The sequence below is a fragment of the Staurois parvus genome, unplaced genomic scaffold, assembly GCF_062004578.1.
Source record: "Staurois parvus isolate SC_StPar_1 unplaced genomic scaffold, SC_StPar_1.0 ptg000282l, whole genome shotgun sequence".
Lineage (NCBI taxonomy): Eukaryota > Metazoa > Chordata > Amphibia > Anura > Ranidae > Staurois > Staurois parvus.
This window is the reverse complement of record NW_028318078.1, coordinates 10,462,386-10,750,743: the sequence shown is the minus strand read 5'-3', so window position 1 is coordinate 10,750,743 and position 288,358 is coordinate 10,462,386. Positions and strand designations below refer to the sequence as shown.

The following is a 288,358-nucleotide window of genomic DNA, read 5'->3' as shown; positions in this document are numbered from 1 at the left end:
TACTGACTGACAGTATTATTTCTCTTCCCCAGCAGACTCCAAGGGCATTTAAATTAAAGGTACAGTGTTCTGCACTAATATAAAGGCTCTCTGAAGCCTAGAAACACCCTTTTTATAAGTTAAATTCGCAGCGAATATATTCGACTCGAATCGAATTTATTCCGCGAATTCGCCGAATCAGCCGAATCAAATTTTTGAATAATTCGCTCATCTCTACTTGTCATACTCACTGTGGAACTATTGCATTGTGCAAAAACACTGTTTGATGCTGACTTCTTTCATCCTCCCCTTCTTGCAGTGTCCCCTTCTTATCTCCTGGTAAGGCATATCATGTGGAGTCACTCTGCACATGCTAAGTTTGGTGTGTATTGTTAGAGGGTTTTTTATATTCTTGAGAGAGTGCATGTGATCAGCACACGGTTCCAATCAGCACTGTCCAGACAGAAGTCGGGGTTCTGCATCTTCCTAGAGCAGAATGAAAACTCCTCCTATAAGCTTTAACTTGTGCTCTGCTGGACACTGATAGAAGTTACAAGACTGCTCTAACTGCTGATGAGAAAAGCTATTTAGCAGTTTATATTTACTAAAACAATTGCATTTCCATGTTCTGTGTACTGTGGGAGACCAGATATAGTGAATGCAAGGTCCTGGGTTTAGTAACACTTTAAAGCTAGGCTCTGCTCTTTCTATTGCTTTCCTTGTTGCGCTGTGCTCCCAAGCACCATGTCAATGGCTTGGTCATGGGCATCCCCCAGTTCTCTATAGGGAATGTCATCATGATATCTCAAACACTGGCAGAGAGTGTTACTAGCAGTTGTGTACATATAAGATCAAGGAACGTGCTGGTCGCATGACTTGGATGTAAATGAGATATTTATGGTTTTACAGGTTTTTTTTGCTTCACTACAGCATGCTAAACAAGCTAGGTGAATTTGTTAATAAACTACTTCTGATTGCTGAAATTTGGCTTTGCAGTAAACCTGTGCCTATGCAAGGAGAAACAACAGGTGCCCTTTAAAACCTAGTTTCCCATCATCATATACTCACATTTCCTTTGCTGCAATGCTGAACTGTTCAGTTGCCAGGAGTGAAGAAATACCTGATACTTCAAAGCATGGAAAAGCTTGGTGATTTTCCTAGTGCTGTGACATGAGGAGGATTGACAATCAGCTCAATGTAAAAACCAACTAGAGCTAACACCATCCTTCCTCGCTTCACACAAGTTGGTGGGGTATCAAAAGGAAGATAAGTGTTGCTGAAGAGAGGGATATTAAATTGAATTTACAATATTGTACTACAGGTTTACTTTAAGTCTTTTACCTATCAGATCATGGATGACTGCCCTGCTGTTAACAACCCTTGACTGGTATCTGATTTATATTTCTTACCAACTGAAATCCCAAGTTTCTAACTAAAGAGGTGAGTTGGGCCAACTTTTTAAATAGGACTATTTGTAATGATTTTTACTTAACATTCGGGCAGATACCAAAAAATTCTTCATCGCTATATGACTTTAGAGAATTCATCAAACTGCTAATGCCATCACTGTTCAAAGGCCCTTACCAGGTAATGAAACCAAGTCATAGGAAGATGCTACTTTTCAATTGGTTCATGAGATCTGGCTGTAAGTGTGGGGAACAGTCTGACTTAAAGAACACTGAATTTAATAGGGGCTAATGTCGTGCTGAAGAAAGTTGAGCACCAATCCAAGCAGTGGTAAACTTGGAGCTGCTTGGCATTGCTTTTAAAAGTGGAACTGAAGTCTTCTGTATGACAGAGTATGAGCAGCCAAGCTACTATCTTAAAAGGGACTATAGGGTTGATTTACTAAAACTAGAGCATGTAAAGCTGAAGCTAGAAGCTGATTGGCTACCATGCAGAGCTGCACTAGAATTTGCACTCTCCAGTTTTAGTAAATCAACCACAATGTCTCTTCTGCAATAATATGCACCTACTTGCCTGCTCGCAGTGATCTTCAACATGTAAATGGAGCTGCTCATGTGCAGATCTGCTTACAGAGCCAGGCAGATACCTGTGTGCATGCGCAGGCGTGACAACATCCCACCTTGGCCAATGAATATGGCCGAAGACCCACCCACAGAAGGTGATGCCGGTGATGTCCAGGGACAGGGACTGTTAGAGAAAAGATAAATAGGGATCCCTTTAGTTCTGCTTTAACAAGTAAATAGGTTTTTCAGTTATGCCTCAAAGTGGTACAGTAACAGTTTATCCTACATTGTTTACAACGTACAATGTCTTTTTTTGAAACTAGTCTGGAATCACACATTTTTGTCACAGTGCATCTTCATATGGTTTAATATACTAGTGGACCTGATTGTAAAACTTTAGGCTCTAGAAATCTAGAAATGTTTATTGTGCCTGAGCAGTACAGGTAAAGATTTACATTTTGTCCTAAATTACTCCTAAAAATTGCACAGCCTAGGCATTCATTTGCCTTGAGCTTCAGAGTTTTATATCTGCAGTGTGAGATCATCTAGGGCACGGGTGTCAAACTGGCAGCCCTCCAGCTATTGCCAAACTACAAGTCCCATGAGGCAATGCAAGATTGACAGTTACAAGCATGACTCCCAAAGGAAGAGGCATGATGGGACTAGTAGTTTCGCAACAGCTGGGGGGCTGCTAGTTTGATATCTCTGATCTAGGGCACTGCGCCTCTGACTGCTATTCTTAGGAGAGATGAAGTTGCATGTGGTGATGTGCTGCACACTGTGTTTACTCACCATTAACAAAGCAGTCTTTGTTCCTCCTATACTGTAACTTAGTTTTTTACCTATTGATCCTGCTGTTATTTTTCTACTTCCTTTAACAAACCAAGTTGTGCTGCAAAAGTGGCACTTACAAGGTTGAGACAACCCATTTAACACTGACAGGGGTGCTTGAAATGGTCAACTTTTATTATTTTGTTAAAACCTTTATCCCAAAGAGAAAAATCTGTTCCTATAGCTGGTTAAAAATAATAGCTGGAGTTTGGCTTTCATTTGGTAATCCATCTAATGTCCATCTAACTTTACTAATCCATCTAACACTCCACACAGTGCTGCTGCCCAAGGGTGTCAATGTCTCTCCTCCACAGAGAGAGAAGTCACTCTAAGGCTAAGTTCACTTCTATGTAGATTGCGTTTGATGCATTTTCCAGGTACATTTTTAATTTCTTTTCACACTCGTTTGTTATGCGTGTTCATTACATTTTTTATGCACTGGTGTCCTTAACAACCAGTAAACAACATGGTTGTTAAGGAATGGACGGTTGTCGAGTCCTTAACAACCCATGAGTCATCAGACCGAAAAAAAAAAAAAACCAGACCGGTTTCTTTATATTCAGCTGTCATCAAGGTTTCCCGCTGACAGCTCAATATAAAGAAACCTATTTCCGGCAATTAATAAAATAAAAAAATCTGGAAAAAAACAGCAATGGTTCCCCCCCAATCCATACTAGTCTCCCCCCAAATCCATACCTTGTTGTTTACTGAAATAAATTTACAAAAATCCCCCTGCGCTCCACAGAACCTAGTGACAAAAAGTTAGCTGCTACCACCTATTCTTTATACCTCAAGATATGTGCAAACAAATTATATTAATGGTGAAGCGCTCAACTTGTATAAAAGTGAAAATTATCTCCTACCTAAATAATAAATTATTCCAAATATACAAACTGAATAATCAATCCAAACGAAATATCTAGTGCAACATCCCCACATATAAATTATACGCCCCCTAGTGGTATAGTGATAATCAACTAATGCCTCTTAAACTGTGCCAAGTGATACATATATCCAATTAAATAAAAAATATATATATGAAAAATCAATTCAAAATAATTTGTGATGCCACACTGTGCAAAATAATAAAAGTGTTCAATGACTTCACTCCATGCTGCAATTGTGCTCTTCGTGATAATCTTGATGTGACTCCCCTCAATAATAGCCAAAGTGCCCCCTCACCTTCCACATTCGACCCTTGCGGGTCACAAAGCTTTATATATATTATATATCTCTGCCTGGTTTTTTCTCCTCCACTGCCTCCACCGACTTAATCAAGATCCTCCTCCAGGCAATGAGTTCCACTCAAATAACTCCCCTCACAATACGGACTCAGACACAGGGCGCATATGCAAGAAAAAGCAGACCTCCATAGTGCAACACTGTTTTAATGCACTCAGAGATATATAGCAAAAATTGCACTCACATATCCTCCAACAGAGAGAAGCAGTTCCCCATGTGCTATGGGTATATTCAGGTGTACAGGTGTACAAAGATGGCGTCCGAACCCGGAACCGTAAGTACGTCACCCCTATGACCGGAAATACGTCGACGCGTTGCGCCACAATCACGTGGCTTCTTCAGGATCAGGATCCTGAAGAAGACACGTGATCGTGGCGCAACGCGTCGACGTATTTCCGGATCAGGATCCTGAAGAAGCCACGTGATCGTGGCGCAACGCGTCGACGTATTTCCGGTCATAGGGGTGACGTACTTCCGGTTCCGGGTTCGGACGCCATCTTTGTACACCTGTACACCTGAATATACCCATAGCACATGGGGAACTGCTTCTCTCTGTTGGAGGATATGTGAGTGCAATTTTTGCTATATATCTCTGAGTGCATTAAAACAGTGTTGCACTATGGAGGTCTGCTTTTTCTTGCATATGCGCCCTGTGTCTGAGTCCGTATTGTGAGGGGAGTTATTTGAGTGGAACTCATTGCCTGGAGGAGGATCTTGATTAAGTCGGTGGAGGCAGTGGAGGAGAAAAAACCTGGCAGAGATATATAATATATATAAAGCTTTGTGACCCGCAAGGGTCGAATGTGGAAGGTGAGGGGGCACTTTGACTATTATTGAGGGGAGTCACATCAAGATTATCACGAAGAGCACAATTGCAGCATGGAGTGAAGTCATTGAACACTTTTATTATTTTGCACAGTGTGGCATCACAAATTATTTTGAATTGATTTTTCATATATATATTTTTTATTTAATTGGATATATGTATCACTTGGCACAGTTTAAGAGGCATTAGTTGATTATCACTATACCACTAGGGGGCGTATAATTTATATGTGGGGATGTTGCACTAGATATTTCGTTTGGATTGATTATTCAGTTTGTATATTTGGAATAATTTATTATTTAGGTAGGAGATAATTTTCACTTTTATACAAGTTGAGCGCTTCACCATTAATATAACTTGTTGTTTACTGGTTGCTAAGGATGCCGGCAGCTGCCCGCTCCTTAGCAACCAGCTTAAAGTCACAAAAAACAACACGCAAATTGCAAAATGCATAAAACACACATTAAAAATGCGATACGTGTGTTTTTGGTGTGGTCCCATTGAAGTCTATTACACTCTAACCACAATCTGCTGTGGCGAAAAAAGTCTCTGACCCTTTAAAAAATCTGCACAACTCATAATGCACATATGTGAACTAGATCCATAGAACATCATGTTAAATTAACTGTAGTGTGTTTCTGCAAACTGGAAAATGCACTGAAATCCTCATAAGTGTGAACCTAGGGTAAGACAGGAATTTGTTACTGGCCGGATCACCAGGTGACCATCAAGGAAATAAAAATTAAAAACAGAAAACGAATGCCGCCAACATCTAAGCATTGGTATGCTTGATGCAATATATTACTTTTTTGGGTAGGAGAATTAGATACACATACGTCATGGACCTGCAATGACTTCCCTGCCCCTGCTTCACTTATTCTGTGGATCTGTTCTTTTTGCACCTCTTGTGTGGTTTCTTGAATAATTCCTCACCAGTTTAAAGATGAATAGTCATATGAGAGCAGCACTAAAGCAAAAGAAGAGCTAGAACTATAGCGCTCAATCAAATTTCTTATTTAATCTGAACAATGATGTCTGGTTCGTGGAAATAGGCAACAATTCTACTTTTACCCCATTTTACTTCATTCCTGTTAAGTAAAATTTCTTTTTTTTCCTTTAATATAATTTACTTTTGCAGGAATAAATAAATGTCTATGTAAGGGTACATACAGTATACAGTACGTGAACAAAGTTTAAATACGTATGCACACGTAATTGAGAATATAGATTTAAATATGATTTGTTATGTGATTATATGAACAATAAACCCTGTGCTTCTTTTGAAAAAAAAGCATTCTGTATGTTAAACTGCCCATTAGACAGATGAATTTACCATTGTAATATGGTGCAACACACACGCATACAGCACACATGTACTGCCTAATACAGATGCCAATACATTTGTGTATGAAAAACATGAGCAGAGGCAGGGAGTATGCTGGGAGAAGCATTGATCTGTGGGCCTTTAATTAAATGCTTTTTAGCCAGACATCAAAATGAGATGGCAGAGGAGAGAGAAGTCAGAGAGAGAAGAAATGGACAGCAAGCAGTTACAATTCTTCAGTGGAAGAGAAGAGGAAAAATCAAGATGGGCATTGCAGTGAAATGGGAGAAACAGCAGAAGAGAAAATGATGGGCGTAGACACAGGGGCGTATTTACCGTGAGCCAAACAAGTCATTTGACTAGGGCAACATTGTTAATTAGCGTTTTAATTAGATTTTAATTAGTTTTTATTCAGCTTTAGATTTGCTTTGTTTTGGAGGTGTTGCAGGTATGAGATATTCCAGGTTGCATTGGGAAACCAAAAAGCGTACCGGAAAGATGTCAGCAGCAGTCACTTCCGGTTCATGTGTATATGTATTCTGTAAGTGTCTGGTGCAGACGTCACATCTGGTGTGCAGTGTGGAGCAGCAGGAAGGTGAGCGAGGTCCACACCGCAACAACTAACAGACAGCACACATGGTGTGCAATGTGAGAACACTATAGCAGTTTGGGAGCGGGGGCCAGAGAGAGGACTAAGAGGCAGAGGATCAGCAGAGCTGGAGGACAGAGCAAGAGAAACTAACAATGTCACATGTCATGCGCAATGTGGGAGCAACATAGCGGGAGGTGGGCAGGGACCAGAGAGAGAGGAGGATCAGCAAACCAGAGAATCAGCAGATCTGGGGGTTACTACTGAGTGGGAAATCAGAAGAGCTGGGGGTTACTGCTGAGAGGGGGTCAGCAGAACTGGGGGTTACTACTGAACAGGGAATCAGCAAAGCTGGAGGTACTACAGAGTGAGGCATCAGCACAGCTGTGGGTACTACTGAGCAGGGGATCTGCTGAATGAGGGTACTAATAAGCAGGGGATCTGCTGAATGAGGGTACTAATAAGCTATGGATCTGCTGAACCAGGGTACCAATGAGCTGGGGATCTGCTGAACAGGGAACTAATGAGCTGGGATTCTACTGGGCCACTTTAAAACAAATAGAAAATTAACATACACACAGGGCATTTTTTGAGCTTCAAAAAAGCATCAAAAAGCATGTTGAAGGGGTAGGCGCTTTAATGTGTGGAAACAAATGTAAATGGGCCCTAACTGTACTCGATTCTGTCATGCAAGCATCTCACTTCACTAAGATGTTGATTTTGAAATGATGACTAAACAAAGTTGGTGCCAACATTGTGTAAAGAAAATCAGACAAAGGCATTGCCAGGGGGAATACAGTGATCTTTGGGAGAAACAATAAACACCTGCAAGTGTTACTGTTTCACATGGGTCAACAACCATTTCCACATAAAATGTCAATTTACAACCATTAGACAGCTGGTAATCCAGAGAACAATAGCAAGCTGCAGTTATTTATTTGTTATACATTTTTGTACTCATAGTTTTACTGTTCATGGAAAGTTAAAGTATTGTATGCCTGTGTAAAATATCCCATTTCATTTAAAATAGAAATGCAACATGCTTACATATACTGAGTAAAGTGACTGCCCTCAGGTGATACACAGATATGAAACAAATCCTCCTATACAATCTGTTTATCTATAGTAACCTTTCCTCTACATCCATTAAAAGTGCAGAATTTACACAGGATCTCTCAGCTCTGAAAAACAGGGGGCAAGGAGCTGAAGTTAGAAGAGCTCTGAGAGCTGATTGGAGGTAAGGGACACACCTCCTCCACAACACTCACAGGAACAGAGCTGAAGCTGTCAATCTGCTGGGGGTTCCTCCCCTGACACCATTTTTCTCTTTGTGTCGGGAAAGTGTCAGAAGTGACTCAAGCAGAGGAAAGAGGAATGAGACAGCAGACAGAAAGTACACACTATAGAGGGATTAGCTTTGTTTATATTTCATGTCTGAGGTTTATAAACACTTTAACCACTTGCCTGCTGGGCACTTTCACCCCCTTCCTGCCCAGGCCAATTTTCAGCTTTCAGTGCAAGCGCACTAGCGCAGTCATGCAACACTGTACCCAAACATTAACAGGCATTAACAGGCATCACTGATGGGCACCAGTTGGCAGCACTGATCGGCTGCACTAATAATCAGGGCACTGTAGATGTCCCCTTATCAGCTTTCCTCTCCTCACGCATTGTCAGCATGAAGAGAGGACTGCCGATAACCAGAATTTCCTGTTTACATGTGATCAGCTGTGATTGGACACAGCTGATCACATGGTAAAAAGCCTACATCCTTACAGCAATTGGCAATCTCCGCAGAATGTGCATGCACAGCTAGAGTGGGAGGACGTCATCTGATGTCCTCACAGAACAAGAGAGCTCCTGCCCGCCCATCATTTCCCAATACGGTGGGCGGGAAGCAATTAAACTATTTAATTATTATTATATTAACGAATATACACATAAAACGTTCATATTTACCCTTAACATGTACTGACCAGTAAACTAGACTTACAGTTCCAGTGTGACTCCTTTCAATTTTAATGTGAACCTCAGATCAGGCCCAGTTCATGCAACTTCAGACCTCAGGTCAGCCCCAATGCATGCCCCTGTAGGCCCAAGATTAGCCTTAACCACTTGGCAACCGCGCTATAGCCGAATGACAGCTAAAGCACAGTTGTCCAGTTCTAGGAGGGCATCATATGATGTTCTCCCAGAACGCGCCCTCCCGTGCACCCCCCAGAGGCGAGCAACCAGCGATCTCCGTGATCGCTGTGTCCCATGGACACATCTGATCAAATGATGTGGTAAAAGGCCAATCAAAGTGGCCTTTTATCATGTGATCAGCTTTGTCCAATGTCACAGCAAATCACCGGGTAAATGCAGTTGCCAGTTATCGGCTGCACTTACCTCACGCTGCCTATAACTACTGCTGATAACTGACAATTGTCAGAAAACAGATCGGCACTGATCATCAGGGCACTGATGATCAGTGCCCTGATCAGTGCCCAGCAGTGCCACCCACCAATGCCACCCACCTGTGCCCAGCAGTGTTACCCACAAGTGCCAAACAGTGCCACCCACCTGTACCCATCAGTGCCCAGCAGTGCCATCCACCTGTGCCCATCAGTGCCTAGCAGTGCCACATACCTGTGCCCAGCAGTGCCTCTCATCAATGCCACCCATCAGTGCCCAGCAGTCTGCCAGTCTGTGCCGTCAGTCAGTGCCACCCATCAGTGCCCATCAGTGCCGCCTATCAGTGCCCATCAGTGCTGCATATCAGTGCATCATCATCAGTGCCAGCTCATCAGTGCCCATCAGTCCTGCCTATCAGTGCCCATCAGTGCTGCCTATCAATGCAGCCTCATCAATGCACATCAGTGAAGGAGTAAAACTTCCTGTCTGCAAAATTTTATAATAGAAACAAAGAAAAACTTTTTTTTTTAATCTTTTGCTCTTTTTTGTTTATAGCGCAGAAAAAAATACCACCAAAAGAAAGCTCTATTTGTGTGAAAAGAATACTAAAACTTTTATATGGGTACAGTGTTGCATGACAGCGCAAAAAAAAAAAAGAAAAAAAGTGTGACAGTGCTAAAAGCTGAAAATTGGCCTGGTCAGGAAGGGGGTATAAGTGCCCAGTAGGCAAGTGGTTAATGCCTTCACCTTTAGACCTCAGATCAGCCACAATACCTGTACTTTCAGACCTCAGATGAGCCACAATACCTGTACTTTCAGACCTCAGATCAGCCACAATACCTGCACTTTCAGACCTCAGATCAGCCACAATACCTGTACTTTCAGACCTCAGATCAGATCCTATTCCTGTACCTTCAACCTCAGACCAGCCCCAGTGCATGCACCTTCAGACCTCAGATCAGCCCCAATACAATCACCTTTAGATATCAGATCAGCCCTTATTCCTGTACCTTTATCCTCAAGTCAGCCCTAATTCCTGCACCTTTAGACCTCAAATCTCCCCAATAAATGCACCTTCAGATGTCAGATCAGCCCTTATTCCTGTACTTTCAGCCTCAGATCAGTCCCAGTGCATGCACCTTTAGAGCCCAGCTCAGCCCTAATTCCTGCGCTTCCAACTTCAGTTTAATCCCAATTCCCGCACTTTTAGACCTTAGATCACCCCACCGCATGTACCTTCAGACCTCAGATCAGTCCCAATATATGCAACTTCATATCAGCCCCAAACTCTGCACCTCCAGATCGTAGATCAGTCCCAATGCATGCTTCACCAAAACTTGGATCAGCCTCAATACTTGTGTAAGAAGGATGTGACCTGTTGTTCCAGTCCAGTGTAGAGAGGAAAGCTATAACGGACAACAAGTGAAACTGTGCCCAGTTCCCCCATGTGGACCTCCCTAGGTACAGGTCTTAAGATACCAAACACTTAGCAATGAATTAAAGAGAGTAAGTACCTTAATTTATGACAATGTGGGTTCTTGGTCTGTAGCCAGATGCATCTTTATTATATTACTAATGACTGGAAGTTATTTTATTTTAATGCTGAGTAAAAGAAGAATAAATATGAGTTTGGCTAGAGATGTGTTATTTCAGGAGGATGCCTGAACACCTGAGTGGAAGTGTGTAAAGTGGGCAAATACATAGATGGGCTGCAGGTGGCAGTACAGGGTGATTCATAATATGCTGTTGGACATAATTCTGAATGTAAGGTACGCAATGTAAACCTGGTCTGGCCAGGATTTGATGATGGCTAGTGGAAAGACTCTTTCTTAAGTTGTCTCATGGATGATCTATATCCACTTGCCCTCCTGAGGATTTACCCTCCCCTTCATGAACTGGCCAATTTTTGTGTTACGGCGCTGCTTTTGTCTTGACTGATGATTGCGTGGTCATGCAATTTACGTCCTTTTTTTCCAACAAATTGAGCTTTCTTTTGGTGGTATTTGATCACCTGTGCGGTTTTTATTTTTTGTGCTATATTTTGACTCTTTGCTATTAAACATATCCAGCAAAAAATGTAAAAAATCAAATTTCATCATAAATTTAGGCCAAAGTGTATTCTGTGCAGGGGCGGACTGACCATTTGGAAACTCGGGCACTGCCCGAGGGCCCGGGGTCAGTAGGGGGCCCCATGAGATGCCCCTGGTACCTTTTTCATAGGCTTTTTTGAGTTTGGGCAAGGACACAGGGGCCCCATGATCCCCTAATGCCCGGGGGCCCCATGAGTTGTCAGTCAGCCCCTGATTTTGTGACATGTCTTTGCTAAAAAAAAATACCAATACGTGTAAATTAATTGGTTTACATGAAAGTTATAGTGTTTATTTTATGCTTTTTTTTATTTTAAATTATAGACCAAAAACAAGGACATAGATGATGGGAGGATATGTGTACCCAACTCCAACTCCCTCCGAGCATCTGTGTTGCTTTAACCACTTGCCCTCCAGAGGATTTACCCGCCTTCCTCACTAGGCCTTTTTTGTGATACGGCGCTGTGTTACTTTAACTGACAAATGCAACACTGTACAAAAATGAAATTTATGTCCTCTTTTATCCCACAAATAGAGCTTTCTTTCAGTGGTATTAGATCATCTCTGCATTTTTTATTTTTTGTGCTATAAACAAAAAAAACTACAATTTTGAAAAAAAACTATATTTTTGACTTTTTGCTATAAAACATATCCAATAAAAAAATTTAAAAAATCAAATTTCGTCATAAATGTAGGCCAAAGTGTATTCTGTGACATGTCTGCTGAAAAAAAATCCCAATACACGTAAATTAATTGGTTTACATGAAAGTTATAGCATTTACAAATAGCGGTATAGATAATGGATTTTTTTTTTACTATTAATGGCGGCGATCAGTGACTTATAGACGGACTGTGGTGGACATTCTGACACTGGGGGGAATGGACTTGGTGTCACTGACATCCCCAGTGACACCAATACAGTGCTAATAAAGAGCACTGATACTGTACTAATGGCACTGGGCAGGAAAGGGTTAACATGAGGAAAGCGTTAACTGTGTGCTGGGAGTGTTTTACTAGGGGGCCGTGTCAGTGTGCTTCACTGTAAGCACACTGCTTTGGATGGCTGTGCTGTGCACAGCCATCCAAAGCAGTGTGCCCGAGCTGACAGTAAACAAAACAGTCCTCCTCCCCGTCGGAGATGCTCGGTAATCACTGAGCGCCGACGGGTAATCCCTACCGCCGACGGGTAATCCCTTTGGATGGCCGTGTCAGTGTGCTTCACTGTAAGCACACTGCTTTGGATGGCTGTGCTGTGCACAGCCATCCAAAGCAGTGTGCCCGAGCTGACAGTAAACAAAACAGTCCTCCTCCCCGTCGGAGATGCTCGGTAATCACCGAGCGCCGACGGGTAATCCCTACCCGGAAATGCAAAATCACGTATGTATACGTGATTTTGCGCACCCCTGCCGCCCTGTGGCAGTATATCTGCTATAGGGCGGCAGTAAAGCGAATAAGTGAGGTGAGGACAGAAAACCTGCCCAAGAGCATAGGACTGCCAACATCAAACTAACGTAAAACGAATAGGGAGAAGATTCTCCACATAGTAGATTGCCTGATTTTTTATCTGGATTGTGGTCTTTGAGGACCCCATGTAACTGTCTAGTTTTTCTCCTCCAACTTCAATGGAGCGATATTAACACTGAATAACAAGTTAGGTATAAGTAGTTAGCAGGCAGTTTCCTGCCCCAAAATAACTATTTCTGGTGCACTAGCTCACCAAAAATTATTAAAAGGCTTAAAAAAAAGACAAATTTAAAAATTATATATGCAAAACAGCATAGAGCAAAATGGATAATGCTTCTTCACATAGCAACAAATGAGAGATTATGAGATGTTCTGAAATCACTACAGATGAAATGTTTGGTTCCTATAGGTGACTGCACATTGAACACCATGATTGTTCTATGCGGCTCTTAATTAATGAAGCTTTTGCTTGTTATTTGCCTGGTGATAGTGATCTCTGGATTCCTGCGATATTCTCTTCCATGAATCATTCTCTATCCTCTCTCCCTACCTGCTCTCCCTGTCTCCACTGCTGTCTGAACACACTTCCTCCCTCAACGCCTCCTCTCTTTCTTACAGTTTTCTTCTCATCCACGGGGAAACTGGATTTTCCACCTAATCCTATTACCCCCTGTGATTCCACAGAGTATCATTAAAAGCGCTCAGCACATCAGGGGAGCACAGGGGGCAAATCTGTCAGTGGGAACATAAGAAGCCAGGGAATAGGAAGGAGAAAGGGACGCTGAACTACCTGTAGAGGTGTAAACGGTAAATAAAAAAGGCAAAGAAGAAAGAAATGGCGTGGGGATTGATTTGGAGAAATAAAAGCAGCTGGGGTGGAAGGATTTGTTTGCAAAGCGAAATATAGATAGTCAGATTTGCTCTTATTAGAATCCCCATCACAAGTCTTTTGCTCTTAGGCTCTGGCTATTGTTTGCAAGTGAGTTACTGCCCCTGGGGGGGGCTATTAATGGCATGATCTGATTCTCACACAGAGAACAGCAGCGGTACCCGTCAACTCAGCCTCTCAGCCAGAAGCAACCACACAGCTGCATGTCAGCTGCAAACTGTGCAGAGGTGGGAGGGAGAAGAGAAAATGTATGCAAGCAAGAAAGAGAGAGAGAGAAAGAAAAGCAACATGTTAGAGAGAGATAGAGACGCGGCATCTGGTTTATGAGATATTAAAGGGTCAAACCTGGGAAAATGATTTCCATCTTTAACATCCCTGTGGGTGTTATATTTAAAGGATGGCAATACTTTGAAAATGATGGTCTGCAAAGGACCTCCTGTGCCTCCCCGGGCCAAAAAATTAAAACGCAATAAAGACAAAGATCGTGGATTTCCTGCTGAAGCAACCTAGGCACTGCAGGGCATTATTGACCGTATCTGCCAGGGCGATAATGCGTGCAACTGTGTGATATGACAGTGCTGCAACAGAAATCAATCTAGACCCGCAGTAGATGGGTCTTCCATTGGTAGCTATTGCGGTGTATGTGCTTGGAGGGGTGCAGACTCATTATAGCCAAGGCAATAAACAATATCCAGCAGCGAGTAGGCCAATGCCGCAGCAACCCAGTAAAGCCACAATCTGAAGCCTATATTGCTATTTAATATTTATTATCTTGCTTAGGGAGGCATGAGGTGCCTTTGGTGGCCACTATTTTAAAAGTATACTTGGTTTTCAAATATAAATATCAAGGGTAGGCAAGCGCTGGAAGTATAAAGCAGCTAGCACTAAGGTATAGGTAACAACTCCTAATGGATAAATATATTGAAAGTGCAGCGCTAAAATAAGTGAATGATATTATAGTGAAAATAAAGTGCAAAGTCAATATGACATATAGCAAAAAAAAATTGATCAGTGGAACAGTCAAGTGCAGCATATAAAAATCAAATATAAAAAATGATCAATAAATCATTCAATAAATATGAAACAGTAAAGTGCACTATGAAAATGAGAATTTATGAAGTCCATAAAATATCAGTGGAGTAAGAGCTATAAATTGTCCGTAAGGATATAAGTACGGCAATCACGGTGAAATATTGTGAAGTGAACCAATAGGGAATCCACCACCTCTGTCAGATGTACACTCATCAGACATCTACTGGTAAACAACATGTAAGCACATCTCATCTGGGTACAGGTAATGACAATTAAGCCTCTGCAAGAGATGCTGAGCCAAAGGCAAAAAACACAGGTGGACCCTCTCCAAGATGGCCGCCATTCTGACCTTCGGCAACAGCAGCTTGACGTCAGCAAGTGCGGCTCCAACCAACGCATTTCATGCACGCTCACTCTTGGTTTTCAGTATGCTCCACTTAAACATCTGCTGGTTTCACAGCCAAGGAGATTTCTTAGGTAAGTGGGAGGAGGGAGCGCTAAGGCACATCTACCCTGTGTGAGTTTTGGGATGGACCATCAGCAGTGGAGGTTAGTAGAAGGTCCATGTGGAGGTGGTGTCCAAGTCCATCTGAGATTTCTTAGGCAATAGATATTTTTATTTCTTATTTTAAGTTATAGACCAAAAACAAGGACATAGATGACGGGAGGATATGTATACCCAACTCCAACTCCCCCAAAGCATCTGTGTTGCTTTAACCACTTCCAGACCGGACACATTTACCCCCTTCCTGACCAGGGCAATTTTCAGATTTTAGCGCTATCACACTTTGAATGACAATTGCGCGGTCATGCAACACTGTACCCAAATGAATTTTTTACCATTTTTTTTAGATAGATAAAGCTTTATTTTGGTGGTATTTATTCACCACTGGGATTTGTATTTTTTTTGCTATGTAAATGAAATGCCCAAAAATTTTTAAAAAAAGTGTTTTTTTAATAAAATTTTGCAAATAAATAATATTTCATCATAAATCTTAGCCAAAATTTATTCCGTTATCTTTTTAGTAAAAAAAAAAAAATCCAAATTAGTTTATAAGCAAAAATTATAATTTTTAAACATTTTTTTTACATTTTTATTTTATTTTTTTATATTATTATTTTTTATTTATTTATTTTTTTTTTACATACTGTCACCCTAGCAGTACAGTGTCACCATGGTGACACTGTACTACTTGTGAGGGGTGCTAAAGATTTTTTATTTTTTTTTACACTGATTGCTTTTACACCCATATAGGATGTAAAAGCAATCACTTCTCTTTCTCTCTGTGTGCATTCCTGCACTCATTGAGAAATACAGAGTGAGCTGTGATTGGTCACAGCTTGTCACATGGTACAAGGCTTTTGTGAATAGCCTTGTACCATGTGACCTCTGTGATCATTCACAGATTTCACACATAGTAAGCAATGATGTCAGAAGTGACATCTTGCTTACTACTTTGCATGTGATCACTGATTGGCCAATCAGTGATCACATGATCGGGACCTTGTACAGAGGTCCCGTCTGACGATCGGTGTTTCACTGTGTCCGGAGGACACAGCGGGCACCGGATCGTGGTGCTGCGCGCTCCCAGGGAGCGCGCACAAGCAGGGTGCGGGGAGGCCGTTTATAGACGGCCACCCGACCCTGCAGTGCCACCGTCCGGCCGTTTATATACAACGGCCGGTCGGGAAGTGGTTAACCATGTGCCCTCCAGAGGATTTACCCCCCTTCCTGACCAGGCCATTTTTTGTGATACGGCGCTACGCTATTTTAACTGACAATTACAACGCTGTATAAAAATGAAATTTATGTCCCTTTTTCCCACAAATAGAGCTTTCTTTTTGGTGGTATTTGGTCACCTGTGCATTTTTTATTTTTTGTGCTACAAACAAAAAAGACCATCAATTTTGAAAAAAAACCCCAATATTTTTGACTTTTTGCTATAAAACATATCCAGTAAAAAAAATGTAAAAATCAAATGTTGGCATGAATTTAAGACAAAATGTATTCTGCTACTTGTCTTTGCTAAAAAAAATCCCAATTAATGTAAATTAATTGGTTTATGTGAAAATTATAGCGTCTACAAATGGCGGTATATACAGTATACTGGAATTATTTTTTTTTTTTTATGCTAGTAATTGCGGCTATCAGCAACTTATAGCAGGACTATGGGACTGCGGTGGGCATTCCGACACTGGGGGGGGGGGGAAAGGACTAACTGCCACTGACATCCCAAAGACACTAATTCACTGATCAGTGCTAATAAAAAGCACTGACATTGTACTAATGACACTGGGCAGGAAGGGGTTAACATCTGGGGAGATCAAAGGGTTAATTGTGTGCTGTTTTACATTAGTGCCCTCTGTGTTTTACTAGGGAAACATGCTGCTGTGTATTTCTCTGCTGTGAAATACACAGCAGCATGTTACTGCTGGTAGGAGAGAGACCTGTGTTGTTTACACACAAGTCTCTCCCGTCAGTGATATTCGGCGATCGCAGGGTGCTGGCGGGGAATCTCCGGCTGGAACCCAGTGATTGACATCTGTAGCCGCCAACGGTGGTGCGGGTAGGGCAGCACATGCGTGTGCCCCCTACCCGGAAATGCAAAATCACGTTTATATACACGATTTTGCGCAGCCCTGCTGCCCTGTACCAGTACTTCTGCTACAGGCTGGTCTGGAAGCGGTTAACTAGCACTGAAACTGGGTGCGCACCTGAATCACTGCAGCCACTGCTCCTGCCACCCCTCAGGACTCAGAGACAGGCCATGGCAGTTCAGAGAGATCAGCTTTCTTTATCTCCTCCTTGTTCCAGTCACATGACACAGCCAAGGGAGGACCTCCCCTCACTGAGTTCATTCTAAGCTGCCTGGTCTAATGATTGGGTTTCTGGGGTACTGGAGTGGGAGATCTGTAATTGGGGGAGCAGTACTGGGGAGGGGATCTGTACTGGGGGGGGGATTTTTACTAGTGAGAGGGGGGATTTTGACTTGGCAGGGGGTACTTTTTATTATCTGGCTATTTAACTGTTTGCTATGCACTCCTGTGCTCTGTGCATTACGAATTATTGACCCATGTTAGGCTCTTGTTTGTGGCACAGTAAATAAGGTAAAATGGTTCCTTACGTCAAAGGTTCAAGTGAGATGGAGAGCTGAGACTACATCAGGGAACACCTGCAGGGAGAAGTATGGAATGCAGAGGACAGAGGTATTGCATACCTTATGAATAATCCTAATATAAGTGAGGTGAGAGATTGTGGACCATTTCTCAAAGAGAACAGACCATTGCAACCGACTGAAGGTGGGCTCACATTAAGGGCCAAGTATACCTGCTAAGAAAGGAGTTTAACTACTTGCCCGGGCTGGACTTTCCTCATTGCAGTTGGCCATCATATGGCCTCACTGCATGCACGGTCTGTCACCAGTTGTGTCCACCGGACACAGTAGATGACTGATCACTGTACTGGCACACTGCCGGTACCATATGATCATTATAAACAATGAATTGCTTTGATTTATGCCATTCATTGTGTACAATTGTGTTGCTAGCTGTGATCAGTGTCATAATTGTGGTGATTATGGCTTACAGCTCATGAAAACCCCAAATCCACAATCTCAGAACATTAGAATATTGTGAAAAGATGCAATATTCTAGGCTCACAGTGTCCCACTCTAATCAGCTAATTAAGCCATAACACCTGCAAACGGTTCCTGAGCCTTTAAATGGTCTCTCAGTCTGGTTCAGTAGGAATCACAATCATGGGAAAGACTGCTGATCTGACAGTTGTGCAGAAAACCATCACTGACACCCTCCATAAGGAGGGAAAGCCTCAAAAGGTAATTGCAAAAGAAGTTGGATGCTCCCAAAGTGCTGTATCAAAGCACATTTATTTATTTATTTCAGGTACTCAATTTACGCAGCGCTTTACATATATATTGTACATTCACATCAGTCACTAACTCTCAAGTGGCATACAATCTAAGGTCCCTAACTCACATTCATACATACACATACTAGGGCCAATTTAGACAGGATCCAATTAACCTACCAGCATGTCTTTGGACTTATGCATCTCATTTGGAAACCAAGGACCCAGAGTATGGAGGAAGAATGGAGAGGCACACACTGCAAGATGCTTGAAGTCCAGTGTGACGTTTCCACAGTCTGTGTTAATTTGGGGAGCCATGTCATCTGCTGGTGTTGGTCCACTGTGCTTCATTAAGTCCAGGGTCAATGCAGCCGTCTACCAGGAGATTTTGGAGCACTTCATGCTTCCTTATGGGGATGCTGATTTCATTTTCCAGCAGGACTTGGCACCTGCCCACACTGCCAAAAGCACCAAAACCTGCTTCAATGACCGTGGGATTACTGTGCTTGATTGGCCAGCACACTCGCCTGACCTAAACCCCATAGAGAATCTATGGGGCATTGCCAAGAGAAAGATGAGAGACATGAGACCGAACAATGCAGAAGAGCTGAAGGCCACTATTGAAGCATCCTGGTCTTCCATAACACCTCAGCAGTGCCACAGGCTGATAGCTTCCATGCCACGCCGCATTGAGGCAGTAATTGCTGCAAAAGGGGTCCAAACCAAGTACTGAGTACATATGCATGCTTATATTTTCAGAGGTCCGATATTGTTCTTTGTACAATCCTTGTTTTATTGATTGCATGTAATATTCTAATTTTCTGAGATTGTAGATTTGGGGTTTTCATGAGCTGTAAGCCATAATCATCACAATTATGACAAATCACGGCTTGAACTATCTAGCTTTGCATGTAATGAGTCTATCTCATATATTAGTTTCACCTTTTAAGCTGAAATAAATGAACTTTTGTAAGATATTCTAATTTTTCGAGTTTCACCGGTATACCAAAGTTTGTGTACTTTCTAACAGACTAAATAATAAACACTGATTTGGGTTATTTTCACCAAAGAAATGGAGCAGAATACATTCTGGCCTAACTGTATGAAGAACAATTATTTATCTGCAAATTGTATAACATAAACAACATCAGTTTTTTTTCAACATTTTTAGTCTTTTATTAATTATTTAGCAAAAAGATAAAAAAAGCTAGTGGTGATTAAATACCACCAAAAGAAAGCTCTATTTGTGTGAAAAAATTTCATTTGGGCATGACCAGGCAATTGTCATTCAAAATGCGACAGAGCTGAAAGCTGAAAATTGGCCTGAGCAGGAAGGGGGTGAAAGTGTAGCAGTTATCATTTATGGTGGGCAAATATCAGACTGGGACTCTGAAGTTACCTACAGCAATATCTGTAAATAGATGAAAGTGTGAAGGGAAAACTCTCAGGAGGCAGAGATCACCAGAACTGTGCTAAAAATCATAAAACCTGGAACTTTAATTTTTTACGCTCACACCTTCAGGATAAAAGCCGCACTGATCTGTTTCAGGAAATGATGAATACAAAGCAGCAGGATAAGGAAACTCCTCAGCAGTACTGTGGCCATCTCAACAAATGAGTTCTGCTATTGTTTCTGATAAGAACCTGATACAAGGAGTATTTCTTCACACATTATACCAGGGGTTAAGTGAAACATATAGTGATATTCAAAAGTATATCAAACCATGCATTTCAACTTATCAGTAAGGCTAGGTTCACATCTGTGCGGGTGGTGCGGCTGCGAATCCGCTCAAAAATCTGTGCACCAGCACCACCTGCACAGAGGAATGCGGACCAATGGGTGGGTGCCATTAGTTCTAATAGCACGCCGCCCGCACTGGAAAACGCAACCGTACTGGGAACCAAGGTTTCCGTGCGGGCTGCGTTTTCAGAAGACGTGCAGGGACTTCTCTGCATGTCACGGGGCATGGGAGTCCATTCAAATGAATGGGCTCTCATGCCCATGCAAAACGTGGCCCGCACGGCTGCTTGTATGTGAACCAGGGCTAACTGATGATTCCATTCTAGAGAAAATTACTAAAGCAGCCCAAGTAGAAGCAGATAGCAGGCATGTGCAGAATGGAAAAATTTGTTTTGGATTAGCTCATTATGTTACTAACTTCTTTTCGTAGATCCGTTTTGTAATTTGAAAATGTATCAACCAATCTGAAATCTGTGTAAAAAATAGTTGGTTGTTAACTACTTTCCAACCGCAGATAGCCAAATGACAGCTACACTGCGGCCGGCAAGTTCTGGGAGGGCGTCATATGACGTCCTCCCAGAACGTGCTCTCCTGCGCACCCCGGGGGCATGCACCCGGCGGTCTCTGTGATCGCTGTGTCCTACGGACACAACTGATCACGTGATGTGGTAAAAGGCCAATCACAGCAGCCTTTTACTACGTGATCAGCCGTGTCCAATAACACGCTGATCACCGGGAAATGCAATTGCCAGTTCTCGCCTGCACTTTCCTCACACTGTCAGAGCGTGAGTAAAGTATTGCCGAGAACCGACAGTTGTCAGAGCAGGGATCGGCACCGATCATCAGTCTGATGATTAGTGCCCTGATGATCAGTGCCCAGCAGCGCCACCCACCAGTTCCGCCCACCTGTGCCCAGCAGTGCCGCCCACTAGCTCCGCCCACCTGTACCCAGCAGTGCACCCACCTGTGCCCAGCAGTGCCCACCAGTGCCACCCAGCAGTGCCACCTACCTGTGCCCAGCAGTGCCACCTACCTGTGCCCAGCAGTGCCACCCACCTGTGCCCACCAGTGTTACCCACCTGTGCCCACCAGTGCCACCCACCAGTGCCCATCAATGCAGACAAGCAGTGCTGCCACCATTCAGTGCCCAGCGGTTGTGCTAGTCAGTGCCCAGGAGTTGCGCCAGTCAATGCCTAGCAGTGCCGCCAGTCAGTGCCCAGCAGTGATGCTAGTCAGTGCCACCTATCAGTGCTGTCTATCAGTACCCATCATCAGTGCTGCCTATCAGTGCAGCCTATCCATGACACCTCATTAGTGCTGCCTATCAGTGCCGCCTATCCGTACCACCCCATTAGTGCTGCCTATCAGTGCCGCCTATCAGTGCCCTTCAGTGCCGCCTATCAGTGCCCATCAGTGCCGCCTATCAGTGCCCATCAGTGCCGCCTATCAGTGCCCATCAGTGCTGCCTCATCAACGCACAACAGTGAAGTAGAAAAATTACCTGTTTGAAAAATTTTATAATAGAAACAAAGAAACTTTTTTTGAAATTTTTTTGCACACTTTTTGTTTATAGCGCAAAAGGTAAAGCGCCCAACGGTGATTAAATACCACCAAAAGAAAGCTCTATTTGTGAGAAAAAAATTATAAAAATTTTATATGGGTACAGTCTTGCATGACCGTACAATTGTCAATCAAAGTGCGACAGCACTGAAAGCTGAAAATTGGCCTGGTAAAGAAGGGGATATAAGTGCCCTGTAGGCAAGTGGTTAAGGAGAGGGCCAGGAAGCCGGATGTCATATCCTTAACAGCTGATGACTTATCAACTGTCAGTGGATTTCCCCACTGACAGCTGAATGTAAACAAAAGAATGCTGGCAATGAAAAATAAATGAAAAAAAAAGCGTGCCCCCCCATCCATACCAGGCCCTTCAGGTCTGGTATTGATTATAAGGGGAATCCCACATCAAAATCTTAAAAAAAAATCAGTGTGGGCCCCCCTCCCCCCAAAATCTATACAGACCCTTAAAGTAAAAACACAACAACAGTTTTTGACATGTCCTCTATTAAAAGCAAAAAAACCCACCAAAAATAAATGTCCCCCAAAGTAGATGTAGCGTCAATCATGATGAACGCTAACCACTGACCCGAAACATTGAGGGACATTTATTTTTTGGAGGGGAGGGGGTTCTGTTTTTTTAACCGCCTCCCGTCCGCCATATAGTACAATGACGGGCACAAGGCGGTTCTCTCGTTCTGGGAGGACGTCATATGACGTCCTCCCATTCTAACCGCGCATGCGCAGCTCCGGGAGCGTGCAGAGCGGCAATCAGCGGTGCGCTGTGTCCCTCGGACACAGCGGATCACCGATCAATGGAAAGAGACAAAGATGTTGGCTCGGTCATGTGATCAGCTGTGTCCAATCACAGCTGATCGCATATAAGTAGGGAGATGCCAGTTATCGGCATTTCTCTCTCCTAACGAGCTGTCACACTGACAGCTCTAGAGGAGAGGAGAGCCGGTAATCGGCAACCCTCAGAGGGGACATGTACACTGATCATCAGGGCTCTGATGATCAGTGTGCCCTGATGATCTGTGTAGCCCCAGCAGTGCCACCTGTCAGTGTCCATCAGTGCCAGCTGTCAGTGCTCATCCATACCACCTGCCAGTGCCCATCAGTGTCACATCAATGCCACATTTCAGTGCCTACCAGTGCACATCAATGCCACATATCAGTGCCCATCTGAGCTGCCTTTCAGTGTCACCCATCAGTGCCAGTCAGTGCCACCTATCAATTGCAGTCAGTGCCACCTATCAATGCTGCCAATCAGTGCCACCTATCAGTGCCAGTCAGTGCCGCCTATCAGTGTGTATCAGTGCCGCCTATCAGTGCCCGTCAGTGCTGCCTATCAGTGCCGCCTAACAGTGCCAGTCGGTGCCACCTAACAGTGTCAGTCAGTGCCGCCTATCAGTACCACCTATCAGTGCTGTCTTTCAGTGACCATCAGTGATGCCTGTCAATGCCCATCAGTGCCACCCACTAGTGCCTCCTCATCAGTGCTCATCAGTGCCACCTATCAGTGTCCATCAGTGCAGCCTATCAGTGCCCATCACTGCAGCCTCATTAGCGCACATCAGTGAAGGAGAAAAAAAATTTATTTACAAAATTTTATAACAAAAACTAAGAAAAAACGTTTTTTTTTCTCAAAATTTTCAGTGGTTTTTGGTTTGTTTAAGAAAAAATAAAAAAACCCAGAGGTAATTAAATACCACCAAAATAAAGTTCTATCTGTCACAAAAAATATAGATAAAAATGTCATATGGGTACAGTGTTGCATGATCGCGCAATTGTCATTCAAAGTGTGACAGCGCTGAAAGCTGGAAATTGGCCTGGGCAGGAAAGGGGTATAAGTGCCCTGTAGGCTAGTGGTTAAAAAGGACTTGTCATAAACTGTTGTATTTTTACTTACTTTTTACACTTTTTTTGGTGAATGAGTAGGGGTACTATGTACCTTATACTCATTCACATAGGGGGGGAGGGACCTGGGGGACACCTTGTTAAAGGGGGCTTCCAGATCTTGATGAGCCCCCCACCCACAAACCCCCACAGCTACAGCCCAGGGTTGTGGAGAAGATGCCCTTGTCCCCATCAACATGTGGACAAGGTGATTTGGGGGGGTAGCCCCCCTGTCCCAACGCACCACCCAAATGTTGGGGGCATGTGGCTTGGTATGGTTCAGGAGGGGGGATGCTCTCTTGCCCACCCCCCTTTTTTGACCTAGGGGGCTGCATGTAATAAGGGTCTGGTATGGATTTTGAGGGGGACCCCATGCCATTTTTATGTTTATATTTTGGTGTCGAGTCCCCTTACAATCCATTCCAGAGGGAATCATTCTAAAAATTTGGAATTTGCTAGAAATGAATAAACTAAACTAAATTAATTTCAACAAAATTTGTTAGTATTGCTATTAAAGAACTTGGATACATCCGAATCTCCGAATAACCAAAAATGTTGTAATTGATTTGATTTGAATTTCACATATCTAACAGAGAAGCAAGTCAAACTGAGTGGCATGACAAATATCACACAGGCACGGGAAACAGAAGAGGTCATGGACTATGGCAATACCATTCATACTTCACTTGCAGAATTAACTGCACAAGTTGCTACCCTTGCAAAAAAAATGTACAATCTTTACTGCAGGCAAGTTTAATGAGAAAGTCTGGAGATGATCCAGCAACATTGTCAGATAATAATAATAAAAGCAAAAAATGCAGAGATGTAAACAATGTGTGAGCCAAGGAAAAGAAAAATGTAGGCATTGCTTTAACTGGGTACAGGAAAGTCATATGGTGCATAAAAAGAGAAAAGCTGCTGCGAAACAAGAAGTGGTCACAGGTGCAGGACAACCAGTGACCAGCTATGATAAAAGGTCCAAAGTCACTGCAGAACCTAGAGAAATCCTTCACTAACCTTGCCGCTGTGGGTCAAAAAAGTAGCCAGACAAACTGGGAGCAAATGCTTACTCACTTATCATTTAGGAGGGGTACCCACAAAAGTACTCATTGGCATGGGTTCCCAAGTAAGTATTGGTTAAGCTGGGTTAATCAACACCAAAAACAAACTGCAATTCAGCCAATTGACAAACTGTTAGGAAAAGACAGCAAGCTAACAATCGCAGCAGCAAATGGTTCTGTTTTTCCTTGATGAGTGGGTGGAATCAGAACAAAAAACTGAAAATCAAAGTGGAAATAGGATAACAATCCTTATCCCATTTCTAGTTAGCCAGACTTGCTCTGCCAGGCTTTAATGCAATCGAAGAAATGATAAAAGAGCATTCTGACAGTTCAAACTCTGGTAAAAATGACATGACAATGCTATTGAGTGAAACAATGTGTTTAAAAAAATGTAAAGAAAATGCTTTAGCAGGCCTTGTGTTGTCTTCTACAACTAAGAATAATGAGTTGGAACAAAATATATACAAAACCATCAAACTCCATAAAGGGAGAACAGTGCTCTTTGAGCCATTACTACCCAGTCAGCTGCCTGAAGGCCTAGAAACTTTTCCAGCACTTGTGGATTTACAAATTAGGCATAGAAAGTGAATAAAGATTCCTGTATGATCTACCCAGTTTTAGAAGAAATCTCATAGAATGAAATGAAAACTACAAATCAGGTAGAAAAAAAGGAAAGAACAGATGGATCACTGTCAATGCAAACAAACTCCCAAGTCATACAAAGCCAAAAGTCAAAGCCACCAGTGGATTTACAGCATCTCACTGAAGAACAACAGATAATTGTTAGAACAATATTATATGAAGAAAATCTTTGCAAAAGAGGAGGGGGAAATTGGATGTATTCCTAATTTAAATCTTTACATAAACTTGATGGATAAGACATCAGTGTAAAAGTCTTATAACTCCATACAAAAACCCCTGTACCAGGGGTAAAGGACTACATACAGAAACTGTTGCAAAGGGGATGGATACTGTTCTGCCTCCAGCAGGGAAATTCATTATGCAAATTTAAACTTTACCACTAGATGAAGCGTGCAATAAATCTACTGTTTTACAGAAACTAGAGAATGTTAAGATAAGAGCTAAGAGTTAATGAAAATTCCCGTCAATTTCAGAAAAAGAAGCAGGTGTATCTTGGGAACGCAAACTTCATCTTAGAAACTGACAGAGAAGGAACAAGCTATAATTTTCTGCAGCATATGTTCAGGACTATGATCCCTCTTTTAAGGTCTATACAAACAACTCAATAACATATATTCTCATGTCCAGCAAGACTAAACAGTGTTGGACACCACTGGTAGGGGAATTAGCTGACTTCTGGTTTGACATCAAATATTGCCAAGGTAAAAAAAAATGCAGATGCTGATACCTTGTCTAGAAATCCACTATACAGTCTTCAGGATGAAGAAGAGTTTACAAATCTGACCACGCCACAGACTATTTCTGCTGTATGGAAAGGTGGAAGGAGAGTGGTAGATGAGGAAGGTTCCTGGGCACTTTCACTAGTTCTACAACCAGAAGTTACAGATGCAAATGGTCTATGGAAACCTGAAATTCAGGAAATCATTTGTGCTGCCCAGCTGCAGGACAAGGCCATATGTGCTATCATTGACCTTAAAGCGGAGTTCCACTCATGCTGTCAAAAAATAAATGTCAGCAGCTACAAAAACTGTAGCTGCTGACTTTTAAAAGACAGCCACTTACCTGTCCCTCGGTCCCGCGGTGTGTCCCTTGCAGCCCGTTTCACCGGCCATCCTGTATTCCAGGAGGCCGGCATCTTCAGTGTGGGCACCCAGCTGTGATAGCTTGCGGCTTCACAGTCGTGTACCCACTGCACATGCATGAATGGTCTTGTAGTCTTCTGGGACCTGTCACTTGTCCCAAAAGACTACAGGGAGGGAGAGAGGACACCTTCCGCTTCCAATCGCCTAGGTGATCAGACCAGAAGTGGGAGCGGGTACATGTCCCGCTCCTCCCCCCGCCCCCCAAAGGTGCCAATCCTTACTGGGGAGTGGGGGAGCAGTCCTTAAAGCGGTACTTCCCCTTTTGGGTGGTGCTCTGCTTTAAGAATAAAAAAACTGAACTCACCAAGTCAACAAAACGTGCCTAGATAGAAAAGGAAAACAACTAATGCTTGACTGCAATAAGGTGACTGTACAAGATGGCATTTTGTTATGACACAACAAAATGGTTATTCCAGAACAGTTAATTCAGATAGTGCTGAAACATCTACATAATGGGCCATTGTGGAGCAAACAAAGTAATCCAGCTTGCAAAAGAAAGATTTTACTGGCCATTCATGCAAAAGCAGATGAGATGTAGTTGTCTGAAACGGAAACACGCAACAATGCCTTTAGGGTGCATTTAGTGCTCCTTTTGAACTTGTCTCAGTTGACTTTCTTCACCTAGAGAAGAGCAGAGGTGGTTATGAATACATATTGGTTATCATTGATGACTTCACTTGCTTTGCACAGGCCTACCCTATATGCAACAAATCAGGGAAAACTGCAGCAGAGAAGATTTTCAATTACTTCATCACCAGATTTGGATATCTAGAAAAAATATCCCATGATCAGGACAGAAGTTTTGAAAACCATCTTTTCAAAAGATTGAGACAATTATCTGAAATAACAGATTCTAAAACAAAGCCATTTCATCCTCAAAGCAACCACATTGAAAGATTGATTACAACATTATTTCCAACGATTTCTACATTAGAAGAGGAAAGAAAGCGTAGTGGAAATAGTATTTACCTCAAATAGTCCATGCATATAATTGTACTAGACATGAAGAAATCGGCTATGCCCCTTTCTTTCTGTTGTATGGAAGAACACCCCATTTACCAGTAGATCTGTTATTTGATATGGATGATGAAAAGGAGGAAAGATCACCCCAGCAGTATTCTGAAAAATGAAAAAAGCTTACAGGATAACCAAAATTCCTCTCAAAGGTAAAAGGTACTAGAACCAAAGTGCAAAAGGAGTGGCACTACAGGCTGGAAACTGTGTTCTTGTAAGACATTTGTCAGAAAGGGGAGGCCAAGGAAAACTTTGAACATACTGGGATAAGGAAGTGTACGAGGTAGTTGAACAGATAGGGAAAGGGCATATCTACAAAAGTGAAACCAGAAAAAGGTAACAAACTAGTAAGGGTGATTCATTGCAACTTGCTACTCCCAGTCAGTGATTTGCTTTATAGATTTTACACCAGATAAAACAAAGAAAAATGCCACTAGGACAGTGACAAGAGTTAAAGAAAACACTAGCCCAGAGATCTCAGATTCAGATACCTCAGACATTGAATACTATGTGTATTCTCCCATACTCTTCCAGGACACTAAACAACACATAGCTCCCCAATTACGTCCTGAGGCTGAGGAATTGTATCCTAGTGACTCTCACTTTTCGCAAGTCAAGAAATGCCAGATGAAGTAGTTTTTGGAGCCACCCACAGATGTTGAGGAAGAAAGCATTCAATAATTACTTCAACAGGAGCTAAAATTACAACCGGAGGATGAGACAGCAGCACAAACAACCGGTGAACCAGTGAGAGAAGGAAACCTGTTCTCTGAACAAAGATATTTTCTAAGAATACGTAAACGAAAGGAGATATTAACATATGAGACAATTGGTAAGCCTTCTTTTCAAAAGCAAAATGTTTCCACAAATATGACTGAACAGCACTGTGACAACCCCCCCCCCCCAATATTGTCCACATATACAAAATTTGAAATTGCCTCATGTCTCTTATCAGGAGCATATGCTAATAGTCACCTAGAAGATACAGGCTACAAAAAATTCTCATTTATGCTCAATGTTAAGAGACATTTATTTAAAGAAGGGAAATATGTAGCAAGTAAATGAATAAACCTCCCATTAATGTTGTTACTAGGCTGAGGCTAGAGGGAGCTATAATGATTTGTATTGTAACTTCAGGAGACTAATACCAACAAGCTCACATTAAACCTAGAATGCAACTGAACACCACATGTTTTGCTCTCTCCTCTTTGATACAGATACTGCAGGCTGTATCTTTGTCATACATTACACTTAGATCACCCATAATCCTGTAACACAAACAAATAATCTCCCATCATAAAATTAGTCCAAAAGGTATTCTACTACATTCTACTACATTTCTTATAATGTAAGGTACAAATAACCCAAATCAGTGTGTATTATTTTGTCTGTGTAAAAGGTATAGAGTCTACAAACTATGATATATGTGTTTGAAAACTGATCAGTCTAGATGCACTGACTGCATATTTCACTTCTTGAGGGCCTAAATTGCCAAGACAGTACAAATTCTCTACAAATGACCCCTTTTTAGAAAGTAGACAGTACAAGGTTTTTAGTAAGAGGCATGGTGGGTTATTTCAAGTTGTCACAATTTTTTGGAAAATTAAGAAATTAAATAAAATGTGTTTTTTCCACAAAGTTGTTAAATTATAGTTATTTTTTTTCACACTCAGCAGAGGCATACTTACAATTACAACCTAAAATACATTCTGCTTTGCCTCCCGAGTATGGAGATACCACATGTGTGAGATTTTTCAATGCTTGGACTGAGTATGAGCTGAACATTGTGATAGATTTACTAAAACTAGTGCATTCAGAATCTGGTGCAGCTATGTAAAATCTCCAAGGTATTTGTAAGAGGCATGTTGAGTTTTTTCAAGACTTCATCTTTTTCCACAGGTTTTGGCAAAATGTGGAAAGAAAATTATCTTTTTTTTCAGAAAGTTGTCAGCTTAATAATATATTTTTCACACACATAGCATGGGTATATCTAGAATTACACTCCAAAACACATTTTGCTTCTGTGACTGATTATGAGCCGGACATTGTATTTTGACAGACAAAAAGGAAGTATTGGAGTGTACTCGGGTGTCACGTCACTCCCAATTTTTGGTGCACTAGTGCCACGTCCTAGTTAATCAGTCAAAAAAAGGGGGGAAAAGGCAAGGGGAAGGAGTGCAGATGGACTTTAGAGGCACAGAAACCATAAACACATATCAGTAAAATTACTTGTACTTTATTTTGACAATAATTCTTGAGAAAAAACTTTTTTTGTTAAAAATTCATTGTACAATGTCCCCTCAGACAATGTCCCACATCCCACCATATTGTAAGGAACAAAACTAGTGAAAAGACATACTATAACTACCAGGAAGGTCCTATGGGGGGATGAGAGACATTAAGCCACTAGAAGAATGGCCCAACATGTTTCCTGACAACAATCGCTTCTTCAGGGGCTAAGTAGTAAAATCTAAAAAAGATATATACATATATTAAATATATCAAATTACATCATATAAATATGTAAAGGCTTATACAAGTATATCAGAAGACTTACATATAACATCAATGTGCACCAAGCAGCAGTAGACCTCCTAATCCTAGAGGGCAGACCTCCTCCACTGCTCTCACAAGGCAAAGGGCCATCCAGGAGCCAGATATGGGGGCACAATAATGGCCAACAGCCAAGAGCCTCACAGGTCTGAACCAACCCATAAAGAAGGGAAGAAAAATAATATATATATATATACTGAGACTCAAACCAAAACATGCACAAGTATATGAGCTACAAGTATTTTCTTACATCAGGCCATACCAGTGATGGTAATACTAAGTATTACCTTGAAATAATGTAACAAACATCAGGATTTCTTGCGAGCAGATGGAGGCCTTGTTTCCAAGCCTAAGCAGAAGATGTAAAGAGGAAAAAGGGGTTCACCCTCTAATATCCGGAAAACAGGAGGGACTGGAAAGATAATACAATAGGACAAGTTTGGACGGTAGAGGTGCTCTCTGAAATATTATAATATCATAAGTATTGTTAGTACATGATACCTATTCAAGAGGGGAGCTCCCCAAATTACCCCATTATTTGATAATATAGATTAAGGTAACCTACCAAGTTGTAAAAAGGATAGGTCTGAGTCACAATGGTATAGCTGGAAAGTACACCTAGGCCTGCCCATCAAAATACAAAAAAGTACAAAAAAGTACTAAGGAATAAATCCGGCTTTCTACTGGAAAATAGGTCTGAAAACATAAGCAAAGATAAAAGAAGAGGAATTATTATTTTCTTGACTAATTGTTTAAGAAAAAAAATCATCCTGATACTTTGAGAATAACATGTCTTACCAATATTGAAAAAATATTTGATCAGTGAGCACAGACTGTCCGGCGGGGAAGAGACCGCAACCACAGCGAAAAGAGATGGCCTTCTCGAGGTGCATACACCCAATAACCCACAGGGCTGAACAGCCCTTGAAAGAATGTGTCATGTACCGCCCAGCGTTACCTCTAGCGACTCACAGAACGGGATTCTCCAGGGTGCGGGGTCTAAGCCTCAATCTGCTTATTCACCAGAGCCCCTGATGGTGGGGATGGACTTGGAGCAGACTGAAACCAGGTCGCGGCCCCTGAGTACACCCAACTGTGGTAGATGGAACCACCGGAGGTATGTAATGGAAGAGAGCCTGATGTGAAGAGGCTGGCAGGCCCGGGCAGTAGTGACTGGATCCATGCAGGATGGATGGACGGATGACCGTGCAAGTATAGCGTAATCAGACAGGCCAGGTCGGTAACAGTGGAGGCAGAACTGTACAGAGCAGCAGACAGAGAGTAGTCGGGTCACAAGCCAAGTTCAGCAACAGGAGGTCAAGTAATCAGGAGTAGGCAGAAGAGTAGTCAAACGAGCCAGAGGTCAGAGCAGGAAACGGTCAACAGGGATCAGGATCAAGCAGGGTCAGCAACAAGGTATATCTCTCAGGAACAGACGAGCAGGGAACAAGGAACAAAGACCATACAGCGACTTGAGTATGCACAGGGCTGGTTTAAATAGGGCGCCCTGCGCTGTCATTGGTGCCAGGTGCGTGTCCGCGACCGCGAGTGCGCATGCGCGGACGCCGCTGTTTCCGCGGATGCCTATGTCCTAGTGCCCGCCGGCTAATGTGCATCGGTGTTCTGCACATGCGCCGACCCGTGCACCGCTGCGAGCCCTGGGATTCCTGACAGAATGGCACTAAGAGGCCCAAAGTTGTGACCTAGTGAAGCTCCCCAGGTGCGGTACATCCGCATCAAGATGTGTGACATCACCGCATCCGGCCGTAAGCCACGCATGTGCCAAAAGGGGCACAGAGGGCTAGGCCCGCTCAGGCACACAAAGAGAGATGGAACCGTCCCAACCACGCAGCGGAAGTCTCGTTCCTACAGGACAAGGGACACCGCGGCCACCCGGCGGCACATCGGGCCCAAGTAGGAACGCCCCCCCCTCCAAGGGATGAGGAGGAGCAAACACAGATCCAGCCTCTAGAGGTCAGGAAGAGGAAAAGCAGCCAGCCACACATAAATAGTAGCATATAGAAAACATAATGATGGTATCATTACAATTCTTACTACACCATAACATACTAGTTTGGACAATAAAAAATAAGAACAATGACATAATATAAATCGGACATAGGCTACAGCATGGCAAGAAATTACAAAAAATTACAAAAAGAGGGGACATCAAAGATAATTGAAGTACTTTCCACATAAGAGTTGCTGCCTTAACACAATAATACAGGGGAAATTGTGGAAACGCAGAAAAAGATCAATACAGTAAAAAAAGCCAAATGTTGTAAAAAGCTTCATCTACATCTATATGGAGCCCGTATAGCTATAAATACTAGTGGGGTCATTAAATTTGACCCTTAATGATATGCAAGAATGTTGTATACATGCAGTTAGATTACATATAAGCCAGAGACAAACACAGAGACCCATATTGCCATTCCCAGTAGCTTATAAAAACGGTTTTTATGATATTATCTCATTAAGGCCTGCAGGATGGGTTGCATTAAGTCGTTCCATCCACATAGTTTCCTTGCATAGTAATTTCTGGTCCCAATTGCCACCACGTGGGTCTTTAGTAACTACCTCCAGAACAGTAAATGTAGTCTATAAAGTATCGAATTTGTGATAAAGTCCCAGATGGCGACTAATAGGGGTCACTATCTTGGCATTCGAGGAATAGTAGATATGGTCATGTATTCTCTGGTTAAACTGATGTATGGTCTTGCCCACGTAGTAAGCTCCACATGTACATAGCATAAGATAGACTACTCCTTTGGTTTCGCAATTGGCCTGGAATCTGGGGCGGAGTGAATCCCCATTGGGTAGTTGGAAACGTATTCCCATCCATACCCACGGGCAATAACTACACTTACCACAAGCAGTAACTCCCCCAGATAGAACAGTGCCCTGGGCTTCTAATGTGTAATGGCTAGACGTTACTGTATCTCTAATGGACCTTGCTTTCTGAAATACAATTTCAGGGTGGTTTTGAATGTATTTGTGTATAGTAGGATCTTCACATAAAAGATACCAATGATGTTGATGTTGTAATATATCACGTATTTGCTGATGTTGTACTGAGTATTTGTGTTATAAATCTTAACAGAGAACAATCATTTTTGGATTTAGGTGTAGCATATAACAAAGTATTCCTGTCCTAAATCAAAGCTCTATTATATGCTTTGCGTAATAGTGTTCTATTATATCCACGTATTAACAGACGTTGTAACAATTTAGCTTGGTGTTTAAAATCTTGTAATTACGTACAATTCCACTGCAAGCATATATATTGCGCAAAAGGAATTGTATTTTGTGTATCACACAAATCAACCAATTGTATCAAAACCAATGTACTGTGAAGGTTGCCTCTGTAAGAGTGGTCAGGAAATTTAGATTAGTGGAGCCTCACCTATAGCAGTTCCAGTTCCTATAAGTCAAGCAAGCCTAGCATACTGGTACATGGCTGCCCCCAGGAATGCCATGTTCTGGAACTGGTGGGGTGACAATCAGGGTCACTGTTGCTGGCTTACCCTAGTGTGGTGACACTGTGACTGGTGTGGCAGTGATCAGCAAAACTGTTGCTTGTTGCACTGGTCTGGTGTAGTGACAATCAGGAACACTGATTCCAGGTGGGGTGAGATTGTTGAGGACAGTGTTGTTCTCAGTAACACCAAGAACTCGAGTACCTCTATTGCAGACAATTTGTGGCAAATGGGGTCTTTTATGCTCAAATGCCAGTGACTCAAGCATTCAGGTAATCAAAGAGAGGGACCACTATTGGGTGTCCATCTTATTAAAGCTCTGATACAAGATTAAAATGGATGATCTACTGTCACTATCCCAGAGTAGGGTCCAGAATTCTGCATTTCCTAATAGAGGCAGGATCCCATGTTATGACTAATGTGCCTCCGATCGTCTGATGCCTGAAAGGAGGAGCAGTGGTGGTGGCTGCTTCAGCTTTTACCACAGTGGCCAGGTCTGGCTGAAGGCAGCACTCACAGGCAGCACCTGAATTACATAGGTGCTGACTACCTCCTCTCAGTAGTGAGGACCTCATGGTCTAGTGGATATTCAGGCTAGACCACTGGCCAGAGCTTACACAGTATGTGCTGGAGCTTCTGACTTGCCCTGCAGCAAGTGAGTGATCTGTGAGGGTGTTTGGAGAGACAAGAGGTTTTGTCACAAAGAGGTAAATCCACCTGTCCCCTGAATGAACCAGATCACTTTCATTAACTATTGGTAATCCTTCTTGGATTACCATTAACTTCAAAACCCTGGTTGCTGATGCTACAGTCCTCTGGCCCTTTCCAAGAATAAAGGATATCTGCCACCATTTTGAGATCCTGCCATCTCAGTGCCCTTTTCCTGTACTCTGACACCGTGAAGTTTCCTTTACAAAAGTTTAACAGCTGGACCTCAGTTGCCAAAATGTCTAAAATTTTTCCGCTGGGAAAGTCCTGCATTGCATTTGTGGCATATTCTGATGCTTCAGCAATCAAAAATATTTGTTGCTTTCGTCTCTCAGATAATACACTATACAATTTTTTTCAAGGTAAAAGTAAAACCTGCCTTGTATGTTTCTCTCACACAAGCTTTTTACATACTGTCCAGCAACTTAACAATATTTTATGGCTATTTTCTCTCACATAATCCACTTTAATATTTACTGCAAGATAAAATCTGCATAAACTTTCCTTCTTAAACCTCATGCACACAGGACATTAAAAACACTCTCCTAGAAGCTTTCTTCCTGGCAGCAACGTTTTTGCAGAAAAAATTTCTGACGCTTGTAAAAGTCTCTAATGCTTTTACAAGAGTGTAGACACATTTACAAGCGTCAAACACTTGGGCATAATTCATTTAATTGGCCAGAATAATACAATAATTAATACTCAAGCGCTAAATGCTGGTGCTCCTGGACACGCACTGGCCCTGGGGGGGGGGGGGGTTCCTGCTGGTAAACACCACCGCTACTAAAAGCTTCTAAAAGTCTATGTGTGCATGGACACCTAGGTTAACATGGGGGGCCATTTGGAAGCAGTAAAAAAGATGCCTGATGCCCCTAAAAGTGTCTGCAAAAATGTCCTGTGTGCACTAGGCCTTATATTGCAGCCTAAACAAGCTGCTTGCATATTGTCCAGCCACTGTACAATATGTATGACTATTCTCTCTCAAACAATACACTGTAATTGCTATTTCAAAAAACCTGCATCATCTTTATCTGTACACTGTACATTACAATCCAACTAAGCTGCTTACATAATGTCCAACCACTGAACAATATTTGTGGCTACTGTCTCTCAGATTATACAAGCTAATATCTATTTAAAGATAAAACCTGTCCCAACTCTCCTACTTACATTGTGATCTAGCTAAGTTGATTGCATACTGTCCAGCCACTGAACAATATTTGTAGCTAATTTCTCTCTAATATACATGTTAATTTCACTTATTGCAGATAAAACCTGCCTTGTATCCCTCTATTTGCTGACTATTTGGGTGCTTACCTACTGTCTTAACACTAACCAGTTTCTAGCTGACATATACCTGAAATATGGGAGGGGGTTTGGAGAATGTGGGGTTGTGGTTCCAAAGTATTTTTTGCATTTTATTTTGATGTTTTATTAAACGTTTAAGACCTGCCATTATTTTAATTGTAAACTTTCCTATAGCTTTTTGGTCTGTTGTGGTTGCTACATCCACTGTTCATTGCGTTTTTCAATTTGAAATTAATCAGTTTGGGGTGCTGCTGCTGTATTTAAGTTTAGCTAAACATAAAAATAGTGAAATATAAAATATTAAAAAATAAATTACATCACACATCTGAAATATGTGATGTCAAAATACTGTGCCGGTGACCCTGTCCATAGAAATTGTAACACCACATATACAAAAGCATCTTCCAAGCATATCCTTTTAGGATTGGTGTTTTTCAATGTTACCCTCAAAGTTACTGTAAAATGACCCCTCTATCCACTGTAAAACATTTATATATACTGTATATACACTATATTGCCAAAAGTATTGGGACACCCATTCAAATTATTGAATTCAGGTGTTCCAATCATCCCCATAGCCACCGTATTATAAAATCAAGCACCTAGGCATGCAGACTGCTTCTACAAACATTTGTGAAAGAATGGGTCACTCTCAGGAGCTCAGTGAATTCAAGCATGGTACCATGATAGGTTGCCACCTGTCCATTAGGTCAATCCGTGAAATGTGCTTGCTACTAAACATTCCACGGTCAACTGTTAGTGGCATTGTAACAAAGTGGAAGTAACTGGGAACAACAGCAACAGCAGGGTCAATAGCTAAAGACCTCCAAACGTCGGGTGGCATTCAGATTAGCACAACAACAGTTCATAGAGAGCTTCATGGAATGGGTTTCCATGGCTGAGCAGTTGCATCCAAGTCTTGCATCACCAAGTGCAATGCAAAGCTTTGGATGCAGTGGTGTAAAGCATGCTGCCAATGGACTGTAGAGCAGTGGAGAGTGTTCTCTGGAGTTACGAATAATGATTCTCTGCCTGGAAATCTGATGAACTTGTCTGGGTTTGGCAATTGCCAGGAGAACGGTACCTACCTGGATTCATTGTCCAAGTGTAAAGTTTACTGGAGGGGGGATTATGGTGTGGGGTTGTTTTTCAGGGGTTGGGCTTGGCCCCTTAGTTCCAATGAAGGGAACTCTTAAGGTGTCCCAACTTTGTGAGAACAGTCTGGGGATGGCCCCTTCCTGTTCCAACATGACTGTTCACCAATGCACACAGCAAGGTCCATAAAGACATGGATGAGTGAGTTTGGGGTGAAGGAACTTGACTGGCTTGCAGAGTCTGACCTTAACCCTGACCGGACACCTTTGGGATGAATTAGAGCGGAGACTGTGAGCCAGGCCTTCTCGTGCAACATCAGTGCCTGACCTCACAAATGCCCTTCTGGAAGAATGGTCAAAAATTCCCACAGACACACCTAAACCTTGTGAACAGCCTTCCCAGAAGAGTTGAAGCTGTTATAGCTGCAAAGGGTGGGCCAGCTCAACTTTGAATCCTACAGACTAATACTGAGATGCCATTGAAGTTCATGTGCGCATAAAGGCAGGTGTCCCAATACTTTTGGCAATATAGTGTATATAGATATATATTTCTATGTTAAATGGCCCCCATGGCAGTGTCCAGATACTCAATCTCATTTCTGACAATAGCTTGACTATTAGCCTAAAAATTGGCCAGAGTTTAGCATCAATTCACCTCTATAGACTTCAACAGAATTTGCTGTAAATTTTGAGTTTTTCAGATTTCATGCAGAAAAACCACAATCCCCCACAAATTGAAACAAGGGAGATTTGACCACCCCTAGTGATAGTATTTATGTTAACATATTTTAACATGTTGAGCCACTATCATGTATAATATAAAACCCTTCTGACCACATCTTTGAGCAACGATAAATGACACATTAATCCTGGGAAGGAGCATGGAAGTACAATTCCAACTTTGTGTGCTAACAAGGTTTGGAATTCATTATTGCAATAGTATCACATGATATAACATCACACATACCCTTTACAGTCTCCTGTTTGCACTTGCACAGTGACAAACATTTTTAATGGATTTTTCTGCACAGCATCTTCTCTTTTAGGATTACAGACCGTTTAATCTGAGGCCAGTAATCACTGTCGTACATTTACTGTGCTCGCAATAAGTATTGCAATTAATCAGTAAATACTACAATATATCCCTTCCTTCTATCCAAAATGCTCATATCTCTGTCAGGTTTATCTAGCTCCCTTATAGTCACGCAAAGTATGCGCAATGTGCCTCGTTTCAGTCATGGAATGGCACAAGAGAGAAGGACAGATGGCTCTAAGGTTACATAATGTCACTTGTTTGTCTCTTTCCACATTATTTGTACAAATATTCTGTCAGGGACCCTCAGCCCCAGTGTGACAAAGGTTTCTTTTTCTGCAGAGTAAATCTAGTAGATTGTGCATTATTACGCCACAGCACAGCTGTTCTCTAAAGATGTTTGATGACCTCTAATGACTTGCTTACCAAACAGACCACACAGCGTATTACAGCAGTTATGAAAGGACTCAACGGGAGAAGAGGACATTAGAAGCCTGTTGAAAGAACTTTGTCTGAGGTATAGACTATTGACTTGATGCCTGTAAAATCCTCCCGTGGGTAGCTACAGTTCAAACAGCATAAAAGACTTGACACTTCTTTTCACCAAATTATGTTACAGAGAGTCTGTCACTAGACCGGTGTTTCTCAACCTTTTTTCAGTCAAGGCATCCTTTAAAATTATGGACAGTCTCGAGGCACCCTTTAAAATTATGGACAGTCTTGAGGCACCCCATTCTAAATTTTAAAGTCACCCCATTCTAAAATGTGAAAAATTATTCTTATAGTTTTATATAACGCAGCAACATCCACACCCATAGGACACCCAACATTAGAGGTGATTTATTCTTCCAAAGCAAATATACTTTTGCACACTGGGACTGACTAGTATTCCAGTGTTTCTCTTCTCCCTCAGTTTTTCTCCATCACTGAGCTAATGTGACCCCAGCACTGATGGCGAGGGGCAGGGGACTGTCAAACTAGGATGCTGTGCAGGCAGTTGACATCCTCCTTCTCAACTGATGATGTCATTGGTTGTCAGGACACCGGCGGCTAGAAGGTCATAACGGTGCACAATGAAAACCTGTGGTTTTGTGTAACCAAAAGGCAGGCGTGTTCCACCCACTGGTTTGTATACAAGTTTTGGGCAATTTGTAGACATTTTGCCAAGGCACCCCTGAAGAAACCTCAAGTCACCCCAGGGTGCCTGGGCACCCTGGCTGAGAAAGGCTGCATTAGACCATTGATTTTAACAAATACTGCATCTCAATACAAGCATTCCTTGTATAGACATCCAAAAGCGCTAAGACTTCTGATGTGCACCAACATCTTGGAAGAGATGTTCGCAACACCAGCAGACCCAATGGTATCACTCAAATGACACTTTACTTTTTACTCCTTCCCTGTTTGTTACATACAACTTTATCTAGGGAGGTGAGGGGAGGGGCAGAGGAGCTGGTCCAGCACACACAATAGTTAGACACTCCCAGAAGAGGAGAAAAATGTGACTTACAAGGTGGGGGCTGTGCTAGGAAATTATTAAGGACCTATATCCTGCGCTCGGGAATAATATCTAGTGTTTAAAATTAAAGAGAATTCTTTTTTGTGAATATGTAAAAACATGCAATAAAAAATGCACTAAAAATCCAAAATATGTGAACATTATTGCAAATAATGGCTGCTGCTCCTACATAGGGTACTGACCCTCATACAGGGGTGTATTTAGCACAAGGCAAACAAGGCACTTGCCTAGGGCGGCATTTTTCAGGGGGGCAGCATCTCCCCCCAGAAGAAGGGATGAAAGAAGGGACATGTGCACCATGGGAACCACCTAGTGGAATCCAAGAAAGGCTATGGGCTGCTTGATAGTGAATGTAGAGTCTGACTCTGGAAGGCTCTCCCGGGTGGGGGGCAGGGATGTTGTTGGTCAGTGAAGAAAATAAACGCTAGTAGGAGAAACTAATGGGGCTTTTAAGGTACCATACCATTATGGGTATAAAGATGCATAATCATAAACAATATTGGATAAAATAGAGCATATTTTATTATGACATTATAAAAAAAAAACACACAGAGTGGTAAGCAAGACAAACGCCAATGTAGGCACATACATAAAGAGTCAACAAAAATATACGAAACCAAAAATGCTTTTCCATAAAATTGAATCCAAAACTGGATAATCAGTCAAAAGATCTGATGCGTTTTGTGGGATGTGACCCACTTCTTCAGGGAAAATGGAAAAACTGAGCAACAATGCCTACAGTGGAATCAAAATATACAACCAATTAACAATGAAAATACAGATAAAGCATAACAGTGTACACAAAATTATTCAAAAAGATAGACATAAATGAAAAAAGAGGCAGAAAATTACCAGTCGATGATAGCACTCTGTTCAATAGCAGCACCTAATGTACATGAAGATCAATAGTGATTGGATACACAAAGGGAGATTTTACTGAGCATCGGGGAGGAAGCCACCAGTCTGAGAATACCTCAGATCAAATTGAGTAGCAAACTCCTGCTGTTCTAAGGGTCCATAAAATAATCAGTAATTAGAGATGTTGTTAATTTCCCTTATAAATCTATGAAATAGCACTTTTAATAGTCCAAAAACTTGTGGAAAAGTGCAGTCTCTTATTCTGTGCTGGTTTGCAACTCTTCTTAATAAAGGTAATAATTTACATGCTGTCCTTCCCACTAGTGTTATGGGTCTGCTGGGGTTTGTAGTCCTCCTTGGTATAGATGTCTTCTTCATGGAACAGGATATCCCAATTCAGAGGTCACAGGATGTAGCTACTCATGTGTAGAAAGTAATGAAAGGGGGCCACATAGTGTGATTCCATTTATTAATAAAAAACTAATTACATTTACATTGAATAAAATGATTCCGAGCATAAAAAGATGGATCGGAAGTGATGCGCCGATATGCATTCCACTTGGCGGATATGACATCACCACAGCTTGCACCTGACACTTTTCACCCCTCCCACTAGGCGTCTTCAGAGGTTGGAGCCTGTGGTTCACGGTGTCCATATTTATGCACCCTAAAATCCCTGCCTGCTACATCCATCGCTCCACTATCTTTAAAGAGATATAATACTCTCTGCGGCCATCTTTAATGTTAAATGGGTGTACTCGGTCACAACTATTAGAGATACCTTTTCTAACAACCACAGTTATTAAATGCAAAACATTTTGTTCATACAGTTAATATCTAGCTATTATGGATATATTAAAATTTAAAAAGCGAATTATTATACCTGTTAGTAATATACCATATACATACCATCCATACTACTTGCAACCCCTAGTCGAGTTAAACCATATTGATCTAAAAAAACAAATTACATTATTCAGTGTTTATAAAGCTTGTTATTATATAAATGGGTGCTTTAAATTCATTCATTACTAATTTTAAAATGATCTTTTGTTCCTCTTACAATAAACAAATAAAAAATATATAAATACTATATCCTTTGTTACTATCCCAGTTACTGTAGCTATCAATATATTACAAATATATATATTATTAACCCACTACGATAAATTCACTATATAAGGACTAAAAATTTGAATTGTGCTGGATCTTTATTGTGATAGATCCTGAAATTGTTAGATCATGATGGAATGATCTCCAGTCCCAGAGGATGCCATTTTTGGGGAAACGCGTCCCACGGACTCTTTCTGTGAAGTCACCACGTACCAGCCGACGGACTGCTACCGCGGCTGATTTGTCTTTCCATTGCTCTCTTTTACTCAACTGAATGGTTACCAAACTGTTATGTGAGGTCCTAAATAGCTTGTGTCCCTTTGTTTGGACTTAGACTGGAAGGAATTAATAATCTTCAGAGTTAGTGATCCCCTCACTTCCTTAAGACTCCCCTGTTCGCCATTCTCTATCCTTCTTCCTCGGCAGTCCTATATCTACTATGTCAAGAGCAGCACTCCAAGCAGCACTGAAGTTTTTCTTGTCTAAATCCTTCCATATATTACCGCGGAGAGTGGTATGAAGTGGTTAAGCCGGTTCCTGGTGTGAACACACAGTCATCCATCTATCCTCCCTGGGTTTGTCAGTGAGACTGTCAGCGTGGAGTTTGGACACTATCCGCTCATTTGATCTCTATAGCTTGAGATCAATTTGGTTCGGTAAGAGGCTTGCCTGTTTTTCTGAGGAGCACCTTTGAGCACAGCAGCACTTTTTTGGAAGATTAATTAAGTACGCAGCACTTTTTCCTTCACATTGGATTGGGGACTTATATATTTATGCGTTTATTTTGGACTGCATTGCACTGTATATCATATATTATTTGATGGTATATGTATTTCAGGTTGCACAGTTTTGTATATTATATACATTATCATTAGATGACACATGAATTTTTAGTGTACACATATTCCATCATTCATTTATCTCAGTTAAAGTGGTATTCAGGAAGGTAGTAGAAGCAGTTCACCTTTACATTCATTCTTATTATTTTTTTTCTGCGTTTTTTCATTATATGTGATATTGGGCTAAATGCAAGGATTTTTTTCTTTCTCACACAGTCCTTCTTACATACTGTATTGTAGTCAGCAACTACATTCTAAAAGGTAGGTTACATGGTAGGTTACAGGTAGGTTACATGCGTGCAACTGCATGTGATGAATCTTTTAATCTCCTACCTCATACCTCTTATCTGTAGTCCTGAAAATATGTGACTTTTGTTTTATTTTTTATGCAGGTATACTTTTTACTAACCTATCCCTTAAGGGGGGTAACCGTCTATACACAAATTTTGGTTGTTTTGGAAGCACCTTAGCCAGTACCTGGTCTTTCCTTAAGCTAGGCCAATGTTTCCTAATTGCCCTATTTGTTTGTATTGCCTGTTGTATTTTATACTAAGGCTTACTCCATAATCCCCTTTATATTTTTGCTTTGTTTTTAGTAATTCCTCTCTCTTCATTATTCTTATTTCTTCCTTAAGCTTTTCTTGTTTCTGACTTTTTTTAACTATCAGGATACAAAAGCTGACTTTTCTACAAATCTTTTCAATAGTATTCCAGCTTGTTCCATGAAGTCCTGTTCCTGGTCACAGTTCCTTCTAACACACATCATTTTCCCTTTGCATATGGCTTCCAGCCATTTTGGATGATGTCTACTAGAAACCGGAATATAACCATTCCTGTCTGTTTCCTTGAAATATGTGTGTCTTTCATTTCTCTCCTTGTGCAAAATTTCTAAATCTAAATAATTTACCTTTGCACTATTATGGCTGGCCATAAATGAGATCCAATATTTGTTTACATTGATCTCGTCTATAAACTTCAACAATGTCTCTTTAGACCCATACCATATTATGATTACATCATCAATGTATCTTTTGTATATAATTAACGCCCATTTACTCATTTACATTTTAGAAATATTGGCTACCATGGGTGCATACTTAGCCCCCATTGCAACTCCCCTCTTGTGTGCAAAAAAACTGTCCATCATGCCAGAAATAATTTCCTTCCATGGCTAATTCTAACATTTTTAGCATAAATGCAATTTGCTTCTTTTTTAATGTAGTGTTTCCTTTCAGGGCTTATTCTACAGCTGCTAATGCATCATTTTGTTTGATATTAGTATATAAAGAACTGGCATAAATGCTAGCCAATATACATTTGTTCTTCATTTTTATGGATTTTATTAAATTCATGAGTTCCTTAATGTCTTTAATATATGTTGGATAGCTTTGCGCTAAAGGTTGCAAAAAGTGATCAAAATGTTCCTCTACTCTGGCAAATAGTTAATCAACCCATTAATTATGGGTCTACCTGGAAGTTTCTTTATGTCTTTGTAGATTTTAGGGACTTGATAAATGATCAGTGTTTTGGGTGCCTCTGGTACCAAGTATTTTGCCTCTCTTTTGTCTAAGATGCCTTCCTTTTGTGCTTTTTTAACCAATCTTAGTAATTTTGCTTTTAATTTATTTCTGGGGTCTCCTTTTAATTTTGCATATGTTACTTTATCCAATACTAATCTATTTAATTCCCATAAATAGTCATCCATTGTCTGCTGGTCTAATAATAATAATATTTTCTTTTTTTCCAAATTCCTCTATGCCTTGTTGTATCTTTTTGTTGCCTCGAATAGGATCCACACTAATATTTTCAATTTCCTGTTACATCATCATGAATCAGCAGAATACCTCTAAACACTGGTTATTGGTTGGCTTGGTGATGAAAGTTGACTGATTTCTCAGTCCACTCTGTTGGTACTGGGTTTCTTTTTCAGTTATTTCATCGTCTTTATTTGCAAAATGCTTCTTGATGTTTAATTTTCTGATGAACTAATGCAAGTCCATATACGTCTTGAATGTATCTAAATTCTTGGGTGGAGCGTATTTTAATCCTAAATCTAGTACTTCCATTTCTGATGGTGGTGAATGTAGCATTGTTACAATTAAATATTCCTGAATGTATACCTCTCTTTTCCATTTTTCCCCTCTGACCCCCTCTGCATCCTCTGTATTTGTTCTTTCTTCTTTTGTTTATTTTTGATTTTGTATATATTTGTTTAACATGGGTCTCAAGTATTGTAGGGGTCCTCTGGGTGGACCATAATAGCCTCCCCTGCCCCTTGGTTTCCTGTTGTCTCTCCATGAGGGGCCTCTGTACCCTCCTTCGGGAAAACCCCCTCTATATTGAGTGTAATCTCTAAATTTATTGGGTCCAAGTATTGGTGTAGTGTTACTTCTAATGTTTGATGGTACATATTCTTGGTATGATGTGCCTCCTTGTTTTAAGGGCTCCTATCTATTATACACTGGTACATTGTATTTTGGAGTGTTGTTATTCATGGGTGTATAACAGACTGCTCTGTCATCCCTTTCTCTTCCCCCTTTAATAGGGTTTCCTCCAATCCTTTCTCCCTGGATTGGAGTTTTGGGATTATATGTGTACTCCTCTTTTTTCGTGCCATTTATATGCTATTCCTTGTTTATAGTCCTTAATGTCTCTCTGGTACTTTTTGATTTTTTTCTTTTGTGTATCTTTATCAATTTCAATAATGTATTCTTGTTGCATCCTTTCTTTATATTCAATTGTTTCACCCACTGTCTCCAATTTAGCTTTTATTTCTTGCATTTTAATCTCTATAATCTTTCATTTAATTTTCCTCCTTGTAACAATTATAACATTAATTAATCCAAAAGCTTCTCACTGTTTTCAAAAAAGTTAAATCATTGTTCGTCCAATTCTTTATGTCTTTTTTGTCCAGCCCATCATTAGGACCTAGTCTTCTGGGAGTGATCCCATCTTTAATATATTTTTCTAATTAGGGCAGCACAGTGGCTAAATGGTTAGCACTTCCGCCTGGCAGCACCATGCTCGTTGGTTCGAATCCCAGCCACGGCACCACCTGCCTGGAGTTTGCATGTTCTCCCTGTGCCTGAATGGGTTTCCTCCGGGTACTCTGGTTTCCTCCCACACTCCAAAGACATGATGGTAGGTTAATTGGATCCTGTCTAAATTGGTCCTAGTATGTGTATGTATGAATGTAAGTTAGGGACCTTAGATTGTACACCCCTTGAGGGTTAGGGACTGATGTGAATGTATAATATATATGTAAAGCGCTGCGTAAATTGACAGCGTTATATAAGTACCTGAAATAAATAATGTAGTGATGTCCCACCATGTTCTAATTTGTCTATCAAGTGTGTGTTTCAAATGTTTAAAGTTACCATCTAAATCAGTATATATATTAGTATGTGCTAGGAAATTGACTTTTCCCAAAGAACTCACATTTGCTAGCACATTGCAAGTAATTAAAAAAAAAATTATGGAATAAACAAACATTTTGAAAACTTAATTTTTCTATTTTTTTTAATTGGATATATGTTTTATATCTTATGTAATTATGCAAGGATATAAAGGGACTATGCATCCTGTAAGTTCACGATTCACAACCTTCTTTCTAAAGTTCCCCCCACTGAGGTTTCTTCAGGTGTTCATGTACCATTTTTCTATATATAATCTAAAGAAAACCCTGGTGGGTAAATTAACTTTTTTGTATTTTCACATTCCAATTATTTAAGGCATATTTATATTAATATATTATTTATTGCTAAAACAAATCTTTTGTTTGGTTAAAAAAATGTAATAAAGTAAGACCTGCAAAAGTAGAGGCTCTGTCCCATTGCCCTTTCCTCCTTTCTTTGCTCTGTTCATGAGCTACAGATGCCTGAAGAATCGTAAAGTAGAACTAAACTTAACTAGTAAAAAACTGCTAGCAGGCAGCTCTTTATTGCAGACAAGACATGCTATGTCTCTTCTACAATATCAAACATTTTGCTGCCTGCTCATAGTCCTCTATTGAATGCATATGAGCTGTGCTTGCGCAACTCAATGTGCATTCCCAGCACACTTTGGCTGCGTTGAAATGACTGATTCCTGTGCACATGTGCAGAATGATATTTCCCCACTAGCCAATCAAGAGGTCAAAAACCTGACACCAGGAAATAGCCAAAAAGAAGATGACAGCGGCCAACACAAGATGGAACTACTGCATCACTAGAAGGTGGAGGTGAGTATTTTTGAGGGTTTACTTCCACTTCTAGATACTTCTAGGAGTGGCACATGCCTGCATCCCTCATTCGTTCTGTGGTTCCTACAGCTGTCCCTTTTATCATCACTGTGTCCTGTACTAATGTAGGGGCTAGGGGAAGGAACTACAGAGCACAGCAGGGGCATCTGGCACACCTAATAGTGTGTCCAATATAAAAAAGACCATTGCACTGTAAGGGAGAAAGGATCAGAGGACAGATGAATGTAGAGCCTCTTCTTGTGCAGTCCTGCTTTGTAACTTTTTTTAGCCAAGAGTAATTTTAAAGCCATACTCCATACAACAGCATGTGAATCAATAGGAACAATGATGATAACCATGTTCCTGCAATATCTTCTCATCCCATTCTAGACAAGTAGGCACAGCCTAAATCAGGATGACAACTCTGCTCGAAATTCAGGAGTGCAACAGGGTTTCCTTTCACAGAAAGCTTTTTGAGATGAACTTCACTGGCAGGATCAACGGTTATATATAAGACTTAGCAGGAGGGCTAAGGGAAAATTACAGGTGTGGATTTACTCACAATTAAGTGTTACAGCAATTTTTTAAATGGGAGAGCACACACGGCAGTTACCATCATGTGTTTTATCCATTCACTGTTTGCATTGCAGACCTTTAAAGAAAATGCCTGTATCACTCTGCCACACCCAGACTGAAATGTGTCAGGGTTTACAATATGGTAGAACTCAGAGATTCAGCTTAATGTTTACATATAGTTTTATGAAAACAAGATGAAAACGCTGCAGGAAATATTTACAGAAAAACGTATTATAAAGCAGACGTAAACAACAGTAAAATAAATAGGATTAAAAGTGTAAAATGCTTAAGTAAAGTTCATCTGTTCTTTGGTTCTGTGCAGAGTCTGATTTGATTGCAGAGAAAATCTAATCTCATAGTATCAGAGTCACTGGCTCTCATAAATGTGACTCCTGGGATCCTTGGCAGTTTCGATGTCAAACAAGAGCTGCAGCTGTAAGCTTAAAGTGGTTGTAAAGGCTAATTTTTTTTTAACCTTCATGCATTCCATGCGTGAAGGTAAAAAACCTTCTGTGTGCAGCAGTCCCCCAGCCTCCCTAATTCTTACCCGAACCCCATCTCGGTCCAGCGATGTGCACGAGAGCCTCAGCTGTCCCAGGCCTCTCCCTCCTCAATGGCTGAGACAGCAGCAGGAGCCAAAAATAGAAGTAAATTCATCACCCAGGCAGCAGTGTGAAGCATTCACTGACCTCATATACAGCTACATTAATCTAATACAGTGAATGTTGCCTTTGAATGTGCAAAAAATGCTGGTGAAATCAAGCAAGTGAATGTGCTTCACAGACACTATTTTTGTCCCATGTCTAGGATGGATAAGTAAATGTGTTATTGTTCTTTTATGGGTGTGACTTCAATAGTATTTTGATTTGTATGAACTAAAGAATACATTTTATTTAACCAATTATTATCAGTGCAGCCCCATCACTGCTGCCTCTCAGTGCCAAAAATCAGTGCTGCCTCATCTGTGCTGCCTATCAGTGCCCATCATTGCAGGTTCATCAGCAAAGGAGAAAAATTACTTATTTGCTAAGCTGTTTTTTTAAACAGCAACTAAGAAAAACATTTTTTTCTCACAATTCTCAGTCTTTTTACATTTGTTAAGCAAAAAATAAATAAATAAATAACAGTGGTGATTAAATACCACCAATAGAAAGTTCTATTTGTCTAAAAAAAGAAAAAAAAAGATAAAAATGTTATACAGTATGATTACAGTGTTGCAGGACTGCGCAACTGTCATTCAAAGTATGACAGCACTGAAATCTGACAATTGTCCAGGGCAAGAAGGGAGTGAAAGTGCCCAGTATTGAAGTGGTTAAACAAAGAAAATGCATAGAAACAGTTTAAGTAAAATATTTTGTTACATATTTCAGAATCTAGTGTATTACAGAGGTATAGAAGATATTAAAAGTCACATTATGTTCTATTTAAAACACACACAAAAAAAACCTAAGGCGAAAATCTTTCATGCCTGTTACAAAAGTTGACTTTGTATGTTATCTATTATTTAACACGACTTATAGTGGTGTCACTTGAAGATCAAGAAGCACTACAGGTGTCAGTCTCAGCTTCAATCTTTACTTCAGGACAATCCAACCCTTGGGATGTTGTATCGCACCTTTGTATGCTCCCTTTAGTCATTTTGCAATAGAAAGTTACAGGAGATGACATTAGAGGCATATTTATAAAGCAGATAATCTGACATTCAGCAAACATTCTCTGCAGGTGAATCTTCCAGGCCCATGTGTTTTAAATGATAATGACTGAGTCACCACCAGAGAATTATGAACTTCACATTCTCTGCTTTATAAATAGACCTGCATGTGTGCTGCTGAGAAATCTTAATAGCAGCTGAACCCAATGAGAGATGACCAAACCGATTTTGTCAGTAGTAACATCTGACCCACAATGCACTGACTTGCTTGAGAGAGAATGCTGGATCCAACATGTTTGACAATTTTCACCTTCTGGTAAAAAATTTTTTCAATGTGCATATATTATTGATGTCAAGCCACACTTGACTTAAAGCTGCAGTTTGATCTGTTTATATTTTGCCTTCCCTGGTTCCTCAAAAAAGCAAAAGAAGAAAAAATAGAAATGAAAGAACTTTTCCTCTATGAACGGCTACCATAATCTAAAACTCAGAATGGCTGGGTTTACACATACAGCTGTCAATGGCGATTGATTCACAGTTGTATCCCTATTTAGAGATATCTGACCAGTGGTGAGAAGGCAATTAATTGCCTGTTCTAACCCAGTAAATGCCACACCACCATCCTGTGATCTTTTGCATTGCACGCAGTTGTGGAATGGCTGCAGTGCAGCCCCAATCACTTGAATCCCTTGGCTGTACCGCACCCCAACTGCAAGTATAAATAAACCCTTACAGAGAGAAAGAAAACCTGCAACAGTCAACTCGCATATATAAAGTGGACCTCTGAGACTAATAATGTGGTCTGGCTACCAGTTAAAGTGTGGGATAAAGGCTTTATCCTACCCAAAGCACTATAAACCCTTCAGGTTCCATGATCCAGACCATAGCCTATTTTGAGAAAACAAATATTTTTTTTTTCTCAGAAAACATTCTGAAAACATAATTTTTTTTCTCTTATTTAACCATAAATTCTGAAGCTCTTTTCCATGTGCATCTGAGAAAACTAGGTGAAATATACAAAGTTGCAGATGCAGTTCACAATCCTGCCAGCCTGGTAGGATTTTTATTGCCATTCTTGTTGCAAGGTTAGTGTTCCGTTCAATGGCTCATCCACATACAGTTTGTTGTACCAAGAAAAATACATTAATTTGAAAAAAAGGTAGAATTTACTCACTTGGACACTTTGGACTTCTGAATCTTGAATTGGTCCCCGAGGTTCTTTACTGCTATTTGTGAAGCAGGGATGAACTCAAGTGTGTTTGGATACTAGTCAGAACCCGCCTAAGCTATCCCACCAAGGATCTGTCACTGCAGACCACCAAATACAAATGGGTAAGGCATTTCAGCCACGCATACACTTGCCCCTTGCATACATGCAGCAGTATCTGAACATGCCTCAGCTCATCTCCACACAAGTAGTCTAAGGCTTTTTTAACCAACAATGCTAATCTAATGAGATGTGAACAGTTACCATTAAGTTTCAGGGATCTCTGAGATGTGTCTATAACTTCAGCTGCCAATATCTATGTATCCACTGATTGTTTGGACATGAGGTTTTCACTGTAAGTAATTTCGGCTTGTGTATATCTTCATCAAATGCTTGATATGGATTGGGCTTATTTATGAAAGGTTTATTTTAATGCAAGTGTAAATGGACCAAAGGGAAGAGGACAAAAATTGGACTTTATAGGCACTGCAACAATAGTCATTAAAATTGTTTATTTGAATGTACACCATTACACAGCAATGCATAAAAACATCTGCTAGGAATGTAAGACCCCTATTGGGATGGTACATTCTATGCAGTTACAAATCTCGTAGATACATAAAAGTTTTTTTCCCTTGATCCATACAAATATACCATATCCCGGTAAGGGTAACAAGGAACATGAATCAGATGTCAATGAGATGTGAACAGTTACCATTAAGTTTCAGGGATCTTTGAGATGTGTTTATAACTTCAGCTGCCAATATCTATGTATCCACTGATTGTTTGGACAAGAGGTTTTCACTGCACATAACTTTGGCGTGTGTATATGTCAGGAATGGACTCGCCAATGGTGGTAGGACTCCCGTGCCTTGTGGGCTGCAGTACCAGGGCTGGCCAGCGGGTGCTCTCAGCAGCCAGAAGCTCACTCCTGCAATCAAGCCATCACCTGAGGCTGATTGCAGGAGGTGTATTTAAGGAATGGCCAGGCCTGCAGTCAGGGCCTTGGTGTATTGTTCCCATGAGCCCCTGTACCTGCATCTTGTCTGCTTCCTGCCTGATCCTGACTCTGCCTGATCAAGACTCTGCCTGATCCTGACTCTACTTGAACTCTGCCTGCACCGACCTCGGCTACTCCTGACCAATCTTCTGCCTACTCCTTGTACCTTGTCTGCCCGTTAGCTACCGACCTGGCCCGCCTGACTACGTTGTTCTCCATATATATATATATATATATATATATTTATATATATATATATATATATATATATATATGTATATATATATATCAGTTAAGGTTTGGGTTTGTTGCACCTTGTTGTACGTATTTGTGTTCGTTTTGGGTTTGGTTTGTTGCACTGTGTTTATGTTTGTGTTGCCCTTAATAAATTATATTGTTTTACACGCTATACCTGAAGTCTGTGTTTCCCTGTGTCGGTCCACACACCTCTGGTCATACTCGGAGCCCTGACAGTATATCTTCATCAAATGCTTGATATGGATTGGGCATATTTATGACAGGTTTATTTTAATGTAAATCCATGTAGAACTATGAATGCGGTCACTATTGAGTTGTTTTTTAAAACAGTTTGATGCATGATCCAGAGCTATCATCCTTATCCTTGCTTTGATTCAGTGACCCGGCTCGTATCCCTGGCACGCTAGGGCTGCGCCACCGGTTACTGCTGGTGGTTGCAGCTCTACTTATGAGGTGACATTGCTGAAGCATTTATGTCTTTTTAACCAATTATCCATTTCGCATTTTTATATACTGTAAGTATATCTACAGATTACAAAGTATTATATGCTGTTATGGATATGAGACATGTTCCATACAAATATGTTTAATCTTGTAGATGATGTCATCCATATGCAGAGTTCTTCTCTTTTCCCTGAGGAAGGAGTGGAATCACTCTGAAACGTGTTGGAACAATTAGATTAGTATCTCTGCAGCTTTGTTACATCTATGATGATTCCAATTTGTATTTTTTATGACCAGTCAAACACAGTCATACTGGGTATCCTTATCATGTAATGAAATTTTCTGATTATGATGCTTTATAATGACAGTGTATGATGTATTGTCTTGTATATTTTTGTGTTATCACCTTTTTTAACAAATAAAATTTGTACTTTTGTAATACTTCTAGTACCTTCTAAGCCCTTAAAGTCCCAGTGTCAGGGGGTCTCTCCTTTTTCCAACTGATTCATTGACCTAAAACAAGCATGTAAATATCAAGTTTAACCACTTGCCCTCAGGAGAATGTACCCACCTTCCTGATCAGGCCATTTTTTGTGATATGGTGCTGCGTTACTTTAACTGCTTTCATACAGGGCACTTTTACCCCCTTCCTGCCCAGGCCAATTTTCAGGTTTCAGCGCTCACACTTTGAATGACAATTGCGCGGTCATACAACACTGTACCCAAACTAAAATTTTATCATTTTCTTCACACAACTAGAGCTTTCTTTTGGTGGTATTTAATCACCACTGGGGTTTTTATTTTTTGCTAAATTAACAAAAAAAAGACCAAAAATGTTGAAAAAAAAACACGTTTTTCTTTCTTTTCTGTTATAAAAGTTTGCAAATAAATAATTGTTCTTTATAAATTTTGGGCAAAATGTATTCTACTACATTTCTTTGGTGAAAATAACCCAAATTAGGATGTATTATTTAGTCTGTAGGAAAGTTATAGAGTTCACAAACTATGGGATATATCTGAAAATTGATCAAACCTGAAGTACTGACGGCCAATCTAAATTCTTGAGGTCCAAGAATGTCAGAACAGTACAGATATGCCCCAAATGACCCCTTTTTGCAAAACAGACAGTCCGATGTATTTCATAAGAGGCATTGCGAGTTTTTTGAAGTTGTAATTTTTTTGTCATAATTTTTCGGAAATGAAGAAATTAAAAAGATGATTTTCACTATTTTTTATTTTTGCATACTGTCACCAGTGCAGTACAGCATCATCATATAACTGGCATGATCAGGTACACTGACTGGTGACAGTATGAAAAAAACATTTTTGATCATTTAAAAAAAAAAAAAAAAAAAATTTATTTTTTGTTAACTTTTTTCCTCTTTTATGATTGTTTTCATATTTCACTATGACCAAAGTAGTATAATGTTACCATAGTAACATTGTACTACTTTGGGGAAGTGATCAGTATTTTTTTTTTTTTACACAATTTTCTTATAGCAAAGAATTTCTTTGCTATAAGCAAGCATTTACCTGAATGAAATCGATTCATTCAGGGTTTTTTTTTTTGTGCTTAGCTGTGATTTGGCCACAGCTAATCACATGACACAGCTGGGCTGTGATTGGCCCTGCATGTGCATGTGATTGCTGTGACCATTCACAGCTAAACACACTTGTATACAATGAATGGCATGAAAGGAAGCCATCCATTGTATACAACTGTCATGTGACCTGCTGTGATTGGTCACAGCAGGTCACATGGTACTGGCAACGGGGGCCGATACACAGATCTGTCATCGGCAGTGTCCGAGGTAAATGGCCGGTGACAGATTGCACCGCTGCAAAGCCCTGCGGGCAGGCACAATGCGCGTGCCTGGAAGGACGCCATATGGCATCCACCCGGTCAGATGAGCTGTGCGCCTGGCCGCCATCTGGCTATATGCCGGACTGTAACTGGTTAACTTACAATTGCACGGTCATGCAGCACTGCACTCAAATTACATTTCTGTCCTTTTTTCCCACAAATAGAGCTTTCTTTCAGTTTATTTAACACTAAATCTGCTCACTCTGTCTCTCAGAAATCGTGGCCTCTCCAAAAAGGATAAAATGCTGTACTGGTAAGGACTTCATTTTTTCTATATTCTTTTAATTGTAAGGGCAATCTGACAAATAGTAATCTGAAAAGGATTAAAAAGGTGTACATATCTGTAAAATTAATCTTTTTTTACTCTGAAAAAGCCATTTTTTATGGTCATTTGCATCTAGTTACTCTCTTGCCTACAAATTGTGGCCTTGAAAATGAGGAATTCAAAGTTTGTTTGCAAAGATGTATGCTGTTTCTATTTTCAGTCCAAAACAAAGGCACTGATATAGAATGTCCTGATGTAAAATGTCTGTCTACTATAACCTTCCAAAATTGTGCAATGTTCATAGCGGCTTGTTAGCTGTGTTGCTAAAGAGTATGCTTTTTCTAGCCTCAGTATGCTAAAAAAAAAAAACACAATATTTTTTTTCCTGATGCTAAATGCCTGCTCATTTGCTCAGAAATTGCAGCCCTCTGCATAGACTTGCAAGATGTGGTGCAAACCTGAATGCTATTTCTTCTGCGTCCAAAAAAAGACATTTTTGTTTTGTTTTTTTTGCCTGCTCAATAACTTCAAACAGGCTTTCAAGCTGTGGTGCACACTTGTATGCTATTTCTATCATCAGTGTCCAAAAAAAGACCCTACTTTTTTTTCTTGATTTTACATGCCTGCGTATTTACTCAGAAATTGCAATCTGTCCAAAAGGGCTTTCTAACTGTAGTGTAAATTTGTCTTATTTTGTCCATCTTTAGTCTTCAAAAGAAGACATAGGTTTTAGCTGCAATTATTATACTATAAATGATTTAAAAGTTGTCCTTCAAAACATTTTCATTTTTCAGTCTTCAAACTTAGGAATATAGCTTGAATTTTTTTTTTTATCATATAATATGCCTGCCCTCTCCCTCAGGAATGGTGGAATGGCATAAAAGCTTCAAGAATTCTGCACCACATTTTTACAATTTGTTAGGTTTATGGTCTGATAAAAAAATATATAATTTGTTTTTCCCAGGTCAGGTCTGCCAGATCTCTCCCTGACAAATCTTAGTACTGTCCAACTGTCTTGCATTGAGGCCTAAAAAAAACACTTACATGGTGGTGTGCCAGAAGTCTGTGCAATATTTCTGGCTCTTGACTGTGATATAACAAACTGAAATACATTACTGCCTGGTGTCAGGCCAGGAGTTAGATATGTGCTGATTGTGCAGGAAGCTAAGTAAACAAATCTGAAGAATATATTTTAAAAATATATTTTTTTTAAATGCATTCTTCAGATTTTTTTTTTTAATATATAAAAAAGTAATTTTAACATATATTTTTATATATATTTGTAAATGCATTCCAAAAATGTAGATTTGTATTTTTAAGGACATACAGTATATGTGTGTGTATGTATGTATGTATATATATATATATATATATATATAAATATATTGAATATGGCCAAAATTGTAGCATTTCAAATATATGTCAATATATTTGGAAAGAATATTTTTTAAATATATTTCAAATATACTTTTCTTCCATGTGGGTTGTTCCTGCCGCTCTGCGTTACAGTGTGAATTCACCCTAAAAGGGACAGCGTGAATCCTGGTACTGACACCTTGGGCTCCAGTCACACTGTTTGCATTCACTCCAACTACTGTGTGAAATTTTTAGCTTTTGTCTCTGTGGCACTGACTTTAAGTTTTGTTTTTTTTTTCTTTTCACCATAGTAACTGCTTTAGCAGTATATATCGCACTATAGTTTTTTGCTGTGTTGCCTTTGCACTCAGTAAGACTTTTTTACTGCTGCACAACAATTCAGTTGGTTTTACAAAAACTACCTACAAAAAATGTATTTTGTGGTAGAAATCAATCATTTTGGGTTGATGCTATTGTATGTAAGCAATTATAAAAAAGTAAAGTTAATGATTAGACATGAAAAATATGTAAATACAGAATATGGTGTCACTGTTCCTGAGAACTATGTCATGTAATTCCATGTACAGCTTTAAGGCATCCCCAAGCATGTTACTTCTAGGAATTGTTATTTTTTATGTTGCCCTTTTAAGCTACTCTAAAAAGGTCCTCTACCCTCGAATGAAAATTTTTTTTCTATGGTATGGCATTCCATGCATTTTCTTTGCCTTTCCATGGATGTTTGGTTTAGAAAATGGCCATTACTGAAAACAAGCTTTAGGCTTCCTTTGGCTTCCTCAGGGATCGGATTCCAAATCTGAACCCTGATAATGTTCACCAAACGCTCGCTAACTTTGGTCCCAGGTCATCACTGATCTCCCCTAGTCCTATTTTTTTCTACTGTAAGTGGCACTGTTGGTGGCAGCATTAGGCAAATCAAAGCAAGTCGTAGCTGAATAGGACAGATGTGCAAAAGTCATTATCTGCAATATGCGGAGGCAGATAATGTTAATCCAGAAAAATGAGTTAACTCTGGCCTAGATGTATCTGCTCTTGCCTCTAACCTTTCACTCTCTGACCCAGCTCTGCCAATGGTAGTTTTGCCTATTGGCAGGGAACAAAAATGGAAATACAGAGGTTTCTCTGGTCTGGCATCTGTTCTTAAATAAAAAAAAAAATCTGGGGTTAAAAAAATTCTTGCCATAGCCAGGATGGGTTATTTTCATTTTAGTTTCTGTGTTTCTAAAAATGGCCCCTAAGCATGCAGAAACTGGCATATTGTCCAATAGCAGTAAACCCTTCCTTTTCTTTGTTGTTGGTCCAATTCCCAGTCAAAAAAAAATCATCATCTGTTGCTGTGTCTACAGTGCCCAATCTTCAGCTGGCTCTGAATGTTCTATCATTTTCTGCAGTGATTATGGAGCAGCAAGAACATTGATTTACTGACAGCTTGTTTTAAGATCTTGTATGACAAAGATTTTAAGGTAGTTGCATGTGTTCAATAAACTCTTACATGTATGGAAGAACATCCTGTCCATGGCACATACACTCACCGGCCACTTTATTAGATATACCTGTTCAATTGCTTGGTAACACAAACTGCTAATCAGCCAATCACATGGCAGCAACTCAATGCATTTAGACATCTAGACGTGGTGAAGATGATTTGCTGAAGTTCAAACAGAGCATCAGAATGGGGAACAAAGGGGATTTAAGAGACTGTGAACGTGGCATGGTTGATGGTGCCTTACTGGCTGGTCTGAGTATTTCAAAAACTGCTGATCTACTGGGATTTTCACACACAATCATCTCCAGGGTTTACAGAGAACAGTCAGAAAAAGAAAATATTCAGTGAGTGGCAGTTGTATGGATGAAAATGTCTTGTTGATGTCAGAGGAGAAATGGCAGACTGGTTCGCGATGATAGAAAGGCAACAGTAACTCATGTCAATATGGACCAAAATCTCTGAGGAACATTTCCAACACCTTGTTGAATCTATGCCATTAAGAATTAATGCAGTTCGGAAGGCAAAAAGGGGTCCAACCCGGTACTAGGAAGGTGTACCTAATAAAGTGGTCAGTGAGTGTATACTGTAAGTATTTCTACCTTTTACTAACCGAGTAATGCAAAAACATCATCAATGTGCAGTATTAGGCCAGGAGCTGTATGTACAGCATAAGTAGAAGGCTGACATGACTGGGTTTGCAGTATTAGGCTGTAGTTAGTAAAGTCTTAAATTACGTTTTTGTTTCAAAAGTAAAATCTCTTATTTTATTGGTGAGGAGAGGGGTGGGGCAGGATAGGGACTTTAGTGGGGTGATAGGAGGAAGGAGTATTCCTCAAGGGTTAGTAGGAGCTGTGACAGCGCCAGACAAGCTTTCCTGCCCTATTTCTCTTTGATTTATTTCTGAGCTTGTTTTCTTTTTCCTCACTTTATTTTCCTTTTTTATCCTCAGCTGGTGTAGTTGTGAGGTGGGTGGTGGTGGAGACTGGTTCTTCTGCGCTCGCTTTCTGAGGGACTTGTAGAGTCATAGCAGCAGGGAGAGGTCTCATGGTTTTTTTAAGGTGAGGATGGTGAAAAATTTTTGAAGTATGTTGGGTTGGGCCCATCTCAGGTATGGGTGTACCTTCCCCATTAAGTGATGTCACTAATGTGTTATTGGTTAGTGGACTGTATCACGTGGTATTCAATTGTCCCTGAGGTGGTGTAGTTGTGGCTGGGGACCTTGATGTGGAATTTGGTGGGGGATATGGCAGATTGCATGCACCTTCAAAAAACCTAAGACCTAATTTGAGGTCAGTTTTATTATGCAGAATGCCTCGGTCGATGACATCACAAGGGGGCAGGCCCGTGTGTGACCCCACCCCTTAGTTGATTTAGCATTGGGAGGTGGAGGAGCTGTCAGACAGCAGGAGCCAGCGTCAGGTGTAGAGATCTTTTTTTTTCTTCCAGGCGGCGGCGCTCATCGTGATTGATGCTGGATTTCTGGGGGGACATTTTTTTTCTTTAATAGAGGACTTGTCAAAAACTGTCTCTGTGTTTTAAATTTTTTACACTTTTTTGGTGAATGAGTAGGAGTACAATGTACCCCATACTCAGTCACATGTGGGGCCGGGATCTGAGATCTCTTTTGTTAAAGAATGCTTCCAAATATCGATAAGCCCCCAGCCCACAGACCCCCACAACCACCACCCAGGGTTTTGGCGAAGAGGCCCTTGTCCCCATCAATATGAGGACAAGTTGCTTTTGGGGGGGAGTGCCCCCCATGTTGAGTGCATGTGGCCTGGTATAGTTCGGGGGGGCACTTGCTCATCCCCCCTTTTCCTGGCCTGCCAGGCTGCATGCTCAGATAAGGGTCTGGTATCGCTCTTGGGGGACCCCGACGATATTTTTTTTTTCTATTTTGGTGTGGGGTTCCCCTCAAAATCCATGCAGACCTAAAGGTCTTTTAATATTATTTTGAGGAGGGGGTTCTTAATTTAATTTGTTTAAAGTGCACTTTGAATGGATTTGTTTAAGGTGCACCTTTCAGTGGATGGACATTCCAGTATGTTGCCTATTTTTATGTGAGGGTTCATATCCACAGTTGGACCATTGGGATGGAAAACTGTGAAACATGTAATTGAAGTCATTTTTTATGATCTATGGTTAATGTTATGAGAAACCTGGTCGGACAGCTATTGTATTGGTATTGGGGAAATGCCATTTCATATCAGATAAATATTGTTTTAATGCATTATTTTGCATAATAAGGCAGTAATTGACCTTGAGGGAGAGTAAATATGCATGCAAGGTGTTTTATTGTGTACTATTTTTTTTTATTAATACCGATTCCTGTTGTGTATAGTGTGCAATAAAATGCAGAGTGTATTGTGAGAGACGCTTCTGGATATCGGAATTATCTAAGTTAATAAGTGGTAAAGCTAGTGGAGCCTGTAATTTAGGTGTTTTAATGCTTCGGCACTGGAAGACTCTGAACCTGCATTTGGACCTGGAGCAAATATACATATGGTTTGTTGTGTTTTTATTTGGTTTTATGAGTAGCTATATGTTGTCAATTGTTTTTTTTTTTTGTTTACCATAACGCCACAACAGAGCATGCATGTTACTTGGAACCCAGACTTAGAAAGCTAATTAGAGACTTATGTTGGCTACTGAAGTTCTTCAGTGCGGTCCACACTATCTGCATGCTAAATGCCCCATTTCAGTGTGTGGGCAGCTGTCAATTTTAGTTGCAGTGAGCAACGGTGAGGAGGCATTGTGATGCTCATTTACTTTTATCTTTTTTTAAAACTTTATTTGAAGCATCAAAAAGTGAAACTTTATTCATGCCTCCGCACAACATTGCAGCACACCACATGCAGACATATAGTGCCTCTCAGTACTCTGAGATAAAATGGTACATGTCAATTTTTTTCAGAAAATTCATGGCATCCCACCTCCTGTCTGCAGTGTGGATGGAGCTCATGGAAAATGATTGTTTTCTATATGCCCTAGTGAAGACTGATATTTATCCAGTCCATAAAACATGTGAACGAGCCCTCAAAGAGGTAACCGTATGGATTATAGAAGCCATTATTCTTGTTTTCCATGTATTGCAGGTAACTTTATGTTCTTCTTGCCATGAATTGTGTTGTTTCAGCTAACTAAAAGCTACAGAAAAAGCATTGTCTTCCATATCTTCTAGCCGCAGGTACTGTCCCCCAGGACTTGTTCACATTATGTGCTGTGATTGGCATTTTTCCACACTGGATAAGCAATAGTCAGCGCAAGGGCATTAAGAAAACAATTGGGCATTGTAAATGAACCCTTAAAAAAATGAGCCTCCTTTGCTGCTCAGCAACTGCTGCCAGGTTGTTCCTCCATGAGTACAGTTCTAACTGTGACTCTACCCCATTAAAGGCCGCTGAGTAATTTTCGAGCTCCCTGTCACTCTTGAATCCACTCTGAAAGCCCAACCCCTGCTGACACCACCGTACACTTCTGGCCAGAGTTAGGCTCCATGCACACTGGACGTTTTAATAATGCTGGTAATGTTAGCTATGTAAAGTCACATTAAAAACATGAGTTTTTCAATGTTTTTTTTAGCATTTTTGCATTAGCGTTTAGTGGCATTTTGCAGCATTTTTTGCTTTTGTGTTTTTTATCCAAAGAAATATTTGAAATAAAGAAAATAAAAAATTTGAAATAAAAGAAATAAAGTCCAAAAATGCTGGTTTACCACAATTGACCGCATTTTACCGCATTTTGTCACGTTTTTCAGCGTTAGAGGGTTTTTACAGTTTAAAAAACCCACTAGTTCTGGGTTTTTTTTCCACCCAAAAAACCGTCCCTGCCAAAAAACATTGATTACAGTCTATGTGTACATGAACACATAGGATAACATGCTGGGGGATTTACTGGCTGTAGAAAAAAAGTCAAAAGCCAAAAATAGCCGCTGTAAAAACATCCAGTGTGCATGAGGACTAAACTCTCTCAATATCTCAATAATACCAGAAAATAGACTCACACACAAGTTAAAGTGAACTGATACTTTGTTTACATTAGAGTTGAGTATGAGCACAGTAAAGCAGCACAAAATTATAGGTGTGCATATAATAACAGTTATCACTATTAGTAGCTTTAAGCAAAGGTCAGCACACATTGTGACAGGATGAACGGTGAGGTGATAGAGGGACGCTATGTGTCACCTCGCATATGCTCATACCTGACCGTTTAGGTGGAGTCCACTCCGGGTTTTCGGGGCCACAGTTAAGCAGGTGGGTCCGGACCAGAGTTTGGGCTCCACTGATGTCCACCAACAGGTGGTATAAATAAGGCAGGGCTGGAGCAAGGAGTTGCTCGTGGCCTGGGACTCAGAGAGGTATTCTGAGAGAGCTGTGTGTATGGACGATACCTACAAGAAAAGGTTTGCTGTTATTTTGTTTTGGTGACAGGGAGAAGCCCTTCACCTCTGAGAGAGGAATCATCTTCTGTTTAGCTAGTGCCTGGATGGCAAGGGTTTATTTTGATGTTTTGTTTATTTTGATATTTCTTGCAAACCTTTTTAATAAAACTGACAACCAGTCAGATTTTGACGAAAGCCTGCTGTGCGGTCTACCTTTGTCCCAGGGAAGGAGATCCCCCACCTGAGCTAACCCCACAACATATAGCAAAAATCTCACTCAGCTCTGGACATCCTGTAATTCAAAAGTAATTTGTCCAAGTAATTATAGACTTGTTAGTTTAACTTCTGTAGTTGGGAAGATACTGGAGAGTTTAATAAAATACCACATTGATGAGTTCTTGCTGGAAAAAAAATATTTTAAGCAACAGATAGCATGGATTCATGACAGACAGAAGTTGTCAAACAAATCTGATTTCTTTTTGAGGAAGTGAGAAAAACCTTGGACAGAGGGGTGGTGGTGGATGTGGTATACTTGGATTTTGCAAAAGCGTTTGGCACAGTTCCCCACACATGGCTAATGTGTAAGGTAAAGTCTATGGGCTTGAAAAACATCTGTATGTAAATGGATAGAAAATTGGCTAAAATATTGTATTCAGAGAGTAGTGGTTAATGATTCATACTCTGAATGGTCTAGGGTTGTTAGTGGTGTACCCCAAGGTTTAGTGTTGGGACCCTTACTTTTTAATATATTTATAAACGATATAGGGTCTGGGATTATAAATCCCATTTCAGTCTTTGCAGATGACACCAAGCTGTGCAGTGGAATAACGTCCTTACAGGATGCCTTCAATAATCCCAATAATAAGCCGACCTCAATGCACTGTTTAATTGGGCAACTATGTGGCAAATGAGGTTCACTGTTGATAAATGTAAGGTTATGCACTTGGGGGCTAAGAATATGCATGCATCATATATACTAGAGGGGGTACAACTGGGGGAATCAATGGTGGAGAAGGATCTGGCATGCAATGCCAAGCTGCGGTTTCTAAAGGGAGCAAAACCCTCCCTTGTATTAAAAGAGGTATAGACTCCAGAGAGAGAGAGATCATTTTACCCTTGTACAAATCATTAGTAAGACCTCATCTGGAATATGCAGCTCAATTTTGGGCACCAATTCACAAAAAGAGTATTGGGGAACTGGAGAAAGCACAGAGAAGGGCAACCAAACTGATAAGTGGCATGAAGGAGATCAGCTATGAGGAAAGATTAGAGGAACTGAATTTATTCTCTCTTTAGAAGAGGAGATTAAGGGGGGATATGATCAACATGTGTAAATACATCAGTGGTTTATATAGTGAACTCGGAGTAGTTATTCACCCTGAGATCATCACAGAGGACAAGGGGGCACTCTTTACGTCTGGAGGAAAAGAAATTTAATCTCCAAACACGGAAAGGTTTCTTCACAGTGAGAGCTGTGAAAATGTGGAATAGACTCCCTGAAGAGTTGGTTCTGACCAGCTCAGTGGATTGCTTTAAAAAAGGCCTGGATTATTTCTTGGATATTCAGAATACAAATGGTTACTAACATTTATAGGTAAAGTTGATCCAGGGATTATTCGATTGTCTCTCGGGGTATCAGGAAGGAATTTTTTCCCCTGCAGGAGTAAAGTGGATCATGCTTTGCTGGGTTTTTTGCATTCCTCTGGATCAACTGTGGGTGTAGGATTATAATTTTTTTTTTTTATGGTTGAACTTCATGTACTTTTGTCTTTTTTCAGCCAGACTAACTATGTAACTATGTGAAATTTAACCACATGCCTCAACTCTGAGATGTTTCTGTCTTCAGTGAGCAAAGGAAAACTAGTAAGACTAGCTCACTTTGGGCCCTCAGAAACTAATGACAAGGTTCAAGTCTGAGGTAAGGAAAGAGCACTTTAATTAGGAAGGCTAATGTCCCTTTAACTGCAGTAGAAGATCTTCTTGGTGCCTGTTGGGGACCAGTTGGTGTACTACAAGAATTCAGGTCTCCTTGGGTGCATACACTGCACAAGCACTATCCCTTTAAGCAGTATTTCACTTGGACAATACCCCTTTAATACACAAGATGAAATGCAGGTTTTAGCCAAGAGGTTTAAGGGGTGGGCAGAGACCAGGGGGTTAATTTCTCTTTAGGCTGCAGTAGCAAATGACAACAATGACAAGTGTCCCTTAATGGATGTAAACCAATTGCAGAGGAAACAGTGGTGTGGCTTGGCTGGCAGAGGGCAGACACTGCAGTAGGCTCTGATGACTGGATTATGCTTGAGATGTGTTTGCTAATAGGCAGGGTGAACTAGGCCTCAACCTGTGTAACTTTAAAACAATGTCACTAAATAGATATAGAATGGCTGATTCAGTAAAACGTCAGTGACAACTTAAGTGGCTGGAGGTTGGGACTCTTTCACCTGATGTGTGGCGTCATCTCAGTCACTGGTGGTCTTGCTGTTGATGAGGGCCCCCAGCGATCCTGAGGTTCCTCCTGCAGCACTCCGGGTCTCCGGCTGACAAGATAGTTCACCAGATTCTTTGGCTATGTCAGCAATTGGCTATTCCTCCCTCTTTTTCTGCTCTCTCAATCTGCGGCCTGGTCCTGTCTACAGCTTTCCCTTCACACCTTCCTTCCAGCTCTCTCCCAGCTCACTTCCTGCCTCTATTCCCGTTCTTCTACATTTATATGCCTCCGCTAACACGCCAGCTCCTCTGGGAAATGTAGTCCCCTAATTTATATATACATCACCTTTTAAGTGTTATTGCAGCGGCTCTATTTTATTAGCTCATTCAGAAGTTTGTTTTATTTTATTTTATTTAGTCCGCTAATTTGCTACCTTCTAACAAAATCCTGCGGTTCAGCCTACAAAATCCATAAAGCTTTTCACCAGAGTGTGTGTCACTGAGTTGCAGGACACTGCCACCTTGTATATCTTTTAACATCCTGCAGTATGTTTAATAGCAGGATGTTACATAATATAGATCTGTGAAGTTAGTTTTCTCTTCCTCCATCCAAGTTTTATCCTGTGTTGAGCCCTGATGAAGGGGGAGTGGTGTTGCCCCCGAAATACATTGGCTGTTTTTATATGACTTTTTTAGCCTTAATTAAAATTATCTTGATCTCTTTTAGTCCCAGTTCACATTTATGCGAATTGGATGCATTTTGAACCACATATGATTCGCATGACATGTGAACCAAAAGGCTTTTCTATGGAGCTAGTTCACATAAGTGCGGGCCAGCTGCAGTGCAATTTCAAAAAGAGGCCTGCCCCTGAACTGCTGAACGAAGTCGCACCAGATGGGGCTTGAAATCACACTGCAAAAGGGCCCCGCATATATGTGAACCCAAGCTTATGTGGTTTTGGTCTGGTGCTCTTTTCTGTATTTTTATGGTTTAAGCTACTGATTGGTACCCATCAATGGAAACGTGGTGTGTGGGAGACAATTCCCCAGAGCTATTGAGTTTTTGTGATGTTTTCCTTCACCTTATTACATGTGCAAGTCTAAAAGTTCCCAGCAAATCCAAGTATGTTGTTCTGGAATACATAAGAAAAAAGGCCACCCTATGTGTAACATATGTACATATTTTATTTATATGATCAGATTTAAAAAATACAGTTTGAATAAAAAATATTGAAGTACAACTTCACCTTTAGTGCACTTCTTTAATAATGCCCCGATCAAGCAATCTTTCCTCTGACATAGTCCTGGTTAGCTCCTTTTCATACTACACATGCACACTGTGACCACATTCTTTCCTCTGGGTAGCTATACTCTTGGTGGCCTCCAAAGCTTCCTCGCAATATGGTTTACCCAAAGAAACAAATGGGGCAGCAGTGCTTCTAATTGTATTCTTATTTCCAGCCAGCAGGTGGAGCTACACGTTTTCCAGGTATCCTGAAGAAGCCTGCTGTTTACAAGAGTCATTAGCTGAAGCCTTATTTTACACACACAACTGAATATTTTGAGCAGTAACTTTTCCCACTTCCTGTTCAGACAGTTTTGTTTGAAATTTTAAGCAGAAGTACAGTCTGCCAAGCAGTTTCTCCCATGCTATCTTTTAACCTAGACTACTTTGTTTCAAATGTTGCTTTATGCAGGGAGCTGAGTGTAATCTGAGACACACTTTATGCATTGACATACCTTCTTAGACCCAGTCTGTCTGGACAATATGGTCTCCTGCTGACACTATCCACACACATATTAAGTTTTCAGAAGTTGAATCCCATCCAATTCTGCAGGAGCTAATTGCAGTACAGAGGATGTTTTTTTTTACACTTTTGAAGTAAGAAGACAATGACTATCCTGAGCCCTCTCTATGAATAACTAACACTGACAAGAAAATAGAGGGTCTTGCTGGCAGAAAACTAACTAGCACTAAACAGGAGGGAAGGACAGAGGGAGAAACCAAATCACATAGTAATCAGGTTATACTGAATCAAAACCATTCCTAGAAGTCAGCATCAGAAAAATGATAACCTCATGCAGTTCAATACACGATATAAAAAATATGTGAACGTGAGGCAGACACAAAAAGAAGAAAAGTGTTTACATTTTTGTTCCTGTCTGTTATTCATGTATGTACCAGAAACTACAAAAAATATTATTATTGTATGCTCTGAGTTTATTAATAAACTTTATGGAAAAAAAAAATATTATATTTATTCCCTTTGGACTTTCAGAAAAGGGGAAGACATGAGACAAGCTGTGCTGCAGGAGTTTTGTGTGGTTTGTGTGTTGATTGCTTTGTACATTTCTTTATTTTTGAAGGTTGAATTGTAAGGAGCCATCAACACTTGTGTTCCTTTTAGCAAATAGAGGTCCTGTGAACATGGATTTCAAGCTGAAATGTATTCAGAGAGAGAACACAATGACAACATGTGAAGTGGTAGAACTTTTCTTTATTGAGGCGGAGGAGGATTTCAATAAAATAATATATTTTCAGCTAAGTCAGCAAATTCTTCAGGGAAATTTTAATTTAAAATTTAAAATAAGGACAAAGCTTTCTCTTCTTAAATTTGTACTTTAATATGGTAATCATAGCTTAGCTAAAAGTAATATCTAAGTATACTATTCTGATGTGCAAATGATATAATTCACAAGAGTGACCCTGCTTGTCTCTACTTAGTGCGCAGCATAGTAATAAAAGAATAAAGCAGAACTCCAGCAAAAACTTTTTTTCTTGATTATGATAGTGTAGAGAAGAGTTAGAACCTTTGTCAGATTTATATTGCTGTCAGTGTTCCCGAAGTAAAGATTCACCTTCTCTATTTATCCTGATGACCATTGTCACTGGGACAGAGAGTGATGGGAAATCCAGAATTTTACAGTTGCCCCCAGAACAGGAATGGTGGAGAAATCTTCCAGGGAGGACACATGTTCCCATGACAATTAACATAGGTAGGATTTTCCCCATCTTTTGGATTTTCAAGAGACAAAGTAATCTCTACTATTTTGTTTCTCTTGGCCTGACAACAAAATATACAGTATATTTCAAGGGCTGGTGATTTGTGTCCCAGGTTCTCTTCCCGCTCCTACCACCACGTTACCGTGATAAAAAGAAATTTATCAGAAAACAGCAACAATTGATTACTGTCCGTGATACTTTTTTTATTTGCACTAACATACAATTTTGAGGACAAGCTTTCGGGGTGTGTCCCCTTCTTCAAGGTCCAAGCAGTACTATTACAAAGTTTTGGCAGAATGTTAGAAGAGATGTGGGGATGAGAGAAAAAAAAGGCAGAAAGAAACACAAGCCTAGGGTTAGCCTAGAGATAAGACACATCTAGATTATCTAGAGATAATCTCTTCTAACATTCTGCTAAAACTTTGTACCGTATTTTCTGGCGTATAAGACGACTGGGCGTATAAGACGACCCCCTACTTTTCCTGTTAAAATGTAGTGTTTGGGCTATACTCGCCGTATAAGACTACCCCTCTTCCAATGCACACCAGTGGGAAGAATTGTGCCCCATCATTGGTATCAGTGGGAGGAATAGTGCCCCATCATTGGTATTAGTGGGAGGAATAGTGCCCCATCATTGGTATTAGTGGGAGGAATAGTGCCCCATCATTGGTGTCAGTGGGAGGAATAGTGCACCATCATTGGTATCATTGGTAGGAATAGTGCCCCATCATTGGTATCAGTGGGAGGAATAGTGCCCCATCATTGGTATCAATAGGAGGAATAGTGCCCCATCATTGGTATCAATAGGAGGAATAGTGCCCCATCATTGGTATTAGTGGGAGGAATAGTGCCCCATCATTGGTGTCAGAGCGACGAATCGTGCCCCATCATTGGTGTCAGTGTGAGGAATAGCACCCCATCATTGGTGTCAGTGGGAGGAATAGCGCCCCATCATTGGTGTCAGTGGGAGGAATCATGTCCCATCATTGATATCAGTGGCAGGAATAGTGCCCCATCATTAGTATCAGTGGGGGGAATAGTGCCCCATCTTTGGTGTCAGTGGGAAGAATCGTGCCCCATCATTGGTGTCAGTGGGAGGAATAGTGTCCCAACATTGGTGTCAGTGGGAGTAATAGTAACCCATCATTGGTGTCAGTGGGGGGTGGAATAGTGCCCCATCATTTGTGTCAGTGGGGGGGGGAGGAATAGTGCCCCATCGTTGGTGTCAGTGGGGGGGAGGAAAAGTGTCCCATCGTTTGTGTCAGTGGGAGGAATAATGTCCCATCATTGGTATCAGTGACACCAATGATGGGGCACTATTCCTCCCACTGACACCAATGACACTTGCTGACCCCCGTTGCAGTATGGTGCTGCTGCAGTCAGCATATGTGGTTGCAGCAGAACCTCTGCACGGCACACTTACCGGCCGCTCCTTCACTCGATTTTCGCGGGACCGCTCAGCTCCGTCTCCTCGCCGGTGATTGGCCGCCTGTGTGCCTTTCTTGAGCTACAGTTCTGGCGGCCAATCACCGGTGAGGAGGCAGAGCCGAGCAGCCGCGCGAACATCCAGCGGCCGAATTGAATGAAGGAGCAGCCGCGCTTCCTGGACCGGATCATCGTGGGACCGGAGCCAGATAAGAAACAGCAGCCCCTACCCACCCCTGTATTCAGTGTCCCTTCCGTTGGAAGGGGGGGCAGCGTCGGCACCGCGCCGCCCCCTAAAAAGTGTCAGCATGCTGTATACCGGCGTATAAGACGACCCCCGACTTTTGAGAAGATTTTCAAGGGGTAAAAAGTCATCTTATACGCCGGAAAATACGGTAATAGTACTGCTTGGACCTTGAAGAAGGGGACACACATCAAAAGCTTGTCCTCAAAATTGTATGTTAGTGCAAATAAAAAATGTATCACGTCAGTACTCAATTGTTTCGGTCGCAAGTGCACTAATACGGCTACAATCACCTCAAGCATTAGAAAACAGCAAAAGAATACTCACAAACCAAAGGTGTTCAAAACACATGCAAAGAACCAAACAAATCAGTCCCAGATATTGGGGGTCCTTCAATGGATAAATCTAACGCGTTTCGGGAGTCGTACTCCTTTCCTCAGAGTTCAGCATTTGCTGTTTTCTAATAAATTCCTTTATATCACAGTAACGCATGAGGGAGGAGTGTGTGCTCCCTCTTTTTGTCTTCTTTTGTTAGTATCAAGATTCCCCGATCTTTAGAGAGCTGCACCTCAATGAGTGACCGACACCGTGTCCCTGTTTAGCACAAAGATCTGAGTGCTGGTTTTGTTTTTTTCTTGAAGTTCTTACATGTGTGGCCCACCAGGCCATTTTATGTGGCCCTCACATCTCTCCAGTAGCTGCTGCACCCCCCCTTGTCTTCGCCCACATCTAGTCTCAGCAGAGGGGAGGACAGAACTCCTCCACCAGATTCTGAGCTTCTTAGTGCAGCCACGGAGAGGCTTGTCTTTCCCCCCTCCATCTCAGCAGTTGCTAGTGCAGAGGAGGACAGAACTCCTACAGATTCTGTGCCTTTATGTGCAGCCTCAGCACCCCCTTGTCTCTGCCTCTCTTTGTCTCAGCATTCAGCAGACTCCGGCAGCTGATTCCAGCCTTCCTCTGGTCCTCCTCCAAACCCTGCACCTTCTGCTTCCCATCTCCACCCCTTATCTTGATTCTGGCAGAAGCACAACTTTAAGGGGTGCCCTGTGAAGTAAGAAAGGGTGGGGGACTCTTGACTACTGATGGTGGGGGCTTTTGACATCTGATGTAAGGGGGTGGGGTGTTCTGGACTTCCAGACACTTTGAGGGCAACCATAATGTTGATGCTGCCCGCAATGAAATTGAGTTTGACACTCCTGGTCTAGAGGTTGCCTTTTTAAATGTTTATTGGAGATCAACTTGGACGGGGAATAGGGAGCTGTGTAATACTCCAATACACTAAACAAGGACACTATCCCCTCAGCAGCAGCTTCATCAGAGCCTCTGATGAAGAGGGATTTCCCTCAAAATGAGTAAGCCACTTCTGGATCTTGGCGTTAGATCGCTTTGGGTCTTACTATCCACTGTGCCACAAGATGGTGGCTTGATATGCTGTATACCTTCATCATTTGTGACTATGTTTTTACCTTTTAACAGAGATAAAACACCCCGGGGATAACACACTAGGCTGGTGCACTTTTTTTGTTTGTTTTTTACACCATTAGCAATGTCCCAGGCCAGGCAAACCTTAAAGTGTTACTAAACCCACAACAGTAAAATCAGTCTGTATATGCAGAAAAGCATCCTTGTTATACTCTCCGAGGAACCTAAGGGGCTAATCCTCTACTTTGTGTAAAAAAGCTGTTTGATCCTGTCTTCTCCGATCCTCCCCTTCTCTCCATCTGCTGATAGTACAGAGCTCTAGGGATCACTCTGCACATGCTCAGTTTAATGTGTATTGCTAGAGTGTTTTTTTTCTTTAGGAGGGTGTATGTGATCCGCACAGGGCCAGTCAGCACTGTCCAGACAAAGGGTCAGGGGTTATGCAGTCTCATAGGACAGTCAGAGAAAGCTCCTCCTACAAGCTTTAACCAGTGCTCAGCTGGACACAGAAGTAGACACAGAAGTCACAATACTGCTATATACTGCTGATGAGAAAAGGTATTGCGCAGTTTATATTTGTTACAATAATTGTTTTTCCATGTAGTGTATACTGTGGGAGACCAGATATAGTGAATGCAGGGTCCTGGGTTTAGTGACACTTTAACTGAATGTGGCAGGGGTTGACAGCAGTAACAGTCACTAAAATCTCTCTCTCTCTCTCTGGTCTGTACTCAGTCTCCCCAGGGATTATATGTCTCCTTCAGAATCCAGCAGGCAGACTCCTTTACTCCTTTGTAGAGTTCCCAGATAAGATCCTCAGTGGCACCCCTCTTTCTAGCACCCCAAGAGCTTGTATAAGGATAAGCCCCCCCCAGCTGAGCACAGCTGCGATCTTGATGAGCAGGTTGGGTCCTCGACAGAATGGCCAGGAAGGCCAGGCAGCCCTCCTGGTTGGGAATATCTCCCCATGGAAAAGAACCCTGCTCTCTGGGGTTCCAGACTATTTATACACTCCCAAACGACCATCTGGGCACACCTCCCAAGGGATTGACTGAAGCTTCATAAACAGTCAAGCCTGTAGAATGCAGACCCCAGAGTAGCCTAAAGCAATCTGCTGATTTCAGGAGAGCTAAGAACTACATTTGCCCAATCCAAAACCTAGCAATTTTAATGTCCAATACACCTAACATCATTTAATGCAACTGAAGTTTTTGAATCAATGTTTTACATCTGTGATGAACAGAAAGCTAAGGGTTTTGTATAGTGGGGAAACATTAGAACCTTAATAAAATGTGTATTTCTGTCACACATTTATTTATATACTTTGCTTTTTCTATTTGATGCCAAAAGTTTTGCCAAGTTTAATTAATTTATGTTTAATTAGGAAAATGTTTCATGTTCCTTACTTCCAGCCAGAAAATGAGTGTAAAGTCACTTCAAAATGGCAACCAAATTCCCACATCGGCTTCATGGCCTGACAACAATATATATGGGAAATACAGTTGAAGTGACAGGCCGAACACCCCCTGTTCAGTTAACGGTTGACCATTCAAACCTAGCAAAAGCTCGACTGCGAACTTCAAACAGGTACAATTCACTATGCGGTATCTTACCACATCTGAGTATGCCGTAATATACAGCACAGCTACTGAAATTCTGCGTGAGTTATAGTATTAAATCAGCAGTATTTTAGAAATGAAAACATTTTTAATGTTTCAGCTGCCAGCTGTCGATTCCCCGCTGAAAGCTGAATGTAAGAAGAAACTCCGGCATTGCCTGGCAATTAAAATAATAAAAAAAAATGTTTTTAAAAACTGGCATGGGGGCTCCCCCAAAATCCATACCAGACCCTCATTCGAGCATGCATCCCAGCAGGTCAGTAAAGGCGGGGACAAGCAAGAACCCCCCCCCCCACTGCTGAACCATACCAGGCCACATGCCCTCAACATGGGGGGGGTGCTTTTGGGCAGGGGGGGTGATTTGACACTTCCCCCCAAAGCACCTTGTCCCCATGTTGTTAGGAACAAGGGCCTCTTCCTCACAACCGTAGTTGGTGGTTGTGGGGGTCTACGGGTGCGGGGCGTATCGGAATCTGGAAGCCCTCTTTAACAAGAGGGCCCACAGATCCGGCCCCCCCCATGTGAATGAGTATGGGGTGCATGATACTGCATCCATTCAAAAGAATTTATTAGAAAAATGATAGGAGACAATCTTTGACAAGTCCTTTATTAAGAAAAAAGAAAAAAATGTCCCCCAAAGTAGTTCCAACATCAATCACGATGCCCGCCGCCGCCAAAAGAAAAAAACGCTCTGCTCTCGATGCTGGCTCCCACAATCTAGCAGCTGCGCCTGGATGACAGTTCTTAAATACTGTGATGACATCACAAGATGGATGGGCAGCATAGTGGCTAAATGGTTAGCACTTCTGCCTGGTATTACCAGGGTCATTGGTTCAAATCCCAGCCACGGCACCTCCTGCCTGGAATTTGCATGTTCTTCTTGTGCCTGCGTGGGTTTCCTCTGGGTACTCTGCTTTCCTCCCACACTCCAAAGACATGCTGTTAGATTAATTGGAGCCTGTCTAAATTGTCCCTAGTATGTGTATATATGAATGTGAGTTAGGGACCTTAGATTGTACACCCCTTGAGGGTTAGGGACTGATGTGAATGTACAATATATATGTAAAGCTCTGCGTAAATTGACAGCACTGTATAAGTACCTATAAAAAATAACAAAATCATGTACTGTGGGTGGCCAAAACATTGCTTTGGCCAATCACAATGCACTGTCAGGACACAGTGCATTGTGGGTTGCAGCGGGCGAACCACACACCCTTACCGCTTGTGTGTTTGACGAACACGCAAGCGGCCAATGTTCAAGTCGAACACCTAGCCCATCTCTATAAGTTATATTTGTATATATACAGGGGCATATTTACCACAAGGCAAACAGGGCACTTGCCTAGAGTGGCATTTTTCAGGGGGGCAGCACCTCCCCCCAGAAGTAGGGATGGAAGAAGGGACACGCACGCCATGGAAACCAGGTGGGATCTGAGAGAGGCTGCGAGCTGTTTCATGGTGTATGTAGAGCTTGACTCTCATTCCTGGGGATGTCCGGAGCTGTGAAGATGAGTGTCTTTCTCTCTGTCACTGGGGAAGAGGGGGTAGTAGAAGGCTCTACTCTAGAATGTCACACTCTCTCCACTAGAGGGGGAAGGGGGGGGGTGTTTGTTCATGTCCGTGGAGGCAGATGATCTTTGTGTTGCCTAGGGAAGCAAAAAACCTAAATACACCACTGGTGCGAGTTTTCTCCTTCCCCTACAAGACACACATTGGGGCTAGGAAAGCCAATACTCCTTTTGACCACCTTAAACACTTCTATATCAAGTCTACCAAATCTTAATGTATTGCTACAATGTTCTGCATGCAAGAAAGACATTTGTGGATTACAAGCGTGAGTTCAGCTATCTGACGAAGATTGTCCACAGTGATTGTCTCTGTTATATACAGGTCAGGCATAGAGGTCCCAGGAAGAGATAGTCATTTTCACAACTGAAGTCAGAATTGACAAAATAAGTATTATCAACAACCTTCTGTATGTGTATCTGCATAATGTGCAATCAAGCTTAGTGCCATGGTCACACAAGCTTCCTGCATCTCTTCTGAGAGTGTTTCAGACAGTTTTTCTGCATTGTCCCCCAAAGTAGATCCAACATCAATCACGATGCCTGTCACCGCCAAAAGAAAAAAAAAACGCTCTGCTCTCGACGTTGGCTCCCACAATCTAACAGCTCCACCGGGATGACAGTTCTTAAATACTGTGACCTCACAAGGTGGCAGGGCAGCCACCCTGCATGTCTAAATAGTCACTATTACAACATTTGGGAGTCAAAATATGTACATTTAATTACATTACATTGAAAAAGTTATAAAAGTGGGCATCATAGAATAAATTGCAATAATTAAACACATAATACAAGTGAACCCCTGTTAGATTCTTCATACAGTCCAAATGGGTTCTTATGCACATACCTTGCGAGCAATTCTGAAATTGATAGCAGAGGCACGCTTCTTGCATGTCTGTGGATCGCCGGATAGTAGATAAAGCTCATGCTTCTTGCCTTGTTTGTTTTGCTATTTATTATTATAGTGTCAGCTGTCTTTCTCAACATAGTCCTTTGTGTGCTTTTTGAGTGTAGTTAGGGTAGAGTATTGGGGATGCGTTTCCCTAATGATCCATAGCACAGATGGGGAATGCATGACCACCTAAGTAAAATATTACATCATCTAGGTTGTTTTGTGTTCTTCACAGCCACCAATGACAATACAAAACAATTTATACAGCAATCCTTTATCCTTCAAGCATAGTGTGGAAGTATTCATACTCTGTATATTGTATTATATTACCAACCATGTGGAATTATGAAACTGATTATGGATACTTTAGTAAAGGTGAAAGAAAAGCCACTATAATGCATCTTCCTTGCCTAAGCTTGTGACTAGTAGAAATGTGAATTAGCGTGCGCATTCAATACCTGGGAAGAAGAGTAAAGGCTCGTTTTACATAGGGTTGCCACCTCATCCCTTTAAACCCCAAAACATATTAGTTACACAGGTTCTGTGGCTGATTTAAGGTGGTAATTAAACTCACCTAGTACCTTATCTGCATTAAATTAGCCTTAGAACCTGTGTTATTAACCATTTGACAACCGGGCTATAGCTGAATGACGGCTATTATATGACGGCGTCATATGACGTCCTCCCAGAACGCTCTCCCCCAGCTGCGCACATCTGGCGATCTTTGCGATCGCTGTGTCCCATGGACACAGCTGATCACGTGATGTGGTAAAAGGCCAATCACAGCAGCCTCTTACCACGTGATCAGCTGTGTCCAATGACACAGCAGATCACCGGTAAATGCAGTTGCTAGTTGTGGGCTGCACTTTCCTCACGCTGTCACAGTGTGAGGAAAGTACTGCCGAATACCAGCAACTGTTAGAAAACAGATCGGCACTGATCATCAGGGCACTGATGATAAGTGCCCTGAAGTGCCACCCTTCTGTGCCCATCAGTGCCACCCATCTGTGCCCATCAGTGCCACCCATCTGTGCCCATCAATGCCTAACAGTGCCAGCCACCTGTGCCCAGCAGTGCCACCCAGAAGTGCTGCCAGTCAGTGCCCAGAAGTGCCGCCAGTCAGTGCCCAGCAGTGCCGCCACTATCAGTGCTACCTATCAGTGCCCATCAGTACCACCTACACTGTTCAACAGGTAAAAAGTTTTGGGCATAAAATTAGTTAATCTTACATAATTTTGGGGTGCTGAAAACAAAAATGACCCTAAAAAATGTTGATTGGCTCTAGTTTCCATGATATATTCACCCATCTAATGATGTAAGCCATTCAAAATTATGATGCAACTTCAGCTGCATATTGCGCAATTGATACTGGTGACCAATAGAAAATTGCATGTATACTGAGATGATGCAATATTAGCCTTTAACCTCCTTGGCGGTATGATTCCTTCCGATTTTTTGTGCTGAAAGCGGTACCATTTTTTCGCATGGAAATAGTTTTTTATTGTAGGCTGTAATTTTTAGGAAAATTTCCCCACAAATCATTATCACTCAATTCTGTAAGTGGTTCTGATTTACTATCGCTGTTCTCTAGCCGGTCTAAAACCGCTTTTGACGTAAAGGGACGCTTTTTGGACGCCATGGACTTTTCTAAGTTTCCAGGCAGAAAGAACAGACAAAATGCAGGCAGGGCGCAGGACAAAGCACTAGGGACAATATGTATGTGAAATGGGATGAAACAGCAATGTTTTACTATTTAAAATTGAAAAAAAAAAAAAATGACATTTTTTAAATTTTTTAAATTTCCCGCCGGCGCCCGTACGTCCCGACGTCACGGGGACCGGAACACAGAAGCCGGATGCCGGCATCGGCCGGAGGAGATGGCCGGGGACACTGCAGGGGACACATCGTGGGAACGAAGGACAAGGTAAGTGCTGCAGGGACCCCCAGAGCAGCGCCGCATGGTAAGCCCGAGTGTAGCTCGGGGTTACCGCTTGTGGTATAGAAATTTTACCCCGAGCTACACTCGGGAAAACCGCCAGGGAGGTTAATTGCATCACTTTACTGCATAAAAGCTGCAGTATCTGTAGCTGATTGTAAGAAAGTCTACAACTTGTATTTTGGCTGCAAGATAGGAGACCAGGACAAGAGCTGGGCACCACATATATGCTGCAATTCTTGTGGGACGGCACTGGAGCAATGGTTGAATGGAAAAAAGGCATCTATGCCTTTCGCTGTGCCAATGATTTGGAGAGAACCAACAGATCATGTTAGTAATTGTTACTTTTGTATGGTGCCTCCAATTGTAAAAGGGCTAAATAAGAAGAAAAAGTTATCCGTGCACTATCCAAATATTCCATCGGCAATACGTCCAGTTACTCATGGAGAGGGGCTACCAATTCCTAAAGCACCAGAATCCTTCGTGGTTGAGTCAAGTGAGGAAGAACCTGAAGCGTGTAGTCACGTGCAGTTGTAAGAGATAGCCCTTTCCTCGAATACAAGAGAAAAGCCAAGAGAAGCAAAACCGACACAAACTGAAGACAAAACTAGTGAGAATCCTAAGTATTAAAATGATTCAACTTAGCTTATGGCTATAATTTTTCTTGGTAATCCTATGCAATATATTATGCCATTTAGGCTTTGTTATGTAGTCAATATCACTTGCTTTATATTTGTGGAAAGACATCTATCTATATAATTATTATGCATTATGTAGTCATTACGCCTATAGTAGAAAACTTTCCGTTTACAGAAAAACTAGAGCCAATTGACAAATTTCATTGTTATATTTGAACTCAGAATGTGAAATTCATTAAGAAATGGATCCTTTTGTTTCCAAAACTGGCAAAAAATAAAAATTTGTTGAACAGTGCTATCAGTGCCCATCATTGCTGCATATCAGTGCAGCATCATCAGTGTCAGCTCATCAGTATCGCCTATCAGTGCCCATCAGTGCTGCCTATCAGTGCCCACCAATGCTGCCTATCCATGCCACCTCATCAGTGCTGCCTATCTGTGCCCATCAGTGCTGCCTCATCAATGCACATCAGTGAAGGAGAAAAATTAGCTGTTTACAAAATTTTACAATAGAAACAAAGAAAACCTCTTTTTTCACATATTTTGCTCTTTTTTTGTTTATAGTGCAAAAAAATAAGATACCCAGTGGCGATTAAATACCATCAAAAGAAAGCTCTATTTGTGTGAAAAAAATGAAAACAATTGCATATGGGTACATATGGGTACAGTGTTGCATGACCACTCAATTGTCATTCAAAGTGCAACAGAGCTGAAAATTGGCCTGGGCAGGAAGGGGGTATAGGTGCCCAGTAGGCAAGTGGTTAATATGTCTTCGGGTTTAAAGGGATGAGATGGCAACCCTACGTTCACACCATACGCCCATGAAAACTGATGGAAACTGATGTGCAGATTTCATTTGCAGTGACATCAGTTTTCATGCATGCTTCAATGAGTTTTATATACCTTGCAAATTCCTGCGCAGAAAAAAACCTGCACATGATACTAGTGTTGTGGTATGAACAGGGCACTTTTGTTTTGCCTTTGCAGGACGCGTGCAGAAAAACTGATGCACCATGTTGTGAATGAGCCCTTAATGTGAATGTTTGTGCAAATCTGACATGCTCAGAAGCAGGTGGTAATTAGTAAAAAGGAGTCACTCTTCTGGCAATGAAGGAAAAACACCTCATGAAACATGCACTAGTGACTCAGGCTCCAGTGTGACATGGGTGCATAAAAGTGGCCACCCGCCCAAGTCTATAACTGGCTTATGAAGCAAGGACACATAAACAGGCATCACATAGTGAAAAAAAGGGGGAGAGAACAATGTTCTTGGACAACTTGCCAGCCAGCTTGCTAACAACCGAATTAACCTGTCTAACAGTATGCGTTTATAACAGGGGTTTAGTTAGCACACATTTGCAAATACATACGTAAGCCACAGAGCCACGACACGGCACCCTGATCATCTGTGGTCCTAACTCTAAAATTTATGAGTCCCCATAGTAGAGGCACATGCATTTAATGGATAGATCAAGGGCAGGTGGACCTGAGGGAGCCACCCCTCTTAAAGGCAAAGGAGTGCACTGGACCCCAGCATGTAGCACAATGGCAACTAGGGCCCTAGTGCACCCACATACCAAAAACTCAAACATGCATAAAAGTGGCCACCCGCCCAAGTCTATAACTGGCTTATGAAGCAAGGACACATAAACAGGCATCACATAGTGAAAAAAAGGGGGAGAGAACAATGTTCTTGGACAACTTGCCAGCCAGCTTGCTAACAACCGAATTAACCTGTCTAACAGTATGCGTTTATAACAGGGTCCAGTGTGACATGGGCCCTGGTTGTTGGGTTGGACTCCCAGAAACCTAATCTGCACCATGTGAAAAAGCGGGGCCCTGCATGAGAGGTGCTCCTGGCATATGGGGGTGAACTTTGATTAAGGGGGATGGGGTAGGGTTGCCACCTCATCCCTTTAAACCCGAACAATGATTAATTACACAGGTTCTTAGGCTAATTTAATTCAGATAAGGCGCTAAGTGAGTTTAATTACCACCTTAAGCAGCCACAGAACCTGTGTAATTAATATGTATTTGGGTTTAAAGGGATGAGGTGGCAACCCTAGGATGAGGTAAACTGGTTTCAAAACAGCATCCAGCACATGATGGCAGAGAAGTGAGTCTGCGTGGGCTTGTGTGGGTGTGAATTACAGAGTAGCCCTGTTACAGATGAGGTGCCAGCTGCAGATTTTTGCAACATGAAACAACGAACTACCTATACACTGCCTGTTTGTTTTGGGAAACCCATTAGGGGCACCCTATTAGTTAGGAGCTGACATGAATTTAGTTAGTGGCTCGGATAAGCAGATTATATTTTTTTTTAGTTTTACGCTATGAACAAAAAAAAAATTAAATAAATACACAGTTTTTTAAGGTAAAAAATGTGCATGTAGTATTTTTTGTTGCAGGAGCCTCTAAAGCATTGCACCAGCAATCAGGAGATCGCTGCAGGTCTCCTGCAGATCTGTCAGTATATCTGCTTGCCTGTACGAGATATCTGTATCTCGTACAGGCAAGCAGATATACTGACAGGAAGACTCAATGAACTACCACGGCGTTCCACAGAACCATGGTAGTTCATTGAGAACTGCAAGCCGACAAGCGCTAAGGCTGCCTGGACTTGTAGTTTCTTATTCACAGAACATTGTGAGTGATGCGGCCAGGCAGTGGAGCCCCTCATGGCCACATTTTTTTCAAATTTGACAGCTAGCAAGGGAGGAGAAGATCCCCCTGCTAGCTGTCAAAATGGGGGCTGGTGCATTCATAACATGCTACAAGTTACACCCTGAATATGGGGGTACCATGTAACATGTTATGAAAGGTGAATGTGACGGGAGTCACTTTGGGTGGGGGGCCCATGGAACACAGCTCCCTTTGGAGAGGTGGGGAGACCCCTGTCTCAGCTCCCCATATCACTCTTATGTGTAAGTCACCCTGTGCCTGTTAGGGGTACAGGGTGACCTGTCCTAATATTGGGGTGGGGGGGGTTGGTGATTGTTTAATGCCATGTGGTTGCATCCCATTGTTCTATTGTGTGTCTTGCTTGGGAGCAAACTATTATGGGATGTAAGTGTTTGTGTACTGGCTTGGTGGGGGGTGTCTGCTGGTGTGCCTCTTGTTGCTAGATGTGGTTTGCCCCACCCTCTGTCATTATGAAGGGAGGGGGGAATTGTTCCCTTGAATGTATACAGTATATCTTGTATCTATGTTAAAATAAAGTAGACTATTTCCTAGTTTTCCTTCAAGTCTGGTGCCGTCTAGTCTTGTCAGCGGTGGTGTCCCTGATCGATGTTTGGACAGGGAAGCGGTGGTCAAACAGAAATACCCAAGTGGAGTCGGGGTCCGGTTCCGTTACAGTGAACTTATCCTTTAAGCATTTCCCCCTTATAATTTGGTGGAGGATGCTTGCAGGACCTTAAAGAGACATACTCAGCTGGGAAAAAGGAGGAGCTTGTAAACATACTGCTACTAAGGACTATCTTAAGGACTCTGTACTTGTAACCCCTGGAAACAGGAAAACATCAACATCAGGCAAGGCTATTCCTTTTTATGAAATGAGTAAACAGGTTATTATGGAGAGGGTGAGATACCCATGGGTGCCAGATATAAATGGCCTCCTGGCCCAGAAGTAGTCTTGTGCTAGAGAGAGATATGGCTTATAGTTTTTCTATGTTGAAAGTGTCAAGAACTGAAACGTGTTAGTCAGAAGCTGACCTGAGTTTAGTTAGTGGCACAGGCAAGCAGATATTTTGTTTGTTGCCTTGCTTAAAAAAAAGTAGTTTGGACTGTTTCTGTGTGTCCCTGTTTCAAATATGGTTTACTGCTGCCAATACCAGTTAAGCATATCTCCCTGAAAACCTGGAGGAGAATGCTGTCAGCACTTAAAGAGTCAACCATTATTACTAAACAAAAGGAGGAGTTTGTAAAACAGCTCATAAGGGCAAAAGCTAGCCAGCAAAGGGTGAATGACTTGTAGTAGATTGCCCATGTATTCACCATGCTTAGATACATGCACAGGACACTTTATCTCCTTTTTCCACAACTCCCTGGGTTCCCGGACACACCCAGGGAAGATGAGTTCTTCCCTTCCCGCAGGTCAGAGTGGCCACACCTGATGTCAGGTGAGAAACCCCTCAGTGTCAGTGTGGGGAGCTGGGCCAGAGCTTAATAGCACACAGCTTCTCTAAAAAATTGGGTTCTGTGGGAAGCACCTTCCCAATTGCTACCAAAATACTGCAGTTCCAGCAGGGTGCACTGTTTGAAAATTTTACAATTTTAAGTATATGCTAATATCAGTGAGAGAAGTAGTGGTAAGAATGGTGGCTAGACTCTGAGCTTGCTCTGTTGGTTTCAGAAATTACCCCAGAGGAAGGTACTATGGTTATAGGCTCCTTTCCTAGTGGCAAAGCTCCTGGGCCTGTCAGCCTACCGATGGAATTCTATAAGTCTTTTGTGGAGCTTCTCGCTCCTATATTGTCATCTCTATACAATGAGTGCCTGCACTCAGGCTCCTTACTGCCTTCTATGCAGGAGGCCCATATCATATTGTTATATAAACCGGGCAAAGACCCCAAACTTTGTGCTTCATATAGGTCCATAGCCCTCCTAAATTGACTTCAACATACTCACTAAACTTCTGGCCACCAAACTAAACAAGGTGATCGGGTCTCTCATAGATTCAGACAAAACGAGCTTTATGACTGGTAGATCCACAGATATCAACATCCACCAGCTGTTATTTAATATACATACACCATACCTAACGAGGCCTCCAGAACCAAAGCCACATTGGATATAGAGAAAGCTTTTCATATGGTAGAGTGGGCTTATCTATGGGAGATGTTACAGAGCATGGGATTCCCTTATATTCAGGTTCCCTGGCTTGGATATGGGTGGGTGGCCTTCTCTCTACCCCTTTTCAACTGCAACGGGGTAAAAGGCAGGGTTGCCCCCTCTCTCCGGCCCTCCTTTCCTTTGCAATGGAGCCTATAGATGAAGCTCTTCGAGTTTCCTCAGAGATCAGTGACCTTAGAGTGGGATGGCTGGAGGAGAGGGTGGCTCTATATACAGATGATATACTATTGTTTCTAAATGACTGTGGGCCTTACCTCTAGGGAGCACTCCATACTATGAACTCATACTCCTGATTCACAGGTCTGAGGGTCAACTGACAGTCAATTTTATTTTCGGTGAATGAGGAGGGCTTCCTCTTCCACTACCCTCCCTTTGAACTGGGTTGATAAATTTACTTATCTTGGTATTGTGGTTTCCAGCAAGGCTTCTGATTATATGGAACTGAATTTTTATCCAGTATTATCTGAGGTTAAGACCACACTGAAGGCATAGAATAACCTGCCTCTTTCTCTTATTGGCAGCATCAACCTTCTAAAAATTAAAATCCTCCTTAAATTTACATCCCTTTTCCAAAACTCCCCGAGGTGGCAGTGGCTCCCCAAATCCTTTTTTATTAAACTGAACAGACTATTTATCTCTTTTCTCTGGGGCTCCAAACCCCCCAGGTATAAGCTCACTACCCTCACTAGACTAAAAGATAGAAGTGGAATCACTATGCCAGATTTTTTCAAATATTTCCTTGCTGCCCAACTAGTGATTGAGCGCTTGTGGCTACAACCTGACTTGACAAATACTTCTGTTGTCCTGGAGGTAATGATTTTGCAATTTTGGAGGCCATCCAGTTCTTAGTGTTCAGAGGATTAAAATCTCCCCATAATCTCACTCCATCTATGTATACCACACTTTGGGCCTGGAAAGCTTGTCTTCATTTGGAGTCTCTCCCCTCCAATACTCTATCCCCACATACTCCTCTCTGATTGAACCCTTCCCTTTCCCACTTTGCTACTATTCTTGATCCCCCCAGGCCTGGGCTAAAAAATAAAATAAAAACATTAGAGCACATCATTGGACAAAAGTGCTTACTCCCTTTCCCAATTCTCCAATCTAAATTTAACTTACTCTCACATTATTACTACAGATGCTTTCAGGTTTCCCATGCCTTCTGGAGTCAATTTCCAGGCCAACAAGTGTCCCTTTCTTATTCAGAGTTAGAAGTTATCCTTTGTGTGCCAGATCTGGAGAAACCTACATCAGCACTGTACTGATACCTCTTGGTGGCGTAAGCCCAGAGTTATCTTCTCTACAAAAGAAATGGTGGGTAGATATCCCTAGTCTGGATGATTAAGACTGGTCTGAGATTTGGGATTCTCCCTTTTCTCCACTAGTCTGTGCCAGAGATAAATTAATACAATTTAGAATTTTGTACCGGGCTTATTTCACTCCACATTGGCTACACAAGATTAACCCCTCACTCCCTTCAGCCTGTTGGTGCTGTTCATATCAAACCGATGAATTGTTTTCATATTTTCTGGTCCTGCCCTGCTATTGTGCATTGACAGGCGGTGCTACAAATGATTGGAAATACTGCACAAATTATAGTACCCCCTGAGCCAAAATATTGTCTGCTGGGGCTAGTGGAACCATTGGCTCATACAGCCATCTTCTGTTATTTTATGCCTGTAAAGAAATTACATTGTACTGGAAGCAAGCCTCTTTTCCCATGACATGTTTCTGGATACGTTTGATAAATTCCAACCTGTCTCTGTACCAAACCACCTATGCTAATAGAGGGTGCCCCCGTAAGTTTAAAAAAATATGGTCTTGCAGGCTAGACAATGCCTCCACCACCACCATAGTGGATATAGAGTGGTTTAGAAGAGTATTAATTAATTTGCTATGTCTTCTTCTAATTCTAAATGGTCCCTTTATCCTCTCTAAATTTAATTGCAACTCTTTAAGCCTTGTCAAGTGATTCCACCCCCCCCCCCCCCCCGGGGTTTAGTTTCAGTTTGTATTTACTTTTGTTCTGTTGGGCCAAGGCCCTGCCTTTGTGTGGGTGTTATTTGCACTTTTTATGTATACTAATTGTTAAAATCAAATCAATCAAATAGATTTCTAAAAAAAATAAATGGCAGCTATGCAATTCACTAGTCATGGCCTTTGTACTGTATCTCTGTTTAAAACCAGTGTGTTTGGTTTTACAGTTAAGCCCGCCATAGATGGTTCGAATCTTGTTTGGTATTCCAAAGACTGGCTGAGATTCGAACCATGTATGGACAGGCTGAATGTACCCAAATTAGTCAATCGATCAACTTGGGTACAACCAGCCTGTCAGGTTTTACATGTGATTATTGGTAGCGGTTATCGAAGCCACTAGCAGTAATCAATGTGTTCTGCAGGTGGGGAAGGCTCCCCGCCCCTCCGCTGGGAGAGCACAATGGCTTCACAGGAGGGATTCCCCCATCAACACTGACTGTGTTGATGGGGGAATAGAGTGATTTTCTTTCCTGCAACTAGTGGTTAAACAAATGATTTTGGACACATAAAGTGTCCCTGGCATATAAAACACAAAAGCTCAGAGGCAATGCATTTTGTAGACACTTAAGGTATTGCGAATAAAAAGGCTTCTTTTAGTTGTTTTACAAAAAATACCACATAAATTACCATATTTTTCGCTCCATAAGACCCCCTTTCTCCCCCCCAAAAAATGAGGGGAAATGTCTGTGGAGCTTATGGAGCGAATATGGAGCGGCCAGCCCGGTATTCCCCTGTTGTCGCCGCCGCCGTGTTAGAATACAGGGCTGCCGGCTGCTCGGCTCTTCTGTGGCAGCGCCAGGCAGAGCCCAAAGCAGCTGCCCCTTAAAGTGGAGTTCTAGCTGAAAAAAAAAAGACAGTAGCTACAAAAACTGTAGCTGCTGACTTTAAAATACAGCCACTTACCTGTTACTCGGTCCAGAGGTGTCCTCACCACAGCTGGTTTCACCAGCCGTCTTCTCTCCCTGGTGCTTGCATCTTCAGTGTGGGCACCTGGCTGTGACAGCTTACAGCTTCACAGCCAGTGCCCTCTGCGCATGCGTGAAAAGCGCTGCGCTTTGTGAATAGCCCCATAGTCTTCTGGGACCTGTCACGTGTCCCAGAAGACTAAGGGGAGGGAGGACAACTTCCGATTCTGATCACCCAGGCAATCGCAGCGGAAGTGGGAGCATGTACCTGTCAAATTCGGGTACCCGCTCCCCAAAGGTCTGAAGTCTCTGGTCATCTCCTGTACTATGTCTGCAGTCTCTGGTCATCTCCTGTAGTATCTCCGCAGACTCTGGTCATCTCCTGTACTATGTCTGCAGTCTCTGGTCATCTTCTGTAGTACATCCGCAGTCTCTGGACATTTCCTGTGCTATGTCTGCAGTCCATTGGTTCAGAATATTTTTTTCTTGTTTTCTTCCTCCAAAACCTAGGTGCGTCTTATGGTCAGGTGCGTCTTATGGAGCGAACAATACGGTAATAAAAAAAAATATATATATATATTTCATAGCTCCCTACTTAGCTTTTGAAAAAATCAAATATTGGCATTTCACCACCCATAACAACAATTTATATGCTTATTTCTATCTATATGGCATGTGGCAGAAATGGTGGCAGGCTGCCTTGATCCATTCAATCCCTTTTGCAAATGAAAACTGGTTGATATTACCAGAAACCTGCCATGTGTATGTCTAGCATTACTCTTGAAGTCATGGAAAGTAAGATTACAAAGAGACACAGAGAAAGCCTACAATAAACAGCCAGAGTGTGTAATTTTGTCTTAGGCTGGGTTCACACTGATGCGGTGCAAAATTTGCAGCATTTTCTGTGCAAATTCCGGACCGCATCAGAATCGCACCCCGTTCATGCGAACCAATGCAGGTGTGTATGTTAAGTTAACAACACCCCGAAATCGGTCCACAAAACGTGGTGCGATGTACAGAATCCAATCGCATAGGTGTGAATACCTATGCAATCCGATTCTAGTGCGGACCTAAAAAAGGGTCCTGCACCTTTTTGGTGCGGGTGCAGTGTGATTTGAGCTATACAAAATGTATGGCTCCAATTGCAGCGCACACAAATCACATGTGATTTGCACAAGAATGCGGTGCGGTTCCTGTGCGAATCACATGCTATGTACCGCACCGCATTAGTGTGAACCTAGCCTTAAAAACAAAAGAGGTTCAATAAGGAGGTGTATTTATATCTACCAACCTGGGAGTGAGCACCCATGGGTGTCCCTGCCTTGCTTCATGCACAGCTTCAATAAGGAAATTAACTGGGTGACATTTCAAGTTACAGGACTCAGAAATGGTCTCTGGAGAGCACAAGGATCCCGGAGAACCCAAAGCAATGCAGGCTTAAATACTCCAAACAGACTAGAAGATAGCAACAGAGGAAGTTACAAGAGGGCTTACAGAGAAAGTATGCAATATGCAAGATCTCCATCCACTATGTTGCATGAAATCATGACACTAGGTCCCTCAAGCAGGCCATACATATCATTAAACATTTTCGGTGCAATCTCCCTTAGATTGACCACAGCTATATAATGTGAGGGTCTACCTAAGCAATCCATTTCATTTTTATCCAATCAAGCATATTCTTTAAGTACATAAGTGTCTGTACATCTAAGGGGAATTGCACAATCGGGTTTTAAAGTCTATGGTTAGCTTAACACTGAGGTTCTGCGTGACAGTTAAGGCTTTCACACCTTTTTCACAGGCTGACTAATAAATGCTGTCATGGTAACAGGCAAATAAAATTGAAGAACACAAGAATAGAGTGAAGCCTTAAAGTGAAGTTATCATGGTCTAAAAAGTAATAATTGCTACATGTAGGCACATTCTGGTGCTGACTTTGACAGAAATAAAGGTTCTGTGCCCAAGTGCCATGGGAATTGGTTTATAAGACCATCACCACCACTAGACTCTCTAACATAACCCCACTCCAGCTCCTGGACTTCTCTTCACCTTCCTAATTTTAGTCATTTGACATGTAACAGTATTGTGGACTTTTTTGTAGTCACGGCAATTTAACCTTAAACAAGATACTTCCTAGATACATTATGGCTTTCATTTACTAAGAAACAAGTCCAGTATATATCTTTCTTACTCTCTACCATCACATCATTATGTCTGTTTTTGCTGTACAGATGCTCTATGACCAAAAGGAAATTAAGGGTATACAAAGTTGTAGCCAGATCAGTAGAAACTGGCCAAATTTTGATACCTGTGTGCCACTGTCTGAGGACCGATTCAATCATTGCCTGCAGCCAATGGTTGCAGCATTGATCTTTTTTTTTTTAATGCGGGGGGGGGAATTCCCCCATCAGAATACAATAGGAGGGTTTGTATCATCTCTGTGTATTACCTGAGGCCACTTCACTGGATATATGGAAGGGTTTACAACCACTTTAAACACTTTCAGTAACATGTCTACTCTTCTGTACTTCATAGTCCTTTTGGCCCTACTGGGTCACTGCTTTTGCTGTTACATTTCATTAAAATATATGCATAGTTTTCAGTATATTTCACACTAACATTTGTTAAACCACTTACATACTAATGACATTCACATACAATTATCTGTGATCCACTCAGTGTGAGTTAGTCTTATTATAAATAATATGCCTTTAGACGTCCCTTATTATACTGTCTGTTTCTGAAGCTGCTGTGAGCTGTCCTGCATTGCACTGTGCATGACTGGCAGTTGTAGTCAGGTCAATTAGATTCCAGAGGCCTCTTCCTTCTCTGAAAAAACAAGACAAGCAAATGGACGCAGCAAAGTAAAAAATTACAAAACATACTCGTATTAGAAAATGTTATGAAGGTGGACTTGCCCTTTAATGAGTTGGATCCCAAACAAAGGGAACTTCCTTCTTGACAGAATTGTTATAATTCTTTACTGTCTAATGAACCACAAACATACTTCTGGATTTCATAAGAAATTTATTGCAAATATAGAAATAGATTTTTTTCCATCCAATAATCCTTTTTTTTCTTTTTTTCAGGAACAATGCGTGCCAATAAAACAAAATCTGGAAAGACAACAAACCAAAGGACTTCCCAAATCCTTGCTGTCCTCATAAGTTAGGGGACATAACTGCTGGTATCTGCTGGGTCAGAGAAGAAGATAAAATGGGTGTCTTGAAATCATTGACACCAGGTGGATTTAATTCTTAATGTTCTTCAAACAACAGCCAATTAGTAGTGCTGTGTATAGTCTAATGGGGAGCATTCATTTCTCATTAATTTGCTTTAATGCTATAACTCCACAGCCCTCCGGGGATTCTGGGTCATGAAAAGATTTGTCTTCATTGATATTAGTATAGGTATGTTGTGTTTTCTATATGTAATACATTTAGAAAGTCAGTCATTATTTTATATTAAATCCAAACATATAAAATATAATTAGGAAGAGCACCTATGATAGAACAGGGAAGTCAATTTTAAGAAGTGAAATACATATTTATGTTGTTTTATTTAACAATACATTTAACCACTTGACCTCCAGACGTTTTTACCCCCTCATGACCATGGCATTTTTTTGCTATTCAGCCCTGTGCTAGTTTAACTGGTAATTGATCAGTCATGCAACACTGTACACAAATAAAATTAATTTTTTGTTCATACAAATAGAGCTTTCTTTTGATGGCATTTGATCAGCACTCTTTTTTTTATTATATAAATGAAAATATACAACAATGTGTAATGTGTGTAATATGTCCTGCTTTTACCTTACTATCTGGCTGTTTTTCCCCCTGCTTTTCAGGGAGAAGAAACAGCCAGATTGCTGTTCACAGTACACTGAGTTCTGTGTTTTTGTAAAATCATTGGCTAAAATCAGCTGCCAAACTCAGGCTGTGTTCAATCACAGCATGAGTCAGCAGGGGGTGCATGTATATTTACTGTGAGCAGTCAATGGTTAAACAAAGCATTCATTTTTTTCAGTAAAATTGTGACGATGAGGTCTTGTAAAGTAAATAGATACCAAATATTTCATACCTAAAAATTATGTTTGCCGGCAAAATTGTTAAAAAAAAAAATGCGAGACCCCAAAATATCAATAGGTGACACTTTAAATGCCTTAAAGGTCATCAGTTTACACTTTACCATAAATGATAGCCCTAAAATTGTCCTTCTCTTTGCAGTGTGTTCAGAGGTACCTGATAAATAGTAAACAACCATCTTTTTCATATGTGTACACGCCTGACCTGCGCTTTGTGTTCATATGTGTGTATATGGGTGCAGGGGGCTTCTATGTTTTTGTTTCTTTGTTTAAATAAACTTAAATTTTTTACAAGCTTCTTTTTCCTTAACTTTATTGCTATCACAAGGGGGCTGACAAACCCCATATGTAATAACATAGTGTGGATAATAGATTATTTTTAAAGGGAACATCAGGAACAGAGGTTTACTGGTCTTCTACTGCTTTCCATCCTGACACCTGCCATGGAGGCCTGCCATGGACACCCAGTAGGGGCAGGTAAGTCTGGACATGTGGCGGGGTAGGCTGTAGTGCGCAGGCAACACCTTATGAACACTGTAGAAGTGATGGGGAGGCTTTACAGCTAGAATCACTTATACTATAAAGCTGATAGTCAGATGAAAAAATGCATAAAAAAATCATACTATTAAACTTCTCATCATGTTACTGAGATGGGAAATTGAATAAAATATTTTTGATGGGACACAGACATAAAATAACAGATTGGTTATTATGCACAGCTGCACAAGATGCTGTGTGCTCCAGTTTTAGTAAATCCCCCCCCCCCCCCCCCCATTGTGTGCATGGACAAATGATGAAATAAAGAAACATGTGTAATTAAGGCTGACCATAATGTTGTGTTCAAGTCAACAGTAGAGGTATGATAATTACACACTACTCTTTTCTATTCTCAGTATTCCAGCTTAAAATGAGTAATGAACGGTTGGCATGAGAGTGGATGGGACTCGGGGCAGCTAATTAGAGTCAGGATACTCATGTATTCTTGACTTGCCCTGGGGTTATTCTCATATCAATATTATGTAGGAAAGGGCAGAGGTAAACTATTCCTTCTGTCCTGCTTATTGGACAGATGCAGCCCCAAGGCTGTCCCCAAGGTTATTGCTGCCCAATTAGCAGACATGATTCTTAGTTATATCATGCTGCTGCTCCATAACATGTCATATTTAAAGAGTAGTAGAGGCTATTTTCATAGCAAGCATTTACACAATTTTTCTAGCTGATGTGAGCTGACAGAATAGTTTTATTGTACCTATTAAGATTTTTAGAGCTGTTATGTTGTTAATCAGTTTATCTGTTGTAGACTTCAGTGGAGCATTATTCTTGTGAAAAAAATGATGTAAAATATTTGTTTGTCCTGTAGCAGAAGTAGTATTGGGCGCAGGAGAAAAATAAGAGGAAGTGGAGGCTGGTGCAGGTCTAAGAAAAGTGATGTCATGTGACTCGAAAGTCGCAACATCCTGATGCCTTGTGTGCTTATACAAAGTCTTGTAGAGCAGGGGTACATAAGATGTAGTTCCCCAAATTGGCCAATAGATGTTTGCAGGCAGTTTCTTCTGTAAAAACCTTCCAGGAGGGAGATAACTTCATTTTCTCCTGTCAGGATCACATATATACAGTATATATATAAATATATATATATATATATATACTCTGGGTGGAGCTTAGTTTTGGCCAGTCCAACTTTCCTAGTGGGAAGATAAGAGCCACAGGTGGAAGATGCCTTAGGAAACTTTCCTTTCTTCACTACCCCAGAAATGGGCACCCCTGCTGTTGGACACACTAAGGTACACCATTATCTGCAAGAGAACTATTAAGTAACTGAGAACTGGTGATTACAAGAGAAGAGGTGTGCTTTAATGGACTTTTGAAGAAACTTGTTAAAAAAAAATGAAGCTGGACCAAGCCTATAGCTGTTTTGTGTTTGTAGTGGAACCTTATCAACCCTGCCATTGTGAAATGGCACACCATTAAACTATGTTAGACAGTACATCTCATGAAGTACACACTAAAGAGGAAACCCGGTGTACCCAACTGTAGGCAAACTTGACTGGGCTAGGGGATGGTGGTGGATGGAGAATGAAAAGCCTGTCCTGTAACCATGCTTAAGATGTCAGGTCTGGCACAAGAGGCACCTCTAGTCTGGGTGGCATGATTGCCAAGGAACACCCGCAATATGACAAGAGTGTAAAAAGTCCTGAATAACACTTAGCACCCTGTCTGAGACACACCATACATGCAGGTGTAAAAGTATAAGGAATGAGAAGAGTGCTTAGGGGCAATGGACTGTTGATGTGGCCTAAGCCAAGCCTGAACATATAAGCCCTGTAATTTTTTTTGGGTTCCCAGGCATAAGTGAAAGGCAGGTATTCTGCCCGAGGATCAGGACCTGCCCACATTTTGGAGCAGCAGGATGAGCCACCTGGGGGTGCCCTACATGAAGCAATCTGTTGGACTGTCCCAAGTGAGAATTACAGGGTCTGGAGTGACCCAAAGAGATGTGTAAAACAAGTGACATGGCGCCCGTGGCACTTGCAGAGGTTGATGCAGAGAAGCCACTAGTTAACACCAGATTTCAGGAAGATGACAGAGCAGGAATCACTAGGTGTTGAAGGGGTATACAGGAGATGCTATTACCTGTATGCCCAGCTTGTTGGCAGGTGGTGAGGAAGACCACCCCCTGGGTGAAGTGTCCTCAATGCTTGGTGCTTCTTTACACCTTAAGGCCAGAGAACAGAGAGATACTGGACCCGTCACCCATGTTCGACATTACCTATGTTTCTTGTCCTGTGGCCTTAAGAACCCCATTTTGGTTGAGCAACTAGGGTTCAAGCTGTCAGGCCTCATCCATGGAACCCATGTACACACACGCGACAGAATCAGGAGAAGAGGCAAGTGGTGTCAGAGGCCGATATCCCTTGCCCTAGTCTAGTGTTGTCTTTTTCCTGAAGTTCTACCTTACTTACCTGACACTTTACCAGCAGTATCTATGGCTCCCCCTGCTTCCCTGGGCACACCGTGTGGCTTACCACAGGCTGCAGCAGTTGAGAATTGGAAACATAGACAGGGAGAACTCAATGACAGTGACATGTGGCGCTGGTACCCTCCCTTGTGTCACAACTGCCTCTACCATCGGCATCCTGGGAGGAAGTATATTTATATGGGAGGAAGTATATTTGTTAATGTCTGAGCCTCCGGAATCAGGCCCATTGGGGTTGTCTCCATTCTCTCCTGCGTGATGCTCAAGTTCAGGACTTTAAAACATAAAAACTGCTGCTTATACAGGCATTTTGCATTTTTTTCTTCAGCCTGTAGAAGCAGCTCTATGTTAGTCTATGTGTCCATGCACATCAGGGAATTTACAGGCCTATTTTCTGAGCAGCATTTAAAGGCAGAAAAAAATATCAGAATTGCGTTTTTGAAAGGAGCTTTTGGGTATAAAAATTTCTTAACACTCAAAAACGTGTTTAGGAGTGTTCAGCATTTTCAAGTGTACATTGAAAAATAAGCAGAGGGGAATGTTTTGGAAAAAATGCTTATAAGGGCAAACACCCATACATTCTCATAAACTCTTTTGCAATATGAGCCACTATGAACTTTTTTTATGCCTCTTTTTCTGTCTCTAGCATGCATGGACCCTTAGTTGTGTGGAGAGCTGCAAATTTTCTCACCTGGGCTATCTTTGCTGCAGTGCTATTTATGCCATAAAATCCAGCTAGACTATGACTGAGAGTTTCCATGTGTCCCTGAGGGACATTTGATGTCATAGAACGTGAACAGGAGCTAGTTTATGAGGAAGCTGTTTGGAAGCTGTCTGTCTGGCAGGATCACATACCGTATATACTCTGGGTGGAGTTTAGTTCTAGGCAGTCCAGCCTGCCTAGTGGAAAGATAAGAGCCACAGGAGAGAGAGGCTTTAAGAGACTTTCCTTTCTTCAATACGCCAAAGATGCACATGCCTGCTGTTGGGCACGTTAAGGTACACCACCATCTGCGAGAGAACTCTTAATTATTTGATTAACTGAGAACTGATGATTACATGGGAGGAGATGTATTTAAATGAACTTTTGAAGAAACTTGTTCAAATGCAGATCAATTTGACTAAGCCTATAACTGCTTCTTGTTTCTGAGGTGAAACCTTGCTATTGTGAAGTAAAAAAGTACACTGTTAAACTATGCTAGAGGATGCACCTTGTGAAATACCTACTTGATGAATATGTCGGGCCCAGCAAGTATGGTGAAAGTCATGAATAATACTTTGCACACTGTCTGAGGCCCACCATACGTGCAGGTATAAAGATATAAGGAATTAAAAGTGTGCTTATGGACAACGTACTGATGATGTGGCCTGAGCCAGGCCTGTACGTACTAGCCCTGTATTTTTGGTTGGCCCACAGGGGCAAGTGAAGGGCAAGGATTCTGTCCCAGTACCCACGCACATGTTGCTTTAGGGTAGGGACCCCTGCAGTGAAGTGTAGGCACATCAAGTGCCTAGGTAGCAGATAGAGGTGCCCAAACTAGTGATTGGGGGTGTACCATAGATAACGAGGAAGAGTCAACCCTGCCTTGCCAGTGTTGGGCATCTTGGAAAAAAGAATTGTGTATAAATAGTCTGGTGGGTGTCTGCCTGGGAAGTTGGTCAAAATGTGTGCTGGGAGTGGCTGCTATCAGGTGGGTCAGTTCCATAAGTCCTGAAGGAGGTATGGAATGGGCTACTGTATGTGATGGCTGGGACAAGCCAGGAACCCACAGGTTGGCTACTGTAAGGGACCTCAGAGGCGGATATTTTGCCAATAGAACCTCATTCACCCTAAAGGTGTCAACCTATCTCACCAGGAATGGAATAAACAGTACAGGTGACTTCTCACAACATGTCTGTGCACATGAAGGATATTCTCCCCAGTATTCAGCTAGGCTGCAACACAACACTACACAACATTCTTTTTATACATTTGCATTATCCATTACTTAACCTTGACCCAAATGAACTTTGCAGCAACCCCTCTTTCTGTTCTTCTGAACTTTTTATCACCATAATTCGCTATGCAGTCCATTCACTGAACTGGAAAAAAACATACTCTGTTTACTGGAAAGCAGTTATCCTTTGTTGTACCCTCGTTAAGCTAATGATATTTCATATAGACAAACATATTTAATTTTAAAGCTTCCCATGCCAGTTTTGAATATTTATTGTAGCTAGAGATTTTATCCCAAGCTAGCCTGTTTATTGTAAATATATATTAATTAATTTCCACCCTTTACACAGCCCAATTTCTATATGTAAGATGTAAACCAGTGTTAGTAGTCATCGTTATTTCTTTTATTTGTATTATTTTTCTTAGAAAGCATAACTAATCATGTTAAATATTTTCCCCTACATATTTTAGCTAGAATATTATTGGTGTTTGTATTACACCTTTTTTTTTTCTTTTTACGAATGTTTAAATGTCATGTGATGCTCTTTTGTTATCCTATTTCAGATAGTACAAATGAAGTAACTGTTAAAAGTACATGGAATATATTTCATACTGCTACAACCTGTTGCTTTTCACAAAACAACAACCTCAAAAGATGCAGGTTGCCTGTGGGGAAGAATGAATTAAGAAAAAGTAAAGCATTCAAATGCTGCACACCCCACTACAACGAAACCATAGATATACAACTACATTAATTGGGTGGGTGCTTTTGAGGTTTGGAGTATTTTAATCTCTTACACATAAAGGGATTTGAAGATATATGAAATATTTTGAGTGCTAACATTTAACCAGTGTTTAAAATTGAAATGTTGCACTGTTTCTGTGTCGTTATGCCTTTGTATCTCCTTTGTATTGGTAAAGTGTGTCGTGTGTCTAAACCCAATAACCAAAATGTTATATATAGCAGTTTACCAGTCCTTAGATGTGGTGGCTGTATTAGTTTTCTTTTTTCAGATTTGTTTCCATTTTATTTCTCTTGGTAATCCTGTCTATTGGTATGTACACCTACTTCTCCACTTCAACTCTGGAGAGCCATGGTTGACACCCAACCTGGACTTCAAACATGTCTGCCTTTGTTTATTTCCATTGTAGGATAATAGGAGTAGTAGTTTACAGAACAAAGATAAAATTGTTTTGCTTTCTAAGCAGGTTGCAGGAAGTGACAAGGACACTGCATTCCTGGCACGATCAACAGGTATTTTTCTGTCCTTGCTGAAAATATTCTTGGAAAGGTTTTTTTGTCCAACACAGCAGTTGCCTAAACAAGATTAGACTCAATAAACCACTCAACCAGATGGCATGCATCCCCATGTGCCAAAGGAATTCAGATCAGAAATGAATATGTGACTATATCTTCTTTTATTAGACTTTTCTTTTAAAATAAATACTTCCACAAGACTGAAGTATGGTTGATAGTGTAGTACTCAACAAGAGTTAAGTGATAAAATTTGGAAACTACAAATCAGTGAGTTTATTCATGTCTGGCCACATACTGCTCATCTACTTCTTCAAAAAGCTTTATTTAAACCCACGGTAGAGACATTCCATCCTGCTCTTCCCGAACTTCTATTAACTATGGAGATATAAATATCCAGATTTTTGCGGACCTATCGTACGAGACTTTGTGGAGAAGAAGAGCTTTGAGGCCCCTATTAGAGCAGATGAGATCAAGAAATGTCCATTATAGATGGGGTAACCCAGAGTGTCTGATCGGATGGAAGAACGGTGTTACAGCATATTTGAGATTTCCCGAGGACTTAAGAGACTTCTGTGACAGACTGGAACTGCAGAGAATAAGGATTAGTGGGTGGGAAACAGAGATTGAAATAGGCATTGGGGGAAAAGAAGTATGGCAGGAAGTAGGTAGGGGGGAGGTAGCGAGGAGTTAGTTGGGGTAGTATGAGTTTTTTTTTTTTTCTCTTATCCCCTAACTTTCTCCTCAAATTGTACCGTTAAGGTTAAAAGATTTAAAGCAAGCGAGGGAATCGGTGGTGGTCGGAGGGTGGGTAAGTCGTACATGGGAGGAGTTCAACCCCAAGGTTTAAAAATAAAATCAAAGGTGGTATCTCCATCCTGCTCTTCCCTTCTTAAGCATTTTGCTCCCTGCTGGGGCTTAATCAAAGAGTAATGGATGTATGAAGGAGTGTTTCTGCCAAAGGGCTAGTTCACATTGGATGCAGTCCAGTGTGTTTTTTTTCTACATCAAAAATGAATGCACAGTATTTTCCATGTATTCTGATGGCACTAGTTCACACCAGCGCAGTCAGTTCCAGTCAGTTTCCTGTGCAGAAAAAAAAGTAGAACATGCTGAATTTTTTCTGCACAAAACTATACTGGAACATAGCAAACTGCATCAAAACTGTGTGGTATGAACTGTAAGCAAAAACGTATCTGGAATGAGGGCTCCTTGACCCCCATAGGGGGAGTGATGGGGTCATGGTTTGAAATTGGGTGTGGTGATACATGCTGTGTAAATTGGCCAAAGTCTATTGTTCAAATGACTTGAGGTGATTCGGTGGAGCCTGAACTCAATTATAATGCTGTTCTGAGGTAAAATCTTGACATTTGAAGAACTGCATTTTGGAGGAGTTGCCCACCCTATTGTTGATGTGTCACAGCTTTTTCAGTGGATTGTGGACCGTGCCAACAATAAAGTTGCCAGAATGGGCCAAGTCCCTTGATTGGAATGTTGGAATTGGTCTAATGTCTGTCCAGCAGTTATGATAAGGACAGGCCCCTTTAGACTTCTTTAACCCCTTTACGCCTAAGGGTAAGCACAATTTTGCAACTTTGACATGTGTTAGCAAAACTATCCATATCATCACAACTACTTTGTGCATCCAGGTGTATTATACCTTGTTTTTTTTCAGGACAAATTGGGCTTTTATTTGGTAGTAAACTGTAATCGATATCTCCTGATTTCTTTTTATTACCAAAGGAAAACTGGCCCAAAAAAGTAAAAAAAAAACTTTTTTCTAATTTAGCTGTATGTTTCTTGCTACTACCATAACCTACCACCAAAGAACAACCCAAAATAATTTCTCCTGCTCCTGGCGATTGCAACGATACTACATGTGTGTATGTTAGCAGTTGTTTGTATCCATAGTACAGGACAGAAACCATAGTGCGCAATTTTCTCTTTTTTTATGCTTCCACTAACTGACATTGATACCAATTTAAAAATAAAAAAAACCCTGCCCCCCCCCTCAAAAAAAAAACTGACCCCGACCTTTGAACCTGACTAAAACACTAACCCTGGCACAGACCTACATCAAACCTTGATCTAGGTATTTTTGTTTATGTTTTAATTATTTTTATTTATTAATTTATTTATTTTTTGCACACTTTTTTTTTTTATCACTCTGAAAGGACAGAGAGAGATACAATGTATCTCTCTCCTCCATTCAGAGAGAGAAAACAAGGTGGGGCGGGCTTCGCAGTGACTGATCAGAGATGTACAATGTATCTCTCTCCTCCATTCAGAGAGAGAAAACAAGGTGGGGCGGGCTTCACAGTGACTGATCACTGTGACAGTTAATCAAAGGCTATCATAGCGATCAGGTGTCCTGGAATTGGGAGTTCCAGGTCCTGGCTCTCAGTGACACCCTTTGTGCTGGGAGCATGCTGTGCGGCCGTGCGGTGCGCTCCCAGCAGAAAGTCAGGTATGCAAATTAGCAGCCCCATGGAAAAAAGCCCAGTTCTATGAGGCTGCTAATTTGCGTGCGGTCGGCGCCAAGGGGTTAACCCAATATTATAAATGTGCTCACAGTACAACTGTGACTGCCACTGGTTAAAATGGTTATTTTGAATTGGTCCATGTTTGAATTTAAATAGAGGTGTGGCCTTGCCCTTTTTTCCAACTAAATTGTTCTACGTGTATTTTTCTTAGATGGGGGCAAGGTTGAGGCAATATCAGTTGGGATTCGGGCCTATGCTCATCAGTAGTTATGGCTCCGGAGTGCATTTTTGTGGTGTGAACTGGCCCTAAATAAAGATTTGTGAAGAAGATGAGCAATGTGTGGCCTAATGTTATTGAATTTGCAGTTGATAGGAGGTGATGAGGTCTGAAGTTGGCTGAGCACCTGTAGCTGTATTATGTGATTTTACGGGGAAAAAAGGAGTGGAGAAAGTATGATGTACCTTTTACAGATCAGTGAGCTTGACTTCTGCTGTGCGCAATGATTTGAATGGATCCTAAAGGGTTGATATACAAAATTATATAAAATATATAGTAAAGAATAATATAATAAGAGAGAAACAGCTTGAGATTATGAAAGATAAGTGAGGTAATTTTTTTTTAATAAAAAAAAGATACGTGAGGGAGATAGCCATCAGAGTTTTCTTGCTCTTGCTGGCTCTCACATGGTCTTCTTTCACAGAGTTTATTTTTTGCTACTGTAATAAACCTATTCAAATAAAAAGCGCTGTGGGGTAAATAGAATAGCTATAGCATATAAATGATTACATTCTAATTTACCTCTCCCTATAGCAGTGTACCTTCATCTCTCCCACTAGATACCAGCAGATTCCCAGCAGGCAGGATGTCACCACATATCACTGCTGGACATACATTAAGAGTGAACTGTGCCAAGTGCTTTTATTTATTTTTTTCTTTACCTTTTGTGTTTTTTTGTTCTTTTTGTTTTTTTGTTTTTTTTGTTTTTTACACTAATGCATGCAAAAAATACAGTTCCCATCTCCTCCTTTGAAAATTATTGGCCTAAAACCTTGTGTACAAGTCCCTCCATCCCTTTCTCCCAAACCCTCCCGCACTCCCAATTCCACCCAAAAAAAAATACAAAATAAAAAATCTTAAAACAAGAAGCCAAAAACAATTCATGTCTTTGAAAATACAGCAAAAAAACATAAAGTGCTCCTTTCACCTACCAACAATGGATGACGCCATTTTGTGTTCTGAATCGATATTCGTGAAGCAGTATTCACTGATATCACCACTTTCAAGTGAGCTGATAGGCTGGATATTGGTTTTGATTACAAAATGGACACGCCCACTGCTTGTAAGCAATAGGTACAATTATAAAGATAAAAAATAACCTAAGGAATATTAGTCAGCTTCTAAAAAGTCAAGAAAACACAGGGCAATGTAGAGGTGACAAAGGTAAGCCCATGCACTAGAGTAAGTGATGTTGCAAGCTGACTTCGTAAAGTGGAGGACACCAGGGAGAATATATAAAATAGGTCAATATCATCAATTCAGGAGGTAACAGAAAAATGAAAGCTCCTATTTAAGATGTTTCTCTTTATTAACCTGTAGTGCGTATGTCTCCACTGCTGGGTGATACTGTGAGGCTGAATTTAAACCTTGCAATCTGTAAGTCAAACATACATCTTTCATTACAAACTGAGGAAAATGTGCTAAAACTGCAGCATGCAGCGTTTATTTTATAAAGTCGATATCTTCTGCTTTCAATTAAAAATATGAATGCTTAACACAAATCAATTTAACCAGTAAATTCATAATTCTTTGTTTATAGCCAAAGCTAGGCTTGTCTATATGGTCTTGCTATTTAGGGTCCAAAGGTTGCAATTGTTCCATCAAACATGGCAGGTATAGGTAATTGTAAGTGCCATTGCAATAGTATAATGACTTTTCAATGCCTATAAATGAATGAAAAGACTTAAAGGGGACCCCTGTAAGGAAAATGAGCAGAGCATTCCTGGGTCCATAACCTTCTGCTTCTAATCATTAAAGTGTTACTAAATCCAGGACCCTGCATTCACTATATCTGATCTCCCACAGTACACACAACATGGAAGTGCAATTATTTTAGTAGATACTGTATAAACTACTAAATACCTTTTCTCCTCAGCAGTTGAAGCAGTCTTGGAACTTCTATCAGTGTCCAGCAGAGTACATGTGAAAGCTTGTAGGAGGAGTTTTCATTTTGCTCTAGGAGGATGCAGAACCCCTGACCTCTGTCTGGACAGTGCTGATTGAACCTTTCCTGATCACATGCACTCTCCCAAGAAAAATAAAACTCTCTAGCACTACACCAAACTGCTTTTATGCAGAGTGACTTCACATTATATGTCTTATCAGGAGATAAGAGGGGGACACTGGAAGAAGGGGAGGATCAGAGAAGACAGGATCAAACAGCATTTTTACATAATACAGAGGATCAACCATTTAGGTTCCACAATGAGTATAACAAGCATGCTTTACTGCATATACAGACTGATTTTACTGTTGTGGGTTTAGTAACACTTTAATACATTGAACTGAATACGTTAGGCTGGCTGTGCTAAAAAATTCCTGTTAGCCAAAGATCCAGTTTAAGACTAGACCTAAGCAAAAGGGAGCATGGTGCCATTTTTACCTCCCATAGTAATATATATTTGTTCATGCTACTGTATTTTTCCTGACCTAGAAAAACTTGACAAAGTCAGATATCTCACATTTTGGATAGCAAAATCCAAAATCTTTATGCATACAATAAATTAACTTATGGGTCTGCTCTGTTTAAACTGAATTAGCATGTTTCTATAAGACCACAATAGTATTGCCTTTGTTGCAGTAGAACAGATCTGGAAATATATTTGAAGATCTCTTAGATTGTAAGCTCTAAGGAGCAGGGCCCTCTAATTCCTACTGTATTAAATTGTATTGTAATTGTACTCTCTGCCCTTATGTTGTAAAGCACTGTGTAAACTGTAGGTGCTATATATATCCTGTATAATAATATTAATAATAATAAGGGGCCATGAAGCCTGTCTCAATATGGGCTTCTTAATGTTTTGAAAATTTATATACAAAATTCCATTGGTTTTCTATTGTGATGTACCTTTTTAAAGTGATCTTAATAAATGCAGTAAACTTTTTATAGGTTCTCACAATAGTTTTCTAATAACTATGTCCAACTGCAGAACCATGGCTTTGTTTGCTTTGCTCATACTTTTTTCAATGATCTCCCATGATATTACTTGCCACATTCCTTGCAATATACATTTTCCAAAGGTTTTTAATTGAAAGAAAACACCAAACAAAACATATTGTAGCACATATATGTTGGGTGATTGGCCATTGCCTTCATCAACACCTTAGTTTTTGTGGTTCACCGTCTGCCAAAAAATGGAAAAACCCACATAACTGTTTTACCTATATTAGTCCATCAGTGTCACTAGCTTGTCTGTGATGTACAGAATTATAAACCATTGCAGATATACTTTGTCCTACAATGGACAGGCCTATGTGCTGCTGTTTGGGATTTGGTGCTTGAAAAACAATATACGAAGTGCTCACAATTGAATATTATGCAACTTAATCTGGTTTCAGTTCCCCTTTAATACAGATGCAATAGCATGTCAAACACTATGCTGAGTTAGCCACTTCTTTTAGAAACAATTCCTAGTTGCTATCTAGGCTAATGCGTCTTCCTCCCCCAATTCTTTGTAAGCACACCTTCTCCCAGCAGCATGCACACTTCAAATAGATTAATTTCTTCTGAAATTTGGAACATGCCTGAAAACTCTCAGTTTGAGATCTTACTCTCACTTTAATACAGTTTATTACGATCACTCAGTTCTTTCTTTTTCCTAGCTATGATAGTTACCATACCAGTGCACCCTGCAGTATAGATATAATAGCAATAGTTATTTTTATCTTACGATGACAGGTATCATTTAAGGTCACTGTAATCATTAATGTAAGCAGAATAGCCTTTTCTCCAAAGCTCTTGGTATAAAAAATCCCAGTATCATTAAACTGCAGATCCACAGCCAATTTGTGTCACAAAGAATTGCCTTCAATTCATACAAACATTGAAGAAAAAACAATATAAGAATATTATTCTACATGACTGACTTAATAAGAGATGGCTATTTTCTTCATTGCTAGAGCTTGAATTCAGCTTGCAACATTTTGGGCTATAGATTTTTTATCATAATAATATTATTAATAAAAATAACTCTAAAACCAAAATGTATAAATGGAAAGTCACCACTACAGTGTATGGAGCCGAGGGGGGAAAGTGTTAAAAAAGGGAGGAGGTCTGTGCCAGAAAATTCCCTGTGCAGAACTCAGAAATCTAATTTTCTCCCCTCCTTTTACGAGGGTACATCCCCACCTCCAATGTAAACTTTAACTGCAAACTGCGGTGCCTCAGCACCACAATTCTCAACATGTCCACAGCCCTGTCCGGCCCTTAGCACCCTCTTAGGTGTCAGTTACAGTTTCTGCTGAGCAGACACTCCTTTCCAGTAATCCAAAATGTCGTGCAAGTCCTCTCCTTTGGCAAACTGAACTTTTTTGCGCAAAGCATGTCCAGCTGCTATGTAGACCTCTTCTCGTGTGTGTTTTTTGTAAGGACGGAAGCGCTCCCATATCTTGTGGGTGTTTTCAGTTGAGTATTCTGGGCTAGAGGAGTATCCAGAGAAATGGTGTCTGGGTGACAGCTGGGAATAGCTGGAGTCTCTCTTGGAACGAGAAAGGGGTTTCAGGAAACTCACTCTCTGGCTTAATGTATCAGCACTTTCCTCATAATAAAGAGCAGGGAAGGAGTGACGATGCTCACTACAGTGATAGGAAGGCTTGACATCTAAATGGTGAACTCCCGCAGAGGACACAAGAGGAAGGCGGTCCAAGGGACTGTTGAGGGGGCTGCTCTTCTCAATATATTTGGAGTCACACTTTAAAGGCTGATCAGGGACATCCAAGCTAAAAACTCTGGCACTCTTAATGGAGCCACTAGACGAAATGCTGCAGCGTTTCTTTGCCACTGTGGCAGCATCTGCACTCAGCTGGCGCTGAAGAGGATGAACACCCTCCTTGTAGGGAGGAGAGAGGAAGCTCAACCTTTCCAAATGACCCGAAGAACTGGCTGGAATTGACTGGCAATCGTAGCCCAGCTCCGGGTCCCCTCCCCCTAAAAAAGAAGCCGTGTCAAGTTTTAGGGCATCAATACAATTATTGATAATTTGGTTCACTTTATCCACTTCTTTGGCAATAGTGGATATTTCAGCTGCTGAGCCTTCACCATTGTCCAATTCTCGAAAGTCTTCTTCATCTTCTTCTCCACCTGGAATACCTCTTTGATTTCTGTCTAGTCCTTCCACACTTCGTACTTCCATATAATTTGTGCCCTTTGGACCTTTTGGTGTTCCCATCTGAGAGTTCATTGGCTTAGAAGACATTCCTTTCTCCCCTCCACTTCCAAGCCCACCAACTGATGTTGGAAGTGAAGATATACGGGAGATTGGAATAGGATGTTCTGAGAGCTTCTGGGAAGAATGACCTCCAAGACAAGGGTCAACATCTGAACCATAGCGCATTTCAAGAATAGTCTTTTTCACATTGAGGGATTTTTTCTTCTCTTCTTGCATTCTCTTTTTTCTTAGACAGTAGTAGACCACTCCCAAAATGATGACCATGCCAAAGAGGCAACCTAATATAGTCATAATATAGTGAGTGGTGGTGGAAGTGTTGGGAGAAAATTCTTCCTTATCCTTGGACCGAGTAAAAACAAACAGGCAAGTATGGTTGTATCGCTTTGAGTTCCGAATGGATGCAACACAAAAAGTATAGTTAACATGAGCCTTCAGCTTATCCAAGGTAATATATTCTTTCTTGTGCTTCAGGGTTGTAACATCATATACAAAACTGTTGTTGTACTGTACCAGAATGTACATCTTTTTATAAGGAGATGGAATAGTGACGATTAGAGTAGCTGAACTTCCTGTTACATGGTGAATTTCAATAGTGGGTATGCCAGAAGAATCTGTGGTAGAAGTGGGGGTTGGCTCAGATGAAAGAAGATCCCCAGGACTATAACCAGAATTTTCATCTGTATCAGGCAAGGAGTTTGGTATGAAAGGGGTTGGCCTTTCACGTGGTATATAGCCTCCATTCTTGCACTGAGCTTGGAGGACAGTTATAGCATTTCGACTATGGTGAAGCCTTGGGCTGAGAAGAGGGTAACCAGAAAATTCTCTGGGGCTTTCACATTGCAAGCGGTCATAATTACGAGTAAAATTGTTGAACATGACTAACCAGCCAAGAAAGCCATAAAGTTCACAATTGCAATGAAAAGGATTTCCTGCCAGTTCACATGCCATTAGTGCTTGAAGCCCGACAAAGGTAATACCATCTAGCTTTGTGAGTCGGTTAGAGGATAAATCAATGCTTATAAGGCTAGGACATTCTGAGAAAGCTCCTGGTGTTACCACCTCTATCAAATTGTGCTGCACAAAAAGGAACTGTAGTCTGGGCATACCCCTCAGCATTCCCTCTGATAAATTGGTCAATTTATTATACCCAAGCTGCAGGATTTGTAAGTTGGATTGTCCCAAAAAGGCTCCATCCTCAATATATGAGATCTCATTTTTTGTGAGATTCAAGTCTGTTAGATTTCCAAAGCGGGAGAGGGAAGCATAGCCAATAATCTTTAACTTATTTTCATTAAGCCTAAGATCATGAACTGTACTGTTGATATGCTGAGGGATGGTTTCATATGGAGGTTGATTCTGGCTACAGATGGCTAGCCAGACATAACCTTTGTCACCTTCAATCAGCCAGCAATCACTCTCTGCCCCTGGTGGGAGGTACCAGAAGAAAGGAACTAGTGTCAAAAAGAACCACCAGTATGACATGTTGCAAAAAACAAGAATGATGGGCCAAAGGAAGATATGATATCCGACTGCAGATTTGTGCCCAAGCTTAGCGCAGTCCGTTTATAACAGTCCTAGACAAAATTCTGCACATCATGTTCTATGGGACAGGATATGAGAACAAGTCTCTTCTCAATAATAGTATCTGATCAAACAGCTAGCTCCCGGTGAGCAACCAACAGTTACTCGTTTGTGTTTCCCAGTGTTTTTCTATCAAGCCGTGGAAAGTTAAAATGAACGGAAAGGGTGACAGGGAACAGAAGACAGAGATTGTGTATATAAGTGTGCCAGCCGCCTCTGTGCCCTGGGATGTAGATTTCAAGAGATGAATCCGTCTCTGTTTCTGTCCGTCTCCAGCTGCCACCAGAATCTGAAAGAAAAAGAGACAAGGCTATGTCAGCAGCGAAGGAAATAGGAGGGAGAGAAGGAAAGAAAGGCAGATGCTCGGAGGTAGAAAATAAATGGATATACAGAAGAAAGACAAAAAGTCAAATACGGGCATGTAAGAAAGAGATGCTAGATTTTTGAGGATATAAAACCGAGATAACAAGAAGAAAATTTGGAAAGCAGAGAAAGTCAGGCAAGTGGAAATAGGTGATAAAAATGTAAATGATCCTCACACTGCCAAGGAGGGGGAGACCAGCAGGGAGATTAGAGGGAGATATAGCAGTAATCAAAGGCAGTGGGTTGAAAGATAAAGAGGAAGAGAGTGAAAGAATGAAGAATGTAGAAGCTGATGAAAATTAGAGTACATAGCAGGCTGCAAGATACAAAACTATATCCGACCAATCAGATGCATTTCTAAGCTGTAAAATAAACATCAACAAAGCTTATCATTTACCAGGATTTTTACCCCCTATTTCTTTTGTTTTTATAGTGGAAAATGCTCCCTGATGAATTCAAGATACATTGCTGCTACATCTGACACAGTCACACAGAAGATAAATATAGGTCATTGCTGTGCACAGAAACTACATTCCCCTTGTATTGATATATGAGGCTATTATTTGCTGTGTGAGAGAAACTATCATTCTCTAATTGCCATATACTTAAAACAAACAATAGCAATTTAGCGGCTGCATAGATGGCTGCATGGGCAGGCAGTGTTTGGATTTGCCTTGAACAAGAGCGCTAGGGTCAAAAAACCTGCACAGATGTTCGCTTGCAGAGCAGTGTCAATGTGAAAAAAGCTGTTTGTTGGCTCAGAGAGGAGGGGGAGGGGCTGGTTTGTAGAAAGCCTCCTATATTCTATACAGGGTACATACATCTCTTTGCAGCAGCTGATTGTATCAGTCTTCAGTTTGTGACTGTTGGTTGTATAGAATAAAAAGACAATGGTTATGCCTAGCACACATGATCAGAAAATCAGAGGAAAAATACGGCTTTTGAAGCAATCGCGCGATAATCTGATCATTAGTACACAGCTTTCGAGAGCTGATTATGACAGTTCAGGCAAAATTATCCCAACAGACAAACACACAAATGTTTCTCATATGATACCAGAACATACAATTTTCATTTAATCAGTACAGTATTTTTCCGAAAAAAAAAAAAATGCTGGTAGGTTAATTATTATTATTATTATTATTATACAGTATTTATATAGCGCCAAAGGGAATGCTCAGCGCTGTACAGTAGCAAGGGGGACAGAACATGAGACAAGACAGTAACAATACACTACACGAGGGGTTCGAGGGCCCTGCTCTTTCGAGCTTACAATCTAGGAGGGAGGGGAAGGTATCAGGTCAGTTATGTAGTTCAGGGCGGCATTGTGAATGGCTTTGTAGGTCAGAGTTAGCAGTTTGAATTTGATGCGTTGGGCAATCTGGATCCAATATATATATTGGTTACATCTTTTTTCTGTAAATATTTTTATTGCACCCTTTTGACCTTTTAGTAATAAATCTTACTTTCTGAAAGTGTTGAACTGTTTCTAACGCCTTTAATGCAAACTACGAATTCCTGCCTCTAAGAGCGCTACTGTGTGTGTGTGTGTTTAACCCTCTGTATAACCTGTCTGTGGTGACAGTGGTATACAGACCATTATTTTAACTGTCATAGTGTTATTACTGATATTGCCGAGTTTCCTCTTTCTCTGTACAAAAAGGAGGTGGTGGCAGCATGAAGGGTTAATTGCGTAATTAACCTGACCCAATAACAATCTCGCTCAGGCTGCAAGTACACAGGTGGCGGACCATTAGCTGGAAAATCTGGATCCTGTCTAAGGCTAAGTTCACATATGTGCGTGTGGTGCCGCAGCGAATCCGCACAAAAATCCGTGCAGCCGCACCACCCGCACAGAAGAATGCGTAACCACGGGCGGGTGCCATTAATTCTAATGGCACGTCGCCCGCACTGGAAATCACAACTGTACTGGGAACTGAGGTTCCCATGCGGGCTGTGTTTTCAGAAGAAGAGCAGGGACTTCTTCCCTGCATGTTCTGGGGCAAATGAATGGGCTCTCATGCCCACGCAAAAAGTGGCCCACACGGCCGCATATATGTGAACCAGGGTTATATTGGCCCTAGTATGTGTATGTATGAATGTAAGTTAGGGACCATAGATTGTATGCCCCTTGAAGGTTAGGGACTGGTGGGAATGTACAATATATATGTAAAGTGCTGCGTAAAATAGATGGCTCTATATAAGTACCTGTAATAAATAAATACATTTTTAAAAAAAGGAAGACCAAGACCACGCATATGCAGAAACATAATAGATTACGGCACAATACAATACATTACATTACTTCCAAAGTTGTATTCTGTTGTACGAGAATTTTTGTAACTTTAGTAATCTCTTCATTTCCGATATGAGACTAGCATGCAAAAAAACCTGGCGGTTATTCATGAAATTCTCATTGTGTGTACAAGGCTATAGCTAAGTTAAAGGAAGTAGAGAGCTGAGCTTCATGAGGCTAATTATAGGAAAGCAAAATAATTTAGTTTGCATCTACATGTCTTTTTTTGGGTCATGCAGAGAAGCACTGTTACAATCTTCTGGCATTTCAGATGACCAAGAAACACATGCGACACATTAAAGCCTAGTGCACACTACTAGTTTTTTTTTTTCATTCAACCCAGCAGGCTGAAAAAAAAAACCTGACCGTTCAGACTCTGTGCTTACTATCCAATGTTAGCACAGCAATCTCCCCTACTATGTTATTGTGTTGTGACGGGGAACAGCCCCACCACCACCACCACCAGAACCCTCTGGTCAACGTTCTCAGCCATTTTCTGAGACAGGTGATCTGTATCCAATCGGCAGATATTTTTTGGTCATGCCCCTTCAACAGAAACTGGCGAATGGGCCGAATGTTAGCCGGTTTCTATTGAACTGCCTGATGCTGCTCAACATTCAGCCCATGCGCACTAGGCTTAAGGTACCTGGGGACACTCTGAGTGCCAATTCACACCAGGTGCACTGGCACTGCCTTCGGCAGCTATTCCAGAGCAATCCCACCATAAAACAAGCCAAAATGTTTTGTCTCCTACATGTCCAGTTCATATGACCGCACTGTGGTCGTATGTGCTGAAAAAAGTATGGTCTGGAAATCCACCGCCTCAATTGTTTGGCGACCAGTAAGACTTTATGAAGTGTCACTGTATGATGTTTCAATAAAGTTTGTTTAAAAAAAAAAAGGAGCATTGTGATGCGGTAGGGTCAGCAATTCAATTGTCCAGCACCATTGCACTGCACACCAGCCACTACCAAGCAGCGGCTGGTGTGAATTGATCCTAAGACAGAAATTGTGTTGTTAAAAAGCCTAAAAAAAGAAAACGAATGCAGCCATCACATTTAATGACTATTAAGCTATGACATTTAATGACTATTAAACTTGCTGTAAGCAGTAGAGCTATATCACACCTCTGCCCCCAGCCTATGACTGGATATTATCATCAAAAGAAAGACACTGGCATCCAGTAAATGGGAACAAAAAATTGTGTTTGGTAAGATTCAGCAGCTATCTTTCACCAAGCTCAAAACCTGTGACAAAATATGCCAAAATATACAGTATATAAAAGAAGACAGCTTTAATAAATCATATATAAACATGTATAATCCAAACTATTAGCAAATTAATTCAAATAAAACTAGAAATCTCCAAAGTAAAATAAAATGTGCTCTTCTGATATAACGAAAGTTAATGAATCATATAATGCAACTCCTTGTGGATCCACTTTCAGTGAGTAAATCACCATGTGCACTCTTCACCACACACCGCACTCACCAGACTAAGGTGTCCGTTTATGAACCAGCAGTAATAGATCGCTACTCAGTTCTCCAGCACTCTCGGAGAACACAGTTCTCCTGTGAATGCAGTTTATGAAGCAGTTCTCCGAACGAAGGGAGAACGGTCTCCAAATGCTGGAGAACGGTCTACAAACTCTGGAAAATGGCTGATTTTACTATAATCTCGCGAGATTACAGTAAAAGATCAGTTTACTAAGCAGAGGTAAATTATCTCTGCTTAGTTTGCAGTCCCTCCGATTCTCCAGCTCTGGGCTGGAGAATCTGGAGGGAGAACACAGATCTCCAGTGAAGGGCTGACATGATCTCCTGAGTGTTATAAACTGTGAATGACCAGAGAATAGCTGAGATCCGTTGAATCGCAGCTATTCTCTGTGTCATAAACGGACACCAAAGTCAATATGCACTTTCCAGTACATTGATCTACACTATGAGTTCCTCTGAATAATCCAAGGGAATACAGTGGACCTTAAAGAGGCGGATTACCTGTATACAGCACCTGAAGGAGTGGAGGCTGTTTGGCAAGTGGACATCTTGTGCTGGGAAGTGCATATTGACTTACTTGTGCATACAAGGGGTCACATACCATCTAGTGTGTGCGATGTGTGGTGAATTCACGCAAGTGCATGTGGTGATGTCCTCGTTGAAGGTGGACCCACAAGGAGTTGCGTTAGATGATTAATGAACTTTCGTTACATGGGAAGATCACAAGAGCACATTTGGACATTTCTAGTTTAATTTGGATTAATTTGCTATATATATTTTGTGTGACTGGATATTAAACATGCAGTAGCACAGTGATGAGTCATTCTACTGTTTGCTCTGCTCTCTCCTGCTGTCAGCATGGTCCGTATCTAGGCATATGTACTGCAGAGCACCTGATTGGCTTTTAGTAGTGCCATTCTCTCTCCCAGTAAGTGCTGCTTTACAGGAGGTCACAAGACATACCAAGTCAAATTTGAATACTTTTCCTCGTAATTTTCAAAAAAATATTTAATAATCTTTAACGTGTTACTAAAGGTAATTTTTTTTTTTTTTTTATTAAATTAACAACCATGTCATACTCACCTGTTCTGTGCAGTGGTAATGCACACAGCTTCTCTGATCCTCCTCTTCTCGGGTACCCCGCCGGCGATCCTGGTTTCTCCTCTTCCTTGTGTGTCCCCATAGCCAAACTCTGCGTGCTCACTTCTGACCTATGTGTCTACTAAGCCGAGCTTCATAGACACAGGGCTGTATTTATTACAAGGCAAACATGGCATTTGCCTAGGGTGGCATTTTTCAGGGGGGGCAGCACCGCCCCCCGGAATCAGGGATGGAAGAAGGGACACATGCGGCATGGGGACCAGGGGGGATCCGAGAGAGGTTGCGGGTTGCTTGATGGTGTATGCAGAGCCCAACTCTTGTTCCTGGGGATGTCCAGAGCTGTGAAGGTGAGGGTCTTTCTTGACTAGGGGGGGTATTAGTGGAAGGCTCTCTCAGTTGGGGGGGTGGGCAGGGGTGTTGTTGGTCAATGTCAGGTTCTCTCCATGGGAGGGGTGCCCTTTTTTTTGTGTTGCCTAGGGCAGCACAAAACCTAAATATGCCACTGCATAGACAAACACAGCGAGGCTTAGCCCCCCCCCCCCATTTTCTCTTCACTGCACTTGATTGACAGCAGCAAGAACCAATGGCTCCTACTGCTGTTCGAGTCCCTGTGTGAGGAGGAAGAGAGGGGAGAGGAGATGCAGCCATGCACAGTGCTGATATCTTCTCCCCTCTCTTCCACTTCACACAGGGAAGGGGGAGCACAGGGAACTTAAAAACGTGTATTACCTTAATGCAAGCAACTAAGGTAAAGACATTTTTTAGGTTTAGTATCACTTTCAGTGAGCATATAGCTACATTCATTTTCAATATATTGTATCTGCCCCAACATCAGCTTTAAAGGATAAGTTCACCTTTGGGAAAATGGTACATGTTCCACTCATTATTAGTGTGGAACATATAACATGTTCCCACTATTGCAGCCGCTGTCTGCTTCACTGCATCTAGTGACAGCAAGTGGAAGATCTTCCTAAAACAAATGTAATTGTTAAAATATAAAATTAGACTACCTAAAAATGGGCAGTATCAGTTAGGCAGTGGATGGTGTGTGAACAGTGTCAGTAGGACAGTGGATGGTGTCAACAGGGCAGAGGTTGATGTCAGTAGGGCAGTCAATGGTGTCAGTCAGTAGAGCAGTGGACTTTGTCAGTAGGGCAGATGATAGTGTCAGTAGAGCAGAAGTTGGTGTCAGTAGAGCAGAGCTTGGTGTCAGTAGGGCAGTGGACAGTGTCAGTAGTTTTTTTATTTTTATTATTTGATTTTTTAATTATTTTTAACAAAATTTTAACAGCCCTCTTGGAGGTTTTGGTGAAATATCAGAGGTCTAAACAGACTTTTGAGACAGAGAAAGGGACTGAGGACAAAGATTCCCCAGTCTTTATCTGCAACCTCAGCTGCACTAGAGAGTGAATGGATTGAAAGTGCCCTGTGTTGAACAGCTTCCAGTTCATTCAGAAAACTCAAGAATAGTAAACATGGTTTACTATGCTTCAGTTTTGAATGGACACAGAAACGATCGGTACCAATCGCTCACTGTGTTCATTCAGAAAAGGAATGACACATTTACCAGCCCTTCACCCACTCTCCACCCTGAGAAGTCGTCAGTGGGGGGGATGCGGGGGGCAGTCAACAGAAAGAAGTGAAACCTGGGCAGGAAGGGTGGCATTTACTAGATTTTGTCAGCTGTATTTTCTTCCTGCAACTGCTGAATGCCATTGGGAGGGAGAGGAGGAGAATCTGGCTTTCAGCTTCTGCAAGAGTAAAATACAGCTGATTGGTTCTAACAAATGCTTCCCCTTCTGTCCTGGTGTGACAGGGAGACCATGCAATCCCTCTAAAGCAAGGGGATGATGGCACCCCTGTCAATGTGGTGCCTTAGGCACATGCCCCTCCCTGCCTCCCCATTTTGTTCCTGAGAACAGAAGGAACACTGAACCGCTGTCAATCACCACTGTGGAGGAGGAGAGGCTTGGTTTTTGCTCTTGGCTGTGTGTGCGGTATTCTTTCTCCAACTGTCATTCTGGTCCATTGACTTCAGTACTGTGTCACTGACCCTAAACAAGTGTGAAATCTACATGTTCTGACTCTAATTTGCCTGTGCTGCATGGCTGCTTGTATGTGTTGGTAGGTATTAATGCCAGAAACAGCTAGGAGACAAACATTTTCAGAAAGAGGACAGCAGTGACAGCCCCTGTATTGTCATCAGTACTAGTTTCCTGTAGACATGTGCAAAAGGAAAAAAATTGTTTCGTTTTGAAATCTAACACATTTCGTGTATGTGGCTTCAGTAAATTCGTCCAATTCGTTTTCGGGATTCGTTTTGGTAATTCGTATTCTAATTCAATTCGAAAACATTTTGACCAAATCCGAAAAGTCGTTTGTATTCAAAATCTGTTCAACCAAATTCTAAATTGATTCAACAAAATTCAAAAAGTCGTTTGAAATCAAAAAGATTTCAACCGAATTCGGAAAGAGATTAGAAAAATAATGGGGAGCGGGGGACCAGTCCTTAAAGCGGAACTTCCCTTTTTGAGTGGAGTTCCGCTTTAAATTTGTTTTTGAATGTTTGTTTGATTTTGTTTTTGCATTTGTTTTTGATTTTGTTTGCAAATTCAAATTTGTTTTCGATTTTGTTTTCGAATTTTTGTAATTCGTTGTTCGAATACATCTGAATCTCCGAATAATGAAAAAATTTGTCTGAAATTAGATTTGGAACGAAACGAACCGCACGTGTCTAGTTTCCTGCAAGAAGAGAAGAAATGATTCTTGCTTCATTTTAGCCATTTATGGTAAGCCTAGCTCTGCAAGATTTCCAGGTCTCATTACAGATTGACAGGTATGATAATTAGTCTTTTTTATTTATGCAGATTATTAATTAATGCAGCTGTCTTCTTATAGTGGGGAAAATGTAAGCACTGTTGTTGTATCCACATATCAATTGCATTTACTGTGGTAATAGGCCAGGGTACATTTAACTTCACCTTTCAGGGTAACAGTGTAGTGTATGTAGTATAAATTCTAGCTTTACATCTTAAATTTTAGAGGAAAACTGCATGCTCAGAGGCACACTACTTGTTATGCCAGCTAAGCAAAACCATATCCAGTAAAAACTTTATAGTTTTACTTTGTAAAAAGCTGATCTTGTTTTAGAAAAGTCCCACAGGTCCATGTTTAAAAGATGAGTTGTCAGTATCAAATTCAAATAGGTGAACATTTGGAAACATAAAGGAGTATAAAATGTTGGGGCAGTATGAAAGCTTTGGGATACAATATTTCATACAAGCCAGGTATCTGCACTCTCCACTTTGGCAACCACAGCCTTCTCTCCTGGGCACAAGACATTTATTTAATTGAGCTAAATCAGCAGGCAGTGACGCCCTGACCCACTTTTCCTTTTGCCCCACCTTTTTTCTGAATAAATATTTTATACTCATCCCATACCTAAAGGTTAACTGTAATTTTAGTAGAGGTATGCTTTAAATGTGACCTTCCCCTCCAGCAACTCAACCATGTCTTATCCAAGACTTATTTGTCCATGCTCCTCTGACATCTTCACTGTGTAGCTCGCTGGGAGCTGTACAGCCTCTCAATTATAGTTCCCGTGAATGCTCAGAAAATAAACTCCATCTAATCCTAGAAAAGACCACTGTTAGAACAAATAATAGATGGCCCTTCAGCAGAAATGAATGGAGATTCTCTTAGGCATGCATGTATGAAGGAAGCAAAACCTGGTACTAGGATTTTTGGAGAGGAGGCTTTGCGGCCACAGGAGACTGCACAGACAGGCAGAGGTCAGTATGTGCTTGTTTTAATGCTCATTTAATTTATGCTTGCTATTTACTAAGAATGTGTAAATATTTGGATGTCCATAGGCTGGTCATAGTTACACAAAGCCATCCACAACATTGGCCTGAGCTAAATCACCAAACTCACCTTAAAATATCACCCAAACTATCCTCTTTGCTCCTCCAAAGTTCTCATGCTCTCTAGCTCCCTCAACACCTCCTCCCATGCTCAGCTCCACTACTTCTCTAGAACCTCTCTCATTCTCTGGACCTCCCTACCCCAATCTGTTCAGCTATCTTCTACTCTTTCCACCTGAAAGCACATCTCTTTAGGAAAGCCTATCCTGCCTCTGCCTAAAAACTGACATTTTTCTTTCCCCATCAATTAATCCCCATGCAGTTGTTACCTTTTGTATCACTTACTCCTCCCTTTTAGATTATAGGCTCTTACAAGCAGGGTTCTCCTAATCCTCTTTTTTTGAATTGTATTGTATTGTTTCCCTTTGTTTTGTAAAGCTCTGTGCAAATTATATAAATCCCAGATAATAATAATTGGATTACCAAGAAGACAGTTAAATACACAGTTCAAATACATATATGTTTATTGTTTTACACGTCAAAGATTTTGGCCTGCTACACATAACTTTACTTAACAGAATGGTCACTCTGTGGTTTACCATCGCTTGTTTCCTGCTCCCCAGGTCATCTCTGTCCTCACTTGACATAGGTGATGATTCATTGTACAATCATCAGGATTGAGGTTCAACAAAAAATATACTAGCTAGAGCTTAATTTGTTGAGTGAGCTTGATGTGTGTGATAGAGCTAGACTGACCAAAGTGAAAATTTGTTCCGATGGATCTACCGTAAAACGATTTTTCTTTCAAAGAAGTAGATCCTTGACTGAAGTCTAATATGGGTGAACCCTATTCTGGTTCTAGGCTTCTACCTCTCTGTGCAAAAGTGTAATGGGAGTCACTTTGGGTGGGGGGCCCATGGAACCCAGCTCACTTTGGAGAGGTGGGGAGACCCCTGTCTCAGCTCCCCATATCCCTCTTGTTTGCAAATCACCCTGCTCATGTTAGGGGTACAGGGTACTCTGTCCTAATATTGTGTGGGCTGTGTAGGCATGTTTAGGAGATAGGTTGGGGGTTGTCGATTGTTTAATGTTATGTGTATTAGCTTAGTGGGGAGGTGTCTCTAGCAGCACTCCCTCCTGATGGGACTGTCTGCTGGTGTGAAGTTTGAATATCTGTGTGTCTCTTGTTACTAAATGTAAATTGCCCCGCCCTGTGTCATTATGCAGGGAGGGTGATTGTTTCCTAAGTGTATATAGCTTGTAACTGTGTTTTATTATTTTTTTTACACAAATTGAGCTTTCTTTTGGTGGTATTTAATCGCCACTGGGTGTTTTATTTTTTGTGCTATAAACAAAAAACGAGCAAAAAATTTTAAAAACAAAGGTTTCTTTGTTTATATTATAAAATTTTGCAAACAGGTAATTTTTCTCCTTCACTGATGTGCTTTGATGAGGCTGTATTGATGGGCACTGAAAGGCAGCACTGATGGGCACTGATATGCGGCACTGATGGGCACTGATGAGGTGGCACAGATAGGCAGCAATGATGGGCACTGATAGGCGGCACTGATGAGCTGCCACTGATGATGCTGCACTGATATGCAGCAGTGATGGGCACTGATGGGTGGCACTGACTGATGGTACTGACTGGCGGCACTGCTGGGCACTGACTGGTGGCACTGCTGGGCACTGATGGGTGGCACTGCTGGGAAACACTGATGGGTGGCACTGATGGGGGGCACTGCTGGGCACACTTGGGTGGCACTGATGGGCACAGATGGGTGGAACTGCTGAGCACTGATGGGTGTCACTGCTGGACGCAGGTGGGTGGCACTGCTGGGCACTGATCATCAGGGCACTGATCATCAGTGCCCTGATGATCAGTGCCGATCTGTTTACTGACAATTGGCAGTTATCGGCAATACTTTCCTCACGCTGTGACAGCATGAGGAAAATGCAGCCAACAACTGGCAACTGCATTTACCTGGTGATCTGCTGTGTCATTGGACACAGCTGATCATGTGGTAAAAGACCTCTGTGATTGGCCTTTTATCACATCACGTGATCAGCTGTGTCCGTAGGACATAGCGATCACGGAGATCACTGGGTGCACGCGGGGAGGGCGCGTTCTGGGAGTACGTCATATGACGCCCTCCTAGAACTGGACAACCGCGTTATAGCCATATTTCGACTATAGCCCGGTTGTCAAGTGGTTAAAGGACTTAAGCCTCATGTACACATGAACTCGCCTAGTCACTAAACTCTCCTGGCAGCAAAAAAACGCTAATGGCAGGCAAAAACAGGTGTAAACACAGTACCACATTTAGCCGCGTTTAGTATTTAGGGCTCGTTCACACTAGGCTGTTTTGCCAACGCTTGCCAAACGCCCCTATAGCGTTTGGCAAGCGTTGGTCCGGCGTTTGCGGAGCGTTTTTTAACGCTCGGCAAACGCTCCGCAAACGCCGCATGCGCAGTTTAGCGGCGGTTGCTAGGCGTTTGCCGAGCGTTAATAACGCCCCACAAATGCCTATAATGCAGTTTGAGTGGTGTTACCGCTCCGCAAACGCCCCGCAACCGCGTCGCAACCGCACCGCAAACGCCGGCCGGGCGTTTGCGGAGCGGCACCATAGACGAGAATAGGAGGCTTCAAAGCCTCCTGACTCGTCCAGAGGCGTCCGTTTTGCCGCGACGCAACGCGACGCAAACGCTCCCGTTAGAACAGCACCATGTGCTGTAATGTGCAGAATTGGCAGAGGCGTTTGGGAAGCGGTAAAAACGCTTCCCAAACGCCTCTCTGCCGCCTGCACACAAGGCTAGTGTGAACGTAGCCTTAGACATTTATTAATTTGATTGGCCAGAGTATTTTCCATTGACATGGATAAACGCCCAAGTGCTAAACGCGGCTAGCGTTGAGCCACGTTTACACACATTTTTTCCCGCATTTAGCATTTTTTTAGACAAAACTTCCTTTCCTAAATGAGATTATTCTGCATTCAGAAGAGAAATGTTTATCTGCCCCTAAACTCTTCTGCTTATAAACTCTGGTAAAAGCCTATGTGTACATGGACACATAGGCTTATATTGAGTTTAATTCAGGGGCTTTGGCAAAAACACGCAGTAGTGTACATGAGGCCTAATAGTGCCATTAAGAGATGCTAGTCTTCAATAAAGTAGGAGTACACTTCTTTATTTGCTTTGTACCTACAAGTAAACTTATAATAAGGCTTACCCGTAGGTAATTTAAATAACTCCTTAACATGCATGGTTTAGGAGAGATTTACATGTCAAATAGCCAGTGACGTCACCAGTGCATGCGCACTGTGCTATCAATGGATAGCATGCTGTCTATTGAAAGAGCTGTGCCATGGCTGTGACTCCCGCATGCAAGAGCGGGAGTGACATCATTGGCTCGGCCATTCAAGCGGCTGGATCCAGAGAACCTGGAGAAGTTAAATTCCCTGTCAGCAGGGACAGGGCGCCGCTGCAGGGATCTGCGTCATACTAGCACATAATGACTTTACCCTGCACAGGGACCAGTTTTATATTCCAAACATGGTTTACTACTGCTTTAAGCCTAAACACAGGTCCCTTTGTGCATTTTGTTGTAAATTTATTAACTTTGACTGCTCAAGCCCTATAGAAGGGGAGGCATTTTCTTCTCCAAGAACGAGTTGGCTGTATCTGATGCTCTTAACTAGAGATGAGCGAATTATTCAAAAATTCGATTCGGCTGATTCGCCGAATTTGCGGAATAAATTCGATTCGATGCGAATTTATTCGCTGCGAATTTAACTTATTAAAAGGGTGTTTCTAGGCTTCAGAGAGCCTTTATATTAGTGCAGAACACTGTACCTTTAATTTAAATGCCCTTGGAGTCTGCTGGGGAAGAGAAATAATACTGTCAGTCAGTATGACATGCAGATGAGTGCCGTCGATCTTAGAATCACCGCACACTTCACTCATTTGGGCAGTCACGGGGCCAAAACCAGAGTGTGGAGCCACAGTGTGGCAGTGGAGGCAGCAGCAATGGGAGGCCATACAGCACCCTATGACAAAATGGAACCCACCAGCAGTGTGAGGAGACCTGAAAGTGGCACATGGCAGAGTGTGGCGATGGAGACAGCAGCAATGGGAGGCCGTACAGGGACCCATGACACACTCTGGACCTGACAGCAGCATGAGGAGGCGGTACAGGGGCCCATGACAGATTACGGGCCTGGCAGCAGCATGAGGAGGCGGTACAGGGGCCCATGGCAGAGTGGCGAAGCGTAAGCAGCTTAAATTGAAGGCCATACAGAGGCCTATGTTAAAAAGTCCCCCCAGCAGCAGTGTGGGGAGACGACTATCAAGAGTCCAATGGCAGAGTGGCGGAGCGGAAGCAGCTTCAATTGAAGGCCAATAGTGGTTGTGAAGCAGAAAGTCAGTTTATTGTACACAATCGGTCAATTGCAGCTTGCCGTTGGCTGGAAACTGTACGTTTATGTCACTGGAATGCACTAATCACCCAAAAAATATTACCGCCAGCCGGCGTGTAAATGGATTTAACTCTTTGAACGTACAATAGTGGTTGTGAAGCAGAAAGTCAGTTTATTTTGCACAATCGGCAAACTGCAGCACCAACTGTGCACGACAGCCACCAAAAAAAAAGGGTGTATGTCACTTTAAATTTTCGATTCTTTGATAGCTGTGGCCCTAAGTAACGATTCTGTGTCCCTGAGTAACGATTCTGTGTCCCTGAGTAACAATTCTGTGTCCCTGAGTAACAATTCTGTGTCCCTGAGTAACGATTCTGTGTCCCTGAGTAACGATTCTGTGGCCCTAAAGTCTCTGTGGCCCTAATGCAGGCCATAGATGGGTCGAAAATCGGCCGATTTTTCGGCCGAAAATAAAGTCGGCCGATTTTCGGATCGTTAGTGGGCTATTTGGTCGGCCGTTTTTCGGTATTTTGGCCGTTTTTTTTTCTGTAAAGTTGGAAAAAAATCGGCCAATTTTGCCGATCGGCCGATTTTCGCGGCAATAGTGGGCAAATCGGACGATTTTTTGCCGATAAAAAATCTGCGCATGAGCAGTGACCTGCAAGAGGAAGACAAAAAGAAGAAAAAGAAGAAGAGGATGAAGAAGAGGATGAAGAAGAAGAAGAGGAAGAAGAGGATGAAAAAGAAGAGGATGAGGAAGAGGAAGAAGAAGAAGAAGAAGAGGATGAGGATGAAGAAGAAGAAGAGGATGAGGATGAGGATGAAGAAGAAGAAGAAGAGGATGAGGATGAAGAAGAAGAAGAAGAAGAGGATGAGGATGAAGAAGAGGATGAGAATGAAGAAGAAGAAGAGGATGAGGATGATGAAGAAGAAGAAGAAGAAGAAGAAGAAGAAGAAGAAGAGGATGAGGATGAAGAAGAAGAAGAAGAAGAAGAAGAAGAAGAAGAGGAGGATGAGGATGAAGAAGAAGAAGAAGAGGATGAAGAGGATGAGGATGAAGAAGAAGAGGATGAGGATGAAGAAGAAGAAGAGGAGGATGAGGATGAAGAAGAAGAGGATGAGGATGAGGAAGAAGAAGAAGAAGAAGAAGAAGAAGAAGAGGATGAGGATGATGATGAAGAAGAAGAAGAAGAAGAGGATGAGGATGAAGAAGAGGATGAGAATGAAGAAGAAGAAGAGGATGATGGTGAGGAAGAAGAAGATGAGGATGATGATGAAGAAGAAGAAGAGGAGGATGAGGATGAAGAAGAAGAAGAAGAGGATGAGGATGAAGAGGATGAGGATGAAGAAGAAGAGGATGAGGATGAAGAAGAAGAAGAAGAGGATGAGGATGAAGAAGAAGAAGAGGATGAGGATGAAGAAGAAGAAGAAGAGGATGAGGAAGAAGAAGAAGAAGAAGAAGAAGAAGAAGAAGAGGATGAGGATGAAGAAGAAGAAGAAGAAGAGGATGAGGATGAGGAAGAAGAAGAAGAGGATGAGGGTGAAGAAGAGGATGAGGATGAAGAAGAAGAAGAAGAGGATGATGGTGAGGATGAGGATGATGATGAAGATGAAGAGGATGAGGATGAAGAAGAAGAAGAAGAAGAAGAGGATGAGGATGAAGAAGAAGAAGAAGAAGAAGAAGAAGAGGATGAGGATGAAGAAGAAGAAGAAGAAGAGGATGAGGAAGAAGAAGAAGAGGATGAGGATGAAGAAGAAGAAGAAGAGGATGAGGATGAAGAAGAAGAAGAGGATGAGGATGATGAAGAAGAAGAGGATGAGGATGAGGAAGAAGAAGAAGAGGATGAGGATGAGGAAGAAGAAGAAGAGGATGAGGATGAGGATGAAGAAGAAGAAGAAGAGGATGAAGAAGAAGAAGAAGAGGATGAGGATGATGAAGAAGAAGAAGAAGAGGATGAGGATGAGGAAGAAGAAGAAGAGGATGAGGATGAAGAAGAAGAAGAAGAAGAAGAGGAGGATGAGGATGAAGAAGAGGATGATGGTGAGGAAGAAGAAGAAGAAGAAGAAGAAGAAGAGGATGAGGATGATGAAGAAGAGGAAGAAGAAGAAGAAGAAGAAGAGGATGAGGATGATGAAGAAGAAGAAGAAGAAGAAGAGGAGGATGAGGAAGAAGAAGAAGAAGAGGATGAGGATGATGAAGAAGAGGATGAGGATGATGAAGAAGAAGAAGAGGATGAGGATGAGGAAAAAGAAGAAGAAGAGGATGAGGATGAGGATGAAGAAGAAGAAGAAGAAGAAGAAGAAGAAGAGGATGAGGATGAAGAAGAAGAAGAGGAAGAAGAAGAAGAAGAAGATGAGGATGAAGAAGAAGAAGAAGAAGAAGAAGAAGAAGAAGAGGATGAGGATGAAGAAGAAGAAGAGGAGGATGAGGATGAAGAAGAAGAAGAGGATGAGGATGATGAAGAAGAAGAGGATGAGGATGATGATGAAGAAGAAGAAGAAGAGGATGAGGAAGAAGAAGAAGAAGAAGAGGAAGAAGAAGAGGATGAAGATGAGGACGATGAAGAAGAAGAAGAGGATGAGGATGAAGAAGAAGAAGAAGAAGAAGATGAGGATGAAGAAGAAGAAGAGGATGAGGATGAGGATGAAGAAGAAGAAGAAGAAGAAGAAGAAGAAGAGGAGGATGAGGATGAGGAAGAAGAAGAAGAAGAAGAAGAAGAAGAAGAAGAAGAGGATGAGGAAGAAGAAGAAGAAGAAGAAGAAGAAGAAGAGGATGAGGAAGAAGAAGAAGAAGAAGAGGATGAGGAAGAAGAAGAAGAAGAAGAAGAAGAAGAAGAGGATGAAGAAGAAGAAGAGGATGAGGATGAAGAAGAGGATGAGGATGAAGAAGAAGAAGAGGATGATGGTGAGGAAGAAGAAGAAGAAGAAGAAGAAGAAGAAGAAGAAGAAGAAGAAGAAGAAGAAGAGGGTGAGGATGAAGAAGAAGAAGAAGAAGAAGAAGAAGAAGAAGAGGAGGATGAGGATGAAGAAGAAGAAGAAGAAGAGGATGAAGAAGAAGAAGAGGATGAGGATGAAGAAGAAGAGGATGAGGATGAAGAAGAAGAGAATGAGGATGAAGAGGATGAGGATGAAGAAGAAGAAGAAGAGGATGAGGATGAAGAAGAAGAGGATGAGGATGAAGAAGAAGAAGAAGAAGAAGAAGAAGAAGAGGATGAGGATGAGGATGATGAAGAAGAAGAAGAAGTAGGATGAAAATAAGAAGAATTCCAGTCCAGCAAAAAGTGTATCTGCAGAGAGCTCCGCTATTTCTGACAGTTCTCTGACAGTTCCTTCACATTTACAGCGGTTGAAACATTGTATCTATTTGTTTCCGAATAAAAACATCTGTATCCTAAATGGAAACAAATAGATACAATGTTTCAACCGCTGTAAATGTGAAGGAACTGTCAGAGAACTGTCAGAAATAGCGGAGCTCTCTGCAGGGACACTTTTTTCCGGCTGTAGAAGGGATGAAAATCGGCCGATCGGGGAAAATTCGATTCGTGCATCCGAAGTTTGCTAATTTTCGGATTCGGCGCGAATCGAATTTTTCCTAATATTCGAAACGAATTCCACTTCGCCAAGTTCGATTCGCTCATCTCTACTCTTAACCATTAAATGTTTCAAACAACCCTTTAAGAGAGATTAACTTTTGCACCAGGCACCCCTCTGAACACTTTTTTTGAGTGAGGGACACATTCGTCCAACACCATGCTCTGCTACTGTGCAATAAAATAAAATCGTGAAGACCTGAACTCTGGATAGCACATGTCTTTGAACTAGTGTATATGATTAATTAATAGCTATCCACATTCCACAATTAGAAATCTCATGAACTCGCCAATAAAGGACTGTTTACGTGTATCAGCATCAGCTTGAGTAGAGCCAGACAGGTGACAAAGGAAGAATCAATGTTGAACCAGAAAGCTGTATGATGTATGAAGAACTTTGCAAACCACAAGACTGGCTGACCAGAGTTTAAAGTCCTTTGACAGCTAAAACTGTAAACATATATGTATTTCAACCAAATATTTAGATTTTTGCCCAGAGTTGCATTTGCATCATTTAAAATAAATGTACTACTTTGTGTTTAATCTTTATCTATTTTCAGTAGTGATTATGTTACAGTGTTGCATCGTGATTATTGCTAATCCAGACATGCTTAAACCATTTTGGCTCTCCATATAATCACATATGAACCATTAATGTAGATCATCAAGCCAGGATGAAACAATCTGGGTTTCTACATAATGACTGCAGATTATTTCAAGGATAGACTGCCTTGTAAAAAGTGTAGTGCGCACTGCAGATCATCAGGATAGGGTTGGATTTTATATTTCTTTAACCTAGTGGTCACTGCAGTCTATCACTGTAGGATCAAATAGGGCTTGTCACCAACATACTGTATATCAATAAATATAGAACACAATTATGTCTAGATAGGCAAGACAACAACCCTGGCAGCTACAGTATCTGTAAGCATCTCTGGATTACTGAGAGTTCCTGTGATCTATCCTGCCTAAAATAATAATATTCAACAACAAAAAGAAAAAAATAATCACATAACACTATATTTAGTCCTCAGCATTCTACACTGTAATTTCCTAAATACTATTGCTGTATTAATTTATATCATCAGCACAGGTGCAGGCTTTTTCAGTCCTGTTGTCACTAGAGGAACAAGATGTGCTCGTTTACTACATTTAATGTCATCTCCACTTTGCAGGTGGTATTAATATTTGTATGGCATCAGACAGAAATAGGTTTGTGTATCATACAGTGAAAACTACATATTACCAGTAAGGGACCATGTAGTGGTAGAATTCTACACCATATGAAGACGGATTATTCATGCAGGAAAAGACAGCAATACGTTTTTTTTATAATATAGTTCTGATTGCATGTTACCTTGATGTGAGACCAGAATGTGCTAGGCTTTTAAACCATACTGTGATGGCTTCAAATTATCAGTATGGAGTCAGATAGTAAAACGTTTCTCTATAATATAGTGTAAATTGGAAATTGTTATAAGACATATTTATAAAGCTGTGGCTTAATTAAATCTGCATGTAATTTCATCATGCGCCACTTTTTGAAGCCTATATGCCAAACATTCTCTGTTACAGTACATTCACAAAGGATTAAAGAGCTGACAAAAAGTGGTAAACTGTTCTTTGAAGCAGTAAAAAAAGAAAGCAGCAGCTAAGGAAGCAATAGCAATGTGTAGTTTCAAGACAAGAAGTGCCATATTTTTGGTCAAAAAAAAAGTCGCATATACCCGTTAAATGGAGCAAACCTGTCAAGAGTATGAATATGGCAAAAAAAATAATTCAAAACTGGTAAGCAAATGGTAAACTGTAAAAGGTGTAAACTGACAAATTTTCCTAGTGATCTAAACCATGATTTGATAAAAAGTTAAAAAAAATCCATAAAAGAAAAGACCAAAGTTCAAAAGTGGCATACACAGTTGTAAACCCCTTTAATAAAGCTCCTAATGGGTCCAAACAGTTAAGGCCATATAATATTATTATTATTATTATACAGTATTTATATAGCGCCAATAGTTTGCTCAGCGCTGTACATTATAATGGGAGACAATACACGAGACAGTACAGTAACAATACAATACAATACACAAGGGGTTCGAGGGACCTGCTCCTTGGACCTTACAATCTAGGAGGTAGGGGATAGTGGTACAGGAGGAAACAACTGTGGGGGATGAAGTGGTAGGAAGAGTAGAGGAGTTCAGTAACTAGCTGAGGGCGGGGTAGGCTTCCCTGAAGAGATAGGTTTTCAGGGTGCGCCTAAAGGTGAGGAGAGTAGGTGATAGTCTGATGGATTGGGGTAGGGTGTTCCAGAGGATGGGAGCAGCCGTGGAGAAGTCCTGGAGGCGGGCATGGGAGGAGGAGACCAGGTAACTAGAGAGTAGGAGGTCATGTGAGGAGCGGAGAGTACGTTTTGGGTGGTATTTGGATACCAGATCGGTGAATAATATCGGTGAATGATATACACTGCTCTCAGAATGGTACAAGACAGTAATGAGATATGCATTTCCCAAGCTTAATTTTAATGGTCTGATTGAGTGATCATTAGAAATGTGCGTGCTGGAATGTTCGTTTCATTTCATTTCAGATGCATTTGTTCATTGAAGAATTTTGTTTTGCCTCATTCTTCATGTTGAGCCAATTCGTTTTCAGGATTTGTTTTGTACCTTCGGGATTTGTTTTGTACCTTCGGCATTCATTCGTATATTCAGTGGTCCAGGTGGAATTGTAAAATGCTGCCATTTTCCCAGAAGATTGCTATATATTTGATATGTTATCGAATCAGACAGATTTGAATCAGAAGGATTTGATATTATTGGACGCTAGTCCAACTCACCAAGAGAAATGGCCTGAGCTGATTGGAAGATATAGGCGTCATTTGCATCCGGATTAACAAATGGAACGAAATTCAGATCCATTCATCATCCAAATCCGAATTAGCTAACAAATTTGAAAATTTAACTAATTTCCCCATTATCCTGAACTACTATCTCATCATGTGACATCATACAAATGAAACTAATGAAACAAATGCATTTGTAATTTTGCTTTAACTTTTTTCAGAGTTATTGACATTTCTTACTATGTCCATTTGGAGATTCGTATACATCCAAATCTCCAAAAATGAAGCTTTCATTTAAAAAATCTAATCATAATGAAATGAAACCCACATGTTTAGTGATCATGGGATATTCCAAGCTAGTTGTCCTTCTGTGGAAAATTCAGTTGGACAAGTTCCCTTGCTTGATCAATATTATTGTCTGATAGATAAACTGTCATGCCTCAGATCCCTTATTCTGTCCCGTTTGCAAATAGACTTTGGAATGAACCTGTGTTTTGCACATACAAGGCAGAGCAGCAAGTTTACTTTTATACCAGAACCTGTGTCGGTTTGTACTTAGCTTTCCTGTTGATCCTTCACTGATCCTTTCTCCACCAGGAGATGGAGAATGCCTGGCACTTCTGGTTATAGAAGTGTATGTGTCTCTCTCCCTTCCTTCCATGTGAGAGCACTGATGCTTGCCAAGTGGACATTCTGGTACCAATGTTGTTACTAGGGATGAGGTTTGGGTTCACCACTGACATGGATTTGAGGTGGATCCTGCAGGTTTGGGATTTTCAGTCCCAATGTATTTACAGAAAAAGGGAATTCTTTTAAACCATAATGCACCGTGTGGCCTTTGAACAATGGCCAGAGGGCTTAGAAGGGGGCTTTTGGTTAAACCACAGTGTCAGTAAGTTGGAATCTATTAAAGGGAAAGCATTGGGAGAGCTATGAATAAGGTCTGTTTTTAGACTGAAACGCGTTAGCGTAAGTTTGACACAGAATATTTTTACTCCTTTATGCAATAAAGAAGATTTTTGCATTTACCTGTTACCAACATTTTTAAAATTGGACTTGTACTGATAAGCAGATGGAGATTGTTAGTCAGGCACGGTGAGTTTATATGCTTTAAGCCTAATACATTTGACAGGTAGTAGCAACCCACTTCTGTTTGGATTTGCAAAAGCATTGGGAAAACTGCCTAAATGCAAAGTGAGAGATTAGGCTCAGTTAGGAAACACTTCTAATGCAGCCACCCCGCTAACTCACATGGGCTGCTATGGCTAATGTTACATTACTGCATGTTCATTGAAAATGTCCTGCTTCTGGATGATTTCATGCTATTGTATTACCTGTGGTCTCTTAATTCTTGTAGTAAAACCCCCACCTATACTCTTTTGTTAGTACATTTTGGCATATTATTCCTTAATACAAATAGCTTGATACCTGCCAATTTTTCACTGCTGTGCTACAGTCATGGCCGAAATTGTTGGCACCCTTGATATTTTTCCTGAAAATCAAGTATTTCACACAAAAAAGGTATTGCATTAACACATGTTTTGCTATACACATGTTTATTCCCTTTGTATGTATTGGAACAAATATAAAACAGAGGCAGAAAAGCAAATATGACATAATGTCACACAAAACCCCAAAAATGGGCTGGACAAAAGTATTGGCACCCTTAACTTAATATTTGGTTGCACACCCTTTGGAAAACATAACTGAAATCAGTCGCTTCCTATAACCATCAATAAGCTTCTGACACCTCTCACCCGGAATTTTGGACCACTCTTCCTTTGCAAACAGCTCCAGGTCTCTCTTATTGGAAGGACACCTTTTCCCAACAGCAATTTTAAGATCTCTCCACAGGTGTTCAATGGGATTTAGATCTGGGCTCATTGCTGGCCACTTCAGAACTCTCCAGCGCTTCTTTGCCATCCATTTCTGAGTGCTTTTTGACGTATGTTTGGGGTCATTGTCCTGCTGGAAGACCCAGGATCTTGGACGCAAACCCAGCTTTCTGACACTGGGCCCTACAGTGCGACCCAAAATCCTTTGGTAATCCTCAGATTTCATGATGCCTTGCACACAGTCAAGGCACCCAGTGCCAGAGGCAGCAAAACAACCCCAAAACATCATTGAACCTCCACCATATTTTACCGTAGGTACTGTGTTTTGTTCTTTGTAGGCCTCATTCCGTTTTCGGTAAACAGTAGAATGATGTGCTTTACCGAAAAGCTCTATCTTGGTCTCATCTGTCCACAAGACGTTTTCCCAGAAGGCTTTTGGCTTACTCAAGTACATTTTGGCAAACTGTAGTCTTGCTTTTTTATGTCTCTGTGTCAGCAGTGGGGTCCTCCTGGGTCTCCTGCCATAGCGTTTCATTTCATTTAAATGTCGACGGATAGTTCGCGCTGACACTGATGCTCCCTGAGCCTGCAGGACAGCTTGAATGTCTTTGGAACATGTTTGGGGCTGCTTATCCACCATCCGGACTATTCTGCGTTGCAATCTTTCATCAATTTTCCTCATCCGTCCACGACCAGGGAGATTAGCTACAGTGCCATGGGTTGCAAACTTCTTGATAATGTTGCGCACTGTGGACAAAGGCAAATCTAGTTCTCTGGAGATGGACTTGTAACCTTGAGATTGTTGATATTTTGCCACAATTTTGGTTCTCAGGTCCTCAGACAGTTCTCGTCTCCTCTTTCTGTTGTCCATGCTTAGTGTGGCACAGACAGACACACAATGCAAAGGTTAAGTGAACGTCTCTCCTTTTTATCTGCTTTCAGGTGTGATTTCTATATTGCCCACACCTGTTACTTGCCCCAGGTGAGTTTACAGGAGCATCACATGCTTGTAACATTCTTATTTATCCGCAGTTGTGAAAGGGTGCCAATACTTTTGTCCAGCCCATTTTTGGAGGTTTGTGTGACATTATGTCGAATTTGCTTTCTTTCCTCCCTTTTTTTGTTTTGTCCCAATACACACAAAGGGAATAAACATGTGTATAGCAAAACATGTGTTAATGCAATACGTTTCGTGAGAAATACATGATTTCCTGGAGAAATATCAAGGGTGCCAACAATTTCGGCCATGACTGTATATGTGGTCTCTTAATTCATGTAGTACTATTTTCTCTAGTATATCCCAGACAATTTATTCTTAAAAAGATCCTGCTGCTGACTACTTTACACTGCAACATTATCTGCAGTCTCTTCATTCTTAAGCCCTTTTTATTTTTTTTATTTAAAAAAAAAAGAGGTTAGGTCCTCATGCACACTGGACGTTTTTACAGCTGCTGTTTTTGGCTTTTGGCATTTTTTTCTACAGCCAGTAAACTCCCCAGAATGTTATCCTATGTGTCCATGCACACTTAGACTGTAATCAGCGTTTTTTGGCTGGAAAAAAACCCAAGAACTAGTGGGTTTCTAGAGGAGTTCTTTAGCTGTAAAAACACTCTAATGCTGAAAAACATGGCAAAATGGCGTTTTTGGACTTTGTTTGAGCAAAAAAAAATTTTTGGTAAAGAAAAATGCTAAATAATCAAACTTGTAAAAACTCAAATGTGAAAAAATGCTGAAAAACTCATTTTATAATGTGACTTTACAAAAATAACGTTACCAGCATTATTAAAATGCCCAGTGTGCATGGAGCCTTATACTCACCTCCTCTGTGCAATTTTATTCCCCCGCCCCTTTTTCTGGGGTCTCCCACCACCAGTTTTTGTTCATCCTGTTCTGTGTGTGCCCCCATAGCAAACAGCTTGCTATGGAGGCACACATGCTAGCTTGCTCCTGAGCTGTGCTGTGTGCATCCATAAACACACAGCACGGCTAGGCTCAGCCCCACCCCTTGCTCACTCTTCACAAGTTTTGACAGACTAAAGCAGAAGCCAGTGGCTTCCACTGTTCTCAAAAAAGCCTGTAAAGCAGAGATGACTTGCAGCTAGGCACAATGCTGGATCTAGAAGTAAGAAAAATGATGGGGGTGGGGGGAAATTAGTATTGTAAGGTTTTTTTAACTTAATGCAGAAAATGAATTAAGGTAAATAAAAAAGCCTTTTTGATGAGGGCTTGAAATTGTGCAATAGCAGGCAGTTTTGCATCATCTAGATGGATGGTGGCAACAAACTACTGGCCAATTTATGAAAAAGCATGTGTTGCTGGTAAAGCTACCTGAAAAAGTCTTTCTCTCAAACTGAAATGAATCAGATTGGGATATTGCTGCTGTAAGTAAGCCAGAAGTAAAAGAAAAAAATGTATTCCACAGCCAACTATGCTCTGCCATTGTTTGCTGTCACTGAGGCTGTTTGTGAAAACTGTATTGTTCCGTAACACCACATACAGCTTAGATGCATCCCCCAAGCATGTTTTTTAAGGGATTTGTGTATTTTCAATGTTGTCATTGAAGCAGCATGAAAAGACATCTTCCCTGTTTTTTTTTTATTTTTTTACATTGGTACATATCCCCATAGCAGTGCTCAGCTTCCAATATCTATTTTTGAAAAGAGTTTGCCTGGTAGCCCAAAAAAAGCCAAAATTTACCACCATAGACTTCCATGGGATTTGCCTCTAAGTTAATTTGCCAATGTTGAACAAGGTTCGCAAACCTTTGGCAAATTAAACCCAAGCAGATTTTCCCATCACTAGTCCCAGGTCTTTGCAACATTCTAATTTCTGCTTGCTGATGGCAGTTGGAATTGGCCTGAGCGTCTAACATCTTAAATCTCTTGGTGGCTTTTAGCATCTGCATAACATAGTGATAGACTAAAGCTATTAGCACAATGCCAGGCTATCCATGCCTGGACTGAGGCAAAAAATAGACTCAGCAGCCAATTTTACGGGGATGGTTGGTGATGAGATATTCACAGTCGGTTCTCCGCACTGTAATAAGGCACTGTAATGATTGCAGTGCAGTTCCCTTTATATTACAGTGCCCCTTTACATTACAGTGTCCATAGCAAACACAGCCCCTATCACAGTGCCCCTTGCAGTCATGCCCCCTCTTTTCTCTCTAATCACAGTGCCCCCTTTTCTACTCTGCCTCCCCTGCACAGTCTTGCCTTCAGCTCGGCAGGGTCAGGATTCAGCCTGTGTCTCCTCTCCCGGTCCCCTGCTCCACCAACAATGTCATCCTATCAGCAGAGCAGGGAGTAGGAGGAGATATGGATCATATTTAAAAGCGGATGATTACCCGCTTGCTAATCTGATAAGATCTCCAGCTCCACCCAACCCCTGCTCTGCTGATAGGATGACATTGTTGGTGGAGCAGGGGGCCAGGAGAGGAAACACAGGCATGGCCGCATAGCACCACCCTCTCTCAAGCACTCTGTATATCAGATCTATCTAAGTAGATCACTCTCTCTTTATATATGGGATTTCTCTCTGTATATCAGATCTCTTCATGTATCGGACCTTTCTCTCTTTTCTCTGTACATATTGGATCTCTGTATAGTAATTTTTGCTCTCCCTGTATACGGAATTGCTCTATATAGCTGGTATATTCATGTATCTGACCCTCCTTTCTCTATGCATAGTAGATTCCTCTGTACAGAGAATCTCTCCATGTATTGGAACTCTGTATTTATGAATAGTAGATCTCTCTGTCTGTGGGACCCCTTTCTGTACATGGGATCTCTCTGTGGTTTAGATTTCTTTCTCTCTATATAGAATATCTCTCCCAATCTCTCTCTGTATATGGGATCTCTCTGTACAATAGATATCTCTGTATACAGATCTATCTCTCTCTCCTCCTATCTTCCTTTCTTCTTCCCCACCTCTCTCTCTCTCTTTCCCTTTCTCTCTCCTTTTTATCTCCCCCCTCTCTCTCTGTATAGTAGACCTCTCTCTCTATATACCCTCTACCTCTATAAAGTGGTTCTGGCTCTCTGTAGGTCATGTGTAGTCGCTTCACAGACAGGCTGAGCGTGGTGTGGCCCGAGCGCTCCTCCCCGAGTGTCATGTCAGTCCAGGCCCCGCCCCCTACTCGCTCCTCAGTCCTTCTATTCAGCAGAGTGGCCAGCTGTGCACTGGAAGGATCTGGGCTGGATTGGCTTGGGGGAATCACTTCTGATAACTCCAGCTCCTCCCACAGCAAGGCAGGACAGCAGGGAGAAGAGACAAACCACGGTCTGGGTTAACCCTGCCCGGACCACGGTTAGCACTTACCTCCCACTGTGCAGGCCAGTCATCATCAGGCTACGGACCAGTCCGCGTCCCGGGAGTTGGACCCAGTGGCCCAGACCAACCCGGAAAGTGCCCGGTATGCCCTATGACCAGGCCTGATCATTGTTGATTTTTAGTAGAGGATCAGGCAGTGCTAGCAGCCACTGCAAATTATCAATTTAGCAGCCACTTCAGTAATCAAAAGACTAGGACAATGCCATGGCTCCTTACATCTTGCTATAGTGAATATTTTAAATCTTGTGACTGAAGAATATTAAGAATCAGATATGGCTGGATTTCTATGTACAAAGTAGAATAGTCATACAGTAAAAGCAAAACTCAAGTAAGAATGGACAGGTTTTTGTCAACTGAAAATGGAACCTTGCGTAAACTGCTAACCTGTGGTTGAAATACCCAAATATATTTACTGTTTTACCTAATAAAGGCTTTTGTAATGTTAACTATCCATTCTTGTTATAATCACGCCTTACAGAATTATATATCATTTGGCAGGTAAAAACAGACATACAATAAGTATTAACAAGGAGATTCAGTGGTGCTTTAGGGAGACAGAAGAGGAGACACTAATAGGGATATAAAAATTGTGGGGAAACAGTCCTTCAAAAAAAAAAAACAACTACATGGATGTAGTCCATGGTACAGTTCATGACTCAAAGTCTAAATACAAGTCCATAAGGGCTGTGGACCAGATAGCTGCTAGCTGTTAGAGATGAAGCTTCTCTGTGGAAAGGTATATAAATGGAGACACAGCAGCGCTTATCTGAGTTCAGTATTAAAATGTACTGTTTAATAAATGTGGTGAAAGCAACTCACAAGAAATAAGTAAAGGCTTGCATGTCACACAATGTGGGCTCCTTCAAGCTCAATCTGCAGTTTGAGCTTAGAGGAGCCCACATTGTGTGACATGCAAGCCTTTACTTATTTCTTGTGAGTTGCTTTCATCACATTTATTAAACAGTACATTTTAATACTGCACGCAGATAAGCACTGCTGTGTCTCCATTCATATACAATAAGCATTTCAGCTGTATATTTAGCTGTTGCCCAGAGTTTTGCTTTTCCCAGTCAATAGATCAGGACATTTGTTTGTGGTTGCTTTATATCCAGCTGCAGGTCTATAGTATGGGTGAGTTTAAGCAACTTCGGACCACTCCAGTCTTGCAAAAAAAAAAAAAAAAGATGTGCTTAAACAGGATAGATCCCAAATTCAGTGTCAATTCTTTTAAACTCTAGGCAAAGAGACTTTCAATGCCCTTAAATGTGATGCAAGTTACAGCCATACTTCCTCTGTTCCACACTAAATGGTGATTAATCATAGATGGTGCCTCTGGTTTATTTAAACTGAATCAGAGCACTACAGCTGAAGTCAGAGCTTTTAGTATAAGATGATGTAGACCCTGAGCTGAATCTTTAACTGTTTGCCCTTCGGCAGATTATTTAGTGCTAGAAGTGGAGCAGCAGGACCCACCAACATTAGCAAGATATGGCAGATGCATATGAGACAGGGAATGACTAAATAGCAAGAAGTCCCTTGGAGGATTATGCCAATAAGCAAGTCAATCTCCAGGGTAGTTTTTCCCACTCTCTTTTAATCCTAGCTTCTCCCAGGTTTAAAAATAAAATATACATAAATAAATTGCTGAGCTAAAACATCACTAAATACAAATGTGCACATATAAACAAAAGTGAAAACAATAAATGTGTAGAAAACACCATCGAACCAGAATCCCAGATGAAGTCCAAATCAGAAAGAATTCATGAATATAGTCCCAAAGTCTTTGTGTGTGTGAAATTGTAGACACTGTGGGGTTTATTTACTAAAGCTGGAGAGTTCAAAATCAGACTCCCTTCTGCATAGAAACCAATCAGCTTCTAACCTCAGCTTGTTCAATGAAACTTTGGCAATGAAACCTGGAAGCTGATTGGTTTCTATGCAGAAGTGAGTCTGATTTTGCACTCTCCCGCTTTAGTAAATAAACCCCTGTGTATCTCCAATAAGCAAGTGTGCCACCACCGTATATTAGTAGGACTCTTACCCGAACACATGGACTCTTAACATAATAAGAGTCATAAGCGCATGGGTAATATGGCTTAGAGGTATGCTTCCACTATTGCTCTTAAGCAGGGAAATGTGCTGGACAACCAGTATTTTCAGGAAGACCACTTCAGAGTTTCACCCTCCTTCTAATGATAAACAGTGCCATTGTGACTTCAAACACCACTGTATACTTCCCTGTGCCATAGCTGCTTCTCCTCACTGCAAAGATTTCCACATATTAAAGTGATATCCCTGCAGGAGCAACTTGGCAATGTGGATTCTCTCTTCTGCGCCTCAACTCCAAGAACAGCCTCAGCCCCTCTGACACACCTTGGTACAATGATCATCAATACAATGAGCAATTATATTCAGCGCTCACATAATGATAAATGAGATGGTAATGGAAAACTACACATAGGTGGATAAATGAGAAATTGGAACTGACTGTACAATGGATGTTGTAACAATTGTAAAAGTCAATATGTCCATAGGATGGGCAGAATGAGGAAGAAGTGGACCAAGGAAACAAGGCACATAGGATGGGACCGGCAGCTCCTCGTCAAGGTGGTGGGGGATCCCTCGGAGACAAACAAAAGAGAAATGTCAAGCAAAGGAGGCGGAGCTTCTGAAACACATTGCAGCCTGCTCACTTGCCATTCACAGTATCTGTCATGACACCAGCCACATCCCTCTACCGCTCACAGGAATTTTGATCAAACGTCGCTGAGTACATGAGCAGCTCCCTTCCAGTGTATGCAGCCTACATCGATCCATCCTACAGAGTGAACTGCAGTCCCGCTTCTCTGTTCACATCTCATCCTGCATGCTTAGCGACAGATTTCTAGATGTAAGTTTTCTACAATAAAGTATCTATGGTTTTAACTTACACTGGCCTGGTGCCCTCCTTTCTCTTCTGTTTCCCTCGACACACCTGGCTGGTGTGTCAGAGGGGCTGAGGCTGTTCTTGGAGTCTAGTCGAAGAACAGAGAATCTAAATTACCAAGAGGCTCCTGCAGGGGTATCGCTTTAATATGTGGAAATCTTTGCAGTGAGGAGAAGTAGCTATGGAACAGGGAAGTATACAGTGGTATTTGAAGTCACAATGCTGTAGCAGCACTGTTTACCATTAGATGGAGGGTGAAAGTCTGAAGTGGTCTTCCTGAAAATACTGAACAATGTCCAGCACTTTTCTCTGCTTAAGAGCAATGGTGGAAGCATACCTCTAAGCCATATTACCCATGCACTTATGACTCTTATTAGGTTAAGAGTCCATGTGTTCTGGTAGGAGTACTACTAATATATGGTGGTGGCACACTTGCTTTATTGGAGATACGGTGTCTACAATTTCACACACACAAGGACTTTGGGACTGTATTTATTTATTCTTTCTGATATGGACTTCATCTGGGATTCTGGTTCGATGGTGTTTTCTACACATTTATTGTTTTCACTTTTGTTTACATGTGCACATTTGTATTTAGTGATGTTTTAGCGCAGCAATTTGCTTATGTATATTTGCACACAATTTATCTGATTGTTTTATCATCGGCTCAGTTTTTTAGTTCACTTTTGCGTGATTTTTGGTATTGTCAATTAAAAATAAAATAGTTTCTCACCTCATGCCAGGCTTCCACTTTTCCACATGACAAATTTACTAATGGGACCACTTGATTTGTAGTTATATCCCTGAACCCTAGTTCTGGATAGAAACAAGCAGAGTTAGAATGTCTTTCAGATTTTTAATACGGCCTGTGTCCTTGTTTGGAGATTCAGTCACTTTTTGTCCATATGACCTTTGTCATTTGGGCAGAAAATGAGAGAAAGTTATTATTTTACAGTTTCCCTGCAATAGGAGGTAAATGAAAATCTCCCAAAGAGGACCACTATTCTGGTGACAGCTGTCAAAGATGGGAATTTGCCCCACTTTTCGAAAATTTCCTGTCCTGTGGTGTCTCTGTGCCACAGAGTGAAAAACACTCCACCGATATTACAGGCAAGCAATAAAAACTGTAACCCTTCCCAACTCTATTCCAAACTAAAAAAAAAAAATATTTAAAAAAGCCTTAATGTGTAATTAAAGTCAAAACATTTTTCTAGAGTAGAGTTGAGTAAGGAGAGGTTTAAATCCGTACCAAGTTTGTTTTACTGCTTGGGAGATATTCGTTTGCTGTGGGCAACAGGAAATTCCCGTTTTAGGCAGTTTTTACCTAAACATTTTCCCCCCATTGAAAGATTTACTACTACCTCTTGCATGGTGACAATACTAACATTTTAGAAATACCCTCACTTTCTGTCTTGATGCCAGTAATCTCTATATACATATACAATATGTACACTCTGCGTCGGGAACATACAACACAAGAACAATTAAACAAGGGTCTACGTTTTCAACCACTTCATCCAAAAATAAGAAATTAAATAGCTTTTACTTTATATATACAGTGTCAAACATGATCATAGGCTAATAAATTATATACTGTATTTCACAATGGTAACTCTGATCCATCTGATTGCAAATTGTTAATATTTGCTCAATTATAACATATCTTTTTTTAAAAGTCCTTTTTTATAGTTATATCCTATAAAAAAACAGTGCCAACAGCTGTTACAATCAGTTGTCACTGGCATACTGTATATAAATTGTAGTAAAGTGGAAAATAGCAAAGCAGCGCACTTAGGTATCATCATTTTCAACAACAGAGGTTCCAAGACTTTTTGAGTTTTCTATCACTTTTCATTCCAGTGAAAAAGGACAGGTAATTTAGACAGCATTCAAAAAATAGCATGAAACGGTTCTAACTCTTCTGCACTCCAGAAAAAAAAACTATTAGACATTTGGCTAGAGGTACACTTTAAAGCAAGATTAAAACATGATCTGCTAAGGGCATTCGAACAATAAATTCTACATAAGGTAAGTCTGATCAATCTGATTGCAAATTCTAATTTGTCTGACACTTATGGTTTAATAACAATCCTTTTTATAACCTCCTGCCTTTCTCTCCTGTACTTGGTCGTGACTCGCAGCATCTTAGCCTGTTGTACTGTATGTGTATATACTGGAGAAATATTATTTCACATAATAAATCTATTTTCAATTTGTATTATGAACAATAGTGCCTATTTATACTATTCAGCTCTATTATTTAATCTAATATAACAGTATTTAACAGATTTTATGTATGATTAATATGAAAATCAATTTAAAAAAATTTACAAAAAAAAAAGTTACCGATCATATGTTCCCAAGAGGCAATAAGTATCTTGTGCAAGCAATGTTCTCATTATCCCAGCATGTAGTTTTGGGCTGTGCTTGTTCACTGTGTTCTTTTTTTTTTTATCATGAAGAGAACCATTCATTTTAAGTCAAGTAAGTCTCATTTTCTTTAAACAAAAAAAGACAAAGAAGAAAAAAACATGCTTTGTAATGGTGTATTTTTTAAGTAATTCAGTTAAACAAAAGGCAATTGTAAAGGAAATAAGAAACGTGGTTTGTTTCAACTGTATACTATTATATTATATAATATATATATTATATATATCTGACCTCTTAAGGAGAATGTATTGTCTTTTCAATGTTCTTAGCTGTAAAAGAGATCACCTTGATGTAAATTATATGTGTGATTTGAAAGAAAATCCTTGTTACATACACTTGTAATACAGTGTATATATATATATATATATATATATATTTATTTCAGGTACTTATACAGCACTGTCAATTTACGCAGTGCTTTACACATATATATATTGAACATTCACATCAGTCCCTAACCCTCAAGGGGTGTATAATCTAAGGTCCCTAATTTACATTCATACATACACATATTAGGGCCAATTTAGACAGGATCCAATTAACCTACCAGCATATCTTTGGAGTGTGGGAGGAAACCGGAGCACCCAGGAGAAACCCACGCAAGCACAGAGAGAACATGCAAACTCTATGCAGGAAGCACCATGGTTGGGAATCAAACCCATGACCCATTTACTGCAAGGCAGACATACTAACCACTAAGCCACTGTGCCACCCCATATATATATATAAATGTATATATATGTATACATACATACAGTATATATATATATATATATATATATATATATATATATATATACATGACAGGTGTTTAAGTCAAACTGGGACTTTTAATTTGCAGGGATAAAGAGGGATGCTATTGTGGAGGTACTACAGGCAGTAGTAGGTGGCAAAAGTGTCCTATTACTGGTAGGCGGCACACATATCGCAGGCCAGTACAGAGTCCATTAATCAAGATGGCAAACAACAGTGTAAGTGCGTGCATGGAACAGTATGTGGTGATGAAGTTTCTTGTGAACTAAGGCATAAAACTCATGAATATCTACAAAAGACTTCAAGCACAGTACGGTGATGAGATTCACAGCCACAGTAAGACATTTGAATGGTGTAAACATTTCAAAGATGGCTGTACATCTGTCAGTGATGATCCTGGCTGTGGTGGTTCCCAGCCCACAGCAGTCATTCCTGTGAACATTCAGCACATGGAATGCCTGAACCTGGATAATCGACGCATAACCTGTCGTGAAATTGCACAAGAGATTAATTTTTCTGTGTTAACAGTGAACTAAATAATGATGAAGTGAAGCAGGCTGTTCCATGATGGTTCAGGCGTACTGACAAATCTTTCTATGCTGAAGCTTTCCAGGCATTAGTTAAATGGAGAAGGGGAGTATGTCGAAAAATGAATGCAGTTTCCACTCCTTGAAATTTGTTCTTTTGTTATATAAACTCAAAAGTCCCAGTATGACTTGACTTTTTGTGTACATACTGTTTTATTGCTGCACAAAAGTTGTGGTTTACATGAATAGACTAAGCACAGCTTGTCTGCTGTTAGAACTCCCCATCCCCGTGTGGCAGTGTCAGTAGTCCTGTCACAAGAGGAATGGGTCACATGTTTCCCATACCTGAAAGTACCAGAGGTATTCCTCTTCTCTCCTAGTGGCCAAACAGAGGAACAGACCAGCTTAAAGAGACCTTGTCATCATTCCAACGACAATCTTCTTAAAAGATTATATGTGCACTGAAGCCCTAAGATTGCTGCAAGGCACCACCATCATGGATGTTATGTCAGCAGCATCAGCAGACTTAGAGCTGCCACTCAAGTTATAATACAGTAACCCTCTTCACTCCTTTTCTGGCTGCAGGTAGGTGAAGGAAGGCGTGGAGAAGTTGGGCTAGCTCAGAAAGTCACTCCCCAGAGACATTCCCAAAAGAGGAAAGGGCTAAGACATGCAAGGAGGCAGGTGGCTGTGCTAGGGAACTGACTTTCCAAATCTGCTAGCAAGATTATAGGCACATTGCAAGTGATACAACAAAATGTATGAAAAGGAAAAACACTAGAAATAAGCAATTTAAGTACTTGATATTTTTAAATTGATGACAGGGTGTCTTAAACTTTAGGAAAGGGTTTTAAGCAGCCATAGGCCTAGTGGGATACATAGCTACCCCACTGGCAAGTTTACATATCTCTACATGTTATCCAGTAACAAACAACTGAAGAGTAAGTGAAAAAACAGTGTTAAAGCGGGGTTCCAGTTACATTAAATAAAAATAAAAGTCAGCAGCTACAAAAACTGTAGCTGGTGCCTGTTAAAATACAGACACTTACCTGTCCCTCAGTCCAGCGACTTCCTCACCACTGCTGGTTTCACCGGCTCTCTTCTGTCCCCGGCACCGGCATCTTCACTGTGGGCACCCGGCTGCAACAGCTTGCGGCCTAATAACCAGGTGCCCAGTGCGCATGCGCGAGTAGCACTGCGCTTTGTGAATGGTCCTGTAGTATTCTGGGACTTGACACATGTCCCAGAAGACTACGGGGAGGGAGGGGGGAGAACTTCCCCCCTCCCTCCCCCCTCCCTCCCCTTCCTCTTTTGATCGCCTTAGGCGATCGCAGTGGAAGTGGGAGCGGGTACCTGTCAAATTGGGGCGCCCGCTCCCCAAAGGTGCCAATCCTTAACACGGAGCTGGGGACTAAGGCTTAATGCTTCCCCTTCTGCTTTACTGCTTTTTTCAGTGAAAATATTTTTGTCTACTAAATTATTTTTGTCAACTAAATTAATGCTAATTTAGTCGACTAAAATATGACTAAAACTAAAACAATTCAGATGACAAAGATATGACTAAAACTAAAATAACATTTTTATGCTTGAATGTAAAAAAATCCTCTGCGTAGCATTCCCCCCCAGCCTCCCTTATCACTCACTGAAGCCCCCTCTCGATCCAGCGATAAACACTGGAGTCTAGGCTATCCCAGGACTCCCTCTCCTCATTGGCTGAGACAGAATTGGGACCCATTGGCTCCCACTGCTGTCAATTACAGCCAGTGAGCCATTGAGAAGAGAGGGGGCAGGGCTGAGCCACAGCTCTGTGTATGAATAGATACATGGAGCAGTGGGTGCCTCCATAGCAAGTTGCTTGCTGTGGGGGAATCCAACAGGAGGGAGAGGCCAGCAACATCGGTGGGGGACCCAAGAAGAGGAGGATCCAGGCTGCTCTGTGCAAAACTACTGCACATAGCAGGTAAGTATGGACATGTTTGTTATAAAAAAAAAAAGCCTTTAGAATCAGGTTAATACCGTAAATAATCACGTTATTAGATTTTTACTCCAGGAGTATATAATGAGTTTGGAAATTCTAGAGAAATGCTTGAAAAAGAACTCTGGGATAGACAAACAAATCACCCATTAGTACACCCCCCTACACAAAAACACTAAACAGTTATAAACAATTTTGAAAATCCTTACCATTTAGGAGAAAAGTCTAATTAAATTTTCATGACCTCATCTCTGTAATTCAAAAGATAACAGCATCTGCTCTACCAAGGAGGAAATGTAACAGTAGGGATTACATCATCCTCTCCTCTCTATCTGCAGTAAAAGGAAACTACAGTTCCCATCAACCACAGGGAATTGTAGTGAATGTGGGCGGGTACACTAGGCCTTTATATGTTGAATGAGTCTGAGAGTCTCGGTCCACCCACCACTGCAAGTGGGGCTGAATTACATCACTGCTTCATGGAGAAAGAACTACAAAAGTGATGTGCCACGACCAGTAACTGGGGGAATAGGAGGCATAGCAGCAACTGGTCTTACAAACAGGAAACCAAAGAGAATTAATAGTTTGATTTGTAAATAAATAGTCTATTTCAGAGCAACTACTGAGTGAGCCAGAAGATGGTTGACATATTTAGTGAAGGTAGGAAATCAGCAACAAGGACATGTTAAGACGTCTTTGTCTGGAGTTCTGCTTTAAATAATGCATTACAATTTAACTACACCCATTAGATATTAGTTGACTAAAATTATTTTAGTCGACTAAAATGTACTAGAGATTCAAATGACTAAAATATGATTAAAACTAAAATGGCATTTTAGTCAAAAGACTATGACCAAAACTAAATCGAAATTCGACATCAAAATTAACACTGCGAAAAAAATCCCTTGCCACTCTGTTTGGCCATCATGCGTAAAGAGAGTTATTTCTGTGTACACTCAAAACCCTCACGGTTGCAAATTGCCCCAGGAGCAAAGAAGGTCAACCCTGTATAAGTCCCTGTAGTCAAAGCTTACATGCTGCTATGTGAATTCTGTCCCTGCCCCCATGTGACAGAGTTGGGCCAGTTACCGAGCACCAATGCTGTCACATGACAAAGAGGGAGTAAGACACATACTTCTCCGTACCTGGAATTACCAATCAATTTGTTTGCTCCCAGTAACTGCAAGGAGAGGTGAGGGACAGAAAGAAGAGTGAGTATATGCCGCTGGGTGGGGTTATTAACCTTCCTGGCGGTATTCCCGAGTGTAGCTCGGGGTTAACTTTCAGTACCAGAAGCAATAACCCCGAGCTACACTTGGGATTACCCTGCAGCATTGCTCAGGAATTCCCTCGATCACTTACCTTGTCCTTTGCTCCCGCGATGTCTCCCCTGCAGCGTCCCCGGCCACCTCCTCCGGCTGACTTCTGGGTTCCGTTCCCTGCGAGCGTCGGGACGTACAGGGGACGGAACCAGCAGAAAATTCAAAAATTTTAAAAGTGACATTCACTCAATACACTAAAATCTGATAGTATAACATTACTGTATAAAAGCATTTCACATGCATTTTGTGCTTTGTCCTGTGCCCTGCCTGAATTTTTACTGTTCTTTCTGCCTGGAAACTGAGAAACGTCCATGGCATCCAAAAAGCGTCCCTTTAGGTCAAAAGCGGTTTTAGACCAGCTAGAGAACAGCGATAGTGAATTAGAACCACTTGCAGAATTGAGTGATAATGATTTGTGGGGAAATTCGTCATCAGACACTGAAAACGATTTTGCGACTAAGCTCAGTGATGTGCGAACTTGGAGCTCTATTTTAAATTTCAGTGTTTTTGGTTTGATTATATTAATTACATTTATTATTATTATATTATTATTTTTTATGATTATTTATTATATTATAAATTATGAATTCGTGTTTCAAATTTTATCATACCCGGGATGTTTACTAGACTCTTGTTCGGACAGATTTCAGTGAGTTATTCCTAAGAATTACAGGCCTACAATAAAAAAACAACATATTTCCATGCAAAAAAATATACTGCTTTGAGCATAGAAATACTGATATAATCAGACCGCTAGGGAGGATAATGCTGCATATATTCAGGTGAGTATATTTTTCAGGGGGAGGGGATGTTATTAAATGAACCTGTTGCTTTGCCCTAAATAGGCATATCTCAGGTTTGCTCTAAAGTGCAATAAAAGTAATTCCAGCTCAAAAGTGCGATGATCAAAATGTACAATTTTCATGTAAAACAATAAAAAAAAGAAATTACAACAACATAAGTACAAGGAAAATACAAGAATTGTGTATTATTCTGAAAAACCCTGGATATATATGTTTATGTATACCTGTTATATCAATGCTAGTTTACAGATGTCCCAATTTATTTACCAGCACTGGTCTCATTTCAATAAGGCAAGTATATAGCAGTAGATATAATCACTGTACTACTCAGGCATGTGTACTCGGGTGGCCTGCTTGCAGCAGATTGTAAGGACAAGAAGATCAGATGGTATGGGGCTTGTATTTAATGGCAACTTCTGCCTGTGCATTATGATACAAAATGGAATGGACCAGTAAGGTTCTGGGTTAATAGCATCATGCTATATTTATTACCTGCTGAGCACTACGTGATAAATATACCATACTGGCAATCATCTAACAATCCTGCTCAAGGTCTTCTATGTGTCAAAACATATTTCTTTGCACTGGCCTTTTTGTCTGCGGCTAAGATTTTTGTGTGTTTTACCTATTACCATCCTGCACTGATTCATGTTCTTTTTGGTAGGCAATCCATTTTGTCATGTTTTAGACAGCCTGCGTGATGCTCTTTTTTGGAGAAAACATGAATATTTAATTTTTTGGTATGTGCATTATGTAGTTTTGTCTCCAGAAACCGCTTGATTAGGAGCATTTAACTCTTTCAGCTGCAGGCTATTGAACAGAGTTCCTGAAATTCTACAATCTGATTTACAGCGGCCTCTCAGCTGTATATAATGAAGAACCTGTAAGGCAAGAACCTGTAGGATGCACATCATGACGCCACTGGCAGCCCACATGCAATGAACCTGCGGAGTAAGACTAATAGCATTATCGTGTAGGTACGGTTTGAGCTGCAGCAGAGCTTCTCACTATTAATATCCCTTTTTCAGTGATCTTTGCAGGTCCGCACTGCTACTGGACTGCAGAGCATCACACCACTCTCTTTCTCAAAGATCACATCTGACATGAGATAGAAAGCGAGAGGCGGCTATGCGTAGGTCCCAGCTGAGAATCAGCAGAGCATGATATTACTGTGCTAAGTGGGTTCTGTTAGAAATTTATGTTTTAACCCTCTCAGCCCTGGGTGAGGTGTCTTGAGACTCATGGATTTGTGCTGACAGGTAGAGCGTTTCTTTAATCCATTATCTGTCACTGGATACACAAGCCAGAATCAGTGCATTGACACAGATTAAACAAGCAGGAGCTGAAATCATTAAAATGCTGCTGCTCTAGAGACCAATCCCTGCTTAACTGTTGCCTAGACCCTTTCCAATATCTGATGTCTTCCATAAATCTTTTATATAACAGAGGAGCGTAGTACCTTTCACTCAGATTTCTCCAGCAGATCGGCTCTGTAATTCTTACTATAGCTTCCTAAAATGTTACCACTTTATTTTCTATTGAAAAATCAGAAAAAGAATCTCTAACCTAGTTTTAGACTTGAGAGTACGTGTTAAAAGTGTAAGCATATAAAAGGGAATAGGTCTTGTACTTACTACAATTGAAGAGTGTCAATGGTGATGAGAGTTAGACCTTTCTTCTATTGTAATACTTGGATTTTGGGCTATCTATTGATTTAGGCACTGTGGGGGGTGTATGATTTCTGGGCTGGAATATATAAGCTTTAATGTACACTATCAGCCACTTAGAGCCTGTAAAAAATCTTATTTCCCCCCAGTAGATAGAAATAATTGAGTGCAGCTCTTTTTTACGGGTCTGTTTATTAGTGTTTCACTCAGGATTCACACAACTTTTACCCAAGATTCACAATTTTTTTCACATTCCAGGTTCCATTAGACAAAATTGTGAATCTTGGGTGAAAGATATGTAAATATTGGGTGAGCAAAAATATGGAGAATTCATAATATACAGTAAGAAAACATGAGTCAGCAGGCAAAACACGTCTTATGGGATTCATTTTCAACTGTAGGTCATAACACAATGGCAGAAGTTCTTAATACTGTGTATTTAGCATCAATGACAGAGTGCAGTCTTTTAGAATTCTTGCAGGTGGTATAGCTGCCCATTCATCTTGGCAAAATGCCCGTAGATCATGAAAAGTCTTTGGTTGTCTAGCATGAACTGCGCATTTGAGACCTCCCCCAGAGTGGCTATGATATTAAAGTCAGGAGACTGTGAAGGCCACTCCAAAACCTTCACCTTTTTCTTCTGTAGTTCCATTACCTTGTTACGCAGGACTTTTGAAAGTTCTTTTCTGCTCCCCATGGCTCAGTATTTAGCTTGCTCAGTGCATCCATGTGAGAGCTAACAAACTAATTGACTATTTATATGCAGACACTAATGTGCATCTGTACCAAGGCCAAACATTCAAGGGTATGGAAACTTTTGATAATGGTCATTTAGGTGATTTCTGATTGATTTAAAAAGGAGCCAAACAACAATGTGATAATAAATGGCTTCATATGTTTACTATCCTTAAATAAAAGACAGCTTTTTTGGCATGATAGGTTATGTTTTCAATATCAGTGCCAAAATTTAATGTTTCCTCCCAGGGAATTCAAACCTTTGAGCACAACTGTACATGTTAACTTGCATCTTTGACTTTAAAGTGGTTGAAGTGATTGAAACCAACCCCCTTCCTTGCCCTTTCCAAAAAAAAAAACAGTAAAACTTTTCTAATATAATTTTGTAAGCATATCTACTCTGGGGAGAGGGCATAAAGAGCTGAAGCATGGCACATGCAGAGCTAGAAAGAAGAAAAAAGGTTATGTGATTTGCAAAAATTGATTCAAATAAGGTATTTCTGAGATTATTTTGTAGAGTTGAAGTTTAGATGTGGCAGTTTCAACACAGTTACATTGGTCCAGCATAGGCATATAAGCTCCATACCTGTGTTATACCTGTGGAAGCTGAAAATCACTGTAGTAGGCACCACTACTATAGTGATCTCCACTAACTTCCAGATCTGGTGGTGAGCATCCTGCCTTGTTGCACACACAGGAGGTCACTTTCTTGGCACAGGCGTTATTCAGGGAACAAATTGCATTTTCTTAATGAATGCAAAGCATTTTTTTTATTAAATGAAGTGGAGAAGAGGGTTGGTGACGTCACGCTTTCCAGCTAAAGGTATGTCAACAAATGTGTGCAGAAAGTGCTACTGATTGGATGTTCAACAAAGGCAGGTAATTATTAGGAGTGCTACACACACTGGTTTGGGTTGTCCTAGTCATGACAGGACTTGTGAGCAGCACTCTGGTGTCTCTGTAATTCTGTGTGCTGCTGTGGCCTATAACATGTTTTTAAATGATATGTAGGGCTCTTCTATAGTTGGGTTGCTAGGCTAAATTTAGTTGTAACCAGTGGAGCAGTGATCTACTGTTTTTCGTCTGGTCAGGGTTTCCTAAGCTGGATATTTGATTTCTCCCTCCTGCTCCTTGAAGAAGCCTATAAAATATGTAGAGTCAAATGGCCAGTATGAATATTTATCATGCCCCAGCCAATCCCTGTAAGGAGGTATCCAGAAGGTGGCTAGGGAGGTGCTAAATGTTTGGGAGGCCTTTCCAGAGTGTTCTTTCCTCTCCAGGGAGGGCTCCAGTTCTCCTGGGGCTGCTATCCCTTGGAGTTAGATAGTAAGAGAAGAACTTACAGTCTGTACCTCAATCTGGCATAGCAATTAGATACTGTATTCAGACAGGAAGATTTTGGGCTGATGGTCTGGAGAAGACTACTAAAGGATTATTTTCTGGAGGGCATCATTCTGGAGTCTTGGTCTGGAGAAGGATCTTTTAACTCCCTCACTGAGGATCTACCTGTGGAAGCTGTGTGGGAGACAGCTCCTGGGACATTGTGAGAAAAGACCTTGCTGTGGACTCTTGGGTGTGGAAGTACTAGAAGCAAACTAAGTGCCAGAGGACACTATATAGATTGGGATTGTTTTTTTAAAGTCCTAAATATACTGTCCATCCCCTGTTGCCTCCAGGAAAGGCTGCTTAAAGATTAGTGAGAAGCCTTTATTTTTTTTGCTCTTGTATGGAGTATCCTGATCCTGTTCAAGTTATTCAGCAATAAATTCTAAAAAGACATCAACTAGACTGAGCCTGTATTGCCAGTGTGCATGGAACTGTGCTTGTGACTAGCAGCCTCTGTACTAGCAAGGGAAACCTGGTAATATTCTCAATGGCCCCTCCAGGGATGGGCATCACCAGTATAAAATGGAAGATCACAACCTGCCATAGCAACTAGATACTATATTCAGAAAGGAAGATTTTAGTTTGCCCATCTTTGCTATATGGCTGCCTGGAGTCTGGACATACTATACGTACAGTATGTGACATTGTCTGTCTGGAGCTAATAAGGAGTGGAAACCAGAGCCTGTAGGAAGCAGGGCAGGCAATCTTCACAGATGGGACTTTGGAGACTCAGAAGGAGTCAGTGCTACATGTAATTTAATGACCACAGCCAACCAGCCACCACCAGCCTGCAAAATAGTTACTCTCTGCCTAAATAGGGACAGAGCGAGTGCTATTTCCGCTACTGCATACTTCTGTAGGAAGGTTGAGAATTGGGGGACAGTAATTTATTAAAAGGCTACCACAAGGATATACCTCACCCAATAATGGGGGGATCTCAAGGCGCTAGAGTAGGTCGCCGACTCACCATAAATTTAAGTGGTGGGGTCCTCCGAAGCTGGGGTCATATAAAAAAAAATGTAGTGGGGACCAAGTAAGGCCCCCCTGGAAAGAGGTTTAAAAGAGAACCAACCACAGTGTAACCAAACTAAACAACTTTATTGAGATCATAATTATGTAAAATTAGGCCAAATGACCACCAATCCTCCAATCACCATTAAAATATGGTTAGATAACATTATCACCTTAAAATACAAGCCCGGGCTCCGCACATCTTGTCACAAACGCTGCATGAACTTGACTAGGTCTCATTAAGAGCATAACATATCAGGGCAACAATCTGCAGACTGGCAATCAGTAGGTACAGGTAGACAATGTGTTATCATTAGCCTAATACCCAGTCATCTGACACTCAGAGAGTGATATGGTGACTGAGATTAATGTATAGTGGAGGACTGGACATCACTGAGGAGAGTTCGATCTGTACGTCAGAGTGGTGACCACCAGGTCATTGGCTCCATCACACTGCCAGGGTTGCACCTCATTTATATCCTACTGAAGATCTAAAATCTTCACATTGTTGTTTTATAGATCGCATGTGACTCACAGTGCTATATGCCTAGGTTGTTGGCTGTATCTGGTTACATTGGTGTCATCATCATCCAGTTCACATTCACCACCACACTCACGTTGCGGGCTTTACCAGCCTGCCCTATTCATCAGTACTCTATCTTGTCTATCTACCACCTCACATGCACAGGGGCTTATAACCCTCTTTGATGCCCTGTTGCTGGACATGGACTTCCATATGCCTATACTGCCTTAACCTGGCCACATTGTTTCTATGCATTACCATACTTTGATTCTGATTTACATGACATATGCTCTTTATACTGTCATTTACAATAATTCGGGCCACCACCTCAGACCACAGTCACTATATCACTCTCTGAGTGTTAGAAGACTGGGTATTAGGCTAACGATAAAACATTGTCTACCAATACCAACTGACTGTCAGTCTGGAGATTGTTGCTTTGTTATGTTATGCTCTTAATGAGACCTAGTCAAGTTCATGCAGCGTTTGTGAGTGGATGTGCGGAACATGGGCTTGTATTTTAAGGTGATAACATTACCAAGCCTTATTTAATGGTGATTGAAGGATTGTTGGCCTAATTTTACATAATTCTGATCTCAATTAAGATGTTTAGTTTGGTTACACAGTGGTTGATTCTCTCTTAAGCCTCTTCCCAGGGGGCTTTGCTTGGTCCCCATTACATTTTCTTTGAGGTTCTTTGAGGGACACAGGCAAGTAATATAGTACAGGAGTAGGGGCAGGGTGTGAAGGCTGTGAATGGGCCCTCCAGACACCCACCAGGTCCTAGGCACATGCATAGGTCACCTTGTGGGACATATGACTCTTTCTCAACTACAAGTTAAAAAGCATTTCATCAATACAAACCTTAAGACAATCCCTATATATGACACACTAGTCTAACTACAAGAACAACTACTGTAAGAAGCATAAGACCTTATCAATGAATATTTTCTCATTGTCAGTGAGACATCTGAATGTCTTTAAATGTGTAGGGACAAGCCACCATCCTCTATATGACTCAGACAATGATATCTGGTTAATGCTTTCCATTCTTAATTGGAGTTCATCACACCCATATCTGATAGGAAGGACTTCAGAAGGCTATAAGATTTTCTTTTCACTCTTTAGGGAAGCTCTGCATAGCCATATTTTCCCCAAATTGACAACGATGATGGTTGAATGAAACAGAAATTAGACTAAGTGTGTTCACCATTAAAGATCAAAATTCCTCTTGTTCTCTCTGGTTCCATTTGTCTTAGAATGGGTTCACACTGGTATGCTGCAGTTTGGACACAGTGTGCAGTCTAATAGAAGTCAATGGGGTGCACCTAAAACCATTGTTACAATTGTGCTGCAGCCTAATCAAAGGGCACCGATGTGAATCCAGCCCAAAGGTTGGCAAGTTTTCTCATACACTGTACAATGAGAATGTTAGCAAAGATTTTAAGTCTTACTAGGAAAAACTTTTGGCAAATACTAGGGCACTAACCTCAAATCACTTGTCATATGCAATGAAATATGTCTTCAAGCCAACAATAAATGACTGGATGCCCTTCAAACCAGCAATGAATTAGATCCCCGAGTGAAGGGATATCCAGCAGCTTTGATAATATGACTGCTGCATTTTGTTCCAGTTCTACTTCTGCTACTGCCCAGGTGGGGTGGCAAGAGGTTGCTTGCGGATAACATCACCCTGCTAGGAAGAAGAGATGGGCATTTCTGGGAAGGTGGAAGTTGAGCTGAAGTGGAAATCTATGCAGTCAATTTATCAGTCACTACTCATTACTACAATAGCTGGCACAGGCAGGGGCACAGAATGAAGTGAGACAGATGACATTTTGGTGGTATTAAAAGAGCAAACACATACAGTATATGAGAAAAAGATGCATGAATGAATGGCTTGCATCGGGAGCACTAATCAGGAAAAATCAAAATATTAGAATAAAGTAAGGGAGACCTCAATTCCAAGCTCTAAGTGAGATGCTTCCAAAATGCACTACAACCTTTATCACTGGAGATACAAATACACCATCTACCTACCTTGCCATCCACCTTTACAATAACCCATGTATGTGATGGCTTCTTCACTGAAAGCAAGAGAACTAAACCTCAGCAGCCGGTAAAATAGATGGAGCATATAAAGCAGTCCACATTTGTTTTTGCGTCCAATCACAATGTGTGAAACAATTAGAGCAAACCCAAACTCAAGGATCCAGTAGATGTAGAAATTCATAATAAAAAGTTTGCATTGACTTCAGTTCCTAGCTTAAACTCCACTTTTGCTAGAAATTGATATAGCAAATATAATTGCAAACCATTTTATAATTTAAAGTTATTAAAAATGACCCTTCTATTTCAATCTGCAGATGCTGTAATTTAATAAAATTACCCAAAAACTGTTGAAACTGTTGCTTCCTTGCAATATGGCAACCTGGAAGCGTTATGTACACTGCCAGTGTGCAGGATTCCTTCAGATATATAATTTCCCACTTGTGTGATTGGCATATTGCTTTTATCACATGTCTGCACGGAGAAACATTTTAGGCACCCCCCGGCAAAGCGTTTCTATTTTTATGAGATATATCTAAGGCCCTTCCATTTCTGAAGTGATACAGACAGATTTGTTGTTGCAACCCTGAGGTTGAACCGGGTGGTTTTAATGAAGGCTGACCCTCTTATTCACAAATCAGTCAGATTCTTGCTACTGGAATTCTCAGTGTGTGTAAACGCTTAGTGGGTTAAGTGCCTGTAAACGCTAATTGAAAGCTATTTAGTTTGACAACACACTGTGCATCATAAATATTTAATTATTATTATATATTTTTAAGAAAACTCTCTTTTCACCTTTTTTTATCTATGCTTGCATCCTAGTGTTGCTGATCTTCCCCAGCCTCTCTGCAGCCACTGTCTACATGCACACGCTCAAACAGCTACTGCATGGTATTACTCATGATGGCCTCCCTAATGGGGAGAACAGCAGAAGACGCATACACATTGAGTATTGGCACAGTTGCTTATAGTCTCTACTGGAAACACAGGATGACAACACAGGAGTACAATTGGGAGACAGCAACAGAACGTTGTCATCCCATAGCAGGAAGCGCCTAAACAATGATCTTCATGGCAAGATCACCAGGAATTATTTTAATGAAAGTTACAGGTGTTAGAAAAAAAACTACAAATGACATTATTATTATTATACAGGATTTATATAGCGCCAACAGTTTGCGCAGCGCTTTACAAAATGAAAGTAGACATTACAGTTACAATACAATTTGGTACAAAAGGAAACAGAGGGCCCTGCTCATTAGAGCTTGCAAACTAGGAGACATTACACTACAGTTTAAACATTATATGATATTTAATATAATGATATTTAATTGTGTCTACATCTACTCTAAATAGTACAATTTTTAAAGTGGGCTATACATATGACCAAAAAATCAGCTAAGGATGAAAGAGACAGAGGAATTTGGTTCAAAAAGCGGCAGTCCATCCAAATAAAGGACAGTTTATTTATTTATTTCAGGTACTTATATAGCGCTGTCAATTTACACAGCGCTTTACACATATATATATTGTACATTCACATCATTCCCTAACCCTCAAGGGGTGTACAATCTAAGGTCCCTAACCCACATTCATACATACTATGGCCAATTTAGACAGGATCCAATTAACCTACCAGCATGTCTTTGGGGTGTGGGAGGAAACCAGAGTACCCCCACACAGGCACAGGGAGAACATACAAACTCCAGGCAGGTGGCGCTGTGGTTGGGATTTGAACCAATGACCCTACTACTGCCAGGTGGAAATGCTAACCACTAAGCCACTGTGCTGCCCACAGTTGATTGCTGTGTTACATTTCCTCAGCATTGTACTTCATTTCTTACTGTTTCAAATAGTCCATAAAATCAGCTCAATATTGCATTTATTTATTTACAGAATTTTATGTTTTGTCTTAATATCTGCCAAATATTCTTTCTAGGTATAATGTTGTTTGTGAAGCTGGACTGAGAATTTTAAACTCGACAAAAGAACCAAAAGCTGTCCAATGCCAGTCTGAAAGCCCTGATCTCTTCTATGTATTATGTGTAGGATGCCATGCCTATTTTTTTTTTTCAAGCTTGTTAAACAACTGATAAAACTCAAGGCATGTAATTACTGAGATTAGAACCCTAATTTTACTTTCCCACATGGACTCTTATCTCCTATTTGTCTGTTTACCCCAATTATACATATCACTAATTATAAGCTTGGATAAGCATGCCATAATCTACCTAGAGAATAATGGGAAAATCAGAACTGAAACAGCTATATTTAAACTCGGATGTGTTATAACATAAAAAAATGACATTTTAATGTATAAACTGAAAAACTTGAATAGTGTAGAAGTTGGATATGGCGGATCCATCTGGATAATGTTTATTTCTGTGGTAAGCAAGGTTATTCGGTTGTTCCAATTATGGAAAAAAAATCTTCATGGTAAAGCTATCTGAAAAAAATGATGATCAAATAATAGGTAATAATAATTTTTTATACCATAATTAGTGATGCGTAAATTGGTGTAACTTTTGCGCCTTGTGCACACAGGGCATTTTTGCAGCCACTTTTAGAGGCGTCAGGCATTTTCTTTCCTGCTTCCAAATGGACCTCCATGTTATCTTAAGTGTCCATGCACACATAGACGTTTAGAAGCTTTTAGCAGCAGTAGCATTTACCAGCAGAAAAAAAAAGTCCAGGGCCAGTGCATCCAGGAGCAGCAGTGTTTTGGCAGAAAAAACGTTTGATATGGCTAAACGCGGCTAGACGCTAGGTGTTTTTAGCACTTGAGCGTTAATTAATTTCAATGGCCAGAATCTGCAAAAATGCTGCTGCCAAGAGGAAGGCTTCTAGGAGAGTATTCTTTAAATGTTCTTTCTGCATGAGACCTTATAGGGACAAATTTCTACATAGCCAACATAGTCCGTGGCCTGGGGCAAACCTGCACATTATTTTGAGGCTAGTTACACAATTTTGTGTGTGATGGGAAGTTCAAGACTAAGACTACCTTCCACCTTTCTGGTGGCAGTCATGTTATTGTTGCTACTCTTACATAGTTTTTCACATTTTAATTGGTGAAATATTGTGTTATGTACCTAAAAAGTATGCATTCAGGGTCCATAAACCTAAAATTGATCTGCTTGCAGAGCATGGTGGATGTTTGGCCTACTGTTCTAGCTGATTCTTCTGGATGGTTCTAGGTATACTGGCACAGATGGAAATTTTATTATTACACAAGATTTATATAACGCCAACAGTTTCCACAGTGCTTTACAAACAGGGGCGTATTTACCACAAGGTAAACAAGTCACTTGCATAGGGCGACATTTTTCAGGGGGGCAGCACCTCTCCCCAGAAGAAGGGATGGAAGAAGGGACATGCACGCCATGGGAACCAGGTGGGATCCAAGAGAGGCTGCATGATGCTTGATGGTCTATGTAGAGCCCGACTCTCTTTCCCGGGGATGTCCAGAGCTGTGAAGATGGGTGTCTTTCTCTCTAATGCTGGGAAGGGGGGGTAGTGGAAGGCTCTCCCAGATGTGGGGCAGGGGTGTTGCTGGTCAATGTCAGGCTCTCTCCACAGAAGGGGGAAGAGGGGGTGTTAGTCTGTGTCTGTGGGGTCAAATGATTTTTGTGTTGTCTAGGGCAGCACAATACCTAAATACACCACTGTTTACAATTTAAGGGCAGACAGTACAATTACAATACAATGTAATACAGTAGGAATCAGAGGGCCCTGCTCGATAGAACTCACAATCTAAATGTCCCTTATAGCTTCTCTACCCTATCCTAGTGCGGCTATGAACTCCGATCCTGTTAGTGTCATACTATCACATCATATCTGCAGTAGTGTGATTAGAATTATTCCCATATGAGACATTTATGAACTTAGGAAAATGATAGGGCCGGTAAATAAAGGTGGCCATACACTGTTAAGATTGCTCCAGTTCAGCCCCATGGGGTTGTTTGAACCAATTGAATGTATGGTTGATTGTTTTACATTATATATACTGTATATATACACCAATCAGCTAAAACATTATGATCACTGACAGGCAAAGTGAATAACATTATCTCGTTACATTGGTAACTGAAAGTCAGTGAGATATATTAGGCAGTAAGTAAACATGCTGTCTATGAAGTTGATGTGTTGAAGCAGAAAAAATGGACATCACAGTTTGTTGTGCATGGGGCTGCGTAGCAGCATACCAGTCAGGGTACCCATGTTGACTCATGTCCATACTCCAAAGCGCATACTATAGGCACATGAGCATCGGAACTGAACCACAGAGCAATGGAACAAGGTGGTCTGGTCTGATGAATCACATTTTCTTTTACATCATGTGGATGGCTGCATATTCTTCATTTACCTGGGGAAGCGATGTCCCCAGGATGCAGTATGGCAAGCCAGCGGAGGCAGCGTGATGCTTTGGTGCAATGTTCTGCGGTGAAACCTTGGTCCTGCCATTCATGCAGATGGTACTTTGACATGTACTACCTACCTAAACATGGTTGCTTGCCAAGTGCAAATGGTACAAGAATGGTTTGAGAACACAGCAACCAGTTTGAGGTATTGAATTGGCCTCCAAGTTCTCCAGATCAATCATTTGTGGAATGTGCTGGAAAAACAGGTCCAATCCATGGAGGCCCACTTCACAACTGACAGGAATTCCACTTTGCAACTTATAGTACTTAAATGATCGGCTAGCTTGGTGCCAGATACCACACCATACCTTCAGAGGTCTAGTGTTGTCCATGCAGCAACAGATCAGGGCTGTTTTGGTGGTGAAAGGGGATGTTTTGGCTGCAAAAGGAGGACCTACTCAACAGTCGGTGGGTTATCATAATGTTATGGCTGATCGGTGTGTATATGTATATATAAATGTTGAAAATAGATAGCTTGGGAATAGCTAGACTAACCATATTGGACCTAACAATGGGGTTTTTAGAAAGGTGTGCTTAACAGCATTATAGTGAATGTCTTTTTGCCCAATATCCAATCTTTTCTGTATAAAAAAGGGACCAAAGATTTTACCATGCCTATGTTACATCCACCTGTTGTAAAATTTGAAGATGATTTTGGGGGCACTGGCATCACTTAAACACTTAGCCAAGGAAATATCTTCCCCTGTGTTCTCTATTAGATATCTGCCTGTCTATGACCAGCCTTACACCACGTAGACACGCTATGAGGATTAGTACAGTAGATTTCTATGGAAACTGTTTTCTCTAGTAACTATCTCTTCCATCTACTCCAATTCACTCTCTAACTGCTCACAATAAATCTTATCATCTTCACCTATAACTTCTCCTCATAAACCTTTTTTTCTAACCGATTCTATAATAACTTACAATAAATTTTGTTTACGAGTGTCTCCCTAATCCTTTCCCTATACGTGTTTATCAAAGGGTCTGATACAAATAAAAGGCCACTCTTTTGGAAAAGGTAATTAAATTAATCTAAATCTAACCAATGAGATCCTTAGATACAGAAGTGCAGTCAAGATGCTGCAAGTCAGATTGCTGCAGTAATACTGGTACTATATCCATGATGGCTTACTAAATAACAGACAGATAATTAACAAAAACGAAGTGCTAAATGTTTTTAATGACTTTTAGGCAGGAACAGTACGCATTCAAAATGGCTTATTTAATCCCTCCATCATGGCTGTCACTATGGCTGCTACACTCCCTTCTACAGTCAATATTTACTCATCAGATTTGCAATTTCCAAGCACTAAAATAGGTGATTGTACTATCTCCTGTTACTGGATGCAACCGTTACTGCTAACTGTCCTCGAATAGGACCATGTGTGAGGGTCAAGGTATATACAGTATGTGTGCAGGGATCCTACCAGGTTTGCTCATACTTGTATGGAGTTTTTTTTTCTTTTTGTTATGAGTCAATGACCCACGATTCCATAACTCTGTCCTATCTCTTGAAGCACAAATGTTGCCAAACCAGCTGCTGATGTTTGCCATTTGCCATTGATCGACCTGGTTAATGTGTATCATCCCCTTGTGTATCGCATTGTATTGTTACTGTACTGTCGCATGTTCTGTCCCCCTTTGTAATGTACAGTGCTGAGCAAACTGTTGGCACTTTATAAATACTGTATAATAATAATAATAATAATAATGAACACAGCATGGACTCATACAGGGCAAAATAAACAGGTTCATTTTTATTCTGGCACTGCCAGCACTTACACAGTACATACCTTTCTTTTGTTCAGCTAAAAGAAAGTTAAGCCGGGCATAGATGGTTTGAATCTCGGCTGGATCAGCAGGAACTGGCTGAGAATCGAACCATCTGTGGACAGGCTGACTTTACCCCATTAGATTGTTGTATGACTTAGGTATAACTGCATGTCAGATTTTTCATGGAATTGTGTTCTCTTGGCAGGGACAGCTCCCCTCCCTCCCCGCACCCACCCCACTGGATGAACACAATAGCTCCATGAGATAGGTTCCCCCATCAACATAGTCATTGTTGATGGGGGAATTGAATGATTTTTGTGCAATTGCATCGTTTTTGGCTTGCCTTAGCCCTTTGTAAACTGCTCCTCACTTGAAGCTTATAAAAGGCTGTGGACACATTCCCTTTACCTATCTGACACAGCTGACAGAGCTGAGCGTCTAAGAGCCCAGTTTCAAAGCTTTGTGGACCACCTTTAAAGTAAAACAGTTTCTCTATAAAATTTTGAGTGAACTGTCTCAGAAAATTGGCTTTGCCTTATTATCAAATCCACCATTTTGGTCCCTCGTTAGCACCTTTGCTGGTTGTAGGGAACAGGGGCAGACTGACCATTTGGAAACTCAGGCACTGCCTGAGGGCCCGGGGTCAGTAGGGGGCTCCATGAGATGCCCCTGGTACCTTTTTCACAGGCTTTTTTGAGTTTGGGCAAGGACACAGGGGCCCCATGATCCTCTATTGCCCGGGGGCCCCATGAGTTGTCAGTCCGCCCCTGGTAGGGAACCAGAAAATCAGTAATGCAGCCCCTATCATTGCCTACAGATTCTGGATTCTGAGGGGATCCTGGCTCTGGACAGCTAATAGGAAAGATCCTCACCACGCAGGCAGTTCAGTTTTAATGAATTATGCCTTGTGACTATTTTGAGGTGAAGTGAGGTTCTTTAGCTTTGAACATCCAGGTTCCATCCCAATGCTTCTCATTAGTCCCCTGTGTAACCTACATATTGCACAAGAATTATGCATTTTCAGGTTAAGAACATTTACGCTCACATTTAAACAAACCAATTTCAGATACATTTTCTACTTTGGCATTATAGTTACAGCCTACTCTCAAACAATTAAAATTGTGAACGTTCGTCTTGCCTGAATAACCTGCTGTATTTAATGCCTACAAAAAATAAAATCATATTTAAAGTTAAACTCCAGCCAAAATGTTCTATTTTTTTTCCACCAAGTGGGGAACGGTTAGTAGTAGTAGAGTACTAAGTACTTAGTAGTGTAGCTAAAAGTAAGACATATACAGCTGTCTTGGGTTCAGTCAGTTGTAAAAGGCAAATGTTCCAGGGCTGCCATTTGATTTCTTGATCTTTACTACTTAAGTTAGCCATAGATGGATTGTTTTTCTTTTGAATAGCCAGTCAACCAATGAATGGGTTCCGTTATCCACACAATAGAGGTGGATGGAGGAATCCTCCCTTTAGTGCTATCATATTCTGAAATTGGGATTCCACCGCTCTCAGAATACACTGATGCACATGCTTCTTAGGGGACAGGGAAGGAAGGGAGCAGCAGGGCATTGCTTTCCTCCATGTTTTCCCACTTGACTCTTTGATCACTGAGTCTGGGTCACATAAGAAGATTGGGTTCTTCTGGGCTATGCTAGGCACCTATAGCAGGATCGCTCTCCTACATGGGATACCTTTGTTGCTGTTTTCACCAGTGCCTTGGGGCAAGACTGAGGCCACCATCAGGGAATACTCATCCTTAAGGTGGACCTTAAGCACAATAGCTGTCCTCCAATTAACTTTTGGTTCTACGTGTAAATGTACATCTTTCCACTACAGTTTGCAATTAAGATGGCCATTCCAAACACTGACCACAGCCACTTGTGCCCAGTAGCAGAGTGGGCCCCATCGTGCACTTGACTTTAACTCGTGAACGTCCATTCTGTACAGGATGGGAATCTCTGCAGTGCAGATCTGCTCCCGTTGCTATAAGAGACAGAACGTGGTGCAGGGAGCACCAACAACATTTCCCTTGCTGCTAGAGGATATTCCACCTACAGTTACAAGAAAAAGTATGTGAACCCCTTGGGATTACGTGGAGTTTTGCATGAATTGGGCATAAAATGTGCTCTGAACATCATCTAAGTCACAACAATAGAAGAACACAGTCTGCTGAAAATATTACTACACAAACATTAGATGTTGCCATGGTTTAATTGCACATAACATGTAAACATTCACAATGTAGGGAGGAAAAAGTATGTGAGGCCCTAGCTTAATGACTTCTCCCAGAGCTAATTGGAGCCAGGAGTGAGCCAACCTTGACTCCAATCAGTGTGATGATATTGGATATGTTGCTGACAGCTGTCCTGTCCTTAAAAAACACACACCTGTTTTGGGTTTACTGGTTTCAAGAAGCACTGTCTGATGTGAACCATGCCTCGCAGAAAAGAGCTCTCAGAAGACCCACGATCAAGAATTGTTGACTTGCATGAAGCTGGAAAGGGTTACAAAAGTATCTCCAAAAGCCTTGATGTTCATGTGTCCACGGTAAGACAGACTGTCTACAAATGGAGAAAGTTTATCACTGTTGCTACTCTCCCTAGGCATGGTCGTCCTGTAAAAATGACTGCAAGAGCACAGCGCAGAATGCTGCATGAGGTAAAGAAGAATCCCAGAGTGTCAGCTAAAGACCTACAGAAATCTCTGGCACATGCTAACATTTTTGTTGACACATCTACAATAAGGAAAACATTAAACAAGAATGGAGTACATGGGAGGACACCATGGAGGAAGCCATTGCTGTCCAAAAAGAATATTGCAGCACGTTTGAAGTTTGCAAAAGAAAACCTGGATGTTCCACAGCACTACTGGCAAAATATACTGTGGACAGATGAAACCAAGATTGAGTTGTTTGGGAAGAACACACAACACTATGTGTGGAGAAAAAAAGGCACAGCACACCAACATCAAAACCTCATCCCCACTGTAAAACATGGCGGAGGGAGCATCATGGTTTGGGGCTGCTTTGCTGCCTCAGGGCCTGGACGGATTGTTGTCATTGATGGGAAAATGAATTCCAGAGTTTATCAAGACATTTTGCAGGAAAACGTACGACCATCTGTCCGCCAACTGAAGCTCCGCAGAGGATGGGTGATGCAACAGGACAATGACCCAAAGCATACAAGTAATTCAACAAAACAATGGCTGCAACAGCACAGAATACGCCTTCTGGAGTGGCCCAGTCAGAGTCCTGACCTCAACCCGATTTAAATGCTGTGGCATGACCTTAAGGGAGCGATTCACACCAGACATCCCAAGAATATTGCTACACTGAAACAGTTTTGTGAAGAGGAGTGGTCCAAAATTACTCCAGATCGTTGTGCAGGTCTGATCTGCAACTACAGGAAACGTTTGGTTGAGGTTATTGCTGCCAAAGGAGGGTCAACCAGTTATTAAGTTCAAAGGTTCACATACTTTTTCCTCCCTGCACTGTGAATGTTTACATGTTATGTGCAATTAAACCATGGCAACATCTAATGTTTGTGTAGTATTATGTTCAGCAGACTGTGTTCTTCTATTGAGATTTAGATGACGTTTAGAGCACATTTTATGCCCAATTCATGCAAAACTCCACGTAATCCCAAGGGGTTCACATACTTTCTCTTGCAACTGTATAACAGGTACATGCTATTAACAGGCTGCTTAACAGATTGTAGATCTCCGTTGCCCAAGGCAACTTCTTGCAGAACTTGTGCTAGGATGAATCTTCTTACCTCAATGTGCTAGTGACCCGAGGCTTGTAGAAGTGTGCCGGTTACTTGCATTACACTTGTTTAAAGAACTTCAGACCAGGCAAGAAGCAAGGTTTAACATTTTACTTAATAAAAGTATCAAAAATACGGCAAAGTCCCATAGACAAGAACAATCCTTTTTCCTAAATCCTTAATCCCTACTTCTGCTCAGGCTATGCGCTGCCTTAGCATACCTGCAAAGGTACTGTCCATGTGAATAGAGGTCCATCAGTGGCATTCTCCAGTAGCTGGTGTCTTTGGGTGAACCCTAGGCTCCAATGGCCCCTTACATTGAGATGGGCTTCCAGAAGTTAGCAGATGATAGCAACTCCAGCAGGCTGAGGATCAGCTGCACAGAAGCCAGAAAAGAGCTCAGGGTTCCCATTCCTGCTCTCTGGGCTCTGGATTACCAGCCCTTTTTAAAATCACAGGACCAGTGGGTTGGACTTAAAATACCCGCCAAACGCACAACCCGTGAAGTACAGTTAATCCTACACCTCCCATCTGGGGCAGCACCTAATTATCTAGTTGCAACCTGCTTATATGCTGATCAAATGAACATTTTCTAGCATTCCCGTACGAGAGAAACCGATCGATAGATTGACTGCTCTCTAACAGAAACTGCAATAGATGGATAGAAATTTGGCTGGCTGCTGCTGAACTGGCTTGATTTCAATCCATCTTAGTGTGAAAAAGGGAAGTCGTGCTACCAAATGAGGTATAAATATTTGTGTAAATCCCCTATATATACTAATGTGATATTAAATATGTAGGCAGTCAGCTTTCTCTACTGTAGGTGGCGTAAGCCCTGAGTCATACCAAAACCTGGAAAGGAAGTTAGGTGAAATCTAGTTTCTCTATAGTTTCCTGGCCTCTGAAGGCACTGCTTTGGTTGGATGTTCTGCATTCAGATGACCCTTGGCGTCCATCTTGGGCCAGCAGAGGCTTTATATGTCCTGCCCCCTAGTTTTGGTGCACACCTGCATGTGGATTGAGTACGTTCAGATACCGCGCCTGTTAAGGACAGGTCTAGAGGCAGGGAAAGGTTCCAGATGAGGAGGGAAAGCAAAGGGCTGACAACTTCTCTGAGTATCTTGCCACTTGGGTACAAGATTGCCAGGTCACACTCTGCTCTTCAACACAGGCAATGTCAGTTTGAAACATGCTCTTTACATGCTGTTGGGGCCCATGAGTGCTCCCGGCTGGGGTGTCTTCCCACCAGGTTTGTGACTGTTACATTGCTCTAATACAATTTCTTATATCTTACCTGGACTGTGTATATTATGGCCTCTACACCACGCTGCACTCCACCTACAAATACATTACCTTAAATTCACAATTTGAATTTGAATTTGGATTAATGTATTTAATTAGGTAGCGCGGCTTCCCTTTTTTCACATTTAGTAATATTCATGTACAGGGGTACATGTAAAGGAGCTGCAGCTGGGGACACATACAGTATGTGTGGGCTTTAATTTAAATGTAAATTTTTTTTGTCTTGGTGTGTTTAGGTCACATAAGTGCCGTTGTCCTTTATTCGCTTACAGTTCAGATTTTTATTGTCATCTGTGTCTTTTAAGTGCCCTTTCACACTGGTGAGTTTAAAAATATGGCATGCATTTTTCAAAAACACTTATCGCATTTTTAACACGCTTTTAATGGGGGATTTTGCACTTTATGATTTTCTGACTTCCACCATGCACCTGTGAAACATGGATATGTGACTCAAAAAATGCATAAAAAATGCAGAAACGATGTGCTATTGATGCGTCCCATTAACTTACAATGGAAGGTGCCTTTTTCGTGCACTTTTGAAAAACTGCACCGAAGATGCAGCTTGCAGGACTTTTCAAAATGCAGCTCACCCATAGTCATGCATAGAGTAGTAATGTGAAGAGTCACAAAAAATTTTAAGTGGTAGTAAAGTATTTTTTTCATGTTTTACCTACAGGTAAAAAAAGGCTTATCTGTAGGTACTGTAAATATAGCACTTTAGCACCTCCAGTGTTGTCACCGATGCATGTGCACTGTGCTCTCAATGGTGTGCCTTCCATCGGGAGAGCTGTGCTGCAGCCGAGACACCCGTGTGCTTGCATGGGAGTGACGTCACCGCGCCTCAGCCAATCATGGCCACAGCCTGAAAACCCCGAAGGAGGACTGAGTGAAGATGGAAGCCCCGGGGAGCCGTGACTGTGCTCCGCTGGAGGGCTTCATTTTCAGGTAAGTCTTTCATAATGTATTAGTATGCGATGCATACTAGCACATTATGCTCTTCACTTGCAGGAAGATTTTTTGTAGATTTTTTTTTGCAGTTTACTACCGCTTTAAAGAGGAATAGTTTTTATGGGCTTTTGTTGCCCTGGAAAAATACACCAATGTGAATGGAGCCTAAAAGGTTTCCCCTTACTATCTGTTAGAACTTAAAGTTATAGGAAAACTTTCTACTGAGTACACAGACAAAACCACATTTTTAGACAGCGCGAGAGGGTTAGATATTGTGGTAATTACTTTATTGTTGTCTGTACCTTTCAGTTCTGGTGACAATATGTACACCCCCCCCCCCCCAATTCTTGTGTGGGCCAGGAATTGAGGAAAAATCTCCTTAGTGGTGTCACAGATAGAAATTTTTATTATACTGAATTTAAAACCTGAACGAAATGCTAATTCTTCCCACCTCTATCCAAAAATTTTAAATAAATAAATAAATAATTGGCTGCAGTTAGGTTTTAAATTATAACATAAATGCCAAAAGTGATGAGCTGGTGACATGCAGAAAAATTATATGATGACAGCTAGCAAGGCACTATTTATGTATATCTCTATGCCAAATACAAAACTGCGAGCTCTCAAGAAAAACTGCTAACCTTTCCAAACTTTCAAGCAATGGCCTGCAGACTTGTGTTTAGACATTTAAGCATAAGAATATTTTGAGCGTTTGGCACAAACTGGGCTTAGTAGTTGCCGTGGCACTGCGTGGCACTGAATGGCATTTCTTACGCTCCCTTTCTCCCCTCCAGTTTGCTCACACAATGCCGATTTAATTAGCCTGTTATCTCACAGTGCCAGCTGCTCTCTCTAACATTGTACATTCACCAGAGAAAAGACACGAGTTGCCCAACCGAGAGAACGAGGCCGAGGAGTGGAGAGCAATGGAACCACAAGAGAAAGACAGACAGTAAATGAAAATGGGACAAATTACAGACAGAGTGGGAAAAAATATTTCATAGAAGGACCTTAAAATATTATTATGCTGACAAGGAATTGCCATTTTTGGATACTATTTTTGATGAGGAACATGAATCCCATCTATTGCCTAGTAAAATGATACAGTAAGGAGAAAGTATAGTGTATTTTCAAGGAGCACTTTTTCATATTTTAGTGTTTCCTTAGCCATTTTTGTATGGTGTTCATATGTTTACAAGCTTGTTTTTCTTTATTTTTTTTTGCTTTAATTAGCCCTGAGCAAGTTTAGCAGCTTCAGCATGTGTTAATTAACTCAACAATAACTCTAAGATCAATTTGCATACCTAAATATGTTTCTTTTTTCTTTTTAAGACACGTAAGCCTTTTTTTTGGTGAACTGTTTAAATAAAAAACGGCTCCTGTTTTTTGCACAGGAATGTTTATATACTGATGGGCAGGAAGGGCTTAGGGTCCAAGTACACAGGCTTAAAAAACCGCAAGTGCTCTTGGCAGAAAAAAACTAATTTTGAGGGTTTTTTTGTAAAAGCATTTAGAAGCATTTAGCAGCGTTTAGGAGCATCTAATGGTTTTTTTTTCCTCCCAGTAAACCACTCTCAAAATGCAAAACAGAAGGGTTTTTTCTGCTTCTAAACCAACCAATGTGCATAGACACATAGGATAATATTAGTTGATTCTAAAGGCAAAATGCTAAACTCCTCTAGGAACAGCATTTTTTTTAAGCCAATGTGCATGGACCCCTAAACAGCAATTGTGTAGCCATGCGAAGTAGGAAGCAAAACCTGCACATGTAATAGGCAAAAATATCTGTACAGTGTACACTAATTAAATACTTACAAATTATACATAGGAACAAGCTTTTGAAAATATTATCATATACTTAAAGATTAATAACATCAACCTGACCAATTTTTACATGTTTATAAAAACCATTGAAAAGATTATACAGTACATTATACAGTACATATTAATAATAATATGCATGCTTTTGACGGAACTAAAAAAGGTTATTGTAGTAGAGAATACTTATGTATAATGTTTATCAAGCCCATTAAAGTGTTACTAAACCCAGGGCTCTGCATCCACTGTTTCTAATCTCCCAAAGTACACTGAACATGGAAATGCAATTATTTTAGTAAATATAAGCTGCTAAATACCTTTTCTCATCAGCAGTTAGCGCAGTCTTGTGACTTCTATCAGTATCCAACAGAGCACTGGTTAAAGCTTGTAGGAGGAGTTTTCTTTCTGCTCTAGGAGGAGGCAGGACCCCTGACCTTTGACTGGACAGTGCTGATTGGCTCTGTGCTGATCACTTGCACTCTCCCAAGAAAAAAAAAACCTATCTAGCAATACACACCAAACTGAGCATGTGCAGAATGGCTACAGTTCAGTCTATCTTAATAGGAGATAAGACGTGGACATCTGAACAGGAAGAGAAGCAGATAAGTCAGGATCAAACAACCTTTTTACATAATGCAGAGGATTAACCCCTTAGGTTGCACAGTGAGTATAACAAGCATGCTTTACTGCATATACAGACTGATTTTACTGTTGTGGGTTTAGTAACACTTTAAAGTATAGATATTGGCCCTTCAATTTGCAGAACAAAGTGGCTAGAAGAGTTGAAGTACATCTAAACCCTAAGCCTAGGCTCACACTGCATCTACGATCCATGCACGTTTCCTGCACCACATTCAAATTGCAGCACCCTTGGGATCTGCAGCGGGTGTCAATGCAATTTTAATTATACCCCAAATACAGGTTGCAAGCACAATGCGTTTGCCTGGACTGGATAGCATGGCACAAAACAACCATGCAATCCAGTTTTAGTGTGATTCCAAAATCAGTGCATACATGACAAATGAATGGGCTTAAATCTCATGGCACGGAATGTGGTGCGGTTCTTGTGCAATTCATATGCAGTTCATAGGTGAACCAAGGCTAAGGCTAAGTTCTATTAGGTCCTGCTATTTTGGTGCACCTTTGGAAAGGGCAGCAAAGATGCAGCATGCAGGATATTTGGAGCACCAAACTGCAGAATATAATAGAATTCTATGAGAAAGCGCAAGTAACCCACATCAAATCAACAGGTACACTGCACTGCTCCCACGGTTTGGTCAAACTGTAAGTCATCAGTCTGAAAGCAGCCTAACTATATGATATTTAGCAGCATATTTCTGAAGCAGTAAATATGACACTCCCCAACAGGGGTGGACTGACAAGTTATGGGGCCCCCAGGCAATAGGGGATCATGGGGCCCCTGTGTCCTTGCCCAAACTCAAAAAAGCCTATGAAAAAGGTACCAGGGGCATCTCCCCCTACTGACCCCAAGCCCTCGGGCAGTGCCCGAGTTTCCAAATGGTCAGTCCGCCCCTGCTCCCCAAACATTCACTGCAGGTGAAGATTCACTTTCAGTGAATTTTTGGTGAAAGTCACATTCATTGCTTTCTAAAAAATACCCCTTGGCTGTCCAAAGCATAGTGTATCAAAAACAACTGCCCTTTTTTCAATAATAAAATACCATTTTGCATTGTTTTTATCCGTTTTTACATCTTAGTGCTGCTGTTCTCTACGCTCTTTCAGCTACTTCCTCTCTAGGTGCACTCATGCCAGAATTACACATCGTTGTTCAGTTCATAGTGACAACAGTGGGCCATTCCTGCCTAATAACCGGTAAGGTGACAACACATACAATTGACAGAAAAGCCCACACACTGGTTAATAATAATGCTGCCATTGGTGTTATGCCTCAGTAAATCAACGTTTTTAACAACATTTTTTATCTTTTTTCACTATATTCTAGATTTGCAGTGCCATCGCTGCTTTTCATCCACCTTATTTATTCTGAATATTAGAGGTTAATGGTACAGGATGGGTTTTGTTTCATTGAGGGAGATAATACCGGAACACAATTGGGGGGATGTTGCTAGTTCATAAAGGGAAATGTCTGAACATGGACCATGACCGGATCACCTGGTATACCTTGTATGAAAACTGCACATTTAAAAACAACTTTAAAAATATCTTAACTTGTTCAAGTTTATAAGAGTTTTTAGTGATTAGGATTGGGTCTATTTTCAGCTCCCACCAGGCCTGCTGATCTATATTTTTAATACTTTTTAATATCTAACATTTGAGTGCCTCCTTTAATATGGAATATATTATGAGCCATAAACTACAGTAATTATTTAAGCAAAACAGCTGTGGATTTTAAGTTTTCAAGTACAATTAATGTTTGGATAATTTTCCATTAGCCGATATTCCCAGCTGGACATTTTTATTAAAGAGTGGAGAAGATTTAACAAGTTTGACTAGAATGACACATGAATCATATGGTGGACTCAAGCAGGAGGTATAATCAATCATCCTGATGATAATTCTATCATCAACTGTCCAGTCCCATGTGAACTTTCCATATACCCAAGAAGACTATTTTTAAAGGAAATATATAGTAATGTATAGGTCACATTAACAAAAAGTATATGTCCACCAAGTTTAACCCAAAATCAAAAACATAATCCACAGATGAAAGAAGCAAAAAAACCCTGATAACACATATAACTCCCATATTCGCAATCTACAATGTTATTTCTTACTAATATAAACTATTTATCGCCTTTTATGTTATCTAGATTTAAAAACTCAGCCCATTTTATTTTCAATCTGAGTTTATTGATGTCTGAAGTTTTAACAAATATAAGGTACAAAAACAAACAGGGAGCAATACGAGAGGAAAGTAAAATACATTGCCAGTCACTTTATTAGGTACGCCTTGCTAGTACCGGGTTGCACCCCCTTTTGCCTTCAGAACTGTCTTAAGTTTTCATGACATAGATTCAACAAGACATGAGTTATTATTGCCTTTCTATCAGGGGTGGACTGACAACTCATGGGGCCCCCAGGCAATAGGGGATCATGGGGCCCCTGTGTCCTTGCCCAAACTCAAAAAAGACTATGAAAAAGGTACCAGGGGCATCTCATGGGGCCCCCTACTGACCCGAGTTTCCAAATGGTCAGTCCGCCCCTGCTTTCTATCATATCGAACCAGTCTGCCTATTCTCCTCTGACCACTGGCATCAACAAGGCATTTTTTGGTAATTTTGAGTAATATTATCTAGCTCCAAGTGACTTGGCTTGTTGTTGTGGTAGGGGTTTCTTTTAGGTTTTTATACGGGGGGTGTAATGTTCACATGTGTGCATGTTTAGGTTGTTATATGTTTCACATACACTATATAGCCAAAAGTATTGGGACAACCCTCCAAATCATTGGATTCAGGTGTTCCAATCACCTTCACGGCCACAGGTGTATAAAATCAAGCACCTAGTCATGCAGACTGCTTCTACAAACATTTGAGAAAGAATGGGTCACTCTCAGGAGCTCAGTGAATTCAAGCGTGGTACCGTGATATGTCACCACCTGTGCAATAAGTCCATTCGTGAAATTTCCTTGCTATTAAATATTCCACAATCAACTGTTAGTGGTATTATAACAAAGTGGAAGCAACTGGGAACAACAGCAACTCAGCCACGAAGTGGTAGGCCACGTAAAATGACAGAGCGGGGCAGTGCTGAAGCGCACAGTGCGCAGGAGTTGCCAAATGTCTGCAGAGTTAATAGCTAAAGACCTCCAAACTTCATGTGGCCTTCAGATTATCACAACAGTGAGTAGAGAGCATCATGGAATGGGTTTCCATGGCTGAGCAGCTGCATCCAAGCTTTACATCACCAAGTGCAATGCAAAGTGTCGGATGCAGTGAACTCTAGAGCAGTGGAGATGTGTTCTCTGGAGTGATGAATCACACTTCTCTGTCTGGAAATCTGATGTACGTGTCTGGGTTTCACAGTTGCCAGGAGAACAGTACTTGCCTGACTACATTGTGCCTAGTGTAAAGTTTGGTGGAGGGGGGATTATGCTGTGGAGGTGTTTTTCAGGGGTTGGGTTTGGCCCCTTAGTTCTAGTGATGGGAACTTTAAAGTGTCAGCATACCAAGACATTTTGGTACAATTTCAAGCTTCCAACTTTGTGGGAACAGTTTGGGGATGGCCACTTCCTGTTCCAACATGACAGCACACCAGTGGACAAAACAAGGTCCATAAAGACATGAATAAGCGAGTTTGGGATGGAGGAACTGATAGAACACCTTTGGGATGAATTAGAGCAGAGACTGCGAGCCAGGCTTTTTCATCTGACATTAGTGCCTGACCTCACAAATGCACTCCTGGAAGAATGGTCAAATATTCCCATAGGCACACTCCTAAACCTTGTGGACAGCCTTTCCAGAAGAGTTGGAGCTGTTATAGCTGCAAAGGGTGGGCCAAGTCAATATTTAACCCTACAGACTAAGACTGGGATGCCATTAAAGTTCATGTGCGTATAAAGGCAGGCACCCCAATACTTTTGGCAATATTGTGTATGTGTTGAGTTTTTTTTATAGAATTTCATTGTAATTTGCTTTGCAATTGCAATGAAGTATTATCTAATCTCTCTGCATTATTTTATAAAGTACAAACACTAGATATGGTACTAGAACCTGGCACAAAAAGTTAGGAAAATTCTCTTTTGAGATACAAAATTCATTATGTAAAAAATCATAACCCTAAATCATTAAACATTTAAAACCTACCAATTGATGGAAACTCCTCCCTATTAGCCCAAAATTATACTGGGTATATGTGATAATGTTGTCTAGCGGGAACGCATGCAGGATACTTGGTTTGGGATTCCCTTGTATTATCCTGCAGTTTCCCTTCATGTGCTCTCCCAGAATATCTGAGATTAATAGGATGGCAACACAAACTTCACCCCTAGAAGCACTAGGAGAGATCCAGCCTGGCCTAAATGGAATTCAGTCCACTTTACCACCCTTTTAAACTGAAGGCTGAATCCTGCTCCTTACCCTAGACACAAGTCCAAGGTAGTTCAAGCCCAAGAGTAACTCCCTAATAACACAGAAGGCTAAGGGACCCAGACAATTTCCCCATAATGATACCAACTTTATGTGGCTAGGGTTAACATGACAATAATCGTTAAAAGTAATTATGGCACACACTTAACAGAATGGTTACAAACAGCCCTCAGGGTGTTATTGTCTGCACCACATAGCAGTAAGTGTGTGTTCCTACACAGAGATTTCACAGAGACTAGCTTACCTCCCATTAGGGAGCAGTCCCCTGACGGGGAACATCTGCTAAGTTCAGACTAAAAGGGGAAAAGTCCTCAGGTCCCTCCATTACACTGGAGGGTTCCAACCAATCAACTAATGCTCACACAGCGTGTTTATATACCCCTAGTGCAGGAGTGAAAGGGCATACAGGCCAGCAACCACAGGGAGGAGCTGTCCCTGAAAGGGCCCTTACACTGGGGGACTATCACTTTCACAGCAAGGTGTAGATACTTACAGTGGCTCCCTACCCAACTACACCAGGGTAACTGCTAGGCCAAGGAATTGGGACCCTCTTCCCAATACAATAACAATCTTCACAATAAGGCCATACCAGAACTGTTAATAGGTATAAATCAATTGGATGAATATTGAGCACCACTGACATTAAAATCCAAAGGTCTATGTTAAAAGACAATAGAAAACTTACAGTCAATGAAAGGGTGACTCTGATCTGCCTTCTAACCACTACTCTGAACTGAACCCTGCCTGCTGTCTGTCTTCTCCCTGCTGATTTCTGTCTGTCTTTGACTTTGCTTCTGGCCTGCCGGGTATTCCAATATCCTACTAAAAGTTGTAACTTCTGTACTATCAATAACAAAAGCTTTAACTGAACACACTCAACATAAAATGTATAATGAATGTAACCGCTGCCAACAACTATTGTGTTCCCACAACAAAAATTACTGAATAATAAAAATGGTGCTAATAGTATACCAAAGAACACTATGTATGTTTGATGAATAATGTGTATAACAATAAAACACAAAAAAATACATATATATAAACCTAATAGCTATGTATATAGTGCAAATAACAATAAAGGCCTAAATATATATATATATATATATATATATATATATATATATAAACTGTGCTATAATATTAAATCAGTCTTTTCCTTAGTTTTTTAAATAGTCCAGCATTCAGTGACAAAAATATTCTTCTGTGATATTAATATTGCGTACCAATCTGGTCTTCCACAATGTGCACATATACATAAACAGACGTGCCACCTCCAATAAATAATGCTAGAGCAAATGTATAATCATCCACCAGGGTCTCTGGCTTCCTTGGACATTTCCTGTCCACTAGGGACTCTCCTGTTGTAATAGCTCACAGTTCCAGACAATAGGAATTACAATCTCTTTAACCTCCCTAGCGGTTTGATTATGTCCATATTTCTGTGCTCAAAGCGGTACATTTTTTTGCATGGAAATATGTATTGTTTTATTGTAGGCCTGTAATTTTTAGGAATAACTCACTGAAATCTGTCCGAACAAGAGTCTAGTAAACATTCCGGGTATGTTAAAATTTGAAATGTGAAATCATAAATTATAATTTAATAAATAATCATAAAAAATAATAATATAATAATAATAAATTTAATTCAATAATATAATCAAACCAAAAACACTGAAATTTGAAATAGAGAGCCAAGTTTGCACATCACTGAGCAAAGTCACAAAATTGTTTTCAGTGTCTGATGTCGAATTTCCCCACGAATCATTATCACTCAATTCTGCAAGTGGTTCTAATTTACTATCGCTGTTCTCTAGCTGGTCTAAAACCACTTTTGACCTAAAGGGATGCTTTTTGGACGCCATGGACGTTTCTCACTTTCCAGGCAGAAAGAACAGTAAAAATGCAGGCAGGGCGTAGGACAAAGCACTAGGGACAAAATGTATGTGAAATAGTTTGATACAGTAATGTTTTACTATGTGATTTTAGTGTATTTAGTGAATGTCACTTTTACAACTTTCAAATTCCCACCAGTTTCTGTCCCCTGTACGTCCTGACGTCGCAGGGAATGGAACCCAGATGACAGATGCCAGCATCCATCGGAGGACATTGCAGGGGACACTACAGGAGGGACATCGCGGGAGCGCAGGACAAGGTAAGTGAAGAAGAGATCCCAGAGCAGCGCTGCAAGGTATTCCCAACTGTAGCTCAGGATTACCGCTTGTGGTGCTGAAACTTTACCCCGAGCGACACTTGGGAATACCGCCAGGGAGGATAAGACTACTTCATGCAGCCATATTTGCCTTGTATTCAGACATTATGCACAACAGAGATTAGCTCCTCTTTTAGGTCTTGACTCACTTTAGTGATCTGTTCTCCCTTTTCCAGAAAATTCTAGGTGGCTGGCTCCACTGATGCTGCAAGCACATGGGCCGTTTTAGATCGACCTTTCTTTTTACCGGAGGGTCCCTTGCTAATGGTGTTTACCAAGGTAGTTATATGGGAGAAAGGGTAAAATCACTTTTTTCACTATACTAAAAGACCTGAGCAAGATGGCATCTTAGTTCCATCCAACGTAATGATGACACCTCCCAACTGAAGCTTATGGGCTAATTAGCTTTCTCAAAGGCTCTAATATCCTGCCAGCTGCTTTCTAGTCTGTTTCTCCTGGGTTATCTTCTTATTGACCTATGCATCTCAGGCAAGTCTTTTTCCAATTTCCGTGGACTGGACTGTTGACACCTGTGTCACTCTGGATCCATACATTCCCTGTGCTCCTCTCCAGGAGTATTGGACCAGAGGCCCTCATCATCTTGTCCTGTAATCCGGTACATGATGCTCTTTTAAACTGTGTCCTCTACACCTGAGATGTACAATCCTCCCATAGCTACGTGAATAGGTAACATATTCATCTTGGCAGAAAATATGTTGTGCATAATGCTCAGTATTTAAATGGCGATTAATGGTAGTCAAATGGGGTGCATACTGTCTGCCTGCATAGGTTTCAGATTGACTTCTTCTGTCTGCCATCTAGAAACATAGGACTTAGAACTACATACAATATACACCCTACCATTAAAATGCATAGTAAATAGGGACACAATACCACAAAGGAAATACTTGTATGTCCCAAAAACACTATACATACTAATAATAAGTAAGAACGAAGTTACTGGTAAATCAATAGACCCATAGCTGAATTGTGAAAATCACTGTGGCTTGTAAAGAGATATAAACCACTACCCCTGAAATTATTTAAACAAATGCAAACAAAAGACAGCGCACTAACCTTGCGCATTACCTTAATAGAAAGTGTGAATGTATTAAAATAGGGTGTATACTCACAAACCTAAAACCATAAAACACATGTAAAATGCAAAATTGGAGCTCATCTCTCTCTTTTTATATATATATATATATATATATATATATATATATATATATATATACACACACTATATTGCAAAAAGTATTGGGATGCCTGCACATGAACTTTAATGGCATCCCAGTCTTAGTCCATAGGGTTCAATATTGAATTGGCCCACCCTTTGCTACTGTAACAGCTTCAACTCTTCTGGTAAGGCTGCCCACAAGGTGTAGGAGTGTGTCTATGGGAATGTTTGACCATTCTTCCAGAAGCGCATTTGTGAGGTCAGGCAGTGATGTTGGACAAGAAGGCCTGGCTCGCAGTTTCTGCTTTAATTCATCCCAAAGGTGCTCTATCGGGTTGAGGTCAGAACTCTGTATAGGGCAATCAAGGGCAATCAAGTTCCTCCGCCCAAAACCCGCTCATCTATGTCTTTATGGACCTTGCTTTATACACTGGTGTGCAGTCATGTTGGAACAGTTAGGGGCCATCCCCAAACTGTTACCACAAAGTTTAGAGCATGAAATTGTCCAAAATATCTTGGCATGCTGATGCCTTAAGAGTTCCCATCAGTGGAACTAAGGGGCCAAGCCCAACCTCTGAAAAACACTCCCACACAATAATCCCCCCTTCACCAAACTTTACACTTGGCACAATTCAGTCAGGCAAGTACCGTTCTCCTGGCAACTGCCAAGTCCAGACACATCCATCGGATTGTCAGACAGAGAAGCATGATTCGTCACTCCAGAGAACACGTCTCCAGCGCTCTAGAGTCCAGTGGCAGCATGCTTTACACCACTGCATCCGCCGCTGCACTTGGTGATGTAAGGCTTCAATGCAGCTGCTTGGCCATGGAAACTCATTCAATGAAGCTCTCTATGGACTGTTGTTGTGCTAATCTGAAGGCCACAAGAAGTTTGGAAGTCTTTAGCTAATAACTATGCAGACAGTCGGCGACTTCTGCGCAATGTGCGCTTCAGCACTGGCCTGCTCTGTCATTTTACGTGGCCTAACATTTCGTGACTGAGTTGCTGTTGTTCACAGTTGCTTCCATTTTGTTATAATACCACTAACAGTTGCCCATGGAATATTTAGTAGCAAGGAAATTACACGGATGGACTTATTGCACAGGTGACAACCTATCACGGTACCACACTTGAATTCACTGAGCTCCTGAGAGCGACCCATTCTTTCACAAATGTCTGTAAAAGCAGTCTGCATGCCTAGGTGCTTGATTTTATACACCTTTGGCCATGGAGGTGATTGGAACACCTGAATCCAATGATTCGGAGGGGTATCCCAATACTTGTGGCAATATAGTGCATATATATATATATAAAATCAAACATAATAATTAAGATGTGGGAGAATAGAGATGCAAATTTGACTGTGTGTGTGTAAGGGGGTGTAAAGTAAAAATCACGGAGAGGTAGGGGGAAGGCGTATAAGGAGTGAATATTATGCGAGGGGGAATACAAGATGTCGAAGCTTGAAGGGAACAGAGCTGAATAAGGCAGAGAAGTGAATGCGGTGAAAAATAAAAGAGAACAGTGACAGCAGCTAAGGAGTGTGCTGGCGAGAGGGAGAAGGTGTTAAGAAAGATAGAAGGAGAGAATCAGCAGTGTGTCGATATAAATAGAGAAAGAACAAGAGCGACAGGGACAAAACCTGGAGGGAGACAGATGTGCAAGCCGTGTGGAGGAGAGAAAAATCTCCTCTGTGATGCAAAATATGCTTTTTTTTCTAAATACATTTAAGATATTTCACTCTACTAGCTGCAAAAGACCCATTTCTATAGTATTATTTGAAAATACATCAGATGAGACAAGTTTGCAGTTATGCATGTCAACCAATCAGAATTCATTTTTGAGTATAGTGATGAAAGAGAATCCCTTACTAGTTACTATAGGTTTCAGAGCATGACTTTTCTTTATTTTGTCCTTGGGATTCAATGGAAAATCTCAAATCCCAGGCAGAAGGTAAAGATTTGCAGAAATTGCTGCTTAATAAAGATCTAAACCTGGCTGTAGAGTCATTATTATATTCTAAAGCATTCATTGTAATAATTGTGAGGGAGCTGGTGTATTCAATAGATTAAATAAACCTGAAACTTTTATTAATTGTCACCTAAAAATCTACACATTTTGATAATGCATGATGAATGAAATTTAATCGCCACATGGAAGCTTATCCTGTACTGTGTTATATTACAAAATCGTTTGAAATTAACTGCATTAGCACTATGTGGTTTCTTTCACTGAATCTGGTGCTTCGTGACTGATTCATTGAAGTGAATTTGTACCTTGCCCATGCTACACAAAGATGTAAGTTCACTTTACAGTAGGGACTTAAAATCCTAACTCAAGCATTTTAAAAATTAATTGCCCAGGAGCTCTAGAAATAATAAATACAGCTTTCACTGCAAAACTCACCTCCTCTCCAGCAGTGTTCTCTGCAGACTCACCACTCTGAGTTCTGAGGTCCAGCTACAGTCCTCTTCCAGGTTGAATGACACCCAGCATTATAGAACCTAGTTCCTGTAAACCCAGTTGTCATGGACACAACCCCTGAGGGTACATCATCTCCCCAATTTGAAAGTACTACCGTGTAAAATGCCACTCACACATTCTTACTGGAGAACAGTTTTGCGATAATATAAGAGAACTGCTAATTCCAGAGAAGAGGAATTGACTGTTGATGTCAATTGACCGCTCAAAATTACGTGGACTTAATGGATTTAGGGTATGCATGAAAAAATATATTAAAATAATTGTGGAATGGGCTTCAGGGAAAAGGGGGAGGTGGTAAAAGCTAGAGCTGGACATTATTATTACCTTCTACTGCTAGCCCACCCAAGAGTCCTGTGTATGTTTTGACTAGCTGAGCAGGACTATGCATTCCCTCCCCTATGGGACTTAACTAGTGGACTCTGAAGCACCAAGCACTACGTTGTGGGGTGGCAGAGGGGGCATAACATATAGCCTCTATACTTGGAGACACTCGACTGGAAAGGAATGTACAGACTTTGTCCTGTAGTGACATTGGAGTTGAAGGATGGGACCACAACATGAAGTGGAGAACATGGGTATCCAATATTCCCAGAATTGTCAAATGCTGAAGAAACTGATGGATTCTGGGTTGGGTTGGCGAGAAGATAGGCAAATGGGCTTATATAGGGGTTAGTATACTAGTTCTTTTTGCACAACATTCCTTACTTTAGGATTGTCTTTCATCCTGACAGAACCACTTTAAGGTGAACCTGGTACTTTGCCAAGAATGAACATAACATACTATGGGTAAACTTAAACAACTTTATGGCATTTTTCACATATCATAAAACAAGGCCTTCTCCCTTTTTTCCCAGGATACAATTCTTGGGCCTGACAAATAAAACATGGAGGAAGAGAGAAGGTCATTAACCATTTGTAACCACAAACTCTGAACAACACTGAGCTTACACAGGAATTAGACTCTGGGCTCAGGTGAATAGGGTGGCAGGAGAGAGTGGGAAAGGTAAGTGCCAGTGATTGGGTGATGTCCTGCCAAAAGAACCTATAACACTACCCTATAAAGTCAAGGTGGCAGATTATTAAGTTATAAATATAATTAAGCCATTGTTATTCAGAACCAGAGTTAAACACAATGAATTTTGACAAAGATAACAATTGGAGGTCAACATGGCAGTGAAAGAGTTAAGGGTCTCCCTAAAACACATGGCCGCCCCCTCCGCAGACAAGCACACTCCCTCCCTGGCACCCACACAGACTAAAACAAATAGTGCATCATGTTTTCATATGGTAATGCTTCTCCATCTCCTAAAGAGGCTGTTAATTAGAGCTGTGTGCAGCGCGGCAGGAGGAGGGGTTGTGGGAATGTGATTATAACGTGTTGCTGTGGGTTAATTCCAATGCGGAGGGACCTGCAGAGCATCACACTGCTCTGCAATGTGGATTACAGTGGTGGAAAGGAGGTGGGGTCGTTGTGTATGAAAGTGAGGGAGGGAGTGAGGAAAAGATGTGTCATTTTTATACATTATGCTGAAAGGCAGCTTTACGCTATTCTACATTCTTATACCGGGGAGGGGAGAAAGAGCAGAAAGGGGGTGCCTAATGAGGAAAAAACAGAGGGTGATAGGACTAGAGATAGAGATGAGAAAGGCAGAGGAGAGGAAAGCTGTCAATTAAAACATATCAGATGAAATGCAGAAAAAAAATTATGCAAATACTCAGATAATGAGAGAGTGCAATGATAAATGAATCCATTTAGTAAGCCTATGCAATAGCATTGAGAAAATGTGTCAACAGATTTTAGTTGATGTGCAAGTCAGTATACAGTTATCCAGGAAGCTCAAATTGAGAAGCGTTCACAAAACAGAGCAAAGGGCTAAATCCTGACATGTTAGAGATTACTGGAGCCCTGACTAAGTACCAAATGTTTGATAATGCCAGGAGGGTGGCCCAAATCCAGAGATGATACACATGGTCAGAGCAGGAGGTCAATATTAGAAATGTGTCAGATGACACATGAAGAGATGTGAACAAGAAAAATGGTAAAGATGCTCCAGGCACTGCTCTGAATGGAAGAATATTATGCTGCTATTACAGAGCTACAAACAGAAGAATGGGGACGTGTTCACTTCAGATGCACTTGAAAATGTATGTGTTAATGCATGTATAAATGTAATTCGTTTTTAGATGTGTTGTGTTGCAACTTTAAAAGAGCAATTTAATTATCATGAATGAAAAATACATGTCAATACACCGAAAAATGCAGCATGGAAGATTTTTTCTTAAACATACTTTACTGTAACGTGTTAGAGTATTTCAACCGATTGAAAACGCACTGGATAACATCATGTCTATACAGTTTGCCTGTACTTGAAATATAGCCAAATGCATGTCAATCCATTTGATGCAGACAACCCTTTAAAGCCCCACTGAGGGTAATTAACCCCCATCCACCAACCCACATCCAATTAGTTGCTAAGGTAAAAAAAAATCCTATCTAAAAGACCTTTTTATTTACCTAAAGCTGCAGTTACGTGATAGCCCAGCCTGAACCTCCTCTTCTTCTGTTTATTCCCTGCTTGGGTCCTTCTTTGGTGTCTGCGTGACATGGACACCTTCTATTGGATGTCCAGTGCAGGGGGTTCTCTCAGAACCCAGAAGATGACTAACCTAAGCACAGGAAAGTGGAGGTGACCAGTGGTCCCAAGCACCATGGTAGAACTGGATTAGAGGTACTTTGCACGGAAATGGGTGACTTCAATGGTGGACTTAGGTGATAGCTGTCTTCACCAGGTAAGGAGTATAAAAACTTGCCAAGATGGGTTGGGGGTGGAAGGGAAGGTTGGGAAAAATAGTTTTAGCCTAGAGTGGGCTTTAATTGATGCTGTGGGGTTGATTTAATAAAGGAGTAGAGCATGTTCACTTTTCATGGTGAATTTTCACTTTGCAAAGGAATTTTCAGCTTAGTGAATGTGTTGAAAATTCACTTTTACAAAGAATACCCAATCACATGCAAGGGAAAGAAACATAAGAAAGAACGTTTTTTTGCTTGGAAATGCTTGTGATTGCAGTCAGCGGAGCTTCACCTCATTCACTAAGCTAAGGTAAAATCCCCATGCAAAGTGGAAATTCAATTTGTTAAGTGAAAAACCTAAATTCCTTTAGTAAATCAACCTCAATAAGTCCAGCAGGAGGTAGAATACGCAATAGGGTTAATTTATTAAAGAAGTACATTTTTGCCTTTGCTCAATGAACCTGTGTTCCCTTCACTTATCCAATAAAGAGCGAGGATTTTTTTTAATCCCTTTGCACACAATTGGGTGAACAAAGGTTAACTGGCTAAAGAAAAAAAGTACTCCTCAATGGCTTGACTAATACCTGCACAAGATATGCCATGACTCTGGGCTCTAATGGAAGTAAAATTACCAGGGTACTGGTGTAAACAAAATTATATTCCAGTCCACAAAAGACTTCCATTGGCTAAAATAATAGCCCTCCAACTGGCAGGGTTCCAATCACTGGACTGCTGCAGAGAAGATTTGTTTTTCTTGTACTTTATATATTTAGACTGAAGGAAATCTTGGGCAGATTGGATGGGATTTAAAATTTTCAAAATCCAGATTGTAAAATACTAATTAAAGCATATCTAAACCCATTAACAAAAAATGTAATGTATTGTAGTTTATCAATCCTTAGATATGCTAAGTGCATTATATTTTTTTTTTCAGGATTGTATCCCTTTATTTTCACCTGGGGATCCTGCCAGAAAAACAATTCCTGTCCTAAGGTGACATTTACTGCACAAAATCTATGGAGGAAAGAATAGTCAATGTAGACTGCTCTCCTGATTTGTAAAACAAACAGATCCTCTCCTATGCTCTATTAGTTCTCATAGACACTTGACGTTTTTACAGCGGCTGTTTTTGGCGTTTGACGTTTTTTTCTACAGTCAGTAAACCCCCCAGCATGTTATCCTATGTGTCCATGCACACATAGACTGTAATCAATATTTTTTGGCTGGGATGTTTTTTGGCTAGAGAAAAAAACCCAGGACCGCGGTAAAATGCCTCAAACCTGCATTTTTGGACTATTTTTGATCCCAAAAAAATTTTTTTTTTGGTCACAATAAATGCTTAAAAATGCAAACGCAGAAAAATGCGGGAAAACACCTCTAATCATGGTAAGAGGCCACTAAACGCTAATGTAAAAATGCTAAATAAAGCTGAAAAACTCATGTTTTTAACATGACTTTGCACAGCTAACACTACCAGAGTTCTCAAAATGCCCAGTGTGCATGAGAACTAACACAGAATGAGACTGTTTTGTAGTTCATACATGGGAAGGGTGATAACATTGTTTGGGATTTAAAGATAAATTATAATATGGATATTTTATTCATGTTTACATTGATCCAGCTTTGACCAATGTGTATATATATATATATATATATATATATACCAAACCTGGCCCATGCGCTTAGAAGCTGGAAATCAATGAAGTAAGCACCGCTACTCCAGTGATCTCCTGCGCCAATGTTACACTTGTCCAGGTTGTAATCTACATGTAAACAGGTGCCTACTTTATTATATGTTTGCTGATGAAATGTATTTTTGTGTTTTGTAGCCTTAAATTCTGTCTGGTGCTGTCAGGGGTTAAGATTTTCTGCTTAGTCACTTCTTCCCCTTTGCAAGGATCACGTCCCCTGGTAGGGGCATATACACAGGGAAGGTTTTACCTCGAGGTCTGTTTGGAGCATGGGAAATATTACAAGAGGACCTGTCTAAGATTTGATCTGTCGGGGACACACCCCTTCAGAAAGACCTGATTCCAGGCATGGACTAACTATCGGTGAGAGTCTATTTTAAGTTAATGTATGGGTGGCACCAGGAGAAAAGGCAAAGCACAGCCAATTATATTGCACAGCCAGAAAGTACAATATTTGTCTGGTCTTAATTTCTTGTACAGTTAATTAATTGCATTACTACTAGATGTAGTTATGGTGTATTCAAAAGAACTGGGAGATGGGAACAACCTTCTGGGTTAAGAAGAAAATTGTTTATACAATACAAGTGTAATCCAGTTAAACCTTGTGGTTATGTGTCTACAAGTGAATATTCTGGTCAACCTTCTTGGTTGGGAGCAGGGGCGGACTGATCATTTGGAAACTCGGGCACTGCCCGAGAGCCCGGGGTCAGTAGGGGGCCCCATGAGATGCCCCTGGTACCTTTTTCATAGGCTTTTTTGAGTTTGGGCAAGGACACATGGGCCCCATGATCCCCTTTTGCCCTGGGGCCCCATGAGTTGTCAGTCCGCCCCTGGTTGGGAGCAAAGGTGTGTAACAAGAAGGTGAAGCAGCCAGCTGACAGTAGAAGTGGTGATGGTGGCAGGTGACAGGGGACTTGTTATTGAGAGACCAGATAGTACATCATGTTCCACTTCCCCATATTCTGCCTCTATATTGGAGCCCTCAAGTCCAGGTCATGGACCAAGCCTGTGGTCACGATGTGCAAGACCTTGCCAAGAGAATTATGGTTGCTTCCTTGTGTGACCAAGGGTGGAATCCAATTAAGGTGTTGTGTAGAAACATGAGAGAAGCTGATGGAGTTAAATACTTGCTCAGCAATACTTTTTCTAAATGCTTCAGAGTCATGTGTCTGAGCAGGTAGGAACAGACTTAGCCACCTATTGGAGAAGAGACCCAGACCTTCTGTAAGTGTGTGGCTTGTAAGTATGAAGTGGCCTATGACCTGAAAGTATTATTTTCCCCACAAAGTAACAAAGTGACTTAATTGTACAACTGAGTTGGCTTACAGTTCTCGTGTGACCTCTAAGGGGTAATAGGCTGTACCTCCCAACATACATAACAAAACCTTTTTAAAATATAATTTTATCAGTCCAATGCTCTCACTTTTGCAGTGCATTCCTTAAAATACAATCTAACATCTTATTAAGTGTTCTTGCATGGCAAGACCACTTACTGTTATCTCACATATATATTCTTATTATTATAGCCAAATTTACCACCCTAACTCCTCCCACAGTTTTTACACTACATAGACAGTAATATACGTGCAGATTGTTCCCCATTGGTGTGCTATTACTTTGTGGAACATTTCACCGAATGGTTCACGAAATATCTGCGTTTTTGTGGTGAAATTGGTGCCATAGGAATGAATGGCGGAATGTTCAAAACTAGAGTGGGAGCTGACAAAAGCTAGAGTGTGAGCTGAAAAATCAGGACATGATTTCTAAACTGCCATCACTCCCTCATTTTCAATCCCACCTACACAAATCTCATATCCAAACGTTCAGCTATCCCTGCTGCCAATAAAAATGTCCATGGCTAAGCCATAGTCCTCATAGTTTTCACAATATGACCATTTGTTTGCAACTCACGCCGCCCATTGACATTCATTGAAACTCCACTCTAGCCACATCAAATTTGAGGGACAATTTCTAAACTGCGACTGTGCCTTCATTTTTAATATTTCAGAGACATTCTATGCATCAAAATGTAGGTCTGGGCCTTCTCACAATATAAAGCTCTTCAGTGTAAGATTTATAATTTTTAAACTACAACTGTTTGAAGATGGCAACCACTAGTGAAGTGAGCAAGTTGGGGCAGTTTATTTTTAACCACTCTTCTCTGCCCTTGTTGTAGAGTGAGTTGCCATAGGAACCCAGGTGTGTGAGCAGACAGCAGAGTGACAAGCCACTCCACCCAGTTACTCTGCCCACTCCAGTTGTAGACTACTGGTGGAGGCAAGAACACTTCACACAATTTCCCCAGAAATTGTATCTTTTCTAGTTCTAACATCTTATTCCTTGTTGCACACATTGAAGCTGAACTTCAGGCAAACATAAAATATGGAGTAATGTATTCATTAAATAATACATTTATTTTTAAATGTAACTATTATAAGTACCTGAACTAGTCTTGTTATCATCTAATTGTAATCCCTAGTAAAGCAGAACTTAGACTGACAGAGGGAAGGGTCCATATTGTGAGCCAATCAGACTTTACACATGCACATGTGCTGACATGAAGAGCGATTACAGAAGGACAGAGAGGAGAGACAACTCCACCAGTCTTTTACTTTCTTTTACCTTTCCTTCATTATCCATTCACAGGCTGGGTACACAGATGTGTTAATCTGCACTGCAGTGCAAAAAGTGAGGTCATTCAGTCTGGCTGTGCTTTCTATCTGTGCCATATGAATCCTATGTCTTATTGGACAAAATTTCAAATCCTTTAGCAGACAAAACTTCAAATCCTTTGGCAGACAAAACAGCTTTCATAAAAGTATTTAAACGGCTTTCCCACTGCCCTATAGAAATAGTGCTACAGGGTGGCAGGGTTGTGCAAAATCACGTATATATACTGTACGTAATTTTGCATTTCCGTGTAGGGGGCATGTGTGAGCCACGCACGTGCCCTACCTGCGCCGCTATTTGTGGCCTCAGCTGTCAATCACCGGGTCCCGGCCAGTGATTACTCGCCGGCACCTGGTGATCGCCAAGTATTAACGACAGGGTGGAGAGAACTATATGTAAACAATACAGTTCTCTCCCCTGTCAGTTCAATCATACTGTTTTGTATGGCTCTGCATAGCAGAGCCATACAAAGCAGTGTGCTTACAGTTGCACAGCCCATGTAGCGAAACAGCCCACAGCACACAATTAAAACTTTGATCGCCCCAGATGTTAACCCCTTCCTGCACAGTACCATAAGTACAGTGTCAGTGCTTTTTATTAGCACTGACCACTGTATTGGTATCATTGGAGATGCCAGCGACACCAAGTCAGTTCCCCCCGTGTCAGAATGCCCGCCGCAGTCCAATTATAAGTCGCTGATCGCCACCATTACTAGTTTTAAAAAAAAATTCCAGTATCTATACCACCATTTGTAAATGCTTTAACTTTCATGTAAACCAATTAATTTACCCGTATTGAGATATTTTTTAATATGTACCAGAATACATTTTGGCCTAAATTTATGAAGAAATTTGATTATTAAAATTTTTTTACTGGACATGTTTAATAGCAAAAAGTAAAAAATATTGTTTTATTTCTCGGCCATTTTTTTTATAACGCAAAAAATAAAAAACTCACTGGTGATCAAATATCACTGAAAGAAAGCTCTAGTCGTGGGAAAAAAAGGACGTAAATTTAATTTGGGTGCAGCATTGCATGACAGCGCAATTGTCAGTTAAAGTAACGCAGTGCTGTAACACAAAAAATGGCCTGGTCAGTAAGGGGGGTAAATCCTCTGGAGGGCAAGTGGTTAAAAGTGCGTTTAGCTATTTTCCTGAGCTCGATCTTTGAAGAACTTCACCCTTTTCTTAAAAGTGACAACAAAGGCACCTCTAGGACTAATTTACACTTGCGTTTGGGAGGAGGGGGCGGTAAAAACATGTAGCTGAGAATTTGTATGGCCCCAATTGCTCCCCCTTATGCTGCAAAGGCAGCAGAGGAGGAAGTACATATGCCATGGATGTGATGCTTTGTGTGGCAAAAATGTTCACTGCTGTCACATTCAGTAGGCAGTATCACCCACTGAACCTGATCCATTCCACCAAATGGGAGCACCCCGCAACCACCCCACAACAGCATGCAATGCACTTGGTTGTAGTGTGCCAGTGCGGGGTTCAAGGGGTTAAAGTAGGTGGTGAAGAGGCGACAATGCCTCCTTGCTGCCTGTCAAATGCTCTCTGAAGAATGATCCAAACATGGATTGCCCTTTAAAGAGCAACACTAGTGTAAACTAGCCCCAAGAAATGTTTAGTAATAACAATTCACAAACATATATTATTGCAAGCCTTTTATCCTTTGCATACCATGTTTTTCTTTTGCTCCCCATTCTTCTTACAGTGGCCATTTTTAAAAAGGGCACATTAATCCATCTCCCTTTACTTCCCGAATCTTTGCCTGGAACTCTGGGTTTGCCTCCTTGAACATGTGAACATGTCATCTGAAGGGGAAGGCACTGGGGACGTGGCCCTCCCAGGATGCACACCATCACTGCCTCACTCGACCAGTAAATAGAAAAATAGTAATTAGAAGTAAAAGCAAAAAATGTGTAATTAATGAATGTAAGACAATTTCCTATCAGAAAAAAAGAAATGTAAGGAATCCCTCTGATGGGGCACAGACAGAAATAAAACTTTATAGAAGCTTTAAAGTTTCAGGACATAATATGAAAATACTTATGCAATACATCTCTGCAATACATACACATATTTTATCCCTTCACGATCCCTACAAGTACAGAACAATGCATGTTGATTTTCCAGAAATGCATTTAGCTCTAAAAGGAGATCTATTGCCATAGCACGCACTTTCATTTATAACATCAGAATTGTAATAGCACCACAAAGAGTTGATTTTTTTTTTTGATAAATAAAATTACTGAAAAAAATCTAACTTTATGTTGTGAGTTCTGTCTGCCTGCTGGTCATCTCTTTCCACAACTTCCTGGATTCCCTGAATGCATTGCAACAGTGTTCTCCAAACTGTGGCCCAGGGGCCAGATGCGGCCCTTTAACCATTTGCCGCCCGCCCTATGGCCGAATGGCGGGTGGCAAATGTAATCAGCGTTCCAGGTGGATGCCATATGACGTCCTCCCGCACATGCGCAGATTGCGCTCCTGCAGAGCGGCGCAGCGGTGCAATCTGTCACCGGCTGTGTACCTCGGACAGATCTAAGTATCGGCCCCATTGCCGGTACCATGTAACCTGCTGTGACCAATCACAGCAGGTCACATGACAGTTGTATACAATGGATGGCTTCATTCATGCCATCCATTGTATACTACTGCCTAGCTGTGAATGGTTACAGCTAATCACATGCACATGTCATGTGATTAGCTGTGGCAAAAGTACAGCTAAGCACAAAAAAAAACAAAAAAACAACAAACCCTGAATGAATCGATGTCATTCAGGTAAATGCTTTGCTATCAGCAAATTGTGTATATAAAAAAAAACCAAAATACTGATCACTTCCCCAAAGTAGTACAATGTTACTATGGTAACATTGTACTACTTTGGTCATAGTGAAATATGAAAAAAATTTTTTAAAAAAGAATAAATTTAATAAAAAATAAAAAAAAAAAAAGAAAAGAAAATATATAATTTTTTTTTCCATACTGTCACCAGTCAGTGTCCCTGATCACCGCCATGCCAGTTATATGATGATGCTGTACTGCACTGGTGACAATATGTAAAAAAAAAATAGTGAAACTAATTTTGTTAACTTTTTAATTTTCCGAATTATGACAAAAAAAATACAACTTCAAAAAACTCGCCATGCCTCTTATGAAATACGTCGGACTGTCTACTTTGCAAAAAGGGGTAATTTGGGGGATATCTGTACTATTCTGACATTCTTGAACCTCAAGAAATTAGATTGGCTGTCAGTACTTCAGGATTGATCAATATTCAGATCTATACCATAGTTTGTGAACTCTATAACTTTCCTACAAACTAAATAATACATCCTAATTTGGGTTATTTTCACCAAAGACATGTAGCAGAATACATCTTGGCCTAAATTTATGAAGAACAATTATTTATTTGCAAACTTTTATAACAGAAACAAAGTAAAACTTTTTTTTTTTTTAATTTTTGGCCTTTTTTTGTTAATTTAGCAACAAATAAAAACCCCAGCGGTGATTAAATACCACCAAAAGAAAGCTCTAGTTGTGTGAAGAAAATGATAAAATTTTAGTTTGGGTATAATGTTGTATGACTGCGCAATTGTCATTCAAAGTGTGAGAGAGCTGAAACCTGAAAACTGGCCTGGGCAGGAAGGTGTATAATTGCCCAGTATTGAATTGGTTAATTGCCTTTAACCTTGGAGCACTATTCTCTCACTGAGACTAGAGATGAGCGAATCGAACCAGGCGAACCGGAATTCGAGTCGAATTTCAGGAAATATTCGATTCGCGGCGAAACCGAAATTTTGCCTACTTCGGGTGCGCGAATCGAACATTTCCCGATCAGCCGGCAAAAGTGTCCCTGCAGTGAGCTCCGCTATTTCTGACAGTTCTCTGACAGAAGGAACACATGTTTAGCGGTTGAAACATTGTATCTATTAGTTTATATTTAGGATACAGATGTTTCAACCACTGTTCATGTGAAGAAGCTGTGAGAGAACTGTCAGAAATAGAGGAACTCTGCACATACACTTTTTGCCGGCTTGGAATTATTCTTCTTTTCATCCTACTTCTTCTTCTTCTTCTTCTTCTTCATCCTCATCCTCATCCTCTTCTTCTGAGGATGAGGATGAGGATGAAGAAGAAGAAGAAGCAGTAGGATGAAAATAAGAATAATTCCAAGCCGGCAAAAAGTGTATGTGCAGAGTTCCTCTATTCTGCAGATACACTTAGAGGAGCTCTGCACATACACTTTTTGCCTGTTTGGAATTAATCTTATTTTCATCCTACTTCTTCTTCTTCTTCTTCTTCTTTATCCTCATCCTCAGAAGAAGAAGAAGAGGATGAAGAAGAAGAAGAAGAAGAAGAAGAAGAAGAAGAAGAAGTAGGATGAAAATAAGAATAATTGCAAGCCGGCAAAAAGTGTATGTGCAGAGTTCCTCTATTCTGCAGATACACTTAGAGGAGCTCTGCACATACACTTTTTGCCGGCTTGGAATTAATCTTATTTTCATCCTACTTCTTCTTCTTCTTCTTCTTCTTCATCCTCATCCTCATCCTCAGAAGAAGAAGAAGAGGATGAGGATGATGAAGAAGAAGAAGAAGAAGAAGAAGAAGAAGTAGGATGAAAATAAGAATAATTCCAAGCCGGCAAAAAGTGTATGTGCAGAGCTCCTCTAAGTGTATCTGCAGAGCTCCTCTAAGTGTATCTGCAGAATAGAGGAACTCTGCACATACACTTTTTGCCGGAAACCGCTGTATGGAGGGAATGTCCCAGAACTGTCAGAAATAGTCTATTTCTGACAGTTCTGGGACATTCACTCCATACAGCTGTTTCAACCGCTGTATGGAGGGAATGTCATAGAACTGTCAGAAATAGACTATTAATGACAGTTCTGGGACTGTCCTTCCATACAGCGGTTGAAACATTGTATCTATTTGTTTCCATAAATGGATCCATTTATGGAAACAAATAGATACAATGTTTCAACCGCTGTATGGAAGGACAGTCCCAGAACTGTCATTAATAGTCTATTTCTGACAGTTCTATGACATTCCCTCCATACAGCGGTTGAAACAGCTGTATGGAGTGAATGTCCCAGAACTGTCAGAAATAGACTATTTCTGACAGTTCTGGGACATTCACTCCATACAGCGGTTGAAACATTGTATCTATTTTTTTCCATAAATGACATTCTGCAGATACACTTAGAGGAGCGCTGCAGATACACTTTTTGCCGGCTTGGAATTATTCTTATTTTCATCCTACTTCTTCTTTTTCTTCTTATGAGGATGAGGATGAAGAAGAAGAAGTAGGATGAAAATAAGATTAATTCCAAGCCGGCAAAAAGTGTATCTGCAGCGCTCCTCTAAGTGTATTTGCAGAATGTCATTTATGGAAAAAAATAGATACAATGTTTCAACCGCTGTATGGAAGGACAGTCCCAGAACTGTCAGAAATAGTCTATTTCTGACAGTTCTGGGACATTCACTCTATACAGCTGTTTCAACCGCTGTATGGAGGGAATGTCATAGAACTGTCAGAAATAGACTATTAATGACAGTTCTGGGACTGTCCTTCCATACAGCGGTTGAAACATTGTATCTATTTGTTTCCATAAATGGATCCATTTATGGAAACAAATAGATACAATGTTTCAACCGCTGTATGGAAGGACAGTCCCAGAACTGTCATTAATAGTCTATTTCTGACAGTTCTATGACATTCCCTCCATACAGCGGTTGAAACAGCTGTATGGAGTGAATGTCCCAGAACTGTCAGAAATAGACTATTTATGACAGTTCTGGGACTGTCCTTCCATACAGCGGTTGAAACATTGTATGTATTTGTTTCCATAAATGGATCCATTTATGGAAACAAATACATACAATGTTTCAACCGCTGTATGGAAGGACAGTCCCAGAACTGTCATTAATAGTCTATTTCTGACAGTTCCATGACATTCCCTCCATACAGCGGTTGAAACAGCTGTATGGAGTGATTGTCCCAGAACTGTCAGAAATAGTCTATTTCTGACAGTTCTGGGACATTCACTCCATACAGCTGTTTCAACCGCTGTATGGAGGGAATGTCATGGAACTGTCAGAAATAGACTATTAATGACAGTTCTGGGACTGTCCTTCCATACAGCGGTTGAAACATTGTATGTATTTGTTTCCATAAATGGATCCATTTATGGAAACAAATACATACAATGTTTCAACCGCTGTATGGAAGGACAGTCCCAGAACTGTCATTAATAGTCTATTTCTGACAGTTCTATGACATTCCCTCCATACAGCGGTTGAAACAGCTGTATGGAGTGAATGTCCCAGAACTGTCAGAAATAGACTATTTCTGACAGTTCTGGGACTGTCCTTCCATACAGCGGTTGAAACATTGTATCTATTTTTTTCCATAAATGACATTCTGCAAATACACTTAGAGGAGCGCTGCAGATACACTTTTTGCCGGCTTGGAATTAATCTTATTTTCATCCTACTTCTTCTTCTTCATCCTCATCCTCATAAGAAGAAAAAGAAGAAGTAGGATGAAAATAAGAATAATTCCAAGCCGGCAAAAAGTGTATCTGCAGCGCTCCTCTAAGTGTATCTGCAGAATGTCATTTATGGAAAAAAATAGATACAATGTTTCAACCGCTGTATGGAGTGAATGTCCCAGAACTGTCATAAATAGTCTATTTCTGACAGTTCTGGGACATTCACTCCATACAGCTGTTTCAACCGCTGTATGGAGGGAATGTCATGGAACTGTCAGAAATAGACTATTAATGACAGTTCTGGGACTCTGACAGTTCCATGACATTCCCTCCATACAGCGGTTGAAACAGCTGTATGGAGTGAATGTCCCAGAACTGTCAGAAATAGACTATTTCTGACAGTTCTGGGACAATCACTCCATACAGCTGTTTCAACCGCTGTATGGAGGGAATGTCATGGAACTGTCAGAAATAGACTATTAATGACAGTTCTGGGACTCTGACAGTTCCATGACATTCCCTCCATACAGCGGTTGAAACAGCTGTATGGAGTGAATGTCCCAGAACTGTCAGAAATAGACAGAAACTGTCACAGAACTGTCCTTCTTCTCATCCTTCTCCTTCTTCTCATCCTTCTTCTCATCCTTCTTCTCATCCTTCTTCTCATCCTTCTTCTCATCCTTCTTCTCATCCTTCTTCTCATCCTTCTCCTTCTTCTCATCCTTCTCCTTCTCCTTCTTCTCATCCTTCTCCTTCTTCTCATCCTTCTCCTTCTCCTTCTTCTCATCCTTCTCCTTCTTCTCATCCTTCTCCTTCTTCTCATCCTTCTCCTTCTCCTTCTTCTCATCCTTCTCCTTCTCCTTCTTCTCATCCTTCTCCTTCTCCTTCTTCTCATCCTTCTCCTTCTCCATCTTCTCATCCTTCTCCTTCTCCATCTTCTCATCCTTCTCCTTCTTCTCATCCTTCTCCTTCTCCTTCTTCTCATCCTTCTCCTTCTTCTCATCCTTCTCCTTCTCCTCATCCTTCTCCTTCTCCTCATCCTTCTCCTTCTCCTTCTTCTCATCCTTCTCCTTCTCCTTCTTCTCATCCTTCTCCTTCTCCTTCTTCTCATCCTTCTCCTTCTCCTTCTTCTCATCCTTCTCCTTCTCCTTCTTCTCATCCTTCTCCTTCTCCTTCTTCTCATCCTTCTCCTTCTCCTTCTTCTCATCCTTCTCCTTCTCCTTCTCCTTCTCTTTCCTCATCTCCAAGGGCATTTAAATTAAAGGTACAGTGTTCTGCACTAATTTAAAGGCTCTCTGAAGCCTAGAAACCCTTTTTATAAGTCATCTTCGTAGCGAAGAAATTCGCATCGAATCGAATTTCACACTGGAATTCGCCGAATCAGCCGAATCGAATTTTTGAGAAATTCGCTCATCTCTAACTGAGACCATAATATGCCAACTGACACCAACTTTGGAAAATCATCTCTCCCAGTAACACCAATTATGGGGCACTATTCCTTCCAATGATACCAACAATGGGGCCCTATTCTACCCCAATACCAAATGTGGAAATGTTTACACCCACTAATGCCAGGAAAATGTCCACTGCTGCTCTCCATAGTCCGACTGCCCTAAAGTATGATGGACAATAAATTGGCCCTTTGTTTAAAAAGTTTGGAGACCCCTGCTTTACAACTTCTCCTCTGCTGTTTACTTTCAACCTGTAAGGACTACATATCTCATGGTACCTTGCTGTCTTCCAGCAGTGATCCCTGTACTGAGTTTGCCTACTGAAACTTCTCCTCTGAGCACTCAGAAGGCAGGCTCTGTGAAATGTGTGACACAGCAGTGCCTATCAACCAAGAATAGTGAATAAGTGTCACAGAATTCAAAGAAGTAAATGCGTGGGGATCTTCACAAAATCAGTTCACAAACTTCAACATCATTCAGATTAATTGGAGTAGGGTAAGAATAAAATTCAATGTGGAAATGAATATATGAATTTAAATTTTGACCATAGATACACTTCAAGCTCCATTGTGGGCATTTTATGTGGACTGAGTGGAGCCAGTCCTGTTCAGTTTTCCTTTGTTCACCACTTGCCCTCCAAAGGATTTACCCCCCTTCCTGACCAGGCCATTTTTTGTGATACGGCACTGCATTATTTTAACTGACAATTGCACAGTCATGCAATGCTGTACATAAACTAAGTTTATGTCCTTTTTAATCCCACAAATAGAGCTTTCTTTCAGTGGTATTTGATCACCCCTGCATTTTTTATTTTTTGCGCTATAAACAAAGAAAGACCGACAATTCGGAAAAACAATATTTTTGACTTTTTGCTACAAAACATCCAGTAAAAAAAATTTTAAATCAAATTTCGAAATAAATTTAGGCAAAAATGTATGTCTTTGCTAAAAAAAATCCCAATAAATGTAAATTAATTGGTTTACATGAAAGTTATAACATCTGCAAATGGCGGTATATATACTGGAATTTTTATTTATATTTTTTTTATACTAGTAATGGCGGCGGTCAGCGACATATAGCAAGACTGTGGCGGGCATTCTGACACTGGGGGGGACTGACTAACTGCCACTAACATCCCAATGACACTAATACAGTGAACAGTGTTAATAAAAAGCACTGACACTGTACTAATGACACTGGGCAGGAAGGGGTTAACATTGGGGGCGATCAAAGGGTTAACTGAGTGCTGTTTTACTGTGCGTGCTGTGTGTTTTACTAGGGAAACATGCTGCTCTGTATTTCTCTGCTGTGCAGAGAAATACACAGAAGCATGTTACTGCTAGCAGGAGAGAGACCTCTCCCCTGTCACTGTTTCTCGGCGATCATTGGGTGGCGGCAGGGAATCTCCGGCTGCGTCCCGGTGATCGACATCTGTAGCCGGCAGTGGTGACGTGGGTAGGGTGGCATGCGCACATGCACACACTCCATACCCGGAAATGCAAATCACGTATATACACATGATTTTATGCAGCCCTGCTGCCCTGTAGCAGTGTTTCTGCTATAGGGTGGCGGGGAAGCAGTTAAACCACTCAGACCCACCTGCTATCTTATTATTTGCAACATAGACACCAATGCAGGCCATACATGGGTTGAATTCTGAACAACTTTTTGTTGGAAAATTGGAAATTTTGTGTGTTTTGTAGTCCAATATGATTTCGAAATTCAACCAACCAAGCCTTCAATTTCACCTCATTGCTAAAGAATATAATTTTTGTGGCTGGGTATTTTCTTTTCTTGGAGGTCACAGCTCATGCTGATTTCTTTTTTGTTTTATATTTTTCACACGATTCTCCCATCATTAATTAGAGATTAATTTGTTTTTCAAAAAATTTTCAACATGCCCGATCACTCAGATTCGATGGCAAAAATTCATTCGGAATTTGACCCATATATGGCCTGCGTAAGGGGGAACTTACTAAAACTGGAGAGTGAAAATCTGGTGCAGCTGTGCATGGTATCCAATCATCTTCTAACTGAAAGCTGATTGGTTTCTATGCAGAGTTGCACCAGTTTTTGCACGCTTGAGTTTTAGTAAATAACCCCCTAATTATTCTGTCGTCCAAAGATAACGCCTAAGAGGGCTAATTTGAACCCTTGACATAACACAGGAAGGAATTTCTGACAGGATCCACAGGTATTTTTGCACTTATCACACAGATACAGCATAATAAAACACTTTCAGTGGTATATTCAACAGACCAAAAGGTAGCAAATAAAAAAAGTTAATTCTTAGAGCTTTAACCTTTTTCATACTATATAGAACTAAAACAAAACATTTTGGCTGAATTACACTTTAAAGCCTATATTTTCCTACAAAACTACAAAATAAGCACAAGGAACATTATTTACAGTACCTTCAGTGTGATGTATCCCTAATTCTTCTGTCTTCTAGTTCAGTAGAAATCTTCCATCCTTCGATGACCCCATACCCCAGTTCGATCACAACTCATCATCATCACAGTAAAGTTAAATAATGTTCCTCGTGCTTATTTTGTTTTTTGTCTTTTTGTTTTGTATGTAAGCTTAGACTTTGAGCCCTTAAAGTCAAATCTAGAGATAAAGGAATAAGGCGAAGTACCTTATTCCTTCTTCCTCACACAGATAGACTTCCTCCGCACTGTTGCATGTCGATGACCAACAGTCCTGCATTGTATGTGAGGATGGTGAAGGCCCATCCACAACCTGCAGCGTCAGAAAAGCAATCACTGGAGCAGGGTATAAGGTTTGTATTACACCGTGTTCCTCAGCCCCTGGATATAAAATACACATAGCACTTGCAGTGTGAACTACTGTTGTTTGGATTACTACATATTGAGCCAGTGGCCATGGCTATCCTTTGCTGGCACTAAATCCTGCACATTCACATTTGCTACATATTATATATATATATATATATATATATATAGAGAGAGAGAGAGAGAGAGAGAGAGAGAGAGAGAGAGAGAGAGAGAGAGAGAGAGAGACAGAGAGAGAGAGAGAGAGAGAGAGAGAGAGAGAGAGAGAGAGAGATACATTGACATTATTGGATATCTATATGAGATACCAGGTTGCTTGCTATATGTATTTGTGTAAGGCACTATTGTACTGAAGGATGGTCTACCTATAAAATTGCCAGACCATTGAAAGATCATCAAACTATAAAAATTAACAGACTGTTTGCATATATTTAGTAATTAACTACTAATACACTTGGAATTCCTACCATTTCTTGTGGGTAAGCTATCTTTTTACCACTTAGTAATATGTACTAACCTAAATCTTTGTAATATACTGAGCAGCATCAAGATTAAAAATTAAGCTGGAGACCACTTTTTTCTGTTCTTTATCTAGCCACGTGGTAGAAATAAACCCAAACACAAGTATGCTTGTGTTCCATAAGAGTGCTCATAAAAAGATGGAGAAAGTCATAAAAATGTGAAATACAAAAATGCTCCAAACAAATTACCAGAGGAATGCTTGAAACAAAAGAAAGCCAAAGTACTGGATTAGTGTTTGAATTATAGAAAACTCACCTACTATAAGTACCCTCAAAATCCAGAAACATCAGTGTGTCAAAAGATTACTCAATATGAGAAAAGATATAAATGTTGAAAACACGGCCGCGTTATAATGAAAATTCTAAAGGAATGGAAAGCAAATGTAAGCAGCTGTTGATGGACTAAATTCAGCAATAGTAACAAGAAAAATTCTCAAAACACAAAAAGCCTATAAAAACCTACCACAGCAACGATGTTGATAGGTTATGACAAATTATTTTATATCAATATAATTATTGTTTTGAAAAAGTTAAAATAGCCAGTGTTGCTTTAGTACAGAATGGGTGTTTTGAAAATTCATTAGTCCATTCTTTCAAATAGACCTACTGGTCTGGGCAGATGGGTCACAAGGGTACAAACAGAACAGGTTGGGCTAGATCCTGTACCATTCTTCCTGTGGAATTCCGAAGCATGACAAGTTAAGAGATATAACACTTAAAGTGATACTAAACCCAGGACTCTGCCTTCACTATACCTAATCTCCCACAGTACACAAAGAGGACCAAACAGCTTTTTTGCACAATGTGGAGGAATAACCCCTTAGGTTCCACAATGAGTATAACAAGCATGCTTTACTGCATATACTGCATATACTGATTTTACTGTTGTGGGTTTAGTAACACTTTAAAGCCCAACTAACCCTTTAGAGATGAATTGGTTAAAAGTCTTAAATTGGTGCAAAGTCTTTTTTTTTTAGTCTACCCCTCTGCCTCCTCTAAATTTTCCATGGATTGAATAGGTTCAATGGGTGATTTTTAAGGGTTTCCTGTTTGAAATTCTCTTAGTAGGTGGCCCTGTCGGTTCCTTTCCTCCTGACATCCTTTGAGTTCAAAATTGAATGAGCCGGGCAGACGATTTTTGGCAGCTATCAGGACACAATACCCCAGCAGGAGGTTTCACCTCCCTTGAATTTAGGCCAGCAAGCTGAATGAAAAAATCTAGAAGTGTATGGCCAGCTTTAAACACTCAAACTGCCTACAATGTCTCCTTTCTATATAAAGAAGACTATCTGTGCACCTCTGACTGCAAACCTCTGGGAAGTTTAATCAAGACATCTCAAATTCATTTTAGGTAGGAAAAATAACATCTAACAAATTATTGGTGGAAAAAAATCACATTTCCAAAGCTAACTGTGCATATCGTAAATGCATTTTCATATGTCTTAATATTATTGTACAGATCATACATTTTTACATCTGCCTAAATGGGTAATACTTAGCTGTATTGCTACATAATTTCCTTTTGAGAAGAATCTAATTAATAAGGAATGAAAGAAGTAAGAAATAATAATAATAATGATAATGAAAACACGCAATAAGCTAGAAGCTTGTTTATCAAGCTGTCAATTATTATCAACTGTCACATCAAAAATAAAGTATAGTAAAATGCAGTAACAAAAATGAGAAGACACTGCTCAGGTGAGTACAAAAAGCTGATCCCAAAAATCCAATTCCACGGAACAGGTGGCGGCCCAGCCTGGCTCGCCACTGCATCAACTAAAACAAGGAATAGGATGGCTGTACACTATGCAGGGATGTCCATGTAAATGTGGATTTGACAAATCAGCTGATGGCAAGACCTCAACTTAAAGGCAAAAACCACGCCTAACAAGGGGAGGAGCCCAATTAACACCATCAGCACCAGCTAGACAAGCATTCATCAAAAACATATACATCAAAAAGGAATACAAAACAAAGCAATATACCATAAAATGTAAAATAAACAACAAAAGAAAAAGTGGTATATTGTTTTGTTTTGTACTCCCCACCCCCTGTGATGTCAATGACCTAACAAGAATATTGCATACTTCCTAATTAGCCAGTGGCGTCCTTCTCAACCCCCCCCCCCATCAACTCAATATATACAAGACTTAATTTCTTTATACTTTATAAGCTGAAACACTGTCCTTCTGATTACTTAATTTTGTCCCAGCTTACTTACCAAAAATTTTACATGACGTATTTTACATGACCTACATGACCTATATAACTATTCATTAGTATTATTGTGAAAGATTTACAGGGGAAGGAATGTATGTGGCAAAGTGGAAGACAAGCAACTGGTTTGGTCTCACACTCCGCTCACTTCCTGAGCACCTTTCCTGTCTCCACTCAACTCTACTGCCTTCTTTTTATAGCTGTACTCCTATCTTCCCCATTATCTTGGCTTCCTGGTATTTTGGTTACTTTCTACTTGGTATGTAATATTCTTTGTGAGTTGGATAGCTCACACTGCATGGTATTAATAATATCAGGCCATATTTCTGCATGGGATAGGTTTTTTTTTTGCAAATCGTCTTTCTTCAAACTGCATTCCTAAAAATGAGTCTCAAAAATGGCCTACACAAGCATTTTCTTAGTTTGATGCAAAAAAGATTAAATGATTTCTAAATAAATTGGCTTCCCTGAGAAATTTTTTCACAGTAGGATAGCTAAAGTCTGGAAAACCCCATCCCTAAATAGAGCTGATATAAAATGTAGAACATCTTGGATGCTGATCAATGATACGTTGCCGGCAGTTCTCAGCGATATCATGCATAAATTCAAAAACACGGGCAACTTGGAGAGTTTATAACATTTCCTTTGACTTTGAAAACACCTCTTTACTATTTCTCCAGTTTCCACATTCTGTAGTCCTTATAGTGGACCTTAGGTATGAGAGATTACTATCAGTGTTTTTTCTTGATTGTGTCTTCTTTTTATTCTTTTTTAGACTTTCTTATTTTTGGTTTATTTCTCTATATTTACAATATTTATCTACTACAGTCTACTTTGAACATTGCTAAATAATTATTAGAATTGTACTTGTCATTACTCTGGTATGATTTGTAACAGGATCGTAACATTGTTGATTGATTGTATACCTTATATATTACCCACCCCTAAGTATAATATTTCTATGGATACTGCAGAATATTTGTCATCCCCAAACAAGAAGATTGTACTCTGCTGAATTCTGAGCAGCCCCCCTCTCCCACCCTCTGTTCCCAACTCCCCCCCACATTGTTTATTGGATTAGTTTAAAAAAAACTCTACAGCCCCAATACTTACCTAAATGCATAGTCTTGTGACCAGGTACAAAGCTTTCTTTCTTCTTCCTTTGAGAGATGCATGATCCTTCTTCGGTGTCCATAGGTGATGTGGACACTTTCGATTGGCTATCCATTAGCACAATCCTTTCAAAATCCAGAAGACTGCAGCAACATCATGACATCACAAAGAAGGAACTGGTTGGTGTGGGCATGGGTCTTTATAAGATATTAGTGTTGTTAATAGGTGCTGAATGAGAAGAGGGGGTTTGGAGGGATGGCAAGTGGGGAAATCTTTGCCCAGAGACAGATTTTATTATTTTGTTATTGTGCTACTTTTTAAATGGATCCAACTCAACTGACAGAATGGAATTTTCAGTACAGGGCTCCTATATTAGAATGTGCTTTATTTAAACACACTGGTTTCTGCACTACCCTGCATTTGCCTGCACTGGTACCCTAACCAATATGAAGGGACCCTCAAACATAACCACTGCTGCTGTGCTTTTTTTAGAAATACCATAATACTCTTGGACACTACTGTTAAGGGTGCATCCTGTTTTAAATGTTTATTTGTAAAATAAAGGCATTTTCTTAATAGTAGAAAAGAAGATATAAATTTAGAAAAGTGGATAGATTAACAAAAAAGACCCCAAACCTCTAAAGTTACAACCATGATTTTTGCTACCATAGGACTAGGTATTCAAAGCGAAGACAGGTTCACATTATTTACAAACATTCCCTCATTAAGTATCAGGCCTACCACCAGTAATAAATAATCATACATATGAAAAGCAGTATATCTGTAAGCTCAAGAATATTCCACAAAAAATGCAAAATTACACAAAATGTTGAGCCCGTTACAGGAAATTAAAGTGATTCTAAAGGCTTACATTTAAAAAAAAAACAAACAGGTTATACTTACTTGCTGTGTGCAGTGGTTTTACATAGAGCAGCCCCGATCCTCCTCTTCTCGGGTCCCCCTGTCGGCGCTCCTGCCCCCTCCCTCCCTGTCGGGTGCACACAGCAAGTAGCTTGCTATGGGGTCACCCATGCTCCATGTGCCATTCACATGCAGAGCTGTGGCTCGGCCTTGCCCCCTCTCACTTCTCATTGGCTCACTGGCTGTGACTGACAGAAGTAGGAACCAATGGCTTCCACTGATATCTCTGCCAATGAGAAGAGGGAGTCCCGGGATAGCCAAGACTCCACTGCACATCGCTGGATAGAGATGGGGCTTAGGGGAGTATTATGGGGGCTGGGGGATGCTGCACAGAGATGGTTTTTAACCTTAAGCCTTTACAACCACTTTAAGCTTGTTTTTAAAAAGTAAAATTCCGTATATAACAGTCTAAACCTATATTGGTTCTTCTACAATCTGTTCAGTGTATTCATTGGATACCAGAATACCTGCTGCTAAACTATTTGTTAGTTTATCAGTCTTATTCCAAAAGGATTGGAAATTTCCAGTGTTTTCAACAGTTTACCAACTGACAGTATGCAGGTACACAGCAGGAATCCACATATGCCTGCTGGGGCTGCAAGTCTTGATATCCAATAGTGTGAGTCATTAACCAGTGTGTTGGTTTACCAACAGCCAATCAGATGTCAGGTACCACTTAGTTAATTTGCTTCCTAACATGAGTCAGGTTTACTAAGTGACATCAGTATCCAGCAAAAACGTGGAAAGCTTCTTCAGAATAGCATTGCTTGCAAATGGGAGGATTTTGACTGGTTTAAAGGTATTTATTGAAAAAAGATCTTTATAAATTAATATATGTTACTGTTATAGTTTATCCTGACTGATTTTCTAGGTTATTTCTCCTTTACATACAATACCACACAACACAATTCAGTTTCTTTGATCATCGAGATGCGATCATCTTTTACATGCTATTGTTCAAATTAAGCAAGTGTTTGAACAGATTCAGCTGTGTTGTCCTTTAAAACAATAGGAAAATAAGATAGCGTTGATGTATGTCTGTATACTGCAAACCATTTGCAAGAAAGTACACATCTTCAGTTGTACATAGCTGTGAATGCAGCTGTGCCAATAAGAATCAACAATAATTTGACTATTGGACATTACTGGCCTATGGCATTTATAGTACTGTGCTGTCATCTAGAATTTGCAGGCAGAAATGCTTCCCCTAGAGAAAATGATGTAAGAAGGAAGTGAGAAGGACTACACCCTAGTAGGATAGGGCTACACATTTTCCGATTGAAAAGACTGCATCAAAGCTGAAAGGGGAACTCTACTGGGGACAACACTTCAGCTTCAGTACAAGAGAGAAAGAGAGAGAGAGAGACTGCCCTTGATCAAGAACCAGTTTTCCTCTGATCACTTAATGTGGGTAGTCCTGTTTGCTTAGGAAATTGGGGACCAGCTATAATGGAAGCTAAGTGACATTTCTGTCACTATTGCATACAGACTATTGCCAAGGTTCATTTCAAGGAAAGGATAGATAATGTGTGTATGTATGTATGTATATTTATTTGCAGCATTCTGTATTTCTTGCTTTCCTAACTGTTAGCAGTTTGTATACATGTCATTCTTGTTTAGTAAAAACACATGAATGTACTACTGGGTTTGTTTCCTTGGGGTTAAAGGAAAAATTAAAACAACCAAAAATAAAAAGCAAAATTCTTTATCAATTGGTAAAATGTTATCCAGCTATAACTAGCCTTGTCTTTAAAAGATATCTAAACAAGTCCATTGCACCTGTGCTATGAAATATGGCATTTCACTTCTTCAGTCAGGGCTGGATCACACTGGAACTGTGGTACCATGTGGTTTGGTGGGCGCAAACATGCTGCTTTTGCAAAATGCATTTAGAGTACCATTAACATATAATGACACCCATTCTTGCCTCGCAAAGGCAGCTCATTCATAAGTATCAATATCAAAAATAAAGTACAATGCAGCATAAGTGCAGTGACCAAATAGAAATACCGCACAGAGGACACTAGGCTAAAGAGTGTTGCTCTATAGTCTGGTTTACACAAAGGAAAAAAAATGTAAATACAAATATTCTTTGAATTACATCTGGAGCCCAAGGACACCTCCATTAAATGTGGACAAGATAGGTCAGTGAAGTTGGCAGCACAAAATCGTGCTGTCAGTCAGTCTGATTCAAGTGGACATGGCACATAAGTGGACTAGAAATAAGACACTAAATTAGGGACAGCACTAAATAAAGGGAATTTATCTTCAGAGCAGAGTGCGATGGAGGGTGCCTACAGGAAGGTAATAAGGGAGGAAGGGAGCTGAGGCAGAGGAAAAGTGGAAGGAAAGAGGACACCCCAGACAAGGAGGGGACACCATCTCCCACAGCAAAAAAGATGTTGGAGGAGAGGTTGGACAATGATGATTACTATTATTATTATGATTATAATACAGGATTTATATAGCACCAACAGTTTTTACAGCACTTTACATTATGAAAGAAACAGTACAGTTACAATACAGTTTCAATACAGAAGATTTATGAGGCTCAAAAGTGGAAAGGGAAGTAGGGTCAGGAACAAGAAGGCAAAAAGGATAGGGGCGGTGGACAGTCAGATAGTTAAGCAACTGAATATAGCAAGAGAGGGAAAGAACTAATGAGGTCCTCCATCTACCTGGGACAATGTGATCAGTAAATTTGTGAACTATGGCATGAACTTGTGTCCATAAGGAATGAAGGACGTGACAAAAATAGATGAATCACGTAACCAGGTGCCAAACCACATCCCCAGCAAATCTTTGAAAGCAAGGCATACATGGCATGTAACAGGGTTCACATATGATGTCAGTATGTGACAATTGTGTAGCTGGACTCCTGATACCAAGCAAGTGATCCCTTATGTCAACCATGCAGCATGGGTCTGGTAGCCCCTCTGTACAGGACTCACAAGACAAGTTATCATGTTGTAGTAGCAGTGACTACAGCAGTGATTCTCTGCTTCCACAATCATACTCTACCACACCCAACTTAAATAGGAAGCAAATCCACCTTTGTATATTTTATCTGCAGGTAAGCTTACAATACAGTTTACCTGTAGGTAAAATGATTATCTCCTAAACGTGCACAGTTTAGGAGATATTCGCTCTTTTTGTCAGCTAGCGCATGTGCTCTGAAGGAATGGCATAGCTGTGCTGTTCCTTCATAGCACTGTGCCGTGTCCCAAGACTCCTGCGTGCATGCACGTCATCGCAGCTCGGCCAGTCAGACAGCCGGAACTAGCGAACCCGGAAGAAAAGCTGGGTGAAGATGGAAGCCTCTACAATGGGGACACCGCGAGGGCTTCGTTTTAAGCTAAGTCCTGAATAATGTGTTAGTATGCGATGCATACTAGCACATTATGGCATTACCTTCTAGGGATTTTTTTTCCTTTTCTCAAGCTGTGGTTTACTACTTCATTAAAGAAACAGTATTGCTTATTGGTGACACCATTCTAACACCTAAACCAGGATACGGAGGGACTTAATTTTGAACTCTTCAAAATGGGTTTTGGGCCCCAACATACTAGCCAATAAGGAAGGGTTTGAAAAAGACTGCTGAGCAATTGTCATAGCATTGCTCCCTAGATAGGACCTTCCCCAGTATAGGGATTAAGGGTCATTCTCTGGTCCGCTTTCTTATTACCAATACTTTATCTTGTCATTGTTTCACAGTTTGAGTTTGTTATCTCAAAGAGCATGGTGCTGCTTGGAGGCTCACAGGCACTGGGAACAGTGGACCCAAGAAAACAGCGGCTCTTTTTAAGGGTAGCACTACACAAAAGATGTGAAAGAGGCCATCTATTTAAAACATCTCCAAACAGGCAGGGAGCTTTCAACACTATCTGTGTTGAAATTAGAAGAGTTTGGTTCACAAATGTTCTTACTTCCCATCCTGTTTTTGGGCAATGAACATGCCTTGATATATTCCATGGTGAATAAAAAAGTGCCTACCCATGTAAATATAAAAGCTGGGATATGTTCCTAACACTCATTATGACTGAAAAAGCTGTTGTGATAAGCTACAATACATCTTTAGCATTACAGAACAAGTCCAGCAAAATGTGACTGACTACTGTGCTAATAATTATACTATGACCTGAAAAAATGAGAACCTTAACAAACTTACTGAATACTGACGGACTGAAGGAGAGTGGTGGACAAATGTATGTACATTTCAAACTCATGTAATTATTATTCAATTGTTTTTCCCAAACTAAGGTTATTCAATAGCTAAAATCAGTTCTCAGAAAAGCACAGACTATATAAATAATTTAGATTAAAAGATTAATGTCAAGAGTGACAGATGTCATCAAAATAGATGAGAGGATCAATATCAAGAAATAAAAATGAAATTGAGTCTTACATGCTTGAACAATTCCTTCAATTTAAAACTTTCAATTCCCACTTGAAGCACTACTGATATAAACCATAATGGATATCTTCACACAATGCACCTGGGTGACTGCAGTCCTCGTTGAACACTACAAAGACTTTCTAAATCATGAGGGAAAATCCTATAGAAGGTCACTTACAACAATACATTGTGAGTTATTCCTTTTGCGTTTTACAGAACAGTTAATATAAAGACCATTCAAACCTATGCACTTTTGAAAATGTTTTTTTTTTATTTATTGATCATTCATAATGGAAAGTTCAGAAATCAGTTTCAGATTTTTCCAGGCAAATTGCAGTTTTATTAAATACTGTATATTAATATTTGACTGTACTAAAGTCCAACTTTGGACAAAACAAAAACCCCCATCTCTCGCAACCACATCCCTTTTTGGAAGTTGGATGGTCAGAATAGGAAATTCCTCATAGTTCAAAGTGCCACCTAGAGCAGGTGCACCATTGGATGGGCTACAAAAAGGTAATTGAAAGGAACACTGTGGGGTAAGGCCATACATATAGAATGACCTCTTGAAATGTGACTTTATCTCTGAGTTGAACTTTGAATTACAATTCCAGGCAGATGTAAAACACCAGTTTCAGTTCAGTTTATAGAGTTATTTATTCACCATGAATCAGTGGTTGCAAACCCTTACAGTGAAGTGACTGGCTTTAGGTGACACATAGATGAAACAAATCCTCCTACATAAGTTGTACTTGTTTATCTGCATTCTTCTCTTCTCTAAATCCGTTCAAACTGCAGAGTTTATACAGCTTGTTTGAGCTTCCAGAGGGCGGGGAGCTGAAGTTGCAGTCTGCAGAGCACATTGAGAGTTGTTTGGAGGGAATAGACACACCCTACTTTACACAGCACACAGGAACAGAGCTGAGGATGTCAGTCATGGGCTGGGTGCTGGACGTCCCTCCCCTGTCACCATTTTACCTCTTGATGTCAGGAAAACTTATCAGATGTGACTCATGCAGATAACAGAGGAATGAGGCACTTAGTGCTCTGGATTGAGAGAAGTACACACTATAGAGGGAAATGCTTTGTTCATATTAGATGTCTGAGGTTTACAACCACTTTAAATGTACTTTTATTAAAATGTAGTGCTACCCCAGCCAGGGCCACTTATTTAAATGGTTTTTCTCTAAACGGTACAGAGGCCACAAGTTAGCCAAGCAACAGATCATTCACTCCAGCTCAAAAAAAACAATCTAGGGGTTTTCTTTTTATTGCTGATAAAACTTGTAACAGGAGAGGGATTAGGGGCATGGAATACTCCAAATTGTATAACACATAACAGTTAGAGGACAGTCTTTTCCCTGAGTCTGAACTCCCTACAGCTGAAGACCATGAGGCGACTTTCTGAGCAGGCTACAACCTCATGGCTGCGCACCATAAGGCAAGTCTGTTTGGTATATGCGATCTTCTCCTTAGCACTTGTTGAAAAATGGGACACTCTAAGGCCTCATAGTTGAAAACCATAAGGCAAATCTTAGAACAGTCTAAAGCCTCACAGCTGAAGACCATGAGGCCAGTCTCTTTAACAGGCAATCTTCCCATTAGCAATTGTGGATACAGAACGGTCTAAGGCCTCAAAGCTGGGGACCATGAGTCAAGTCTCTTTGGAACCTGGTTACCCTGCACAGTTGCACAGCTGTAGGTTACCAGTGCAATGTCAGGAACATTGAATAGTACAGGAAAGTAATCTTCACCAAGCTCACAGTCTAGGACACTGTTGAGGACAAGGGAATGGCCAGTATCTGAAACCATATGATAGTAGTCTCAGTCAGAGCATTGTTTAGCACTTATATCCCAAAAGCACACAGGTATCAGGAATCAATACAGGGTCATTACTCACAAGTCCCTAGGACAGCTGCACATCTGCACATCTCCCAATAAGTTAGAAAAATACTTCTTAAGACCAGATCCTTTTGATGATGTCCTGCAACCAGTTCTAGGTCTCTTCCAGGTCTCCAGCCCTGAGACCTCAGAGAACAGCAGCACAATCCAAGGCTTTCCTCAGAGAGACAACAACCTCTTCTAAGGTTGGGAACTTCTCCTTGCTGTGGATGACAGTCTCTCCAGGGTTTCAGACTATTTGTCAGCTTCCCCGGCCACTATCTGCACACACCTGTCCAGAGATAGGCCAGGCCCTGATCAAAATTCAGGCTGGTTATTTGAATTCTCCCTCTCTAAGCTCTAGAAACTTCTTCTAAGGGCAGGGGAAACAACCAAACCCCGAGCCTGTGAAACAATTAGCAGACAAAGCAAATAATCACTTCTCCCAGAACTACAGAAGGAGGCAAAAAATAAGTTTACCTAGAAGCCTAACTAGAAGATATAGAAGATGATATCAACCTCATGTAAGCCTCTCCAGGATTCAGATAAGTATTGGAAGGGTCAGTACTCTACCTCGCTGTGCTCAGAATGATTACAAAAGCGGAGCACAGTGCACTGCAAACACAGCTTGGAGTGGGCTGGTGATCAAGCTGAACTGCCTTATTATAGTGTAGAAGAGTGAGATCACTAGTCTAACTATGATGTTTGTCAGGGTTGCCTAGATTACAAGAGTCAATAACCAGAGTTACAAATCCATTGGTAGAAAAGACAGTTAACATACGTATATATCGCCTGTGTATTTAGCTGTTTGCCTGGAGTTCAGGTTTACAACATCAAAAGGGCAGAGATATTCCGAAACCCATGTAGACATGCTTAACCCCTTGGCACCGGCGCCTCCTGGCCCTTTAAGGGTTTCAGAAGCCGGGAGTCTGGGCGGGGTTTTAGGGTCATGTGACTGCCTTGATTCACCGTCACGGCGGTCACATGATCAGGAAAGGTCCCGATCTAAATGCGTGCGGCCGGTGCCAAGAGGTTAATTATGGCTTAGTGGCTAGCACTTCTGCTTTGCATGACTATCCCCATGGTTTTGAATCCCAACCATGACACAACCTGCATGGAATCTGCTTGTCTTCTCTGTATTTTTGTGGGTTTCCTTTAGATACTCTGGTTTTCTTCCAGACTCCAAAGGCATGCTGGTATATTAATTGATCCCTGTCTAAATTGGCTTTACAGTTGTGGCCAAAATTATTCAACCCCCAATGCTGTAAAGGGGTTTAGGGACTATAGTGTACATTTGGAATTGTATTCAGAATCAAATCCTACAAGGACGTTGTAACTACCCAAATGCAACTAAAATGACATCAATTGTTTATGTAATACAGTAGTAAATGGTTCTTATGTGGTTTCTTCATTGCCACAATTATTCAACCCCTTAAAGACTACCACTCTGAAGAACAGAGGTTCATACAGGTGCTTTCCATCAGGTATTGAAAACACCTGTGGATGTCACCGAGCAGCAATCAAGCATAATAAGCACCAATTAGGCAGCTTTAAAATGACTGTGATACTCAGCTCCTTCTAGACATTTACTGGTGTGGTTACAAACATGGTGAAGGCAAGAGAATGGTCCAGGAAGACAAGAGAAGAGGTGATTTCTCTTCACAGGAAGGGCAATGGCTATAAGAAGATTGCAAAGATGTTAAACATACCAAGAGACACCTTAGGAAGCATCATTCGCAAATTCAAGGCAAAGGGCACTGTTGAAACGCTACCTGGTCGTGGCAGAAAGAAGATGCTGACTTCGACTGCTGTGCGCTACCTGAAGCGTAGAGTGGAGAGAAGTCCCCGTGTGACTGCTGAGGAACTGAGAAAAGATTTGTCAGATGTGGGTACAGAAGTTTCAGCCCAGACAATAAGACGCACACTGCGTAATGAAGGCCTCCGTGCCAGAACTCCCAGGCGTACCCCCTTGCTGTCTCCAAAGAATAAGAAGAGTCGACTGCAGTATGCCAAAAGCCATGTGGACAAACCACAAAAGTTGTGGGATAGTGTTCTGTGGACTGATGAAACAAAATTAGAACTGTTTGGGCCCATGGATCAACGCTATGTTTGGAGGAGGAAGAACAAGGCCTATGATGAAAAGAACACCTTGCCTACTGTGAAGCATGGTGGAGGGTCAATCATGCTTTGGGGCTGTTTTGCTTCTGCAGGTACAGGGAAGCTTCAGCGTGTGCAAGGTACCATGAATTCTCTTCAGTACCAGGAGATATTGGATGGAAACGTGATGCAGTCCGTCACACACCTGAGGCTTGGGAGACGTTGGACCTTTCAACAGGACAATGATCCCAAGCATACCTCCAAGTCCACTAGAGCATGGTTGCAGAGGAAAGGCTGGAACATTTTGGAGTGGCCATCGCAGTCACCAGACTTAAATCCGATTGAGAACCTCTGGTGGGACTTAAAGAAAGCAGTTGCAGTGCGCAAGCCTAAGAATGTGACTGAACTGGAGGCCTTTGCCCATGAAGAATGGGCGAAGATACCCGTAGATCGCTGCAAGACACTTGTGTCAAGCTATGCTTCACGTTTAAAAGCTGTTATAACTGTAAAAGGATGCTGTACTAAGTACTAAGATTGAATGTCACTTGGGGGTTGAATAAAACTGATAATGCTGTGAGCACAGAAAAGACATTTGTGGTTATTTCATTATAACTGTTATGTTATATTTGTCTGACCTACAAGTGCCTCTTTAATGTAAATGTAAGCAAGATGACTGAATGATCAAAAGCAATGTCAAACTGGCCAAAACACTCAATTTCAGTGGGGGTTGAATAATTTTGGCCACAACTGTAATATATGTAAGTAGTAGGGATGCACTGTTACCATTTTTTGATCGGTGAGTACGATTTCCGATACTTTTGGCCAAGTACTTGCCGATACCGAGTACCGATACTTTGCGTTGTGATTTTCGTCTATACAAAATATATGAACGCAAATTGCACTGCAAAAAATAGCATGCAATTTGAACAGGAATGCAATTCCTGTGCAAATGGCATGTGGTTTCCCCACTGCTCCTGTGTGAACCCAGGCTTGTCATGTCATAGCCTGAGTTAACACAGGAGTGGAACGGGAACCTCCCTGCACTAATACCACGCTGAGCAAGTGAGCGGAGGGTGGGAGAGAAGGGCGTGTGGAGATGTATACACTGGTGTCAGCTATCAGGTGGAGGATGGAGGCAGATGCTCCGGATTCTCAGTTGTAGGAGAGGAGAGAAAGCCATGGAGATGTGAAATCCAGTTCAGCGATGACAGTACGGATTAGACGTATTCTAATAGGGCAGCACTGTGACAGACTACATTTTGTATTGACTCAAATTGTACCACAAAGTATCGGTTTGGGTATCAGGAGCATTTTCATGAGTACAAGTGCTTCCCTAGTATGTAGGCATATGAAATAGGGAACTTAGGTTGGAAGATATATATATATATATATATATATATATATATATATATATATATATATATATACATATACAATATATACAGTATAGGAACATTTTGTATATTCATATTATTGTGACATGAACTAAGTTTGCAATAATAAGGGCCACAGATGGGGCATAGTGCACATTTAGCAATACATAGCTGCTGTCTTTTGATATAGTGTTTAGTGTAAGCATTCAAAGCTCAGTTAGTAACTTTTCTAAGCGGCAGATGTAGCAATATGTACAGTCAGTTATACCCAGATGGTGTGCTTTGGTGAAAGTGATGATTACTATGAATCTAGAAGTTTGTTTACTGTCGCAGGTGTATATACTGTCTTTAACGGCTTCCAGACTGCCCTATAGCAGATATACTGCTACAGAGTGGCACCGTTCCCCCAAATCATATATATATATACGTGATTTTACATTTCCTGGTAGGGGTCCGCCAGTCGCACCCACGGCTGTCAATCACCGGGTCCCAGCCGGTGATTACTCGCCGGCGCCGGTGATTGCCGAGTATCTCCAACGGGGGGGAGAACTGTATGTAAACAATACAGTTCTCCTCCCTGTCAGCTCGTGCAAACTGCTTTAGATGGCTGTGCACAGCACAGCCAACCAAAGCAGTGTGATTACAGCAAAGCACAGACACACAGACACAAGTAAAACAGCACACAGTTAACCCTTTGATCACCCCTCATGTTAACCGCTTCCTGCTTTTTTTTAGCACTGATCACTGTATTGGTGTCACTGGGGATGTTAGTGACACCAAGTCAGTTCCCCCCAGTGTTAGAATGCCCGCCGCAGTCCCGCTATAAGTAGCTGATTGTCCCCATTACTAGTAAAAAAAAAAAATTCCAGTATCTATATTACCATTTGTAAATGCTAAAACTTTCACATAAACCATTTAATTTACACATATTGGGAATTTTTTTTTAGCAAAGACATGTAGCAGAATACATTTTGGTCTAAATTTATGAGGAAATTTGATTTTTAAATGTTTTTTACTGGACATGTTTAATAGCAAAATGTCAAAAATATTGTTTTATTTTCAAAATTGGAGGACTTTTTTTTCATAGCGCAAAAAATAAAAGCGCACAGGTGATCAAATACCACCAAAAGAAAGCTCAATTTGTGGGGAAAAAAGGATGTAAATTTCATTTGCGTGCAGCATTGCATGACCGCGCAATTGTCAGTTTAGGTAACGCAGCGCCTTTACACAAAAAATGGCCTGGTCATGAAGGGTTGTTAATCCTCAGGAGGGCAAGTGAATGTCTATGCTTTTTTTCTTCCTAATGCATATTTTTTTTTTTTTTCAATTATGCAATTTGCCAAAAAGCCCACCATTATAATAAGATGTAAAAAGCATTTTTAATGATGCACATGAAAATCATATCTGTATTACTTTCTACCAGAAAGGTTATGACAGAAGAGGAGTTGAAGCACAAACACAGGTGACCGTTGACTTACATAAAGTCACATTCTGCCAACTGTGCACCAAACTGAATTGGGCTTATGTTCTACAAATCTAATAAAAAAAGAAAAAAAGAAAGAAAGTGCACGTCTGGTCACTTGACGGTGGACAGGCAGCCAACTAGATACATTAGTACCTGATACAGCACTTTTGTTTCCTGCTCCCTTTAGTGCAGGCATTTCAAGCTGGTGTGTTTTGGGCAGCTTGCGGCCCTCTTGTTCCTTCTTTGTTTGGCGCAAGGAGGCAGACTGGCCGTTATTCTTTACAGCATGATCATGTGAAGCATTGCACAATCCGCCAGGTCCTGGGAGGATGTAGGCTGGAATGGTGAGAAGCCACAAAAGCCTTGGGTTTAAAGGTGTGTGTTTACATATATAATTTATATGAGAATGGTAAAAGGGAATATAGGGCTTTGTTTCACACACTAAATACAAATTATCTATCAATTTCTGTTTTAAGATGTAAAAAAAAGTCATCTGTTAGAGATGAGTAACAATTACCTATTCAGTTGCAGGTGACTTCAGTCTTTGCTCTTTTGCAAAGCTACAGCTCCCAGCAATATATTCAGAATCTGACAGTTCCAGGTGTGTCTGATGCCTGCATCCAGGGCCGTGGATAAGGGGGTACAAGCAGTCCTCCTGTATAGAGCCCAGGCCAACAGGAGGGCCCAGGCAGCTGGGTAAATTAGATGTTGGGGGAGGGGGCAATTACTGGAACCAATCCCCTGTATGGCTCTCTCTGCAGCAGCTGAAAACTGGCTTCTTCTCCTCTCCGCTGGCTTTCAGCTGCTGCAGAGAGAGACATACAGGGGATCGGTTCCAGTAATTTACCATCCCCTTCCTTTCCTGAATGAACACAATGAATGGTTGATACTGATCACTCACTGTGTTCATTCATAACTGAAGCATAGTAAACTGTGTTTTTTTGGGGGGATGGGGGGGGGCCTGTTAGGTTGGCTGTATGGGGCCCTGCCAGGTTGACTGTAAGGGGCTCTGTGGTTTCTAACAGCAGCCCTGCCTGTATCCCCATCTATATACTGTGGTTCCACCTTCTGGCTGCTACAACACCAGTGTGCCCCTGAAGTGATGCAGCGGACAGTTGGTAGAACTACAGCATGCGGCGGTGTGTGGAGGAATCTGACAAACCAGTTTAGGCAGGATTCTGAAATTACCAGCATCATGGGGTGATTCTGCAAGAGACCAAAGATTGGAGTCAATGGTGGCAGAACTGGTCAATTATATTACTCTTCTTTTACAGGCTGGAAACTGTGTAATACACCTTTAGACTTTAAAATTCCAGGCTCAAAACAAAATATACAAGCAAAATGCAGGTATAGGAACTGTCGTCTCTGACAAGGTATTTATTTTGTTTACCCTGTTTTGTGATCCAAACAGAAAAACCCAAATGTTGGAACTCCCTTTGACCTCCTTGTAGACAACTCCATTATAGCCTGGTCAACGAACCACTCCAGCCCATGACTGCACAAGGAAGGTGCAACAGCACACAGATGAGATCATCCTTCTCCTCACTCATGTTCTCTCTTCTTTTCAGGAATCTTAGTGTAAAGCCTAGTACACACTATGAGAAAGTTGGATGACCAATCGTTCAATTTTCCACGAAAGTGCATATCATGATGTAGTCGTAATGGTATTGACTTGTAAGAAAATTTTCGTCCTGCAAAGGCAAATGTAGCTACGCACTAACGTGGTAGAAGAGGAAGTGTAGGGTTGTTCTATTCTTCTGGTCATGCACATGTTGTTTTCCCATTCTATAACGATTTGCTTGCTTACACGCTTGATTTTTGTTGTCCTAAAAGTCGGAAGCACTATACTAACGATCAGATAATTGGCCAGAAATTTTCGTAAGATTTTCTTATCATGTGTACGGGCCATTAGATTGACAGACTGTGTAATAGATTCTGACTCTTTCAGTGCTGCCCCTTTCTTTTCCACTTAAAGGAGAAGTATGGCAAAAGCTCTTTTGGTCATACATCTCCTGTGGGTTACAGCACTGCACTCCTGTGACCTGTATTCAGCTGACAGCGGGCTAAAAGCTGCTGTCGTCTGACATCACAGAGCCAGTCCAGGCTCTGCAGGAATCCCAACAATAATGTTGGGATCCGCCCAGATGCATGACTGGCAGCTAGCTCATCCTCTCAGCATGCCACTGAGAGCCTGAGCCAGCCGTTCCCATCCTCTTCACAGTGCAGCACTCTAGTGAGTACTAGAGGGGCAGAGCAGAGAGCCAGAGACTGACAGTTACCACTCTCTGCTCAGAGTGGACCCGAAAACTGAGCGATCAGAAGTCTTTGATCACTCAGTTCTCGGTGTAGAGCTGGTGGGGGGCTGCTGCAGCATAGGATCAATGCTGCAGCCATCTAGGTGAGTATGTATTATGTTTTTTTTAATTCCCCCACTTCTCTTTCAGGCTGGCTATACACTAGTAGAATTTGGTTAATTATTTTTAATTGTAAGAATGTTCGTTCATGTCTAATCATTAGTGAGGTAAAATCAATGTTTGTTTTTGCCCACAATGATGAGAAAATTCAAAGGAGCAGGATGGAAAATGTTTCTCAAATGTACGAATTTCTATTAGTATGTGGTTTTCGCTTGATAAAGTCCATTCATTCCAAAATTGAATAGTAAAATCAAGCTAAATCTTGAGCTACTTTTGAAAGACGTACAGAGAATTGTACAAATGTTCCTAAGAATTCTCACATGAATTTCATTTGAAATTCCACTAGTGTATTCTCAGTTTTAGAGTGCTGCTGTGGAGGGAATTGCAGGGGTCAACATCATAAAAGTTTCAGGGCTAGCTTTCTGTTGTAGAGAGCAAAAAAGTTTTCCTTGAATCACTTTAAATGAGTCTTATTAGAGGTTCTATTTAAACCTGGAAGAAAGAAATGTCTATGCTGCCTAGAGCAACCAATGTCTTTTATTTAATGTGCCCTGGCAAGATAATATCTGGTCTTTAACCGCTTGACACCTTCCTATTCAACACCTCTTTTTTTTAAATAAAGCAGGCCACATGACTTCTGCATGTAAGACTAAGCTAAGCTAAAAAGATATGAACTGTTATTTTTTTTTCCATTCTTACTATTTTTTTTAACAATTACTCTACTTTTACTTCTATTTTTATCTATACTCTGCAGATTTTTTTTACTGAGGCAGTTGCTATTGATTCTTTGCAGGCCTTGCTCTCTCCATGTCATTTATAAAAGTCTGGAATCTTTATTCATGCAGAGTTTTGAAGGAACTAAATCAGAATTCTATGTGTCCACTCTTAAATCTTCTGGATTTATGATAGGTGCTTCTTAGCTGTCAAACTGCAGTGTGCCCCTTATTCTGAGCATGCATGCATGTTTTCCTCTTTCAGCAAACTACATTGCCCCACATTTTTGGGTTGATTTACTAAAACTGAAGAGTGCAACATCTGGTGCAGCTCGGCATAGAAACCAATCAGCTTCCATTCTTTTTTTTTGTCAAAGCTTAATTGAACAAGCTGATGTTAGAAGCTGATTGGCTACCATGCTCAGCTGTACCAGATTTGGTACTCAATAGTTGTAGCAAATCAAACCTTTTGTGTCCACATGTGTGTGCTCTTCATCAGTCAAACTCCAGGTCCTCACATTTTGTAAAACCACAATCAATAAGACTACACTGGTCCTCATCCTGTGCCTCAATAGTGACTCTTTTCAATAGAATGTCAGTGCTCCCACTTTCAATTCTGCCCCCTCCCCCCCCAATTTGTTTTCAATGATCTACATATTATACAAGAGGTCTAAGGCAAGCCATAGATGACGCAATTTTCTTTCCTGCAACCATGGGTTACCTAGAATTTCAAACCATGCTCGATTCCCCCATCAACACAACCATGGTGACCACCTGATGCATGCAGACCTGACATGGCAAACCTATTTATTTATTGGCTGAATGGGGTCCTCCACTTCACTGAAAGTTCCAAAATAAGTGTGTGATTCAGTCCTGCTTTGCCAACTGAAATTAAATGGCAGAATGTGGATGCAGCAGTGCTGATTTACTAATGAAGTGGAGGCTGTTCGCTTTGCAGAGTGAGTGTGTTAATTACCCAATTATTTTACAAGACTGGATAATTGAAGTGAACACCATATTTACTAAGCTCAGTGAACATCCACTTTACGACTTTAAAAGTCTACGACTTTAGTGAAGATTGCCCAGTGGGTGATTGGTGGCTTTCAGTGACCCTGAACTTTTACTAGGCTCTTCTGTCAAAAGATATATTTTTTATTCCTTTATCATTTATAATATATTAAAACTACAGATTTTTTTACTACAGTTAATCAAATGATGCCTATTTTAATGTCCGTTTAAAAAACAAAATAGACCTGAAACTCTGCCATTGTATTTAAAGTTGATTTTACACCCAGTTCCCACTTTAAATTAATAATGCTTCTTACTCTGTAAGTGTGGAGCTGCATGTAATTTTCTGTTCTTCAATGATCCAGTCAGATTGCCAGGCCAGACTACTGTAACGTAGGGGCAGTGGAAGGGTCTTTTATTATAAGTATGGGTAAGCTCTGACTCAGATTGAATAGAAACCTACAGAGGGATCTCAGAGGTGGTTCCAGCAGGTGAATCGGGCAATGGAGGTGCAAACAGGCAGTAAGTGTAAGCAGTACAAAGGGCAGTCATCCAGGGAATGCGTAAATACATGTGCCTCTACAATGGGGGCTCTTAAAATTGTAGAGTTAGGAACTACAGAATACTAGGTCGCCATGATGAGGCTCTGTAGCTTACGCATGTATTTGCAAATGTGTGCTAACTCATTTTCAACGCATACTGTTAGACAGGTTAATTTGGTTAGTTTGCAAACTGATTGGCAAGTTAGAGCTAGGGATTTTTCTTTTTTGTTGTTTGACATGTGTCGCCCTTCCATGTGCTCCTTGCTGTGAAGGACAGTTATAGACTAGGGCAGTGGCCATTTTTTGTACTGTTGAATTGTTGGTCAAGGGGACGCACTGGACACCTTGGCTGCCATTGTGCTACATGCTGGGTGTCCAGTGCGCTCCTGAACCTTTAAGGAGGGGTGGGCTTCCTCAGGTCCATCTGCCTTTGGCCTATCCATTAAATACATGTGCCTCTACTATGGGGGCTCTTAAAATTGGAGAGCTAGGAACTACAGAGTACTGGGGTGCTGTGACAAAGCTCTGTAGCTTACGCATGTATTTGCAAATATGTGCTAAGTAAAACCCTGTTTTTAACGCATACTGTTAGGTTAATTCAGTTTGTTTGCAAGCTGGCTGGAAAGTTAGAGCTGGGAATTTTTCTTTTTTCTTTTTTGAAATGTGTAACTTTGCCCTGAGTAAAGAAGATATGGGTTCACTTTAAAGGTGGAGTAAAGTCTTTTTATTGAACATTTAAAATAAATCAGCTTGATGTAAATGATCTTATCAATATGCATTCATGTGGGGAGGAACTGGAGTTCCCAGGGGAAACCCAAGCAGGAGTGCTGACCACTAAGCCATTGTGCTGCCAATATATATGGCAATGGAACAGCTATAATTGCTTATTACATATGCAGACCCTGCTTTGCACTGATACCCATTATATTTGCCTTATCGCTCCTTCTCAAATCTACGAGCTGGCGGACTACCTGAAAACAGTGCATTTCCGATGTTGGTATTATCTTATCTCAACAGTGGATGTGGGAGATTGCAGAGTAATGTAATGCACTTAGCCAATGAGATCCTCCTGTAGGAGCTAATCATCAAATCTCTATACTTATTACAATACTAAGGGAAGTAAAAGCTAGCTTATAAAATACTGCATACCTTAAAAATACACTGTATTTTCCCTTTAATTTCTTTATAAATAAGCCCCAATAGGTTTCAAATTCTCTTCCCTAATTAAATCTACAGTTGCAAGAAAAAGTATGTGAACCCCTTGGGATTACGTGAAGTTTTGCATGAAATGGGCATAAAATGTGCTCTGAACGTCATCTAAGTCACAACAATAGAAGAACACAGTCTGCTGAACATAATACTACGCAAACATTAGATCTTGCCATGGTTTAATTGCACATAACATGTAAACATTCACAATGCAGGAAGGAAAAAGTATGTGAGGCCCTAGCTTAATGACTTCTCCCAGAGCTAACTGAAGCCAGGAGTGAGCCAACCTTGACTCCAATCAGTGTGATGATATTGGATGTGTTGCTGATAGCTGTCCTGCCCTTAAAAAACACACACCTGTTTTGGGTTTACTGGTTTCAAGAAGCACTGTCTGATGTGAACCATGCCTCACAGAAAAGAGCTCTCAGAAGACCTACGATCAAGAATTGTTGACTTGCATGAAGCTGGAAAGGGTTACAAAAGTATCTCCAAAAGCCTTGATGTTCATGTGTCCACGGTAAGACAGACTGTCTACAAATGGAGAAAGTTTAGCACTGTTGCTACTCTCCCTAGGCGTGGTCGTCCTGTAAAAATGACTGCAAGAGCACAGCGCAGAATGCTCCATGAGGTAAAGAAGAATCCCAGAGTGTCAGCTAAAGACCTACAGAAATCTCTGGAACATGCTAACATTTTTGTTGACACATCTACAATAAGGAAAACATTAAACAAGAATGGAGTACATGGGAGGACACCACGGAGGAAGCCATTGCTGTCCAAAAAGAATATTGTAGCACGTTTGAAGTTTGCAAAAGAGCACCTGGATATTCCACAGCACTAATGGCAAAATATACTGTGGACAGATGAAACCAAGATTGAGTTGTTTGGGAAGAACACACAACACTATGTGTGGAGAAAAAAAGGCACAGCACACCAACATCAAAACCTCATCCCCACTGTAAAACATGGCGGAGGGAGCATCATGGTTTGGGGCTGCTTTGCTGCCTCAGGGCCTGGACGGATTGTTGTCATTGATGGGAAAATGAATTCCAGAGTTTATCAAGATATTTTGCAGGAAAACGTACGACCATCTGTCCGCCAACTGAGGATGGGTGATGCAACAGGACAATGACCCAAAGCATACAAGTAATTCAACAAAACAATGGCTGCAACAGCACAGAATACGCCTTCTGGAGTGGCCCAGTCAGAGTCCTGACCTCAACCCGATTGAAATGCTGTGGCATGACCTTAAGAGCGATTCACACCAGACATCCCAAGAATATTGCTACACTGAAACAGTTTTGTGAAGAGGAGTGGTCCAAAATTACTCCAGATCGTTGTGCAGGTCAGATCTGCAAATACAGGAAATGTTTGGTTGAGGTTATTGCTGCCAAAGGAGGGTCAACCAGTTATTAAGTCCAAAGGTTCACATACTTTTTCCTCCCTGCACTATGAATGTTTACATGTTATGTGCAATTAAACCTTGGCAACATCTAATGTTTGTGTAGTATTATGTTCAGCAGACTGTGTTCTTCTATTGTTGTGACTTAGATGATGTTCAGAGCACATTTTATGCCCAATTCATGCAAAACTCCATGTAATCCCAAGGGGTTCACATACTTTTTCTTGCAACTGTATCTTTCAAGTACAAAGGACATTTAAAGTGCACAAAACCACATGTACAGTAACTTAACAGTAACTTAACATGTACAGTGCACTTTGTGCCAACTGAGCATTTTTACTTGCACTCTGAAGTGTCATCATGAATAATCCTGTAACGGTGATTCCACAGGAGGCAGAAGAGGAAGTGTCCTTTTCATTTGAAATCTTGCTCAAGTTATATCTTGGTTGTAAAAGGATTTTAAGGAACAGTCTGGATAACACGAGTCAAGGAGGCCCAATACCTCTGCTTGAATTTTCCTTGTTCTGATAATATTGACATTTTGGGGTTTTTTTTTGTTTTTTACTTCCACATCCAAGATTAGCTGAACATTTGCAGAAAAATCATCTGCCTGATATCTTATGCACGTTCACCTTCATTGTTCATTGATACATTTACTACATCAAAAGAGATTTAGAGCTGAACTTGGGGATAAGCAAATATTGTCTAAATGAAATAGTCATGTGTATTTTGACTTGAATGCTGCTGTTCTTTGTATATTTCTTTACGCTCCGTGCAATAATCCAGTGTGAAACTTTGCTTCTATGCAGGAGCTTTCTGTAATATAGACTGGTCACTGCTGCTCTCTCTCCTTGTACAGAGTGACTGGTCTTGTCTCCTCCCACTCCTGTAGTTTTCTGCAAGCAGTCTGTACTGGGTGGAGCCAGCTTGGTCCCTTCCGCAGCTCTGCTGTCTATACAGGCTATATACAGAACAATGACAATCTACTGCTATTTTTACAAGGTAATATCTGGGTCTGCAAAAGCATTTGGTGCACACAAAGTAGATTTATATTCTTTGTGGCTACTGAGGAATATATTTAAATGAAAATGAAGTTTTGTGTTTACCTTTAACTGCCTCCTGCTCACCATATAAGGAAATGATGGGAGGGGGAGCACGGCGATCAATTGTGCACTGTGTCCCTGGGACACAGCAGATCACCGATTGCAGTAAAGAACCAATGACGTAGAGTTTATCATGTGCTCAGCTGTGTCCAATCACAGCTGATCGCATGTAAATAGGAAATGCCGGTTATTGGCAGTCCTCTCCTCACACTGACAGTGCGTGAGGAGCCGGTAAGCGGCTTTCCTCAGAGGGGACATCTACACTGGTCATCAGGGCACTGATCATCAGTGCCCTGATGATAAGTGTAACCGCATCAGTGCCACCTGTCAGTGCCCATCAATGCCACCTGTCAGTGCCCATCAATGCCACATACCAGTGCCCATCAGTGCACATCAATGCCACATATCAGTACAGATCAATGCCACATATCACTGCCCATAAGAGCTGCCTTTCAGTACCAACTACCAGAGCCAGTCAGTGCTGCCTATCAGTGCCGCCTATCAGTGCTGCCTATCAGTGCCGCCTATCAGTGCCACCTATCAGTGCCGCCTATCAGTGCTGCCTATCAGTGCCGCCTATCAGTGCCGCCTATCAGTGCCGCCTATCAGTGCCGCCTATCAGAGCCAGCCAGTACTGCGTATCAGTGCCCATCAGTGCTGCATAACAGTTCCAATCAGTGCCGCCTATCAGTGCCCATCACTGCAGCCTCATTAGCGCACATCAGTGAAGGAGAATAATTACTTATTCACAACAATAACTATAACAAAAACTAAAAACTTTTTTTTTCAAAATTTGCAGTCTTTTTTAGTTTGTTTAGCAAATAATAAACGACCCAGTGGTGATTAAATACCACCAAGAGAAAGTTCCATCTCAAAACTGATAAACATTTTGCTTGGGTACAGTGTTGCATGACCGCACAATTGTCATTCAAAGTGCGACAGCACTGAAAGCTGAAAATTGGCCTGGGCAGGAGAGGGTAAAAGTGCCCGGTAGGCAAGTGGTTAACAACACTAGGATGTGAACTTAAATAGTATCTAACAGTGCTGCTCTAGAATTGCCTGAATGTGCTGTAGTAAGTACTGTGACAGCTTTACAAATCAGTTCTGGATTTTAGGCCCAGGCTATATGCATTGTCTCAGCTTTTCTTCTAATCAGTATTAATGCCAACCCCTTCTTCTTTCTTAGCCTCACATGTTATTCAAGAGCCTCTCGTTTTTTATATGCATTGTTTGGTACACACTGTGTGCGGGTGAGCTTTTGCCATAATGTGCATGTGAATATTTTGGTTAGAACCACGCACTTGTGCACAAAAAAAAAAGAAGAGAAAAAAACTATAAACTGCAAACACAAACCAGAAGATACAGTATCCCTTCTAGTGAATACAAATGGAAATAATAATGTTTTGCGCTAAACAAAAAATTACATACATTAACCACTTGAGCTCCAGAGGATTTACCCCCCTTAATGACCAGGCCTCTTTTGCTACTCAGCGCTGCACTAATTCAACTGATAATTGCGCGGTCATGCAATGCTGCACCCAAACGGAATTTACGTCTTTTTTTTCACACAAATAGAGCTTTCTTTCGGTGTAATTTGATCACCTGTGCACTTTTTATTTTTCACGCTATAAACAAAAAAAGGCCAAAAATTTTGAAGAAAAACAATATTTTTTACTTTCAGCTATAAAAAATATATAGTAAACTCAAAGTTGGTTATAAATTTAGGCCAAAATGTATTTTGCTACATGTTTTTGGTAAAAAAAATCCCAATAAGTGTATATTGATTGCTTTGTGTGGTAGTTATAGCGTCTACAAACTTTGGTATAAATGCTGCAATTTACGCTATTTTTCTGCTATACAGCGCTGCGCTAGTTTAACGGACAATTGCACGGTCATGCAATACGGTACATAAATGAAATTTACATCCTTTTTTTTCCCACAAATTGAGCTTTCTTTTGGTGGTATTTGATTGCCTGTGCGGTTTTTATTTTTTGCACTATAAAAAAAAAAGCTGACAATTTTGAGGAAAAAAAAACAATATTTTGGACTTTTTGCTATAAAACATGTCCAGTAAAAAAAAATGCAAAAATCAAGTTTAGTCATAAATTTCTGCCAAAATGCATTCTGCGACATGTTTTTGCTAAAAAAAACCCCCAATACGTGTAAATTAATTGGTTTACGTGAAAGTTATAGCGTTTACAAATGGCGGGAAAGATACTGGGATTTTTAGGGGTTTTTTTATACTAATAATGGCGGCGATCGGGGACTTATGGCAGCGACTTAGGGACTGCGGGACATTCTGACATTGGGGGGTACTGACTTGGGGTCACTGACATCCCCAAAAACACTAATACAGTGATCAGTGCAAAAAAAAAAACCACTGACACTGTACTAATGGCAATGGGGAGGAAGGGGTTAACTTTATTTTGCAGGGAAGGGTTATAGGAGTGAGGGGAGTGTTTTACTAGGGGGCGGGGGTGTGTACTGGACGGGACAAGGCTGATCAAGAAAGAGAAACTGTTTTCTCGATCAGCTCATCCTTGAGCTGACAGGGAAGTGACAGACAGCACAGCTACTGCAGCTGTGCTGTCTGTCACTGTTTGCCGCCGATCGCCGGGACATAGCCGCTAAGGACCGGCTGTGACCTGGTGACTCACATCTGCGGCGGATGATCGGCGGGACAGATAGGGCGGCGGCGCGCCTCGCGCGCGCCCCCTATTTGTTTACAAAACACACGTTTTAAAACGTGGTTTTGCCTGCCAGTGCCGCCCTGCCGCCGTATATCTACAGTGGCTGGGCAGCAAGCAGTTAAACAATTCATGTATGAAAAGAATGAGAAAGCCTCTCCATAGTGTAAAACCTTTTTAACCAGTTTTGGGCCACAATGTACTGCGGAAGCGCGGCAGATACAGGGCCAGTGACGTACCCATACGTTGCTGGTCATTTGTCAACAACGGACACAGCAAAATGAGAATCCATCCATAATCAGGACCCTGTGATCACGTGATCAAAATGACAGCAACGCTTTTATGAATCAATCTGGTTCATAGAAGCTTTGTTTCTGTTCCTGGAGAGCTGGGATTGGTCCACAACTCTCACATGACACATGGGGTCAGCCCCAGCACCTTGCACCATGTGACCAGCTGGAGCAAATCACAGATCATTATTATATTTACATTTTTATTATTATTATATTGGCCTGTCATGAACATAACACATTCATGACAGTTCAAGGCAAGCTTTGCATTGCTGAGCAATGATCTTCATTGCTTATGCAATGCAAAGTGTAAAAAAAAATCCATGATCACTCCCCCAGAGTAGTAAAATGTTACTATGGTAACATTGCAGAACTATGGAGGAAAGTATTAAAAAAATTTAAAAAAAGACGAACAATGTTTAAAAAAAAAAAAGTTTAAAAAAAATTATTGAGAGAAATGTTTTATTTTTATTTTTTTTTACCTGCTTGCCACCTGCCAGCCCACCCACAATGTGCGGGCGAGTGGTGGCTCTGGGCAAAGTTTTTCCGGGTGTGCGTGCACCCCCTGCTGCCCCCTATTCCGTCCAGGGAGAGAAGAACAAACACGGCACTGAGTAAAAGCACTACATTTTACACACAAGATAGATTAGCACATTTAACTCTTTGATCACTCCTATTAACCCTTTGATCACCCTGTCACCCAGCCATTGCCATTAGTACAGTGTTAGTATATAGAATATTTCACTGATCATTGTATTATTGCCACTAGCGGCATCAGATAGCATCAGGGTCAGTCAGCGCCCCTCCCAGCCAGGGTCAGCTAGCATTAGATTGCCTGCACATTATTGCACTCACGTTATACGTCGCTGATCTCCACCATTACTAGTATAGTATAGATAAATATATTGATCACAAACATAACTATACTAGTGCCTCCTTTGTATAGTGTCCCCAAAAAGCAGTGTTAGCACGATCAGCCCCATTCATTGCCAGCACTAGCGTTTAGCCCCTCTACTGTTTTTCACAGAAAATTTGTATCAATTGATTGTGGACCAAACCAATTTGTATGCACAACAATACATTGCCACCCACCCACATTCAGCTATTGCCAGACAATTAGACAATTCACATGGAAACCTATCACAGTTTCTGAATTTAAAACTTTCTTGGGCCTAACCCTCAACATGGGCATTATAAAAAAGAATGAATTGCGGTCATATTGGTCCACAGACCCAATTCATCATATGCCTGTGTTCTCTGCTGTTACATTATGCCCAACATGGACCAGCAATGTACTGTTATGTCGCTGAACTTTGAGTGGTTATACCGGGATGATGCCTACAGCTACAGGAATCATCCTGATATGGTTTTTTTCAGCTGGTGGTCAGCTGTCATGCAAAAACAATCCTAGCCACTAATTAGCCGCTGGATCGCTTTTAAAAGCAGAGGGAAGGGACTCCTCCCCCCCCCCTCCCGCCGCCTTTGAAGGTTTTCTTGGGCTCTCCCGTCCCACAGGGGAACACAAAAATGCAGCCAGCAGTTCCACTGGCTGACAATAGAGCTGATCAGAGACTGGAATACCTCCAATCATCTCTATGGTCTAAGAGACTGGAAGCCACGAGCATTTCATCATTTCCGTTTTGCTGGATATAAACAGGTCCATTTTAAAATTGGGAAAGCATCTGATTACACCAAACTTGATGTAATCAGATACTTTAAGGCCAGAGGGGATATCAAGAGTCTACTAGATCCCAGATTTCTGAGAAAAGAATACCTGTCACTGCCTATTGCGATCACCGGGGATATTTACATTCCCTGTGATAACAATAAAAGTGATTGAAAAAAAAATGAAAGGGGCAGTGTACAAGTAATAAAAACAAGCAAAAAAATTCACCCCAATCCCCAAGTTTGCGCGCAAAGGCAAACGCGAGTGGCAATCCCATGGTTATATGTAAACAGAGATTGATCCATGCATGTGAGGTATCACAGTGAACGTCAGATCGAGGGCTGTAATTTTAGCCCTAGACCTCCTATGTAAATCTAAAGTGGTTACCTGTAAAGGCTTTTAAAGCGGTGCCCATGGATATTACAAATTTATGTAATGTGTCACCATTGCACGGGCGTGTGCAATTTTAAAGCATGTCATGTTTGGTATCCATTTACTAGCATTATCTTTTATATTTTATCAAACAATTGGGCAATGTATTGTGTTTTTGTGCATGAGAATTCTAAAAAGTGTATTTTTCTCCAAAAATTTGTGATTGAAAAATTGCTGCGCAAATACTGCGTGACATAAAAAATGTCAACACCCACAATTTTATTCTCTACATCCTCTGCTTTAAAAAAATATATAATGTTTGCGGATTCAAAGTAATTTTCTAGCAAAAAAAACTGTTTTTCAAGTAAACAAAAAATGTCAGAAAAGGTTTTGTCTTTAAGTGGTTAGAAAAAATGGGTGATGTCTGGCATAAGCTTTTAATGTTGGCCTTGAAATGCAAGGACACGCCAAAGTATTTGCTAAGAGGTATGGTGAGCATTTTGCAGATCTCATTTGTTGCCACAAGTTTTTGGAAAATGAAGAAAGAAAATGTATTTTTTCTTTTCTGCTATTCTTTTCAAAATCCTGTGACGAAAATGATATCTGCAAAATACTCACCATGCATCTTATAAAATTCCTTGGGGTGTCTACTTTCCAAAAAGGGGTCATTTGGGGGGGTGTTTGCACTATCCTGGCATCTTAGGGCCTCTGAAACTGTGATAGGTAGTTAGGAAGTGATATGAGGAAATATGCCCTTTGAAAGGCTGGAGGTGGTCATTGGGTTTTGGGGGGCTCTATGTGGCTAGGCTACCAAAACCTCTCTCACACGTGGTATCCCCATACTCAAGAGAAGTAGCAAAATGTATTTTGGGGTGTAATTCCACATATACCCATGGTATGCTTGAGCAAAATATCATTTAACTGACAACTTTGTGTAAAAAAGAAAAATTTTCATTTTCCAAAAATTTGTGGCAAAAAGTAAAATGCTCCATGAACTCAACATGCCTCTCAGTAAATTCCTTTGGGCGTCTATTTTCCAAAAAAGAGTGTTTGTACTGCCCTGGCATTTTAGCACCTCAAGAAATCTGCAGTCAGAAAGTAAAAGCTGCATAAATTCCAATATATATACCATAGTTTGTAGACACTATAACTTTTCACAAATTAATATACACATATTGAGGTTTTGTTTTCCAAAGACATGTAGCAGAATACATTTTGGCCTAAATTTATGGCAAACTTTGAGTTTACTATATATTTTTTATAAATTAAAAAATATCTTTTTTTTCAAAATTTTCGGTCTTTTTTCATTTGGATCGCAAAAAATTAAAAACCCATTCATGATCACATACCACCAAAAGGAAGCTCTATTTGTGTAGAAAAAAGGACATAAATTTTGTTTGGGTACAGCATTGCATAACTGGACAATTACCAGCTGAAATAGCAGAGTGCCGAATAGTGAAAAAAATTACCTGTTCATTAAGTGGATAAATCTTCTGGACGACAAGTGGTTAAAATAATTTAATGTAGACAAAAAATACACTGACATAAATAAAAACACATGTGCATGTATATATAAGCAACGGACCAGCATCAGCAACCACTTCCTGGAATGTGGCAAAGCGCAATGACATCAGTAGTTTCATCACCATGCGTTTCATCATCAAAAGGCATCTTCTGGGTCAAATAGATGGTACTGCTGGGTGATACTGAGGCGGCCCAGGAGGTGACTCAGAGAGTTGATAAAAGACCATTATTTTACCACTTTGGGTGTACAAGCAACATATCAGCATGGATGTCACATCACTACCTTAAACTCAATCTTTCAAAAACTGAGCTTGTAATATTTCCTCCTCCCCGGTCCCCTACTCATGACTTCACCATTAAGGTCAACAGCACACCATTGGTCCTTCCCTTCATGCCAGGGTGCTAGGCGTAATCCTAGACTCTGACCTCTCTTTTGGGCCCCACATCCACTCACTGGCTAAATCCTGCCGCCTCAACCTCCGGAACATTTCCAAAATCCGCCCCTTCCTGACCAATGACACCACAAAACAACTTATCCACGCCTTGGTTATATCCCACCTCGATTACTGCAACTCCCTCCTCACTGGTCTACCGTTACACAGGCTATCCCCCATTCAGTCTATTATTAATGCTGCTGCTAGACTCATACACCTTACCAACTGGTCAGCGACTGCTGCCCCTCTCTGCCAATCCCTTCACTTGCTTCCACTAACCCAACATATAAAATTCAAAATACTAACCACAGCTTACAAAGCCATCCACAACACTGTCCCTAGCTACATCGCCAACCTCATCCACAGATACCGCCCAAATCGCCCACTCCACTCCTTCCATGATATCTTCCTCTCTAGCTCCCTCATCACCTCCTCCCACGCTCGCCTCCAGGACTTCTCCAGAGCCTCTCCCATCCTCTGGAACTCCCTACCACAGCATGTCCTGTCAGCCCCCACCCTGTCTGCCTTTAGCCTACCCCACCTCCACCTAAGAACTGTACTTGAATCACCTCCACCAGATCATCCCCCACAGCTATCACCTTTTGTATCATCTAACCCTTCCTTTAGATCGTAAGCTCCATGAGCAGGGCCCTCATATTCCTTTTGTACTGAAAGTATTGTAATTGTACTGTCTCCCTTATATTGTAAAGCGCTGCGCAAACTGTTGGCGCTATATAAATCCTGTATAATAATAATAATACATTGTTTGTCGGTGGCACTACATATACAAGATTTTGGAAGAGGCGTGGTTTCTCTTTCTTGAACATCCTTGGATGGGACTATTCATGGGATTTTTTATTTCCATTTTTCATTTTAAGTTCTGTTTATTATGTATTAAATGTATATTTTTGCACTGTGGTTGTTTTTTGTTTAGTACAACACATTTTTATTTCTATATTGTGCAAGTACTCGCAAAAAACGTATACATTGTGCACACCGGCCTCTTAGTGTTCCTTCCTGTTGTGGTGGCAGGTCCAGTTTCCAGTTACTGCCCAGTTTTACACAATTCTTTGCCAGCCCTTCTGGGCCCACAATGTTCCCCTTTGGCTATTGAATGGTTACTGATATTCATAGGAGTGACATCATTTCAACATGCTGAGAATGAGTGATGATGTACAATGAATGGTACATGTGCTATGCCATCTACATTCCAAGAGAACAATTGCTAGGAGAGTTTAGGAAAACATTTTTGCCAAAAGAGACCATACACTTGTTGGTCAAAACACTGTAATGTCTAGAAATGTTTCACATTGGAACTTGTATGCTTTGAATTGAGTCTGAGCAATCTTGCAATTATGCACCACATATATATGCTACAGCTGCAACAAAATACCCCTTAATTACAGTATGTTCCACAAGTGATAATCTCACAGACACACATAAACTTCAAGCAAAGTATAATTTTTAGAAAATGGCACGCTGTTATTACAAATGCCTTTATCTTCACATAATATAGACAAAAAGCTAACGCTTTCTCTGAGCCTAGTTTAAAGAACAACCTAATTAAATCAGTTGAAGACTACTTGGCAACCAAAAACAGTTGACACATCAAACATCTCGATCTGTAATATGTAATGTACAGTAAGACTTTCAACCCCCGTTCACATCTGTGTGTTTCTGAAATGTTCTGCAAATGCGCATCGCACTTGCGTTGCCATTAAATGGTAACTAATTACACCACAAGCACAGGTATCGGGTATGCGTTTGCTATGCGTTTTGTCGTGTGACAAACACGCTGAAAATGCATCAAAAAGCACCGCAAAAAAAATGCCTCACTCTGCTCCCAAAAAAGTACAGGAGCTATTGTGGGGCATTTGTCGCACACAGGGCAGTCTCTATTCCAGTGAATGGGTGGCCCTATGTACGACACACATTAATGTGTGAAAAACGCAAACAAAAAAAGCATGCATTCCCGCTACGTGGAGATGTGAATGAAGCTTCAAAGTTGTGAAGTCAGAGATACAGTTGCAAGAACAAGTATGTGAACCCCTTGGGATTACGTGGAGTTTTGCATGAATTGGGCATAAAATGTGCTCTGAACGTCATCTAAGTCACAACAATAGAAGAACACAGGCTGCTGAACATAATACTACACAAACATTAGAAGTTGCCATGGTTTAATTGCACATAACATGTAAACATTCACAGTGCAGGGAGGAAAAAGTATGTGAACCTTTGGACTTAATAACTGGTTGACCCGCCTTTTGGCAGCAATAACCTCAACCAAACGTTTCCTGTAGTTGCAGATAAGACCTGCACAACGATCTGGAGTAATTTTGGACCACTCCTCTTCACAAAACTGTTTCAGCGTAGCAATATTCTTGGGTGTCTGGTGTGAATCGCTCTCTTAAGGTCATGCCACAGCATTTCAATCGGGTTGAGGTCAGGACTCTGACTGGGCCACTCCAGAAGGCGTATTCTGTGCTGTTGCAGCCATTGTTTTGTTGAATTACTTGTATGCTTTGGGTCATTGTCCTGTTGCATCACCCATCCTCTGCGGAGCTTCAGTTGGCGGACAGATGGTCGTATGTTTTCCTGCAAAATGTCTTGATAAACTCTGGAATTCATTTTCCCATCAATGACAACAATCCATCCAGGCCCTGAGGCAGCAAAGCAGCCCCAAACTATGATGCTCCCTCCACCATGTTTTACAGTGGGGATGAGGTTTTGATGTTGGTGTGCATGGCAACATCTAATGTTTGTGTAGTATTATGTTCAGCAGACTGTGTTCTTCTATTGTTGTGACTTAGATGACGTTCAGAGCACATTTTATGCCCAATTCATGCAAAACTCCACGTAATCCCAAGGGGTTCACATACTTTTTCTTGCAACTGTATGTAAGGTACAACATAACATATAGAAAGCAGGGGTCAGGACTATTTAAGGTACAGCACAGCGTATACAGTGCAGTCATCAGGAGAATGTAATGTAAAGCTTTGATCCCTTTGATCTCTGATGAATTCATGTGGTGCATGACGCAATGCATCAGACAGAAGCGTGGTGAAGTAATTTCTGGTGCCAGCCGCCATCTTGGTTTACCTCTGTGGATATGCTTGAATGGGCTATGTAGCCCTTTGCTCCATGTGAGTGTATTTTTTATATTTATTATTAAATTATATTACCTACTACACTCTGTTTTTCTGATTGAGCTTTATGCCCAATCATGGTGTTTCAAAGTGGACCCCTACTAATGTGATATCGAAAGTGAAGGAGGATTTCATTTGAGTTGGATACTAACATTTAGAGGTAAAGTTGATCCAGAGAATATCCGATTGCCTCTTGGGGGATCAGGAAGGAATTTTTTCCATGCAGGAGTAAATTGGATAACACTTTGTTGGGCTTTTTTTGCCTTCCTCTGGATCAACTGTGGGTGTAGGATTATAACTTTTTTTTTTTTTTTTTTTTTTAATGGTTGAACTGGAAGGACTTTTGTCTTGTTTCAGCCAGACTAACTATGTAACTATGAGCACAAGTTGACCTGGCTTCTAGGTCAGAATTGGGAGGTAAGCGCACACCCCTGGTGGAGGTGGACACAGCTGTGTTTGAAGTAGACAATTTGAAGAGTTTTTTTTTCTCACATATCATGGATTGATTATTATCCCTTTGGGACTCTTTTATCACTGTGCACTTGCACTTGATATAAGTTGATTATCATTATTTTATTTATGGTGCTCATCTAATATTATTGTCATCATGATTTAATTTGTATATGTTGTGCATTTCTGCTTAGGAGGGCTGCTGTGTGTTTATTTATTTACCATCCTTTTTTTGCACCTTTTTGGATGATTACTATTTGTTTGGGATATATTTTTTCTATGGTTTCACAAGTATATGACAAGTATTTGACACCTTTTTTATTTTCACCTAGAAGGGTGTTTATTATTAGCCCTTTATTTTTATTCATTTTTTAAATTATCCCTTCATTGGTTTATATTTTGTGGTTATCAATAGTTTGTTGATTTATTTATCATTGCCCTGGGTTTGCAGTGAGCAGGGCTCAGCCGGGTGTTTATTTTATTATATTTATTTTATATTTATTTTGATATCAGATGGTGAGTTTGTTATGTGTTAGTGCAGCACCTTTTATATATATCTTTATATATATTTTTCTATAATGTAAAGCTTATAACATTGCTGGTCAGTGAAGTAAAAAAAATATCCACTCATCAGCAGTCCGTGGAAGAAGGATTGCCCCAGAGTCGTTGGTCAGTGGAAGTAAAACAATACCCTCTCATTGGTAGTCAATGGGAGGAAAACATGCTCAGTGTACATGGTCATTTAGTGGAACAATGTCCCAATGTCCATGATCAATGGGATAGAAAAATGTACTGGCATTGGTGGGCAGTGTAAGGAAAAATTGTACCACCTTCAGTGGCAGGAAAAAAATGCTGCTTTGACCAAAGTTGCCCAACACAGTCCAAACACAAAGTCAAGGTAATTTTCCTTATGTCTTTTTGTTTTAGTTTTCACGAACAAGCTGCATTGGTGTTCAATGAAAAAAGTAGGACACTCTTGCAAGAAAATTCACTCTTGCACAGAGCAGCTTGTTGTGATGTACTACACCACATTGCAACGCATTGCAAAAAGTAAAAAAAAAAATGTTTGTGACTTTGCAATAAAATTAGTCAACAGTGCAATGTGTTGTTACAACGCATTGCACCGTCCCTACACAATGCACACTGGAGCATAATGCACATCTGCTGGTGGGAATGAGCCTTAGTCTATTGCAGCAGAAAACTGTCTAACTCTAAATTAGGTACTTGTGGTCCCTGAGGGTTATTTCAGACAGGCGGTAGGGTAAACTTACAGACCTGTGAAAAGTGAACTATGGTGGACCACTTCAGGGGGTAGTATAGCAGCAGCTAACAGACAATCAGTAGGTGCTACTGCTGCCTGTGTCTGAGTTTTTTTGTTTTTTTAAACGTTTTTATTTTATTTGCTGAATGGAAATTTTACATTGCAAAACCATGCCGCAATGGTCAGCCAAGCGTTTACGAATGCATGGGGACCCAGTGATCTCAATGGGAGAGTTTGACAGGCGGTGCCACCTGTCTAACTCTACAGTCCAAGTTAAAACATGTATACAGCCTTCTCAGGTTGTAATGTCAGAATTTTGGTGGGTGGGAGGGGTGCTCAGCCACCTATTTTTCCCACCTCTGGTCGTGTGTGTAAAAGAGCCCTTACTATGAGAATAGTTTGGAGGTTTGTTTTTTAGTACATGAGAGGAATTTGATTTTTTCACCACACTACAGGGTGATTGCAAATGCTGTTTTTTATTACTATTTGAGCTCAGGGTTCTACTTAAAAGGTGAATTCACTCCTATGAATTTTAAATTAATTAACGCGCATTTTCATAACCTTTGGCCTACCACCCTATAGCAGTTTTAATGCTACAGGATCGGCGGAGAAACTGACAGGAGAGAGATCTGTGAACAACACAGATCTCTCTCCTGTCAGCGGGGATGTGCTGTTTTTCATCTCCTTGCAAAGCAGGTAGAAAAAACATACACATCCCCTAGTAAAACACCACACAGTACACAGTAAAAGCACTCCCTAACACACAGTTAACCCTTTGATCACCCCAGATGTTAACCCCTTCCTGCCCAGTGTCATTAAAACAGTGACAATGATTTCCATTAGCACTGATCACTGTATTAGTGTCAGTGGTAGTTAGTCAGTTCCGACCAGTGTCAGTTAGTGTCAGAATACTATCACAGTCCCCCTATAAGTCACTGATCGTTGCCGTTACTAGTATAAAAAAGTAAATAATTAAAAATTCCACTATATTAACCAATGTTTGTAGACGCTATCATTTTCAGACAAACCAATTCATATATACTTCTTGGGATTTTTTTTACCAAAGCCATGTAGCAGAATACTACAGCAGCAGATTTTTGTCCTAAATTTATGAAGAATGTTTTTTTATTAGATATGTTTTATGGCAAAAAGTAAAAAAAAGGTTTTTTTTTGTTTTTTTTATGTTAGTCTTTTTTGTTTATTGTTTTTTTTTTTTAATGTCAGTCTTTTTTTGCTTATTGCGCAAAAAATAAAAAACCCAGTGGTGTTTAAATACCATCAAAAGAAAGCTCTATTTGCGTGAAAAAACAATTATATATATATATATACATATATATATATTATAAATTTCATTTGTGTACAATGTTGCATGACCGTGGAATGGTCAGTTAAATTGCCACAGCGCCGTACAGCAAAAAAATGGCCTGGCCATGAAGGGGGGTAAATCTTCCAGAAGGCAATGCATTGTGATATGCTTGTCATATGTCATACTTGCATTTTTCATTAGCTACCTTTTTTTTAAAGGAAATGAAAGTGTTACTAAACCCAGGATCCTGCATTCACTATATCTAGTCTCCCACAGTACAAAGAACATGGAAATGCAGTTATTTTAGTAAATATAAACTGCTAAATACCTTTTCTCATCACCAGTTAGAGCAGTCCTTTGACTTCTATTAGTGTCCAGCTGAACACTGGTTAAAGCTTGCATGAGGAGTGTGACAATCGTGCATCAGACCCCTGACCTTCTCACCTAAGTTGTGACCGAAGGATTAGCCAATCTGAAGCCGTGATGCCACGTGCGTAACAATACCACGCCCACCTGCACCCTGCAAAATGATCTTCCAGCTAATGGACCACAAATCGATGTACCGGCTGCCTGAATGCGATTGTTACTGGGTCAGGTTAATTATGCGATTAACCGTTCACACTGCCACCACCTCCTTTTTGTACAGAGAAATAGGAAACTCTGCAATATCAGCAATAACACTATGATGGTTGAGATAATCGTCTGTATAGCACTGTCACTGCAGACAGGTTATACAGAGGGTTAAACAAACACAGTAGCGCTCTTTTAGAGGCAGGAATTCGTAAGTTGCATTAGCGAGCTATAGAAACAGTTCAACACTTTCAGAAAGAAAGATTTATTACTAAAAGGTCAAAAGGGAGCAAAAAAAATAGTTACAAAATAAAGATGTAACCAATATTTATATAAATATACAGAGAACAACAGCACAGCAAAGAAGTAAAAGTAAGGAAGTTAAAGGATTAAAGTACTTGAAAATCAGCCTTGGGTTAAGCAGATCAAGTTTCAGAGCAAAAGGGCACGTCTCCCAAGTTGGTTCTGATGTAAAACGGGAGTTTTCAAAATAAGTGAGCGCTTGAAAACAGCTAATATAAAATCCCAAAGTAAAAGAAGAAAACAGCAGCTGAACACCAAAGAGGTACCATATGAACCTTCTCAATAAAATGCATACAAGGGAGAGGTGCAGCGCTAGCTATATGAATATACTTATATATCTGATAAACATACATATAAAAAAAGTGCTATTAAAGTGCAGAATGGTGACTAAATGATGAATTCAGTCCATAACGTGCTCAGAATCCAAGAGAGTCCTTTAAGAGCTTCAATCCCTGGATTCGTGGATGAGGTGAATAAAAGGTAAAATTGCGCACTCACCAAATGCGCAATTCAAATGCGCATTCAAAGCTGATATTCCGAGGTCACCATATGGATCTGGTCAGATCTGGTCACAGAAAGCCCTCCGCCACCTGGTAGTGTACTCCACACTTAGAGGAAAAGGCCGCTCTGCAGATGTAAAGGACTCCCAACAGAGCCCAAAGAATAAAGGAGGCCAAATAGTGTGATACCAGATAGGTAAGGGGTATTTATTCCCAAAAACACACAGTAATATACAGGCAGAGGCAGGAAGGATACTGACCCATACAGTGGATATGTAATGGATGGCCGCCGGGGCCCTCGTGGCGCCGGTCGGCGTGACGTCACACTGCTTGTAGCCGCTCCCTGACGCGTTTCGTGCGAAGGCACGTAGTCATAGGGGGTTAGCTTACAGCAGTGGACGTCAGTGTAAGCCCTAAATAGGGAAAGTGGCGCATGCGCTATAATCACGCGCCATTTTCCCGTCAACACATGTCTCCGTATAGGGCGCCATTTTCATGTAGCCCGCCAAACAGCGCATGCGCGAGCGCTGTCAGCGCGGAATAAACAGCATAACAATGATCACCAGGGAAAGGTGTGTAGCCCAGCAACCAGTGCACGGAGACAATCAGTAGCAGTCTCATGGGCAATTGAAAACACCATCCAGACCAGGTTACTAATTGGTCATCAGATGGACATCTTACCCAAAGCCTTATATATAAATATAAATATAAATGAAAACGAACAATATGCCCACAAATTAATCCGCATGTTGATCAATATGTTAATCAGCAATACGAAAAACATTTTTAAAAACATTTTTAAAAAGTCAAATGGTCAAGTTTAAAATGAGGTTATACCTGGTGGTCATTGCTGATGCCACACTCTTTAATAAACCCTCATTCAAAATACCAAAAAACAGAAATATATGACATAATGAGTATATAATGCAATACACATATAAAATCACACAATCAAAACAAATTAAAACCACGTATAGATATATACTTATGTAGAGGAACATATCCCTTCATATACAATTAATATATAAAAAAATATAAAAATATATAAAAATGTGTAAAAATGATTACACTATGACCCAAACCATAAAACCGAAAAGGATGAGAGACAATAAGGAATTAACTGTTGTCAATGAAGCAATTAATGTCCATGTCTATGTTAAGTCCTTTGGGACGCATACAGTCAATTTGGTAAATCCATTTCGTTTCCATCTTCAACTTTCACTCTTAGGCCTGACAGCCTATTTTGTAGTCCACCAGCAGGGGGTGTCTCTGAAGCCAAGGACCAATGCCTCATTTGGGGAGGGATTGTCTGGGCGGAGACCCAAACTAGAACCAAAATCTCTCCTAGCTCATATTTTGGCTCATAACTTTTCCTAGTACCCACCCACCCGCGGGTAGATTAATATGCAGACGCATCTGAGGAACGGTTAGATATGCGATATGAAATACATACTTGAGTGGTTCAAGAGATGTAATTTTTTCTTTCCTATGTACTCCAGCCAAGGAGAGTGACATATCAAACTGTTTGTCTTCTTGTGGCCAATCTGAAGATATGCCTGTTTTTTATGTAAGTCTCTCATATTCCAAGATATGAGACATAGGGGAAAAGTGTTATCGAGTTTCTTACTCGTCTGGAATGACTTTGAATTCAGGGGAAGGCTTGGGTTATCTTTGTACGAGGTGCCAGATTGCTCAGCTTCCCAGCCAGCTCGGCACCTAGCTAAAAGATGGTTTATAGCTCGGAGCTTCCTCCCGTGCCCTGGCCGGCCTGTGACACTGTGACTCTCAGATAGGGAGGGGGAGAATAACGGGAAATATGTTTGTACAAGATGGATGATCCTTTGCCAAGATGGAGGTTGGAGCCAAAATGAACCACGTCCATCTCTGTGCGCATGATTGCTACAAGGAGGTTTCATTCTGCTGTAGGAGGATGCAGGACCCCTGACCTCTGTCTTGACAGTGCTGATTGGCCCTGTGCTGATCACATGCACTTTCCCAAGTAAAAAAAAAAACCCTCTAGCAATACACACCAAACTGAGCATGTGCAGAGTGACTCCACATGATATGTCCCATCAGGAAATAAGAGGGGGACACTGGAATAAGGGGAGGATCAGAGAAGTCAGGATCAAACAGTGTTTTTACACAGTGCAGAGGATTACCCCGTAGGTTCCACAGTGAGTATAACAAGCATGCTTTACTGCATATACAGACTGATTTTACTGTTGTGGGTTTAGTAACACTTTAAGTTAGTATTTTTACCCATTTCCTGCCAGAATGTTGTTATTTTGTCACTAATAATACACGTTAATGTACATTGCCTGTTATTTGCAGCTGTTACTTTTTGTTTGTATATGTAATAGACATTGCAAAACGCAATTTAGATGTTGTTAACGCCATTTTTCCTAACAGTACCACATTTAAATAGGAATATAAGGATAGTTCTATTCAGCAGATAGGTAAATAACTCATCATGCAAATGTTTATATGGGTTTTCAATTTGCACTAATTGTGAAAAACTGTATAGGTGGAATCCCAATTCAGCTTCACATTTGTAAAAATTCCACTTCTTGCATCCTCACCCAGTTTTGTACACACAGGCCATCATGTCCAAGTTTTTTTTTTAATCCCTATGGAATTCTCTAATATATATTATATATAGATATATACAGTTGCAAGAAAAAGTATGTGAACCCCTTGGGATTACGTGGAGTTTTGCATGAATTGGGCATAAAATGTGCTCTGAACGTCATCTAAGTCACAACAGTAGAAGAACACAGTCTGCTGAACATAATACTACACAAACATTAGATGTTGCCATGGTTTAATTGCACATAACATGTAAACATTCACAGTGCAGGGAGGAAAAAGTATGTGAGGCCCTAGCTTAATGACTTCTCCCAGAGCTAATTGGAGCCAGGAGTGAGCCAACCTTGACTCCAATCAGTGTGATGATATTGGATGTGTTGCTGACAGCTGTCCTGCTCTTAAAAAACACACACCTGTTTTGGGTTTACTGGTTTCAAGAAGCACTGTCTGATGTGAACCATGCCTCGCAGAAAAGAGCTCTCAGAAGACCTACGATCAAGAATTGTTGACTTGCATGAAGCTGGAAAGGGTTACAAAAGTATCTCCAAAAGCCTTGATGTTCATGTGTCCACGGTAAGGCAGACTGTCTACAAATGGAGAAAGTTTATCACTGTTGCTACTCTCCCTAGGCGTGGTCGTCCTGTAAAAATGACTGCAAGAGCACAGCGCAGAATGCTGCATGAGGTAAAGAAGAATCCCAGAGTGTCAGCTAAAGACCTACAGAAATCTCTGGCACATGCTAACATTTTTGTTGACACATCTACAATAAGGAAAACATTAAACAAGAATGGAGTACATGGGAGGACACCACGGAGGAAGCCATTGCTGTCCAAAAAGAATATTGCAGCACGTTTGAAGTTTGCAAAAGAGCACCTGGATGTTCCACAGCACTACTGGCAAAATATACTGTGGACAGATGAAACCAAGATTGAGTTGTTTGGGAAGAACACACAACACTATGTGTGGAGAAAAAAAGGCACAGCACACCAACATCAAAACCTCACCCCCACTGTAAAACATGGTGGAGGGAGCATCATGGTTTAGGGCTGCTTTGCTGCCTCAGGGCCTGGAGGGATTGTTGTCATTGATGGGAAAATGAATTCCAGAGTTTATCAAGACATTTTGCAGGAAAATGTACGACCATCTGTCCGCCAACTGAAGCTCCGCAGAGGATGGGTGATGCAACAGGACAATTGTATTGTTGTGACTTAGATGACGTTCAGAGCACATTTTATGCCCAATTCATGCAAAACTCCACGTAATCCTAAGGGGTTCACATACGTTTTCTTGCAACTGTATATATATATATATATATATATATATATATATGCAGTATATACTGTACCACTCTGGACTTTCTCCTGAGCAAGAAAAAGCTATTTATAGCTTCCTGCTATACTCCTAATGTACTCCCTGCTATTTATAGCTACTTTATTGATTATCAGCACCTTTTGAGATAAGGGCTGTTGGGAACCACGTCAGCAATGCCTCCAAGAAAGACCGATGAAATAATGGGGCTTGGAAAACTACCAGAGTATGTGATACTGTATAGTTAAATATATGTGGTATATAAGTAAAGGATTTACACTGAATATTTAATGTATTGTGCGAATGATGGTGGTAATGAGGTGCCTGCAGAGCAATGTCTTAAAAATAGAACAAAGTTGTTGCAGAATCTGTAGTGGGTATCTTGTGTGGTCGTATGGGAATATTTAACCCTGCTTAGAGATCACAAAATAGAAAATGTATTTGTAATAGAAATTCCCTTTAGTGATGCCCAATGTATGGCTGGATTGCTGTGATCTGTCTCATAGGTTGTAAAAGCCCCCCTTTCCCATAGATCTCTAGGGCTGTGAGATGCACATTGCATAAATTAGGAGTAATCCTAGCATAGTGAAATGTTAATTCTTCAGTAAAAAATGAGTTGTCATAAAAAAGGAACAAAAAACTGCCTGTCACCGTCCTGGATTTTTTAGGAGCTAAGCCAAAGCCTTGGCAGAACAAATCTGGCCCTGCTCCAATGGTCAAGTTTGTATCACAGCATTATGATTTATATCCACCATCTGCAATAAATATATACAACACCAAAAAGTATCAGTCAGCTCTGATAGATTAAGGGCTAGTTCACACCATGTGCCTTGTACTGTATTGGTCAGCATTGACTGACACAGGCTCAAGACAAGAACATTGAGTTTCTATGTGCCTTGTGCACACCATGCATGCGGTGGTCTGTGTTGGGTTAAAATCTAGCACGTCTGCACCACATTGTGTCGCAACATACTTCAGTGCATAGAGATGAATGTGTAACACCCTGCTATAAATGTTTGATGCCGGATGTTGAAGACAACAAAAGATGGTGTCCTGCAGAACAGTGGCATTCTTATGTTGAAGAACAGTTTTATGGAACATGTAGTCTGAATTGCAGAACTTTGCTAAGTAGCAAGGCATTTAAAAACTACATTTCCCAGAGGAGCTGACGTGTGGGCGGGGCATATATATATATATATATATATATATATATATATATATATATATATGTAAAAGCCCGGGAGACTGGAAAGGAAGTGAGAGGGGGAGATATCTAGAGAGAGGAATATGTTGATCGCTGGAGAGCCAGACCAGGCCGCAGGAGGAGAGAGAGGGGAGGCAAAGAGAATCTGCTGATCCCTGACCCTGCCAATTGATCCAGAGAGCTGATCTGTCAGCAGGTGACAGGATGTAGCACTGCAGGCAAGACCAGAGAGCTCAAGTGGGTCCCATCTGGAAAGAAATAAAGATTGCAAGAATCTGCTAGACAAAGTGGATCCAGCAGCAATCACCACAGGTAATCTCTTTTGCTGGCTGTGCAGAAAACTGTGAATTCCTGCAGAAGCTGACAACCTGTCATTATAGTGAACAGGGTCGGTGGTCACACTTACCTGCTTAGAACCCCAGCAGAAATTTTATTTACTGTTAAAATATCAACCAAAAATTGCCTTTTTTGTCAGCTGACTCCTAGAAATCTATTGTGAGGAACAACACTAAAACAAAATCATTGTGAAGCACTCAGTGCATATACTGTATATTTGATCACAAATTATACAATTGTAGTGCTACCTGCGAGAGGGCCACTGTGTTGTGGATATCCCTAAGCTTCCCTCTGTACAGCCAGGCAACAGAAATTTTTCACATAGACTTGCATCCAAAGACAGTGAACAGTTTATGACCTTGGTTTTGTTGTTATATAAGGGGAATATTAGGTTGGATAGAGAAATAGGGGTTATGGGATGCCCAATTTGACTTGAAACAATGAAAGGGGGACATTTCTTTTCTATGTGCAAAGCAGATCCTGGACTGTTCTTTTCCTGAAAGCCATCAGTCATTGCGGATCATTAGCAGCTGCCCTTTCTGGGAGAGGAACTAGCAGCCCCTCAAAAATCACTTTACTTCCCGTAGCTGCATGCAGAGATGTCTTCTCTCCCCCTATGGAGCTTCTCCCAGCTCCCCAGCCTGCAGGAACTACCAGCCCCCCTGGATTCTTGGATGATCTCCCGGATCAAAGATAAAGGATTTAGCTCAATGCTGACCTTGGAAAGCTTACTACATGTGGCATTATTTCCCTTTGTGGATCTTAAATGTGTTGCTGTACTCACACTGTCCTCTTTGCTCCCTGCTGCTCCAGGCTGGATCCCATCTGCACCTATCTGCAGAATGTATCATCCTGAGTCAGCCCGAGCCCAGCCTTGAGGCTGACCCTCCACCCCACAGACCCAGAGGATCCCTCCTAGACTCCGACAATCTCCTCAGCACTCCATCTTCCACTCGACTCCTCTGTCAGCCTGACTCCCCCATACTTAACTGCCAGTCCAACACTCTACCAAACCTGGGCCTACAAACCTGGGATTAACCGGATTCTCCATGAATGTGCAGATTAGGCCTCCACCCCTTCCTTCCAACCAACTTTCAGAAAGAAGTTCTATGGTTCTCCAGAGTCTGCACCTATCTGCAGAATGTATCCTCCTGAGCCAGCCCGAGCCCAGCCTATTGGCCAACCCCCCCCCCCCACTGACCCAGGGGACCCCTCCTAGACTCCGACAGTCTCCTCAGCACTCCATCTTCCACCTGACTCCTCTGTCAGCCTGACTCCCCCATACTTAAAGGCCAGTCCAACACTCTACCAAACCTGGGCCTCCAAACCTGGGATTGGCTGGATTCCCCATAAATGTGTGGATTAGGCCTCCACGCCTTCCTTTCTAACCAACGTCCGGAAAGAAGTTCTATGATTCTTCAGAGTCTGCACCTATCTGCAGAATGTATCCTCCTGAGCCAGCCCCAGCCCAGCCTAGAGGCCGACCCACTCCCCAAACCCAGGGGCTCCCTCCTAGACTCCGACAGTTTCCTCAGCACTCCATCTTCCACTCAACTCCTCTGTCAGCCTGAGTCCCCCATACTTAAAGGCCGGTCCAACACTCTACCAAACCTGGGCCTCCAAACCTGGGATTGGCCAAATTCTCCATGAATGTGCAGATTAGGCCTCCACCCCTTCCTTCCAACCATCTTCCAGAAAGAAGTTCTATGGTTCTCCAGAGTCAAGAGGAGGCGATAGAGACACAACCTGTTCAGTCATCCAGCTGACCTGCAATAACTCGACCTTAATCACATGACTCCCAGAAGTACTATGAGCCATAAACAATGATTTTACCTGTAATACTCTACACTATCCTAGCAGCACACTAGAGGATGCTACACAATGAATCAAGGTTTTTAAAATATTAACCCAAAATGATAAAACTATTTATATCAAAATGATATATTTAACATACTTATGTAAAAAACATGCAAAAGTTATACATTCATTTTAGGTTCAAATATCCTATATCCTCAAATACCTGGACCCAATTGGTGGCTGCTGGATCAAAGTATTTGATAGGTTATTGTATCTATTATTACAATAGTCTAATACTAGTTCATTATACTATCCATTGCAATGAGAAGATGTAGCCTCAATTCTGGTCTATCAGGACAAGAAGTCCCAGAAATGGGAAAGGTGCTATGGGACGGGAATAAGGATAGTCCTATATAGGAGCGCATTTTTCTGATTTACATTGTTCCCAGTCCCTGCCGTTCCATCCTGTTTTATATTGGATTAGACTAGTCCACCATCTAGTTTAATCACACAGTAGGTGTGAAGGGGGGGATATGTCTTTTCCCTCCAATCAACTCTCAGAACTCTCCTCACTGAGCTCTGCAAAGTGTAGTTTCAGTTCTCTACTCCCATTTTCTGAACTCTCAAACAAGCTTTAAAAAACAGCAATTTGAACAGGTGTAGAGAAGAGAAGACTGCAGATAAACATGTACAACTTATGTAGTAGGATTTGTTTCATCTCTGTGTATCACCTGAGGCCAGTCATTTCACTGGGGATATGTAAGGGTTTACAACCACTTCAACTCTAAGAATAAAAGCTGACCATTGTAAACACCCCTGTCAGTGTTAGCCAGTGTTAAATGTTTTGTCTAAACCCTCTAACTGCCATGATGGACAGCTTGTTCTGATAAAAGTAACAAAAAAAGAAAACTAATGCAGCCTCCACATCTGAGGATTTGAAAGCTGCAATATATAACATTTTTGGTTTTTGGTACACTTAGAGGGCCCATGATGGGTCCTGTTTTCCTGCGTTTGATGTGCATTTGGAACGCAGTGCAAGGCAGGTAAACAAAAAACCCTTAGACTTTAACTGAACGGTACACGTGACAGTTGGGTGACTGTGTCTGACCTGCCTGTGTTCCTTTGGATGTTGCAAAGTGCATTTAAGCTGCAGACAAAGCAAATCAAATGTAGCCCTTTCTTGTCAAACATTGCATTTCCATATAAAAGCATTTGCATGTGTTCGAATAGAAAGTGCAGTGTTTGACTGAGACGCCCATTGACATTAAAGGGTTACTAAACCTACAACAGTAAAATCAGTCTGTATATGTGGTAAAGCACTGTGGAAACTAAGGGGTTATTCCTCCAAATTTTGTAAAAGGCTGTTTGATTCTCTCTTCTCTGATTCTCCCCTTCTTCCACAGTTCCCAATCCACCTGCCATAGTATAGAGCAGCAGTGGCAAGTCTGCACATGCTCTGTTTGATGTGTATTGCTAGATAGGTTTTTTTTGGGAGGGTACTTGTGATCAGCACAAGACCCCAGACAGAGAGTCAGGGGTCACGCAGCCTCATAGGACAGTTAGAGGAGAATGGAAACTCCTCCTACAAGATTAACCAGTGCTTGGCCAGACACTGATAGAAGTCACAAGACTGCTATATACTGCTGATGAGAAAAGGTATTCAGCAGTTTATATTTACTAAAATAATTGCATTTCCATGTTCTGTGTCCTGTGGGAGACCAGATAGAGTGAATGCAGGGTCATGGGTTTAGTAACACTTTAATGTTTGTTTCTTCTTTTATGTTTTAAATGTGTTTTATAATTAGTATGGTGTAAGAATCATTCAGTCTGAGACTTACTGTATATTTCTAGTGTACTATTAAGAGCTGCAGCCTTACGCTCCACAAAATGTAAGTTAGTTCCATCACCATGGTAATGAATTTTCTTTTTTTTCTACGCAGAACTACGTTGCAATTTGTTCTTTTTCTTCTCAAACGACAATTGAAACCTAGAAAGTTATTTTTTTTTCTTATATGAAAACCCTGGAATATTACATTACTGATCTGTCATGTACTTATTCAAGAAATGATTAACACCTGGGAGCATGGCTCTGTGTTTTAAGAAACAGACTCAGGAAAGGCCCCTGAGGAATATGTACATGTATAATCACGTTTCCATAGCAACTGGGAAAATTCACTACCCCAGCAAACATCACCCCCAAACCCACCATCTATACATGGCATGGCTCTTGTTGCCTGGAAACAAATTCAGTTGACCTTCCGTGCTGGGAAAGGAAGCAGTGGTAGTCAGTTTATGCAGTGACCTTAATGCAGTGCTGGTGAGTCAATGTGCAATGACCTTAATGCAGTTAGAAGGACCTCGAGTGCAGCAACGTATGTGTCACCCCTCTGTGCAAACTCAATTCTCGAGTCTACATCAATGCCATCAAATAAATGTTCTGAAAACTGTTTGTGCTGCCATTGTGTTAATGTGCAGTGACTATAAAGCAGACGCGTCGAGGCGAAATCCAGATCACATAATGCAGCAGAGGATAGTTAATCTGTGGGAACGACTACAACTGTGTGACATGGACTTAATGTGCAGCTGTTTAATGCAGTGCGAGCAGATTAATGCAAATAGATCTTCTGGGAAGTTGCAGCGCCAAGCTGATTGATTGAGGCCTAATCAGCAGATCCACTGCACAAATATATTTCTTTCCCATATAATCTCCAACGTACAGGGACTCCTAAACACTCCATGGGGTCATTTAATCTGCTGCGGCAATCAGTGCAATTCAAGTGGTAATGTGCAGTAAAAATGACCTTCTACGTAAATGCCTGTCTGTGGCATTGATTGAAATATCAAGCAGTTAATTAAATGCAATGCCATGTTATGACCATACTGTAACCTTAATACAGTAGCAGTTGGTTAAGCAAAACAATTAGGATATTTTAAGGTATAATAAGAGTTGATTGGCTAATGCATTATTGCATTTTTAGTAGGATGAAATGCTATGACTCTTCATTTTCTCTTTATAATTTAATGTAAGCTCAAACCAATTTTAGAGGAAAGTTACTAGGTATGATGATAACATTAGTACTACATATATAGCACCCTCCTGGTGTAGTCAGGGGCATATTTACCACAAGGCAAACAAGGCACTTGTCTAGGGTGGCATTTTTCAGGTGGGCAGCCCCCCCCCCCCCAGAAGAAGGGATGGAAGAAGGGACACGCGCGCCATGGGAACCAGGTGGGATCCAAGAGAGGCTTGATGATGTATGTAGAGCCTGACACTCATTCCCGGGGATGTCCGGAGCTGTGAAGATGGGTGTCTTTCTCCCTATTGCCAGGGGTGGGGGGGGGGGTAGTGGGAGGTTCTCCCAGGTGTTGTTGGTCAATGTCAGGCTCACTCCGCGGGAGGGGGAAGGGGGGGTGTTGGTTGTGTCCATGGGGGCAGATGATTTTTGTGTTGCCTAGGGCAGCACAGAACCTAAATACATCACTGGGTGTAATGTAGGTAAGCTTTGTTGGCTCCTCTGTAATCAGTGGAGCTGAGGTTGATTATTAAGGGCTGCCCAGTGTCTCACAGGCTGCTGCTCTGATGACTTTTCCTTGTATTCTACATGATTCTAGACTTAAAGTGAAAGGGAGAACAGAGTGGGCAGCCTGAATATTTATGGGACTTCAGCCAATTCCTGGAAATGTGTGCCCAGCAGGTGGATGAAGAGCCCTTAAATAGTCTGAGGCCTGAGGTGCAGAGTTTCTGTGTCCAGTCATGCTGGGGGGCTCTGCCCCTGGGGCAGAACACTAGAAGGAGTCACCTGGAAGACATTGAGGTTCCAGCTAGACTTATGGGGGGCCTATTCGCAAGATTGAAGTCCTAGAATCAAGCTAGGTCTGGAGGAGCTCACTGGACAGAGCAAGGAGGAAGTTGGTGGAAAGAGTCCAGCTGTCCTATGGTGGTGTGAGTCTATATCCCCCTCACTTAGAAGAATTTGGTGGATATCAGTAACCAATGATCCTGTGGCTGTGTGAGTAAATGACCCCCGGTGCTGGAAAGTCAGTGACTATGTGTATCTTTTGTCTTTGGAAGGAGTACTTGTCCCCATCAGCATAAAGATTCTATGGGACATTCCCTTTTCACATTTCAGTAAGATAGTTAAAGAATCCTCAAGTTGTCCAGTTCTTCAGTTTTGGGGTGTGCATATGCTCCCCTCATCCCCATCCAAGTTCTATGTTCCAATAAAACCTAAAAAAGGACATTTCTAGACTGTTCCTTTGAGTCAGTGGAAAAGTGATGGAATTGCTGTGTGCCTAGCTGTGAATGCGCTAACTGGAGGAATAGGACTAAGTTTACTAGCTGCTCCTTACAGGGTGCACTACACTTTGAACCCACATTGTACTATCTTACACATCATTTGTTCAGAGGAAAACACAAACTGATGTGCCTATGGGACTTGCCCATTAGTGTCAAGAATATGGATTACCTAGCAATTATTTTGTCCTTGGCTCAACAATTTTCAGATCTCCAAGCAACAATGAGAATATAAGCCAACAAGCCGTTTATCCAGTACACCTCTATGGCACCCACACCTGTACCAGGCACAATAACCAGGCACAATAAAAAATTACATAAGCTGTCTTACTATCAACTAAAAAATATACAATTTAGTTCCCTTATTAATGATAAATACCAAATTGTGCTGTGCTTCACTGTTACCAATAAATCATAAATACATGTACTGTATATGTGCCCAAATGACATATAGTACAAAATTACTTAAATTCACTAAAATTTGTGCACCCCAGCTTTCAAATATTTAACCAAACCGTTAAGTGAGGTCATATAAAGCCTGCGTCCCTTTAATTACACCAAATATGGATGGGATGGTGTCTTGCTGAGTGGGATCCCTTTCACTCATCAGATAGCTCATCAGATGGATATGTTAAAAGAGTAACCAGATCATAGTGCTTTATCCTTAAACAGCCATTCATTGATACTTTACATACTTGATACATTGATAGTACTTTCACATGATCAATATACAGAAAGTGCTTTGTGCAAGACATTGCCTCCTGAATTTTGGCAGTGATGATATCCTGTGTGTATCCAGCTGGTGTCAGTATGGAACCAACGAGCGTCGTGACATCAAAGCCCCTCCCCTACACGTTACACCACTGGGTCACGTGGCTTCATCAGAGGGAAATCAGAGTTCCACTTGCACCCACACCTGTACCAGGCACAATAACCAGGCACAATAAAAATTACATAAGCTGTCTTGCTATCAGCTAAAAAATATACAATTTAGTTCCCTCATTATTTATTGATAACAGAAGAATAGAAAGAGACAATCATGTCATCATTGCCTTTGCATAGCCTTAGTTTATTGGCTTTGTCTCTGCCTCCATTTATTTTTTAATATCTCCTCCTCAGTAGCTTATCAAAAATACACCTACAGCAATTCTCTTACAACCTAGCTTTCAAGTCCTGCTTTGGTAACATGTATTTAGGGTATTGGATATTAAACACGATGGGAGCTGGGCTTGAATATGTTATGGGTTTTCAGTTTGCATATTTTCATCACTTTACAATGTCACAATCCTAAAAGCCCTTTTTTCTCAGCCTGCCCTCTATCTTTATTGTCACCTAGGCAAAAATGACATATGACTCTGGTACAGCAACCTCCTGAGCTATCCACGTCAGATATCTCAGGAGACATCAACTTACAGACAACAGCTGGAGGTGGGCAGACCTGTTAATGCACCATCAAGATCCACCTGCAGGAATCTGCAAATGACAGCCAGCTCCCAATGATATCAGATGGGAATATGCAGTAAAGGAATGGCGGAGCAAAATAGACCAACCCTGGATTTTTTGGGAGGGTATTTTATTTAAGCATAATCCAGTAGAAGAAGGTAAGAATAGAATAACTCTAAAATTACTCCCCAGACAGTGAAGTTAATCTTTAAATAAAAAAAATAAATAAATAAACTATACATAATAAAGTTATTAAATACACTTTCCAATTCCCAGCCTCTAGGTGAGGGTGACACCATCATCTTTCCCACAAGATTTTGGGAAATGCTAAAATGCTCATGTACTATTCAGTAATGTCATCTCACCAAATTTGGGTTACTTATCATTTGACAGAATAAGTATGACTTCACCCTCTACAGTATGAAAGCAGGGGAAAAGGTAGGTATTTTTATTAAAGTGGAACTAAACCCTCCTATCCTTTTCAGCCAAGGAAGCTGCCATCCTAGTCTCTGTTTGATCTGCAACTGCCATGGTGCTGCACATGTGATCAGTTATAACACCAGATATTTGATGGTTTGAAAGTTTGGTTGAGAGCACAAGCAGATGTGACAGTTAGCATTCCCAGCATGCCTGGAATGTAACTGCTTTTTGAAACTGTTAAATTGATGGGTTTAGTTTTGCTTTCATTTTTTTCTTACATTGTGTTTGTTTATATTTATTTTAACATTGCAATTTCTGTTGAGCGTATGGGGGCCGATATATTTAGTGGAACTTGCATTATGCGCTTTAAACTGATTTAAAAATAAATGGAAACTTTTAAAGTAATTAGGTCAATATCTACCTTTCCTTATTCTCCTCCTTTGCTGCACTGTCTAATATGTGTGAAAACAACTCTAACCATTTCTTTAAAAAAACGAATCTTTTATAGGGTCATCACGGCTTTTCTGACAATACAGTCCTGTAGGCAAAATGACATACCAGCTAGGGCTCCAAAATGGCACAAATGCAGGCATATTTTATGCTGTACACCCGTTTGCCTGTATTTGTATCCATGTGCATGAGCCTTTAACAGTCCTACATGGAGTAGTAATAAAAAAACCACAATCACTTCTCTTTTCAGTATCTCATCACAAAGTAATCATGAATGAAGAGCAATACAAGTTTCTTATTCCATAAACCAATAGAAATTTGTGTTTATGTCCTTCATGCGTCTAACAAGATGATACAGTTGAGGGGGTGGGCACAGACACAGCTTGGCTTCCACAAACTCCCTTATTAATAGCAAGATGAACAGAGGCAACAAATTATTCAGGGTGTCTGGTTTAGGAGATCAGATTATTTAACTACCAGAAAGCCTCCCAGCTTTAGAAATTGCGACAACATTTCACCATTTTTTTTTTGTTTTGGATAAAGCAGAGAAGGGTTAATGCTGTCTGTGTCCCCATTGGCAAAATTTCCCCAACTATTTAAAGGGCAGTCATAACAGAAAACAAGGGAGAGTCTCATTAAAGTGGACCTTTCAGTAAAAAAAAAAACTTTTCCCTATGTACTTATTTGACCCTAACCCTCCCCATGTGAAACCTATTAAAAACATTCTGAGAAAAACTTCATGGTACCTACCAAGGACCCTGAATTTCAGACCCCTTATTGACATGAAAAAGGGAGGATATGATCGCCCTGTATAAATACTAGGTGGTCTATATAGTGAACTTCATATAGAGTTATTCACTTTCAGGTCATTACAAAGGACAAGGGGACAATCTTTATATCTGGAGGAAAAGAGATTTAACCTCCACATTTTGAAAGGCTTTTTAATTGGTTGAACTAACTATGTAACTGTGTAACTATGTGATCAGCCTCACTTCAGGCTCCAGGGGAAGCTATTGGTCCCAAGTGTATAAGAATTCACTAGATTTTGGATCTTCAAGCTTCCCAGGACCCCACAGGATGTCACCAGTACCTAATTGAGTCTGCCAGAAGGGTCTACAAGAAGTACAGTTGTGACCAAAATTATTCAACCCCCAATGCTGTAAAGGGGTTTAGGGACTATAGTGTACATTTGGAATTGTATTCAGAATCAAATCCTACAAGGACGTTGTAACTACCCAAATGCAACTAAAATGACATCACTTGTTTATGTAATACAGTAGTAAATGGTTCTTATGTGGTTTCTTCATTGCCACAATTATTCAACCCCTTAAAGACTACCACTCTGAAGAACAGAGGTTCATACAGGTGCTTTCCATCAGGTATTGAAAACACCTGTGGATGTCACCGAGCAGCAATCAAGCATAATAAGCACCAATTAGGCAGCTTTAAAATGACTGTGATACTCAGCTCCTTCTAGACATTTACTGGTGTGGTTACAAACATGGTGAAGGCAAGAGAATGGTCCAGGAAGACAAGAGAAGAGGTGATTTCTCTTCACAGGAAGGGCAATGGCTATAAGAAGATTGCAAAGATGTTAAACATACCAAGAGACACCTTAGGAAGCATCATTCGCAAATTCAAGGCAAAGGGCACTGTTGAAACGCTACCTGGTCGTGGCAGAAAGAAGATGCTGACTTCGACTGCTGTGCGCTACCTGAAGCGTAGAGTGGAGAGAAGTCCCCGTGTGACTGCTGAGGAACTGAGAAAAGATTTGTCAGATGTGGGTACAGAAGTTTCAGCCCAGACAATAAGACGCACACTGCGTAATGAAGGCCTCCGTGCCAGAACTCCCAGGCGTACCCCCTTGCTGTCTCCAAAGAATAAGAAGAGTCGACTGCAGTATGCCAAAAGCCATGTGGACAAACCACAAAAGTTGTGGGATAGTGTTCTGTGGACTGATGAAACAAAATTAGAACTGTTTGGGCCCATGGATCAACGCTATGTTTGGAGGAGGAAGAACAAGGCCTATGATGAAAAGAACACCTTGCCTACTGTGAAGCATGGTGGAGGGTCAATCATGCTTTGGGGCTGTTTTGCTTCTGCAGGTACAGGGAAGCTTCAGCGTGTGCAAGGTACCATGAATTCTCTTCAGTACCAGGAGATATTGGATGGAAACGTGATGCAGTCCGTCACACACCTGAGGCTTGGGAGACGTTGGACCTTTCAACAGGACAATGATCCCAAGCATACCTCCAAGTCCACTAGAGCATGGTTGCAGAGGAAAGGCTGGAACATTTTGGAGTGGCCATCGCAGTCACCAGACTTAAATCCGATTGAGAACCTCTGGTGGGACTTAAAGAAAGCAGTTGCAGTGCGCAAGCCTAAGAATGTGACTGAACTGGAGGCCTTTGCCCATGAAGAATGGGCGAAGATACCCGTAGATCGCTGCAAGACACTTGTGTCAAGCTATGCTTCACGTTTAAAAGCTGTTATAACTGTAAAAGGATGCTGTACTAAGTACTAAGATTGAATGTCACTTGGGGGTTGAATAAAACTGATAATGCTGTGAGCACAGAAAAGACATTTGTGGTTATTTCATTATAACTGTTATGTTATATTTGTCTGACCTACAAGTGCCTCTTTAATGTAAATGTAAGCAAGATGACTGAATGATCAAAAGCAATGTCAAACTGGCCAAAACACTCAATTTCAGTGGGGGTTGAATAATTTTGGTCACAACTGTATATTGTACTTTTCTTCCTGTTTGTCCTGTGTTGAATTCCGAGGTCTCCAAACTTTAACAAATGGACAGTTTACTGTCGTTCAGACTTTAGGAGGACTGGAATGTGCCCAATTGGGAGTAAACTATGCCCTGTCTAGTATTAGGGGAAAAAATGCTGCTTCATTGTTGGTGTCAATGGGAGGAATAGTGCCTGATTATTGGTAACAGGGTAGGGAATTATGTCCCATTGTTGGTGTCAGAGATGGGAATAGTACCCTGTTGTTGATGCCATTGGCAGGAATTATACCCCATTGTTGGTGTAGTACTACCCCCTACCCCCTGTCATTCTGAACCCCTTTCTGAAAGCCCAACTACTGCTGATACTACAGTACTCTTTTAACCAGTGCAAATTACCATCAGAAAGTAGACTCAGGCACAGATCGGAGTAAAATGATATGATGTTTATATAAAACTTTAATGTAAGCTTTGTTAAACAGCACAAAGTATATAGGTGTGTGTAATAGCAATTGGCACTCTTAGCAACTTTAAGAAAAGAAACAACACATACAGCAGATTCTCAATCAGTATTAGCAGACCTGCTTTTCAGACGTTAACCCAATACTTCCAATCTGAGGTATTTCTAGTCCCCTGTGAGCAAGAAAAACCACCAAAGGTTGAACTAGCTCACTTTGGGCACTCAGAATCTGATAGCAAGGTTTAAATCTGAGATAGAAAAGAGCTCTTAACTAGGGTAGTCAATGTCCATTTAAGGGCATTGAGGTATCATCAGCACGCTTGTTGGGGCTCAGTTGGTACACAAGTACGAAGAGATGAAGGTAAAAAGTAACAGAAGGAAGGACAAGTACTATCCCTTTAGGTGGCACTTGACTTGGGTGGTGTCCCTTTAATGCATTGTGCAGGTTGCAAATTTTGGGCAGAAAGGTCTCAGAAGTTTGGAGCAGCACTTGCTGGCAAAGGGGCAATACGACTCTGGACTGCAGTGACAAATGGAAATGGCGGTAAAGGTTCCTTTAAGAGGATAGGCCAATGGTTAAGGGAGTATTGATATGATTTGGCCTGAAGAAGGCATGCACTGGGGTCAGATCTGATGATTGGACTGTGCTGCAAATGCATTCAAAACTAGCAGCAGGGGGAACTAGGCAATAGGTCTAGGCCTATGTTAACAATGTCCACAACTGTGTGCAGGAAAGTAGCAGATATGAGAAGAATGTCAGTGTTCACCTTTGTGGCTGGTATATGGGACTCTCTCACCCAACTGGTGGCTTCCAGCAGGTCCTAGCTGTCTCTCTCTCTCTCTCAGCAGATGGGGGCCCCCACAGGTTATCCAGCCTCACCTGCAGCATTCTGTCCAGTCACTGTGCCCTGGGTCACCTGCAGGCAGAGTGTCTTGCTGAACAGGGTGGCAAGACTAGCGGTCAGCGGCTCCTCCTTGCCTCTCTTCTCTCTAGCTCTGCGGCCTGGCCTGGCCTGGTCCAATTCTCCAGCAGTTAGCACAACTCTCTCTCTATTTCTGGTCTCCAGCTCTCTCCCCTATCACTTCCTGTCTAGTCTCCCAGGATTCTGTATATAAATGCCCCTGCCCACATGCCAGCTCCTCTGAGAAATGTGTACCTCTGGTACACTACTCCTCAGCAAAGTCCTGTGGTTCAGCATACAAGGTCTATGGGGCTGTTCTATGTGAATGTGAGTGTGAATGCCACTGAATTGCAGGACACTGCCAACTTGTGTTTCTGTTAACATCCAGCAGCTTGCATTGTAACAGGGTGTTACATTGGTGTCAGTGGCAGGAATAGTGCCTCAAGGTCTGGATAAAGGCAAGTAAAGGGCTGCAGTTTGGAGACAGCTGGTTTAGTGTTTCACATAGAGATTTTAGATTGGGGAAGGTGAGGGCTACTAGGTAGCAGTTAGTTTTACTGAAAGGTCCTTTTTAAAAGGATATTGACAGCAATAGATACATTTTATCAAGCAAAACAAGAAAGGTTCAGTTTCTATGTCTGTTGGGGTTTGGGGTTCCTCTAGCTGGTAAGTGTGCAGGGAATTTCAGTTTGTTTCCATGTTCACCTTGCTCTAAAGTAGGGGCCTCCAAACATTCTAAACAAAGGTCCAGTTTATTTTCCTTCAGACTTTAGAGGTCCAGGCTGTGGCCAACAGGTATGGACATTTTCCTTGCATCAGTAGGAGAAAACATCACATTTGCCATTGGGGGAGAAATAATGCCCCGCTGTTGGTATCTTTGGGAGGAATAGCACCCTAATTGTTGGTGTCAATGGGAAAAATGGTGCCCCATTGTTGATGTCAGTTGTCTTGTAACAGTGGGAGGAATAGTGTCCCAAGGGCTGGATGAAGGCAAGCAAAGGGCAGCATTTGGCCCCCAGGCCACAGTTTGGAGATCACTGTTCTAAGGGCTAGTTATAATGTGAGGTGTTTGACACTTTTGTTTAGTCTGCAGTAAGTATTTTGTACTATTTCTGTTTGTCCTTTGTTTTAATTTCACAGAGATTTTAGATTTGGTCAAGGTCGGTTAGCTAGTAGATAGCGGTTAGCTTTTACTGAAAGGTCCTTTTAATAGGGATTCAGACAGCAATAGAAACATTTTCTCAAGCAGAACGAAGAAGGTTAGAATCTCTGTCAGGTTCAGTTGCTATGCCTGTTGAGGTTATTTCCTTTTTTTCTCTGTTTAGGTGACAGTACAAAATGTGAGGGGCTATCTTTCTGAATGGGACAGCAATATAAATCTTACAGAGGTTCCAAGCCTGTGCCACCCTATTTAAGATTTTAAAAAATGTTGTAGCTGGAGTTTGGTTTAATAGGGTATATTGAGAGATTTTAAACAGCTTTTCCCCTGTAATCTACTGTATAGAAAGGTTTATGTATAGACTGCAATTATTCTTTTACATCAGCTTTTATGAATTAGCTCTATACATTTTTCCTGTAATTCTGTCTACTTGGTTTCTATGTTTGCACTTGCTATCTACTTTCATTGTCCTTACTTCAGGGGCAATGCTTGAACTGAGCAGGGCCAGAATTACTTAATAGCTAACCTGAATATTTTAGCCGCTTGGGATATGCATAAAAGAAGATGCGCCTCGTTAGCAAGTAACGTGCACTGCATCTGTTAGCATGCTTGCTGTGTTGAAGCATACGGTATATCTTCATTACAGCAGTTCTCTTTGTATATTACTGACCCTGAGCCTTAACAGACAATTCAGTATATTTATTAAAATGTAAATGGATCACATTATTCAGGCTAGCAGTGTTTTGTTTCGTTGTATCACATATTTTTTTGTATAACTGTCATCTAATGTCAGCTTTTTTATTTATACATTTTTGTTCTAGGCTTCTTTATTTTGTTCAGTTTTTTCAATAATTATTTAATAGTAGGAAGAAAAGTTTACATATCTTTAGGAACCAGGATAACAACATGGTAACATGGTACTACAGGTGGAATGCTGCCAAAGCCGTGTCATGCTCATGGAACAAGGCCTAGTTACCAGTGGGACCATGCTGTCAATCCAGTGAATGTAATCAAGAAGCCTTGTTTCCAAAACAAGTTTTAATAGAGGGACAAAACTACCAACATAGATCCTTGTTACCATGAGGCCATGCTACCAAAACACTGCTTGTTATCAGGTCAGCTATGCTATCTCAACAAGTCCTTGTTCACCTCAATCACACAATGCATGTGGTGGCAGGAAGAGTGGGCTTTAATGTCCAGTGGTCTGAGTTTGTGTGCTGAGAGCATGCCTATTGCCCACTTCCAGCACATTGACCAAGCTGTCCCCAACAGTTCTTGGTCACGACTATTGAGCCAGTAACAGCACAAATGCACATATTCGCCAGCACAACAAGGATCATTCAATAACTGTCAAATATTTATTGAAGAATGATCACATAGGACATTTTTGTGAAGCTGTGGTCAATCATGGCCATTCACAACATTAATCATGTGGTGAACTTCTCTACTCTAGCACTGTAAAGGGAAACAATTGTTTTCCATACTCCCACAAATAGCAGTAGTAATATTTCTTTAAAGTTGACTCTAAGCTTGCAAAGTTTTTTGAAGAATAAGCAAAGATTTAATATCTTTGTAATTTTGAATTGATTTTAGGTGAACACACTGTGGTTGATTGTGAAATTTTGTTCAGCAATTTAGGCTGATCAGACATTGTTTTGGATCATTGTTGTTTTGATTAATAGTAGATTTTGTTAAATTGGATCGAACCCCTAACACATTTAGTTTGTATAATTTTTTTCATAATTTACTGTTTTCTCCATTATTATGCTTTTTCATATCAGTGCTGCTGATCTCCTCCACCCTCTGGCCACCTAACTTCTAAATGCAACTGCAGGTGAGAACTGGTAACATGGTACTACAGGTGGCATGCTGCCAATGCCGTGTCATGCTCATGGAACAAGGCCTAGTTACCAGTTGGACCATGCTGTCAATCCAGTGAATGTAATCAAGAAGCCATGTTTCCAAAACATGTTTTAATAGAGGGACAAAACTACCAACATAGTTCCTTGTTAATACAAGGCCATGCTACCAAAACACTGCTTGTTATCAGGTCAGCAATGCTATTTGAACAAGTCCTTGTTAACCTCTTCTCAACTACACAATGCATGTGGTGGCAGGAAGAGTGGGCTTTATTGTCCAACTACTGCACATATGTGTCCACGGTGGTCTGAGTTTGTGTACTGAGAGCATGTCTATTGCCCACTTCCAGCACATTGACCAAGCTGTCCCAAACAGCTCATGGTCACGACTATTGAGCCAGTAGCAGCACAAATGCACATATTCGCCAGCACACCACGGATAGTGCAATAGCGTTCAAATATTTATTGAACAATGATCGCAGAGGACATAGTGCAATGTTTCGGAGCTGTGTAGGACCATATGATGATTCACATGATTGGGAATCCGCTCTGCAATATGGCAATAAAGCCCATTCAAAGTGCTGCTGGCAGCCATCAGGAGGAGGTTTCCAAAGGGCCATAAATTCCATATACTAAAATGTATTTAAAGGCAAAATAAATATATATTTTTGTTAATAGAGTGGGGAAGAGTCCTCTGTCAACTTTTTCTTCCTGTCTTTGGCCCCACAGAGATTCACCCTATATTTGTTCTGGTTAGTATTGTCAACAAAACAGAAAGTTGTGTCAAAGCCAAAATTTTAGAGTTACACCAGAATAAAAGGTAAGGGTAAATCTTCGAGGACAAATGTTCTGGTGACCACTGCCTAAGACAGGTATGTCCCTTTCTTTTGTGACAATTATTCTAATTTCCTGTTGCAACTCTAGAACAGGAAATGAATGAAATAACCCCACAGGGCATAGACAGCAAAATGACCTGAAAGAGGTTTTAACAATTCCGTACTCTATATTAAAAAAAATCATCTGGTGAACGTCTCTACTCTAGCACTGTAAAGGGAAACAATTGTTTTCCATATGCAAATAGAAGTAGTAATATTTCTTTAAAGTTGACTCTAAACTTACAAAGTTTTTTGAAGAATAAGCAAAGATTTAATATCTTTGTAATTTTGAAATGATTTTAGGTGATTTTGTGCAGCAATTTAGGCTGATCAGACATTGCTTTGGATCATTGATGCTTTGATTAATAGTAGATTTTGTTCAATTGGATCTAACCGCTAACAGTTTGTATAATTCTTTTCATAATTTACTGTTTTCTCCATTTTTATGCTTTTTCATCTCAGTACTGCTCATCTCCTCCAGCCTCTGGCCTCCTAACTTCTAAATGCAACTGCAGTTGACAACTGTGGACCATAGCCACTTATGTTCATCACCAAGATCACATATGACAAGTTCCCAATGTGTGACAGCAATTGGAAGAGTTGTCACCCTATAACAGGAAATGCCTCAACAAGGACAGACTTCGCCAGATCAACAGATATTCTTTTTAATGACAGCTGCATATTAAAATGATTTAAAACAACTATTGAGATTACAGAGCTTTTACTGAGTGGGCTTAGATCTACTTTAAGACTGTAATCTATTGTATGGGTGGTCACAGATGGCCATATCTTTCGAAGAAAGACAGATGGGATGATATCTCTCTGACCTTGAACAAGATATTGGAGCACAAGATTCACCATGATCCTTGCCTGTACAAGGAATTGTGCCTCTAATCACTGCAAGTGCTCATTATTGTCTGTTAGGTAGTCAGAAAAAACTTATTTATTTAAATGATTTTTAAAATTGGGAACACTTTCCTTATCTTTCCATAATCTAGCTGCTTTTGACAGTCCCAAATGTAATGCTTGAATTTAATGCACTTGGGGGCTAAAAAGATGCACGCATCATACGTACTAGGGGGAGTACAACTGGGGGAATCAATGGTGGAGAAGAATCCGGGTGTTCTGGTAGATCATAAGCTTAATAATGGCATGCAATGCCAAGCTGCAGTTTCCAAAGCGAGCAAAATCCTCTCTTGTATTAAGAGAGGTATACACTTCAGAGATAGCCCCAGTACAAATCATTAGTAAGACCTCTTGGAATATGCAGTTCAGTTTTGGCCACCAGTTCACAAAAATTATATTGGAGAACTGGAGAAAGTACAGAAAAGGGCAACCAAATTGATAAGAGGCATGGATGAGCTCAGCTATGAGGAAAGACTAGAGAAACTGAATTTATTCCCGACTGAGTAGAGGATATTAAGGGGGGATATCAACATGTATAAATACATAAGTTGTCCACATAGTGAACTTGGTGTTGAGTTATTCACTTTTAGGTCATCACAGAGGACAAGGGAGCACTCTTTACGTGTGGAGGAAAAGAGATTTAATCTCCAAGTATAGAAAGGCTTCTTCACAGTAAGAGCTGTGAAAATGTGGAATAGACTCCTTCAAGAGATGGTTCTGGCTTGCTCAGTAGATTGATTTAAAAATGGCCTGCATTCTTTCCTAAATGCACATACTATAGTTGGATACTAATATTGTATTTATAGGTAAAGCTGATCCAGGGAATATTCAATTGCCTCTTGAGGGATCAGAAAGGAATTTTTTTCAACTGCTGGAGAAAATTGGATAATGCTTTATTGGGGATTTTTGCCTTCCTCTGAATTAACTGTAGGTATAGGACTGTATATATAGGATTGTATAACTTTTTTCCCCCCTTTATAGGTTGAACTAGATGGACCTGTGTCTTTTCTCAATCAGAATAACTATGTAACTGATTTATCAAAAAAAAATACTTTCTTCAGATTATTTACCAAAATGAAATAAAAAACTGGATTATTGTACTCATTGTGGAATACTTTTCTTCATTGCGTTAACTGAAGGACAGAGGATTCAGAGACAACTGGGTTATAGTGCTGTCTACAAGAGGATTTGGTCACTGACAAACAAAAAACATTGACCAGCCTGGTATAACCCCTCCCCATCTCAGCATTCCTCAAATCTGTAACAAAAAAGTACAGAAAGCCAGACCTTAAATGCAGAAGTGTGGGACCTGTTTCCCTTAATGAACTCAAGAAAAGTATGATGGTGGGTACATTGTTCATTGAGGAAGACAAAACTAAAAAAGGGCCACTAAAAAAACAAAGAACTTGGGACTGCCTGAAGCTCAAAGAGCTCCCTGAAAGCAGTAGTAACCTCCGCAGATATCAGTACAGTCAATGGAAGTACAATGTCTTGGCTGAGGTGAAAAGGAAGGGAGGAGGATCTAGCCCACATTGCTGCCTTGTCTTTGAACCTAATATATTTTTTCAAGGCCAAAAGAGCCAGATTTAAATTGACTTCAGAAATTGGATGTTTTTCCAATTAAGAGCTGGTTGAGAATGGGTGTATTAGCCTAGAGTTTGCTTTGTATATGGCCATTATTATGTTGGCCATACATAACATTCATAAGCAAAAATGAGCAAACATATAAAGACAACTTACTACCAACAGTTTATATATTTACAGTATATCTAGACTGTAGGGATGGTGGTAGGCTGGGTATATTTCTAGATGCAATTATAAAATCGAGCCAGGAAGAATACAACATGTATAAAAGTGTTATCCAGAACATCACAATCTTAAGAAAAACATTGACAGACGATTAGCTCCAAGGCAGCAAGCATGATTACATAGATAATGTGCAGTTCAGCTATTCAAGGACATAGACTGTCATAGGGAGCCAAAACCTTAACACAAGCTCTCAATTCACTTGCCATTAAATTGTATAGCCATTCCTCTAACAAATAGGTGAAAAGCTTAAAATTTCAATAGAATATCACTAACTCCCCCAATATCCTGTAGAAAACAACTAGGGCTTTTAGAAATTTGTTATATAAAAAAGGACACATACTATTTATCTTTCATATTGCACATTTACATGAATCCTGTCTTGATTTTCAAGTTATAGTTTTAAATTACATTTTAAATTGTGTAAAAGCAGGCAGAACACGTATCAGGAGGTTCCATTGGTGAAAGACATATTGGTATTTAAAAAGTTTCTAAAGATTCTCTGGACACATTTGACTTTTTTGTTACTAACAGCCAGTCTTTTCTTTTCCTGAGGTCCTTGACCAGTTTAAAGAGTGGAAATAAATGGAATTTTAACAAATCAAAAATTGTTTTATTGTTTGTTAAAGAAGTTTATTGCAATTCAAACACATGTGAAAGCTCTCTAATAGAAGCAGTCATTCGCAGACTCTGCCAATAATGTGGAATGTGGTGAATCTATTCATCTTCATTGCATGCAAAGCCCCCAGCCTGGATCTTATAATCATGGAAGCCAAATCAGGAATGCAATGTCCATCTCTATAGCCCACTGTGTACTCACAAGCATTGGGGACTGCAAAATGGGATACCTCACACTTGTATTGATTTTCTGACCTAAAGCTGGTGTGATTTGATACGTTTTTGAAGCTTTAAATAGGACTTCCCATCTAATTACATTTTACCCCTCTGTGTAATAGCTCTCACAGTAGTAACTGAAAGTAGCTGTAAACATGACTTTAATGATGGAAGAGCATTATGGCTTCAAAATAGTGTTGCTACAAAGTTAGTTTTTACCAGAAAATGCTGTAAATAAAATCTGAATTTGTAGATCCTTCTGTTAGGGTTCTCTGGGAGAAAAAGGCCCATCCAGGTTTTTAGAAAGGACATTTTTGTGCTCTAAAAAATTTGCTTTGAAATTGTTCTGACTTTATATTTTGCATTGTATAAGAGAATCCAATGATGTTTGAAATACTCTTATACCCAAAATGACTTATGTGCAAGAATATCTAAAGCCAGGAACAAAACAATATTTCACAGATTACCAGTCCTTAGATGTGGTGACTGTATTCCTTTTCCTTTTTACAGACTTTTTTTTCCAAGTTTACCTGGTGATTCTGCCGGTAACACAATTGCTGCCCTAGGTTGACAATGCTAACTTACTGCAGAAAGTAGTATACAAACCTAGGATAAGAAGGGATTTAGGACTACAAAACACTTCTTCTTCTCTTTCCATGAGGAGGAGATGTACTGTAACTAGGGACAGATTTAGACCTTGGGGGGGCTTGAGGCACTTCAGGTTTGGGGCCCCTCATACATGGAGTTGGTTTACATTTTCAATAACAATCACACATTTTTCAAATACATGACACAATGTCATTCTCAGGTCATGGATGCACAAACACAGAGTCATAGGCCACCTTCCTTTAGAGTGTAAGCGCTCTCTGTGTGGTTTGCTTGAGCCGCCAAAATTAAATATTAGAAATGGCACAATATACCAGTCCAGAGTAAAAACTTTTACAGATGATGGCAGGCAAAATATTACTTCCAAAAATACTTTTAATAAAAGAGAGTCATTTTTTTATTATTTTATATTTTATATTCCTTTATTGTTATTTATTTTTTATTATTTTATATAATGTTTATATTGTTTTATATTATTTTTGTATAGAGGGGGGCCCTTTTGTCAAGGGGGCCCAGGGCAGTTGCCCCTTTTGCCCTCATATAAATCCAGCACTAATTGTAATCCAGAGAGGTAGCTGGAAACAATTCCAACAAATAGTGCACTAGAGGCAGGGAACACAGGGAGTTATCACCTTACTGGATTTCAGGCAAAAACAACAGTTTGTTTTTTTAATTTTCAAATAGATACAGGAAAACACTTTTGGCTGTATATTTAATGGATCAAAATGGAGCAAACAAGAGAGATTCATTGTTGGAGTTTACATACATTTTAATTAACATATTAATGACTAACTACTTTGTCTCCTTTATTTCATTTTGGAATTTTATATGGAAAATGTACTTTAAGACCCTCCACAAGCCAAGCAAGACTACCTACTGTAGATAGATAGAAATCACTGAGAAATCATTTACTGAATGAAACAAGCTGCTCAGAGATAGCATATCTAATTAAGGTAAATATTGATTAGCTGGCTATGACACATACTGGAGGTACAGACTGCGTGCTTTTTCTCATATTGTCTATATTGTACATCTGCTTCCAAATAAATGTCCTAAAAAACTGGCATCACAATAGATAGAAAACCATAATAAAAGTAACAATGTTAATACTAATAATCCTACTGCATTGTTATTACTGATATTAATATTATTATTACTATTATTAACAACTTAAAGACCTCCCGCCCGCAATGTACTGCAGATGGGCGGCAGCTACAAGACCAGTGACGTACCCATACGTTGCTGTGTTTTTACAGGTTTGGATCACGCATGTGCGCACCCCCCTGCTAAACCCTGCCATAATTTGCTGCAGGACATGTTTGGCAGCAGCTGATCTCCTGCAACAATTGGAGAAGCAGAGCTGTGCCTGTATGTGCCTGTACCGGTATGTCACTGTGTTTTTACGGGTTTGGAGCGTGCATGCGCATGTCCCCCTTGCTAACACCTGCCATCATTCGCTGCATCTCTTGAAACAATTGGAGAAGCAGAGGTGTGCCTGTATTTGTAAATACAGGCACAGAATCCAGCTGGATCTTCTCTTCCTTAGATAGTAATTAACCCCTTGATTGCCATTTTTTTAACCCTTTGATCACCCCTGATGTTAACCCCTTCCTGCCCAGTGTCACAAGTACAGTGTCAGTATTATTTATTAGCAATGGTCACTGTATTAGTGTCACTGGAGATGTCAGTGGCAGTTAGTCAGTTTCCACCCAGAGTCAGTGTCAGAATGCCCGCTGCAGTCCTGGAGTCCCGCTATAAGTCACTGATCACCGCCATTACTAGTATAAAAAAATAAATAAACAAAAATTTCAGTATATATACTTGTAGATGCTATAACTTTCATTTAAACCAATTAATATACACTTATTGGGATTTTTTTTGACAATGCATTCCACCTCAGTTGCAGCTATTTGGGCCCACACTGTCAGCCTACTTCCATGTTTGTATGAAGTTGGGTTTGCACCGGACCCAAGCTCATTCCTATTGGTGATCATTGTTAAGAGTGAGGAACATTCAAAAATTTAAGGATATTATGAATACAGATTATGAACATACTGTATACTTAAAGTAAAACTAAAGGCAAAACTTTTTTTTTTTTTAGCTTTGGACAGAATGGAGAAGGATTAAAACGCCTATTAGGTTTGCATTGCTACCTCTGCCCTTGTTAAGGAGATTCACCCTCTCTACTTGTCCAAAATCCCAATTGTCCCCAGAAAAGTAATAGAGAGGAATGCGGATACTAGTTCTTAGTGACCTGGTGACCAAGGAATTCCCTTAATTTGGAGGGGTCTCTTCCCATTTCCTGTTTTGGCTATGGGACAGGAACTGAAGGTAAAGCTCCCTAATAGGATGCAGATGGAAAAGACTGACAGGTACTATCACCCTCCCTTATTGTATCCAAAAAGAAAAAAAATGCCTATATTTCTACTTTAGGAATACAAAGATTACAAGTTGTCACTGCTTGAAATATCAATTGCTTCTTCCTTGTGATAATTGTAAAGGTTTTGTGTGTTGTCCATTGATGAGATCAGGAAAAAGAGCCATCTGAGGTGGAGGTACAATATTGGCTCTTGAGATAAATTATAGATTTAGGAGAAATAGAGGTTTTCAGAACTGGTTTTGGAACTCCCCTTCCAAACTAACAACCAGTATCATGACTCAGAAAAATGGTTTCAAAATATTTCTTTATCCTGCAAATAGTAATGCAGAGATGAGCAGAATGAAGCTCCATTAATATTTTCAGTGGTGCAGTAGCTACTTAACAGGGCTCATGAAGGGATCTTGTAGTGCAAGGGGAAAGGAAAATGCAGTACAAGACCCCTAAAACCCACGGAAGTGGCATAGCTAATAGAAGTGACATACCTTTCAGATAGAGGAATGTCCATCACCAGCAATTTTTTCATGTGAGGCAATCACAACAGAAAGCTTAACAGCCGTAAAATTATACAAACTTGTATATGCCAACCATTCATCTAGGTAATTTTTAGTTTGGTAAGTTTAAAAATACAGTAAGAATGATATAAAAACAAAATATTCTGCTTACTGCATATAATTATCCCCTGGGCCAGATTTAATAGTAGACACAGTAGACGCAGGCCTATGGGCTACAGGGGCAAAAAGGTGATTTTTTTTTCTGGTTTTCTGGTATAGGGCATTGCAACACGTTTTTTATCATCAGTAGAAGTAGTATTTACATGGAAATCTATTTACGCAATATTATAATATTTAAAGCAATGTTAAGAGCCAAAAAACAAAGAACTGTTCGGTTGGGTGATCCTAGCAGAGGGGTATAACTTAGGACACCAAATGTATGTCTGCAGAGACTGGTGATGACAATCCAGCCCTGATTTTCTAATTCAGCTGATAGTTCTTCCTTTTATTTCTCTTAGTTACCATTCAAGAATCATTGAGACCCTCAGGCAAAAGCCTAATGAGACAGGTACCATATAAACCCTATGGATAAGTGACAGGAATTTTGATGCATTGAAGAATCCTAGAGACAGATATTAATATCATTAAATTGCACAGAACCATCATTTATGTGGGTGCTTCAGCATCTTGATATTAGATAAATAGCTCAGTTTATATGTACAGCTCAAACAGTAAGGAATGCCCAGATTGTCTAATGATGATCATAGACATGAGATGATTGCCTAGATTTGGATGTATCCTCATGTCTATGGACACTGACAGACAGACACCTCTAATCTTTGCTGTTTCCCTTGAGATACTTTAAGACAACACTGGTAGTGATTGTATAAGCCTCCCTCCTTTTTTGCTTCATAGCATAAGCAAAAGCAGGTTCAAACTACCTGAGCATTCATGCCTGAAGCTAGACCTAGAAATTGTATGTCTTCAAAATGGTGGGATTGTGCCTGAAAGTCTGGCCTTCCTCTGATGTCTACTATCAGCTTTATTCCTGGGTGGTCTGTTAGTTGGGTGGTATGTTTATTATCATTTAATATTAGATTTTCAAAGGAAATCAGTAACCATTTTTTTCATGTACGGTTTCATTGTTTTTCAAAATGTATTGAATAGCAATCATAGTGTGAGATAGCAAAGGTTTACCTAATTTGTCGAAAAAACTGTCTTTTGACAACTCATGGCCGTGATATTTGATTCTATGGGGTTGAATTACTAAAGGCAAATTGTGCACGTTGCAAGTTGAGTTGTTCCATAGCTTAGTAAATGAGACAAAGCTTTATTTTGCAAAGAATACCCAATCACATGCAAGTAACATAAAAAAACACCATTTTTGCTTGTACATGATTGTAGAAATAGATGCCAGCAGAGCTTTTGCTCATTTACTAAGCTCTGGAGCAACTGCACTTGCAAACTGCACAGTCTATTTGTCTTTAGTAAGTCAACCCCTATTTCTTGCAGCCAGGTCTTGTCTAACCATCCCATAATTTTTCATATCTTGCCCCTTCTACATGCCAAATCCCCTGCATGCATTCCATATATCTAGCTTACAACCTGAAAGGTTCCGATATGTTCAAATGTGATCATACATCTTCTAGAGTTCTAGGTGCCTAACCCTCAAATCAGCTAGCCATATTTTTGAATATAAGCCACATTGAAGATATCTGTAGGTAGATGATAGTCACCCAGTCTGGTTGATTTGTGTTAATCAGGTGAAAATTGGCATTACAACAAATATGCTTACAGCTAAGTAGCTTTGGATATATGGACAGTTTAGTGGTTTGACCTTTTGTAAATGTCCTACTGCAGATTAAAGTACTTATTTTAGCAATACATGCAAATTTCCCCTTGTTTGATTTTGCAAATACAGACAAATACCTGTTTATCGGCCAGAAATGTACTTAGAGTCCAATTTGCTTATGTGGAATGCCACCATAAGCCTTTTTGTGGACTGAGATTGCAAGATTTGTCAGCCCTGCCCAGTTGCTAGTTGTCAAACTATGTAATCCAACTGATCCTCATAATCTCTACAGCATAGGGACCAAAACTGTCTATACACTGTTTGAACTGTGTCTGGTTCCTGATAAACCAGCCAAAATCTGATCAGTGGGTTGCTCTGATGGCCCCTTTTATCTGACATCCTTCAAAAACATAAAAAAAATCAAAGGAGCCAGGTGAAAATTTGTTGACCGAACAGCAGCTGCATCCAAGTAGATGTAGCTGGGTGTTCTGACAGCCAGTGGGTTGATGTAACAGATGCCTGTAAGCCAACTTTCTTAGGGAAAAAATAAAAGGATCTAGGTGGAAAATTGTTGGCTGAACAGCATCTGTCAAAGCATAGAAGCTGCAGTGGAAGATTTGTCCATTTGCGCTGTATAGCGTGGATAGAGGAATTTGTTAGACATTTACGTTCAGCCCACAGGCTGATTGAAAAAAAATCTATATGTGTATAAAATGCTTCATTGTTCTGTAGCGCAAGATAAGAACTAGGAGGACCCCTTGAGATGACATAAGAAGTGTGCATAGGACACAGAGCAGCTTTAACAAAACACTTCCACTTGTTTTTTTTTTATCAGGCCAAATGGTAAAAAATTAAGAACTACACTATAAGGGTTTAAAGACACTTTAATATATATGATAATTTAACTTTGAATAATTAGAACTGCAATGTCTGTCCTTCATTGTTTGGCTTTCCAATGTCCCGGGAAGAACCTCTGCAACACCTGCTCAAGTTCTCCCAAACTGTTCATAGATAAGATGCCAGACAGTTCTCCAAGTTATAGTGAAAAGAAATCTCATCTTAAAATGAATCTTAATGTGGAATTATCACCAGCGAAAGGCATGATACCTTTCTACCCCTACTGTGTCACTAAATGTAAACTTGTTTTCTACATGACTGGAAAAATGTAGTGGTAAAGCACCGATGATAATATGGTCAATTATGACTTACTGAGAGCAATCATAACATAGAAGAGATGTTCTTGAATTCCAAAAATATATGGGAAACCCCCTCGGAGAAAATGATAGAGCCACCCACAACCTAATCATGACAGGACATGCATGGGAGTTGGAAAATTTCTCATCATTGTCACAGTATGGAAATGATGCTCCTGATCAGATAAAAACAATGACTAAAGCAATATAGAGTTTCTGGTTTTGATCCAAGTGAGGAGAAGTCCTTAGCAGCAGCAGCTAACGTCAGACACCACTAGACATCTAGAGCCTATGTGACTCCTCTGCAACTCCCGCAACACAGATTCAGGCTAGAGATATGCCTTGGCTGTGCTTGTCTCTTCTATACAGCAAAGAGCACCAGATTTGAGGATAAGTAAAGGCATCTACACATATACTGTACTGTGTAAAAAAGGAGCATCCTATTTGAAGAAGACACACAGACTTGTCTACTATAACCCTGTGTATTTATATTATTGGCGCAAATGCATAGTAAACTCCATTGACAAACACTAATAATACACTAGCACACCTGCTCTACACCAACACACAAATACTGAATCACGACTTAAAGAACAGATCAATACAAAAGAAGGAATATCTTGTCTATATCATAAAAGTACAATCATTTACAGACCTTTAAAGCCATGGATGGATGTAAAGCTACATAGAAAAACACACAAACTAGTGCAGAACCTGACTAATACACCTAGACATGCGTAACGGGTTACAGATGCAATATCCCAGATAAATGAACCTATTTCAAATCAGAACACACCCAGAGAGATCTCATAGACCTACACATTCACGTGTTACACCTCACATCAGCATTAAGCTCCCATCACATGAGCACCCACATTCACCCCAGCACACAGACTGTAAAATTACAGACACCACCACTGTGGAATACAGTACAAGATCACACACAACATACAGAAGGATCCATAGCATAGAAAGCAGAAAATGTATCAGAAAATAACACAATCCTTCAGTGACAAATTCTAAGCACAAAAACAGACTCACATATAAGGAATAAAAACCGAAATTAGGTGTGCGTGCCTGCGTGCGTGTATGCATGTGCACATACATATAGACATCAACATATTTCTACATATGTGACCAGTCACGCAGTTTACCAGTGTCTCTGTATCATCAGTCTGTGCCTCTCATCTCTCTGGCATTAAGAATCTGCTCATCCGCTTAGCAACCGGTGTCCCTGTCACTTTCCGTGCTCTTCTTGTCACCGCTGCTCCCCCCTTTACGGTGTCACCAGCAGAGCTGTGTCCCTCGCGGCGCCAGAGACAGGCACCCAGACAGAAATCTTTCCAGATCTCCCCAGCTGTCTTACTCCAACAGATAGGCACCCACACAGCGAGCAAGCGAGGGAGAGCGAGGGAGAGAGAGAGAGAGAAGGAGGGAGGGGAGCGAAAGAAGGAGGGGGATAGATAGAAGAACAAATACAGCATAAAAAGAGTGATGGTGCTAAGAGGATGGATGGAAGAAGCCCACAAGAAAACAATTGATCAACATCAACAATTGATCGTCGCATAAATTCTAAGCAAAACAACAATAATAGCAATTAGTCGTAGAGGACGGGATAGAAATGGAAGAGAAGATAGCAGGTATTAAACACCGCACAGGAGAGGAGAGATTGCTAGCACATAGAAGGCAGTAGCATGATGGATGAGAGACACATGCAGAGCCACAGAGAGATCATAGGAGCGGAGAGAGCATCCTTGCAAAGGGTGAACATTCTCAGCCAGTGCAGCACCAGACTGAGCCAGAGAGAAGATTATTGTGGGGCAGACCTGAATGAAAGGAAAGAGGAAAAAAAAATCAGGATGGGGGATGAAGTGTAAGAGAATCTGTGAATCAGGATGGCGAAGAAAAAAAGAGAAGCAAGAAAAATGGAATACGGTGATGTAGAAAAAGGGAGCATGAAACCAAGAAGCAGAAAGAGAAGGAAGAGAGCTAGCAGAAGGCAAAAAATGGGAAGCCGCCAGGCTTGTGTGTACAGTAAACTGTACGTGTTAGAAAAGGTGGGGGACTCTAGCATTTACAGATGGGAAAATGCAGAGCGAAGAAATAATAGAGAAAAAAAAACACATGCACCATATTGGGAAAAAAGAAAAAAAAAACACATGAGAAATAAGAAAAAGAGCCAGAGGGAAAAGGAACATTGAAACAATGTATTTGTCTGCTTGAATGTATGTCTATATCATATACACTCCTGGTGAAAGGCCAAAGGACAGTTTGTACACAGCTGTAGTACACCTGCCCAAGTCAATTTACTCTTCAGCCATTATGAAGACTCAGCTGTTAAATGACAGTCATCTCATCCATTGTCATGTACAACATAGATTTGCTACAGCAACATAACAACTCTCAATGTCATTACTTGTCTCATGGTGTTTTTGATTATGCTGTTATCCCAGGATCCCCCGGATAAGCAGTAAGGATGTCACAGAGTCGAGAGACTGGGGCCCAGCCAAGAGTTTGCTCACAGGGAACCATCCAGTTATCTAGCTTTTTTATATTGTTCTGAGGATGTCACTTAGGTGACCGATGAGCCTTCTCCATCCTGCAATGTGTAGGATCTTCTTTGTATAGTCTGAATCACCTTCTACCTAATGAGAAGTGTCAGGCAGATTATGGCCCCCTCAACATGGCTCTGTGACCTGCAGATCAATCAATCAAAATTAAATGAGAGGAGAGTAGGAGAGAGTGAAATGTGTAATACAGGAATTATCCTGTGATGGCGAGCCAGCTCCATAGTGGCGAGACACAAATGTATATTTTATACTGAGCCAGATCCCCTGTATTAAGAAAGCAAACTGCTATATAATCCGGTGCGAGCTCTAGAAGCTAAAGAATACAATGCTAAGCATATCTCGATTGTTACAAAATGATTAAGCGCAGGGTATGTAGGAACATATACTGGAAGAAAAAACCCTTATCACTAACCTGTCGCATTTTGCATTTAGCCAAAGCACAAAATCTTAATTGACTTACCAGAAGTGTTGCTTCTATGCTTTATACAGAAATTCTGTTAATATAATTCAGAGATATAAATGCAAAACAGAAAATGTAAAAACTAAGAGCATTTAACATTAGGCACTGATCAAGCTATGGTGCATTTTAAAGCCATGCATAGTAGATTTGTGATCTGACTATGCTGCAAGGATGTGGTGCACAACCCAAAAGACATTGTCATAGCGTTAGTAAACAACATTTGGACACTTAATAAAGCTTACCTGTAGGTACAAAGAATATCTCCTAAACATGCACCGTTTAGGAGATATTCACCATTTCTGCAGCTGGTGACATGAATGGTGCATGCATTCTAAAGGGATGGCATACTCATGCCCTTCAATGCTTCATGCCAGGGCCATTACTTCCATGCACATGAGCGGGAGTGACGCCATCACACCTCGGCCATTCAAATGGCTGGCTCCCACAAACCCGAAAGGAAGACCAGGTGAAGATGGAAGCCCTGTCATCGCTGATAGTGTGCCACTGGAGGGCTTATTTTTAAAGTAAGTCTTTCCTAATGTCCTGGTATGCCATACATTCTAGCACATTATGCCCTCAAAGGATAAGTTTGGAAAAAACAGGAGCTCTGAGCTCTGAGCCTTTGGCTCCATTTTCAAGCCCTGAGCTGGCGAGTAGCGGAGGAAGGATGGGGTGAGGCCAGCTCCGCTGGACAAGAAAGTGTCAGTGCTGACAACCAGGTGGAGATGGACACCGAGCTGTCACCAAGCTGAGTGAGGGAGGAGGAGGAGCGCACCATCCAGAATCTGGTACTACTGCCATTGCAGAGGACACACACCGCCCCACAACTCCTGCTGACACTCACAAAAATTCTTACAAAATCCTGCAACACTCCCTGAGGGGCCTCCGAGGGACTGTGGGCTCCAGAGGCTGCAGATTTTACTGTGACAGTTTGAGCAGGATGAGCTGAGGGGGTGCTGGATGGGGAATCTGTCATTGTCAGCATAGAGGGGGATAATGTGACATTACCAGTATTGTGGGGAGGGGGAATCAGTAATTCCCTGGAAGGCCATGTGTCCTTTCTAGGAGGAGGGTACCTGAAGATGGGGGTCATTTGTCATTACCTGGCGGGGGAGGGGGCATCTGTGATTACCTGGTGTGGGAGGGGGATCATATATTGTTAACCGGGGGGGGGGGTCATCTGTCATTACCTGATGGAGGAGGGGGGTCATCTATCATTACCTGGTGGAGGGGAGGATCATCTGTCATTACCTGGTGGGGGGGGGGGAGAGGCCATCTGCCATTATCTGTTGGGGGGAGGGAGGTCATTTGTCTTTACCTGGTAGTGGGGAATGGGTCATCTGTCATTACCTGGTAGGGGGAGGGGGTCATCTGTCATTACCTGATGGGGGTAAGGGTCATCTGTCATTACCTGGTGGGGGGACATGTGTCATTACCAGGAGGGGAAGCCATCTGTCTATACAGGAGGAGGGAGTCATCTATGATTAGCTGAAGTGGGGGGCTCTTGAAAGAGGGGTCATCTGTCAATTCAAGGAGGCAGGAGGGTATGTGTTATTACCAGAAAGCAGGGTGTTACTTTTTCCTAATATCCTACACCTCCATATCACTGCAGCCTTGCAATGAGACAGGTAACTGGGTGCTGTTTAACAACGTATAAAAGAAAGTAGTTAAAGAAAAAAAGGTATGATATCTGCAGTGGCACACTCTCTGATCAGCCCCCCACCCAGGCCAGTACAGTACCCCCCCCCCCCTCCGTCCCTGCTTAGCCCTGCACATGCACACAAGGTGGGGGCAGGCAGGTCACACTGTTAGCTGCTGGATGAAAGTGGTGGACTTGTATGTGGATCTGGAAGTCAGACAGCCTGCTGAGTTTCCTCTTTTACGTACAAACATACCGCTTTCACCCAACAGCTCAGAGTGTGTCCTGCCTGCCCCCACCTTGTGTGCATGTGCAGATGGCAGCAGGAGAGAGAGAAGAGAGAGACAGCCACCATACAGCTATCATGTCTTGGCATGCTGTGGGATCATCTTGGTGTATGGTGGAAGGTAGTGGAGGGCCCCAGGTCAGCTTTTGCATTGGGGCCCATAAGCTTCAAGTTATACCTCTGGCTAGTGGGGGATCCTCTCCCCCCTCGCTAGCTGTCGGCATGTAGTTCTCAATGAACTGCCACGGCACTGTGGAGCGCCGTGGTAGTTCACTGAGTCTTCCTGTCAGTATATCTGCTATCCCATACATCCCATATGGGCAAGCCAATATACTGATAGATCTGCAGGAGACCTGCAGGGCACCAGGGATCTGCTGATCACTGGTACCATGGTTTACAGTCTCCTGCAACGAAAAAATTATAAATGCACACTTTTTTACCTGCAAAAAAATGTGCATTTATAACTTGCAGGGAGAATTTTTTATTTTAATGCAAATGTTTACTACCGCTTTAATATGGTTTTAGATGTTTGAATTAATTCCTGATAACAATACAATTTCTAATTGGTTGTAGTATGTTTCCATGGTGTGTATAATATAGAAGGTATTCATGAAATAGATAAGTACTGTTAACAGACTATCAAAGGCAGCTTTCAGGGCAGCTGAAAGTCATATGAGGCTTCTAAGCTATAGGACTTAGTCACCATTCTGGCATAAAAAGATCAAATTTTATTTTATGGAGTAGCTGTTTTAGTCTCCAGCATTTTGGTGCCGAGAAAGCATTATTATGATTTTTACATGTTTTAGCAATAATTTTTTGCTGCTACACAGTAAAGGCATTTTTTACTTTTCACTATTTTCAGCAAATACGAGGGGTGTTCATGTCAAACCAGGACTTTTAATTTTACAGGTATAAAAAGGGATGCTAGCGTGGTGGTAATAGACACAGTAATAAGTGGCAAGTTTGACCTATTATTGATAGGCTGCGCACATGTCGTTGGCCAGTCCAGAGATCGGTAATCAAGATGGCAGTCAACACTGTTATTACATGCATTGAACAGCATGTGGTGATTAAGTTTGTGATGAACCAAGGCGTAAAACCCACAGATATCTACAGAAGACTTCAAGCAAGTAATGAGGTCCTCAATCGCAGTAAGACATTTGAATGGTGTAGATATTTCAAAGATGGCCACATGTCCATCAGTGATGATCCCGGCCATGGTGGTTCCCTGCCTACAACAGTCATTCCTGTGAACATTCAGCACATGAAATGCCCGATTCTGGATAATCAATGCATAACCTGTTGTGAAATTGTACAAGAGACAAATCTTTCTGTGAGAACGGTGAACACAATGATGAAGAAGTGAAGCAGGCTGTCCTAGGATGGTTCAGACGTACTGACAAATCTTTCTATGCCGAAGCTTGGCAGGCATTAGTTAAATTCTGGAATAAGTGTATGAATGTAGCAAGAGAGTATGTTGCAGTTTCTACTCCTTGAAGCTTGTTCTGTTATTATATAAACTCAAAAGTCCTAGTCTTACTTGAACGCCCCTCGTATATATGCAAAATGAATTACCAGGTAACGGTGGAGCCCAGGGTGCATCTAGTCTAATGCACATTTGAGGTGCACTTACTCACTTACATATATATATATATATATATATATATATTATTTTTTTTTTTTTTTTTGTAACACTAATTGTACTGATCAGACAGCTACATTAAAAGGTCCATTTACTTGGCAGTACAGCCACAGAAGCATTCAACCAAAGGTGGGATTTTTTTTCTCTGGATGTACAGAAATAGTCACCAGTCACTAGTAGATTTTAAAATAGAAGACAAGTTAATTGCAAATGGCAATATGGGAAGAGGGTGGGGTCTGGATTAGGATAATTTCAAAAATACAACAGATCTCATATTCTACATACTGTAGATAAGGCCTAAATCTCTTCTAGATCTTCTCCCAAAGTCTTTAATGTGACCCCATGAAAGTAGCTTTGAGCTCTGCTCCAAGTGTCTCTGCTAATGTTCTGGTGCTAGCATCTTTTACTGAGATCTGGCTCCTTGGTAATTGAGGTTCTAGTGGTATCTCAATATGTATCTTCCAAGGCAGGAAAACAAGGAAGGGTTTCTGTGTATACTTCCCACTCAGCCAGTGATTCACCACATTTCATATGTGAGGGACAGTAGCACCCCTTTTTATACCTATAAAATTAAAAGTCCAGGTTTGACTTGAACGCTCCTCGTAATTATGTACTACAGAGGTTCTCAACCACTACCCATCCTGCCAGAGCCAGAATTTCCTTTAATTCCCAGTATTCCTTTACAATCCAGCACATACAGAACCAAAAGGAGGTACAAAAGGGAATAATGGCTTTCTCTGTCCTTGGCTTTAGCGACACTGACACCCAAAAGTGTGTTTGCACTGGATTTTTTTTGCCTGGAGATAGACTTTAAAGTAATCTAAACCAGATCATTACAATATCATACAAACTTTAATATGTAATTTCAAAAGTTGTTTTTGATCTTCACCATTCCTTAATAAGTAATGATCGTCACCATTCATTAAAATAATATTTGGTAATCCTGCCATAAAGGTCATTGTTCAAGCATTTCCTGTCATAGGGTAATAACTGTCTCCTAATTGTGCTCCTACATCACACTGTCATGTCTGATGTGTGTGAACATGCAGACATGGTCCACTATTGTTAAAACCAACCCAAAGCCAATGCTAGAGCAAGTGTGTAGGCTGTGCTGCAGTTTGTCTGCCAACCTGAAGATGGCAGTGTGCTGCTTCTGTCAGGAAACCAAGACTGAATGAAAACTAATTGGTGCACTATTATGGGCTCCAGAAAGTTGCCTTGGGAAGGCCAACCTCTTTTATTGGATGCCAAAATCCCACAAGTTTTGGGAGGCCTTCTTGACACAGAAGTGCTTAAAAAACAGTTTCTGCATCATTGGGTGTGCCCTAGTGGGGGAGTAGGGCAAGGATAGAGCCCTGATTTTTAGGGAGAGAAATCAGGAGCCATATTAGGGAGAGGTACCTGTCAAGGATGGAAAGAGTAGGTTTCCCATTACAGGGTGTCAGTTCTGGAACTTCTTGGAACTGTTCTCCCCATCAGCCAGGTAAATTAGAAGGACTTTGAGGATCCCAGGGCAACCTAGTAATCTATATACCTCTTCCAAGAGAGGTGCTCCTCAGCAGGGGCTTACTGACCATTTGGAAACCCGGGCACTGCCCGAGAGCCCGGCGTCAGTAGGGAGCCCCATGAGATGCCCCTGGTACCTTTTTCATAGGATTTTTTGAGTTTTGTGAAGGACACAGGGGCCCCATGATCCCCTATTGCCCTGGGGACCCATGCGTTGTTAGTCCGCCCCTGCTCCTCAGGCATTCTATGGTGTGTAGGCTCACATTGCCATTGAGAAAGGGCCTTGATGAGAAACATTACATTTTATCTTGAATCTTAGTTCTGTGATCATTCAATTTCTACAATATAAGGTATTGCTTCAACACCAACATGTGTTGACTCCTCCCATTTTTCAAGTACACTGGTTATGTCCTGCCCATAAGTGCATGTTAATAAGAAGTGGCCTGAGGAGATCAACAGCACTGAGATGCAAAAAGGATGAAAAAAGTGAAAGCCATACATCGTTACATGAAAAACATGGGAAATGTTAAACTGAAAACAAACACAGGGGTGCCAGCTAAGTGCAGCATAACATGACACCTTTAATAATAAAGCCAAATGCAAACTCACATGCCACAGTATGCAATGCGCTTGTCATGGATCATAAGTAGACAGATTTCTACTTATGATTCATGGCAATATTGCATACTGTGGCTTGTGAGTTTGCATTTGGCTTTAATAATAACGGTGTGCTTTTATGCTGCACTTAGCTGGCGCCCCCATGTTTGGTTGTTGTTTTGCAGAGATCATTTCTGTCTTTGTGGACCTGCCTATACAGGTGCACAGCCTACTGGATGGACTCATACCAACTCTCCTTGGTCTGGTCTGACTTTTAGTTATCCATTCCTTGTGGACTAGCTCCCTCTACCCCCACATATGGATTAACTAACACATGATTTTATATAAAATTTAATTTTTAGGGGGCAGATTGTCTTGTACATAACATTTCTATTGTGCGCCAGATACTTTTGTTTTGAAATGTTATAGCGTATCTCTGATCAAAATGTAAAATCATATATTAATTTCCACAATGTATGTATTTCAGTTATTTCTAACTTACACCTTTACATCTGAACAGTCATGAGTGAAGATCCCCACACATTTACTTTCTGGAATTGTGTGACATGTATTTACTAAGCCTTGTGAGTGGGCACTGCTGTGTCACACATTTTACAGAGCCTGAACTACAGAGGTGCTGAGAGGAGGAGTTTAAGGAGTCAGTACAGCAATCACTGCTGGAAGGCAGCAAGGTACCATGGGATATGTAGTCCTTACAAATTGAACGTAAACCATTACATACAGGTTTCAGACATTTGGTAGACAGCCTAGTTAAATAAGTTCTCCAGAAAACAAGTAATCTCTTTTTACTCACATAGGGGAGATGTTCAGTAATTTACAGCCTTCAGCTCATTAACTTCCATGGAAGCATTGAGCTTTGCCTGATGTTTCACCCTAATCTGGCATCATCTATACTGAGAAGGTCTGGTTCTTTGGGGGAGGTGCTCCTATAGATGCCTATATAACTGGGCCGATATCTATGGCATCATATCCTCCAAGGATCAGTATTCACAGACAATTGTAGATAGGGCTTAAGACTTTAAACAATTCACAGCTTCTCAGATAATCTCTTGAAACACATGGGTAGTGTAATGCACAGAAATAAACACACAATATATTTCTGAGAAACATCAGCTGTAAAATAGCTGTTAACATATATATAAGTAATACATACCTTATAAGGCCCTTCAGAGTCATTATACTGAAATATAACAGATGGACAAAGTTGCACAATGGCAGGGTGAGCTTGTACCTGTCAGTACATGAGATATTTGTATACTTTGTTGGTATAAAAAGAAGGTAAAATAAAAATCATTTTTATAAATGTAATATACCATAAGCATGACATATGTTTCATTGTATGTTGTCTGCTCAAACAGTTATATTATGTGCAGTTGTGTGGGGGTGGTAGGCACCCTTTAATTATTTTGAGGAAGGCTGCATTGCTATGGCTACCTGCCAAGTTCTCTTACAATGAATGGGGTGGGGGTAAGTGCTTTACTACGATCTTTTCAAATCTCATGGATGGATTCTGACACACTTATTTTTTTCTTGGGAACACTGTAGAAATATTCTGTCTAATCCAGTTCCTCGCTTAAAGCAAACATTCAGAGATAAGCTGATCATACACTGTGCAAATTTTTGCTGGTTCCTGGAGAATTTCCCTTTATGGGTGGCTCTTTGTGCCCCCCCACGTACACACCTGACATATTTGAATTGGAAAATCGAAGGAGCCAGGTGGAAAATTGTCGACTAAACAGCATCTCCATCCAATGCTGTATTGCATGGATGGAGGAATGCATTCGATGTAGGCCAAACTAAAAGAAAATATCTATCTGTGTATGGCCAGCTATGCATGTTTGTGTAAACTCTATGCACACTACATACTGTATGTGTAAGTGTAACACTTACAGGTGTCGCACTACCCCCTTAGGAGTTGCTGATGAATTGGGTCAACCTGTAGCCCTGCACAGCCAGGCAACATGCATTTTCTGTACAAAAAATGGACACTGTCCCAATCTATAACATGCTTCTTCACACAGGCTTGCATCCAGAGTCAGAAAACAGCCCTTGAGCTTTGTTTTTGTAGTTTATTGAGGGGATTTGAACTGGGATAGGGTTAGGGGAGTACAGAATGCTCAGGTGTACAGATAACTGAGGACAAATTCCTGGAACTAACTACAAGCCTTCTCTGCAGTGCAGTCTTTTCTGGAGAGCTAGCCAGAGTCTCCTTAATGTACCACCCCAGATCCTAGATTAATTTATCTTCTTCACCTAGCAATCTGGAGGTACTCCCAAGCCGAGGATCCAGTTCCTGTCCCTTTTATATAGGTGTAAAGTAACAAGTAGGGGGCTAATCTGGTTTACCATCAGACTGCTCCTTCCCCTTTCCGCCCAAAGGGTGTAGATGTACTCAGTCAGATTCTCGCTTGTACCACTTTTGGGTTGGCTACTGCTTCCAGGCCTATCAGCTGAGCCGCTCCTTCCCTGCCATACAGGTGGTATGTGAGTTCCAAGGTGGACCAGTGAGTTCCAAGCTTCTGACCTTTCCAGCTCCAGGCTCGCAGGCAGGCCCTATCCCACTAGGCCTCCTGGCAGCCTCCTTCCTCACAGCCTCACATCTTCCTCTCACCTTCTTCCACCCGACTCCCCCACTGGACAAGCTAATTCGTATTTTTTTTTTGTAATTCTTCATTTATGTAAGTTTTTAACAAAGCAGGGGGAACCAAACAGAAGGTTCACCGTAATGCAAATAAACAAAAGGATGCCATATACAAACATCTTAGTACAGAAATCAGACAAGGCATGGTGCAAGGATATTAGAAATTGAGAGCAAACAATTAAATTTCAGGAAGGAGAAGGTCTGCTCCATGGCCATGGCAATACAACTGCTGTAGTAAAATGTTACGTCAGTCATCAAAGATATTGTGATGATAGACACAGTACAGTGTCACTGACCGTAACCACAAGGGCAATGAGGCAATGAAATATAAAATAAACAACAAAATAAGTAGGCTCAGCTGGACACAGGAGAAGGGTCGGGGACTGAGGGGCAGGGGGTAGGTGTAAAAAATTGAGTTGCGAAAGGGGGTCTACTGACTATCTTAGGAGAAAATAACAAATAGGAGCAGAGCTAAACAAGATGGGAAAGAAGACAACGGAAAGAGATCCAAGATAAAACCAGTAGAAGTAGTGGGAAAAGATATAGGGAATACAGAAGAAAGGACAGAGAGGCCCTGTCCCTCCCGGAGCAATTAAATCAGGACTTTGATAGGAGGAGCACTCAGGGAGCTTGGGAACAGGCGTTCAGGTATGCGTCCGTGAATATGAAGTATTGCCAGGGGCGCCAGGTGTCCAGAAAAACCTCCTCTCTGTCGTATAGGGTGGCGGTGAGATTCTCCATGTCCCTAAGTTCATTTACCTTAGAGAACCATAAGGAAAGAGGAGGAGGGTGGTCACTTTTCCAACAGCCCGGTATACAGCCTTTGCTGCATTTAATAATTGCATGGTGAGGGAAGCCTTGTATTTCTTAATTGGTCTCTCCATGAGGTGCAACAGGCAGCCTGCTGGGTCATTCCGCAGGTCTAAAGAAGTAAGTTGTTTGATGATGTCTGTCACCCCACGCCAGAAAGGTTGAAGCCTCGGGCACTGCCAAAAGACAATGAAGAGAGTACCACTCCTTGATCCACAGCGCCAGCATACATTAGGGAGCTGCTGAGAGATGCGGTGAGGAGTGGATGGAACACGGTACCAGCGCATCAAGAGTTTGTAGTTGGTCTCCTGAATTTTAATGGCCAAAGAAGAGTTATGAGCAAGAAGTAACATTTTCCCCTTTTGAGCTGGGGTAAAGGTCCTTCCCAAATCCAGCTGCCATTTAGAGAAAAAGGAGGGTACAGAGTCCTGATCAGGCTGGATCAGGAAGGAGTAGATGGTAGAGAGGCTTTGTCGAGTTGGTTCGCCTTTATGACAAAGTGTTTCGAAAGGGGTCAACCTATGGGAGATACCCGGTTGGCGCAGGAGCAAGCGAAGGTAAGAATGGAGTTGTAGACCCCTCCAGAAGTTCAGCGGAGGATCCATCATACGAGTCAAGTCTGTATCCAACAGACCTCCTGAGGAACTGAGGAAATCCAAAAGATGTGAGTAGCCGGAAACAGCAAGGTGAGTGAAGTAGGGGTCCTCGCACCCCAAGGGAAAATTGGGGTTCCCATGCATGGGGATAAGGGAGGAAGGCAACAGGAAAATGTGGGTAGAACTAAATACTTTACACATCTCTAAAAGAGTTGAGCCCAAAGTTGGATGGGTCTTTATCTCAGGAAGTAAGGGGACATGCAGCCACGGAAGGCTCAGGGCTGCGCCACCTGAATCCTCCAGCTCCATCGACACCCAGTGTTTAGCTTCCAAGTGGCAATGCCTATCCACCAGGTGCACAAGGTGAGTGGCCTTTTAGTAGGAGAGAATATCCGGTAGATCAACCCCCCCAGCAGACTTCGGGAGGGACAGGATACGAAAAGCTAAGCGCGGGCCCCCCCTGAGCCAGATGAAAGAATGGAATGAGAAGTCAACCTTGCGGAAAAAGGAAACTGGGATTTTGATGGACAAAGCTTGCATTAAATAAAGAATCCAGAGCAAAACCATCACTTTAAGTGTTCTACACCAGCTAAACCAGGTAAGAGTAAGGGATTGCCAACAAAGAAGGTCTTCTTTAATGCCAATGAGCAGTAGGGCAAAATGTGCTTCGAAAAGGTGTGAGGGGTCTGGTGTAACATTAATTCCAAGATATGTGATTGAAGTTGTGGACCAGCAGAAGGAAAAAGAAGGGCGCAAGCGGTCCAAGACCGAGGATGCCTTGGAGATATTCAGAGCTGAAGATTTTGAATGATTGATTTTAAAGAAGGATAGGTTGCCATAGTCCTTGAGCACCCTAATGAGATTAGGGAGTGAAATAAGAGGCTTAGTCAGGAAGAAAATTAAGTCGTTAGCAAAAGCGGCAACTTTGTGCTCCCCAGAAGGTTTGTGAAATCCAGAGATCGAGCTGTCTGTGTGGATTGTGCATAAGAAGTGCTCCAATGTCAAAATGGGGAAGAAGGGGGAACGAGTTTCTTTGAAGATGATTGAGGCTGAAGGACGTGAATATAGAGAAGGGATCCAGCGAAGCATAGAAGTTTGACGACCAATATGGGCCAATGTTGCTTGCAAGAACTGCCACTAACCAGGTCAAAAGCCTTTTCGGCATCTGTGGATGGCAACAGAAGAGGAGACTTGGCTGTCCATGCAGCGTGTATCAAGTTCAAGACCCAGATTGTGTTGTCCCTGGGTTCTCGAAGAAGAACAAATACCGCTTGGTCCCTGTGTATCAGGCTAAGAACATAGGGTAGAAGTCGTTCAACAAGGATATTTGCAAACAATTTCAAATCCATATTAAGGAGCACAATTAAGCAGTAACTTCCACACTGTGTACGGTCTTTGCCCTCCTTTGGGATCAAAGAGATGTATGAATGCAGTGCATCCGGCAATACTGGAGAGCCCTGTGCCAGAGAGTTAAATGCTGCCAACATGTGGGTAGAAAGGGAAGAGAGAAAGGTCTTGTAGTACATAGCCTTGTAGCCATCTGGGCCAGGAGTCTTTTTAGGTTTAAAACGAGATAGCGCTAGCCTCCAGTTCCTCGCAAGAGGAAAGGGGAAGAGATGGCATGCCAGATGCAGCCAGGCACGACTGTATCAGCTGAGGTAGATCGCAGAGATGTTGTATAAATTCCGGAAGAACTTAGAAATTTCCCTAGCCATCCTGTTGGAGGTAGATAGAAGCTGACCATTGGACGACTTAAGCTGCGTTATGTGGGATCGAGTATGGGCACCTCAAAGACCACGAGCCAGAAGGGTACCAGGTTTGTTGGAGTACTTGTACATGGTGCGATGGGACCATGCCAGTTTCTGTTTAACTTTGTGAAAGAGAAGACCATTCAATTCTTCCCTGATTTTTAGGATTTCCTTGTAATGAGTTTTAGCAATACTGGCCTTATTTGTGCCTTCCAACACATGAAGACGGTCCATGAGAGCATCCACTTGGGAGGAGTGCTCCCTCTTGAGTTTGGCAGATATAGAAATCATAAACCTCAAAGGACAGGCTTGTGCGCCTCCCACAATGTGTAGGGGTTGATAACTGAGGCAGCATTCAGAGCAAAGTATTCCTTGATTGAATGTTCGATAGCCTCCTTAACCCCAGGGGATTGAAAGATGGCTTCATATAAGCGCCAAGACGGGGGGCTGCGAATGCACGGACCCTAAGTCAATTCGAGGAAAACTGAAGCGTGGTCACAGAAAGTGATGTTACCAATTAGTGATGTTCAAACTCTGGGGAGGTCTTTCTGTTGAATAAAAAGGTAATCTAGACGCGAGTACGTCTGATGAACTGAAGAGTAATAGGAGTAGTCTCTTGTGTAAGGGTGTAGGATGCGCCACGGGTAAACCAAATGTAGTAGATGAAGTTCAGCCTTCAGGCGCTTAAGACAGGAGAACGAGAGATGGGAGGATCCCTTAGAAATGTCTAAGTGTGGTTCCAGTGCGAAGTTGATATCTCCGCCGAAGACTAAGGAGCCCTCCATGAGGTCAAGCAGAACCGGAAGCAGCCATCTCAGAAACAGCAGATGATTAGCATTAGGGAAGTAGACATTGGCAAGGGTCACTACATATTGACCAATCTTACCCTTGATCAACAGGTAGCGACCCATGGGGTCCTGACGCACCGCTGAGAGGGACCAGGGTACAAATGTAGCTATTAAAAGGCTCACCCCCTTCGATTTGGAAATGGGTGAAGGACCGTGGTATACAGTGGGAAAATCACGATTGTATAGCTGAGGAATGTGGGCTACTTGAAAGTGGGTCTCTTGTATAAATGCCACCTGCGACCAATCTCTCTTCAAATCCAAAAGGAGTCTCAAGCACTTTTCAAGAACACCTAGGCCCCGAACATTCAGGGATGCAATCCGTATCGTATCCATGGTCGTCATGAGAGATTCTGAGAAGACCACAGTGGAACCAAAGACAAAAATCCTGGGGATAGGGGGTGAAAAGAAAAAGAGTATTGGGGAGGGGGGGAAAAGAAGAGGGGGTAGAGAGAGGGAAAGGGGGAGAAACAACAAGAAGGTGGTCAAGTGTGGGAAAGAGAGAGAGAAAGAGAGAGAGGAAGGAGGAAGAAAGAAAGGAGGGGGGGAGACGGGGCAGAGTAAGAAAGACAAAAGGGGAAAAAAGAAGAAAAGAAGAAAGAAAGTGGGGAGATAACAAGAAGGAGACAGAGGGGCCTGGAAAAAGGAGGAGGCCAAGAAGGATGAGAAGGGGGGGGGAGGGAGTAAACTAAGAGTGAGTATCACACAAGTCCCTAACAGAGTGTACAATAGCACAAATGCCAGGGCAGGCCCTAGAAGGGGGTAGTAGTAGGACTAGGAAACGAGGAAATAGAGAGGTACCAGGGACCGGCTGACCAGACAAAATAAAGGTTCGAACGGTACTGAAGTCCGACACAAGCGATACTGAGACATTGTATGAGAGGAGCAGCAGAAATGCATCTAAGAGCATGGTAGAGATATGGAACTGACGGTCGCCATCCCCCCAATAGGGAGACAGCAAAACGTCTGTATGAGACCGACACTGGCCAGCTATGTGCCATTTCCACAGCCCAGCGTATAGGGCAGGGGAGGAGGGTTGAACAGGCAGGTCCCATAAGAAAGGGATCGGGCCCAAGGCAATAACGCCTACCAGACGGATAGCAGTTTCCACAAAAAGGTAGAATCATGGTATATGGCACTACAAACATATGGGAACAACATACAACAGTGTATAAATGGAACTAGGAACTGTGAGACAATGGAGTCTCTTCTGGGCCTGCCACCACGATTAGAGATCCGCGGGGCGACAGGTACACACCGAAAAAGAGAGTACCTTTCATGCTGGATAAGTGGCATTTTTTGTCAGATTAAAAAAAAAAGTGAACATACTAGTCCTTGACTCACAGAACCAGAGTAGTAGTGTGTAGCCCAATCGGTAGTTCTGAAGTATCAATAGCCATCGGAGGTGGGGTCAGTCCTCTGTGGTAGATGAAAATTGTCTGGGTGGCCCATTTCTCGAGGCTCAAGAGCGGCTATGATGGATCCTCTGAGCTTGCGGAGGCGGTGGTACCAGGGGCGGACTGACAACTCATGGGGCCCCAGGGCAATAGGGGATTATGGGGCCCCTGTGTCCTTGCCAAAACTCAAAAAAGTCTATGAAAAAGGTACCAGGGGCATCTCATGGGGCCCCCTACTGACCCCGGGCCCTCGGGCAGTGCCCGAGTTTCCAAATGGTCAGTCTGCCCCTGGGTGGTACATACACTGAGGCCTGGAAGAGAAGGTCTGTCCAGTTCGGAATTTCCACTGCAGGTTGTTTCAAGAAGGTGAAAAGTTCTGGTAGCTGGTCAGGTGAGTGTAGAGGGAAGGATGCTCCTTGCTTTACAACAATTAGGTGGAAAGGGTGACACGATCAGTAAGTGGCTCCAGACTCCCGAATGATCTCAAGGAGCGGGCGCATTGCATTGCGTAGTTGACGGGTAAGCCGGGAAACATCTGGGTAGATCCGAATGACTGTGCCATCAAAGTCTATCAGGCCTTTCACCCAGGCCTGCCTGAGTATCTCCTCCTTGAGGGCAAAGAAGTGCACCCGCCACAGCACATCCCTGGGTAGAGTGGGTGAGGTGTTAGATCCGGGTGGCCGCGGAACACCCAGCCTATATACCCGGTCAAGCTCCAAGTCCTCGGTAGGGGGTCTACCAAACAGCTGATTTAATTTGGCGGCCACGGTCGAACAAGGTCCGTGTGTGCTGTGGCCTCCGGGATGCCCCGCAGCCATAAGTTGTTCTTCATGCTCCGGTTCTCATCATCGTCAACGAGCTAGCGTACCTCTGTGAGCTGATGACAGTAATCAGAATGTGTCCTCTTCAAGGTAGTGAGGCGGGATTTGATATCTGTGGAGGTGGTTTCCAGGGCCAAAACCCTCTCCTCAACTGTGTTGATCTGCTGGCGAAGGTCCTGGATCTCCCTAGAGAGGGTAGTGACGATGGAGGATGTCAGGGCCTGCATGTCCTGCTTGGAAGGCAGGTCGGCCAACAGGCCCTGGAGGTCACTGGAAACCAGAGAGTTAGGTCTGGGGTCTCCCGAGGGATCCAGATCAGGTGAGTTAGGATGGTGAGAAGGAGAGCTTGAACGAGTGCCTGATAGGGTCGCACTCAGAGATGGTGGAGGCTGTGGCCTGGCCGGAATTCGTCGGCGCCATCTTAGGTAAGGAGACGGCGGGTGAGGCCGGAGATCCCACCGAATGCTGTCCTAGGAAATAATGGGTAATATCCTTATTGTAGGGTCCCCAGTGTGTCGACTGAGGTCTCCTCTCCCCAGGCATATGTCGCGAGTGACAGAGCAGGCTGAATGGAGTGTCTGGGCAGCGGTCCCCGCAGAGCTCTCAGGAAAATGTGCTCATGCTGCCATGTCCAAGCCATGCCCCCTCAGGCTCATTCATATTCTGACCCCTGCCAAGCTTCCTGTTGGGGATTTGTCAGAAATCCTTGAATATGCAGATCAGCCACTTCTTACATCCACCCACTGCTTCTAAAACTTTCTCCAAAGTTCTAAGCAGGGGAAGTCTCAGAGGGCTGAGTCTACAGAGCCTTACAGCTCCTGACCAAAATTTGACCCCTCTGGCTATTAAACCTGAGTTGCTATTAAGTTCCTGTCTAACCATTAGGATCTAACTCCCCCTAGTGAACTAGGAGGGCGCTATACAGGTATTTTCTACCTCTAAAAGAGATCAGAGTTCCCTCCTTACAATGCAATTGTCTTTTTTCCTCTCCAGAAGAGTGGGGCCATCTTTACTTAGGCTTAATATTGGGTCAGCATTTGTAACACGCTCTTCCCAGACACCTTCCAATTAGGGAAAAAGACCTCTACTACCAACTATGATGAGAGAGATAGAGACAATTCTTATAAGGACCTCTTACCCTCTACTTCATTGATGTTGCAGGCAAGAACATAGGTACACCTAAATGACATACGGGGTTATTTACTAAAACTGGAGACTTGCTAAATCTGGTGCAGCTCTGCATAGAAATCAATCAGCTTCCAGTTTTTTCTTTGTCAAAGCTTAATTGAATAGGCTGAAGTTAGAAGCTGAATCGCTACCATGCACTGCTGCACCAGCTATTGAGTGCTCCAGATTAAGTAAATCTCCCCCACTGTCTTTTTATACTATCCTTCCACCTACAATTGCTCAGTTTAAACCAAAAGAAACTAAATGGGAACACGTTATCAGGATTTCTAAATTTCCCACTCCCTTTCATCCAGCTGCCCTAGGTACTTGCTATGAATACCATTGTGGCAATTTGGCAAATACAGACCCAGATTAGCCATCCACATTCTGGTGAAGTAGGGTTTTATGGACCAGTCATGTAGTCTGAAAAGACTCAACCCTGCAAGTTCCTCTCACCTTCTGGGAAAGTTACAAAAAGTCAAAAAGTTACAATTTTACAAAGAGAGGGAAGAGTAACAATAATTTTCTTCTTGCCTGTAGCAGACTGACCACATTCACCCATAGATTGGACATCAAAGACGGCTTTGTAATAAAAAATGTATTTATTTAAATAATATTATATCTGTATATTGTGACATGTCAGGAATCATGCATGCAGACCTGTAAAGTTATTAATAGATCTACTTATAATAGTACATAAACTAGGTATCCAATAATACACAACACAATATTTAGTTCAAGGTTTGTCTACATTCATGCATTTTAAATAGCAACTCATGGCAACAAATGCAATCATTCAGTGAACTGTCAATGCTACCCCCATCCCATCAATTATGCTATAGTCAGCAAGTTGAGTCAGTTTAACTTAATCTGGATTTTATAAAGTCCACTGCAGGCAGATTTGGTAGGCTTTTCACACTCATCTTCCTGTGCTGTCATCACGTCATCCTGTGCTGCTTAACCTTCATCTGTGAAAATTACAGAAGGCAGATTTCAGACACAATAAACACTTTAACTTGCATTTATACAGGTTTCAATTCAGGGCCATGCTAAAAATAACAATATACTAACCAGAGCAATTTAGCGAGCAGAACAGCCAGCTCCACATGATGAATACCATGATGAAAATGAAATCTGAACCATAGAAAGATATAAAAGACATATTTAATCCAGCTCTGCATCCACATAAATAATATAAATTTAAATTGTGTCTCAATTTGTCTTTTAGTTCTTATGTAACTCCTCTTTGTAGCCTCCTTTAACTCCCTGTTCAGCAGGACTCAGGCTGGGAGAGAAAGAGATACAGAACTGTAAACCAGTTGGCTTCCACTGCACAGTGCTTGCAATATAAAAGCAGACACATTATAATAGGATGAGGGAGCAGAGTGTTGACCCCATCAGTGAGCTTGCTGCATTTTCACCATCCAGTACAGGAAGAGGTAGGTATTTGACCAAGCTGTATTGCTTTAACCATGGTGGAGAAAATTGAGGTCAGAGTTCTGTCTATGGTGTCCTGCAGAGATTAGAGCATTTCAACACTAGCTGGACAGAATTACAAATTTTATGATTTGTAAAATAATTGAAACTTGATTTCAGGTATATTAACCTGTATACAGTAATTCTTTGCTTTAAAGTCGTCTTGATATACAGTATGCCATATTTTGTTTGTTTTGGCAGTGTTGTTCATGGTGGATTCCCAGCTGTGATGTGCCTATTGCAATTCACATGTTTTGCAATAAAATATTCCAACTTTACCAAACTGGAGAAGAAATATATAAACCCAACAATTTTTATTCCTGATATGTGTGTTCTGAACCATGTACTTGTATGAAAAAATATCCTGTTCTCTTTGTATCACTTCCGTTGTGTGAAATCCCTGGTGTTTCTGCCAGTCCCTCTGCTTTCCTATTAAAGACTGACCATACTAGGCATGAAAGCACAGCATGCTCAGTTCTCTGGCTCTGCTAGAGAACTCAGCCTGCTGTCCTCCAATGATCAGATCAGACGCTGATCATACCCATTCACTGGGAAGAAAAGTGTGCTGCTGTATCTCCTCCCCCAGCTCTCTGAGCTCCTTATGCAGCTGAGAACATAGTGTATGTGATCACTTATTAAAAAAAGCAGGGGAAAGGTGTTTATAATGTTTTTAAATATATAAACAAATGCTTTGCCATTTATCTCTATTTTTAATTGAATGGGTTGTTTTACAAGATGAGGGTTCACATATATATTAATCTGTCAGATAACCCATTGCTGTTAGGAGTGTGTAGAGCTCCTGACCCATTGTAGCTGCTGGTCTTACTCCAGCATCTTGGTTTTGGCTAGGCTGCTCTTTCCCTGTCTGACTGTCCACTTGCAAGGTGATTGCTAGACACAGCCTCTACACAGGTGGTGTTCAAACCTGTTTAAGCATGCCTAGCCTTCAGTGTCATGCTTGTAATAGTGTTTGCAACACGTGCTTCAAGCTGCCTGTTTCCCTACCTTGTTCCTGTGCCTTGACCTTCATTTTCGCCTGAACCCTGCTCTGGATTTCCATGTTATTGACCTTTGATTGGACTTTGGCTATGCTCTGAAATCAGCCTGCCTTTTGAACACGGATTGGACCCTGACTACTCTCAGAACACTGCCTGCCCTGAACCTGGAATGCCATTTACCACTCTGCCTGTCTGCCAACCTCAGGTTCCTGTTCGCTGTGCTTGGCTCATGTCTCGCTGGTGTGGTAGCCAATCACTATAGCATTGTGTATACGACCTAGGGGCAACCGAATACCGGCAGGCCTGCTTGTATTATGGGAAAGTGGGGCTGCTATAGGCAAAGAACACAGAAGCCAGTTTTGGTACCTGATCACCAATGTTAAAGGTAGGCATGACAGTTGCAATCAGTTTGACAAAATATAATGTTTGCCTTTGTGAAAACAAACTTTTAATTCATTGACTACCATTTTTCCTATCAGACCATAGAGGAGAACTGTCTAAAGTAATGTAAGTGTAACGCTACCCCTTAGGAGTTGCTAAAGATTTTGGGTCCCCATATAGTCCTGCACAGCCCAGCATCCTGCATTTCCACAAAAGCTTGCATCCAGAGTCAGAAATCAGTCCTTGAGTATTGGTTTTGTTGTTTTATTGAAGGATTTGAAGTGGGGTAGGGTTAGGGGTGTACACTATGCCCAAGGGTACCAATCAACTGAGGACAACTTCCTGGAACTATTTCCAAGCCTTCTCTGCAGCACAGTCTCTGCTGGAGAGCTAGCCAGCGTTGCCTTAATGTGCCACCCCAGACCCTAGATGAATTTCTCCTCACCCAGCAATCTGGAGGTGTCCCTGAACAGGGGATCCAGTTCCTGTCACTTTAAAAAACGAACCAGTCACTGGTAGGTGGCTAATCTGATTTCCCACCAAAGTGCTCCTTCCTCTGTCCAGCCAGGGAGTGCAAGTGTACTCACTCAGAACCTCTCTTGTACTGCTTGTGAGTTGACTGCCTATCAGCTAGGCATCTCCTTCCCTGCCATACAGGTGGTTTTCTCTCAGGAGGATGGTGAGCTCTGAGCTTTCCTCCTTTCCAGCTCCAGGCATGCAAGTAGGCCCTATCCCACTGGGCCTCCTGGCAGCCTCCTTCCTAAAGCCTCATATCTTCCTCTCTAGCTTCCTCCCGAACTCTCTTCTCACTGGACTGGCTCAATCATATTTAAGGACTATTCTGACCCCTTGCCAAGCCTCTGTTGTAGATTGGTCAGAGTCCCTTGAATATTATTATTATTGTTATACAGGATTTATATAGCATCAACAGTTTGCTCAGCGCTTTACAAAATGAAGGTAGACATTACAGTTACAATACAATTTGGTACAAGAGGAAACAGAGGGCCCTGCTCATTAGAGCTTACGATCTAGAAGAATATGTAGATAAGCCACTCTTTACATCTGCTCACTGCTTGTAGAACTTTCTCCAAAGGTCCATTAGGATCTAGCTCCCTCTAGCTAAACCAGGAGGGTGCTACAAAAGTAACAGCATAAATGTGGATACTTTCGATCAGGAGCTTTCTGATCATGTGACCACTGTGACAGCCAATCACAGTGATCACATAACCTGAAGGCCTTTAGAACCCTTAAAGGGCCAAGAGGAAGTTGGCGCCAAGGGGTTAATGTAGTTTTTGTAGAGTGTAGTGTTCAAATGCTGCAAATAACTAACAAGTCTTGATGTGTAAGCATTTTATTTTGTTACCATTTATTTATTGAAGTATGTGTGACCTAAATGAATGACATTTATGTTGCTAAATCAATTTAAAAAATAAATGAAATGCCCAATAAAATACCTCAATGCTGCCGATCTCCTGCAACCACTTTCTACCTACATGCGTGGATTTTAGCGACAACTGCATGGCACAGGTTTACAGATTTTGAAAACAGTGGGCCATGCCTGCATAATGTGTGTTGAAACAGCCACCCACAGTTTCTATCAGAAGCCCATGTGACAAGTTGATAATGCAGGAGCATAAAAATAAGAGTCATCCTATAGCAGGAAGTGCTGAACATAGTGAACAAGAACCTTCATGGCAAAATCATCAAGTGTTATTTTATTGAAGGCTGCAGAATGAAAATATTGAAAATTATTTTTTAAATGACAAAAGCATGATAAAGCCTACATATACAATAGTTTAGTGATTGGGTTTACATATATTTTTAGCAATGTGCATCCACTGCTCAAAAGAAATTTAAGAAACACTTTGAAAACACATCAGATCTCAATGGGGAAAAATATCATGCTGGATATTTATACTGATATGGACTGGATAATGTGTTAGGAATGTAAGGGTGCCCCATCATTTGATGGAAATGAAAATTATCAACCTACAGCGTACTGAATTCAAAGACATCCCGAAAATCAAAGTGAAAAAATGATGCAGCAGGCTAGTCCATTTTGCTGAAATTTCATTGCAGCAACTCAGAATGATACTCAGTAGTTTGTATGGCCCACACGTGCTTGTATGCATGCTCCACAATGTCGGGGCATGCTCCTAATGAGTTGACGGATGATGTCCTGGGGTATTTCCTCCCAGATCTGGACCAGAGCATCACTGAGCTCCTGGACAGTCTACGCTGCAACCTGGCAGCATCAGATGGACCGAAACATGATATTCCAGAGGTGTTCTATTGGATTTCGGTCAAGCGAGCATGGGAACCATTCAATGGTATCAATTCCTTCATCCTCCAGGAACTGCCTGCATACTCTCGCCGAGCATTGTTGTGCACCAGGAGGAACCCAGGAGGCACCAGCGTAAGTTCTGACAATGGGTCCAAGGATTTCATCTCAATACCTAATGGCAGTCAGGGTACCTGGTCTGTGCATCTATCCATGGGTATGCCTCCCCAGACCATCACTGACCCACCACCAAAAAAGACATGCTGAATGGTGTTACAGGCAGCATAACATTCTGTAGGGTTCTGGCAGTGCTCATCCTGTTCCTCCTTGCACAAAGGAGTAGATATCGATCCTGCTGATGGGTTAAGGACTTTCTACGGCCCTGTGCAGCTCTCTTAGAGTAACTGCCTGTCTCCTGAAATCTCCTACATGCTCTTTGAGACTCTGCTGGGAGACACAGCAAAATTTCTGGCAAAGGCACATATTGATGTGCCATCCTGGAGGATTTGGATTGCCTCTGCAACCTCTGTAGGGTCCAGGTATCGCCTCATGCTACCAGTAGTGACACTGACCCTAGCCAAATGCAAAACTAGTGATTAACAGTTAGAAACGATGAGTAGGGAAAAAAATGTCAGTGGCTTCCATCTGTAAAACCATTCCTGTGTTGGGGGTCGTCTCATTGTTGCCCATCTAGTGAACCTGTTGTTAATTTAATTAACACCAAAGCAGCTGAAACGGATTCACAACACCCTCTGCTATTTAACTGACCAGATCAATAACCCAGGAGTTTAATGGACTTATGCTATAATCTGATTAAAAAGTGTTCCTTTAATTTTTTTTGAGCAGTGTATTTTATGTGCACCTTCGTAGGTAGGTGTTAAGATTAGATAGATAGGATTAGTCATGTTTTTGATCGGTAAATGTACGTAGTTGTCACACTTCAGGCCGAGTGACTCTAATTGTTGCTAGGTAAAAGTACAATTAGCTCATAATACTGAGTGAACTGCGATCATTTAGTGAGGTCAGCTCTGTGTGCTCAGGTTCTGGTGGTCTGCCAGCTTCCCCTGTATCCAAGAAACTGCAGAAGTTTCTGGATGATAGGAGTGGAGCTATGCAGATGGCAGCATGAATACTGATACAGCCTCAGCCTATCCTGGAGAGAGGAGCTCTAAAGCATGCTGGGTAACTGTATATATTCAGTGAGTACACGGGGATCTGGATCTTTCCTGGCTAGGATTGACAAGACTGGGTGAGGACACATTGCCCTCCCAGGCAGCTGCTGCCGTAGTCCTCTGGTGGCCTACCTGAGGGCCTGAATTGCTGAGACCCGGGTTCTGCTATGCTAACTGAGGGGCTGTCCCCTGAACATCTGGTCTGGTAGCACGGAGGAAAACGTCCAGTTGCTCTTTGACCTTGTGAGTACACACATTCCTAAAGATCTTAGAGACAGTGTGCTGTTTAACCTCCTCCGATGCTTGGAAGCCAGCTGCGGGTTTAGCAAAGGGAACACCGGCTGGTGTTACAAAGAGCTTTGTCCATCTGCTCACTACTACTTAAAGGGACACTGCTCTGGGCTCTGAAGAAGTTACTGCTGTTACTGCTACTACTTGTTGCTACTGCCTGAAGCTGAAAGTTTACTGTTTAATTCAAGCAAGGATTCCAATACAGCATTCCCTGAAGATTAGACAAAGTCCTCAGTGTACATAATTTCTAATTTGGAGTTTCCTACTAATCTCCCTCATCCCTATCCCAATTCTTCAAAAATAAAAACAACAAAAATAACACCCATAGACTGATTTGGAGAAATGAATGAATGAGCCTATGTGCCTGGCTGCAGGGCAGGACCTGGACAGTATTCCCACAGCTCTTCCTGGACATTTATACTACATTTATATAGTGGAACTTTATATAGTGGAACTTTTGTATTGTCTGAGAACAACATGGTTTGAACATGAATTTCTATTTACAACATAATATGGGGAGCGGTGATGAGTATGTGAAGTATGGAGAATGGATAGTCTCAGTTGGGCCTCATCAATTCTTCTGCCTAAACATGCTTGCATCTCCCAGACCATTATTGTTTTATAGCTTTCACTGAACCTCACATAATAAACAGATCAGACGACTATGAACATTGTAGAGCAGAATATGAATAGCCGTCCGGGTCTACAGTAATGTCCAGAGATAAAATCCACAGTGGAGTAAAAAAAAAAATTCTTGACATATCCATGAATTGGCCAATCACATGCTAAGGTTCATCTTATCCCTGATATAAACACAAATCAGTTGAAAGTGTCTGCATAGAAACTATGGCTGTGTTGGCTTGCCGGACACAGAAAGGGTTACTGCAGCTGTGCTGCTAAAGCGGAGCTGTGACCCACTTGCACAGATGAGAATGGGTTATTTGGAAAAAGAACAAGAGACCAGATGCAAGAATGGTGAAAGGGAGCTTATAAGAAATAAAGGAAGCTTAGAAGAAACAGAAGTGGCTATGATGAAGTCTAAAGGATGAGAAGTGAATGTGCAAAACAAGTATAGAAATGTGATGGGCAAAAAAGACACCAAATACAGGGTGTTAAGAGTTGAAATGATGGCATGAGATGGAGGAAAAGGAATAAAATACTAAGTGCATGGAGAGGGCCAGGGTAGCAGACGGCTCCTACATTAGAGAGGGCCACTCTCCCCAGCTATCTTTAATCTTTTAATCTTTTCTATTTTAATCGCTTGCCACTGCATTGTGTACAAAACAAAATAAATAAATTAATCATGCAGCCAATGGCAGAAGAAAAGCATGGAATGGAATATCTGGCAAAAAAATACAGAAACACAGCATAATTCATGTACTAATATTGAAAATGTGTCCTTATTTTTTCTGACATCCTTATCTGCATATCCAGAGTGACATGTTTATGCATTTGTTCACTGATAACAGCAAATCTCTGCTAAACACTGATTATATCTAAAATGACCACATTACCATATATAAACGTAAAATGTATAATTTTCTATGAATAAAAATAAAATACACCTAAACAGTAGATATACCCCATACCATGAACCATATATGTTTAATTGCTTGGTAAATGTGTAAATTTTAATCTTTTGTTATTATCATTATTATTAGCTCCATAATCCGTGAAGAACA

The 288,358-nt window shown here is 41.1% G+C and overlaps 1 protein-coding gene across 1 annotated transcript; it reads right to left on the bottom strand.

Annotated features, from left to right (window-relative positions):
- Positions 1–86,755: 86,755 nt before the first annotated feature.
- ELFN2 (extracellular leucine rich repeat and fibronectin type III domain containing 2) lies at positions 86,756–263,268 on the bottom strand. Its single transcript, XM_089681936.1, has 2 exons — positions 262,486–263,268; positions 86,756–103,801 (listed from the first exon to the last, which is right to left on the bottom strand). The coding sequence occupies exon 2, from the start codon at positions 103,411–103,413 to the stop codon at positions 100,993–100,995; it is 2,421 nt and encodes an 806-aa protein (XP_089538062.1). The 5' UTR covers positions 103,414–103,801; positions 262,486–263,268; the 3' UTR covers positions 86,756–100,992.
- Between the last annotated feature and the right edge of the window lie 25,090 nt (positions 263,269–288,358).

Excerpts from the sequence above, each read along its gene's own strand:
- ELFN2 (XM_089681936.1), bottom strand. The coding sequence starts at position 103,413 with ATGTCATACTGGTGGTTCTTTTTGACACTAGTTCCTTTCTTCTGGTAC.